Source organism: Anser anser, assembly GCF_964211835.1.
Source record: "Anser anser genome assembly, chromosome: 2".
Lineage (NCBI taxonomy): Eukaryota > Metazoa > Chordata > Aves > Anseriformes > Anatidae > Anser > Anser anser.
Genome location: NC_139721.1, coordinates 108,405,883 through 108,647,731, shown reverse-complemented (window position 1 = coordinate 108,647,731; position 241,849 = coordinate 108,405,883). Strand labels below are relative to the sequence as shown.

Below are 241,849 nucleotides of genomic sequence, written 5' to 3'. Positions count from 1 at the left end.
CTTTATGGGCTTAGTTTGTCATCTCTCCCAGGAATGCTCTACATATACACCCCTCTTTCCACATGTTCTCACTGCTTGCCTGAATTGTCAGACTTCCACGAGTGGCATCACTACTGCAACATTTGGAGGACATAGGAATAAGTATCTTTCTTCCACACTTGCATTCCAAAGCCACAACCTGATCCCTAGCAGTGATTCAACCCAGTGACCCCTTCCAAAACACAAAACAAATATTATCACAAGCACCTGAGATAATCACTGTGGTGTACTTGCCCACAGAACTCACTGCAGGGCAATAAAAGCTGTAGAGTCCTTGCCTTTAAATCTCCAAACCCAACAGTCTAACTGCAAACTTAGTCATATATCCTCATCTCAGGATTCATCTGGCTTCTTCAGTTTCCTGTGGCACCTCCAGGCTCCACAGATGAACTTCGCCCTTCAGGCTTCACTGTGCTGAACCCTGACCCAGAGCGCAAAACCACAAGCCCTAATCAGGCCAGAACATACCTGAGGTGGGTATAATCTGAAGGAACTACCCTTCTGGGGTCTTTGTGGTCACCTCCCTTGCGTTAAGGCTAGCCTAATATTTGGGTTAGGGTACGGTTTAGGAGAGCAGCATACAATTTATTCCTGGGCACCAAAGCGTTCATAACGGTCCTGTATTCACATCCAGACAGTAGAGATCGCCTCCCTTTGGATGAGAGTAGAGTCAAAGTGATAATTAAGACTGAGAAAGAATTGGAAAGAATAAGATATAGGCGGGTGCTGTAGTGCCACATCAGCCCTCTTTTGGTCACAGGATAGTAAGGATCATCCAGCTGAGAGCTGGAGGTCTGTGTTTCTTTTTCATAGGGTATGTAAAAATAAAGACTGACATAAAATAAAGGTTGACAATACTGAATGGACTCGAGTTTGCTGCAGAATGGCAGGGATCACCTCTCTGGAATTTGGGTTAGAATTCCTGAGGTATCCTAAGGCTGAAAATTGCACCCTACATTCTGTGAGGACCACCAAAGTAGGAAGAGGTTTGATGCAGACAGGGCTGAAAGGGTAAAACTGAGTTTTGAGGGGTTGCCCCTTGATAGTAGGGGTTCTCCTCTCGTGTTTGTGTTAGTGATACAGTTAGAGGAAAGAATGTTCTGGAGTATTGTATTTATTTCTGAATTTTACTGGAATTGCCATCCTAAATTGAGGATGCTAATACAGTAGTAAAATGGCTATAGTAGAGCTTAACAGGATACATTTTGATCTGTTAATGGCCAGGGTTAACACCTCTCCTAGTTTTAGAAAAGAGAATGTGTTAGCCTGACAGAGTCGGAAAAAAACCTGCTTTGGATCACAGCAGTAATAATTCTTGTGTTAAGGCTACAGTTAGTGTTCATTTTAGGGGCAAGCTAAGGTTTGAGGGAGAACTGGATGGAGAATTATGACCATCTTAATCCTTTATGAAATATCAAACAAGAAGGGGGATGGTACTAGTAAAATTGGACACTTTTAAATTAAACTGTGGCTAGATTGAAGATTGGGATTAAGGTGTGTGAGAAATGAGTTTACAGAACTGTCATTCTACAACCACTGGGTTGCAAAGGCTGTGGTCCTGTTGGTAGTTTCAGTTTAAGGTTAGAAAAAGGAAAAGCAAGGACTGCTGATATTGTATATGAATCCTGCAGGAGCCACTGATATAGGATGAGGCTAGTCCACAGGAAAATCTAATGGGCAACAGCTTGGTCTTGGATGGTTGTGCTGACTCTCCTGAGTCAAGGCTAGTGTTAGGATTGAGAGTCGACAGAGCAGGTGTTGGAGCACTGAGTTTATTTCAGAATTCTGTGGGAACTATAAACTAAGTTGATTGTTGTTCTTGAAAGGAAGAGGTTATATGGAATGGGTGATAGCTACTTTCTAGGACACAAGCAGTTGAAGATCTGTTGTCATTTCTTCTGTCTGCAAGAGCCACCAAAAGCTAACCCTGACCAAACCCTTAGTGTCCTGTCTGCCACAAAAATATCTTAAACTCATTACAGCACCACTCTTCGTATTGATGCTGATTAGCTTATTAACACCTGTTGCCCAGAACCCTAATACCCAAAATTATGGTCAGGCCCATCACTTCTGCCCAGACAAGAGTGCCCATACCCTAATCACTCCTGAAAGTATTTGTGCCCTTCCACACACCCTGACTCTTCCAAGGGACAGCCAGAAAGCCATCCCCAGTTCTCCTTAACCCTAACCGAGCTCTGATCAACAGCCCCTGTTGGTATTCATCCTTGTGAACTCTGCGCAGGATTAAGCTAGGTAACAGAATCAAGAATGGAGGAGAATTACAGCTACTGTGCAGAAAAGCAGAGGCTTGAGGAGCTAGGTTTACTGTTGGCTGGGAGACAGCTCCTGCAAAGGCTGTATGGGTCTAGAAAAGGATCGCTGCACTCTAGGTAAACAGACCAAGGATGAGAATAGGAAAATGAGGATAATTAGCCTAGGATTTAAGGTATGATCAGGAAGAAAGAAGAGATTCAGCTATTAGGAAGATAGATGGAGTAGAAAAGACGATGGAGTAGAGAAAGCAGAAACAGTACTGGCTGTGAAAAAAATCAAGAAAGCTTTGCTTGACTAAATTTTAAAGTCATGATTAAAACAGGTGTGGGACACAACAGGCTGAAGATGTATTTTTTTTCTTGTGGAGTCTGTAGGTCTGCAGCAGTAGAGTTGTAGGGCAGTATAAGTCAATTGCCGTGGGGGCTACCCTTCTTTGTTGAAGGCTGTGGTTGGTTGGTTGGAATCACATCTGCGCCTTAGGAGAGAAGGACCAGAGAAGGCTTGTTCATTACAGGAACCTGTAAAGCTGCCAAAATTGTAAGAAGATTGGTGACATCTGAGGGAAATCAGCTGTGTTTTTTTCATTAAAACATGCTTCCTGGACCTCAAGTTAATGATGTAACTGCGGCTGTGTTTTGATTTGCAACATAAGGATTCAGGCTAGTGTAAGGTCTGCCTGATGAACCCTAGCTAAATGTAAGAAGTACACCCTTTATTGGGATATAGATATGAAAAGTTAAGTTTTGTTTCTGCATCCTGGAAGACAGACTGTTTTAGGTTGGGTCAGTCAAAACCACCAATCTTCCACTTAGGCTCAATTTTTTATTGGTCTGTGGATACAATTTGGAACTGGTGGGACTGATCAGCTCTATCTATTGCCGCAGGATCTATGGGCTAGAAGACTGGGAAGAGGACTACCACCAGCCTGGGTAGATGCATCACACTTAAAACTGTGGGCAGGGAAGAATTTCTTGAATGACTATGCTAGAGGTAGGCATAGGTTACTGAGTTTTACAGCAGGCAGCTGTGGGTTTGGAGAGGGAACTTGGACACGGGGGATGGGAAGAGGACTTAGCTGTCAATGTGGGATCCAAGATTAAAGATATTAAGGCAGTTCAGATGTTCTGTTTATCCCTGGAATCCATAAAGTCTGCAGGTCTCGTATGAGCATCTTACCATTGACAGTATGAAGTCATTCATAAATTACGGTAAACAAACTGTATTTGTTACTGGATTCCAGGGGCAAGTTAATCTGAGAATTGATTTCTGAAAGCCACTCTATTGGACAAGATATGATGATGTGTTTTGTGCCAGAAGGAAACTTTGTGGCTGAAGATCTGCTAGCATTAGGTGACTGTAGAAGGCAGATGATATTTGGTAAACGGCTGATGTAGTTAGCCATAAGAGATCAAGCTATGGCAAGTGAGGATTGCTGGGCAAGAGAATAAAAATGTGTTTGGGATGAAAGAGGCAAATTCCTCTATACAGCTGCAATGCAGTTCTGGGATAGCCAAGAGTTGCTTTTCTGGCCTAAATGCAGGAGTTTGTGTAATGACTGCAAAACGAGGTTTATTCACCTTTCCTGCAGACACCACAAGACAAGCAGGAGTGCTGGGCACAGAAAGGAACAGGGAATGTGATGGGCTGTGCTTGGTTTTAGGCAAAGTTCATCCTTTGGGCCCACAAGGGGCTGAGAAGTTAATTGTACTCATAAGTGGTGTGTGCTGTAGTGCTCTGGGGAGTACGGACACCTTTAGTTGGGCTACTGTTTAAGTTCAGGTCACTGGGACAGAGTTTAAGGTTACGATTAGCCCTCGGAGCAGAAGTGGCTAGAGTGTCAGGTTTAACACAATGTTCCAGACCAATATGAGAACTATGCTGGGAGAAGTTTTTGGGCAGAGTTAGCTGGCCTAACTGGATTCAGGCCAAGGTTAAGGGCTTGGCATTGCAGGAACCGAAAAGCAACATTTACATCTGGACCACAGAACCACAGAATGGTTAGGGTTGGAAGGGACCTCTGGAGGTCATCTGGTCCAAGACCTCTGCTCAAGCAGGGCCACCCAGAGCAGGTTGCCCAGGACAATGTCCAGGCATCTTTTGAAGATCTCCGAGAAGGGAGACCCCACAGCCTCTCTGGGCAACCTGTGCCAGCGCTCCATCACTCACACAGCACAGAAGTGCTGCCTGGTGTTTAGACAGAACCTCCTGTGCTCCATTTTGTGCCCCTGGCCTCTTGTCCTGGCACCGAGTATCACTGAAAAGAGCCTGGCTGTGTCTTCATTGCATCCTCCCATCGGGTATTTATGCACATTGATAAATTCCCTCTGAGCCTCCTCATTTTGAGGCTGACACATCCCAGCTCTTTCAGCCTTTTATATCTCAAGATCCTGCTAGCGTTGCTAGGCTTGAATCTCAGTTAGTGTTAACATACTAACCCCAATGATTTAATCTGGATAATCTGAAGGCTCAGGTAGGGTCTGGGGCTAGTTTTAGTGACAGCATGGCCTAGGTATTGTACAGGCCTTAGAACTAGGACAAAGGCTGCTGAAAAAAATCAGATGGGCCAAGGTTAGAAATGGGGCAAGCAGGGCCCGAGTCTAGGGGTAAGTGTTGTCATTGTGGTTAAGGTTTGGTACTGGAGGGGCTGAAAAGTTTTGTCAAAGCCCCTTCTGCAAACTGGTGCACTCTTTTTTACAAGGGACTCCACAGGAAAAAGTCCAACAGCCAGAAGCACTAGGAGAAGGAGGAAAAAGAGACACGAGCACTTATCAAGACTCTGTGACCACAAGGGAATGGCCCAGAAGCCTATACACATGTACACATCTGTTTTCTCCAATCCTTAACCTTCCTCCCATCCTTCCTGCCTCCCTGTGAGCCTCCCTCCCCCCCAGCTCCCACAGTCCTCCATGTCACACAGGCCTCCTCTCTTTTGTTCCTCTGTGCCCTTCCCAGTTTTTGTTCCTCTGTGTCCTTCCCAGCCGCTGCACAGGGCAGGGGCAGCCAGAGGAGGGAAAGACGAGGGGAGCAGCTTCACCAATTTCTCTCGCCCTGTGCCCGGAGCAACAAAGAGCGACCACCACCGCCCCAGCGCCCAAGCTTTGCCCCCCTGGGGGCACAGGGCCGAGGGGCTGGGGTCTCAGCCCTGCCTGCAGCTTGGGGTGCAACCACGCGATGCTCGCAGCGGTGACCCCCCCGGACCCCCCTCAGCCACCCGAGCCCGGGGCGAAGCCAAGCCGCGCTCGGGCGGCTCGCAGCCCCCCCTGGGGCGCCCCCTTCCCGGAGCAGCCCCTCGCCCGGGGGTCCCGGCGTGCGGGGGGCATCCAGCTGTTGCCGCCAGCTGTGTGCCAGCCCCGGGAGGGCCGGCCTGCCGCCGTCCCCGCCCCTGCGAGGAGGAGGAGGAGGAGGAGGAGGAGGAACCGAGAGTGCCCGACCCGGTGGCTTTTAGGGGGGGGAGGCCCCGCGCTGCCGTGCTGCTGTGCTGTGCGCTGCTCTGCCCTGCCAGCCGCTGCTCCTGCCGGCTCCCGGTGCCTCTCCTCCTCCTCCTCCTCTTCCTCCTCCTCCTCCTCCTCTTTTTCCTCCCGCTGCCGACCCCGGGAGCCCCGGAGGCTGCGGGACTGCGATCCGGAGGGAGGAGGAAGCTGCGAGAGGGACTGGCCCCGTAGCCGGGTGCCGGGGGGAGCCGGGAGGGCCGGGAGAGAGGGGGCCGACGAGCCGGGAGCAGGGGGCGCGGAGGAGAGGGGCTCACCGGCAAGCAGGGGGCTCGCCCCGGCGGCCACCCGTGGGTGCGGAGCGCGGCGCCCCGCGGGGCCGGGCGGAAGATGCACACGACGCAGAAGGACACCACTTACACCAAGATCTTCGTCGGGGGGCTGCCCTACCACACCACCGACTCCAGCCTGCGCAAGTACTTCGAGGTCTTCGGCGACATCGAGGAGGCGGTGGTCATCACCGACCGGCAGACCGGCAAGTCCCGGGGATACGGCTTTGTAAGTGCCGGGCTGCGGGGGGGCAACGGGGAGCGGGGCCACAGCTGCGGGGGGCTTTGCTTCCCCCTCCTCTGTTAGTTTTCTTCTTTTTTCTCTTCTTTCTCTCTCTCTTTCTCTCTCCCTCTCTCTTTCTCTCTCCCTCTCTCTTTCTCTCTCCCTCTCTCTTTCTCTCTCTCCCTCTCTCTTTCTCTCTCCCTCTCTTTCTCTCTTTCTCTCTTTTTTCTCTCTTTCTTTCTCTCTTTCTTCCTCCTTCTCTTTTTCTTTCATTTTCTTTCTTTTTCCCTCCCGGCCGAGGCGTGAAGCTTGGGGAATCTCCTGGCTCCTGGCTGCCCCGCCGGGGCGCCTGCTGCTCCCCGATACGGCCGCTCCGGGGGTTATCTGCCCGGCGGGCTGCCGCCAGCGGCGCCCGGCCCGTGCCCTCCACCCCTCAGCCCCTCAGCCCACTCCCCTAAGGGTGGCCGGGGGCTGCTGAGGGTTGGGGGCTGCCCCACTACCACCCACCGTGCACATAACCCACGCACCCACCCCTCCCCAGGTCACCATGGCTGACAGAGCCGCTGCAGAGAGAGCCTGCAAGGACCCCAACCCCATCATCGACGGCAGGAAAGCCAACGTCAACCTGGCGTACCTGGGCGCCAAGCCGAGGATAATGCAGCCAGGTGAGGATGTGGCCCCCCACGGCTTGTCTGTGTGCGCCTGAGGTTTCTGCAGGCAGTGAAGCTTTTAAAAGGTCGTGCCGTCCTGCATGTCCCTCGGGTGTGCTTTGGTTTCGGTTTTTGAAGGCAGCGTGTAGGCACTTTGCTGGCTATTCGCTACACAAGCCCTGTTTAAACGCCAAAAGCAATCAGGACTGACATATCTGAAGTTCTCCAGGAAGATTTCCACAGCTCGGACACTTCAGTGGTTATTCCCACTGCAGGGAATGTGGTGGCGCTGACCATTTACAGTATCGCTGCAGGGAACGATCGGCCTAGGGATGAATCGCTTCCAATGTGTGCGGTCTTATTAATACAAACAGTAACTTAAAGCAAAGTCCCGAGGCAGATGGGAGCTGTTAGGCAAAGTTTAAAATGAAACGGCTCTTCCTAAGCCCACATCTGAGCCAGTGTGATGTCCTGTCCAGTTCCCAAACTTCGCACCGAGAGAGCTGGGAACGCAGAGTGTGTGCACACTGTTGCTCTAAAGGAAGCTGCTCTGAATTCCTGCGTGCTTAGCCCGAGGAACACTCTTGTGAGTAATTTAGTGCCCACAAAGGAAAGGGGGGAGTTCATTATGCTTGGGCAGCATTTGAAGAAGAGAAATGAAGTTAGGATTTGACCCCCATGTTCAGTCCTCATGTGCAGAGAGGGCTCAAATTTGATTCTGTTGAAAGTACACAAATACTGTATCATCCTGTGGGGGCTGGCATTAAGGACCAGGCTGGAGCACAAAGTAAGAAGTTAATGAAAACTCTGTGCTCATTGTTTAGCCAAAGTCATTCTTCTGAACATCTCTATGAAAATGCACATCACTGTTTTAATTTCTGTATGCATGTGTGTGTTTGTGTGTATGGGTTGATATATTTTGCTTTCTAATCTGTGGTTCTACAGCCTTACAGGCATCGTCAGTGGAGGTTGTTGGTGAAGGCTGTTACTCTGTGTTTGTGTGCGTGTGCGTGTACAGCATAAACAAGTAGCAGAAGAACACTCATACAGAGAATGTGATGTGTTTTTGTTGGTAGGTTTTGCCTTTGGTGTTCAGCAGCTTCATCCAGCTCTTATACAGAGGCCTTTTGGGTAAGTCTGTTCAATGGGACCTCAAACAGGGGAGGAAAAATCTTTTTTTAAAAAAATAGAAAGAAAAAGTATGATCCTTGAAGGCCTCTTGCAGTAGCAGCCTTATAAACTCACCAGCAATACTGAAGCTCTCAGACTTGCAAACGTATGCCCGTAGATGTGCTCACCGTGTTGGTAATGTTCTGAATGCGGTAGCCGAGTCAAGTTGTGTGGGACGTGTCCCTTCCACCTAAGCAGTCCAGTCCCGTATGACCCTATGATAAAACAAGGAGGTATGACTTTATGCAAGATTGCTGTGCCCCGTTTCTCGTTTTTCAGCTTGACTCAATGTTATTTATCTCTTTCTAATCTGACAGGGATCGTTTACAGTTAAGATAACTGATCAGAAGGATATGATGATAAGAGGTGGAATAGTTCTGTTTGGAATTAAACTCTGTAACCAGTAGACTCAAACACAAACAAGCTAAAATGGTGATTAACGATGCATGTATGTTTTTTTCATATAGTCAATAGACCTCCGTGTGCTTTTTTATTTATTTATTACAGTAATGAAGTGGTGTTGATAGCTAAACTGTGTGCTTTTATTTACTTGAAAGAGCTGTAGTGAAAGTTTTTTGGGGGGGTCTTTTTAATTTTGTTTTTGTTGTTGAGGAGTGACTTTGCCATGGGGAGCAAAGGGCCTTTTTTTGTTTCCTTGCTTTCAAGCTGTAGCTTGTGACTTTTTTAACCTTATTTTGTAGTGAGTGCTAAATCGTGTGACTTCTTGATTTTTAAGTAAATCAACATATTGCTTGCATGTTCATAATTTTGGGGGTTTTGTTCTTGGGAGGGGTGTGGAGCTCCTTATTAACAATGTGCGTCCATTTGGGCTGTCTAATTGGAGATTTTTTTTTCTTCACTCTGACTTTAATAAATAGCATATTTCTCCTTTACTCGAATATACTATCCCTAAGTATTTCTAACTCTTGCTTCTTATAGGCATATAATTAGGAGGTGAGGTCTGCTTTAAACTTCCCATACAGTGTCACTTCACTAATGCACACTGGCTGAGAGGCACATCGCAAAATAATGCATTTTGCTAATTAATGAGTAAGCTAACAATAAAGTAGGGAAAATGCGTCACAAATGTATTTTGTTTATTTGACTAGAAAAGCTAGAATAGTGCACCTAGCTGTTACTAAGCAAGAACAGCTTCTCAGTTCATCTATAGGTAAAGTTCCTGTCCTCAAAACTGTAGGAAGAAGTTTTCCTGAATACTTTATGTACTCTTAAAAGAGAATGTTTGTTCTTCGGAGACACTTGGAGAGGTTGTGGAAAACTTTGTATTTTTTTTTTCTTCTTCTTCATCTTCCTATAATTTTCCTCTGCTGTATTTTGTTTGACTGCTTTGAAGCGTGAGGAACCAACAGTGTATATGCAGCGATCAGTTTATGATGCCTGCACTAAGGTAGGCAGGAGGTGGAGTGTGCTGTCTGCAGAGCTGCTCAAGCACTGGTGCTCAGAAGACCCAGTGGACTGCCCGGGGATCAGCCGTGGAGAGGCTATTTTCTGAGCACAGCAAAAAGAAGGAGACCCTGTGCACTCCCTTGCTTCAAGGGCTGTGCAAATATAGGGCTCCTTCTTGCTTTACTTACCCTGAGCCTTTAAGGTCACTTAAATCTTGTTCAGGTCAGGGAAATTCTTCCAGCACGCTGAATAAGGTTTTATTTCTAATGCAATGTATATAAATCTGAAGAAAAGGAACATTAGTCCCATGGTAGTGTGTATATCAAATTGGTCATTTTTAATTCTTGGGTTCTGCCATTCTTTTGCTATGTGCAAACAAAGGAGATTATTAACCCTGCTTCCCCCTCAAAATTTCCAGTAACCTGTGTCTTTTCTAAAGAATACAGTTTGGATTAGGAAGAACAGCATTTGTTAGGATGAATTAACACCTTCATTCTATTTTTTCCTTGAGAATAAAGTGGGGTTGTTTCGGTGCTTACTTTCATCTATTTCATCTAAGAGTTCACTCGTAGAGGATGTTGCATGGATTGCACTGAAATATGTAGTCACCTTAAAGCCTTTCTTCTTCCTGTGCAGTTGCACTTTGAAAAAGTACACTTTACTAATACGCTGTGTTAAACAGGTTGTAGTGATGAATCACTACCAACACTCTGCTAATCCATACATAAAAGCACCAAACATTTTGTTTTTATTTTTTTCCTACCAGAGTGCAAGTTAGTGAGGTGCAGCCATGCTCTGGCATGGTCAGCAGTGTTTTGTTACGATTTCCTACCTACCAAGCAAGAAACTGAAGATAATTGGATTATGTTACATTATTTTACTGAGAAGATACAGTAAGGACAATATTCTGAATTAAGTACAACATTATTGAGGTGGAGGGAGCCAGCAACTAGATTAGCTTCAATGCACGAAGCATTTAAATTCTGGGAATTCTTCTTTATTCAGTACTGCAGAGACCAACTCATCCACCAATTAACATTTCACCCTGCTCTTTAAATTCAGCATCTATCTTATTGTTGGTGTGTTTCCTAGGAAGCTGTTTGATCACAGGACTGGTTATCTATACAGCTCTGTTTTCAGGATTGTTTATTAAAATACTATCTCTGAATTCAATAGGAATTTATGGAGGGGGAGGATGACTTTGCCTCCTAAAATAGTTTTTCTCATTTTGCTTTTGTAATTTTTACTTTAACATTGATGGAAAAATACAAGGTTATGCAGAGGCACTGGTGCAGGTGATGACTTGTCCTGTTGGAAATTTTTTTCCCCTCTTTTTATTGTCTAAAACGTGTATCTCACTCAAAATGAGAACATTCTCTTAGTTTTTAGTTCAGACCCAAGTTAAATCCCAAGTTAATAAATTTATTATCAAATGGTTAGCTGATACTACCTGCCTTCTATGAATTAGGCAATTCAGCCTTCCTTAAGAGAGAAGGAAATGCCTTCTCTTGAGTTTGTGATCAAAAGATCTGTATAATATTAGACTACTGATAATCTGGAGCTAGGGAATGAAGCCACAACAGTCAAAAGTTAACCTGCAGAATGCTAAATGTCCTCTTACTGTTACCAGACACAAATTTAAAAGGAAGGATGTCAAGGGTCTTGTATCTCTTGATGCTTCTGTATCCTATTCCTGCACTCAGGAAACCTGTTCATTGACTAAAATCTACTCTCTATGCTTACAAAACCTGATGATGGTCCAGAGCAAAACATTTCTGTCCAAGTTAAATAACTACTTTCTCAAGAATGTAATGTTGAGAGTCACTTATGTGTTACTACCGATGAATTTCTGTATGACACAGCTTTCTGCATTAGTCTAGAAAGTCCTTTCTTTCCTTTGAAACAATTAGCTGTCATTTTATTATCACTTACAGGATTGTATTCGGAGGTCTTAGTAAAACACAAACCTGTTAAAACAACAATGAAAGTCTTAAGGCATGTGGCAGGAGCGTATGCCATTTCATTTTGAATATCCCAAAGCTACAGTTACTGCTAAAGTTAAATGTGGCTTTCCTTTGCTTTTAGTGCAAAAGCTTAAAACAACAAATATATGTTGCAAAATAAAAACTACAGCCAGGAAAGAATGCTTAAACCACATACAATTCTCACACACTTAATTTCAAGAACAAAGCAGCAGCTTTTATTTAAAATTAATGAGTCTAAGGATATCCAGCCTAATTGGAAATTGCTTTTTCAACTTTTGACCTGGCAGAGCATTAAAAGCAGTGAGGTTCTGAATGGCTGAGGTCTACATGTGCTGGCCTCTGCAGAAGGTAGAAATTTACTTTGGCCATATAAAGCCGTTTTACTCGACTCAAAACAGTTGCAGCATGACAGATGATCAAAAATAGCCCCACTGCAGCTTACGCTGTCAATCACCATGTGTGAAATGGCATGGTGGTGAGGAGCCTGCACAGGGTTTATGTTTATTGTAGGGTAAGACGTGGCAAACAGATAATGTTTCATAACTTCAACACCTGTTATTTTCTTGGCTTAATAAAACAAGTCACAAGAGTTTAAGTGGGAGCACATGTATCTTTCCGTCTTGTTCAAGGATACGGTAGAGTGTCCTAATGTCCTAAGAAAATCTTAGTAACATCAATTCGAGACAACACAAGCACCTAGATAAGCTCTCTTATTGTATCCCTTCTGTTGGAATTATTCTGTCTCATCAATGCCGTATGTAACAAGTACTGTGATGTGATGTTAAATGGACTCTTACATGATGCAGAAAAGGCTCTCACTGACTTAAAATTTGTTCTTGTTCCTCTTTACTTAATACTTAAGAAACATGGTGTTTTATTTGTTAGGATTGTGCTTGGCTGGTGACCAATGCAAAATGCTTGTTTTTGCTCATCCATTTCGGATGGAGAGCTCAGGTAATGATGTATATTTAAATGCACAGAGCCAGCTTAAGTATGCTTCAAATGCACTTCTGGCTAATCACTTCATAAATGAGGTGAGTTTTAAAAACCCAACTTACTGTTTTGTTTTATGTTTTCTTTCCCTCCCCACCCCCTATTTGTCACTCTCATTTTTTTCATTTCTCCCTTCACACAGTAGGACATGAATTCCGTTGACATGTTGGGTTTTTATGATTGTGGTGTTCATGTTGTGGTGTCATGTTCTGAAACACGGCAACTGCAAACTCCTCTCTGCTAGCGCTCTTATTCACTCCACTGAGCTCTTTTTCTCCTAAAAAGAAAACGGGGCTGTTCCGAAGTCTGGTTATCACGTATTTTTAACTGTGGTTTGCTGCGAATCTAGTTGTCAGTGTCCCTTCTGATGGAAATGTTTCCTTGTTGACCATTTAAGTAGTTCTTGAAGTTAATTTAAAAATTAAACAAACAAAAACCTTTCAATTAAAACTTGCATTTGGAGGACAGATTGTACCATTGCAATTTGCATCTGTGCTTACAGTGCACTAAAAGTTTTATGCAGTCTTTCGAGTTCTGTGTAAAGGTAAATAAAAAAAAAATTCAGTATCAAATAGTAGTAAATTTGCACAAGCAGTTTTTCATGGACTTATAAAGATTCACTCTCTGGCACTGAGTTCCATGCATGAAGGACTTCCCTGTGGAAATTCAGATGTGAGACAGGACTATGAATGTAAAATGAAAATTATGTTAGATGTGTTATTTCTAAAAATTGTATTATATGATAATACACGACTATGAGATGAATTTATATGTATTCTTGTATGCTAAAACAATGATATGACCAGTTTTCAAAACTGAAGGGCTAAGTAAACAAGCCAAGGAAGCAAGTTTTGTGACTTGGAGAAGACGGGAAAGTGTGTGTACTGATCTGTTCAGAATGGTTATTGCTTAAGCCATAAATCTGTGTTTTTGTTTTTGTTTTTGCTTTTGTTAAGCACCAGATCTATTTAGACTTAATCCTATGCCCACCTCCCAAAAAACTCTATGCTGTATGTCTTGCATAGAAATAAACAAGCTGGCACAAAACAGAACATCAGTGGCCTGATAATCAAACAGGTTTGACCCTTGTGTCCTTATGAACTTTATAGAAGTGTGATGCACATGTACTTAGGAGTCACTGTTATGGATTTTAATAGCATCTATGTAGCTTCCCCTCAATGGCCTCTTGTGACGGAGTGAGCTGCACTATAGTTCGTTTGGAAAGTGTGATTCTTGCTGTGTTTACCACACTTGTGAACTTTATTTAAACTCCTTTGTCGCCTGTGTTGTTTTTTTTTTTTCTTATTTTTAATAAGGGTGACTGAGGTTGCAGAGAAATTAATGTGTGCTGAGTCTGCATAGCAACTTAAGTAGGGTTGCCACAATACACTCGTCTTTCCTGCCCCCCCGAGAAGACTTTACATAAAATCAGGGTTAAACCGTTTTGTTGCCTTATTGGCTATTGTCAAACTCATTACGGTGACGCTGTCAAACTGCTCAGTTACTAATAATAAGAGTACTCACAGGAAATAATTTCACTAAGAGTCAAGTAGTTCAGTGAGGAGCAGCATAAAAAAAAAAACACGCTTGTAGGTGTTTTGAAAAACATACTGCAATCAAGCTTACTCCTTTAGAGTTGCCTTAAAAGTGACATCAGCAATCCTGGTCCTTCTAAAGGTTTTAATAGCATTACTTGTATTATCCTCAAGCGACATTAAACACTCCTGTTTGTCAGCTAGAATGCTGTGCTTTGGAGCAACACACCTCTTTGGGCCAGCGATCAGATAATTGGTCCGTTCAGCCCTGTTATTGTGGCAACCCTATGCACATAACAACAACTAAATTGAGTTTGTTTTAGTTCGGAGTATGGATGTGACGCTTAGGCGCTGACTCGCCTACCACCTCTGACTCCCTCTCCCATCTTTCAACAGGATCCCTGCTCACTATGTCTATCCACAGGCTTTTGTGCAGCCCGGAGTGGTAATTCCCCACGTGCAGCCCGCAGCAGCCGCTGCTTCCACTACACCCTACATCGACTACACCGGAGCTGCGTACGCCCAGTACTCGGCCGCCGCGGCCGCCTATGAGCAGTACCCGTACGCCGCCTCGCCAGCTGCCGCCGGGTACGTGGCGGCGGGGGGCTACGGCTATGCGGTGCAGCAGCCCATCACCGCAGCAGCACCGGGGACGGCCGCTGCGGCCGCTGCGGCTTTTGGCCAGTACCAACCCCAACAGCTGCAGGCAGACCGTATGCAATAGCAGATGGACTCCTGAAGGAAGCTCGCTCTTTCTCTTCCTCTTTTCGGCCTTCCAGTATAAGTAGTTGTTCAGAGACAATTGATGTTAACTAAGGAGCTTTAAGGAAAGCGATGCTATTGCGAAACTAAAGAATTTTGTTCCACTGTCTTCATACAGTATGCATCCAAATCATGTTGTTAGAGGGGAGGGGTAGCGTGGCATGTCTAGTTTCAAGTAGCAATCCCGAAGAAAATGGCAAAAAAAAAATACTGTACTGTCATGAAAGAGTGGCAGAGTAGCAATGGGACTTCGTATTTTAAAACAAACAAACAAACAAACAAGAACCAAAAAAGCAAAGGTGTATTTTTTACAGTATCAGGGAAGCAAAACTGCCTTTTATAAGTGAGAATATGGTACTCAAAAAGTTTGAACCAGGGGAAAAAACTGAGTCAGCAATATGTAACCTTTATCCATTTTAAGAGGAAACAAGCTTAAAGCACTGATCGTCCTTTGTAGCTTTCAGAAGCTGTCTTCGTGAGATAGCATCTTCCCACTGTTTCACTAATGGGCATCGAACAATCCGAGGAAGATGGCCTGCTAGTAAGATGGCGGACAGGCACCAAAGTTATTTTCTTATCTGTCCTCTGGATGAGTGGAACTATGGAGCAAGTGATGTGGAAGTAAGGGGTGCAACAGCTGTAGAGACAATCAATAACACAGACAGTTCTGGACAGAACACATCACTCGTGCTCATGTGATGAGCTTGTCACATCCTAATCCCTCGCCCCATCCTGTTTCACTTTTGGGAAACTTTAACTGCTGGTGTCAGCTATTCTGATTCTAAAATAGGATCAGCCCTTTACTACAACAGCCTTCTCTTTCTATTTATTGCATCTGTTCGTAACTTGTGAATAAAGGCAGGATGAAGCTTAATGAATTAAAACCTTTAAGAACTGTTTTAAGGGAATTTTCTTTTCTGAAACCATTTGTACAATTTTAATATCTATTTCAGGATTATATTTAAAATATTTATTAGTGAACATACAGTACACAAGGCAACTTTTGTTATCAAGACTGCAGTTCTTGAAGGGTTAATGGTATGTGATTTATACTGTGCCTTAATTGTTATGCTATTTAAAAAGAAATATTTATTTTGAAAGTTTTACTATGCTGCGCTCTAAAGAAAGCAACTTTAGATGTGACACTGTAAAATTATGTATTCATCTCATGGCATAAATTATTTAGTAGGGTTAGATGTAGCATATTAAATATTAACCTAATTAACTAAGGATTTTGACTTGGATTTATTTAAATTCAGTAAGTGCACTGTATGAGGGTACTCTTAAATTAACACTTTTTTAGGTTTTTACATAAAATATTGCTAGTTCATTCTTTTTCCCTCTGATAGATGTCCATGTAGACCTCTCAAATACATTAGCGCAGTTTTCTCACTCATCTGTATGTAGACTGACTATTTTTCCCTTTGCTAGGAAATGCTGCTTTACATTGTCCTGTGAAACTACAATACTTGCAATTTTTATTCTTGACCGAAATGGAATTTAGTATTTTACACTGTATTGGATTTTTTTATACTTGAACAATTTCATACAAGGGAAGACAGGATAGCATTTTTATGGACTTTATCCAATGTCACTGGATTTATTTTAAGTATTCTGAATACTAGCCAGTGTTATAATGTAGACATGACTCTCCTGTGCATATTATTTATTCAGTATGTATATTGCTTTAAAACATTTCAGATCTTTTAATCTATTCACTCGTATTAAAAACAATAAAAAAAATTGTCGCATCCTGTCTGTTGAAGTTTTTTGCTCAAGTTGTCTTAGATCTTGTCCAGCTAAAATTAGGGGGGCAACCTTTTACGTAATTTTCCTGGTGCATGGAGGAAACATATGCAATGACTTTAAATGCAAAGATAGATGTAAACTGTACTAAACGGAGGAAATTCTACAGAGAACATCCACCCTAAGAGTCATCATAAAGTAATCGAGAGTGCAGGGGACTTTAGGAGGTCAGCTAATCCAGCTCAGGTTGCTTATACCTTTGTCCAGCTGGGTCTTAAAATCCTCCAGGCAGACAGCACAACCCCTCTGGGTGATCTGTTCCGCTGCCTATTTGTCCACATGGTATCATTTTTTTTTCCTTATATCTAGCCCAAGCCTCCCGTGTTCGTTTATGATCTTCGCTGCTCATTCTTTGGCAGAGAGCCCAGCCCTATCTTCTCAGCAACCTCCTCTCTAGGAACTGGAAAGTTGCTGTTCTCTTCTGTAGGCTGAACAAGCCCCCTTGCCTGAGCCTCTAAGTCTCATGCTTCAGCCCCAAGCCATCTTGTAGGCCCTCCGATGGATTAATTCAGGTTTATCAACTGCTTTCATGCACTGGGAGACTCCAGACTGGATTCATTCTGCCAGATGTGGTCTAGTGAGTGCTGAGTGAAAGGGAATTATCAATTCACTTGATCTACCACCTGTGCTTCTCTTGATACAGTCTAGCGTCCTTTCGCTACTGCCAGGGTTTGCACTGACAGGGTTCAGCCCACCCCGAGGCCTCCCGTGTGTTTCAGCAGAGCTGTTGCCAAGCCAGTCAAGCCCCAGCCTACACAGGGGGCCAGTCGCTCCAAGATGGAGGATGCTGCATTTGTCCCCACAGAATTTCATGAGGGTCCTGTTGGCCCTGTCCTCCAGCAAGTGTGAATCCCTCTGAGCGGCAGGCCTGGTCTTGAGCATACCAACTTATGCCCTCCATTTAGTATCATCAGTCCACAGCCTGATAATACTGCATCCCGTCTCTTACTCCAGGTCACTGATAAAGATATCAGGGAGGACAGACCCCTGAGGAATTCAGTTTGTAACCAGCTTCCAGACAGAGTGTGAGCCCATTTAAATAACACCCCGGTCAGGATTTTCCCATTTAGGCTGCAACACCCAGAAATGGGTGTGAGGATTCTGTGCAATATTGCACTAAAAGCCTTGTTAAACTCAAGGTAGACAACAACCTCTGCTTTCCCCTCATCCACAGATGAAGTCAATTCATCACAGGAGGTAATCAGGTTCATCTGGCATGATTTACACTTGAAAATCTGTGCTGGCTCTTCCCAGTCACCGCTGTCTCTTTCATGTGCTCAGAAATGACTTCTAAGATGTTTGCACCACGATTGTCCCAGAGACTGACTGTCTGCAGTTCCCTGTATCGTCCTTCTTGCCCTCTCTGGAGATGGGTGCATCATTTGCCTTTCTCCTGTAATGGAAAACCTCTCCTGATCTCCATATCCTTTCAAAGATGATAGTAAGCAGCCTCACAGGGACAGGAGCCAGCTTTCTTAGTACCCTTGGCTGCAGCCCATCTGGGAGGTGAGCAGAAAACCCTTAATAAATGCTCTTTTATACTCTCTTCTGCCATTTCCCCTTCCTGATCTTCACCATAGAAGTTCTGTCTACAGGACATGGTATCAAGTAGTAATTAAAAGCAGATGTCTCTCTGACTGGAAGATGGAGGGCACAGACGGCTCAGGAAAATGTGTGGCATGTTAACCTATTATTTGATCTAGGATAAAGAACATCTTCGTCCTACATGGATACACCCCTGCCAGTGTCCTGGGACCCTCCCCTGCTTCCACATGGAGGTGACAGACACCCCAGGGTGTGGTGTGATGGGGAATGCTCTCTGCCCTGGAGCGGGGTTGCGTTGAGATAAGCCACAACAGGAACAGAGTAAGTTTATGATTCAGTTTATAAAGGTCAACTGCATGCTGGCTCTGTAACTTGACAATTTAAATAACCTCAGTGGAAATGCAAATGTGCAAGTTCCACTAGCAAAGCTAGCTTTGGACATGCAACATGAACACTACCTTATTCTTGCTAAATGTGTAGCTGAACAGACTTCTGTGTATAAAGTATATCTCAATAACACCCCACATACATGAAATGCAAATAGTTCATAGACCAAGACCAATATAAAATAACTGAGAAACAGCAGTACTTAATTTTGAAATGTGAATACTCATCAAAAATGTTAGCATTTTACTTGAGAGATGGCATATATGTAAGTAACAAGTTGCAATTGTGTTGTTTTCAATTTTCAGTTGTGTTTCCAAAACCTTCAACACACATTTTACATGGAAAAGTGACTGGTGCCAAGCTTCTTGCAGAGGGAGGAGAGAAGCTGAAATCAGGAACACCTTCGTTCAGGAATGTGTAGATCAAAGAGGTGTCATGCCTTGAAAGGTTGCATTGATAAGCTGAAGCTGCTAGAATTGCCATTTTTCTGAATGTCTGCATTTACCTAATAACTAATGAACATAATTTGGCATTACTAGAGTTCATTGCACCTAATTTTTATGGGATTTTTTCAAACAAGTGAAATGAAAATACTAGGATTAAAACACGATGCAACCATTCAAAGCATCCTTTAGTCTTGCTATTCAGATGCTGAGCCTCTTCAAACTAAACAATTCCCTACTTCTGCTCAAAACTTTGTAAGAAAAAGCATTCTATTCTGCACCTACATTTTAAGTTTCAAACTGCTTGCACACTTGATTTAAATTGTTTTCAGTTCAATTTCAATTTATTTTCCATTTTTTAGTATACATAAACCTCTAAGCATTGTATTCCAATTGCCAGGTATGTAACTTCATTTTTTTTTTTCCTGTGTGTTTGAATTTCAAACCTTTAGGTGATACTTCCTCAAACTACTAGCAATAAAACAGGCTCTGGGCAAAGTCTAACTGTAAAAAGCTCAGACCTATAGGAAATTTTTTTATGAAAAAAATTATGGGTAAACTGAAGATTATGATGGAATTTTGTAACTTTCATTAAATATCCAGTCCTGTGATACAGTAGGAAGAATAAGATAATGTAAGAAAAGAAAAAAATAAACACCCAGCATGACACTACATTTACTATTACCAAGAAGAGTATATATTACACCCTATTGACTAGCAAGTCTATAAAAAATGCATGCTACAAGCTTACATCCAACTGTTCCAACTACATTCTGAAAACAATAAGGAAATGCTCTTTTAAACTAGTTTATTACTTTCACACCACCATATTACTAGGCATAAGAATCCCATGGCACAGATTTGTTATATTGTTATATACTGCATTTAGTAAAGCCAAGAAAATATCTTAGAGTAGCAGCAACTAAGGGTTTTTAAGAGCTTTGAAAATAGTACAGTTGTAAGTGAATCTACATTTTGCTTACTATGACCAATGATTGGGCCTTGGGGGTTTGCTGTGTTTGTTTGTTTTTTCCCTCCAAAGCCCAGTCAAAAATTGTGAGAACAAATAAGCTTGACATAGTGTCAAAGAGTAAGGAAAAGCTCCAACTATGACTGCATTCAAACATGCAGATATGCACACAGGACAATTATCAGCTTTTCTCAACATGAAGAAAACTAGCTCTGAAACTTTTCCCAGTTCTACATGCCAATTCTGCTGTGATAAGCCATGAATTTGGGCTAGCTTACAGTATCATTATTTTTGACCTAATCACTCTTGGATTAGGGAGGAACCCCCCAAAGTCTGCTTCATCACCAAGCATCTGAAAGTCAAGAGATACAGAAATCCAAATTAATTGGTGAGAGCTCTCTGCGATAGATACGCTCTTTTTAGCTCAGTACAGTCATTTTAAATCCTTAGATCAGGCTCCATAGGTGTGCCTGCTTGTTCTCCCCTCTCTAGATGTGGCTGTTGTGGGTCAAGAGCTCTGCACTTCTGTACAGGGCAAGGGCTCTTGCAGGTGCCTGCTCATCTCCTGCTTAGGAGTGGATGAATCATTTCAGTCACATTAGGAAAAGCCTATAGTCTTCTACCTCAAATTTATCTGAACGTCATGAAATCTGGAAAAAAATCTTTACAAAAGAACCCTTCCTATCCACAATTCACCTTCTTCTGAATCCACTTACTTCATCTGAGACCAGAGAAAAAGATGACAAAATGCCCAAACTGACAAAGGTAAAGCTCATAAGGAAAGCTCAGTGATTTCACTGCTTGCCATTCATTTGTTAAAAAAGCTTTGTCACTGCATTTGCAAAGGGCACAAATCAATCTTTATGACACATTTGAAAAACATGAAATGTTTTTACCCAGCAATGCAGATAAAGGATTTTACCAAAAACTTGTTTTGGTTTGGTTTTTTTGGGGGGTCCTGATTTTTAGTAATGACAAAAATAAGCTAAAGCTTAAACACAATTCCCTCCCAGAAAAAAAAAAAAAAGTTTTCTTTAAATATTGTGTTTTGTTCATTAAAAAGTTTTAAAAATTATTAATTGTTTAAAAACAAAATATCCCTGCATTTAGAAATTATCAGAGTTGAATGTTCTGATTTTTTGCTGACATGAACTATTACAATTGAATAGTTTCCAAAAGAATACTGCATCAGTATATTTTCCAGCTGTTTCAAAGGGAGGCCTGATTACTTGCTCAAGGCTGTGGATGACATATTGTTGCCAAAAATTGGGATTCCCTGGCTATTTGCTCAAACCACTGGAATTCATCTTCTAATTTGATCACTAGCGATATTTCTGAATGAAGACAGAAGGAAAGAAAGTCTAGAGGCAAAGCTTATTTGCACAAGAATGCAACTCCATTAGAACTACTTATGATAGTCAGGCAATTTGACAATATTTTATGCAGATAAGTAAACACTGGCAAGGGAAAAACCACAAACATAACCAAATTGAAACACAAGCTTTTCTTGAAGGTGTGTTCAAAACCTTTTAAAATGACGGTCAGTCTCAATTATAATATAATTTCTTTATCATGCTAATGATAAAGAACCTCAAAAATGGGCTGATCTCTCTGTCCAGTATGCTTTCTTCCTACTTTTGGAAGATGGTAAGTAACACATCAGCGCAGTAAGGGACATCCACATTCTGTTTTTCAATGCATGGTTACGAAGTAGTGCACATTCCTTGGCATGAATATATGTCATGAACACTATTTACAGAAAATGTGGTCTTCATAAACCAAATACTAGGTAATTACAATATGCAAGTTTAAGCATTATTCTTTCCTGATTTTCATCAATATTGGCGTTTTTCCATCAGTGAACTCTTTTATCAAGTAAATATATATACTCTTTTCACATATTCTGTAAAGAGCACCCTTTCACTAACCAAAGCGCCATCATAATTCAGAATGTTTTTAATGTAAGAGAGAGTACAAAGATCTCCAGGCTTTATTTTTCTGCAAATGTCACCAGTTCCACTTACACTACTGTATCCTGAAACTGGTTTTCCTCTGACCTTATCAAGAACAGCAATTTTCCTGTCTAACAGCACCTGGGATCTTGCCAGAAGAAATCAGAATCTAAAGTAAAGCTCCAAGAGCAGTGGCAGAGTTTGAAAACAGAAGCGTGTCCTTCAGCCTTTAGAGGGCTTCTGTCCGAAGGGAGCTCGCCCTCACGAGGCTGCTGTAGCTCAGCTGAGGGCCTGAGAAGGGCACCTGGCAGTTGAAAGGCTTTCTTGTGTGCATGCATTGGTTTAGCTTAATAGAAGCTAAGCAAAGGGCAAACAAAGCAGCCCCGTAGTACCTTTCTGGGGAAGAAAATCTTGGTGCCCACTGGAACTTCAAAGAACCAAGCTGGCTTCAGAGACGTTGAATCACGTCTTCTGTATAATGCAGACCGTATGCAGCGCCTTGGTCTGATTCCGATGATGGCAGTGGCGCTTGCCAGCAGTTTGCTAAGAATACAGGTTGGCAGAGAGACAGTGTCTGCGGAGGAGCCTCAAGGAATCTAGCTTTCCTAAACTCAGGGAATGGCAGTATTAGGGAGAAGCAGGCGCTGTGTCTTCTATAGCATGTAAGATCGGGTTTATTTGAAATGCAGCTGCACTGTATTAACAGTATTTTGTTTCAGAAAGACTGCTTGGCTCCTAATTACCACAGATGCGTCTGCAGAGAGGACAGAATAGCAAGCTTTGGGCACAATGGAGCTAAGCTTGATAACCAGGAACTGCAGCCAAGGCCCAGACTGCGAGCAGATCTGCGTGAATCACCCTGAGAGAACTGCTGGAGGCCTGAGAGGTTTGCTTTAAAGGGGTCAGGAGTACAGGCTGCTCAGTGGCAGTGAAAGTGCTATTGCTTGCAAATTTGAAAAGATTTACATGGATTCCTGACATTTACTATGGTATTTAATGTGCTTATGAGGATGGTACAATTGCTCAGAGTTTTAAAACTGAAAGCAGATTTTCCAGGTCTTTACTGGCTGAGAATGAGGGTAGTTATTCCCCATTTGGTGGCTCCCAAAGACAAACATGCCAACATGAGAACAAATTGTTCTTCAGTGGGATGTTATTAAATCTAGGCAGGGTTACCTGCAAAGGCTCAAGTTCTGCCAGTCGCCCTGGTAAAAGACTTAATGGTACTAACGTGCTTTTAATTCCTATATCAGCAAGGATCTCAAAAAAAGAACTATTTTTCTTCATTGTTCACAGACCCTGCTATTTAGGAGATCACTCAACTTTGCAAGAATATTTGGCAACTCCAGAGACCTATTCACAAAGTCTTTGTTGAACAGAGCAAGTTGCAGGTAAATCCTACAATCAGTACTTTGCTCTGCTAGGCACTGACTTGCTCCAAAATCTATCCTATGGCATTGCACTCCAACATTTGCTTGTGTATAGCGGTAGGATAATTCTGCTGTTCAGTGTGATATGCAGGAAGGATGGGATGGGTAGGTACATGTTAATGTTTGTGATGAGCTTTGGGTCCCCTTCTGATAACGACTTGGTGTGGAGGGGAAAAAGAAATGTCAAAGTGATGCTCAGGTTATTCCCCAGAGTCTAAGAAAAATTGCGCACTGAAATTTCTCACAGTGTTCTCATTCCTGAGAAGTGGTAGGAAGCACCCCACCTAGGGATCTTCTGAGAAACGAGAAGGAGTAAAATCACTCAAAGGGCAGCATGTGGGGGAACCGTGCCAACGATGGAATTGGAGGATTGCAATCCATTTAACTCAGACACCTAGGCGCATCTCTAGTTTGTAGACTTCATGGCAGCTTGTCTAGATTTACAGGTTCATCCTGCTGCTGTAGGAGGTTCTGCAAATTCAGCCTCTCCATCATTGCCCCATTTCAATTAAAAATATAACTGACTGAACTGTTTTTCTTTCCAAAACTGAAATCCCCCCTCTCTCTCAAGCACCATGGGGACATAAACCTGGGTAGCCTCCTTGAGGGGAAATTCTCCAAAGTCACCAGGTGGTGCAAAGCCACTGGCAAAGATCTTCTTAACCTACAGGCTGGAAAACAGGGCATTTAAAAGGCAGAGTTATTTCAACTATCAAAGGCGATGCATTGAAAAAAACAGACAGACAGTGCCTCCTCCATTATTTCTCAAATACACTATCTCACTTCTTTTCAGATAAGTGCACCTGCACTCATTTCTCATAAACTCATTTTTTAAAAAAATAGAGGCCATCTATATTTACACCAGAATGTGAAATAATAAATTGCCCAGTTTCCTACTAATCATGGAGAAAATAAGGAGTTCATCACACACAGAAGCTGAAATTTCTTATTGCAAGAAAAAAATTTACTTAATCATAAAAAGTGCAACATTAGAATATATGTAAAATTTCTCATAAGTTTATGCTTTTGTTAATTGCTCCTGTTAGGGGAATGTAATGTCAAGGGTTTCTAAAACAAAAGATTCACTTTTAAAATACACAGTCAAAGGCTTTCAGGTATCTGAAAAGTTCATGTAAATACTTTCTTTAAAAACAATTAATCTGCACCCTGAATATTTCTTCACACTCATTCCAAGTACATTTCCTTGTGCCAGACATACATAACTTTCCCTGCCAAAAGTTCTATTTCTCTGTGTCTCATTCGGTATTTTATCAGATTGGATTGTAAGACATCTGACATGAACCTATTATTTTCCTTATTTAAAATATTTAGTATATGCTGTATTATGAGTTATATTTCACCAATAATAAATGGTAATCATTCAGGCGTCTTCCATAAAATGATCATTCTAATATATTTTATGCATTTTCTAATATATTTTTATGCATTTTATAGCCTCTACCTCTTTCAATTTGCTCTACTATTTTCTTATTCTGTGACTCTACTTTCATGCCCTCCAAAACTGCTGTTGCTGCTCTTTTTTCTGTTGGTCTGGACATAGCAGGTCTGGTCAGGCAGCACGGAAGCTATCAAAAATTTGCTGCCTGATCAGGGTTTTGTTGTTGTTGACAAATAATTACTGACTACCTCTGTTCCCTCTTTCACTTTCTCTCCATCCTTCTCTTTGCCTGCTATTTTCCCCCTCTCAGGCTTCAAGCTGAGACTACGCTCTCTAACATTTTCTAGTTCATTGGAGGTCATTAGCAAACAGCTTCAGAGAGGCTAGACAGCATGTTTGCTTTTTTCATGTTGCTGTATTTCAGTTTTTGATGGGACAGAATGTATTAAGATCTACTCCAGTACTCTTCATTTCACATAAGCTCTTTGCTCCTTATGATCTAGGAAAAAAAAAGTATACACATACTGCTTCTTGCTTTCACAGCTGAGAAACAGCAGAGCCACAATTTCAAAGGTAAAGAACATGCTACTCTATACAGACATTGGCAGATGCCTTTACATCACTGATACAAACGCCCAAATTGAATTCAAGTATGTGACCAGGTGCTTTATTATTTATGTATGGAATTAAATTATAAGCTGTATGTATAATAAAATACATGTGCAATTGTAATGCATAAAGCCTTGAAAATCTGCCCCATTGTGCATTTTTATAGCTTATTTTTCAAAGTCACCAAGTTCTTATTACAAGCCTGTTTTAGACCCTGCCAAATTCTAGAGACTGTTTGTCAGACCATTCAAGCCTGCCAAAATTGCCTCCTCCAGCTAGCTCTCTGGAATACAAAGCCATCTAAATCTAATAGGTCCTACCCAGAATGAGATTTTGAACTATTCAAATCAACTGCTACCAGCACATTTTCTTCACAGAGAATGGTATTCCTCTGAAGGGATTCCACATTCTGAATAATAGGCAGGGAAAGTCTTGATAAGGTTGGGAAGTGAAAAGATAAACTGTTAAAATAGTAGTTTAAGAGACTATTAACAAGTAAACAGGAGTTTTCAGAGCGACCTATTTTCTGTGGAGGAAACAACGAAAAACCCAAAGATCAATTGGAGGAGGAGGCAGCAGCAAAGGACTCCTGGGGATTCTAGAGGAAAGGTTCATTTGAGAAAGCAAGGAAAGTACGGCAGCAGACAAAAAAAAAATCATTCATTCATTCTTTCAATAGCATTAAGAGAATTTGCATATCGATTCCTGTTTCAGAGGCTTTGAGATTTTGTTTTTCTCCAGCTGTTTTTCTTATCAGTGTGGCATGCTTTCTCTTCACACACACAGCCACTTAGCTCTCCAACATTCTCTTTAACAGACTGCTGGCATCTTTCAGCTGCTCTCAGGCCTTCCCTTTTAAATCTCCCAGCTGCCTCTCTTACCCCTCACATTACTGGCCTACTCATCTTGTGTATTTTTTTTAAATCATTTCCAGCTGCCACATTTGGTGCTCTAGATATTTTTCATTCTCTCTCTCCCCTAGAATACGTCACTTTGGAGTGTTTCTGGGGGCTAGTGGGTTGACAGCAGATTTCCAAAGCCTCTTTTTGCTCTAATAGGAATCTCATACGAATCCTCTCAAGATTTGCACCAAACCGATCATTTCTTGTGGCTATTGGTGAATGCTGGGAAGGGGACAGGAGGACATCATGCTGCTAAATCCCCAAGGTGGTAAAAATACAACGGTCAATGATCAGATAGTCGAATCTCACCTCTTACCCTTTCACAGATCTCATGTATCTTGCTCTCTGTCCTCTAAATAGTGCCCAAGCTCCTACAGTGTGTGCAAAGGTTCTGAAATTTAGAAGAAATTTCAACTTACAGTTCAGAATCACTTGCTCAATGGTGTCCTGATTGTTACATTGCTTTTGTAGACTGCAGTCTCTGGAACTGACACAGAAAAGGCTTTATGTATGTTTAAGAAACATACTTCAGTATATGTGAATTCTTTGACTTTCATGGTCAAGAAGTAAACTGTAGACACCGTGTAAATGACTGTTTAGACACACATTCGGTGGTTATTCTCATGCACTGTTTTGCACTTTAAGAACTGGGTAATGCTTTCATTTTATCTTGGCTTTGCAAAAGTTTATACCAAACCTACATGGCTATAGGAAACCTAATTAAATTTATTCAAAACTAAATTCAAAGTTATTAGACTTCCTTTTCTTCCTAACTTTGGCAAAAGTCAAATGAAAATCTGGCCAGGGGGAGGTACTTAAACATCATGGAATCGGTCTTCTACAAGCTCCCTTTCAACAATGTCATTTGAATAACCATGCTTGAAGGTTCAGGGAAGAATTGTAAAAAACAAAGCAAAACAAAGCAAAAGATCTTATCTGCATATCTTGTAAGTTTTTATCTGATTTACCCAGAACTTTTCCTTTTTCTTCAAGACCCTTTTTTAAAAATCCAGATAGAAGCTGATTTACCCACTGGAGTGGACTGGGTGAAGCACGTTCTCAGCAACAAGCGTGCACTGTCCACAGCTGAGCAAAAGCAAAATGTGTCAGCATCCAGCACTTACATTGAAATAGGTCACAAACTTAGAAAAATCTCATTTATAAACAGTCTGCAGAAAGGAGCACCTGTTTGAAACTGCCTAAGGAAGAAACCCTCCTCTGCCACTGTGGAGGATGGCTCCCCTCCTCATCCTCTTTTCTTTTCCTCTGAAACTCCTGGAACAGGGAGAGGAAAAAAGGACTCCTGGATGTGCTTGCTCTGAATCGCTAGAATGAAAAAAGAATTGTGCATTGAGGCTTTGAAAAACATCAAGAGCAGCTTGCACTTTAAGAACTGATTTGGTCACTACAGTGGTCAGGATAGGAGCAAGCATAAAATTGGCAGGATAAAGTAGAAGAGGGGCTGGAAGAAAGGTTTTAAAGAGAATCATAGACATTTTCACACTGCCTAAAAACTGTTCCCCTGCCACAGTGGCCATCTCCACTGTCCAGGGAAATAACTTAAAGTTCTTCAGATACCTTCAAAGAACTTTGCATCAGTTCTTGTGGTCTTGCCTTCAGATTAGATGATTTTAATAAAATGCATTAACAAACATTTTCCAACAAGCATGAGTGTGGATGAAGTCAGGGCAGCTTTGGGCTCTTCAGAACACACATGATTGTTACCCAAGTTCCTCCCCAGTTTGGTTTCTGGTGCTTCAAAAAAGCTTCTCTAATGCTCTTGAAAGAATCTGCAAGTCGGCTCATGAAATAAAGGAGAATCAAATTCCACAATTAACTAGGCAGTCATCTAGCACATGCAGCTCTCCATACTTGCCAAGTACTATCAATACTCTAAAAAAGAACCCTATTAATAAGAAATATTATATGGATTAGACTAAGATGGGGTTGCCTAGTTCCAAAGAAACCAAATATGGTGACTGTGACACAACACTGTACCTTCCACATGAGATCACCAGATATCTTTGATAGTGAAAAATGAGAATGGGATTATATATTCAGTATGCAAAATACAGAATCACTTTCTATATCTAGGGTTGCATCAAGTTAAATGGCAAGAATGGGATCAAATACTTTCCCTCTTTAAAACAAAAATAAAACAAGCAAACAAACAAACAAAAAATCCCCCACTTATTGTCACATTCCTGCAGTCATCAGACAAGCACTCTCTGATGATGACAAACACTACAGTTCTATATGGTATTTTATGAGTGCTGAATACTGTAGTCTGGTACAAAGCAGAAATTGTGTCTAACAGAGAAAATGCAAAGTCATTTCCATAGGCCTGACTTTATTTTAGGAAAATTATCTTGCTCCCTGGCCAAGAGACGCGTAGAACCTCTGAGTTACTGGTGGAAGGAGCTTCTTCTGGCTGCTTGTAAAAGGAGGTGAGGGGGACTAGCTCAGCTAAGATAAAGCTCTCTTCTGGGGATTCTTCATCCTGCTCCATGCTGGTGAGGCCTCACCTCGCGTACTGTGTAAAGTTTCAGGTGCCACAACATAAAAGGAATATAAAACTATTAGAGAGCATCCAAGAGAGGGCTACAAAGATGGTGAAGGGTCATGAGGGCAAAGATGTATGAAGAGCAGCTGAGGTCCCTCGGTTTGTTCGGCCCAGAGCAGAGCAGGCTGAGGGGAGGCCTCATGGCGGCCTGCAGCTCCCTCACGAGGGGAGCGGAGGGGCAGGCGCTGAGCTCTGCTCTCTGGGGACAGCGACAGGACCCGAGGGAACGGCATGGAGCTGGGACAGGGGAGGGTCAGGCTGGGTGTTAGGGAAAGGTTCTGCACCCAGAGGTGGTTGGGCACTGGGACAGGCTCCCCGGGGAAGCGGTCATGACACCGAGCCTGCCAGAGTTCAAGAAGCGTTTGGACAATGCTCTCAGACACATGGTCAGATTTTGGGGTGGTCCCCTGGGGACCCAGGAGTTGGACTTCATGATCCTTGTGGGTCCCTTCCAACTCAGGATATTCTGTGATTCTAGCTTTGTTTTATTACATGTAAAAAGTTTTCCACTGTTTTTTGTTTGCTTTTGAAGAGAAATATAAGACAGGGATTGCCAGATTTTGCATCTCTGATTAAAATTGAACTAAGTCCTGAAGATAGTTCATAGAGACTATCATAAAAGCAATACAGCAACACAATAAATTACGAATGTATTTTATCAGCAGCAATAGTACTCTGTTGCTAATTCACAGAACAATCTCTTGCAGCCTGAAAGATATAAATTTAGATTACGATATCAGAGATTGTCAGTAAGGAATATTAGTAAGAATAGCCTGCATTTAAATAGACCATTTGAAACCACTGGAGGAAAATGTTCAAGATACATTTTAACTAGTTTCCATTTCAGAAGGATCAAGATGGATTTACTTTGTGAAAATTTGTAATTGAAATTATCAAAATATGTCTTTTGTAAAGAGTGGCATCTCCTGTAAATAGTTCATTAAAGAAGGAAAAACTGTCTAAGCAGAGATGAAAATGGAAGGAATATCTTCCACCACATTTCTCCTTGTTTGAAATGATGTTTTCTCTGAAAAAAAAAAAATCCTTACAGCAAAATTGCATAAGTATGTAGTCCATTTAAATGTTCATCTACAAGGGTGAATGAAGTGCACAAGGTCTTCTAAAGGCTTGGAGGGAAGGACTATTATTTTTGTTTAGATTAGTTTTCAACATTCATCTTCCAATAAATCTAGTGTCAGCATCTAGTTAACTGAGCTGACACTGTGTAGATGCTGTACAATGTTTATATTACATGTGGTACATATTTCCATGTTGCTTTTGCAAATGAACATTTGTAACTCTAAAAGTCACACACTGTAAGTGAAGAACAGATGTCACAGACTTGAATCCCTATCATTGAACACTAAGGTATGAGAGAATGGGAGGAATTAACCAAATATAGTAAACAATTTCACATAATTGCATATTGAATTTTATCTCATATATGCTATGGAATACCAAACACATATGTAACACATTTATTTTATGCATAAAACACAAGTATTTTTTGCATATTGGGTATCTTCTTTTCATCAACAAATTATTTTAGTGTTGAGACAAAATTGTCTATTTTCACTTGTGCACACTTCAATGAACACAGCTGTCTAAAAGCCTTTCCCTACACAGAATTTCCTACAACATTTCTACTGTGTTACACAATCATGGACTCATCCAGATTGGAAAAGACCTTCAAAATCACCAAGTCCAATCATCAACCTGACCTACCAATTCCCATCGCTAAACTGTGACCCTTAGTGCCATGTCTACACGCCTCTCAAATACCTCCAGGGATGAGGACTCCACCACTTCCCGGGGCAGCCCATTCCAATGCTGATATACTGTGCAACACCCTCTCTGTGAAGGTGTTGCACAGTTTATCAGTTCTTTAATGAGGATTTTTGCTCACTGCAGTGTGAATAAATGTGCATGCATCTGCATGTTGGTTAAAAGCCAGACAACGCATGGAATGTAAAAGATGCACTCACCACGGAACAAACATAGGTGTGGTACCACAAAGCTGCAAACCCAAACACCTCAGAGGACTGTGTAGAGGAGGGGACTTTCAAATAAGTTTAGTATCAGTCGGTCATATTTTATCCTTTTGTAGCTTTCACTGAGTTTGTCCAATGACATTGTGTGGTGGGTGCTCTTGTAAAAAAAAAAAAAAAAAGAAGAAAAAAAAAGAAAAAAAGCTAGAAAAATACAGATATTAGTTCATGTTTTAAGAGACGTACAGATTATATAAATTCTTTCAAAATACTTGAGTGATGAGCTGGAATTATTGCAGTTTTAATGGTCATTTTTACCTAGTTAAGACAGTGGACCAATACTGAATGTCTATTAAATGACTGTTATGCAGACAAAATAAGGCAGCAGGCTTTTTATAAGTCAGTAGTCATGGCAAAGGTGGGTTATTTAAAAAGTTGTGGAAAATGTTTTAAAAGTTATTGCATATAAACAAAATGATTGTTAGAAAGTCTCAGTTCTTCATAAAGCTGTACCAGAATTTTACAGCCTGAGAATCAAGGATCATGCTGTAACGTCCAACATTCCCTCCGTTATTCAAACGCCGCACTTGTGTGAATACGAGCATTAGGCTATGCATCATTACTAGTCTCCTTCCTCTTTTTAGGACAGCACCCCAAGTGTCCTGTCAGTAGGTACAACCCATAGAGACGACCAAATGTTTGCTGCTACAACACACCCACGGAGCTGGTAACGGGCAATCCCATTTTATCCCACACACCACCAGCCAAAATAGCCAGTAGTGCTGCCAGACTCAAAATACCTCACTATGTCCTTTTGATAATACCAAAGGACAGGAGGCCCACAAATTCAGATCCGTCACCCTTCTGAAACAGACGGAACTCACTGGGAAAAGTATCATAAAACAAGTGAAGAGCCAATTGTATCATAAAACTTGATTTGAGCCAGTTGAGCCAGCTCTATCATAAAACAACTGAAGAGCCAACTGGCATGTATTCCACTGCTTTTTCACCATTGATGTGAGCTTTACTCACTACCTGTATAGACTACCTGTATAGCTACTGATACATAGGTTTGATAGCAAGTTATTTCATAAAGCACGTAACATGTTCTAAATACATCCATTTGTGCTGAGCTGTAACACTGCAAAGCTATCTGAATGCAGAGCCCACAGCATGACAGGTATGACTGAGGCTCTCAAGTGCAAGTTATTCTTATAAAGCCCAATGCAAAGTTCAACAACTGAGCTTTTGATCCACAGCATTTGGTCTGTGACTCACGCAGGAATTTGACACATTCAGACTTTGCTGTAAGTATCTTGACAGAGGCTTCCTATGTGGTTAATGAAAAATTAATAGAATAACATCTTGCACTCAGATCAGTCCATGGCTCACCGATGCCTACCAGCACAGCCTCAGAGCCCCTGCTTCCCAATGGCACATCTGTGTCCAGCATCTGAATTGTGTGTCTACTGGGGAGGCTTTGTGGGCATGACTGGACAATGACCTGACAATATACAATATAGAAGCCGCTGTTGATTGGCATATATTTTTGCTACAGTCACATAAATAAAGTTTTAAATCATTAACAGCGTGCACATTTCTAGTTGGAGATTATATTTCAAATAATTCAAACAATTGCATGAATGCTGTGACAGACATGTAGCAGCTATAAATCAGCTGATCTCTAAAGCTTTCTGTACAGGTCTGGTGACCTAGAAGAACTGAGAATCTGACCTGAAACATTTAATAGGTAAAAATAATTGTTACAAATAAGAGTCTACTTCAAAAATATTAAGAGAAATATTTATATCACAGTCTCCAAAAATATATTAGCTGATTAATACTACCCAAAGACATAATCCTTGCCCTAAACAGGTAACAACCTCATCTAGAGATAAAGGAAAGAAGGGAAAAATACAATAGCAGAGAAGTTTAATACAGTACTATCTTCAAATTCTGCAGTGTTTTCAATATTAACGATGATTTATCTCACAAACAGAAGTTTGAAGAGGATGGGAAGAACACATTTGTTCTGGCCCAAATTTAATTTTTAGTTAAAATCAAAAAGCCCCAAGCCACTGTCAAAGCAAAACTGCCACCCAAAGCCATCCCCAACTGACAAAACAATCTGTGATTGTATTTAAAATACCTAGTGGGTGGCCTGTCCAGATTTTGTACCACAAAAAAATGGCCCCCAGACACAAAGGAAGTAAAAAACATGCTCAAAAAATCTTTGGCACGGGAAACAATTATGTAGCAATAATGAGGTGGCAGTAATGAGGTTGGGTTTTGATCCCAAGCTAATTCAAACACTTGGAAGAGGTACCAAAATGTACCAATATACCAAATAAGTCCCACTCCCCTTTCAACTTTGAGAGAAGAAAAGAAAGAAGGGAAGGAAGGGAAGGAAGGGAAGGAAGGGAAGGAAGGGAAGGAAGGGAAGGAAGGGAAGGAAGGGAAGGAAGGGAAGGAAGGGAAGGAAGGGAAGGAAGGGAAGGAAGGGAAGGAAGGGAAGGAAGGGAAGGAAGGGAAGGAAGGGAAGGAAGGGAAGGAAGGGAAGGAAGGGAAGGAAGGGAAGGAAGAAATGGGAGAGTAAGTTTTTACAGAATTAAGTCCTATGAATTAATTAGGAAATCTGCATTAAAATTGTAAAAATTTGAAGATAATGTAGAGGGAGCCACAGGATGAATTGTAAGCACTTTCAATTCTACATTTACTTCCATTGTATTGAAATCACTCTTATTTAGTCTGAAGCTCCATTCAACAAACAAATTGTGCCTGAAACAACAAAAAGTAGCTTGGCCAAGTTTCCTAACAGATCTGCGGATAAGACCACAAAACACTAGGCTACAGGGAAAAGCAGTCGACTTGGCAAGTCTGCATGTGGCATGCTGACCTTTTTTTCAGAAAAGGTCACCAGAGAGTCAGGTTCCTGAACTTCCCAGGGATTCTGCAGCTCTAAAGCTAGGGGTGTTCCAGACTATAGCATCATGACAGCCTAAAGCAAAATGAATTAATAAGTCATTTTTTTAGTTCCCACAAAACCTTTTCAGGAGTCTAGGAGCGATCAGGAGTGGTATCAGTCCAGTTCTCAGTGGTCAGCAACTGTGAGCATTGCTGAAAGCCTCAGAAAGAGCACATAAAAGCAGGTGCACTTGGGTGAAAGGCTGCACGTTTTGGGGTTTATGGGAGGAGGTCTGACTGTCTGTTGTCTGCTCTGAGCATAACTAAGAGAGTGTGGCTTACAGTGTTATCAAGCAGCTCTCTTTGCCACATTCAATGCACTTGAAAAGAAAAAAAAATAGTCTGTGATTTTTTTAACAAGTATTTTTAGTGGAATAAAAGCACACTATACACCTCCAACTGCAGGAAGCAAGTGCTAAGCCATGACAGGTTATAATAAATTGATTTGCTAAACAAGCAAATAGAAACCCTTGAGTTCCACAGCACTTTAAGCAATGGAATGACAGACTGAAACAGGTTTAACCCTGATACTAGGTTAAATCTTAAATTATGTGTGCAAAGTCTTTCGGTTTTTCAGGGTGTGGCTCACATACAGAATGGTAAAACCAGTTTTTAAAGAGGAAAAACTCAGAGTAATGATTTTAAAGAATCATAGAATAACTCAGATACAGAGCTGTAGATGACATAAATCATATTATTATTAATTTCAAAGGAGCTATAGTTGCTGCACTGTTGAACTTTCTGATGAAATTATGTTAAAATTTGTAAAATGTGCTTTTATTTTATCAATGTTATATATTTTTAGATATAGCTCCCTGGTTTCATGTTTTTAGGTTACATCAGGAAAAAAAATTAGATTTAAATAAGGCAGAAGGAACTGCATGAAAGGACTCCCTTGCTGAAATTAAGAAGATAAGCAAAAATAGGGGGGTTGGGCTAGATGATCTCCAGAGGTCCCTTCCAATATGACCAATTCTGTTATTCAGTAACAGATATTTATACATACATTATGTATCATATATCATATGATATACACTATATAATTTACATTGTGTCTATCATGTAAATAAAGGGAAGTTAAAGAAAAACTAAACTGATTATTTGCTTTAAATAGATGTCCAAACTGAAAAAGTATTAGCAAAGAAAAACAGTAAAAGAGAAAAAGAGAAATTTCTAAGAGATATTTTAATGACACACTGCAATTCAATGCGTATAACGACAACAGAGATGAAACCATTATGACTACTAGTACTGCAATCCTTATACAAACCAGATCACTCATATGTGAAGCATCATATACATGTCATATACATGACAAACCAGTTGCAATACAATACTGCTTCACTTGTTCTTATCATTCTGCACGTAATCACACCTCTCCAGCTAGTCTGATGTCCATCAATACTGCATAAGGGGAGCTAGAAGTGCACCCCTAGCACCCAAAAATGTTTTTTAAAAAAAAGAGGGAATGTGATTGCTTTTCAACCAAGTATTAACACCAGGCAGGACTTTCTGCTGCCATACAGAAACTGAATAATCATGCCCTGTGCAGGTGGAGCGTGGGAGGTGAAATCCACAGGCAGTGAATGAGGTGGCAGGGCAAGACACATACCCACCCACACAGCAGCTGCACCAGTCAATACCCCCAATATCGGAAGGAGACGAGCTTTCTTCAGAGGTAAGCTGATTCAGCTGCACAAGGGCTTTAGGAGGTTCTTGCTGACATTTTTGCTAATTATTTGCTGAATTACAGCTATCTCCTATCAAATAAGGGTAGCAGCTCGGCTGACTTCAGCTGGAACAGGAGTAGGCCCATAAGGACTGCCACCTGCTCTTTCAAATCAATGGCTAAACTTGTGTTGACTTCAATCATCCTGGAACAAACAGACCTTTAAACCTGGAGCTCTCCCTTAAAAAAAAACAACGGACTAAAGTCAGCAGGTGTTTTGCTCAGAAAGGTTCCTGTATGAACTTCCAATTTCTAAAAACAGCCCCAGGACAGATAAAACTGCATTGGCACTGGCAATCTTCTACTTAGTGTCTATACTGAGATGCATTCTTGTAAGAGTAAGAGACTTGAACGTCTGTGAGGATCTGAGCCTTCATTCGTTATCCTCTTCCTGGTCAATATTAGGAAACGTGAATATGTAGATACGTACTTTAACTCACACATGAAGCTAATTGTTCTCATGCTCTTATTTTTTGGCATTCAGCCAACAGCCAGATACGCATTGTAACTATGAATCTAAGTTTTGTTTGTATTCTTTACAAAATTAATATTTACATATCTGAAAATGAAGAAATTAAATAGGAAGTGATTGATGTCCTAGAACCAATATCCAAAATGTCAACAGGAGAGTGAAAAATAAAGTAACTAGTGAAAGCAAACAAATAATAGGCCCTTCTGTTCTGCTTTTGTTAATTGCTTTTTTTTTTTTTTTTGTTAATCTGCTTTTTGTCAGGGACCACACAAGATATGCAACCTTTTGGCTGGGGACGTGTATCACAATAAAAATCAGGACAACCACTCAACAAACCAACCTTGAACAAACCCCCTATGTGGAACATCAGTTTCTCTTCCAATTTTGTTTAATAACACTGAAAACAAAAAAGATTTAAGGAAGATCTGCTAGTGAGGATTCCTGGGAAAGCTACACTACAGAAATATTTCAACTTTTGAAAGGTTACCACATTAACACTGGTGAACCATTATAGCTATTGATGGATGACTGGGAAGAAGGAATTATATGCGTTGCTCACCAGAACTGATGATGGAGATCAGCCTATGGTTCCAAGTATGTTAATGTGAGAACCCTCTTCTCTTTTGTTTCCCTAAAAGATTTCACTCTATTGTTTCTCCAGTGTATTTTATTTTCCTTTTGTTAAGTGCTATACAAGAGAACTCTCAACAAACTGTCGACAAAATGCAACCCAAGGTCCCCCAGTGCGGCTCATAACTTTTCTTATCCCTGAGGTACATACACAGGAGATCACAGAAGCCACAGTCAAACCACTCAATCAAGCTGATAGGTTTGGCTGATTATTACAGGTGGAATGAAGCTAGTGGCTGGAAGAGGCTGACATTTCAGGATTGGTCAGCTCAGATGCAAGCAACAACATTTTATATACTGTGGGGTCAATATGCGCCTTTAATGCTGGTTTGACTTTTTAAGTAATACTTCCTTCATGGCGATATACAACTGTTTTGGTTAATACCCTGTAATGTTTTATAAGCGCAACAAGACACACAGCATTGAAACAACACTACATAAGCTGCAACGCCTGAGTTTATCTTATACTGGGAAATGACTTGGAGCTGCTTACAACACATGCATAACTGTAAATCTAATGGAAGACCTTAAAAGTGCTTTTGGGCCACAGATTCTTTATGAAGATGTTTCTGGTTTCTTTCTTTTACATTGAAAATTTTTACTTTTTATCCTAGAAGGATATGTGGGATGTTGGATAAAATGATCTTTTTATTAACTATTATTATTTGGTTGTTTCACAATATTATAAATGGTATTTTATTTACTGCTGAATTTATATTGTGTTCTAAGCAGTTTTGTTTTCCTTCAAATCTTAGTATACTGTCAGCCATATTAGCTGATATTGAAATATCAAATCTTCATTGTATTTCTCTCATGCTCATTTTTTCATACTTAGGGATAAGCCAGGGCCAGTTCTAAGTTACAATAGTGGAAATTTATATAGAACCAACGGTATTGTTTCAGAGTTACTGATATAACTGAACCAGAATCTAAGCTGAAGTTCTTATTTACACCAACACTTTATATATTTTTAATGATCATGATCTAATTCATAAATCAGCTTTAGAGTGATGTTTTCCTTTCTTTTCCTTTAGGAAGATATAAGAATGTCATGTTTGATGGGGGGATTAAAAGAGAACTCCAAGATGAATTATTCAGGAGAGCAAACAATATTCTTCTTGAAAGAAAATGATAGCTTCTAGAAATATGGTGCAGTATGTACAGAGCCCAAGTAAATACAGTGAAGCAAGAAAATAAAAATGAAATAAATAACTGGTTTTGAAACAAAAAGATTGTTTCTCATACCTAAATCATTGGCCCACATTTATTCAAGTGAAACATCAACCTGGAAATGTAGGGTGAAGTGCTGATCCCGTTAGTCACTGGCAAAACACTCACTGACTTGAGGGGGAACAGGATTTCACCCCAGCAGTGTGAATTATTTACAGTTCTTTCTAATCCATTTTAGGCATCAAACTTATATATGCTGTTTTCCTTTTCTTTGCTCCTCCTTCCCTTCTTGGAAAAAAAATAAAAAATAAGTAGACTGGAAAACAATCTGGCTAAAAAGGCAAAAATTGTTTTTGGCTTTATATTTGTTCCTCTATTTTCATAGCAGAAGTTAATTCATAGATTACGGTAATTCAAAAAGTAAGGGAAAAAAGCCAGCCATTGTACAAAGTATATCAGGCTAAGGTCCTTATAAAATTAAAAGCCCTTCTAAATTCAACAGAAGAAATAATTCTGCAACAGCTGAATAAGAAAAGCATACATTGAGAAGGACAGATTTCAGAAAAGGTGGCTGTTCTCAAGAAGCTCTCAGAGTACTGCAAAATAAAAGGGTGGCTCTCCATTTGCCATGGAGAAGGTGAAAAGTAGGGTAAATGACTCTGCTAGGCACTTTGCTGCTGTGCCTGATCAGCAACTTGTACCTAATCTAGGCAGTCATCTTTTGTAAAATAATAATTTACGCTGACAAAACTGCATATTAATATAAGTAATGTACTGTACCTAGGGATCCATGCCAGCTGTCTCATTTTCCAGGAGGATGTAAAACTGAGATATCCTCAGTCTTCCAAGTCCGTGGTTGAGGGAGAGGTTGAAGGAGCAGAAGAAAATTCACACTGCTGTCACTCCTGGCATTCCACTTCTGTATTGGAAAAGCATAAAACACCTCAGTACCTTTCAAGAATAAATCACAGATTTCAGAGACTGACATTCAGAACTTCGCCTCTACCTTCTATATTAGGATTAGTAAGCATACTAAGCCTTGACAAAGCCAAGCATGGTGTAAATAGTGAGGTAAAGGTCTTTATTTTCTAGCAGAGTGAACTGTTCTAATGGGGGGACTGAGTGGCTATCTCACTTTCCCCCACTTCTCACCCACCCAGAGCAAAGGAGCTTGGAGATGGACAAAACCAGCTAAATACACTGTTGGTAGAAGGGAGTAGCAAATGTTACTCAGCAGCAAATTAACTATAGTTAATTTGAGATAAAGAACAAAGGAATTCTGTCTCTAAGGGGGCTTCTCTGACACACACGTCCTCTCTTATGAACTACTCACTGAATAAGGACACAGTCTAGTAAAGTGTTTGGAACAACACTAAATAATACCTGTCAGAATACACATCTAGTTACCTGCTCACATTGCTGTTTGATTTCCTGTGTTCTGTTTGTAAAAATTATAACCAAGTTCTCAATTCATGTGATTTTACCACGTATTTTGCATGACTTGCTGTTTTACTTAAAGCATCATTTCCTAGAATCTGGTGATTTGACATAATGAAGTCAAATAAAAATTAAGTTTCTAGCCCAGTGGTTATACAGTAGGCCTTGGATTCATGACTTGGTTATTCCTCCAAACTCAGAAACAGCAACAAAAAGAATCTCAAATATCCCCACCTCCTTAGAAAGTCTGTAATTTTTTTCTGTGTCTGGATTTTTTAATACTTCTACTATACAGACTGTCTGGGCTTTCTTATTCAAGAACATTGATCTCAGGGAATCATTCCAGGACAAATTTTAGAGCTGGCCCTATGCTTTCTATCTCTAGGGACTGAAAAAAAGTATTTGTAATCTGGATTTCCTACGGAAAAAATAAGCTAGCAGATAATAAGCAATATTCAGCAATAAGCTGAAATAGTTCTTACTAAACACTAGATTGGGGATTTAAATTGTTAGTAAAACTGCATTAAGAGGACTAATGCATTTCACGGATGATGTAGAAGCAGCAAGTCTAGACAATGCCTGATCACAACATTGGTGCTATCATATGCATGGTGAAGTAAAGAGACAGAGTGGGAGACAAATGTGAAAGACTAGTAAGACAAATGTGAAAGATCTAGTAAGAAAAAACTGCAGCTGCAAGAAAACAGATTAAAACACCAAATTTTCATGCCTGACCCATTTGCAAGTCCTGAAGGGGACTGGAACTCCTGAGGATGCTGAGACACTTTGGATGAGCCAAAGCAGCTGTGGCACGAAGAAGGTCAGGAAACATTTTTGGTAGTTTTTGACTTTCAGCAATATCTGGGTGCACTTGCATTTTCCTCAGAGATGGCTGGATTACCAAGCACTGACAATGACGAGGTCAAGCTGCAACTATCCTACCAAGATGCTTCACAGCTCATTTCTGGGGCTGGCACGGTGTCCCAGCACCATGGTGAAGCTGTCCTGAAACCCAAAGCAGAACCGTATATTCAACTACAAAGCTTAACGCAGTACCTCGCTCTGTTTAGTGGCACTGATGCATAGCCAGAGGACACTGCTGGTCTTTCAGAGGATCCCATGAGGCCTAGATGGAAAGAAACAACTAAGAAGCTCGAGCAGAAATGCTAGTGATTCTAAAATGGGAAAATTACCATTGACCAATGAGTGAGACTTTGCCAATCAGTATGCTCCTTCCATAGTTTTCATATGTGACAAAAGAGTAGTTGCAGGTGATGTAATGCTGCATTCACACACCTGCTCTTTCCTTCCTCTGATTCTCAGTTAAATCACCCTCCTAAAAAGTATTCCTTACAAATTTCTGCTTGTAATTAAAATCATGAAACTTCACTTGAAATCTGTATCAAAACCTAGCACTGCTTAAAACAGGATTTTAAGCAGTACCACAGAAGCCTATATCTCATGATAATAAATAGATAGGGCAGTGTAAATACGTAGCAGAATTGGAGCCCAAGCTTATGATACTCACTGAGTAGCTTTCCCAATAGAACAGCTCCATAGAAATGAATTAAAACATCAAATTGCCATTAGAGAAAATAGTCACAAAGATTAGTATTTGTGAGATCAGGACGTTTTCCCCTTGGATTCAGCAAAGCCCCTAAACATTTACAGAATTATAAACAAGTGAGTAATTCCATCCCTGTGCTACAAGCTGCTCAAAAACAACTGGAATGCCTAAGTGCTCTGCTACACAGGGATGCTGTTACTCACATATTTAGTGATAAGCACGTGCTTCTTATTTAACTTTTTATGTTGCCATGCCTAAAGAGAAGCATCTGTCTAATTAATGTACAGTTACGAGAGTCCACACCCCCAGATCTTACTGTATAAAAGACAAGAGAATACAAAGAAGAGACAAAAGCAGTACAGTGACAACTTATCAGCCAAATGTAATTTGAATCTGCCTTAATCTTATTTTTAGGTAGTCTGATTAGATGATGACATATTCAGCCTTATTTCACACTAGCAAGAGAGGAGAGAGTCCACTTTTTTGGCAGAATCTTTCTTTTCTTTTCTTTTCTTTTTTTTTTTTTTTTCTGCGTGTCTTGATGCTGGATCTGTACAAGATACCCACAAAGCATTCCTCACTGATCCATTTAGTTAATCAACTGTGTGCTGTTTTTCAAATTCTGAAGACTAAACTGTAGATTTGGTAAGCAAAGGACATCCTGAGAAGTACTGAATGCACTCAAATATTACTTAAGCAGATCTATCAAGTGACACTACCAAGATTTCCACAAAATATTCCAATTTGTTTTCACCTCAATATGTCCTTATGCAATTTTACTTCATATTATTTTTTCTGCATTGCCCCAGCAAAGATAGATCTCATTAAATCAAGGAAATGAGCAACAACATTTGTGTTTTTCTCCAAACTCATCTATGAATCATTTAGGTGCAACAGGGATATCTAACAACCATATATATTCAAAGTCCATTTTCAACAAATACTGAGAAGGTAGGCACTTTCAACAGTTTTATTCTGTGTAAAAACATGCCTGTAAATAAAATATGCACCAGATTATTTTCTTCTAAGTAGGTTACAATTCTGTCATTCTATAGAGATTTTGATAGCCTATCTCTACAGCAGCTTCTGACAAGCACTTTGGAATCCCCACGCAACTTCAGAAATGCATTCTTCTATAAAAGGCAATAAAATATACCAGCCTTGGCACAGATTGTCTGCAGCAGCAAAGTTAAAAAGTAAAATGAAAAAAAAGTTATATTAAATGCCATACACTATACTCCATGACACACTATATTTCAATTGGATATCTTCCAGCAAGAGGGCTTTTAGTATAGACACTTTTTGTATAAGAGCTCCTTAGAATTTCAGGAGGAGTTTGGCATAAATTAGTATCATATATGTATATTTCTGGGATTAATACATTTTTGTCTACATTTTTAAAAGACTGAATGTTTCAATCCTGAAGTTGGTGATCCTTTCCCTGCCAAAGAAGTATACAAATAATAACCTTTACCAATTTATGTTGCAAATACTGGCATTAATATATTTTCTACATATAAATCTAAGCCATTATACGAATGCATTGTTAGACTGAAAGAAAAGTACTCAGCACTGGAATCTGATATTCTAGGCTTTCCTTGCTGAGTGTTGTACTTGATGTCAACACCAAGCAGTTTCAAAACAGATTTTTTATTGCTGTCCAAGCTTTTTTTTTTCTTTTTTTTTTTTTTTCTGGATGTTTTAGAACAATAGCATGTCATCTACTCAATATTTTTACACATTCAGTGTTTTGGAAAGTCCAAAATTTGTACATCTCTCATTTCTTTCTTCTCTTTAGGGGGCTGTTGTTAGGCCTGAGTTAATACTACAAAGTTCTTTATAGAACAACTGCCTTTTGAGATTGACCTTATTTATATAGAAATTGAAGTGGGCAACGCTCTCTTCTCTAATACCATGTTTTCAGGATCTACATCTTACATCTCTCCTTGCGACTGTGTTTCCTCTGTATTATGAGGTCATTTTACAATTACAGAAGCTCCTGCTTTTCCCTTCTTGCTGAATTTATTACTTCTTATGTTCCCTTTACCTTAGTCTTAGCCTTTGACATTTGCCAGCATTCCCCTGGGGAAGTGAAAAGAGCAAAAGAACTTGATTGTTTGGTGTAGCTCCTATGCTTGAAGAAAGCACTAGAAGTCAGGAGGGAAGATGTGCTACAGGGAATTTACTTTAGATATGCAGGGCATTTGCCAGTTTGGTAGCCTCATAAACAGTTCCATGCAAAGAAAATGCCCAGTTGTTTTCCCCTCCTTTTTATGTGCCTGTGATGTGGAAGAATGATGTAGAGTGCTTGACTGTGCTCTTACAATACGAACTTCTAAAACTTTTCTTAAGTTAATGACATTACATTTTCCTCAAATTAAATTGGTATTCTGCAGAAATCAGAAATCATGGTAAATCTGCATTTACCATCCCAAACTTTCTGTTTATGACACTGACACAACACAGGTGTTGGGATGCTTTTTTTCTCTGAGTACTACGGAATACGGACCTTGGGCTTTAATTCAGTCATTCCAGTGTTTCTTTATCCTTTTGGGTTTCCTTTCCAGAAGGAGATCCCTGGGCTTGTTTATTGCTTCTCTTAAGTAGTTTCTGTGTTCTGTGCATTTCTGCAATCAGGTCTTCAGTTCCTGTGCTGTTCTGTTGATTTTGTCTGAATTTCTATACATGCCAAGGAGAAGTAATTCCTTTTACTGCATGCAAGAGGCTGCAGCACCAATTTCTTCCAAGTTCTAACGCCAGTTACATTGTCCACACTAGTGAATTTTGATCCTAGATTGATCCTTGTCCTCAGCTTGCTTTTGCTTATCACTTTCTGCTCATCTCATTTCTGTACTGATATACTGAGGTCTGTGAATTGCTATGGCTATGGTGTCCTTGTTAAAATACAATTTTCTTCATTCCCTGTTTCACAGATGCATAATTAGAACAAATGCTTATATTTCATATTTTACAGTGTTGTTGTCAAGTCATCATAAGTGAAACGTACTTTTTTCTAAAATAAACTATGTATTTAACAGAGAAAATTGCCACCAATTTTTACATAGCCACATGGTTGACTTGGGAAAATGCATGTGGTCTTTTTTTTAAATTATTGACTAATGAGTCCTTTTCCATTGCAAGAATGAACAGTTTCTTTAAAGCCTGTGAATTCATGGTCTTCTCCCCAGACTTCTGTGCAGAAAGTCAGGTCAGCAGTACTTGGAGGTGAAGCAGATTTCAGGTGGATGATCAGACGGCCCTTGGGACGGTGTGGTGATAAGCACCACATAATTGCAAAACCCATCAACTTCCATTTGGCTGGGGTAGGGACTAGCATGAAGCCCACAGAGCCTGACGAATGAGGCCTAGGCACGGAGAAGCCCTGATTTTGTGGCTGTACCGAAGATGGCAGTCACCCCACTTGGGCTGGCCCAATTTAGTCAGGTTTGGATTGTCTCGGTGCACGCCTGGCTTGCCATGCGAGGGGTTTGCCTGCAGACAGCACTTCGCATGCTGGCCCCGCTCTCCTTCCCCAGTGCTGGCCAGGCCTGCGTGGCATGGCGCATGGGCTTCCCGCTTGCCCAAGCTGTGCCAGGTGGGCAAGTGGGGCTGCTGCACCAGGGGCCGTGGGTGCCCCTAGCCGGGGTGCCCCCAGGTGGGGTGCCCCTACCCGGGGTGTCTGTGCCTGCTCCTCCGTGATGCTGCACCGCTGCCATTTCCTCGCAGGCGCTGCGCCGCCGCCGAGAGACACCTCTGCTTTTCCCTCTCCCTCCATTTTCACACTCCACCCACTTTTTGCTTTCTTTCTCCATCTCTGTCACCGTCTCTCCCTCTGGACCTGTCTTTATTTGGCACTCCCGGAAGCCGCTGGGCATTTCTGTCGTTGCCTGCCCGGGCAGCTGATGTGCCTGACTGACACCGGCTCCCGCGGAGGACGAGGAGGAGGAGGAGAAGGAGGAGGAGAAGAAGGAGGAGGAGGAGGAGGAGGGAGAGCAGCGGCGAGGAGAGGCGAGGCGAGACGAGGCGAGGGAGGGGGGAGCGAGTGGCCGGCCACGGATTGTCATTGCAGAGAGGAGGGGGAAAAAAAAAAAAAAGAGAGAGAGAGAGAGAGAGAGGCTGCACGGGTCATCAAAACAGGTAATTGAAGAGCAGGGAGGGGCGGGATGCGGGGAGCAGCCCGGCCTCCCCGGGGGCTGTGGGTGCGCTCCCGGCGCGGAGGGGCCGGGCGGCGGCGGACATTTTGTGGGGCGAGGAGGGGACGCCCCGGGGCTGCGGCCGGGCGCGGGGCTGGGGCAGCGCCCTCGGCCCCCGCGGGAGAGGCCGCGGCGGTGCCTCCGGCTCGGGCCCGAGCAGGCACAGCGAAGTAATGGCAGGGCGACAAAACGGCAAGGCAAACGGCAGTGCCGCTCCGGGGGTGTGCCCAGACTCCTTGGTCTTTGGGCAGCCTTGGGGGGCTCCCTGAGGGGTGCGGGTGGCGGCCCCTCAGCCCCCAGCCCGAGCCCCGAGCTCGCTGTCAGGTTGTCGAAACGCCCCTCTGCTCGTTCGTGTAGACCCGGCTGTGTCAAGTGATGCCGGTCTTGAACTCTCCTCGTCAGCGTAAGGTGATCTAATTTTGGTTGAGGCAGCTGGCGAGCTGGGCTCCGAAGTGCTTGCTCCTTGCACGCCTAAAGCCGGAGGTATGTGTTGGAGGTGGCGAGGGAGTTAGCCCGCTGAGGAGCACCCAGGCTTAGCTCTGAGGAAAGCATGGAGTTAAACAGCATCTTAGGGAGAAAGATCCGAAGAAATAATATATATACACTTATATTCATATATATATATGTATAAGGGATTCTGCAAATACAGAAGGACGTTCTGGGGGAGCAGGAGGAAGACAGAAATGAAGAATTGTGAAGCTGAGATGCTGCATTTTGCAATAAGTTGACGTTTGAAAGGAGTACTCCCCCAGAGGCTCAGCCAGCACAAAGCCAAGAAGAACTTGTTGTGACCCCACCTAAAAATGTAAAATCTGTCTTTTGCTTTGAGGATTGCTAGTGATCTGTATCTTAGCATTATGGGATCAACAGTGATGATTTTCATCATGTAAAACTCAGATTTCATAATGAGTAGGGGCAATCTTAAAAACAAAGACCATCTGGGAAAAAAAGGTGTCTTTATATGCATTACCGAAGTGTGGTTATTATCATATGATGGAAAATATTTTCAGGAAAAAAAAAATCCTACGTAGAGGCCAGTCCATTGGGAAATAATTTGAAGGAGTCTGTTTTTCAGAGGAACAGGGTGGGATCAATACTTCAGATTTTAATTATTTTTTTCTAAGTCTGACAAATGTGGCAATGGTTGATGGACTATTGTGTTTCATTGTTCTGTGAAACAGCAGTCAGAAAACTAGGCCTATTTCAGAAATGTAACTTTAAAAATTATTTAGAATAGGAAAAGCGTTAGAATGAGTTGAAACTCAATACAGTATTCTCAAAGCTGCCCTTTTAAGACTTTACTGATAGTTAGCTTTCCCAATTTTATGAAAATTTAATCCTGTAATTTCCTTTTAATTGCTTACTATGCAAATGATTATAAACTGTCTTCTGATTCTATACATTTTCGAAACAAGGATTTCATAACACCGGTTGATTCTATTTTGAGCAAGTCTGCACAAGAAGAAAAGCAATATACCTTCTGTAGCAAAGCCTGTTACATTGAATGATAGGACCTTTTAGGTCTTGGTCATAACAAAAATGTTAGTCTTCAGAATATTCTTATGATTCCTCTGCTTCTTCCCCCTCAAACGAATGCTGCTGAGATGTGGAAGGTGGAGAGGCACAACTCCAAATGTAATGAATAAAATATGTTTTCTCAATTAAATAAAAATAAAGAGGATGTGCATTATTTACTATTACAGTAGAGCAAATGTATGACATGTTTTCATTATTCTTTATCACCTATGGCGCTTGCCTCAGTGGAAAAAAGTGATTCCTTATATACCATAAAGAGGTATGTCAAGATAGATATAATCTTAGCAAAAATACTAAGATTACATATATTGAGAAAACTCTGTATCATTAGGTTTTCTAATCTCAGTGTATAATCTATGTTAGCCATTTAAAATACCAAGGGGAGCCTAAACTAGAAAAAAAAACCACTATAGAATTAATATTCCCATAGTACTAAAATTCATGGGAATTGGAATTAGCAGATAGTAGAAAAAGAAGTACAGTGCAGCAAGGAGGGCCGGAAGCAGAAGAGTTGTGTTCAGCTCACAGCCTTGATGTTGACTTCTGACATTACCTGGAGCAAGTCACACAATCTTTCCATGTTCCCATCTGTAGCCTGTCAAGGACAGTAACATTGTGAGAGGTTTGAACATTAGAGAGGAAAATGGCAAACAACCGAGTATCTTTAAAAATATTCCTTGTTGTTCTGCATGTGTTTTAACATTGTGTGCAACAGCAGCAAACTCAATAGTTGCAGTTGCTATCTTCTAGAGCATCTGACTTGATGAAAGAGAAGATTCTTTATTATCATGCTTATTGGGCAAAAACAAATGCTTCCAATAAATCAGGTATAAATCACTTCAGTTATTCAGACAGCTGTTTTATTATGAACTGGTTAAAAGATTTTGCTTGATTAAGCACTCTCAAAATATATAAAAAATAATAATTTGTTTCTCAAAAATTTTTAGTATGTCTTTTGAAATAGGGAGAGCAATTGGGAAATCGTCATCAGTGTCATTTTCGTGAGGTATACAGAAAGCTCCAGTTGCTCTCATATTTTTGAAAAATGAGTCATTTTGGCAGATGCGGTTTACTGACTCTCCAAATAAGAAATGCTCTGAACTTGAAAGGCTCAAATATTCTTGGAGAGTGTCACTGTTAGAACTATGTCAGAATATCAACACCTTCACTAAGCAGTGTACATTGAAATGACAAAACCGCACATGAGCACAACTGCATCTATGGCAGAGATTCTGCTGATTCAGCTAGTTCAGCAAGGGAATGATGTTTTTGTGTTTTTTTTTAAACCCCTCCAACTTTTGTCAACATGATAGCAAGACTTTATGGCATACATATGGCCTTAGTCCATGTTCTTAGTACTGTTGTCTTTATTTCACCTGTGTAGGTTCAGGTATGCTGTGTCAAACCTCAGGGTATTTTTATTACCAAAAAAGGTCCCATTGAAACTTGCTGTGTCTGACCCACATGTTTCAGAGAAGAACACAGTAGAGAAATGGCTTGTAAAATCCCAAACACCAGTAGCACTATGCTGGGAATCAAAGGCTTTTTTTTTTTTTTGGTGTATAGTAAGAAAACAGGTAAATGGTCAAGTCCCTAATTGCATAGTGTCTTATTTTTCCAGGAAGAAGTGCTCAGATACTGTGCATTAAAGTTGTATTTTCTATTATTTTAAATAATTAATTACTTTCTGGAAGGAATGCAGAGAATGATTTACATTTCTATGTGTAACCTGTCATTGTTTACAGAGAAGAAATAGTTGAATAACTCAGCTAACAGCTTTGGGTCCTCTAAAGCAACCAGCACAGAAGAGGCTAACACAAGCATCTAAGATGGGTCCAATTTGATCTTTCTGGGCTTCAGGATACCTCACACTAAACAGGAGGGATAAATAGCTGAATGTCTCGACTCTTGTAAGTGAGCAAGGTTGCATGGACCTTATACTTAGGGCCTCTCAGTAGTAACCAGGTTAGAGCAGGAAATAGAAAGGTCTTTTTTAGTAGCAGGTGGCCCATTTCATCCTCAATCAGAAGCAAAGGCACAATCCATTGTGTTGCTAACAGTATTGCAGAATCAGTGGCCTGAATTTTAGAATGGGAGATGGGCCAAGGCCTTGAGTTTTTGCGATCAGTGAAGATCACAGATGAAGCCACAGCAGTTGCAGAGCAAAGGGAGTATGCAGATGGCACAAAGTTTGCTTCAGCCCTCAGGGCTGCTGCCATGCTGGAAGAAGGGCCACGGGCTGCAGGCTGAGCAGGGAGCCATGAGGCCATCAGACACAGAGTCCTGAGCTCATAATTGCAGCAGGACATTCTGGTAGGACCAAGAACAGTAGCTAACTTGGCTGAAATTAAGCCCACCTATTCTGACATCTGACAGATGTCCACTGACATTTCAGTGTGTAGTACTCTTTGTTGCTGTTGTTTCATTTCATGTGATTGTTTGCATCAGAGTGACTTCCTTTGCACGGCCAGAGGAATGTTTCCTCTGACTTTCAAATTCAAACTGAGATGCGCTCAAGTAATGGATGTGTTCCAGAGTTGACTTGTCACACCTACTCTTGCAGGTTTAAATGAGAAATACCTGCATGGGTAGAAGGGATTATCCTTCAACATTGATGGTGAAGAAAATTCCTGATAATCAGAAAGTCAGAAGTTCGGGCTTTGGAGCAATATGGATCTGCATGCAAACTAGGATGTGGTGGTGTTCTGAAAGGCCAAGCCGCCAGCAGAGCAAACTGTTACTAACCCTGGCACTGAATAACTCAGCAGTCTCATCTTTTCTGAAAAAAAAAAAAAATCATAATCTGTGTTTTTAGAGTTTGAAACACTGTCTGTTTACTTTTAACTTTCTGCATTCACTTTTCTCCTGCCACATCTCAGAAGTACTGCACCACAATGTAAGGTTTTGTGCTTTGTGGAGTTTACCCTTTTGGGCAGTGCAAATTCAATTTGGTTGGAACCATAGCGTAAAGAATCTTACTGTTCAGTTATTATGAACTGAACTGAAGCACTTTAATAAAATCAATGCCTGCACGCAGTGTTTTCTCAGTTCAGCAAAGCAGTCTGCTTACATACAGTAATTGGACTTGTGACAGGTAATTAAATGGCTTGTAAGGTCTTTAGGATGCTTGATTACATGAAAAGCACTGTGCTAATACATAGTAAATGAGGTGGCTAAGAACACTGTGTATCTGTTGATTGGAGAGACACAAAAAATTACACTTCATTGGAGGGAAAGAAGAAAATAAAAACAAGACAAAGGACTATGAGCAGTGGTAACATAAAAAGGGAGCATAAAAAGAATAGGAGAATGTACTTAGGAACTGGGTTGCCTTGGTTATTTTAAGTCAATCATGCTTACACAGACTGTCAAGTCTTGACTGCTTCAGTATATCATTAAATAATGTATTTGTTCTTTGTGATCACAAAATTGGTAAGACAGCCAGAATTATTCAGCAAGGGATGGGAGCTCTTCACAGAACTTACATATAATTAGAAGTGAACTGATATTCCAGGAGGTACTAAACACATACATGAACACATGACATATTTTAAAGAATTTATATTAAATTATCAGAGGCCTAACCACAGTCCATGCTATTATTACATTGACTTGTAAGCACACAGCTTGACATGTGCAATTGCTCACCCATAATTATGGGACTAAAATGGGTTGTGATAAGAAATCTAAAATACGTCAACAGTCTTAGGGGTACTTGTCAAAATAGAGATTGTTTTACAAAGCAGTTCTGTAATATTTTTAAAATAGTGGGATACAAAAATGCCTCCATTCCTCTCCTGCCTGTTTATTTTTGTAGACAACAGCTTGATCACTGTGAGAGAGAGAAGCAGGGGAAGAGCCAGAATATAAGCAGAAAAGTATGTTTTGTGGTACCAATAGCATAAAGCCAGACAAAGGAAAAGCTTAGTTGGAAGAGGTACAGAATGCACATGCTTTTTCCTCTTCTACACAAAAGTCTTTTTTGCTAACAAAAAATAATCCTTTAAAAACACAAAGGGTATGCTAAAGACAGAAGTCTACAGACAAGGTGATTTAGGTAGCACACTTTTGCACATAGCAACAGAGGACTCATTTCTAGTGTGTTAATGGTTTTAACATGCACATTGAGCTACAGACAGAAGTGTTTTGTGATGAGTTTGTTAGAGCCTGCCAAGACTTCAAACCAATTTATCAGTCAAAATGGCATAACCAACCACAAAAGGCAGACGTCACCCATTTTTGTCTGCTCTTCCAGCTATAACACTTGTCCATTTTAACCAAAAAACAAAAGTTTTCAAAATTCTAAGAACCATTACATATACAATAGTATATCTTTTACTGGGAAAAATAAGAGAAATTCAACCAATACTTGAGAGCATTCCAAAGGAGCTTGTAGCAGATCTAGGGACAAAACAAGAAAAAAAGGTCACCAAAAGCTCTGATTTGTCCCCTGAATCATTCTCCTCATGCGGGCCTTTTCTGAGAGGTCTTCTGGTTTAATACAATTTGACATCACTTTGACAAGCCTCTGTTTACATTCCTCCCATACAGCTAATGGGAAACAAAACACAAGCCATACAAGGTAATGTTTGTCTGTCTACCAACACACTTTCTTTTAACCAATACTCCCTTGCTCTGCAGTCTCCACCCAAAATCATTTATGGTAGTAACCCAGATAGCTTCAGCAGCACCTCGCTGGCCACTCAGCTGATAACAGGCCGTGTCTGAGTTCCTCCTGGTAATGGGCAGCCCCTGAGATGCCAAGCCAGTAGGTTTTCATCATTTGGACTAGCATGAGGTGCAGCAGGAATTTGGCTCTGATGCCCCAGGTAGCAAAAAGACTGCGTGCTTAACTCAGCTTGGAGCTGGTACGCACATTTGAATGACAGTGCAGGAAAGCTAGCCAGCTGTGCCTCAAACTGCCTATTTTTTATTTATTTGTTATTATTTTTTTCAGAAATAAAGTGCTGTAAGATGCTTTTGTTATCTGAGGGGATGTTCAGGAATGTGTATGCATTTCCCCTCCCTTGAAACATATTGTACAGAAGAACTCAGAGGAGACAGCACTTTGGATCTGTAACATATTCACAACTGGCTTCAAGATAGTACCAGCTGGCAGTCAGGGGTTTTGTATATTTTGTTTATTGCATATCTCAGTAGCAATTTGTTAAGACTATGAGAGAAAGCACAAGTACGGGCTGCTGTACTTTCAAGAATAAGATTGTGTTTTTCCAAGCAGTGTAGGAACGTTAGATACAATAAAAATACCAAATTGCTGCCTGTACAGGCAACTGCCCTTTTTTGGAATAGAGAAGAAAAGCAAAATCTAACCTGTAGCATCTCAGATGATGAGAATGAGTCAGGTCAGGCTTCATTTTTTAGATGCCAAGTGGATTTGAAAGGACTGGTTCTAAGAAAAAAAAAAAAACAAATAAATGAACAAATCACTTCTTTTTCTTCTAAATTGAAAGAATATTAGGAATAAAAACAAACAATGAAATCTCATACTATCTTTTGATGATGTTTGTCAGAATATCATACTTTACAGGGTGGCACCATTCCTGTGTTCAAACCTGTCATTTTTACATGCCTGACAAGTCATCATCTCTTTTGTTTATTTTTTCTCCTATGCTACTACACTGTTTTTCCCTTTGGGCTCATTACAGCTTGTATCTTCTTGACATAGAGCAATATGGTCTTCTGCCGTAAGTTACATACAATGATAACAAGCATAATACCTGTATGTTTTGGCTTCCAGTTTGTCTGCTATTTGGGATGGATGTGTCAGGCAATTTAGTCTACTGACTAGTTTTTTCCCTTGATAACTGATAAATGGTGCTTTAAGACAGATGCCAAACTAGGGAGAAAAACAGTGCTGTTCTCCCAGGGCCTGTCTATAAAAAGTCTGCTTTTTGGCCTTCATTGTGCCCCTCTTCACTTTTGGGGGAGAAGAAATGACAGGTGGCTGTATTGTCACATGCCTTTAGCACCCCCAAAAAAGATACCACCAACAGTAAACTGGGCATTTCTATGGATCCTCTTTATTTTTTGTGTTCAAGAGATAGTTAGCATTGCCGACATTTAAGTAATTGTCATTAGATGTGATTTAACACCTTTTCTAGCTCTTAGTCGACCTTATTTTCAGTGAAGAACATTGTGCTTCTCCACTAAGGATCCAGGATCACACTGGAGTTGAAGTACTGTTGTTTCAACTCCTTACAGGTAGTCAGCATCAACTCTAGGGAAAGGTATATGATTAGCCTTGATAATCCATATCAAGATCAAAGCTTTAACTAAAATCCTGGTGGAAACAAGATAGAGAATCTGTCCTGATGTAAAAAATGTGCTCTATGGGAGTGGAGGCATCCCACAGATGTATTTACATCCTCTTTACTTTTTATTAACATGCAAAGATTTTATTTGGCACTGTAAATAGACTGATCTTATTATTTATTTATAATATAAGCTCTGATGCTACATCACACAGACAGTATCTTCACAAAAGTCAAGCTGTACCACTTGTGTTCTGACTCCTTTTGAGCTGTGGGTTTGTAGTATCGGTTTCACCACGCACGGTGGAGTGTGGAATGGTAACTAGTAAGAGGGACTCTGAATACAGGCCAAGAAAATGCTGAAGGCTGTCCTAATATGAGTCAGATACGTGAATCCCTAAGTATGGGCAAAGATGTCAATGTTTATACTGAGAATGGCTCGAGAGATTTGTCATGCTATTGCTCAGTGGAGCCTTTACTTCAGATCAGTAACATTAATGTCAGTCTTGTTTGTAAGAAACCTAGCTGACTGATAGTAAAGCAAAGTGTAAATGTAAGGTTATTGGATGTATGACCAATTTACTCTTGAAGTGTTATATACAGTAATGGCAAAAGTATACTTTATTCCTACACAGGATAACTGTATGTATCCTGCACACATGTATATGCGTATAGATACAAATCCCACATAGTCATGAATCGAGTCTAAAAGTAGGCAGAAAAAAAGATGGGTTCAGTGTAAACATAGCAACGGAGGAGTTCTTAAGGGTAACATTTCTCATAAAAACAAGGAAAAACCTGGCAGCCCTGATTTTTTGGTATAAATGGTTCTGACTTCTGTCTAAAGAGACTAGAACAATATACCATTTTGTAATTGTCTCGCTTTTGATATCTGATTTTAGAAGAACAACATTGTAGTTTTACAGCTGATGGGAACTGAGTAAAGCTGTGAAGAATACAGTGAACAAAAGTCCATTTTGCAGTTGGAGAGTATTGGATAAAAATGTCCACAGGTTTATTAAGTCAGGTCATTCCCTTGAGCTTCTAACACCGTAACCCATATTTTTAGCATCTTACAGAGGGCACTTTCTTGGGTAGAGCATTACAAGTGTGATCCATCGCTGTTTGTTTGTAAGATTAGTCCAAGTGCATGTAGTCAAATCAGAGTTGGATCCTTCGACAGGCAAAATCAGGCTAAAGAGGCAAAAAAGGAACAGCTTTTCCAAAGAAGTTTTGTACATGTCATCAATGAAACTTTTAGGGCAGATGGAAGCTAATATAGTTACCAACAGACCATGTCTTCAAGTAAAGACAAACAGGAAACATACTGGAAATATACTTTAAAATACTAATGAAAAGAATTGACTGCTAGTATGCTTCATTAGACCAGCCTGACTTTAGACTGCTTTAAAACATAACTTTTAAAACAGGCATGTTTTTAAGCCTTTACAAAGTAGGATACAATGTGAAAAGAATATGCCTATAATACTTTTGAGGAATAAGAGTGCTTTGTTTTAAGAAAAGGTTTAATAGTCTCAGGAAAGTTTACACATTTTGGAAGCTCTCTTGATACCTTCATATCACTCCTGCCAAGATACTTGCAACCTTACAAAAAGTTAAGGTGTTTTTTTTTAGAGAATTCATTGATTTTTCAAACAGAACAGTGTACATTTTCAATATAAGCAGAAGAGACCCCCCTCTGAATTTTGGACAGTGTTTATACGCACACTGTTTAATGTCATCCCCCTTTGGGGGTTTGCTTTTTTATTTAATGTAAATAGAAAAAAAAAGCATAAACTCCAGACAAAACTTTCTCATGAGAATGGTTCTCCTGAGACTTTCTCATTGTAAAATCTTCTGTTTCGCTCTTAGGTCAAACTCATCCCCCCCCCATATATTTATAGGGTAAAGTCTGAAGGTCCCACCTTGTTTGACAGAGGGCATGACTCACTGAGAGAGCTCTGCATGTGTTTCCACAATCCTAGTAGCTTCTCTCACACTTAAATTTTCAAAATAAAAAGGATTATCTTTATTCTTTAGGATTATTAATACTGATTTGGAAATCAAAAGCCCTCTTTTTATATTACCCTACTTTTAATAATAACATTTAGATTTTCTCCCCAGGGTAAGGGGACACTGAAGCAGCGTTGCTTGCTTTGGTTGCTAGTGCTGCACAGCGTTGCACAGGTTATTGCAATCCAGTATTACCCTTGGCTATCTCAAGAATACAGACACTTTTAACAGGCTGTTCATTAGCAGCTGATGCATTTACACGTATATTCCAGGCTTGTCTAACCTTTCTGACTCTACAAGCCACACACCGATGTCCTGTGCCTGACAGCCACAGGGCAGGGACCACAGAGCTGCTACTTGCCAGCTTCCCCTGGCTGGGGATGCAGATTCCCCCATGGTCCCCACTTCCACACCACCCGAGCGCAGGGCAGGGGATACAAGCCTTCATGTGGGAGCTCTGCTTGAGCTGCCCACGAGGATCATGTTCATCAGGGTCACCACCAGCCCCCTTCCTGTACATCACTCAGCAGAATGAAACACAACCCTAAGTGAGGAACATGGATGTTCAGCTCGTTATATGAAATGACGGGGGGCGGGTTAAACATAGCTTTCTCTTAGCTTATGTAACTGTTTCTCAGTCAGTAGTGTATAGAGCGCTGTGTTCCCTGAGACATTGGCCCGTGTTCAAAAGTGTCAGTGCCTACACTTCCTCGCATGTAAGAAAACAGATAATCACACTGTGGGGCAATGAAATGATATGTGAGTTGCTCAAAATTTAGCCACGTTTCTATTTCATTTTACATCAAGAATTACTGTTGCAGCACTGCATAAGTAGGCCCTGGCTTTTTTTTTTTTTTTTTTTCTCCCCAAAGGTTAATTAGTGCTCGATTTAAAAAGCTTGAGAAACACTGATTCGTATCAGGTACTTTCATAAGGAAAAAAAAAAAGTGATAGGAAATCACATCAGAAGAACAAACAGAAAACCTTTATGGCTTCTTGTGTAGTCATTTAATAAAGTGGCTAAATCTTACTACAAAGCATAAAAGACCCAGACAAATTTCAGCATGTACCTTTAGAAAAATCGGGAGGTATACGTTTAAAGTCTGGCTTTCAGTCAAGTATTAAGTCTGTATTTTTGCCTCAGTAAATGGCTGTTGCAAGTCACTGTAGGCATAATTTTCTACCAAATACATTTATAAACACTAGAGCCATCTCAGTACCTGATTAGAAGTATCCACATATATTTGTCACAAACTGCCCAAATATAGGCTGCCCAGAGCTACACAGCAGTGGTTTGTATCTGCTATTTACAACGAAAACCAAGGGCTGATCATATCCCTTCTTGTCACAGAAGCAAGTCCCCCTATGTCAGCTGCTTCCCTGCAACTGTTTATAAGCCAGAGAGACAATATTTAAAACGCATGAGCTTTGCCATAAAAGCTGGTAAAGCCACCAGATGAGCAGAACTGTAACATGAAGCATGGGTATTCCTCAAAGGGAACTAACACTGTTTCTGTCCTGAATGATTTTTTCAGAATGGCAGAGACTCATGGCTTGATGGAGAGACTGGAGAAGGCAGTGACTCGACTTGAATCGTTATTTTCAGATTCACATAGATCTGGTGGAATGGAGTGCGATGCCATTAATGGTGTCAATGGAAGTAAGTCTGTTTTTTTGAGGTACCGCCTCCTTCTGTTGTTAAAAATCAACTTGTAAGAAGAGCAGGTGTTTTTCTTCTAAGCATGATTATAAATTGATATAGCCTAGAAAATGCATGATTTGTCTTGTCTCTTAAATATACTGTCCATATCTCAAGCGTTATTGCTCTTTCCATTTTAGCATTTATATTGTAGATAACTCACAAGATGAAAATGTCTGCTTTAGCCCAGTTAGCAGAAGAAATGAGACATCCCAAAAATTTCCAGCATAAATATTCCTGAAGTCACCGATACAAACACCAAGTTTATTTTCCAACTCTCTGAATTTCACAGTGCAGACCTGCATCATTCAATCGAGTAACATCCTTAATCAGATAGGAGTTTGTTCATGAGCATTTGCTCACCAAGAGCTGCTACACATCCTTGGCCTTACTTTGATCTCTCTTGAGCCGTCCCTTCTCAAGTGGATCTCCCAAGCGCTGCATTGGAGATACATGAAAGAAACGTCTTCATTTATTCACGTCATACCACCAAATCATATTTTTTCACTCACTAAATTTTTTGTTGTTCCTGCAGTTTACAGGCTAAATAACCTTATAAATGTGGCAGTTCCGATGTTGACTGAATAGAGGTACCCTTTCCTTTCTCAAGAGATGCTGTTTGTTTGTGTTTTTTGTTTTGTTTTGTTTTTACCCACAGTCCCTGCATATATCCCTTTCTTAACTTCATGTCCTTCGCTTTCCATATTCCTTAGCCCTTCCCTGCCTTCTCCAGAGCAGAGCGCATCCCAGTCTGGGCTCAGCTGCTGTACAGAGCGCTGCAGAACAAGCAGAAAGTGGCAGGCATCTTCTTTATTGGCAGAAGCAAGCTACTGTATGTCAGCTGCTTTATCACAACTGTATGCCAACCCTCGCCCAGCAAGGCATGTGAGGGACCTTCGCCCAGCTCCGTGTGCCATAGGCCTGTGTGCTGGCAGTTGCTGTGGAGCAGCTGACTTAAAGCAGTGTGTTTCTGTGGCAGGAGGGGAGCAGCTTCCAGCAGGCTTCCCAGAGCAGATGAGTTGGCTGGTCAGAGTAAGCTTCAGTAATAAAATGTGTACAGTCTGGAGAAAATCTAGAGAGCTAGTAAACCTTAGCAAACTCATGCAGAAACATGACCCGTGTACGAGCTGACAAATAAATCAACCACCAGAGGGAAGCCCACATTTTTTTAAAGATGTAGGCGATCCTATAATGAACCCATTTGGGTGAACCTCTGTACTAATCCAGAGCTCAGAACTGCAGAACCAGGGTCGCTATTACAAAAAGAGATCAACTCACCATGAGTGCCCTCATGAAAATTACTATATCCTTGCCCTAGCGTAAGAGCTGAATAAGGTGAAGAACTTCACCTACCCCCACCCCCCAGGGAAGCAGAGCCTTAAATCCCCAGCAGATCCTCAGAAGAAACCGACTGATGAATGTTGTAGGAATGAGATTATAAAACACACCCACTGGGAGAAACAGCAGCAGAAACGGATATGAGCAGCACCACAGAGCACTTCCCAGCCTGTACCATGTCTCCAGGCCGAGCTGGCTCACCTGGGGACTCGGGAACTAGCTGTTGCTGATGCAGGTAGGAAAGACTGCAGCAGTTCTTCAGTTTGGGTGATGGATGCACATAGACTGCCACAAACGTAATTCTGTATGCCTGCGTTACTGTGTCTCTGGAGAGGTTCACTCAGTCTCCACAGCAATTGCAGAGCCATCAGTCTTACAGAGCAGGTCTCTCTTTCTTTTCCTACTTTAAAACTGACGCTACGCCAAAGAGTGTGACATTTTTTAAGTTTCTAGAGGAAATGGAGGTATGTTGCTATCTTCTACTGTGCCCCCTCCCACTAAAAGACCATTCCATAACTGGAAGCATTACAAAAAGCAAGCTTACCTTGTTTATTAATACGTTTTTGGAAACAACAAAATAGTGGGGAGCATGGGAGGAATGTACCTTTACTTGTTTCTTACAATGACAAGATTGCAAACAAATCATTCAATGGCTCTGCACAGCCCACTATAGTAAATTCTCCTGGGAGTTAGCTGTATTGAATAGTAAAAAATAGCACAGTTGCTTTCTAGTTTTGCATAGCACAATTGCCATTTGGTGAACTGCTATTTAGAAGTCTGATCTAAAGGAAAAGGTTACAATGATTCTCTTGGAGACACACACAGATTTTGACAAAGAAGGCAAATGGGCTTTGGAAAGCATCTCCACAACTAAAACCTTTTGTACACTAGGTCATTCGAGGGGTTTACACACAAACACTTAATATGGAAGAAAGCCCAGAAATTCCTCAGAATTAAAGGTGAGTGACATCAAGGGAACAAAAGGAGCCTTGAAATCCCGCCTAGCTGTCTAACTACATTTTTTTTTCACACAGGCCATTGCGAACTCCAATTGCCAAAGCCTTTCTTTTTTATGTCAAGGAGCCAGATGACTCTTATGAAATAAAGAGGGCTTTCAAGATTATGAATTTGGACACAATTGTCATATAGTGCCAAAAGGTTAAAGCAAACTCTCTGGAGAAAGCCTGGTACCTCTTCAGAACAGCCTTCAGGCTTCATTAAGGAGGGAGAGAGGCTGGGAAGAATATTAACCTTGGTCTCTCAGATCCTACAGATGCCATAAATTCACACATGCATTGCTCATGCTGGACCCGGTACAGGTTCTGAGGCATAGACATGAGGATATGTCAGGGAGGAAGGAGTGGGCTGGAAAGCATCCAAAGAAAGATTACTTTTGCCATCTTAAACCTTATCACATAAAGCCATTTAGAAAGCCAGTTACATAAGAAACTGAGTCTCATCTTAGTCTTCTGATTGTCCACTCGATCAGGAAACTGCCCTGTACACCATACAGAACACAGCATTTTTATTCTTCCGTCAGCATATATAGCACATACATAGTCAGTGGGATGTGCTAGCTAGAAGAATTGTTTGAGCCTTCTTTCTTCGAGGACAGTTTTGTAAGGTCACACAACAAAGTAAGGAGATTACCACATCTCACTGCATCAATTGACTGTCAGTTAATTCTCGAGGCTCTACCTTGCTGGCAAGTGAATTACTTATTAATGATTGCCAAACAATACGGAGAGCTGCAGGAATGGGTGGATGGTATAAAAATAGTTGTTCAGTACAGAGCAGATTCTTTTTAGGGGATGGTATTTGTTTTATGTGCAGTAATACAGTTTTGTTATGATGATCACCCTTGTCGGGCCAGCAGGCCTTTGAAGGGCTGAGAAATATTTACTATAGCACCTGTTATTTTAATACAAAAGAGGCTTCTTAGTTACAGTATACAAAGACAATTCCCTTCATGCTCCTATCCAGGTTATACCAGGAGCAGGTGTTTTTTTTTGTTTTGTTTTGTTTTCTTTCTTTCTATTTATAAAAAAAAATTATGCATCATTTTTCACTGTTTTTCACCAATTTCACAAATCAGTGAGTAAAGCAGAAATTAAGTTAAAGCAATTTTCCCTGATTCTATGCTATTTCTCCTCCATGTACTACATAGGAAGAATATAGAAGCTCTATACATTACGTGCTTTTTGAGCCCATTATAATGGAATGCTCTTGTTCTGCAGGCATAGCACCCTATGTCGAAGCGTTTGATAGGCTGCTGAATGGAAGTGTTGCTGAGTTTCTCAGGCATAGCAAGATTCTTGAAGGTGATGTGAAGACACATGTGAGTATTACTCAAATTTTCTACCCCCATTATAAATGTACAAGTCTTGGAAACTGCGTGACAGAGGAGAATTTTAACAGCAGTTCCCTGAATTATTAGTTCTTGGTAACATGGCCATAACACACTGAGGGCATTTAGTTGCAGAAGGGCTTTGGGATTCATAAGAGGCTGCTCCTCTACTACAGCACCAAAGGTTGAAGATTATAGCATGCAAAATATATCAATATTCTCAGTTGCAAGCAATTTGAATTGTCCTGTTGGCTGCTAAGGTTCCTTTGCAGGACAGGAACATAGTTAAGAACAAGAGTCAGCAATTGAGCAACAAACAATAGGAAGAAATGATGAAATTACTTTGTAACCATGTAATCAGAGCTTTTTTTTTTATTTTATTTTTTAAGCCTGCCTTCTGTAAACTTGGTGGTAGAAGGACAAATATGGACTCATTTTTACCACAGCTTACCAGTGTAGGTTTCGCCAAAAAAACACCCACAAAAGATACACACAGGGTCAGTTTGAGCAAGGTCTGAAGGAGTGTGAAGCTTTTGATGTTATCTAGTGGATCCCTGCAATCAGACCCATCTCCATGTGTGTTCATAATTTCCCAGTTCCTTGCAGCTGCTGCCCCACATAACAAGCACTGTAGCCAGAAAAGCATGCAGCCCTGCAAGCTGCTGGGATTGAAAGGACAGTGTAAGTACTTTGCAAGACAGCCAAAGCAACCAGTTTGTTGACAGAGGAAGAGCTGTGAACTATCTGAACTGTGTTTTGTCTGTGGTGTTAAAAGTTCTTCTGAGTAGGGTAGAGATTCTGAGCTGGTTAGGCCTGAAGAACTAGAAGGAGACTGGATGGTTCTAGAGGATCCCTGTGTTTTTAAGGAAATGCTGGACATCCTTTTTATTTGTAAAATGAAATTATATGTAAAAAGTCTTTTTACATTAACAGCTAGTCTGTAAGCTGCTATATATGTACTTTGCTCTTAAAATAAATAAGGGAAAAACTAATAAACTGGGGAAAAAAACCCTGTACACCTAACAGAGCAGAGAACTGGTCCCTGGAAAGGATCTCTTCTAGCTTTGGTCATGAAGTTCATTAAGCACCATTATTTTGCAGGTGATTTCTCAACAGTGTAAAACTGATATACAGAACTAGCCTTAGTACTGCACCCCAACACTAAGCAATGAAAAAGTTTGCATTTAACATTGTAAATGACTAAACCCTCTGTAATTTACAGTATCTATAAATGTTTAAAATCAGTAAATGTATTAATTTGCACATTTGTCACTATTTGACACATATAATTGAGTCCATATAAAATAAGGTGTATAATTTATCTGCCACGTCTGTGGATAGTCCCCAGCATATTGTTGATGATAGTGTAATGTAAACCATAATAAGGAGTATGTATTAGGACTACAAGATTATACATAAACAACTTTCCTCTACATAAAGAAACTGGTGATTCTGATTGCAGCCTATTAAGTATTCTGAAATCTTAGATCCTGAATTTACAGCATGAAGCAGACTGTGGTTGCCTTATGCTCATACTTATCACTGCAGCAACATCTGTGCTTTACCTTAACAAGTGGAACAAGGAGTATTTTTCTTCTGGGTGTCTTATAGACCATGTGTCCTCAGCATTATACTTGCAGCTGCTGTCTCTGCCACATAATTAGCTGAAGGGAAGGTTGTATTTTATTTCAGAAAACACCTGTTGCCTAGAAAACCTCACATACCTGACCGACCAGAATGGTAATATGAATGAAAGAGAGACTTTATATTATGCTACAGAAATAAGGGATTTAACATGATGTGTTTCGTGCTGATTGCTGTAAGGATTGTGCAGTTTGTGTTTCTGATGAAAGGAAGAACACAGCCATAACTAGGATCTGTTGTGCGCCCCACGCCTGTTCTTTCAGCATGCTGAAATAGTCTATTGAAAGGGAACAAAAATAAAAAAGAAAACTAACAGCTAGCTCCTGGCTCCATGCAGCACAGTGGATTTTACAAAGATTAGTTTATCAAAGAAGTGTTCTGCTTAGACTCAATCTTGAGAGCAACATATTTCTCATTCAAATTACAGTACAATACTGAAGCTCTGAGGTCAACTGCATTAAAGAAACTAACCACATTTTAAACGACAGATAAAATGGCTAGCCTTTTTACGTAGTCTATTTAAAACAAATTATCCTAAATGGCTAGGATGAGATTCTTTTTCTGTCCTATCACTGTGGGATAAAAATCTGGTGATTATGTGGGTATTTCTGTGGCATACAAAGACCCCTAGAGGCATAGAGTTTATGAAGGACCTGTATGCTGTCTGGGTCATAATGACAGAGCATGTGAAGTCGGTGAATAGTGAGCATGGCCAGGACTGCTGCCAACCAGCTGTCCTTGGCCTGACATACCAGTGCCTCGGAGGCTGTCACCAACTATTAAAGGTTAGAACAGCCCTGAAGCTGATGGACCATGTGTGCCAACACTGGACCATTCTTCTCTCAAAATGAGGGAATTCAAAAGCAGTAAAACATAGACTGCGGGCCTACAGCATAGACAGTTCTCTTATGTCCAGCAGATACGATAGCACTGGCTGATTGCTAGACCACAGAGGTGCGAGTCCTATCATTATTTGCCCTGATGCATCCACCACTACAGAAAATGTGCTGAGGGTTATGGAGAACTGCCTGAGGAAGACAGTCTACCTTCAGATTGTGTCCCAGTGAGAACACTCGGCAGGCAGATTTGATGGGCTTTTTGCCATGTCAAAGCAAAGCAAGCAGGATTTCAGAAGAGCAAGAACAGGTTTTTGTGATGTGTTTATGATGAGCTTCTACACATTGTTTCTGTTTTTGTGATATCTCAAGTGATGGGATACTTTGGCTCAAGTTTGAACAATGTACCAGATGAGACATAATGATAAGAAGAGAATGTACTAGTTCTACAAGAAAAAGACAGATAACATAAAATTTCCATATTATAATATTTCATGTGTTGTGGAACAGAGAAGAATTACAGCCTTCCTGTCAAACACATGCACTAATACTTGCCTTTTTATTATTGTTTATTTGTAAGAATCCTCTAATCTCCAAACCCCAGCAGTTCAAAGAACAGATTGACTGGGTGATTCGGTTATATTTCCTTTTCTCTCATCCAAGCTATTTAGCTTGGAAAGGAAAACCAGAGAAATATTGACTTCTTTTTCCTCCTCTCTACCATCAAATTCCAGCTGCTGAAATGCAGAGCTCAGACAGACAACCAACTACACTGTGTAGCATAGATTGGAGCGCTCAGGAATACAAAGGCTGTTGGTTAGCTTGTTCCTTACTGGGAGAGAGTTAAGATACAACTCATTTACCTTAATGACCATGCAAACAACATATCAGGGGAGCAGCAATTAAAAAACACAGCACGTTATCCCACCTGTAGGGGTTCTCTGTGTGCATGCACACTGATCTGTTACCATTGTGAGCAGAGGAAGAAGTGTTCACACTATGGAAATGTTGTTTGTATGCACATACCCACAAAGGTTTTCTTCTCTTAATCTATTACTCAAAAGCTATGACATTCTCCTCTACTCCTTCCAGGCACAGTCCATGTGAACACAGACATCTGAAGGCAGGAGTTATCTTTAATGAGGTATCTTTTATAAGTTATCTTTATATTCGCACTCTGCAAAGTGCAGCTCCAGTTTGTCCCATCAGCAAAGTTAAAAAATCATAGCGTTCTCATTTCTTCCAAAGAGTATTTATTAAACATGGCATAGCTGTATTTTGTCTTTGCTTGTGAAAGATGTTGAAGAATTAGTCAATGACATTCACAGCCCTGAACTTTGAACCGGATGCTCTGTCTGTGATATACAAAAAAAAAAACCACACTTTTGCACTTCATATTACCTAATCAAAGCACAGACTATCAAACCCATTATTTGGCTGATTCCTCATTAACAAGGCAATTTGCTTACAGGGCAACAGAATGCACAAGTGTACTCTCCATGTTGTTCTTTTGTGCCCAGAGGCTGTGTGGTTTTAGGCATTGTGTTGAAAGTTGAATTAGAGCTCAGAGGAGAGGATGATGTCAACATGCCCAAAGAGAAGCTCACTGTCAGGCTGCCTTTGCATTTCTGTGATAGGTATTTTCTGGTGGATGAAATAAACACCAAACCAAGTAGCTACCATAGGACTGGGAAAAACAAAATTAAAAAAAAATGAATAATGACAAATATTTTTTACAGTCTACAAAATAATCAGCTGAAAGAGATTAAACATAGAAAACAGTTCTGCCATCCACCAAAGTGAGAAAAAAGAACAACGACAAATAATCAGCAATAAAAAAGCAACCTTGGAAATGTATCAATATTAGTATTGATTTTTAATGATAATTCAGTAATATTTCTCACCTTACATGTCTACAAGATATTTCATAACATAAGCAATGAAGAATGTTCGCTTTATCATGACAAGCAAGCTGGAAATACAATATGCACAGTGTAGGCAAGTGGTTAATCCAGAACAAGTATCATTTTTAGGTGCTTTACAATTTTTGATTGGTCTTTTCCAAGGGATGACTTCACTCCTGGCCTAAGGGTTGGATCTGGCTTTAAAACAAGCGGGATTTATTGGGTCAGCTGCGATGGCTTGCAGACCTGGTTGCGCTCGTCTAACTCTAAGACACCTGGCTGGCAAGAAAAATGGCTCTTAAGCATGAAGAACCTGGCCATGGCTAGTCTAGACCAACACCCCCTGAAAGAGTGGGAGTTTTTCCATTAATTTTGATGAAAACTGGATCAAGCTGTTTGTTTCTTGATACTGACGTTGCACAAAATGCCACTTGCTTTTCCTCTTACTGAAAAAGGCAAGGAAGACACAAAATTCTCACAGACCCTCCTGAAAAATGTGTGATGGTAGCCAGTACTGTGCCTTTATTTGTGTACTGCTGGCACAAGAAACATGCACCTGTAAATTTAGGGTAGTGGTGGTGGGAATAGATAATGAGAACAGTCCATATGGCATTTTCTCAGTCAGAAGCATAAGAAAACAGAAACACAAACAGTAAAGGCTGTCAACAGTCTTCATAACCTGTTTTCACGGGGCTTGCTTCTTTGCACAGGGAATAGTTCCTATCTAAATCCAAATATGTTTGTTTCAAAGTAGTGGAGTCGATCAGGGGCAGTTTTTTGGATAAGGCTCTAAAACTGTTGGCCCCTAAAGCAGGGATTATGTCTGTATGTGGTTACCCAGTAAAACAGGAGGTTTTGATTTCAAAAAGAAATCAGAAAAAAAGGATCAGAATGATATGACTGGGAAGCCCTAGATGTAACAGGAACCAAAAGAAAACTCCATCATGTTTGCCCATGAACATGTTGGAAGATAACTTGCACATATGAAAAAAAAAACAAAACCTGATAGTGAAGGGCTCTTTAATCTCCCATATGGATTCAGAATGATACCCAGTGTTCAGACTAGATTTAAGGTGCATCTTTTACCAATTAATTTAATTAATGATTGGAGCAATTTACCAAGGCATACAATTAATTTTCAGCCATTTTAAGTCTCTAAATAAGAACTGTTCATATGCTCTAGCTCATGCTAATTTTGTTAGCCTCTAAAAATCTTTTAGTGAAGCCCTTTATGAGCAAATTTGAACCTACTGACATGAAACCTGTTTTTCTCAGTGGTTTTCCATGGATTCCTTACAAGAAGTCTACAGACCTAGAGGCATAAGTGCCCCACAGGTTGAAAAACACTGCCTCAGCTTAACCCAAAATCATGAGGTGATACAATTACATGACTAAATTAGTTAGCTAAATAACAGGTATAGACCAGCTGCACTCACAGCCACAAACACAGTGTGACTGTGTCTCAGTTAGGGATGATGTGAGATGTGGAGTTGGCGGAGATCCCAGGTTCACAAGGAGGTCTTCAGAAGCCTTGGTAAGATAATCAGACTTATACCTTTCCCTCTGATTTGAAGTGGTCCAGGTTTGCTAGAGCATAGGTGACAGTCATCTTAGCCATTCAACCTCTGAAAAGTGAGGTCTGGACTACTTAGAACAGTAATTTCCAGTGAACCACTGGCAGATGAAACTATCTCGGTCCATCAGGAAAACTAAGAGAAGCGGAGAGACAACATTCCTGCTTTCAATATCAGGATGATTTTCTCATGACTGAAAACTCTTTACTGGTACCAATGCTCATGGTTCTTATTTCTTTTATGAGGAATTATGATTTTTCAGGTTGGAGCTGTAACACTATTTAAACCCATATCTTTCAAGCTGAAAAATATGGATTTTTTTTTAAACATCTTTTGAGTTTTGAGTACCACACCGTGACACTTATCTCCCGTGCTTGATTGATGTCATTTGTTGCTACAGGCTACGAGCGAGTCTTTTATTAATTTTCGGTCCCATTCTTTCCGAAAAGCACATGCACAGTCTTTTCACTCATGCTGCCTCCCCATCCCTGACCTGCTTTTATTTTGTTAGTTGGTGGTTGCAACTGTTTATGAGTGTTTAGAAATGCTGGGATTGGAAACTGAGAAGGCTGTTCATTGTAGTCAGCAAAAAAACAAACAATGAGCTCAGAATCTGGCTCTTCAGTCAGTTTCTAGTAAAAAGGAGTTCAGTGAATAATGAGAATTAAGCCACAAGGGAAACCAATGCACAGTTTGAATGTTGTTTTAAATAAGCTGGGAGTGCTGTCAGGAGTGATGAGGATAAAATGTGGCTAAAGATGTGTATGGCCTCTTTATACAATTTGAATTGCATGATCAATACGGCAAGATTTCTGAATGCTGAAGAGTCCACTGGGAGAAATTAAACCATGTCACTGTCACTGCTCACTTCAGTTAGTCTACTGACACCCATAAATTGAACTATATATTTCTACAATTAATCTGAACTGCAGAACAGTTCAATCTTTGCTATTTTGTCTCATACATTTAACTGTGTTTTATTCTAGAGCTCAGAGCTACAATAAAAAGATTGGTTTAGGATCTTGAAGTAGTTCTTCCAGGCTGAAATGTTTATTTTTTGTTGTTTCAGTACATGTTCTGTTTAAAGAACAACCTTAGGTCAGAGTTGTTTTTCAATCCCATCAACATGCATGTAGATAACTACCTTGCCTTTCAGAGAGGCTGAGGCCCAACCTCCAAGTAAATCTGGCCTTTCGGTATTTAGCACCTCTGTAAAGCAAAGCATGCTCTAGGTGGGAAGAAACCTTAAATATTATAAAACTCCTTATGTAGTTCATATATATGAACTTCCTTCCATATTACTACATTTTGGTCTGGGTCTGGGATTCTTCCAAGGCAATACAAATGGAAGTGCAGTTACAAGGAGACGGATTCTGGCATTTTTAGCCTTTGAAGTGTTTTTAAGGAGCTCTGTGGGACAGCTTGCAGAAAAAAGTGGATAATAATGTCAGAAGTTGTCCTGAAGTGTGTGAGAGGCAGAACATGCACAACGCAATTTCAGTATGAGCCTGTTTCTCCAAGCTCTCTCGCTGAAGACAGGATTTCTTAGAAATGGATGAATCTCCAGTCTTTATATTCAGTATTTGTCAGACACAGAAAGTCAAGAAGTAAGGTCCGTGATAGAGTACCCAGTGAACACTGCTAAAAGATTATTTATGAAGTGATGCCTAAACAAGTGCTGTAGCCTTTTTAATTTACAGAGATAAGCATCTGGAGTTCCTAGAACTTTTATTTGTTAAACTGGGGACACATGAATGCCATCCTAAAGCGTGTTAATCATAGCTTTTCAGATATTTCCTCAGCATGTATTTGGACCTCCACTGAGAAGAGCTTGTAAGGCCACTGCTGGGGATGGAGAGGGGGAATGCTTAGCAGCAGACCTCAGTGGCAAAACAGTCCACCAGAGAAATAACTGGGGTTCCTGCAGCCAGTGCAGGCAAAAGCACATTTGTACACATGCCAACAAGACATGCAGATCCCTGAGATCTCTGTGAGACTCCCCTACATCTCTACAGCTTGTGTAATACAGAGAAATAAAATGACAAGTGAGTAACAGTTTAGCCCAAACAGTAACTATCCATCTGTCTTAGGTCATTAGCACTGAAAGATCTTTAAGACCAATATGGCTTGAGCTTCACCAGACGTACGAGCTGTAAGAGCTCTGAGTGTTTTATGTCACAGCCCTGCTTACTGAAAGGTCAAACTAGTGAACCTAGATACAGATGCTACTCCGAAACAACAAATAAATAATGCTGGCTGGTGCCGTGCACAGTTACATGACACAGCATTTCACACGCTGGCAGACAGAAACAGTTAGAGAGACCAGCGCTGCTCTAACCTTACATTGGTACTGGACTGGCAGTAGCAATGCTGAGAAATTTTAGCAAAAATTCCCTAATATAGACATTACTATGGAGGCTGAAAAACACTATAAATAAATAAATAAATAAATAAAAACGCAGGACAGCTGATTGGTGGTAGCCAAATGTATCTGTCTGAAAATAGAAAATATCTGAGGTGGAGGCTGGCTCCATCAAAATCAATGGCAAATCTCCCACTGACTTCAATTTTTACAACAATTTCAACCCTGTTTTCTATATGGACCAGTAAGAGAAAGGTGACAGTTTTTTCCTTTCTTCCCTTTTTCTTTTCCAGTATAAAGTGCACTGTCTGGAGAACTGCCACAGGCTCATCAGCATTTGGCCCAATTTTAAATAAATCCGTATCAGCCACTTAGCTGTACAAAATAAATGCTGTCTCTTCAGCTGGCCTGGATAGTTTCTATGGCAGCCCCATATTTAATCTAAACTCCGTTCTTTTTCCATTTCTTGCCCTTCAAGCCACCAGCCACTTCACCACTTCACTTTGAAGAGGCTGTTGGAAGCAGAACGTAAAGGCAAACTGCTTCTCTTCCTCTGGCAGTACTGTTCCCTTTACAGAAGGATTGGGGTATTTGCCCATAGCGGTGAAGCTCTGTCTGTAGCTGTTATTTGCCATCAGTCATTGTGTCTCTTCTTAGACCTAAAGGACCCAAAATTATTTCTGCAGAAACTATGATTAAAACTCTGGACCACTAAATCCCCATTCTTTTCCCCCATGTCCTGTTTAATATTTTCTTTCAGAATAATGTCAGTAAGTGTATTTCAGAAATCCAAAATGTATACATATCTTTGTTTTGATTAACAAATATCAATTCTAATATCTGAGGATATATATGCAGATGTGTATTATTCTCCAACAACAGAAGTTCAGTGGATTCTGATATTTACATTATTCTTTTCAGTGCTATGACTGAGGAAATATGTTATTAAATATAATTACCTTTGTCAAATTTAATATTATCAGGTCAATAGGTTAATTTTATTGACTAAATTTCATTAGGAAATCATTGGTCTGTTTCTCTTACTTCTATTTAGTTTTGATTTTTTTTTCCTAAGACTGAATTTACGTGTAACTTGAGATCTGAATGCATGTGCCAGTCTTCCTCTTGTAGTTTGCCAAACTGCTGTCACATAAATAATGTTTGTATTCATTAGTGCTTGGATACCAGAGTGATGGGCAACTTAGACTGAATAAAATGTTTAAAATGCGAAAGAGGCAGATCCTAAGATCATGTCTGCTCTGGAGAACTGAACTTTCCCAAACCAGGCTGGTAGCAGTTGAAGCTTCTGGTTCAGTGCAGCTATGTCAACACAGTCTGAAACGTTGCAAGTTTGGGTGGAATCCATCCTCATGCTGCTTTAAACGGGTTGGAGCATTGTGGCCCTTGGACATCTCTCACAGTCTCTGGCAATTTTTTGAGCAGTGGTTTCTGGGAGATATCAAAACCTAGCACCGTACTGTGACGGAGTAGGTTAAACGTGTTGTCATTAAAAAGATGGTTTCTAGAGATGTGTGATTCCTCCATTAACTTCTCCAGGCTTAACTGTAAAGAGGGCTGTCTGTGCTGTGACTGTGATAGGGATGGGGAGGTGACTACTCACTGTAGTCAGTCTCAGATTTCAACAGGAGTGGAACTGGGCTGACATTGAATACATGTCAAAATTCTTCTCTTCCAACCATATCAACAACCTAAGGCAACTACCAAGCACACCCAAGTTTACTGACAGGGAAGCTGAGCAGGAGAATGGCATACCAGATAGCCTTGGCATTCAGGCCCGGTCACAGCCATCTCCTCCAGCCTCTAGCACAAGCTGTTAAAACAAAGTAGGAAATGTTTTGAGGAATTTGCTTCCTTCAGTATGCTCACCTCTGCTGCAGAATCTGTCTGATGATTGCTATATCCATGCACAATCCTAAGAAGCCCAAAAAGATTACGCAAAGTTTTTAGACGTCAAGTATCTGTTGCTCCTAAATATTCCATATCTATCTGCAGATAAATGTGTGCAAGTTTGTGTTCCAGTCTACTCTGATAAATTTACTCATGATTCCCGTGCATTTTTGACACTTGGGCCTCATTACGATCATTCATTATAAAAGAGTTTCAGTTGATTTATTCTGTGGCAATCTCTTGGCTAAGTATCACAAGCTGTTGAGAAAAATCCCCTCTGAAAATCCATTTGAGTGAAATGAGTGAAATCCATTTTCACTCATTAGTCTTCAATGGATATGGGGGTCTAATGAAAGAGTCAGCTCCCTATTAAAAAAAAAAAAAAAAAGTGCTGTCTGCTTAGTTACACAGCCTGCCTGCTAAATAGAAGGAAGTAGCAATGAAGTGTCACACTTCAAAGACTCAGAGAAAGAACTGGGATGGCGATAGACTGAGCTACTGCATCCATAATGAGAAGAAGCTCTTCTAATACTTCAGTGGGATGCATGGAAAGAAATACTGCGTGCTCGGATATAGTAAAACTCAGAAACCCATTTTCAATGTTGTTGAAGAAAGAAGGAGGTAACTGTGGCTGAAGTCCTCTAAAATTGTGCTTGTAAAAGCACACAAAATGTGTTAGCACAATCTTTTCATTAAAATTTAAATTCGAAGGTGTGAGTTGTGAGTGCTTGGGTTTTTATACAACTAAATGCCTTTGGGGCTGGATATACTGTGGAGATACAGTATCCCCCAGTAGTATGTAGTCCACTGACCACTGAATATTTCCAATGTCCTATAACAAATAGGAGGTAATAAAAAAATGTGAAACAATTTTAGTGTAGTTATTACAGAGGAATAACTCAGGAGTGTTACCAATGTCTTGGGTGCCCTTAACAGCAAGAGATTTATTAGAGACTCTTCCCAGACAGTTTGAGAAAGTGGCCTTAATCACAGTCTGATAAATATGAAAGAGTGATACATGTCTGGATGAGAAGTATATCCTGATGCCACATCCAACAACAGTTTTACATTGGTCAGATGAGCAAGGCATGTGTATGAGGCATACCCAGGCAATGACGGTCCTTTAGGAACATCAGTGTACATCTTCCAACAGTCTGTCTCTAGTTATGATCAAATTCCAGTGCTTTGGCAGAAAAGAAGTAAAAATCTGACAAGAAACCAGTTGTGACATTGTAGTCTGAGGGGCGAAAAAAGTCCTGCTCATTCTCCAGGAGTTACCAGTGGGAATCCAAAAGCATGGATTTAATACAATGTAAGCAAAATGACAGACACTTTTTTTTTTTTTTTTAAATCTCATTGATGCTACCATCTCAGTATATGTTGTAAAATTCATAAAACAGGCTTAATTTTCTCTATCGAAGAGCACTTTGCTCTTGTTTTATGCTCTGTTTTATCAGTTTGCAAAATTCTATCTTAAAATAACATTGGTTCTTTGAGGAATTTGGAAGAACCCTTCTGAATTTCACTCTTTGAGTAGCTGGAAATCTTTTGAATTTGAGACTATGATTATTCATCACCCAGTTTACGGACCTGTGGTCAGACCTTTTCTTCCTTCTCTTTGATAATACCTGCCATACGAGAAAGAAACAACAGATTCCTCAGCTGCTGTGCTACTAAGTGCAAGTGAAACTTTTAAAATTTAGCTTTGTAAGATAGTTACTCCATTGCTTTAAACATCCAAATAGGGTTTCTCTGTATCAGTTCTGCTTTAAGCTCATCTTTATCTAACACAAATGACTGATGCTTGGCACGGAATTCCACAGAGGGTCTTACAGGGTCCTCTCCAATGGTACTAACACTTCTGTAGCTCTACCAGAAAATGTTTTGCCACGTACATTGTAGAACTGCATAAACTCCTTTCACAAAGCCACCTCCCCAGCTTTTCTACCTACATTTTCCAGTCTTCAGCATTTCTAATCAATCAGTTCCTTGTTTACACCCCAAATGTAGCATTGTTGTAAATTGCAGGGGGAGGAGGAGGACAGAACTGCTAAATTTTGTCCTGTTCATATTACCTGTGACAACAAAGTTATCTTACTCTTCTCAAGTGATGAATAAGCCATTCTCAATAGTATTAAACTTCCCAACTTTGTGTTGCCTCCAAATTTTATGAGTGTACACCTAATTCTTGCTCCTAGAACACCAATAAACGTAGTGATAGTTCTTTAAACTGATCCCTGAGAAACATGGCTAGCAACTTCCCTCCTCTCAAATAACACCTTCAATAGTATACCCTACTAGAAAATTGTCTCCATTTTTTCCAGCTTCTTATCTAACATATAGTTTTTATACTAATTTGCATTATTTCCATCTAAAGTAAGGATTTCCCCTGAGGATCAACAATAAGCATTTTAAGTAATATCTTTATATACTAGATCTGGTCTATTATCCTTGTCTAAGAAACTGACAGCTCAAAACAATCCCCAACAGTAATGATTTTAACCACAGATAATAACACATTGCAACTTCTCCCATTTTTAATTTGCATCTCTGTTTTTAATCACTCGTTTTGAATCTGTTCTAAATGTGCATGGTGCTGAAGTCAAACTACTACCCATGAAAGCAGTTGGAGTACTTTTTTCCCTGTTTCTTGGGTATATTTGCCCAATCCATCATTGCATACTTCTGTCACTTGGTACTATCGGTAAATGATACATATTAAAAATCTTTTCTACTTGTGCTTCCATCTAACAAGATCTGCAGTAATGAATAAAGATGATACGGGCCCTATGATTCTGTCACTCTAAGCTGCATATATTTGACTTCCCTTTCAACTGGGGCAATTCCCATTGATCTATCATTCTCCTTAGTTATCCTTTAATTATCCGCACATACATCAAATTCCTTGAAGATTGGGGAAAAGTATTTATTCAACAATAGGTAAGTTAGACATCAAGAATAACATAAGGATGCCCAACATATCCTTAAGGTCACTGTCATGGCCTCAATTCATCCCTTGATTTCTTTATCATTCCAGTAGATTTAAAACAAACAAACAAACAAACAAAACTAGGGCTTTGTTTTACAGCTCTGTGCTAGACGTAGTTCAACAAGGAATTTATCTTTCATCCCTTTGCTTCTTTATTTTATAATCCCTAAAACAAAGTTTTCCCTGATAATCAAGGCCTCTTCTCACTTTTTGTAGGTTCTATACTTATTCTTAGTATCTTGCTTCAGTCATTTATTCACCCAGAGACTAGCCATTTCTCACAAATTCTCCCTCCTGCCCAGCATGCATAGATTATTTCCATTACTAATGCAAATCCATTCTTTCCTGCATTCAGTTCATTAAGTTCCTCAGGCCAGTCATCTTCATTCAATTATTTTTCTATTTTCTAAAAGCTTGCCATTCTAAAATACCAATCTATAGATTTATTTTTGTCTACCTTGCAATATAGGAAGAACTGAATCCATTCATAATCACTTCCTCCTAGAATATTATTTTTTGGTCAGCTGTTCTGCAAGATCCTCCTCACACACAAAAACTAAGCTTAAAATAACCTTGCATGTTATTTTAAAATTTTCTGTACCAAAAAGTCAGTCTCGTGAAATGTCTAAAAATACCTAAACCTTGCTATTATTGATGATATTTATGTCTGTGTCTGGAGAAGTTACGTCTCTTATGCTCATACAATTTCCCTTATAATTTATTTCTTTATCCATTTATAGAAATGATTGCCCTCTTCCAAATCTCAGCCTGTCAGATCATAACACCACCTTCTACCAAAATACTGTCCAGGTTGGGCCTCTTTTACCATCCTTCCTTGCAGGGATTTTCATCCTAACAGATAATGTTTTATTCATGCCATCACATTTTAAGATGGATAAACACAATTTGGCTGTTTTACTTTGCTGCAACTTTGAATTTCCTGACTTTTATGTATTTTAAGTTGCATCCACATAGGCCTGTATATAAAATTTCTGTGTTTTCTTTTTAGATTGAAGAAACCCCAAAGAAAAACAGCATGAACTTCCCCACCCTTTCACAAAGTGGTTATAAATATACCCATTCATATTAGATTAACTTAACTGCATTTGGTTTGGCTTGGTTTTATTTAGCAATATCCACTACTCATGAATAGTTCTCTTCTGTGCCGCTAATGCTTTGTTCTAGTCACTACTCATCCACTTGAGTGAGGTGATATTGAAATATTGATTGGATTCAAATCAATATACATCATTCATAATATACTGAAAATGTGTAGTGTTCAAAAAAGCTTGTCAGATGCAGCTTTAACCCAAATTCTAGAGTTCTGTGGGAGGAGATTGCCCAAAAAGCTTCAACCACCATCCCTCATAGTCATTGATCTTTGGGTCTTCACAGAGATACAGGCAAGGAGTGAATTACAGCACAGTCCCTCAGCAAATATGCTAAGTTCAATTCTTCTTAGACATCACTACAGGCTGGCCTACAGTTCAACAGTTTGCAGGTTACAGGTCTCAGCACTAATAAGTTGTTATCATGCACTCAGAGTATAAATATTGCCGTTAAAATGCTTAGATGTGTTAAAGGTAAGTCCTCCCATGACTAATCTTATACATGTTAAGTCAAAAGACTGCCTACCAACTCATTTTATTTCCTATCTGAAGAAGATAGGAAACCTAACCTTAGATTTCAAAAAAAAATTATAGCTAAGCTAGTATTGTAATACATTTCTTTTCCAGTCATCTTTGCTGTGATTTAGATGAGAAGCAGCAAGAAAGATTTGATCTGTTACACTTGACTTTGTGCTGCCAAAAACTGGAGGTTACAGGCTAAGGTTTAATGTATATTTCTCCTTTTCTTACAGGCGGAGATGGTACGTGCTGCTTTCCAAGCACAAAGATCTTTCCTGGTGTTAGCATCTCAGTGTCAAGAGCCTCAAGAGGTAAGAAAATTAACCTAGGGTTTCGAGTATTGTATTAAAAAGGCGGTGTTCCTTTATGTTTTGTATCAGTCCCTGAATTTGCTTTTATTTGTTACTTTATTTATGTAGTGCACTTAGGGGCTAGCTTTCAGTGTTATTAGCATGATACTGTTGTAATCAGAAAGACATGGTTTAGAGTTAAGAACCTTTCCTGTACCAATACATATAAGATCATTGCAGAAACCAAAAGAGGTTTTCTTTATAGGGCTATAAGTGGGATCAGTGTTTCTCTAGAAGCTGGAAATGCTATGCAATACAGTGGCTTTTTGCTAGCCCCACAGGGCTGCTGCGTGATAGACCTTGAAGTGGGGGAATAAGCTATTGAGAGAAAAAGAATCAATACTAGCCCCTAGACTGAATATTCTCCAGGCTGAGGTCCAGGTTAGGCTAATTTTGGAAGAGAGACAAGGCTTTTTGTCAACAAAAGAAAAAAGCATTTTATATCAAGTTGGTTTATTTACTTTAGTGGTAACCCCTCACAACTAGAAAGCTCATGGAAGCTGTGGAGTTGTTATAGAATGTCATTTGTGGTTTCTGTAGGGCCCAGTAGCACTGTATCATTCCTGGGAACGGTGACCAGGTAGCCCCTTCTGTGGGATCACCCTTGACCCTTCCTTCTGGGAGTGTGCAGAGGATCAAGACTTCACTTGCACAGACTCACTGTCTTCTTCAGTTCTGTCTTCTTCTCAGCTCCCTGCTCCATAGTTTATTAAAATCTGTATTTTCAAATCAGAACTCCCTGCTACTAGTATGAATTATTGAAACCTCGCTGTCATTATGGATCTTTGAGATACAGATTGAAAGTTTTTCCAATCAGTACATTTTAATGGCAAGTGTATTCAAGGAAAAACCAAAAAAAAAAAAAAAAAGGAAAGAAAAAGAAAAACCACAGATATTTCAGGTGAGACTTCAGATTTATAGAGTTCCAAGTAAGAAGGGATCAGTTGTTTTTGCAGCTGTCCCTGATCTCGGAGAGTAGAAGTGGGTCATGACTCACAGAGAACAGGCAAAATTCCCACTGGTGCAGGCCTCAAGCAGTCATTTATATTGGCTGTGAATACAATTGCACCCAGCGGCCCACAAAACTCTTCATGCTCATAGGTAAAATATTTGCCAATGAACAGTTTCCAGTGGCCCATAATGTAATGCAGTGCTCTGAATTGTTGGTGTCCCTGCTCCGGTGACCGAGAAAGCTACGGCTCGCTATTTATGTGGCCTCCTGTGATAATGTGGTATCAGTATGATTTTCTCTGCTTTCATTTAACTATCTTTTAGCACAGAAGAAGTGTCACAATATAAGTGTGTGCACATCATTCCGAAGTTAAAATACCAGGAATATTACAGGTTAAGGTTCCTTCCCCAGTGACAACAAACCCAGTCCAATTACTTTTTTTTTTCAGCATAAAGACTGTCAGGTATACTTTTTGATAGGCATCCAAAAACAGGTTGTTAATTCTTTTTAGCACATATTTTTTTGTTCAGATTTACATTCAGCTATACTATAGACAACCTGAAACTAATTGAAGGCTACCTTTTTTGTGCAATTTGAATAGTATTTTCCACTGCAGAGAGTGACAGTTCCAGGCATCAGGCTCTTTATATCTGTGTCTCACTGGCAAAAAAACAGATCCTTTTGCAAAGCCATATTGGTTAACATTTTTGAAAAAGCTAGTTAGCACCAGATAACCCTAGGGAGAGAAAGCAGTGGGGGTCTTACCCCCCAGGATTTTATTGGTGTGATGTCCTCTGGGCTCGGGTTGTATTTACAGCCTAGAGCCACAGAGTCAGTGTGGAATCCAAACAGGAAAGCTAGTCATTAGTGTATCAGAATGCACAGAGTAGAGAAAAGCAAATGAAGATGACAGCATATCTATAAATGCAACAGAAAAGAGAGTAATTCTGTCATTCAGCTGTCTAGACTGTTTGCTTTATAATGTAAAGCTGTGAATGAGCCAGCGAGTTGCGATTATGGCATAGTAGCTTTGCAGACATTCAGAGACAGCGGTGTGGAGACTGAGGGGATTTACTGAGTTCCTGTCATGTTGGGATGTCATACATGGTGCCTTTAAAAAAAAATGAGGGTGGGGAAAATGCCCTGGAAAAATAAATTAGCTCAGCTCTTGCAGCTTATAAACTAATGAACAAGGAATTCACACACAAAGAAAGCTCCTATATGTATAATAATCCTTAGATTTTTTTTTTTTTTGCTTAGCAAAGGGAGAAGAGAAATACCTATCATACAAAAAGCAGTATTTTTCCCCTCTATGAAAATGTTGAAGGCTCTAGTATTCATTTAGGTCTTTAACTCCTTCTGTGACTCACTAGCAAACATTTTCAAACAGTTAAGCTTGTTTAAGTTGCTTTTGCAGAGTTTTGCTCCTTGATAATAATGCTGATATTTTTTCACTTGGAATCTGCCGCAGTGCACAGCCTTTATTATCTGTATATGTGAAAATAGTAGGAGCCGAGAAGGTAATTCCAGCTGGCATACCGATCTAGCATCAACTGCAATAAATTACTTAGCAGAGAGCATGTTCTGTTACTTTTTATGGTCATGTTCTATATTTGTGTGTGCAGGGGAAGAGATCACATGACAAAACCACTGTTTGATATTCCTGTTTGTGTATGTCCCAGCTAATGGCTGAGGGATACAGGCTCATTCAGCAAGATGGAATTCTTGAGTTTATCCACTTCTAAGAAATTATTTGCTGACGCCAAACTTCAAATGTTAAAACTAAAAAAATTATAAGTTGTTTATTATATAGAGATAGCAGAAACAAGATGGTGAATTGGAAAGAAATTAGACAATTGTTATATTCTGGGAGAAGTTGTTTAAAAGGCATTTTGAGAGCATATTGCCTGGGCAATTCAGAATATAACATGTTAAAGAAACCTTTCACATAAACCTTCACAAAACAATATGATATAGTCTGGTTCTCAATTTTCTTCTCCCTGTAGTCTAAGTCAAATACAACTCGGACTGAAAAATTATTATATTATATTGCACAATAATTTAAAAGTTATTAGTCTTACTGAACAACTTTATCTGTTTATCAAGTTGTTTTTTTTTAATGATCTTGAATACTAACATATGAGATCACTGCTCAAAGGCACGGCACTGAATTCCTTGTGAATGGTGATTTCTATATCATCTCTTTATGTGTTGTTTTATTTCACTCTAAGTGTTCAAAATTTTAATTATTAACTTTATGTGTTGATAACTATATAGTGTTATATGTAATACATAAATGTACTTATATGTTATTTTATATATTAATTATGTGTGTTAATATTAGTTACCAATTATAAAGCTCACAGTAATAAATAGTGCTAGAATAAGTCAAGTTGCTGCTGTGTTTATCAGGAGCTACTCACATTCACTTTATTCCTCAGACTTGTTACGTGAAGAGGGTGAGGTTTTTGTTAATGAAGTCATGGTATGTCTGTTGACATTGTTGACTTGAGGCTGTATTTAAGTGTGTTTGAAGTTAAGCCTTCCTACAAACAGAAAAATGCCCTTGTAAGTAGGCAAAACTGAATGAAAGCAACTCATGATAACAAGTACTGCAAAGAGATTTAAATTACAGATGCATTTCAGACTGTAAATTATTATATAATTTCTCATTAAACTAAAATGCTGACTTCATATGACTGACAGAATGCATGGATTTAATTACTAACATTGTGCAGACACATTCCAATTAAATACTTTGCTTGAATATCTGGAGTCTATACATAGGAAAGTGAGAGATAAGGGAGGGCTTTTCTTTTGCTTTTTCACTTTTTTTCCACTTAGAAAAGGGGAAAAAATTAAACCCAGGAAACTGCTTTTTGAAATTATAATGAGAACCATAAGAACAAATCCTAAAGTTTTTGATTTCTTCATAGTCAAGCAAAAAATGCATTGTAGAAACGGAATAGTTCTGTAATTTCTCTGAGGAGAGTCATTCTCAGAATTTTTATGTAGAAATTAAAGATGGAGATTTACAGTTCCCTACTCTCTGTTAGTTTGGGATTGCTCATTTTTTTCTCTCTTCTATTTTAAAATTACTTCAGTAACAGGACTCCTGGGATTTCTTATTTTGCATCCTAGCAGGATTTGTTTTCTTATTACCTTGACTTTTTTTTTTGTCTTACATCAGTCCGTTTCCCACTACTTTTCCTCATACCTACTGGAGTCACCCTTACTGTTTTCCAAAAACATAAAGACTAGGATACTCCTTATCTCATTAACTCATTACTTATGCAAAAGAATTTGAGACAAGTTTTGCTGCCATGCTACTTAAGTTAGTTGACTGCTGCAAACCAGCACCTTTGTATCTAGAAATAGCTTAAGGAAGAATTTGGTTCAGTCCTTTTAAGGTCCTCAGGTCTCCAATTTACAGAGGGTGCCAAAGAGTGACATGGACAGAGCCTGAGAATCCTGAGCTCCAAAGGGAACCCCTTCCCCCCTCCTGCCCTCTGAAATCTTGCCAAACTGTTGACATATTTTTGTTATCAGCACGCCTACAACTGCATGCGACACGTGGTCACAGCCTCAGTGATGGACCAACTGTCAGTTTTCAGTTGTTGCTTTGCACTGTTCACAGGCTCATTTTTGGATATTGTTGCAAACTCTTACCTAGTTTCAGGTCCACTTTAGTCCTTGATTACTGCGTCATTGGAAGCGTATTTCAGTCTCTATATAGCCCCCTGGCACCTGTTACCTCGTAATTTTGTCTCAGAGGTGTTAGATTACATTTAACCAGCCTCAGGCTCATGATATTTTCTGATTGTGTAGGTATCCTTGCACCATTTCTCCTTCCTCATTTGTGTCTGCCAGAACTCCCAGGTTGATAGCCCCTGCAATGAAAAGGTTGAGGCATCTGAGATTGGGTTCTGCCCTGAGGGCAGCGCACTAGGTTGTAAGAAGGCCCAGAGACACCTCAGGATCCAGGGAATACAGAAGGACCAGATCATCTCCCAGCCTGTGCAGAAGAGAAACAGAGGCAGAGATGAACGTTAGCACACACGTCTAGACTGGCTCGCATCAGCACCACCAGGCAGAGACTCTCCAGTGCTTCAGGGTCTGTGTAAGAAGCAGGCTCCAGTAAGCAAGGGCTCCTTGCATTATTTTAGCCCAGTACACCTACACTTGGACTAAGAACAGAATCACCCTGTAAGGAAGACATTATCCAAGATGGCACTCCACGTGTTGTCCAGCATACACATCTGACATAACCTGCTGAGCAGTTCTGGGGATCGCATAGGCTCTTACTGGAGTCCTGCGGTGCCCTAAAATAATGTCCTAAAATCACCAGACTACTTTTCAATCCCTGTAGCAATGTTCATGTTCAAACTGTGCCATGTGAGAACCCACTGAACTATACTGATGGGACACTCCTTTTCCCATTAAGCGTCATATCCTTTATTTCTGCTAAACACAAATCCAAAACAATATGCTCCTTTCTCTGTGCTACCCAACTGTTTCCCAGGATTTTTGGACTGTGCATGATCTGCTAAAAGGGAAAGCACTGGGGCTACAGCTGACTAAAAAGAAGGGCTTTTCAAGTTGACAGTTTATTCCAAATTTTTCTGCTTTTATTTTGGACTAAATCAGACCAAAGCCACTCCAGGGCTTCTTGCTGAACTGAAAACAGTCTTACAGTTTTTCACTGGGGAGATCCCAGGTGAACTACTAGAGTGTCCAGGGCTGAAAGCCTGCACCATCTAACATCCCTGTCCTGGGACATATCCATGTGAAACCTAGATGCCCTTAACAAAAACTTCTCAGATCTCACAAGTTGTGCACAAAACACTTGTGGCTCCACAGAACACCATTTTCTGACAGAACTTTGTTACTTCAAACTCAGGGGTGCACTGGCATGGACTACAATCACAGCAGCAACAGTTGAGGAGTAAATCAAAAGGCTGAAAACAGTTCATTTGTGTAGTTATTCTTGTTGATGAGGTGTAGGTTTGTTGGTGTAGGGATGTTTGTAGGTTTGTGTGCCTCAAGCAGGAGAACCCCTCCTTGTTGAATGTGCTGCCCGTGGGGAGCTGTAGCGGAAAGGAAAACAATAGGTAAAGCATTCAAGTCCATTTAAAGAACAGCCAAACAGTCCTGGCCAAAAGTATTGGTGTGATTCGACACTGCTGGAAACTGATGCATGCAGTTTGTACCAGGCCCTGGAGTTCTCCACTGGTCAGCAGCTGTGTGTGAAAATGTGAAAATTCCTCTCCATCTGTTCTTTGTAAGAATCAGTGTTTCAAAATAAACCCGTGAATGACTAAATTAATAATTCGTCATGTGGGGTTTGGGGTTCCCATTTTTTTCACAAGCACAAAACTGCTACAGCTAATATCAGATTGAGAGTTTATGTGCAGTCTAAGAGGAATAAATGCCAAATACCAATTAAGTCACTTTGGAAGCACACAAATGTGTGTAAGCTTCTGTGTTGATGAAGCTGACCAGACATTTCTGCAGATCTGTCTCCCTGGGCCATGGTCCTGCTGTTGCGTGGCAGTGAGTTGAAATGGCCGAACCCATGCTATTGACAAATAGTTGTTACACCACTGTGTTAAGATTTACAGTCTAAGAAAATCAGTACGGAATAAATTCATGTCTCTCTGTAGTTAGTTAGGAGACCTCTGAACCCTGGAAATGTCAGAATACTACAGGGTTGTGAATGTGGTCATCATACAGAAAGATCTCGCTGATGGCCTCTGCCAACCGTTAGTGCTTCCAGAGAAACCGTCGCATTAGGGTGCAGTAGGTTAGACTGCAATTGTAAGAGCAAAACCCTGCTACCAAATGTGAAACACCTTCTGCTAGGAGAGATGGAGATGAGCAGTGATAAAAGAAGTTTGGCAACTGCCAACAAAGAACTGGTAGTCCTTCACTGTGGGAGAATTAAGGAAAGTTAAAAAATGTAAGGGTCTGAGAAGTCCAGACTTTCACCACAAGCAGTATGATTTGGAGGCTAACTAGCTTAGTTACTAACTAGCTTAGATTCACATCTGAAAAAAAAAATATTTTCTATATACTTCATAGAAAGATTATTCCTCAGCCTAACTTGAACACTGATTCCATTCAAATTGACACACAGCTGCAATAAAAAAGACAAGCCTTTCTTATACCACATCTATGGAAAGAAAAAAAAAAAAAAAGGATCAGCTCCAGTTTTAAAGACTTATTTGCAGATTGCCTTCTACAAAATACAAAACAGGGGAAAGTAGAGTTAATCTAAACCTATTTTAGTCCCAAAATCAGAGCCACCCATAGAAGTGCATCTCACTGGTGGTCAATAAAGCTACCGGTATCGTAGTCCTACAGACACAGAATGGGACTGTGCTCTTCAGCTTTAACGGCCAAGGCAGGCATCTTGCATAAGGTGTCTTTCTGGGCTCTCTTTACACTTAATGGCAGCACATTTTGAGTGCAGTCTTCATACCGTAACAGCTATTAAAGATGGAAAGAATTCCTCAGGGACATCTTTTCCTACATTTACAGTGGAGGGAATTAAGTCTCAGCTGAGAGCATGCTCACCCTTTAAGTTGTTAGAACCGAGTGTGGTGGATGCCATCCATGACATCTTGCACCCCTTGGAAGTGTGGGATGGAACTGCACCAGGCTGTTGGCAGATGTAATGACTGTGTCTCCATTAAGTTGTTTAGTTCATAGGCAGGCAAAGTTTTTTTTTTGGTTTGTACCCCCAAACATGTGTAGTATGAATGTCAGGTCCTCAGCACCAACCATTTCGCACTGCAGAACCATTCCCATTATACTTGCCAACATACACAAAGACAGCTGAGTCAAATCAACTCTATATTTCAAACTTGCTTGTGAAAAATACGATGCAAATATGATGGAGATTTTGAACTGATGGAAGAAAAGAAAATAACAGAAATGTAGATTGGGGACAACATGGAATTAAGGTTGTAGTTATGCTGTTCTGGCTGCAGCTGAGTAAAATAAAGCGGCTGCTGATCCCAAATGCTCTCAGTTTTCTTTTACTGCTCCTACACCAAAGGTTGCCACCCCCTCGCTTAGCATAACTTGAAAGTGTATTTGTTCTCTCGCCGTGATTTTTCATAATAGGCCAGGTTGGCTTAAACACTTTAATAGTGAGGTCTGAATTGTGCTGCCACCCATCAACATAAAAATTCTTCAGTTAACAATCTTCAGCCCTCAAAACCATATAAGATTAGCTTCAAATGCATAACATCTTTAAAAGCTGTATTTTTATTTACCTGCTGGGTTTTGCGCCTTGCTGGTAGGTTTCTGAACAACAGTGGTCCTGAGAAAAAAACAGTTTTCCCAAATGAAGGCTGAGATTTTCAAGTAGTTGCTTGCTCAAGCACCAAAGTTTAAGCAAGCTGCTCCATTTTAGCATGCCTTAATAGGCAAATCACACAAAAAAACCCACTCAACAGTTTGCCCATTCTATGAATTAAATCCACATGCCCCAGTCCTGTTAAACCTGTCATCAGGGGAATTTCTCCTGGGAGTATTATGAAAAATGTGAAAAAGAAAAGTCTGTTCAATGGGGTCTGTTGGAACACTGGTATGCCAGGCCTTTTTATAAAGCTGGGCCTATGCTGTTAAATCTCTGAAGCCAAAGCCTAAGGCAGTTCTTGTTGCATGCTCTAACTTTTTTTTTGAGTGCTTTTGCTCCTCAGTGCAGTAGTCTTACTCCTGATTTTAGGATAAGAATTGTAAGACATGGATCTGAGTTGACTGGTTGTTTAGGTATTAATATTTAAAAAGACAACCTGTTTTTAATAATAATTTTAAAAGGACAAGGGCATACTGGGAATTACTTTTGATATTTTTAAGTTGTGTCATTTCTGCATTTTTAAACATTTCAGCAAAACTGATATTATAATAGGAATGGTGTTTATACAAAGACGTTAAATTTCTGTTAAACAACTGTGCTGTGTCTTAAATGACAAGAAATCTTATCTAGCACATGCCAAAGACATGCTGAAGATTCTTCCAACAGCTCTGATTCATCTCCTTGAATTCATTTTTTCTTGGAGATACAGCATAGACAATCATTTTATTAACAACCAGCTGTTTTAATATTCATTGCAATAAAGAGATTATTCTTCTAGAACTCTCAGCACAACTGGTTCTGTATTGTGGAGCCAAACAAGACTGATTAGTGCCAGAATTAATGAGCCTTTCCATATCCAGATGCCATATACACCGTAATTCATCCGCAGTTTAATCACTAACTAAAAATTTAGAACTTACGGGAGGGAGACAAGACTCAATGAAGTGATTCCTTGCAGGCCTCTATTGCTTTGTGTCTGACCGTGACACAGAAGCTGGGATCACAAGAAGTTTGTGTGCACTCACAAACGTTTTGTGCAGCCATACAGACAAGCAGCAACTATTGCAGAATAAAACAGATGCAGAGTGGAAGGAAGGCAGGCTAGATAGTTCTTACGGTGCAAAGCAGACAGGATAGACTGGAAGATACCCTCAAGCCATTTGTGGGTTGTTTTGGTGTAACTACAGTGCCAAGTGAATGGCTGCTTTGAGCTACTTCCCTTAGCAACATATATTTCACCTTTAAAGCTCTCACAGTGGGCTTTGTGGAATTACTTAAATTCACTATAGTTTTACAAACAGTCAAGTCACTGGACATGTTAAGTCCTGTGTTGTGAGGGACAGAAATTCTGCCTGTACCAGTAACAGGAAACCCTCACAAAAGTGGTTGGGAGTTTTTCCACCAATGCAAGTGGAGTAGGAGGAGGAGCAGGTCTTGTGTTACCACCAGGGAAAGTGTTCGGCCCTGATTTTGCCTTCCTGTCTGTAGATATCAATGTGTTCTACAAAGAAAATCAGCTACATTAAAGTTGTTTCATACAGAGGAAGCTGGAGGACACAAAGGTAGCACAGGTTTCCTAAAATTGAGCGATAATTTGGCGGAAGAGCTGCAAACAGAACCCCCATTTACGGACTCCCACTTGTGTGCCCTATCCGCAGAAACATGCTGCCTCCCAGCGCTGTCTGGATACACCAGGCATCTGCCGAGCTGTATTTTTAGCCCTGATATTGTCTTTGGCTGGAACTGGGCCATGAAGATTCACAGTAAGCTAAAGACTGTAAATATCCCTTAGACGGTATAGGAGGAAAACTGGCATAATATCAAAGCAGAACGAGCACTTTCTTAAATTTCAGTTTTGTTAGCTACTGTCACACTTAGAAGATTTCCCTGAAAAATAAGAAAGAACCAACCAGCTGCAGTATGCTGCAAACAAGCAGAAATTAGAAGGAAGAGTTCCTGCAGACTATACCATGTTATGGCAACAAAATCAGTTTTTCAGAACTACAAATCTTGGAGGTTTTAGGGCTTTTTCAGACGTAATGACTTATGCTGGTCATTAAGCCATAAACAAAAAATAGTTTCATCTCCTAGTAATACTGTAAACATTCATTTTCTCCCAGCCCACTTTGTTGCAGGAGAAGACCAAGTATCCCCTGCATGTCAGATGCCCAAGCCTTTCTCAAAATTACATTATCACTAAAATATTAAGGCTCCATTGCTGGATCAAAATTCTTTTAAAAATTCAGAACCCATCTTTGTCCTGTTTTGGAGGGTGTCTTTTGAGCTATGTTGATCCACAGCAAACATGCTTATTTTAACGTGACATAATATTCTGTAAAGCCGAGGTCTCATGGGAGCCTGGAAAGAAGTATTGTACAGAGATCAAGTAGCACATACACACACATTGTTTTGTGTGTGTCATGACAGCATTTGTCGTTGAGAATATGAGGACTGTTTTTCTCCTGCAAACACTTAATTCCACTGAACAAGTAGGCCTGAGAAAAGGTGAGTAAAAGCTATGGAGTTCTGCCACATGGTCAGGGAAATATTTAAGTACCCCGAGTGCACCCCGAGTGGCAGGGAAAATCAGACTGGTGCACTCTCTTCGGTGGGACATAGCATGGGTTCTGCAGGCATACTTTTGCAATAAAGAATTAGTCTGTTTTTACAGAAACGTTTCATAAAGTTGCAACATTCAGTATACAGCAGTTCTTCTGCATGTAAACTAATGACTGCTTTTCCCTCAATGTGCTGTTTCTGCGTGGAAGAATTTTTCCCAGCAAGTTAATGCTCTAAATTAGTTTTTCTGCAACAGTGGATCAGTGCGATTAACATTCACTTTGCAGAGGAGAAGAGCTTGGATAGCCTCAACATTCATTCTGCTTTTCTCTTCACTCCAGACACTATTCCTTCCGCTCAGCAGTCATTCCCCTGGATACCATTCCTTTCTGATTAACACAGGGGAATTTCCCCAAGCCATGCCTTGCAGGCACTATGTTTCCCATGAAACGTTCCCACATTACTCGTGGACGAAGGAAATTTAAACATTAAAACTTACCAAAAGGGAAAGCTAAAATGGATATTGCCTTCAGTGTACTACTTTCTCAGTCTTGTTGCCAGATGATAAGAGGCCATGAACCGAACAAGTAGTTTGTTTCTTATGGAAAGAACAGCTTGGTTAATAACATGAAAAACTCAAGGCAGTGTAAAGACTCCTAAAAAAAAAAAAATCCAGGAAGATCACATGAAAAATGCAAACATTTTGCTAACTCCAAGTTACGGGGTCTCTGTGGGTCTTAACCAGGACAGCACGTAAATGTGCTGCCAGTGCTGAGAACAATTTTTGCTGCAACACATTATTAATAACTGCATTTTGCTGCTACAACCAAAGCAGGGTAATTAAATTGTTACTTTAATGTGGAGAATATGCTGACCTTTCCTTCCAAGTGTTAAAACAATGGGCAGGGAGGACAATGTTAAACCGCAGGGTGTTTTTCGACTGTCCATTGTTAACAGCAGTGTCTCTTCTTTTTCCTTTTCTTTTCTTTTTTCTTTTTTTTTGTTTCAGAATGAGGTGGCGATGCTTCTCAAGCCAATATCAGAGAAGATTCAGGAAATCCAGAACTTCAGAGAAAGAAACAGAGGAAGTAAAATGTTCAACCACCTCTCAGCCGTCAGCGAAAGCATACCTGCACTTGGTTGGATAGCAGTGGTAAGTTATGCCCAGGGCAGTCGGGAGGGCTCTAAATCTACTTCTGGATGGTGTGGCCCAGAATAGGTCCAAATCTTGCAGAACTTTGTAGTATCATCTGCATAGCTCTTTAGTCTACTACACCCAAGAAGGTGTTTATAATATACCTAATATATCAGGGAAGGTGTCTGACTAATGTTTTACCTCCTTTCTCCTTCTATTGTTTCCTGCTACCATGGGTTGATGGTCCTAGTCTCCTAAACCAGGCCCTTATGTCAAGGAGATGAATGATGCTGCTACCTTTTATACTAACAGGGTATTAAAGGACTACAAGCACAGGTATGTTGCCAAGCCCCAGTGTCTACTAGCCACAGTGAGGATGAGAGCATTAACTATAATAATAGGGTTCAGAACACCACCACAAAAAGCATTTTGTAAACAAAAGAGCATTTGACAAGATCTGATTGCAATAGTTTATTTTCCGCTCCTCACCTTTGACCTGCGGTGTGTTGCAGTGTGAATGGCAGCAGCACTAGCAATGCTGGTTTTCACTCTGTGCCATTTACAAGACTATATTTAACTTTTTGGGGTGCCAGAAAATTGGCCAGCTAGCTTCTATGTGTCCTTGTCTCACTTATGTACTCATACTTTTGCTGTTCTTGCTCTCTGCTTGAAAATACGTGTTTTAGGTGCAAGGTGTATACAGCTGAGCATCTACTTCCATAGTTCCCAAAGTGATTTTTTTTTTCTCTACCACTGCATTGTTCTTAAAGAGCACAAGGAATTCATAGAACAATCCCATGAACAAGATCTGTGAGCTGACAGAGAAAGAGAAAAAATATAGGTACTTCCTACGCCCTCTAAAAATAAGGCATGTATAAATCCTATTGATGCGGTGCTTTTGGAGGCCAGATTTTGGATTTTTATTTTTATATCCTCAATGAAAAATAGTACTTGCAGTTGAGTTTTTCCTCTTTAGTGAGGAAAACTTTATATAAATATATATATATAAATATATATAAACCTTATGTATACATTTCTATTTATTTTATATGTGTATCTTATTAGATATATATATATATATTAAATACATATTATATATTATTCTTGAAGCCTTAGTTTACCTGCTCGAGGTAACTGAAGATTTTTACAATGTAGCTTTGGAAGTACTTACTCTGAAGCAAAATAAAGTCTCACAAAAAGGTATAAACAGGTTGCATTAGTTAGGTATAAAATTAGTTCCTCTCCTAATAAGAATTCTTTTCCTGTTTTTCACTGAATATTCGACCAGATCTTAATGTCTTCCAAAGCAGTGGAAGGCTGTCTCTTTGACTTCAGTAGGCTTTGGATTAAACCCATTGACCCAGATCCTCATCAGTATTAAACGTCAGTCTCCAAGGGAAATAAATAGAGGGTAAGCACCCAAGCCCTTGTGAGCATCCAGTCCATAGCAGTCATGGTTCAGTAACTATTCTTATTTGGAGCTTCATAAGTAAGGACCACATCTTACAAGCAGTTTCTCTTTCTTTACATATTTCTTGTTCTCACTTACTGCCCCACTAGAAGACATAAGCTTCCCAAAGAATCATTCCAGATCCAGCTTTTGACTTGTACTTTTGAAATACTTGATGTATAAATATTTTAGTCAGATGACTATTACGTGATCCAGTATTATGCTGGCTACATGTGAACTTGGCAGCTAGAATATTTTACAGAACCCACAGGTGTTTCACTTTCTAGGATTCAGGACTCCGAGTGTGAGTAGCTGCTACAGAGCTCCAAATAGCTTTAGTGCTTCTTCAGTTGATTTTGAGTCTGAGCAGGATGATGACAACCCTTCCAGCAAGAAGCAGTCCGTGCTAGAGGCACCTTTGCCCTTGTTTGTTCTCTGCAAGGGCTCAAAAGCTTTCCAGCGTAGTGGGCCTCAGCGTCTTCAGCACTGGGCTGGCTTGCTGCCTGCTAAATGATTTGTCCATGGCTGTAGAGCAGACACTGGGCTTTACCTGCTTTAAGCATGAACAGCAGTGCTTTCTGCTTTACGTACAGACATCCATTCATATAAATAATGTCTCTTTTTACAGTGATGCACGCCATGTTGATTGGGTGAAGTCATATCTGAACATCTGGTCTGAGCTTCAAGCTTATATCAAAGAGCATCATACCACAGGTCTCACCTGGAGTAAAACTGTAAGTACCCTTTACTTGTTCATGAAGAACCATGAAATGCCAGTAACCAATTTGACTTTTAATGTAGGTCATTACCTACACATCTAGGCCAGGAACAGAAGTCATGCTCAATGAACTTCCCACTCAGCTGATAGGTAGGTAGAGAAGATGTATTAGGCCACTGTGGTACAGGTTTTGAGGAAGAGAGAAGAATTATTTGAGATGATTACAACCATAATCCCTAGCTGCAGAGGGTGAGGAAAGGCACAGTTCTCTGGGTCTGATACGGTAAAATGTAGGAGCAAAGGCAAAACCAAAGAATTTAAAGGGCACATCAGAATGAAGGAAAATTAGGTGAGTGTGGTGGGGGAAGGAAAAGGATGATGTAAAAAGTCTGAACAAAGAGAGAGGTTTAATAACAGGAAACAGAAACACAAGGAATTCATACCGAGTTCTTACTCCATAGATAGCCATCTTTATAAAACTATTATTTTATACATACAGATAATTTCTGAAATGCATACTTCATATATGTATACACAGAGAGCTAGTATATATGACTGTGTGCTATTTATGCTCTCTTTATAAACATCTTCTGTCTGTTACATCTGGGATGCATAGCAAGATGATGGCAATATTGTTCTTAAAGAGAGGTATAAACACGAAGAATATATTTTCTGTTGGGTGTAAGTGTAAGAGTTTATGTCCACTGTCTACACTAATGCGATGTTCTACATGGGATTAGAATAATGCGCTTGTGTTTATTACCAAGTTACGAGAATTGCTGGAGTATGTTAAGCTCTTTGCTGTCGTTTCCTAAATCTACCAGTGCGCACACATACTTGCACATACAGTCATTCACACCAAGACTACATTTCTTCTCTATAGGCAAATAAAATTTTAAAAAACTGAAGGACTGTTAAGAGGACTGATGTAGACCACCAGATAATTTAATTCCCAGACCACCGTAACAACTCTTAAGGAAGTGAAACAGACTGTATTTTAACAAGGTATCTGGAAAAGTTACTTTGTCTCCCCTCTGTGGAGGGGATAATCATGAGAAAGAATGTCTATCACTTGTGCTCAGCAAGGGACTTTGCACCTTCCTCAGGAGAAACTATGAACTGTGTGTACCTTTTAGATTGAAGCAATGCAAAAATGTTGAAACCTGATAAATGGAAGGACTGGAATTATCTGCTACTCTGTAGGTTTCTGTAGGAAAAGTTTAAAATATTAATTATGATTCTCTTTCTTAATTTAGTACTAAATTTCACACTTGCTGCATTCTACTCTATTTTAATTAAAGAATGTGAGAACGAGTGATGATTTTTAAATGATTATTAGAAAAGGAAAAGAAATCGTAGCACCCAGTTGGCAGAATTAGCCTGAGAATCTGGAACAAATTTAGTTTTGTTCATACAGAGAAAGATACATGTATATGAATACATCTTCACTTTAATGGAACTTTACAGGTATGGAAGTAGTGTTATAGAGATTTGTTATATTTCTTATAGGAGGAAACCTCAGTGCTTTGAGTACTGGTAATCTCATACAGATGTGTAGCTGTTGCAGATTATATTTGACTGGTCGTAAAAGCATATCAGCCATCACATCTCTCTATTTCCCTTGCTTTAGCTGTTCAGGAAATTGCTGAATACACACTTAGGTGTGACTTGTTTATTCATATTAAACATAGTTTACTGCAAACAGTGCTTATTACATCTTGAGTGATGAGTCTATTACTGCCTCTGAAGTATTGATTTAACTCAGTTTGGATATCACTTCGATTTGAAAGAAGTTGTGTTGGAAATATGGCTCATTTAAATTATCATTCATGTAATGTGTGCCAGAAAGATTAAGTTACAAACACATTTCTTATGGATGTATAATTTTTTCAAGTTTTACTTCATGTGAGTGTATGGAAATTTGAATCCAGTAAGTTAGCAAGTTGTTTAAATAGCTTCCTTAAATATTTTTATGAAGCTTGGTAACAAATACATTCCAGAAAGCAATGAAAGAAATCACTTACTAAAGTGATAATTTAATTTTTGTTATACATATTAAGGTGAGAATGAAAGTTACAGATTTGTGCTGTGTGAAGTTAAGCATAAAGGTTTGCAGAATCAGGGCCTAGACAGAAATATGATATATAAGAGCCGTAAAAGTATTCCAGACACAGTTGTTAATCATGGCACACAGCAGCTTCCACTTATATGCATAAAAGGAAAAAGCAGTAGTTTGGCAAGGCATTAAGGAAGTGGTACATTTATGAAAGGGAGACGATACAGAAAAGCTATTTTATTACAGATGGAAAGAGAAAAAGTATTTGGCCAGTATAAGTACACATTTGTAAGTACACTATACCAGTAATTTAGCCTTCATATCTGTAGAAGTCAACAAAGCAATGCTGGAAGCATTATACAAAAAGCTGTTAAGTGACATATTTGGGTATTTCTAAAGAGACTAAAGATTCAGGGAGAACATTAACAACTGCATTTCCTAGAGCTGTATTCTCCTAACTTGAACTGAAACACCCTGATAGCATCACCCTGATAGCATCAGCCTGATCAGATTAAGCTTGGGTTCCCAAAATAGAGGGGAGAGTGTTTCTAATGGGCAGTTGGCCCCTTTATCTATAGGTGCTGCATAATGTGGCACGCACGTTTCTGGCCATGCTGCATGGCCGTGTCACAAAGCTGGGCAGTTTCCAACCCCCATGTACCCGTCCATCAAGCTGCACGGGGCGGCTGCAGCCAGCCTTGGAACAGCTCATTAGTGCACGCAGTAGTGTTCCTGGCTCTGGCAACAGCACACAGGCAGACACTTTAGAGGAAAGTGAAAGAAATGTCTTAATAAATTACAAGACACATACTAAAATGGGTGCAAAAAGTTGAAATAATGGCTAAGCAATGAACTCTGATAATAACAGGTACTTCTTTTAGCTTTATAATAAATTGGTGATAAAAACAGATGCTTACAGATTTTTGCATCTGCCACAGTTCTCTCTCCTTATTCACTTTGGCTCTGATTCTGCCAAGACGTGTACCAATAGCTTACTCCTTGAGGCCATCCTATTGAAATGCATGGGACTGTCTGAGGAGAAAGCCTAGAAATCATCAGAGCTTAGCGCCATAAGGCCTTTGCCTACCTGAGCCTCTTCTGCTACCTGTGGAGAATGGTAGTACAAAACTGGACCCTACATAAATCATAGGCATTTCTAGACATCATAGGTACAGGTAGGATATTTGTTGGCTTTGTGCTCTCAGAAGAAATTACATTTTAGAGTGTGTGTGTTTGTGAGTAGGATCATGCCAGGGAATAAAACGTGCCACTCTATACTTCCATCATAATCTGAAGTTTTCTTTCTAATTAATGTTAACTAGATTGTGCATATGTCAGGGAAAACGTTCCTGTCAGTGGATGTCAGATGGATCTACAGGATTTCATTAAAAGTGTAATTCTGGAGTTCATTATTTTGACTGTAAAGTATGTGCCTCCGTCTGCCACAAATATACCCTGTGGTGAGGAGCAGTTCACTCTACTCACTTATCTCAATTATGCCATCTTGATAATGGGAACGATAGTAATTACTAACCTAATGGAGGTTTGCAAGTTTTAATTTGCCACTGGATACGACATTCTCAGATGTCAATGAGTTTATGCAAAAAGTGTTATTATAACAAAATGTTTTAAATGTCCAGTGCTGCATTTTTCCCATGCAGCAACTGTTGGGTTTGCTTGCTACAACTTTCTGACTTCAACTTGAAATCTACAGCTTTAACAGTGAGCTATGTCTTTTTTTAGTTTGTTACTAATAAATAGCAAGTGCTTTTTTTTTTTTTTCTTCCCTAAAGAAGGCATTCTAGTGAAGCATAACTCTTTCTTCCCTTGCTACTTTTTTTTTGGTGGTGCAAAGAAATGAACAGCTGTAATATAAGCTCACAAGAATGCCTCATAAAAGTTTGTTTGCTACAAGGACTGCATGAGTAAGCTGGGGGAAGTGAAACTTCTGCTCTTATTTCTGTAGGTTAACTATGCAGCAAGAAAACAACCAGCAATAAGGAGAGATTGCTGTAGTTTCCTGCACATCAAATAAGTGTTAAGAAACAAATCTTACTCAGGGATAATTGTCCTAAATTTTCTTCTCACTTGCAAGTAGAGCTGCAGTATGTTTTCACTCTTTGCATAAAGTTGTCATTTAGGACAAATTTTGCCAGCAGGATTTGAAGAAATACAAAGAAAATAGAGGTGGATTTCTTTACAGTGTTTGGTTTAATAGAGAATTTCACTCAAGTGATGAATATTATGCCCCCCTCCCCGCCCCCATTTACAAATCAAAATAAACTCTTAAGAGGAAACCTGCATCTGTGCAGCAGTTGATGCAGTTGAAGCAGTTGAGATTTATTTATAACCTGTTCTCATTGAAGCCAATACTGTATCTTCAAGTCTTTTTTTCCTTCCATTTATATATATATATATTCACAACTAATTATATAGTATTCTAAAAACACTCTTTAAAAGTTGAAATTATCCACAGGTTGCAGAAATGGCTCAGAACCACTGAGAAGAGCCATCATAATTCCTACATTAGCCTGTCTGAGTGCAATTATACTAGTCTCAGTACAGACCTTGGCCATTTCATGCTTATCTAAAATAATAACCTCCACACATTTTCCTATAAAATAGCCTCTCTCCTGTGCTATCAAAATACTTTCCTGCAACGTATCACCTCTCTAAGTACTGCGGTGAACAAGCTGAAAAGACCAACTCCTGCCAGCAAAAGCCTCCTGTTATCAATTTAGAAGACCTTGGCTGGGTAAAACAGTTTTGATTGGGTACCTGTGAAGATGTAAGCACCGTTTTAAACCCTGAACAGGTGACAACTGGCAGAAGTGTATTAAAAAGGGCTTCAAAGTTTGCAAACTCAACAGATAAGTAATTCTGCTGAGACCCAGTAACAAGCAAAAAGAGCCTAGTCTGTTTTTTGTTGTTTTGTATTCTAACTCTCAAAGATTACAGGCCCTGCAAGTCAGCTGTTTCGTCTGGTAAATTTGAGGGCAGCATAACCCCGTGCAGACAGGTGGCTTAAATACGGGAGGTAATGGAACTGTCGTGCTAAGCTACTTTTACACAAAACACACCTTAACGAGAGCTCTGTGCCCCTAAGTCACAATCCACCTGTTCCCAGAGGTTGATACATGATATTTTGAGCTTCGTGATTCTTGTCTTTGGCTGTGCATATGTGTAGGAAAAACAACACAGAATGCTGTAATCATTTTAGGTGTGAAACCAGGATTACTAAAAAGGGGGAGAGATGGAAAACAGAGATACCTTATTTTTAAGGAGAATGCAGTCACTGTTAGGATTTCTGCTTACCTGCTGCCTTGAAAAGGAGGCTTTTCAAGAAATTAAGGAAAGGATTTTATACCTCTATCTAAGCCACCTGTTGCCTCAGCCACAAATAGGTACCTGCATCTTCACAGGAATGACTAATAACATAGGTACTTTATGTTATGTACAGGCTATATATATATATATATTATATATCTAACATATATATGCATTGTATAGATATTTGTAATTTGTTTGTCCTCCATAAAAATGACCATTACAGTTACAAGAGACGGGTGTCCACTCAAATGCTCCACAGTAGGTTCCTACCACAAGAACTTTGTTCCCCTGTTTCCTCTGCTGCACTGTGTCAGCCTAAAACTAGATAAACCCAGAGAAACACTGGCGCTGTTCATAGAGGGCCTGGCACATAAGCCCCTCTCATCCCCCCAATACAATACAGCAATAGTGATACAGAAGGCTAACCCAGGGAATAGCTCAGTAAATATCGTTCAGGAAATACTAACATCTGTGATAAGACATGAAAAGAAATTCTTACTGTCTCTCAGTAGCTGGGTTTAGACCTAAAGACATGACAAACTGCATAGGGCCACCACAAATTACACAGCATGGCACCCAGAGCACTCACATGGTGCACAGACTTCATTTTGTTTCCCTAACAAGAGTGGCTGTTGCACTGTGCTCCAGAGGAGAAATGTGCAGTAAGCAAGGCCCAGCTCCCCAGAGCAAAGGGCTTCATTAATCTCTACCATAACTTCAAGGGAATTAAATGGGATTCGACACAGGTGAATTTTATCTAGCCACCTGCCTCAACATAAACAGTCATTTCTTTATGCTATTGAGGCAGCTGGGTTGAGAGCAAGGTGAAAAACAGAAGTGCCTCACCCTTCTGCCAGTCCTACAAGACACAGGTAGAAATACAACATGCTTTGAGGTGGTACTGCAATCCTGCACACCCTTGCACCGTGATAATACGTGTTCATCAGAGCCAGGCCTGTTGGCAGCTTCAGACGCTGTCTGCAGGGGAAGCCGCTGAGGCACAGTCAAGGGGAGGGCCTTGAACCTCTGGCAGGTGGCTCTGGGCCATCCAGCAAGGAGCAAAGCCCAACCCCTTCCTGTCACCCCCTTTAGATCATCATTTAGTAGGAGGCTGAAGACAAATTTTTTCCCTGAGATAAAATTTCTGGAATATTCTGTCCTTTACAGAGCTATTACTGCATGGCTGTAGGGCCTGCATCTTCTGTTCTTGATAGGATCTTACTCAGAAAATTACATTTCCTCCCATTTCAGAAAGCCCCGGGAACAAGATTTATACCCCATCAAGTCCACTGTGATACAAAGCTAAGAGGTTAAACATTAATGGCTTAGTTTTGGGTTACATTTTCACCAACCGAGGCTGAAGCTCTCTACTGCCCACAGAGCTCTTACAAGGGGCCTATGTGCAAATGATGAAGAAATGACCACACCAACATGGTAATGAGAGCAGTCGGCTATCAGCAGAACTTGACGTGATGTCTACAGACACCACAGCACTGAGAACAGCAGCTGTTACCAGGGCAAACAGCTGAAATAAAAGAGGAAGAAAGGCGGCTTGCAAATAACCGCCTTTGCTGGTCCAAATGGCTCTTAATACTCATTGTATAAAGATGCACTGTTGTTAACATCTGCTTGAAGCTAATCTGAAGAGTTGTTTGCAAATAGCAAAGCTGGTAAGCACCTGCTGCTTTAGGAAAGATGAACTTTTGCGGGCATGTAACGTGCTATTTTATTCCCAGCAGCTCTCACAAACACCACCCTATACAGAAAAGAAATGAATGGACTTTGTGAAGGGCACTTTAGTTGAAATTGGATAGGACTATACACAAGTATTGCCAGATACCAGAACAGTTTAAGAGTCTGGTTCAGAAATATTCTAGAGCCTGAGGCTCTAAGTGGTTTTAGAAAGGCGACTAAGAAAAGAAAACCACTTGCCTGTGACTTAGGTAGATAACATGGAGGTCTATGCATTAATTGGGGTCAAAACTAATCAAAAAAGAAAGTTCCTGGAGCCACTCCTCTAATCCGGTTTTAAAACTGTCCTTTGCATCAGCACGTTTGAGCACAGCACAGATGCCATCTCCCTGGCATGCAGGGAATGCAAGAAGTGCAAAGCGTTTGTTTGCTGCATTTCCAGTTCACTCCTGTGCCTTCTGTGCCCTTGTGAGAGCTTCCCCGAGCCACTCTTCTAGTACTGCTCTAGAAGTAAAACATGCTTCTAATTGCCCAGATCCTTTCCCCTCTCTGCCCCTTCTTGAAAAGTAAATGAGGCATTCTCCAGTTGCACAAAATCATATCCGAATTTGATTGATGTATTTAAAATCCTTCCATTTTGTTTGTGTTTTCGCTAGATAGTTCTCTCAGAGTTCTGGGAGAGAGATCATCCACTCCTCACAATTAAATTCCCTGAGTTTCCTTCCACTTTTGTTACCAGACATTCCAATACTTTTGTTGCCAACTGGGAAGCTGTCCATTGATACACTGCTCAGCAGCAGCATCTGAGCCTGGAGTCTACTGCATGAATCTGTGATGGCCTTTAACTTGACACTTGAAGCAAAAGATTGGTAGAGTGACCCACCATTCCATGCTGTGTGCAGAATACCCAGATAATTCCCACTTTTTTTTTTTTCTCTACTGTGTCTTTGCAGCCTTTGCAGAATTTATTTGGTGTTAATTACAAAGGAGCATCAGCTGCTTCTGCTTCCAGGTGACACTTGCTCCTCAAACAATGACTCTTTCACACACAAGTTTCTGGAAAATCACAGCACTGTACTGATGCATAAAGTGCATCACTTTATGCATCAGTACAGATGATACTGAAGCCATAAAGTGTCTTTCAGAGATCAGAAGTCCAAATTTTTATCTCAAGCCACAAGTTATTAACCACTACTGCCAGTACTACCATTAATCTACTCACATAGAGCATATAGAGTTCACAGCTGCATGTTCACACTACAGTGTGAAAGGTGAGTGCCATTTCTAGATAGCTAAGTATTTTAAAAAGCCCTGCGAATGCACTGTTCATAATTCTGGATAACCAGGACATAGTGAATACAGTTGCTATGGTTGCAGGCAACAGACAGGGAAGATCTCTAATGCACCTCAGGCAGCAATAACTGATTGTGCCGCTAAATCCACTTACGTTCATTTTTTACTATGGTAATTCACAGTTGTGCTGACTCTGCTGCAGGTAACATTACTGGTATGAGCACCAGCAGGAAGACAGGCACCGTAAATCAAGGGTCCAGTGGGGAAGATGCCCCCAGTCTAAAATAATAACCTTTAATTACTAGGCATGTATGCAGAAATTCTCAAACTTATCCATAAAACAATGGCATGTCTCTAAGAGACATCAGTATCTGGTTCTGGTATATCTTGACAAAAATTATAATCCATTCCTAAAGGGGATTCTTCTCCTTTGTTTACACTTGGTTAAAAACATTTAATAGCACAGAAGAGAACTCATTGCCTTAAGAGATCACGGATCCATTCAGGAACAAAAGACTGTGCTACTACGTCAGCTTCACCACTCACCTGAGTACCAGGAATTCAACGAGTCTTCCTTGTACAGTACAATTTTAATGCCGCTAATGTGACAAAGAATCTTGCAATGTATTTATCACTAATATATTTCGTAAGCAGCTCCTTCAAATGCAACCTAAGTCCTGAAGACCCATGTGCCAAGAGAAGGGTTACAATAAGACATTAATTAATGATATTATTACCCCTCTGTGCTACTCCAACTAGGGTCATACTGACTGAGAGGTGTGCGTGCAGTTAGGTACTCAAATGTGCCAAGCATTTTTATTTAAATTACGTTGAAGAATAAAAAACATGTGCAACTCAGCTCCTCTCCCATCATCAGTTTGAGATCACAGGCTAAAACTAGTCTACTTTTTAAAAAATAGCTACAGTTTTTACTCCTGTGAGATGCATAAACTGGATGAATACTTTGATGTTTCAGTTTAGAGGAAAGCAGAAAGGGGTGGCATCATAAAAAATTAATAATACTCTCTGAGTCCAGCTAAGCAATATTTATTTCCAGTATTGATTACCAGGGATGCATTTTTAACAAGCTGTATCTCTTAACAAAGGTAGCCAGTTAGAGGAGCTGTGACTCTGTAAGTCCCTGTCATTTTTCCATCTGCCCACCTAATGAATATGTATTAGTTCAATGCACAACACCTGTATAGGTAGCTAAATTCATCAGAACCAATCTAATTTTTCACAACCATTCTTCTAAAACAGCCTTTGCTCTGCTGCAGAGGTGCTGTCTAGATGAGCAGTTTCTGGAATCAGAGTGACACTTAGTGGCAGGACGGAAAAAGTGACTCTCAGTTTCTCAGATTCATTCTGTCTTTTCTATTAGTAGGGCGCATAAAATTTTAATCGGCTTATTATCAGTATTTCCTGTTTGTTTGATAATATTATAGATGAGCATTACAATTCAAACCAAAACATGTACTTTTGATTATGCAAACTAATAGAATGATTGGTTTACTTACTTTATCGAGGCCCCTCACTCATAATTCATGTGCTGCTGTGATCTTCTGTAATTGAAAAAAAGAAAAAAGAATTGGAGAAATCAAAAAAATACTGAATTTCATAAATAAATGACTTGAATGACCATAGCTTTGCACTCTGCTACAATCTGAATCTTTGCAGATCATTTGAACAGTCTGAAGAACAGCATTTTACATCTGTTATACACTTTAGCACCTTTCTTATGTATAACTGACAGCTCATCGTCCTCCCAATTATTTGTTGGACAGAACATTTTCTGTATGTTTCTGAATGCACATCAAGTTATGGTTTACTGAATATGGTATCTGAAAAGAAGGAGACATTTTCACTTTTACATATGGTAAGTGCTTATGTATCACTTATCGTATGTAAATATAATAAATCATGGAATCGTTATGATTAAAGATATTTAACAATAGTCTTCACACGCATTTTGTAGAAACATTTTAGGTGCAGGGGTTCTGCAGCAGAGTAGCAGTGTGGTCTACCAGCCTTTCCGGCCTTGTTTTCATTGCTGCAGGGAAGATTCATAGCATTAAGTTCAGTGACGGTGCCAGACCTTCTGAGCCTGTGGCTGCCTGGAGTCACTGAAACCCACAGTTACCCTCGGACGTTAATAAGTAAGAGCTATCATCATACAATGTTCCTTGAAAAGCTGTTTAAAAATAATTTCCATCTATCTGACACAGGGCCCTGTTGCATCACACATGTCCCTGAGATCCGTTCTAAGCAGTGGGCCGTGCCTCTCTCCACCACCTCCACCGCCGCCGCCACCACCTGGACCTCCTCCCATCTTTGATGCAGAAACCGCCAAGGATGAAGGAACGGCATCTCGCTCAGCCCTGTTTGCACAGCTTAACCAAGGAGAGGCAATTACCAAAGGTCAGGAGAAAAGAAAACAAATTTTGACCCTTGAGTCAAACTACATCAACAGCTGCTATATGTACCGCCCCAAACTGCACCAGTGTTTTCAAATTACGTTTAGGCAACTCAGATCTTTCGAGGTTTGCACTGAGCCTGGTAGATGAGACTGCAGAGCAAAACTTCCTTTAGAAGTAACAGCGCTCAGACTTGTTCAGCATTCCTGAAATTCACACCATTTATGTAGAAGTCTCCATATAATTTTAAGGCAACCAAGCTAGACTTCTTCAATCCCCAGCAGCTGGTGAACCTCGAAGCTGCAATTGTGATCAGAGTGTATTCTCATTTCTGATTCACAGTCAGTGTACCAACCTGTGACAAAATGTGTTCCATGTTAAGTGAGAAGGTACGGCTCACAGAGCAGTGTGATAATGCTTCTTGTATTAATACTGGACAGTTGTAATTAAAGCAGATGGCTGTGAGTTTAAATACGTACAATTGATAAATCAGCCTTTAATGCGGTACGAATAGGTCAGATTAGAAAACGAATCTCGGTTTTATGGATGTAAAATTATGCAATAGCAAGCTTACAGAGCTCTCTACAGACGGAGAAGGACTAGAAGACATTGCTGCATTTCCTGTTAAAGCTTTAAGAGAGCCATCCACAGGCTTTAAATAGGTTTTATGTGAATTGCTAAAAATATGTGTGCAGTTACATTTTAGGTGGTTACCTAGGCAAATCTTGAGGAAATCAAAAATGTAAATTCATGGGATAATTTAACCCAACCGCAAATGATTTAGATAGTATCTTTCTTATTTAAATATGAATACCCTTAGGACAAGAAAACAGACTGTTTTACAAGCACCTTTTTTTTTAAGGGCTTCGACATGTCTCTGATGACCAGAAGACTCACAAGAACCCCAGCCTACGTGCCCAAGGTCCATCCGTTCGTTCTCCCACGAAAAGCCATACTCCAAGTCCCACCTCCCCCAAGAATTCCCCGCAGCAGAGCCATGCCCCTGTCTTGGAGCTAGAGGGAAAGAAATGGAGAGTGGTGAGTTCCAGCCACACCTCTGTATTGCACCTGAACACTGCAAACCTGCTTGAGCAGTGGACGTCTTGCAAAAGGTTGTCCATGATCAAGATGCGACTAATCAAAGTTGCAGCTAAAAATGGGCTAATTCTGTATTGCTCAGCCTTGCTGCAGTTTAGCCATTAGTATTCTCTAGAAACTAAAGTTAATTCATCTGCCTCTGAGAATCTGAGACAATTCGTCTGAACAGGAGAATGTCACAGGGTCACAGAATCACAGAATGGCTGAGGTTGGAAGGGAGCTTTGGAGACCCCTAGTCCAAGCCCCCTGCCAAGGAGGGTCACCTTGAGCACACTGCATAGGATGGCATCCAGGCAGGTTTTGAGTATCTCCAGAGGAGACTCCACAACCTCTCTGGGCAACCTGTTCAGTACTCTGTCACCCAACAGTAAAGAAGTGTTATCTCATATTCAGCCGGAACTTCCTGCACTTCAGTTTGTGCCTGTTGCTTCTCGTCCAGTTGCTGGGCACCACTGAAAGGAGCCTGGCCCCATATTCTCAACGCTCTCCCTTCAGATATTTATACACATCAGTAAGATCCCCTCTCTGTTCTCTCTTCTCCAAGCTAAACAGGCCAAGCTCTCCCAGTCTCTCCTCTTGTGGCGAATGCTCCAGCCCCTAATCACCTCAGTAGCCCTCTGCTGGACTCTCTAGTAGCTCCATGTCAAAATCAGACGGTCCCCCAGAAACAAATCCAGTGGAGAATTCAATTAAAATCCCTTCTTGCAGGCCACTCTTATGAAAGAACAGTATTATCACAGAGCACTTTCTCCATCTTTGTTAACAAAGAGTTGTTGGAAGTACAGATTTGTTTTCATCACCCATTCCATGCAAGGACCTCTCCCGTGCTTAAAAGTGCAGACAGAAGTGTTTTCCTTTTGCTCAGTCTTCAGATGGAAAAAGATTGATTTGTTTGTTATACCAAAGCATCTGAGTGAAAAGTCACGTCGCTGTGTTGGTTAAAAGAGGGAGGGAACAATACGCAGTGTAGTCATGCAGAAGTTTACACAGTCATCACCGCGGAGTTAAGTTTGCACAAGGTGCAGTCACAATTTGCCGGGGTTATTTCACATTAGGGTTATAGCACCTGGAACTTTCCTTGTGGATCCCTAGGCTTTCCTTCACATCCATCGAGTGTAAATGTCCCTTTTATCTCCACAATGAAAGAAAACTTCTCCACGTATTGCTCCTTATTTTATGTGGTAACGGTTTATGGCACCTGTTCGCAATACCCCATGTAGACCACATTTTGGGGCATGGAAACTTGGTCTGCTCTTCAGGCTGCCAGTTCTATGCTTAATGGGAGCCAGGCAACAGTTTCGTGAGTGCATTTTTAAATCGCTGGCAGCATGACATCTTTGCTACAAAACTAATGTTTTCTTGTTTGTTTGTTTTTTTCTCTTGGTCTGTGCCAAGTTCTTCAGTTCTAAAATACACACAGGTGCCACCTGAGGCTGAATTAGGTGAAATATCCCATCACCAAGCAGATCCGATTTTTAAGCCACTGGCAGGATATCATTCTATTGTAATGGTGCAATGACTTGAGGATACGCTGTGCTGAACTCTGTCTGACTGTTAGTCAGTTAAAGGCAACCAAATAAATAAACTTTCTTTTGAAATAGGAATATCAAGAGGATAAGAATGACCTGGTCATTACCAACACTGAACTCAAGCAAGTGGCCTACATTTTTAAGTGTAACAAATCTACTCTTCAGATAAAAGGAAAAATCAATTCAATTACTATTGGTGAGTGGATAGCTCAGCTGGGCTTGAAATGCCAATCTTGAAAAAACTGACTTATGTGATTCATAATGCATCTGAATCATTCCATTCATTTTAATGGACTGGTCACCAGTGCTCAGCTATGCAGTACAAGACTGGGAATTTTTGTAGTTGATGCAGCAGGTGTGCATATGTTTGCTTTTATCTCACCTTTCCTATTTATGATTGTTTTTATTTTAGACAACTGTAAAAAGTTTGGCCTTGTGTTTGACAACGTTGTGGGAATCGTGGAAGTGATCAATTCCAGGGATATTCAGATTCAGGTAAATATCTATTTGAAAAACAAAGATAGGAAGAGAAAGAGAACAAGCAGAAAGAAAAAGCCCAACATGTAGCCACAAGAGATCATTAAAAACTCCTATGAGCACACCAAGAATGAGCACACCAAGAATAAGAGACTGATGCATCTAAACCTATCTTCATATGCACTAAATTTTGCCGAGGTATTAGAAAGTGCCTATGAAAACTATTGAGCATTACTGAATAAACCTCATTTAGTCCAGCACCTTCTGGTTCCAGCGAAGCTGAGAGATCTATACACTAGACGTGTTATTACTTCTAGCCCTAATTTTGTTGCTTTCATGGTAAACAGCTCCTGGCACTTGAAAGTCTAGTGGTGCTTCACAGAACAAATGCTGGCAGTTAGCTAATTGCTTTTTAAGCCTAGAAGCTGGTTATTTTTCTTTCTTTCTTTCTTTTTTTTTTATTCTCTCAAGGAAAATGTTCAAATGGACTGTTAAAGGACAGCTAAATGACAGAAAGTGAAAGTAGGCACTGGGATTTTGAGAATCTCCCCTGCTAGCAACATGACACATTACAGGAGTAGATAATGTAGACATTTGCCTAGAAATGGGCTGTGAACCTCTACTGATCTCGTCTTTGACAACCAGTGAGCAAAGCTTCATCAGGGATCATCTTCCTTTGTGGTTCTTGTGAAATGAAAATACACATATTTTTAATCCATCTATTGCCCTCTCTGTAGGGGACATTGCCCCATTCAATACAGAATCACAGAATTGTAGGGGTTGGAAGGGACCTCGAAAGATCATCGGGTCCAACCCCCCTGCCAAAGCAGGTTCCCTAGAGCAGGCTGCCCAGGTAGGCGTCCAGACAGGCCTTGAATATCTCCAGAGAAGGAGACTCCACAGCCTCCCTGGGCAGCCTGTCCCAGTGCTCCGTCACCCTCACCGTGGAGAAGTTCTTTCGCATGTCGGTGCGGAACTTCCTGTGCTCCATTTTGTGGCCATTACCCCTTGTCCTGTCCACACAAACCACTGAAAAGAGGTTGGCCAAATCCCTCTGTCTCCCACACTTAAGGTATTTATTCCCAGGCAGCCTGCCTGACATTTATGGCACTTCACTCATTCAGTTCCAGAGGACTGACCATACATGGTCTAATACTGGGCTGTGTCCAACCAACACAATCTAGTCTCAGGAAAGGCCTTTGGGATGTATTAAGTGAAGTACATCTTTAGGATGTATTTCACTTAACTGGGATGTATTTTAGGTGAAAAGGAAATGAAATGTGAATTAAATTATATTAAACTGCCAGTCATGATGAAAGGTGAGGTCTTTTGCTTACAAGGCTATGCCTGCTGTATGACTTTCAATGTAGACAATCCCACTCCATGCTTCACAAATGCTGGTCACAGCCACCACGGTAAAAAACAGCAAGGTGTTTTTTTTCATATTTTGAAACTCTTGCAAGTGATTGACATTGCTACCAGCTGTGCATCATTTTCTGAACTGTAACAAGCAGTTTTATTCATGATCACTACATGTCTTCTTATGGCATAGGCTGTTAAAGATCCCACGCATTTGAGTGTTTTTAAAAAAATAAATAATTTTTATCATTACCGCCAGAACTATTCATGAGAGATGAAAAATTCATATGTAATGAATAGAAAAAACACAGCTTGTTAATATTCAAACAAAGGGGAAATATCTTTTCTAAGAACAAAAATTCTTTTGATTAAGCAGGTTCTATGAATATTGCATAAGGCTTCTACGCCATAGAGCGGAGTGGAGTTCCACTTAAAAGTCTGGCTATAAGCTGCTTGAATCAGCCAGCTTTTGCAGGGTTTGAGCATGCCAAGTGCTCAGAACCTCGATTTTCTCAGTATTTGAAGACCTGAGCTCATAAATTGCAAATATGTGATCCATTAATGCAACAAATTTCAGTAAATTCACCCTACAGATTTTGCTATAGTAACTTCAATGCCATTCTGCTTCACTCCCCTTTTTCCCAGTGCCATTTTATTTCTTGCCTGATGTTTGCAAAAACTGTTACATTAAACACACCCTCCCTTTGCTCACTGTTGCATGACATCCTGTTGAAGAAAAGAAAGATCAGTTTAGGATGCATTAAAACATAGAACAGACATAGAACTTGGGATCCAGGTGGGATGCAAAGGACAGACGACTTGCTCTTCGTTTGCTGTCACATTTAAGGAACTGAAGCTGAAATTATATTCTTAATTTGAATAATGAGGGACTCTTTTTTTTTTGTTGTTTGCAAGTATGTATCTATCACATGCTGTTTCTGCTTTATGGCTCAAAATAACCTTTGCCCTTTTGATACACTATCCAGAGTGTATTGCTGTGCCTGGCTCCTGCCAGAGAGGGCAGGAGGAGGAGGAATTTTTACTGACAACTGTGAGGCAGCCAGTTAGCCAGGTAGAAATCTTTTAATCTGCAGAACTGTAAACAAGAGAAGATTTATTTCCCTTTCTCCCCTCAAGTAAATCCTTTGCTTGCTTTTAAGGTGACATAAGAAACATCTTTAAAGATTTAATTAAATTGATCTCGGTACTTTTTTTAGAACTGAATCTTGCCTGAAGGGGATAAAAACCCTTTGTGTGCTCTAAAACCCTTTGTGTGCTGTAAAACCTGGAAGAGCTTTGAAGTCTTTAGAATGCATCACAAAACACTTGTGAGTGGTGCTGTAGGCTGGGATCTTTCATTTGCCCAGAATGGGTTGGAGTTGACGTGTTTGGTTTCTTACCAGTCTCACTGATGAACGAGGTGAACACTGCCTAAGCTTCAGCAGAAAAATGTCACTGGAAGTAGAGAGAATGGAGAAATCACTTTCATCCAACCATATATTAAAAGTTTGCTGTGTATTATAAGTTTGCTGTTGCATATAGATCTTTGTCACCACCGCCAGGAATTTCATTGCCTAACAAACGGACAGCTTCCATCTCAAATATAAGCACCGTGCAGGCAGCTGACATACAGATGAGACGCTGGTGGCCAAAACTAGACCTGCAGGCAGTAAGGATTTTATTAATAGTATCTGTGTTTGCTTTTCAAGATTTGTTAATATTTCCTTCTGCAGGTGATGGGGAAAGTGCCGACCATTTCTATTAACAAAACAGAAGGCTGCCACATCTACCTCAGTGAGGAATCATTAGATTGTGAGATTGTGAGTGCCAAATCCTCTGAGATGAACATCCTCATCCCCCAAGATGGTGATTATGTGAGTGAGATTATTTTGGAAGATTTTCTCCCCCTACCCAACTTGCCTTGGTAGCTAAAACTGCTAGGAAAGCAGGAGCTAACATACCTCATGTATTAACCTCACCAAAAAAAATGGTTCAAAACAATTGAATTTCTATGTACCAATATCTCAGTGATTAGTGCAGAAAATGTCTTTTTTTTTTTTTCTGGGTTACAAAGTAATTTCAAAGATTAGACATTATTTCTTCCCATTTTGACAGGTGATGGCTTCATCTCCTGTCCATTTATTTTTATTTTTTAAATTGGTAACTAAACATAATCTTTGAAAGAAACTCACTTCACACATAATATGAGAGCACTCAAGCCTGAAGAGGATGATGCTAAAGCTAAGCTAAATATATTACTACTACAGGTGAAATAATAGTGTTATATACTCGTTTTTTTCTAAAGCTGTTATATGGGTAGCATCTGTCCTACTTTTTCTAGTATTTTTCAAAATGTTGTTCTCAGAAGTCACTGAAACATGAGGATTGCATTTGCCGATGCAAAGGCTCCTTCTTTGTTCTAGTGAGACTTTCCTCCTCAGCCCTCCAGCATTTCTAATAAAGTCATGCTCTGTTGCTTCACACACCAGCAAGAGATCACGGAGGTAAAGTGTACTCATAATAGTTTAACAAGAGAAGTTTTAAAATTGCACTGAATGGCTGTAGACAGAATTTCTCACAAATCTTTCACTCTGGAATATTTACAGTAGAAGAGTTTAGGCTTTATAAAAGAAAATACGTGATGAGAATTTGGATGCTCCCCATTTCCAAAAGTGACTATTGGATGCCTGTCTTCAGACAACTAAGGGAACAATTTTCAGTGGGTCCATATTCACCTACTTCTTAAATAGAAGAAAGGTCTCTTTGATGAGTTTCTCCCCAAAACACCAGTAATATATGAATTTACTGGCTATCAAAACACCATGAGATCTGAAAGAAAAAGTCCTTCCCTCCACACTTCCGTTTACTGGGATCTGAGGAAGACCCATGGATCTCTTCTGCTTTCACTGCACACATGGAATGGACGGAGACTTTTTTCAAAGTTCTGCTTTGTGTTGTGTATCCCATAAGGGATGCCGTGTCTCTTGAAGTATATCCCATGTAAAATGATAGGATGTTTTTTTCAGATATTTTTCTTCTGTATCATATTATTGTTTTCCTCCTTAAAATTAGTCTCCTCACTAAATCTCCACGTTGAAATCCTTTCTACTGTCTTCCAGGTCAGTCACTGATGGAGTCTAAGGTCATTTCTGGCATGAGGTTTATTTAGTTAGTTGTTCCAAATAATGGCATGAGAGGGCTTATGACAAAGCAGCACCATCCCAAGGCTATTTGAAACTGGGTAGCAATAAGGCCTTTTCCTGTGTGGCATTGTAAAATAGCTTCCTAGGATAATGAGGAAAGCCTCTCTGTAATCCTAGCATGTCTGAGCTATCAATGCTTTGTCAGTCATGTAGCACTAACTGGTATTCCATCAGTTTTCAGGAGGTATCCACTGTTTATCTAACCATCGCTGTTGCTTTTTTTTCTTACCAGAAAGAATTTCCGGTTCCTGAACAGTTCAAGACAGCGTGGGATGGATCTAAGCTGGTCACTGAACCTGCAGAGATTGTGGGTTAATTTCCTAACACCACGCAGCACTTGCTGACCATGATCAGACCATAGCCAGCATAAGCAAAGCAGTAATGTAAAGAACTAGGAACAGCAGTAGTTGCTACTGCTGTGATAGGCCTTCAAGCATTAGCTCTGCATGCTAGAAACAATAACTCATCTGGCACGCTTTTGTTAGGCATCCCAGTATTTTTCAGGTTTCCACAGTTTGCCTTCACTTCCTATTTTAATTCTAAATGATGTCATGTGAATGCAATGCAGTAACGCCCCCACCCTCCAGGCACACCATGGGTTTGAAATACTTAAAGCCGAAATTCTGCATGATACACTTTGTTATCATATTGCTTCAGTGCATTCCTTTTTATGTTTTTGCTAATCAAAAACAGCATTAAGACTCTATGACGTTTATTTTTAGCTGTTAAGCTATTTCGGTACGATGCAGTAAAAATGTTCCCCTAGAGAGAACTACTGGCTCCTCGTAATTCTTTGGCAATCATAATGGGTTTTTGGTTTGTTTTTTAAGCAAGCAAAAAAGAACAACCTTCAGCCATACGTTTTGCTAATGGAAGATGAAAAAACGTGATATTTTAATCAAACACTTTTCTAATATGTATATTTAGAAGATCCCTATGTTTTCAGTGAAGACAGATTTTATTATGGTACACACAGACTTGCTGTTGCCCTCTCATTTCTTGCAAATCAGTAATTCTTTCTAAACTAAAGCCTCATCTAAGTTAAAACCTTGCAGCAGATCACTTGAAAGTTTTTTGATACTCGGGTATCTTTTTTCTTTTGTTTTTGAGACAGTCTCCCATTCTTTAAAATTTCACATTGTATCTCGCATCCTCTTCAGAAAACTGAGAGAGGCATACATCAGATACCACTTAATTTGCTTGCTAATAATCTTCCTTTAAGGTGTTGCTATTGTGGCTCCTATTCATTAAAATATCCTTCTGTTTCTTCCCTGCATTTGTAAGCCTTACTTAGTTTCAAATATGGCCATGAAGCAAAGCCAGGAATTTATGTCAGTAGTTGAGCCCCAATAAAGGCCCTGTTTAGCCCTTTGATTCTACTTTATAGTCCCTACTGTACATGCTTTTTTAACAAAGGTGGAGTATTGTATACATTTGTACTATTTCAGCACATAGTACCAATAAAATTTTAAAAATTTAAAGTCAGCATATGTTTTTGATCACTTGTAATACTTTGTAATGGTGAAATCACAGTAAGATGCTTGCAGAGCTAGTTACAAGCTAAATTTTGTGCCTAATTTAAGTTGAAAGTACATTAATCCTTGAGGGTTTTTCAGTATCTTTGACTGTAAACCCAGTACAATGTAACAACCAGTAGTGCACATTCCGCAAGGTTTTGCTATCTGATGTTGAATCTATGTGTATAACGTGTTTGCTTTAGTACATACCATTTTTTCAACAGTAAAATTCTTATGAAATAAAAAGGAAAATGTACTTGTTTAAATACAAAGTTGTTCAGAGCTTGCCGTATTGTACTCTTGGTCCTATATGATTTCCCCTTCTTAAATGCTGCTTCAAAGGCTTAACAGAGAACAAGTAGCTCCTCCTCCCGTCTCGTTGAACATTGTCACTTCTGCTGCCATAATCCACCGGGCAGTGGATAGCGGCTATTCTGCAGGCTAGCAGATAAACCTGGAATTTCGTGCATATGACTTCAGTGACAACCACAGAATCCAGCTTTCCATGATTCTCGTTTTTAGGTACACCTGTATTTTCCAGATATTATGTTTAGGGAGATGGTCATAACCTGGTGCAAGTTTATCAGGTTTGCATTCTATTTTTTGCTTTTCCCATTGTTTCCCTGTGTGGCCATGGATGTGTCCCTCCTGTGTTAACAAACTCCACAAGCGGTCCACTCCACATTTCACTTGGATGTGCTTCATATCTGAAAAGAGGGCATTGCATACTTGTTGTGATAATAGGATTGTTGAAGGATTGTTTAATCTTGAAATCATAATTTGCTCCATAAAATAATCTCATTCTGGAGCTTTCTGACCTGAAATACTGACTCTGTTTTTATCTAGCCTCAAATAGGGACGAAGTCATATCACAAAGACAGGAAGCCACATGCTGCCTTGCAGGTGTGATACAAAACGAGTATCAAAGGTTTAATGATAAACAGAAAGCAGTGAGACAGCTCTGCCTTACTACACAAATTCCTTTGGTTCTTGAGAAAGACTTAAAAGACTTAGAAAGACTGCCCCCCTCCCGAACAAGCTGCGTGATGGCTGGTTTACCTGCCTGAGTCTTCTGTTAAACATCTGAAAGCAAACTCCCTTGTGGCTAGGCCTTCTCACTAACGCTCACACTCCTGCAACGTGCAAGACCCAAATACAACTTTTGACTGGTTTGCTACCAGGAGGAAGTCTCATGCAGTAACACTGTGTGCCTGACAGCCTGAACACACCTTAGAGCTTGGTCAGAGAGCACGGCTTTAAAAGATAAGGCAGAAGGCATAAAGGTAACTGCTGGCAACTGGAGAAAAGGCTGATGAGATCATGCAGTGTTAGACACCAGAAAAGTGGAATGGGAGACAGACGTTGTAAATATGCAAACATCTTTTATCCAGTTTGCATAGTCAGCTACGGGATACAAATCTGTGACCATGTTCTGTCAGCTCCAATCCTCACGAAAAATATTTGCCATACTTTTTCAGTAGATTGTTCTCTGCAACCTGTCTTCAAAAATATAAAGGAATTCTACATGAACAAAACAAATCCAAGGCTCTGGTTCTACCCCACGTGAATTTGTGTACAATTAAATGTTAAAAGCCCCTTTTCTGAAAAATCAAGTATGCCATGAGTTAGAAATAATCATGTGTGTTTAATGGCTGACTCCAGCAAGGAGTGAACGGTCACTTCTTGTTACTGCATGCCCTCACACAAGATATGCCGCTTATTTCGGCTTGTTCTGTATCAGTTCTGCACTGCTGTAAAACGGTGCTTGTGCTCTAAATCTGTCAAAACAGAAAACAGTACCTTTGGTGCATATATTGTTATGGAACAAATGTGTCTGGTGTAATTATCCCGTTCATTTTTATAAGCCTGCATGGGTCAGATATTCACCAGGCTGTGAATCAGCGGTAAAATACATAAAAAAAGAGCAGGAGATTTTAACTGTGTTCAAATGTAAAAAGCATTTTCCCTCTGAGAAGCTTCCACAGATCTCATACTTTCTGAAACGGAACCTTAAACAGAGCCTCATGAAGTGCCACAAGGGGAAGTGCCAAGTCCTGTGCCTGGGGAGGAGCAGCCCTCGGCACCAGGCCATCCGTGTAGACCAGCCTGGCAGAAAAAGGGCCGTGGGGTCCTGGTGGACACCATGCTGAACGTGAGCCAGCAACGTGCCCTTGCCACAGAGCAGGGCAACGTGTTGCCAGCACATCGAGGGACGTGATCTTTCCCCTCAGCTCAGCACAGGTGAGGCTGAATACATTGCCTCATGCAGGGCCAGGGGCATGGAGTGAAACACAGGAGGCTCCCTCTGAACATCAGGAAGCAATGTTTTGCTACCAGGGAGGCAGAGCACGGGTGCAGGTTGCCCAAAGAGGTTATGGAGCCTCCCTCCTTGGAGGTACTCAGAAGCCATGGTGCTGGGCAGCCTGCTCGAGGTGGCCATCCTGAGCAGGGTGGACCAGATGGCCTCCAGAGGTCCCTTCCCTCCCCGGCCAGTCTGTGGGTCTGTGACAGTAGTTTAGCTGATCAGAATATCGCTTACTGAGGATTACTGGAAATTAGAGGCACCGAGGTAGTGACTCCATGCATCCACCAGATGGCAGAAACCAGCTGAGGCCCTGGCAATCGCAAATTTACCGTCAATGAAAAAGTGCTGGACTACACCATCTGCAGGGGCCGTGTACACCGTGCATCAAGGAACTGGGAAATCCTACTCTCCAAAAGTCCCTGTTAAGACATTGAAAGACTACGTTGATTTTAAAATGATCATCTCGGTACAAGGAGAAGGCTTGAGTGGGATGAATAAGGAAGAAGAAAAACTATCTACTCATTACGAAAGATTAATCTAAGATTTTGAACGCCACTAATCATACTTCCACTAAAAGCACATCTCATTAAAAATACCTGATTGAACATAAAACTAATATTTAGCAGAGCTATTGAAGATTAAAAGGTAAGTTATTTCAAGTGTGCATTTGAAAATCTGAATACTTGTCAGTGTCCTAGGGAATTAGGTATTTGTTAAGGCTTCCCAGTGCCATAGCTGTTACTCATAGTTCTTACTATTTTTTGAGTCCTTGCTGTTTCTGGATCTGCATGAGTTCCTTCAGTGTTACTGTACTAAATGCATCTTCATGGATCTGTGCATCGTATTTCCTTCCTGGAGACACCTGTCCATCTGAAATCCTTCAGGGTCTCAACTCAGTATTCACCCTTAATGCACTCTCCTTCCATGCTATTCTAAAATGTGCAAGGGGCTGCCACTTTTTTTCACAGACAACTGGAGCTAATGTGCACTTGACTACATGACGTGCTAGCAAGCAGAGCAGTTATCAAGGACCTCTCAGATGGGTTCATTGCCCCTGCTGGAGGTGGTCTGGGCCCATTCCTGTGAGAATATCACCCGTAAGTGGCTACTGCCCTCAGAAGGTGTCCATAACCAGGCACCTGACACATGAAGCAGTCATTAGGTGAAAATCACAAGTAGCACACCCTGAAGAATGTCCTGGCTACCAGAAAACAAGAGCCTGCTCCCTCTTTCTGGTTGAAATAATCCTGAAAAAATCTTTTTGGGTGCCAAATTTTCATAGAATAGACAACACTCTACTTCACTGTCCCAAACTCTGTGGTGACTTTCTAGGCATAACCCTTCTTGCCAAACTCTTGCTGCATGCCAAGGACTTGACCTGAGTACCACCAGCCACCAAAGACCTTTCTTCTCCGAACTGCTAGCTCCACCCAGCCAGTGCTGCTTCAGTGGAGGCAGGCTCATACTTCCTCACTGGGCACAGTAAAAAACTGTGTTTACTTAACTGCTGTTAGGTAATTAAGCAATTGATAAGGCTTCCCAGTGGCACAGCTATTATATCTCCCAGACTCCTAAGTAAAGCTCTTTTCTGATTGCTCTTCATTCAAATCAGGTCAAGGCAAAAGGCAAATAAAAGAATTTGCACACAACTCTTAAAACAGACAATACTGCTAAAAAGGCAACCACACTAGAAACCTACGTACCCTAAGATGAAAGTGGAAAAGTTCCTTTTTTTCTCTAATTTATGTTTATTTATTTATTTATTTATTTATTTTATTAAATGTGACCATGAGGATACTGATATCTGTATGTATCACACCTGAAGCTGCATGTTAGAAAGAAAATGTCTCAGCAGGCCATGGTAGCTTGAGAGCCAATCTCCCCTCCAAAATCCTCAGTTGAACATGACAGCCTGGTTTCACAGTGAAAGGCTAAACTGATTTAATTCAGGGGACAGCTGTGCAGTAGATTCCTCTAAAATTAAATATATAGTGCTTTACTTTCTACTTAGGCAAATGCATACACTGTTTTTCTGTTCAAGTTTAATGTTTTGTACTTGTGCTTGACCCAGCAAGGGGTAGAGTTCTCACTCTGTGGTGACCCTGCAGTTTCAGTAGCGAAGAATCTCTATAACCAAGATTTGTGTTTAATTTTACTCTATACATACATATACAAATGTGGCACAAATGCTTACATAGCATGAAGGTATGAAAGCTGCTCTTCACAGCAATTAGCTGCTTTGTAATGACAAGAGGTTGCTGCTGATTAATGGCCACCAGTTCTCATCCAAGGACTCTTTAGAATAGAGTCCTGTTACTCTCCTATTACTAGGACACTTTAAGGTGAGGCAGATGTGATCTGAATCCCCCAGGCAAAGAAGGAATTGAACTTTTCATACATCCAGATGAATGCTTCAGCAAACCCTTGGTTTTAAAAACTGGTTAAGACCTTGCCTTGAGAACAAGATGCTTTGTTCAAAAATGAACAAAGAAGCACTGCTGTAACTCCTAATAGCTAGATTTAAAGCAAACCAGTGCTCTGTTACTTCCTCTTGATTATAAAAGGCTTCCCACTCAAAAGTGATAGATTGGGCTTTTCAGCACTTACCCACAAGGAAAGAGCTTAAGATTCATTTCCAGATTCCTCCTAAAAGCTGCAATATCTGCTTTTAGGTGTTTACCTCCCTTTCAAAAGGTTTCCTATTGCCTAAATCTCTTTTATAGAGAAGAGGATATTTAACGGTCAATGCACTCAACCACTTATTTTCATCAACCAGTACAATGAACTACCCAAGATCATTCCCCTTTCTGACTCTGCTCACAAGAGAAGGCACACTAAAGTAGGGAGAAAAGAGTGATACAGAAGGTCGTGCGTACTCCCATCACTTGTGGCAATCGCACAGCTGCGAAACAAGACTTTTTGTGCTCAGAAAGGCAGTGAGTTCCCCACCACCTGCACGCCTTGTTGTTACAGCACCTCTTTATCATATGCAGCATAGAACAGAATAATTTGAACACCTGCATTATACAGAATTTCTGAATTTGTGGGTTATTTTTTTGAGGAAGAAGAACTAAACGCTACTGACTGAAAAAAATGGGAATGAAGAAATACTGCATTGTTTGTCTCCTCTACCTTTTCCTCTCCTTCTCCCTCTCATCAGTGATTCAGTTTCACCTTGAATACCCAGCGTAACTATACAGCGAATCCCAACTGGTTATGGGATTACCTAAATGGTATGGGATTACCCTAAAATTTACATGTGACTGGCAACATTATGTGAAACCTGTGAAACCTTGTAATTGTATCTACAGATCTGATCTGGCCTGACACTTTCATCTTGATGGGCTTGTGGTGAAAACCCAATTTAAAAACAGTGAAATTATTTTCATCACTATAGCTTTTTCATTTTCATTCATCACTATAGCTGATGAAGGACAAGGTGAAATGTTATAAAGGAGGAAGCTCTGCTATGCTACCTCTATTTTTTCCAAGCTAGATTTTCATCAGCAGTTAATAGCCACATTAAGATAATGTATTTTGGGGTTTCTTACACGTGATTGTGGAACTCTTGGAAGTATTCTTTTTTTCACAAATCCACACTCCTTGCCCTTGTCTTTCATCAAATGGTCACCTCTAAGCTATCACAGTGCATGGTTTTCTTTTGTACACCTCTATCTTTCTTCTATTTCTTCCTTCCTTACTCTCATTCTGCATTGTTCTTCCTAGTCATGCTAAAACTCGCTGTATTTCCCAGATTGGCTACCCATATTGATTTTGCCCAGGTCTATGTTACAAAACACATGCCATTAGAACCCTATCTACAAAATGTGTGCCAGAAGATACGATTTCAATTAATTAAGGTGGTACAGGCTATTTGCCAAGCACTTTGCCAATTCACCTCAGCTTGCCTACACCAGAGGCTTACACCACAGAAACTACTTCAGCTCTTAAATGAGTTGGGGGTGCATGGGGATACAGCCTGAGAGAGGGTGTTTTTTTGATTTTTTCTTGTCAGGTGTCCCATGTGCAGTGTTAAAAATGTGAAATTCTCCGTGACTACAGCATGTACCACTATCATAGAATCACAGAATCATTAAGGTTGGAAAAGACGTCCAAGATCATCTGGTGCAACCATCACCCACTAAACCATGTCCCTACGCACCACATCCAATCTTTCCTTGAACACCCTCAGGGGCAGTGACTCCACCACCTCCCTGGGCAACCCATTCCAATGCCTGACTACTCTTTCTGAGAAGAAATGTCTCCTCATTTCCAACCTGAACGTCCCCTGGTGCAACTTGAGGCCATTCCCTCTAGTCCTGTCACTAGTTATCTGTGAGAAGAGGCCACCCCCAGCTCCCCACACCTTCCCTTCAGGTAGTTGCAGAGAGCAATGAGGTCTCCCCTGAGCCTCCTCTTCCCCAGACTAAACAACCCCAGTTCCCTCAGCCGCTCCTCATAGGACTTGTGCTCCAGGCCCTTCACCAGCTTCGTAGCCCTTCTCTGGGGCACCTCTCACTCGAGGTGCGGCCTCACCAGAGCACAGCACGGCGGTACGGTCGCCTCCCCGCCCCGCCCGGCCCGGCCCGGCCCGGCGGGTTGACCTGGCCGCCCGCCGCACCTCCCTCTCGGGGCGGGACGGGCGCGGCGGCGCCTTGGCGCCTGCGCGCAGGGCGGGGCGCTCAGTGCCGGAGGGGGCGGACAAGATGGCGGAGGCAGGAGGCGGCGGCGGCGCTGCCCGCGATGGGTGCCCGCCGGCCGGCTGGGAGAGGAGCGGCAGCGCCGGGGGGAGCCCCACGGAGCCGCCCCCCTCTCCTCCTCCTCCTCGTCCTCATTCCCCTCCGGCAGCGGCCGCAGAGGCGAAGGCGCTGAGCGCGGCGGAGTACGCGCGGCGGGTGCACCAGTGGCTGTGGGACTCGTACTGCGGCTACCTCAGCTGGCAGAGCGGGCTGCCCGCGCTCCTCGCCGCCTCCGCCGCGGGCACCGCCGCCCCGCAGCCCCCTGCCCCCGCCGCCCCGGGGGCCGCCGCCGCCTACTACAGCCCCTTCTACCTCCTGGCCCCCGCCGCCCCCGCCTGGCCGCAGGCAGCGGGCGGCAGGCCCGGCCCTCCGCCCCGGGCTGCCCCCGGCACCGGCACGGCCCCCAGGGAGCCGGCGGGGCGGCCGGCAGGTGAGTGGGGGGGCCGGGGGGCTGCCCTTCGGGTCCTCGGGAAGGAGGCCGGGCGGGTCGTGAGGTGACCGGGGGGGTCTTTGTAGCTGTGCGCGAAGCAGCTGGCTTTTCAAGCAGCCTGCTTGAGTGATGAGGGCTTAACTAACGTTACCTGTTTGTTTTAGCGGGGTCTTTGCGCTCAAATAGGATTTTTTTTTACTTCTCTGCTTCAGTGTCATTAAATACATGCGTACGCTCAACAGGCTAGCAGCAGGGCCTGGGCTGGCCAGCAGTCTGTTGCAGCTGTAAATATCTGAAGAGCGCGTGTCGCACCGCTTCTGTTTGCGTTTGTTCAAGAGTAAAACAAACCCGCTCTGACCACATCGCAGAGGAGCTGCAGAGCACACAGGTGTTTCCTCGCAAGCGGAGGAGCATCCAGTGACATTCCAGGGATGTTTAGCATTACCTTGAGTAATGGTGAAAAACCATCACGTAATGACTGCTGAAGGGCTTTGGAGAAAAGGCAGATCGCCTCTCTGCAGGTCAAAGTGCAGCATTACTGAGCTGCAGCGTTTTTTATAAGCTCGTTGCCTGGACAGGAGAGAAGAGCACTTTCACTTGCATTTCCTCCCTTTTAAAGGGAAAGGAGTCTAGCTTTTAAGCTTGTTTTTTATTTAAACAAGGGTGTAACACAAAGTAGTATTTAATGGTACTCTGATCTGGAATTATAGGTTGCTTGTGAACACATGTTGCCAGTCATTGAAGAGGACATTGATATGGACAAAGTCTAACCTGAAACAGTTCTTGCTATTTTACGTTGTTCTTCAGCAACGAATTCTGTATGCTAAACACGTTTTGGGGCACGAAGAGTGCTTTATGCTGCTGAGCAGAGCTATTGTGAATGCTAAATACTGTTGCAACACCCGGCCTTCCTAAGAGAAGTCTCTGTGTGATACAGCAATAACTGTACAGTTACACAGACTGTTGTGCTGGTGCCCTGGCTCCAGATTGCAAACGGATGACGTATCTGGAACAGCTAAAGTGATTACATCTCCTTTTCTGCTGCAGATTATTGTCCCTGCAGCAGGCTTGGCAGGACTGGACACGTTTCCATCCCGGTGCCCCTGTAGGTGACAGCCCAGCGTCCTTATGTAAGCTGAAATACGTGACAGCTTCTGATAATGTTGCAGATCTTAAACAGGGCTGTCAAAAAGTGGAGCTGATGACTGCCTCTTCCAGCTCCGTCTGCCCACCGATGAGTGTCAGAACACCAGCATTAATTGCACTCTGGGCAGCAGCAAGCTTTGTTTGGACGGTAATCACGATTTAAGATGCTTTGTCCCCTTGCCCCTCCCTGCCCTACTGTAGGAGCTTACTGCTCTTACACTGGGAACAGCAGAACAAAAAGTGTGCTCGAGCCTCGGCTGCCCTGTCACGCTGTCTGCTTGACTAGTGTAACCCCCCCTTTAATGACTCGCTTAATACAAGGTCACTGTGGCGCGCATATGCTAGAGTCGAGGGCTGCCGAGGTTTCTCAGCGTAATGGAGTCTGACAGGGTTTGAGTACTTCCTTCCATGCCCCAAACACTCAGCTTCCTCCCTATTCAGCTGTTGAGTCTGGGACCTTCAAGTGAAAGCGTGCCGCTGACATCAGCTTTACCCAGCTGGGTTGCCCTGTGCTGTCTGCTGCTACGTGCTCGCTCTGGCACTGAGCGGACTGCGTTAAAGAATCCCCGGTTAGAACTGAGTTGACAACCCCGGGCGTGCTTTGACAATGAGAAGTGGATCTATTTTAGCATTGTTTACGTGAGTAAATTTCTATTCGACAGCATCAGTGCAGAGTTACCAGAGAATGGCTACCAGAATTTGGGAGATACCAAGTGGTGGATGGGTCCAGATGAAGTTATTTTTTAATTATTTAATGAGTGCAACATTACTCTTTGGAAACTTGTGAAGATAAACCTTGTTTCCTTTGCTTTAGCCTTCTGAGGTGGTGTTAGCAGCAAAAGCTTGTAACTGTGAATACTTATTTTGCCTCAGCCAGCCCTTGGCTAATTATACCGAGGAATGGGTTACGTTTTCTGGCTGATTGTCGGGCAGCTGCTGTGTTTTGTTCTAATAAGCAGTCTGTAGGAATGTTTATGGTCAGGTGTGACTAATACTCTAATTGGCTCCTGTTCCTGGGTCCGACATGAGACAAAACAGGCTGCGTTTTTCTTTGAGAGCTGCTACTTGGTACAGGCTGAAGGCTTGCTAAGGGGTTATATGAATCTTTCTTAGATCTGAACTCACAGATTTAGTGAAATTGGTTCTATGCGAGGCTCTTTTAAACAAAAGAATGCAAAAATTGATACATCTTTAGTGTGCTTCAGCTCTTTAGATGGGTGGGATTTTGCTGGTAATCCTCGTTATAAGGGGACTCTGAGCTCTGAAAGAGCTTGATTTAATTTCAGAAGGCTCTCGTAAGCCAAATAATTCAGATAATTTCTGATTGATAGATTTTTTAGAAGATTTTCTTAATGTGAGCCAAGATGAAGATCTTGGTATAGTGAGATTCAGCCAACAGGCAATAAACTCTTCATTTAGACCAGTCCAACCTGGGTCACGTTAACTGTTTCTCTTACAGGTCGGGAATTCATTATCCCTTCACTGGCCCACAGGTTCATAGCAGAGATGGTGGATTTCTTTATTCTGTTCTTTATCAAGGCGACCATTGTTTTAAGTATTATGCACCTCAGTGGGATAAAGTAAGTAGAACAACTTAAAGGTTTGTTACACACAGCCTTAAGCTCTTTGAGGTGTTGTGGTATGGTTGGCACTTTGCAACGGGCAAAAGCTGAGGAAAAAGCACCGCTAGGTTAACTTCTTCTTAAATACTGTCTGATTTGGGGTCAGATTGGGGGGGGGGGGGGGGGAGAGAATTTGTACTAGTTTATTTTCATAGGCTCACAAGCTCCTTACTAAGGATAGATTAGACTCGTAGTCTTGGTTTTTGAGGGAATGAGCAAGATATTAAAAAAAGCCCTTTAAAAATGTCGAAGAAAAGCTATTGGTGAAAAATGTTCTTTTAAACACTTCTAAACATTATTTTAGATCATGCAAGTCAAATATGTATCTATGTTTCAAATGCAGCAAAGTTGCTAGGCATGTTACCGTGCTGTAGTTGTTACTACACGAGCTGGATTTCTTTAATAAAAAATAAATAAATGATTAAGCATCATGTGCATCAACTGTATGCTTGGCTGAAAGTCTTCGTGTTTAAGCTCAGAAACAATTGTTTACCTCAAAGACTATCTGCTTCTTTAAGAGTAGATTTCTTATCACATAGCTCCCTTCATTCCTCCACTTTGGCTGGTATAAATCAAATATTTGGGTCTGGTTAGGGGATCAGAGCTTGGAGAACAAGTACAATTACATTTCTGGATCCAAGTTTTCTGCTAAGAGTCTCCTCAATGTTGATGGAATGTAAACTGATAATGTGCGGAAAACATCTTTCACCTAGGTTAAACTGATGCTTGAAAGGTGTGTGGAAGAGGGTTAAATCCCAAGCAATCAATATGTCAGTGTAAGTTATTAGTGTTTATTGTTCAAATGAACACGCAAATAAGATGCCAACCTCTCAGTGCTATTCCAAAAGCAGAATCTCCAACTCCTACCTGACAGCTTGTATTTCTGGTTTGGTTTTAGTAGGCTGAAAATGATGCAGAGTGAAGTCCTGGGAAGTTGGAGAACTGTGTGTACTGCTTCTGCAAAGTAGTGGAGGTGATGGAAAGAGAAGGCATCTCTTACTTGCTGAATTAATTTATAATATGTTCAGTATTACTACTTTAGCAAGAGTAAGGAGGTTGCTTATATGTAACTTCAGGAAAATCTTCTTTTTTCCCTCCCTCTTAGTGAGATGTTTGCTGGATGTCAGGCTGGGGAGTTGTCAGGAAAATACATCCTCACTGGCAAAAAAGAAAAAAAAAAAAAAAGGCGGGGAAATACAGGTTGTGACATACTATCATTTTCTCAATCCCTCGTCTTTTTTGATCCTGAAGTCTGACTAAAGAGGAGAGCAAGTAGTGCAGATCCAGATTGTTTTGCGTGGGACTGCACTTCTCTGTGTAAGGGGTAATTCTCACCTAGATGATCAGCAGCAGTAGGTGACAAGTCCTTGTCTAAGTCTGCATCACAAGCGTGTCCGTACCACTACTGGGTGATAATGTTAAATTTATAGGGTTGTGAAAATACACAGTTGACTCCAAATGGATGTTTTGCTTAGCTTTGTTAGGGCAAATAGCTGAAGGTTGCAATTGCTGAAGTTGAAACCTTCCAGTTGTACCTCAGTGTGCCTGCATCTAGGAAAGCACGGTGAAAGCTGTAGAGACTGGAGAATGACAAATCAATCCTGGTCATGCAAAGGGAGATAGGGCTGCCTTGCTTTCCTAGGGTGACTTGCACATTCTCCCAGGTGCCCTATGAGTGCCCTTTTTTTTCCTCCCTGTAATGAAGTGACTTGCATCCATTCCATTTGTGCAGTTAGATGATTGCAGAATCACTTGTGTACCTCTCAAGAAGTGTGAGAATTTTCAGAACAGTTCTGCAGCTCGCTACATAGCACACTGTATTGCAAAAGTGGTAACAAAGAATGACTTTTTTTTTTCTTAAAAAAAAAGATGAAACAAACTCAGCAGCAACTTGGAAGGAAACCTGGTATAATTTTAATGGCTTGCCTTGTATCAAGGAAGTTGAGAAGCTTTTTAATACCAGAACTAAAGGAGTGAATTCTAATATTAAACACCAGTACTGGGAGCAGGGTCAAATAAGTTCAGTTTTTTGTTGTGTTTTTCACTAAAGTTGTCTTATTTTGAACAGGGACATCTCTAAATTTGCTATGCATTACATAATAGAAGAAATAGATGAAGATACATCCATGGAAGACTTGCAGAAAATGATGGTAGTAGCTCTCATCTACAGGTTACTAGTCTGCTTCTATGAGGTAGTTACTCACAAATATTATCTTCTGTAATTAATAGTTGTCAGTTCTTGAATAAGGTAAAAAATAAAATTATATTATCATTGGCCGATGAAGTAAACCCTCTTTATTTTGGGTTACATGAAGCCGTGTAACTTTCACGTAGTTGTGATGAAGACCAAGTTTGCCAAACCAATTAACAGCACTGTGCTGTGTGGAATCGAACTAACTGTTCTTTTGCAGATAATCTGTATTTGGGGAGCAGGAGGAGCTACCCCAGGGAAATTCTTGCTTGGACTGCGAGTTGTGACGTGTGACACATCTGTACTCGTTGCTCCCAGCCGTGTGCTAGTCATTCCTTCCTCAAATGTCAGCATGACAACGTAAGTGCACTTAGCATCCGCTGCTTTCAGGTTAATGTTAAGGAAAGCGCGCGATTTAAGAAGGAAATGCCCATTTTCTTTATGATTGGCTTTTGCAGTAACTAGACTGAGTAATTTTTAAATCACAAAATCTGAGAATTGTTTTGGCAATCATGAATATTCTCCAAGTTAGGTGGTAAAACAATCTCTTCTAAATTTTTTTTTTTAATGCTATACAAAAACTGAGGCACTAACCTGAAGGCTGGCTAACTACTAATCTAAGCAGAAAAGTCAAAATAAGGCAACGAATGTTTTATTTTCATTTCAGGTCTACAATAAGAGCTTTGATCAAGAATTTTTCTATTGCTTCCTTTTTTCCTGCATTCATTACACTGCTGTTTTTTCAGCACAACAGAACAGCCTATGATATTGTAGCAGGAACTATTGTGGTAAGAAGAAATAGAATCAGATGATGCCAAAAGATGATGGATTTCCAGACTGTTTTTTGAGCACCACCCCCAAAAGAAACAAAGACCTACCCCAAAACTGAAATTGAGATGACCATCGGAATCTTTTGCCCAAATTAAAGCAGAATGATTCAGAAGATAAAGGAAATGGGTTGCTCCAGTATGGTGCCAGCAGCTACCTTCACATTATTGGAGTTTTCACAAATGCCAAAGAAGTTTGAGAGAAATGATACGCAGTAAATCTGAAGTATTAACCTTAGATTGACAGGGAAGTAAGCGGCTGTACTGTTAACTGCAGCTAGGTGCTGTTCTGTTTGTCCGTCTAAGGAAAGCAGATACGGAGAAATACTCCACCTCAAAAGAAATGTTCCTACAGTTTTGGGTGTTGGCAGGTAACTAGAAAATGTTTTCCAAGCAGTTGACTGAGTTGTATCACAAACTGTCTGAGGGGAAGGGAACTGCAGTATTAGACAGTAAGGCAAATCATGTTAATTAAATTGCCAGATGTGCAGTGTTTATTACTTCACAGAGCACATTCCCTCACCTCTTAAAGTATTTTCTTTGAACATTGATGTGACAAGTTTTTTTGCATGATGATCGTAAGCGTTGTCATTATTTCATGTGTCAAAGCTAATGAGGAGGTGAAACAGTAGCTGCTTTTTCTTCGGGAAGGCTATGTTACACTGCAGTGTTAGTGACTGGGCATGTATGTAATTCTGGAGCTGTGAACAGTACACATCATCTGCTTCTGGCTGGAATGAAAGCACTCGTCTATTTCTTGCATATAATAATACCAAGCAAAACAACTGAATGAGTTTCAGGAGCATGCAGAAAATAATAACTGAAATGCGTGTCATGGGTATAAATCCACAGAAGTACAAATACTGGTTATGTTCACTTTATATTCTGGCTAATTGTTTGTATGTTCAGAATAACAACTACTGAATAAAGAAGCCTAATATTTTGCATGATTACATAGCTCTGGTAATTTGTTCTTATGTCATTTAGTAGCTTGGAAAAGGACTATATACCACAATGTTGATGTTTTATTCCTATTTTAATAAGAGCTTGGAATTCTTCCAATGCCCAGTTTTTGTTTGTTCCTCCCTGAGGCTGTTCTTCCTCTTGGTTCTAACCCTACCTTCAGTCTTGAAGGTTGGTGGTAGGATTATTTTTATGGGTTCTTGTTTCTATCTTCAGGTGAAAGAAACTAAAAAAATGCAGAATATTAATGTTACTCTTTCAGAGTTAACAAATGGTGTTCCTTTGTTTATTGAGGTAACTTTTTCTGCATCTATCTTCATTTCCCATGCTATTGTAGGAACCAGTGTTGCTGCTTAATTGACCACTCAAAGCGTGTGCAGCTGAAATGGAACCCAAGAGAGATTGTTTCACTGTTCTTTCAAAGCATTGCACTGTTTACTTGAGTGTTAACATCAGAAGTTGAGGAACAGCTACAGCTAGCTATCAACCTGACAAGCTACAGCTGTCAGAACTGACTAAAGCTGATTTTAAGGTGTGTGTTGCCTACTTACACTCTCAGTATGAATGCAAAAGGAAGTTTTAGTCTACTTCCTGTAGTGGTGACCTAGAAACGGGGCTTTAAGATGGGCATGGGGAGCAAAACAGTTGGGTACAGGTTATTGCTAACGCTTCAGGTTTAAGGGACAGTATCTCCTTACCCTGTTAGAAAATACTACCCCTTCCATAGCAGGTAAAGAAAAACACCAGACTTGCCCAGGGAAAGATGTATACACTGTACTGTTGTAAACTTCAACTCTTAGTTTGACTCATGTGTGTGTATGTTCCCTTGAAAAGACCCCTTTTTTCTAGTGGTAGGCTGAGTATGTGGTAGGTAAAAGCACTAGGGAAAACTGTGGCACTTCTCAGATTTAGACATAAGGAAATACCTAATTGCATACAAGTCTTCCACAGTTTCAGGGGGTAAGGTGTGGCCACCTGAATAGTAGCTTACAGGTATGGTTTTAAATCCCAGTTGCTAAACAGCTATGCATAGAAAAACTGATTTGAGTTCCCTGCATTCTGTAAGACTCCCAAAAGTGAAGGTTAAAGTTTGTCTTCCTGTCAAGTCTAGTGCAGGGTTAGAAAAGTACCTTATTTCATAACACTGGCAGCTGTAGAAATACAAAGCAGCATTAGGGGAAGATGCTTAAAGCTTATGCAACTATTCTAAGGCCTTTCTCCCTTCGTGCCACAAGAGGGAAGGGGAGCTTTCAGTTCTGGCTGCAGCAAATGATAGGATCTCAACCACAAACAGTGTGCTGTGGCTTACTGAAAGTTCAGCTGTAGTCTTCAAACAAACACGCGCATTCTCTCTCCCTTCACTAGAATGTTCTCTAAGAAGCTTTTCTCACTCCTATACATGTGCAGAAAACATGTTATCCATTTACAATTAGGTATGCTTCATCTTTTTCAGTTAGAACGTTGGTGAATATTTCTAAGATCACTTTTTTGTTTGTGTGGTTGTGAGAAACTGTAAAAGTTATCTGCAATTATTGCAGCTAGACAGCTGTCAGACCTGGGGCTTTATGCAAGTCTACCATAAAATCCTTCACTTAAAGACAGGTTAAGATGAGTGCCAAGGTCCCTGTCAAAGAGCAGAGGTTGCAGAAAGCGTGTACCACCACTCAACTCAGGCTGCGTGCGTTGTCTGCAGATGCCTTCACTGGGAGTTAAAACTGCCAGCCAGTATTTTATATTTTTTATTGATGGCATTTATCCCATGGTTTAACATGTTAATTATACTGTAATAAACATGGCTTTAATATTAAACTTTTCCTTATTATCCAAAGTCACCACAGTCCATTTCAGTAAATATAAAAATATATACTTAATACTTTGTACAATACTGGTTTTTGGTCCAAACAAAAATGGATCAGAAAAGCCAATAAACTTACTTTAAGAATTCCCAATTTTAAAGATTTTCTAAATGGATTTAGGCAACTTTGAATAATGGGATTTACATAAAATCTGAGACAATACTAAACAAAAATGGCCATAATACACAAAATTAAAATTTCAATTTCACAGACTTGTTATGCCAAAAAAGTACATAGAGAAACAAAATTTATTTACACGTTTCAATAATAAAATAACAAAGGTGAGATGTGATAAAGGGCTGTAAGAATGAAAATATAGAAATAGCATATATAGTTATTAAATGGAGAACTACAGATCTAACAAGTCCTTAGCATGGATCATTCTTAATTCATACTTTCTCTATCAGAAAATTTTAGTGCACAATACACCCAAACTCACTCACTTCACACATACACCAGCACAAACTCAGCATGGAAATCATTCATTAAAACATTCTCTACTCTATACAGAATCCCTCACTGGTATAATTACAATTTTGAGGCGTCAGTAAACGCGGATGAGCGCACATAGTGGTGCAGATGAAGAGGTATTGTACAAGCCATTCGCTGTGCAGGCTATACTCATGTCTATAGCCGGACCATGCTGAGTCCGTGAAAGAGATAACTTTACGGATTCTAAAATAGTTTCGCTTGAGAAGGGCTCTGTTGCCAACTCTACTCGTTACAAAAGAACTAAATGAGGGAGGGTAGGAAGGGGCAGCAGAGTTTTACAGTCCTTTAAGCAGATCTGACTTCAGCTATCCCAGCATGAGGTACGATCCCAACAATTGAACAATGCAGGGCAGCAGCTGCTTTGAAAGTTGCTTTACGTATCAGGCGATTATTTTCTACGTCTAACTGCAGTCTTTATCTTCCGACCAGAAACCGAAGATCCAGAGACAGAGAAAATATTTTTTCCATTAGTCCTATCAAAAGAAATTAGTAGTTCAGAGTTTAGGACAGTGTAGCTGAAAATTCAGTAGCAGCACTGAGTAGATATTCCAGAACAACTGTTCTATCGTCTGGCTCTCTAGTTAGCAGCTGGCAACAAACAGCATATGATGAACAGGAGGAGAGTTCCAGAAACCAAAAGCAATTAAATCTCTCTTATTCAGCAGGTAAGTAGCAGCATAATGGCTAAATATGGATTTTATTTTTCAAGAACAAGAAAATTGCACATATGTTGATGCGTGATATTTCTGAGAACTAGTCTCCTTTACAACTACCGTCACTTAGTTAGCCAGTCACACTAATACATCAAGGAAGGATCCCAAATTTAGACCAAATTCCAAGGTTCATCTGAATACCTCAAGATTTAACAGCAGTAGAGGCTGCACACAGTCAGTCCACCGATATTACCCAAAGCTCAAGCGAAATTCTGATATGGTCTCTTACCCCACTGTAAATGCTGGAGGCTGGCTGAATGAAAATCCCGAAGAGCCAGAAGAATGTGCCGATGCTGTTGGTGCAGTAGGATTTGCACCAAAAGTAAATACTCCCGGGTTATTTGGAAAATTGAAATTAGAAGTGTTACTTCCAAACTGGAATACAGGACCTGGGAAGGCAGGGTGGAAGCAGAAGAGAACAAGAAAGTTGTAATTTGAGTTCATCCTTTCCATCCTCGTGTTCCTCCCATTATAGCTAACAAATGTTTCTTAAAGCTCACTCAAGACGACAAAGTTTGGGGTGGGAGGGAGGTTTACCAGAAATGCTAGATTACAACGGGAACAATGCTTAGAAAAAAATCATTCACTTCAGTAGAGAATCATAACAGGATTCTTAACTAACATTGCTAGGACGTAGCTAATGAATTGCTTGCTAATTTCTGCACCACCGTTAGGTTTATACCTGTGTACACTGAAGTTTATTAATGAAGCCTTAAGTTACAGTATTAAACCATGTAGATTTGCTATTTAAACAAACTGTTGTGTTAATGTCGTGAATCTGGGAGACACAACACCTAATCTTAAAAAAGAGAAAAAATTCCTATCAAAGTAACACAGACAAAACATGGGGATTTTTATCTTTAAACTCTTACTGTTATTATTTTGTTAATTAAGTAACACATTGTGCCAACTTATTACTGATCAGTACAAATGTAGGTTACTTGTAATGGAGGATATTTTATAAAACTTCTGAGAGGAACGAGGCTTTTTCCCTTTCTGTGCCTGATGTTATGCTATCAAATATGTATATTCTGGCAGTGTGGCGGTGGTTTTATTATTTTATTTTAATTTTTAATAATTCCTAGTGTGGAACAACACTTTCTTACGCTTAAATTATAAGGATAATTCCCCCAAACACGTATTTCATATTTCATTAGTAAAAAGAACTTTAAATAAAGCCTAAACCCACAGATGCTTAAGACTAATTCTGGCAACACATCTCACACAAGAAAGCCCCCAATCCAAATAAGTCACCAAAGCCTGTTAACAAAGCCAAAAAAATAAGAACTTCTCTGTAGCAAATCCAAAAATAACCGGTTTGCAGTGCTTCTGCCATTCTGGTTTGTACAACCTGATCAGCAAACACTCCGTGTTTCAACGCTTCACATTAATCGCTATTTTTTGTCAAGAAAATAAAAGCCAATAATTAGTGTTGGGGTTGCATCCTCTGCATTTGCTCAATCTCTTGTGGGACTTACGGTGAAGCTGGCACACCTACAGCACATCTTCAACGGTCAGGAGTGAGATGCAAATTACTCAGCCCTGTGCCCGTTATTTTTACGGAGGCTAATTCTTACAGCTAAGCACACACAGAAGGCAGAAGTCTTCTTACTTCACAGTTAAGGTGCACTTCATGGAAACAAACGAACGACTCCGAGACCAAAAAAAATTAGAGAATGGTCAGCACTCACCAGCGTTGGAGGTACCAGAGCCAAAACCTGGCTGTTGGCTTGCTTGCTGTCCGAACACAGGGGGCTGAGTACTGCTCGTCACAGAGCCGAAGGCAGGAGGAGCGGGCTGAGAGCCCGCTGAAAACAATGTTGTCGACAGCGATCCAAAACTTGGAGCGTTTGGCTGGCTGGACCCCTGGCTCTGGCCAAATGCTGGTGGCTGACTGGCACCAAATGCCGGGCCAGCAGCAGGTGCTGGAGACCCAGAGCCAAACACAAACGAAGAGGACAACCCTCAGGGAACAGAAGAGAAATTTCAGTATATGCAGGGCTTTTTGTTTGTTTGTTTGTTTTTGTTGCAGAATGACTCTAAGCATCACATTTTCCAAGTCTGGTAAACGAATACTTCAAATATTTGCAATAGATCTTAATGTTTACAGCCAAGTATGTAAAACAACAAATACTACCTCAGTCATATCTGGACTTGCTGCTTTTCATGTTACTTACAAGAAAAGGTGCATGTTAACAAGAGTCAGACAATATTCATCTCAAACACACTGGCTGTCTAGGCTCAAATTACTGTCTTAGCCGTTCATGTTCTAGAAACAAACTCCCACAAACAGTACATGTTAATTTATCTTTACTAAGAGCTGTTCGTATCACTTATAAAGAATATACATACACAGAACATTAAAATACATAAATTAGCATATAATACACATATATATAAAGGTTCAAAATACAGCTCTTGATCTATTAGGAGCTGTATTTTCATTCTTGTCAGCAACTGCACCCCTTCCCTGTCCAAGTGTTTACCATTATCAATTCTGGAAGCCAAATCGTGCTTTCAGGAATCTAACTATAATCAAAAACTCAGTTTAGTAGAGTAATTCTGTCCCTTCCTATAACAGATAACAAGCTCATTCAATTAGCTGTTTTGGTTCTTCAAGGCCAGCAAAAATAATGAAACAAAAATACATGACTGAACAGTGATTTTGAACATACAGCACATCTGCTAAGCAAAAAGGGACATTTTAAACAGCACTACTAATCAGAATGTAATTTAAGCAGCCATCGTGAAACAGAAAATACCATCTATTGCGCCATAACTTGGAATGGCTGGCTGTTTTTCTTTCCAAGAAGAAAAACATAAATGTTAGCAGTTCATACAGACTTGAAGGCTTCTGCCTTGGAACAAAAAAAATCTTTTGTGAAGATTTTGGAAAGATGGCTTTATCTGCAGGTTCAGTTCATCTGCTTATGGCTGTAATTTAGGATTGCTCTCTCTCTGAATGTGATATACAAAAAAGAACGTACATTTAATTTCCATGAATGACAAGATTAAGCCATCAGATCAAAACAGAATTGAACGTGTAAGGAAGATACTACATCTATCTCCAAAGACTGCTAAGCTAGCAGGAACACCCATTATTTAGCAGCTTTAGCCCAGTATTACACTGCTAAATTCACGCTGCACTTCAGTGGGAGTAATGCATTTAGAACATGAAGAAAAACTTTAGATTCTCATTTCTGTCTGCCCTGACTTGGCAGACGCCTGAAACACTTGCTATTATGCTCATTAGAAGCCACTCCTTAGGAAGTAGCAATTGCATGTACAGATACTATGTTTATACGTACTTGTAAAGGATCGACATGGCAAATCTTGATGTTAATTTACAACACTTGACAGTTTTAGGTATGGGAAGGAAAAATTAGGGAAGCTGTAATTAATAGACTTCTAACCTTAAACACTGGACCGATAGTGAGAAGAGGGAAACTATCATTCTCATGGGGAAAAGTACCCAAATAATTTAAAAGCCAGTAAGGGGCTGTCCATCGCACAAAACAATACCAGTTCGTTTCTAACCTGTATTTCCCAGACAATCTGTGAAAATCTGAGTCCCAAGTGTTAACGTTTTTCCTTGGTCCGCTATCTAATGGCAAAAATGAGAAAAGCATCTTTTTAAATGTACCTGTAGAACTTGATGTGGTTGTGGCTCCAAAGGTAAATCCAGGATTTGCTGCATTGCTACTGCTGGCTCCTGAACCAAAGACAAAGGGAGCAACGGCTACACCAGTGCTGGAAGATGTGGTTGCTGGTTTGTTTCCTTGGGAGAAGCCAAACGACTGAGATGGTGTAAATTCTGCAGAACTGCCAAATGTGGAGCTGCTCACAGTGTTGCTGGCTTGTCCAAACACAAAGGGTGCAGGGACCGGCATAGGGTTTGAGGAAGAGGTGACGCTGCCAAAGACACTGCTGCTGTTGGCTGAAGTGGTGGGTATGGCTGTGCTGGAGGAACCAGAGCTCAAAAAGCTGAAGGATGGTTTTGCTGCTCCTTGATCTGAGAGGAAGAACACAACATGAGCCACTGCAAAATGCCAAAGGAAGTACAGCAGACTCCGTTTCAATCACTATACAAAGAGCAATCCTGAATGACACCCCAGTTACTCTCCGGGTAATGGTGATTCCGTCAGATCCAGATTTAATATGCTGATTGCTGCCATCCACAATTCAAGGAGTGGAAGAATTGTGAAGAACAAGGACACCGCTGCAGTCTCGAGGCTTTACTGGTCACAAACACCAAGAGCTGGCTGTAATTATCTGAACCAGTATTAACCGGTACCTCTGAACTCTTCAAACAAAAATATCTTTCAGGTGCTCTTAGAAGAACAACATCAATTGCCTGCAACAATTTGATGGCTTTGCTAAACGGAGCACTGAAAAGCACAGTGGTACAGTTTCTTTTGTAGCCTGTTCAGAAATTATAGCCCCGTGCCTACAGCTTCAAATCAGGCCAAGCTTACCAGCCCAACTCTTACAGCTTAAGTTCACTGCACTTGAATGCCTTCAAGACGTGCTTTTAGGAGCCATGGAGAAGAACCCTCTGGTAAGACCACCATTATAAAGTACTGAGTGTTGTTTTACACTTAAAATAGAACTATCTGTTACAGTCATTCATCAGCTTTCCCTAGGCTGCTGCTCTCTCACTACTGAATGTGATCCTGCTCTCAGTTTCCCACTAACTTTTTCCCCCAGCGTTTATGGCCTCTTTTCATCTATGACACTTTTAAGGGACTACACCGTGTTGAAAAATGCTGGTTAACATTTCCTTTTACACAAGGTGCCTCATCGAATTTTCCTGACTAAACCAAACCCCAGAACCTTAACTAGAAGAGGAAGCACACAAACACACACGCCTCCCTGGCCACCATATCTCCCCAAAACATATCTGTTCAGTAACAGACCAACTGTAAGAATACTGCGATTAAAATCAGTATAGCTCTATACACTGCTTTTGTTCGGGATTACTAGCTAATGTCCTTCCCCTTACCCCTTCTGGAATTAATACTGAATTCTGTACTCCAAAACGCGGTTCTTAAGTCATACAAATGACATTTAACAATCAGAATTTTTCCACACAGTGATCCTCAATAAAAACTTCAATCCTCTACTGCAGTCTTTCAACAAATTAAAGGAATACAAAACTGGCTAATAATTGTTCAGTGATTTTTGGACCTTTGTAGCACTAGAGTAACAGCAGTACACTCTGCAGCATAGTTGCAAGTACGTGGGAATAATCTCTTTTTTTCTCTGAAAAGTGTGAGGCCTCTATTTCACCCTACTAAAGATTTTACCACCAACTGTACTGCTAGCATTGAGACACTGCAACTTCTGTGCTTGTATGAGATGCAGGACAGGTTCCTTAAGGTGTCGCAATTTTTTGTCTAAACCTAGTGTTGAGATCAAAAAAGGGATTGCTACTAATTGCGTACGTATCAATAACCAGGACAGAAGACATGCTGCATATAGGAATTAAACTTTTTCTAAAGCTCTAGTACATGAACATATCAAATCCCGCAGATTTTTTCTAGTATGGTTTCAGAGGTCTTACTTGATGGACATAAGCGCACAAGTGAAGACAAAAGATATTCTGTTTACCTGAAGTACTGGTTTGGACCCCAAATGAAAAAGCTGGCTTTGCTTGCTCAGGTTCCTTCTCTGATGGTTTAACGAAACTGAAGTTGAACATAGGTTTTGCTGTGCTCTCTTCTTTTGTACGCTCGGACTTCCCAACTGAAAAGATAGGCTGTGTCTTTGACTCTTCAGTGTCAGCTTTCTTTCCAAACACTAACGGAGCAACAGTAGTGACAGAATCCTGCTTCTCTTCTGTCCTTCCCAAAATAAACTGTGAGGCAGCTGCAGACTCTGCACTGCCAAAGGAGAAGCCTCCCTTTGTTGAAGGAGCTTCATCCTTCTTGTCGTCTGGCTTCTTAAATGCAAAAGAAGCCGATACAACCTCCTTTTCTCCAACAGTTCCAAAAGTGAAGCCACTGACTCCGGTTTTATTCTCGTTGGCAACCACAGAAGTAGCAGAACTTGTACCAAAAGCAAAACCTCCCAATACTGGTTCCTCTTTCTTTTCCTGCTGTCCCAGGCTCGCTGCCCCGAACCGAAACGTTGAAGGAGCCTGACTACTTGTAGATGGAAGGCCAAAGGTAAAACTGTTATTTTTTCCTTCTTTTTTGCTTTCTTCTGATTTAGAGAGTGAGGATGAAACTCCAAATTTGAAGTCCCCTGGAGTACTAGGAAACTTAAATCCCCCAACCAAACTATTGGAGGATGCAGATTCCGAGGCAATGCCAAACTTGAAACCCCCTTGTTCTCCAAATTTAAAACTTCCCGTGCTATCTAATGTATGAGAAGACTCAGAGGATGATGATGACTGAACACCGAATGTAAATGATGGTAAGGCAGCATTTGTGGACGCAGTAGCAGTACCAAAACCTGCAGAAATAAGTGAATGTCAAGTCCGTAACCCACGGTGTATCTGCAGTACGTGAAGGTTTGAACTACATTCTAGTCCTGATCTTTCCAGTCAAAACTGTTTAAAAAAACAACCCACCAAACAGTAAAACAAACAAGAAAACCCCATGCTTCCTCTCTACATAAACTTTTCACAATTGTGTTTTCTGGCCACCACCTGGCTTTAAAAAGTATACGAACTTCTTTGAAAGATCATGTTTTTAGTCTGAACTCCAAATGAACAACGTGTAGGGCATGTAAAGAACAAGCACGTCATTAATGAAAGCTTTTCTCTAAAGAGGATAAATTTATTCTTGGGGAAAAGTGTGGAAACAGATGTTATCTAGGCAATATTCCTACAGGAAAAACGAATAATTTTGCCACACCTCAAAGGAAAAAATAATTGTGCTTAACAGGTAAGAAAATAAAAAAAATCAGAGCAAACCAAAAAATAAATCACAGAATATGCATCCTCGTTTTAATCATTAAGTATTACCTTTGAGCTCTGCTTTGGTGCTTGGCTTAGCACTTTCACAGGCTACACACTTCGTGGCCTCTGCTTTGTTTTGAACCAAGCAGGTCTCACAATCCCAGCTTCCTTCAGGCTTCTTGAATTTGTCTAAATCCAGAAATTCTCCAGAAGGAGCAGAAAATGCAGATGCACTGCTACTGGTCACAGGTGTTGGACCCTCTGTGAGACAAACAAGACAGTTAACCATCCTGTTTGAACATGAACTATAAAATGAACATTAACTTTTAAATTTCATTTGTCAAATCCCACAGAAATGTTCAAAACTACTCCGCAACTCCCCCCCCCGCCCCTGAAAAAAATAAAAGCCACCAAAAACCCACAAAGAAACAAACAAACAAACAAAAAAACCAGAGTGGAACTCAAAGCTTCCAAACAACACACAACTCTGTTCAGCACACAAGCTTCTGCTGCTGTTGACGACAGTGTAACCTCCATAAAGAGGCCTGACAGGTGCCTTTTAACAAAAAGGTGCCTTTTAAGAGAGAAGCAGGAGATAACGCTTCAAATTCAAAACCGGAAAGACAAGAATGGCTCTTCCCTTCCACAGCACACGCAGAAAACTTTTATCCTAGTATTACTTGCATCGCTCTTCCTCTTGACAAGTGCAACGTAACCGTGCAATTCACTGCACCATGGTCACAGTAAACCCCTCATTTCCAAAATTCCTCCTTGCAATGGCAAGAGCCTCAGACAAAGATGCCGACTGACCGCTCAGAGGTTGGAAGTCCAAGAGAATCAACTCTGTCTGAAATCCATTATCTTACCTCACGAAATTTCAGTCTTACTGCACAGGATGATTACAAAAGCCCGGTCTAGTCCATCTTAACTTGTTTTTTCCAGGATATATTTGCACAGGTGTTTTTTGATGTAATGGCATATTAAATGACGTTTAGAGTCAAAGTTAAAATTAGAATCGTATTTTAAAAACAATACAACCACGCTCAAAATCAATTACGGTCACACACAATGGGAAACAACCCAGTACTGCCCTGAAGAAGTTACCCAGCGGGTCACTCGCTTTCTTGAAGCCTACCACTGACCTTCATAGGCATCTCTCTGCTTTAGCTTAAGACTAGTTAAGACTACACTGTCTTGAAATCTGGCTTCACATCTCCCCTCAATTACATACAAACGGTGAGTAGAGGCATTTTGGACACATTCTGTAATTTTTTGAAAGAGAAAAACACAGTAATTTTTAACTCTTTCTATGGAGTTCTCATTTTCGCCAGTGAAAAATCACTATGTTGTTTTTAAATTAAGTCACCCACTTCAGCCATCTTCCCTCACAAGCTGCAAAGCCGGGGGTATCTGCATTGATCCAGCTCCGTACTAATACATTTCACAATCAGTTCAATTTATGCGACAGGCTGGAACCTGGGCTGAGACCGCTGAAGTGCCTGTAAACCAATACTGCAGACAGCCGCTAACCCATCAACCGTACCTGGGAATCGTGTTGCTTAAAATATTCCATATATGCAACGTACTTTTATTCTGTACAAGATTCACAGAGGCTAGGATGGAAACAACAGGAAAAAAAGGACCATACCTGGTTTCTCAGACTGACAGGCTACACATTTGTTATCTTCCGTCTTATTTGGTACAAGGCATATTCCACAGTCCCAAGAGCCTTTCGCCTTCTTAAATTTGTCTCCAAAGCCCAGAGTGGCTGTTGTGTCAGTGCTGCTCGAGGAGGATGTCACTGTCACCGAGCTGTCTGTGACCACTGGTAATGTCAGAGCAGGCATTACTCCCGTTCCAGGTTTTGGTGTCTCACATGCTATACATTTTGTAGCTTCCGGTTTGTTTTGGACAAGACATGTATCACAATCCCACGTTCCAGGTACTGTTTTGAATTTGTCTCCAAAGCCCAGCATCCCTGCTGGGGGCGCTGCTGGCTTTGAGGTGTCGCATTGACTTGAACTTACTGTCTGTTTCATACTCTCAACTGTTGACGCTTTAGTAGCTTGACAAGTTACACATTTGTCCTTTATGTCTTTGTTTTGCAGAAAAGGGTCACATGTATCAGATTGCCAGTGCGATGCTTGTTTAGAAGTCTCTTTACCTGCAGAAAAAGTTGTTATTGCAGGCCTAGTATAAACCACTGTGCTTGTCGTAGGTTGTGCAGACGTAGAAGAGCGTGTTTTCAACAATCCAAAGTCTAGGAAGCAAGAAAAAAAAGTCTTCCTGTTAGCGCAGCACCTCACTACATGTAACTAAGTGACTTTACTAGAGGGCAAAAATTTCAACTCAGGTGCCAATGGTTACAACTAGACATTCAGACCGAGCGCAACAGGAAGTCCCCAGAAATCTTATCTAAACGGATGAAATTTCATCTGCTGCACTGGGTCACAACAGAACATTTCGTTAAAGCTTCATTTAACTCTTTGTTTCCAAGCAAGCTTTAAATCAACATTTTCACTGGTCGATACAAGTACAAACAGACAGTAGCTGACTGAAATCTGACAGTCCAACGTGGAATGGAAATAATACAATTTGATTAAGACGTGATGCCCAATCGAATCAAATTTCTAAAGCTCCTCCTTCCGTAGCAGATGACTCAAATCTACTCCAGTAACTGTACAGAAGTTTGTCCTCGGAGCAGCAATCCAAACGGTATTTTCCCACAGATGCTGAATATTAATTAAATAATAAAAACTCAAGACAATTGAACAACTGTCTAATTTTCTATAATCTTTGTTCAAAATGCATCGGACACAGGACAACTCCTTATTTAAAAGGTGGCAATTTTAACAGAAAAGACAAGCTACTAATACAGAAAGACTAAAGGAAATGCATCTTAAACAGCAGCTCAAGTTGCTTGTAAATCTACCTTGAACATAGTTGTTTTGTGGTTTGGTTGTTGTTTTTTTTTTTAATCAAAAATGAAGTCTTTGAACAATGTGGATTTAGATTCTGCTTCTTTTAAACCGATAAAGAAAGTGAATGTCACTTCACTCAGAAGTCTTCCCTTAAACAAAATGCACAATGTATTTTCTCTCACTTAGCTCTTTCCAGTAGAGAAATGTGCTGCCTTCTTAACAAGTATGTAAGTTAGAAGAAGACTTTTGGGAAAAGATCAAATTCAATAAAGCCCTTTTTCTTAAAAGATATCTTTTCCACAGACACACTTTATGAAACTGTTGAAAACAATTGCAATTGCTTAAAAACAAAATTCAGAAAAGGGTTTTTAACGTAAAACACTCCACTTCTGTTTGCAGTTTAAATTTTAATCCACAGGAGCCATTGTAAGCTAAGGCCCAAAGATTCGCAGCTTTCGCCATGTATTTGGAACTGAAGCTCTTTCCTATTCTTTCTTCACCTGGGCTGAAGGTGGGACAGGAGTGTTGAGTTTTACAAACATTTCCTTTTCAATTCCACAAATTGTATTTACTTAAAATGAAACACCGATTATCTGGCTAATTCTCTTAGTACCTCATTTACAATTACATCCTAACACGTAAAGGAGATGCAACCCATCTGCTTTTCATCTTGCAGTTTTACTTCTAGCAACAAACACCACTTAGAATAGAAGGGGGCAGATGCACCCTAACAAACGCAGCGCTTAATGTAATGCTCTCCTACATTCATATTTATAGCAGATACTCTATTAACCATAAGTGTTTTTTTTTTTTAAATAAAAAATGCTAGCATATTTTTTGCAGCATCTTTTTAAAAGGAGTTCATTATCTCACCAGGATTTTTTAGAACGTCTAAGACGCTTCCTTCCTTTAATACGTGGGCAGTTGTGAAGGGACCACCAACAAAATCTTTGACCTCCTCTTTCTGCATGTTGATGTTGGTTGAGGTGGTGGTGTCTTTTGAAACAAAAGAAAACAAAAACAGCTTTCACAATGTGACCTAGTTAGAGCAGATTATACTCACTTTTGTTAGAAACAAGAATTTCCAGCTTTCATGCTTCTCACATAAGAATCTTCACAAATTCTACTTACTTTGCAATGCTTTATAATTACAAGCAAAACAAAAAGCAACAAAACAAAACAAAAATTATAAAAACAGATCTGTCACTGGAAAAATACTGCAGAAGTCCAACACTGCCTGGAATTGCTAGCATGCGCAGACAGGACAGATTGAAGATTTAATAAAGAAAAAAAAGGAAAATCAGCACTTCAGATCTGAAGTGCTAAAGTTTCAGTTACCTAGGGTAAGAAAGGACGTCACTGGAGTACCACTGGATCCAGAAAGTTCTGCCGATTTTACAACGGGAACACTAAATGTAAACCCAATCTGCTATGAACAAGAGAGGTTTTTCAGATTCTCAAGCCACAGGAACTTCAATCGAATGCACACACAAAACCAAATCTGAAAGCTGCTCTTCACATTTGTAGCACGCATGCTGAATGACAAATTATAAGCCAGAAGCCTACATACTTTTCTCCATCAAGGCAGATTCTGCTTTAGTGTTCTGCAACAGCCTACTAAATGCCTAAGAAAAAAAGTCAAGCTCCTTTATTATTTTACTTACAGAAGACGTAGGTAGCACTTCTGCCTCAGTAGATTTCACAATTGGAGATGAAAATGCGAACTCAGGACTGCTAACAGTACTTGTTGGTTGTATCTGTATTTTCAAAAGAATTAAAGGTTTATATTTAAGAGCAACAACTACCTGAATTCACTACCCAACAGAAGTCCCGCAGTGACGTCGAAAAACCTGATGTTTGAGTTATTTTGCAGATGAAAGTAATAATAAAACACAGGGAAGTTTCCAAGTGGGTATAGGACAATATCTTCAAAACCAAATTCCAGAAACTGAGAGGAAAAGCTGGAGATGCTACTTAGGTCTAAATGCACGGAAAAGCAAGCCAGGAAGCTGAAGAACGGCAAACTCAGCCCAATGATACTCCAAGAACTTCAGCAAACACCTCAACATGTTAAAGCAGCTATCTACTTCAAACCGTACAAAAAATATTTCAAGTGCTCTGGAACAGATTAATGTTTATTTTATTGCAATAATATGCCAATTATTGCACCCTAGGCTCATTCTATGTGAGGCTTATATGACCACGTTACCTCTAATTTAATAACTTAAATAAAGTTGTGGTTTAACCATTGCAGGCAACTAAGCACCACACAGCCACTCGCTCACTCCCTCCAAGTGGAACAGGGAAAAGAACTGGAAGTAAAGAAGTAAAGTTGTTAAATTTGAGGTAGCATTAATGACTCATCGCATGTAATGGCTACCTGGAAAGACAAATGCCATAACCCTGTACATACTCCCCACTCCTTCCCCTTCTTTCCCCCAGCATTTATTGCTGAGCACGATGCTAAATGGTGTGGAATATCCCTTCGGTCCTCTGGGCTCCGCTGTCCTGGCTGAGTGCCCTCCCAGCCTCTTGTGCATCCCCGACCTCCTCGCTGGCAGGGCAGCGTGAGACACAGAAAAGGACTTGTCACTGTGTAAGCACTGCTCAGCAACAGCTAAAACACCAGTGCCTTACCAACACTGTTTTGCTCACAAATCTGCAACACAGCATCATCTAGCATCATCTACTACGAAGAAAATTAACTCTACCCCTGCCCAAACCACTATAAATAACTTGGCATAAAGTCCACACCCCCCTTCCCCCGCAGACTTCCACAGCATTTGAAGCAGTTATACAGTCACGTTAATTGGGAGTTGGCAGGCTCTAAGACTGAGAGAAGCAGAATCAAAACATTTATGCCTTTTTCCCCAAACTGGCATACAACCCCAATTCATTCAGCTGCGTAGAAACTAATATTTGTTAGTTTCCTGAGCACCACAGAAAAAGTCAACTCGCAATAAAGCGGTATACTCATTGTAAACATTATTTATAGCATAAAGATTTACCTTGCCCGCCGCCGTCGCTGCTGCATCTGCCATGCCTGCCGCCTCCGTTGAATTTGCCACGCTTGTCGTTGCCGCTGTTGACTTTGCCTTGTCCTTTGTCATCAGTAGATATGGCATGCCCGCTGCCACTACTGGATATGTCAAGCCTGACGACACTGTTGAATATGTTATGCCCGCTGTCGCCATTGAATATGTCATGTCCTCCACCTCCTCCTCTGATAGATCTGTCAAGTCCTCCACCTCTGATGGATATGCCATGCCTGCCGCCGGCGCTACTGCTGGACTTCCTGCACCTGCCGCTGCTGCTGGATTTGCCATGCCCGTCACTCCCGCTGTTCTTGCAACTCCTGTCGCTGCCGCTCGATTATCCATGCCCGTCGCTTCTGCAGGGTTTCCCATGCCTTTTGCTTCTGCTGGAGTCGCCATTCCTGTTGCTGCTGCTGGAGTTGCCATGCCCATTGCTGCAGCAGGAGTTGCAACGCCCGTTGCTGCTGCTGGAATCGCAATGCCCCTTGCTGCTGCTGGATTTGCCATGCCCGTCGCAGCTGCTGGAGTTGCCGTGCTCATTGCTGCTGTTGAAACAGCGCTCGGTGACGCTGAGACAGCGCTACTACCGACGAAACTAAAATTGAACTGAGGCAGCGATGCAGCACTGATGGGTAGGGGTATGTTCGGTAGCACTGGTTCCTCCACTTCCTAAAGTTGCAAATTTTAATTTTTCTTATACAAGACATACTACTTTCTCACCCCATCGCACCCAATTTATTAACAAAATTAAATAGAACAAAAATCCATACAAATTAAGAGAAAGCAAGTTTCCAGAAGAAATCCCGATCTCCCCACCTCTGTCTACCACGTCATTTTAATTTATGGCAGGCCTGCTTCCACATTATACTCTATTCAACAACTGTACAGCAAGAACACTGAAAGTTAACTCAGGCAGGGATGTAAGTTGGTACTACTGATATTCAGTGCATCCTGTAGCTTACATCTGTTTCACAGTTTTGATTTGAAAAGTTTATGGAACTGTTGATATTTGGACCATTATTTTATTTGCGTTACAGGAATAAACAACAGTGTTTACGATTTCTTTATATTGCATCATCCGGAAGTCCCATTTAATGATTTGAAACTTAAATTAACTTAAATACTTAATATTAACTTCATATTAATTAAATACTTAATGTTAACGTAAATACTTAAATTAACTTACAGGCAGCTTATATAACATCCAATAAAAGAAAAAATAATCTGAATATTCATGGTCATAGTTTTATGGAATAGATTTTTCCTATTAAAATGAGAAAAAAACTCTCTCACAATGAGTTTGGTGAGTATCAAAAACTGAGTCATCGTTAGCAGACATGCAGAATGCTCTCTTCTACTACTCTTTTTCACACTCTTGGCCTGTATCTTTCTGTATGACTTAAATATGAAACCAAAAATTAAGCTTTTTTTTTCTTTTTATACTTGGCACTCGTTTCAAGTATCATTCCTGTAGAAAAACTATACAAACCTTCACCAAAACTTCTCTTCTTAGGACTCATTCATTCAATTGCTAACGAGAAATGTTATAGTTTGAAGAATCTCCAAGGTAAGAGAATTAAAAATTTCAAAATTACATAAGCAAAGTTCAGGTATTCAAACACAGGAAATCAATTGGAGCCTGCTCTGAAACCCACAAGAAAACAAAAACAATGCAAAAATAAAGCGGTATTGTTATAATTTACTATGATGCAATAAAACTGACACACTTAGCTAGTTACTTCAGTAAGCTCAGTGACAGCAATTAATTTAAGAGTCACTTACCTGTTCTTGTACAGCTCTTGATAAATAGTGTATTCCTCTTTCCCTTCTCATTTTGCCGCCTCCGCTACTCACTCCTGAAGACAGACCATTGGACGCAGCAGTACTGAATTTGTAGCTGGTCACATTGCTAGCACACGACAGTACAGAAGTTGGGGGAAAAAAGAGAAAAAAAAATTACCAGCCAAATTTTTTTTTCAAGATATTAGAGCTGTTATTAGTCCTAGAATTGAAACCTGCTGATCAGAAAAAAACTAAAGCTGTCTCACAAGTTGCTAAACGCTGGTAAATACTTGATGTTCTAAACAGGAAAAACTTTATTAACAGCAGCAATGAAAAGGACATACATAAGTGCACCGTTCACATGGGAACAATGACTAAGCCAGAAGACCTGAAATAGAAGAGCTGATTTAGATTGTTATTTTCCAGTGCTTCCTTTAAATAGGACTGGTTCTCTGATTCTGCGATGCACGTGTATCTTTTGCAGGGATATAAAAGAACAGCTCACAAAAATACAGAAAGAGTGCACATATGCACACATACACATGGGAAACACTGCCAACAGCTCTGATAGAATAGGGACGCCTCAGACTTGTGTGGCAAGGTAATATGGCCTAAGCTTCAGAAGCAGCTCTGGCTTTCATGTGGCCATCAGCAGGAACAGCAGAGGTGTTTGGGTATGCCAACATTCCAGAAGTCTTTTCAGACATGAATACAGATCCCTTTTGTAAGGCATACAAAGGCGTTTTTCTGGTACTTAAAAAAGCCTAGCTCAAAACCAGAAAGATATCCTAATCCAAGAGCAAATGGGGAAAAAATAACCCAAACCAGAAGTGGAATAGGGAATAACTCTAACAAAAGTACTATGGCAAGAAAATGAAGTATGCCTGGAAAAACCGTGACATCAAAGCTTATCTTGCAGCCAATCAGTCAGTCAGTACAGAAGTGCATTAGATCGCACTGGAAGACACCAGGTCACACTCCCACAATACTGAGGAGGAGAACTGGTCTAAACTTGTCAAATACTTGACAACAGCCTGCTTAGCACTGTAACTGCATAGAGGAAGACAGATCCCTAAGGCATATGCTCAGACTTTTCTCTAATCCAAACTGTCAATCCATTAGAATTCTGAAAAAAGTCTTACATCAAAATAGATCTTCATTCAGACAACTATCGCTTGCCCATAACAGCCCATATTCCTCTTTCTGTTAACACCTGTGAGCTTCAAGGGGGCAAAGACAGTTGTCAGCCTTCAAGCAAGTCTAATCTACAATTGGACTCAGGATATAAAATATATATATACACACACACACACACATAGATATATAGCATTGGTGGGCCAGAGATTTACTGAGTATTCCAACTCAACTGTCCAAAGGGACTCTTGCCAGCAGATCAGTGTGGTGCTCCTGCTCCAGAACATGGCACCCAACAGAGACCAGCATCACAAAAAACACTACCACCACTACCTACTCTACAAACAAAAGGTAGGGCACTGCAATAAACTTTGTGAACGAAATCAAAAGCAGTATGAGTTTTCTGTATCTCCTTCCTAAATGAAGAAGTAGAAAGGAGTTCTAACAAAGACAATTTAGAACAGTTTGAAAAAAACATAATTAAAACCCAGCACCTGATTGCACCTGTACCAGAACCTTAAAGCCAGTCGCTTCCACCCCTAAAAAGGTGGTTGTTGTGAAGTCCAACTTTTAGATGCCAAAACAAAGTGTTGAGTTCTTTCTGCAAGCCAAAGAATGCCCATGGTCACATAAGAATTGCTTGGCAGATGAGCATAGAGTCAACAAAATTCCCTGCTACTGTTCTTTGAAAAGAGCGACCCCCTAAAAACCGAGTGCAAAGTCTCTTAACTCAAGCATTATTACTCAAAACACCATTTGCCCAGAAGGAAAAGCCATCAATATTATCTGGAGGATAACTCATTTGACCTAAACCAAGAAAGCAGTATAACACAAAGCAGTCTCCTCAAGAAGAAATTCAATTAATTCTGCTGGATTTTTTTTATTTTAGAGATGAGTTAGCATTTGGCCTCAAATGATTCTAAAGAACACGTGGTCTTCATGTGAACTCAAAGCAGACAATTAACTTCATCATGAAAGGAGTATTAAAAAAAAGAATAATAAATCATAAATCTTCCTCCATGTTTTTGCTTAAAAAATAAAGAAAAAAACACATCAATAAACATCCTCCTGAACTGTAACTCACTTCCCCTACTTCACCTTCTAAAGAATACTTCAGAAAGAATCATCCCATTAGGACAGAGCTTTCAAACTGCAAGCAATTAAATAGCTAAAACTAATAGCTTTTCCCCTAGGGAACATTAGGAGGGACAAATTATTTTGTTATAAGTAAACTGAGTTATAAACCATGAAATATCTGTCAAAGCAAAATTTGTAACACTACAGATTTAGTTAAACTACAAAATGAGCCATATTTCCTATAGAAGGAAAAAATTAGGCCTCCAATAGCAAAGATCCTTTCTGTGGATACAGCATTATAACGTGCCTTGTTTCCCATCTTCATATCCTACTCAGAAGATAAACTTGGGATAAAAAGTGGTGTATCAGTACTTTTATTCTTGCTCATCTTCCTTCCTTTCATAAAAACAACAATTTTCTCAAAGTTCTATTGATCTTCAAACACAATCCAGACTTTGCAGCTCCCTCAAAATACAAAATTTTCATTGGATTTCCCATTCCTTTTACTGAGAACTGTCACCACCTTTCCAAAAAGACAGGCATGCAGACCGTACTGAAAAAGGAGATTTCTTTCTTCCTTTAAGTAAGTTTTAAATTAATAGATGTCATACCTTTCAGATGGTTCTGCTCGCTGTTCTGCAGGCAAAGTCTTCTCTCTCATCCCCTGCAAGTTAAGTTTAGTTCAAGACTTAGCTGAATATGTACAGAATACACAAAGTACCAACAACCACTTCATGTGGTTTTTTGTGGTTTTTATTTATTTATCTGTAATTTTATAGCACTGAATAAACCTCACCTACTTAACGTTGTTCCCTAATTCAGCATTGTGGGTACAGTTCAGTTAAATTTTGGGGCTAAAGTAAGCATCACTGCTTCACTCAGCATTGAGGACAAACTGATAGAACACTAAATCAAATTTGTCAAATCCTCTAACAAAGAAAGTAATTAAAGAAAATGACAAAAATTGTGTGTGTGGGGGGAGAGTTTTCATCAAAACTTGTGTTTACCAGCCCCGTAAAAGGGACATACTTTTCTGTTTTCTATCATTTATCAACAAACAAGAAAAAAAAACCTCTACCCCCCTAAAAACTAAGCAGTTGCTGCTACATTCATTTTAGAACTTTACCAAATGGAGATTGTGCTGGCTAAACAATACAGAGATTGAAAGAGTTAAAAGCAATAAGCAACCAGTATTACTGTCCACTTTGATTTCCAGCCTAAAAAGCCCATACACTTAACACGTGGTCATTTGTACACTCAGACTGATACTGGAAACACAGATGTTTTCACAGATAGAGATGCCCATTTAATTTTGTGGAAAATTTATCTCCATCTACTCCAAAGCAATCAAAACCGATAACTCAGCACATTGTCAGAACTCTCACTTGGAGCACATAGCTCACCTGGAATAGTTTACACAGAACACGAGCATGTCTCATCAGTGACAGCTTTGTGTACTTGAGAATATAAAAGGAAAACATTTCTGTCTTTTAATATTCTTTCACTGAGAACAGGATGACTCAATAGCACATCATGACATCGTGAAAACAACCACAAGACACTGAGTGTTCCAAAAACAGAATTAAATCCATAAAAGCTCAATCTATTTCACAATGGTTCCCACTGCCTTAAAGCTCGCCTCAAACATACTATCAGTACTTTTTGCAAAGATAGGATAACAATTGGTTTGAGAAACATTCCAAGACTGGAAAAAAAAAACAGGCACATAAAGACTCAAAAATGTACTCACTTGGAACTTTGTGTCTACTCTCTGGCAAATTTTGCTGGACTGAGTAGTTGAAGTCGGTGATGGTTCAGAATACCGCGTATAACGCATCGGTTGACGGTTTACCGTTGGTGTCACAAGTCTCTTAACAGGTGGAGGCTGGAATGCATTCTGGGATTCCAGCTTTGAAAGGGAAACAGCAATCAATTTATCCTTACGTCCACCCAAATTAATTCCAATATTTATTGATGAAAACAAATTACAGAACTATAAACCTCCCCCCATCGGTCTTGGCACTCAGTGAATACAATTTGAAAATTCTAAAGACCATTCAACTTGTAGAGGGAAATCACCAGAAAACCAGTAACGAAATCCATAAAGCTATATGTAAGTAGCCAAAGTCTGACTGAATTCCATTTCAAAATTTGGCAGTTAGCTTCATAGACAAAATAATTCATGCTACCATAATTAAAATAACCCATGTTCCTAGAATATGCTCCTATCTTTTCCTCTGCCCACACTGTGATTTTTTTTTTTAATAGCTTAATTCATAAATTTAACATTCGAAGTGTTAAGCAACTAATTATACAGGCTTCTGGGCTTCACATTCCCTACATTTTCCCTCTTCAAAGTTACACAAACAATAGAACACACTCAAAAAAACCACCTTGTCAATCTTACAATAATCTCATTCATTAAAATATGATCCAATGCTTTACATGTGCATTAGATGCACTTCAAGTAGTGGGTTTGACTTCCCTTTTCAAAGCATTTTCACAGACCAGAGTTAATTTTTAACACAGACCACTGCGTGTTCTGCAAAACTGACTTAACTGAACTGTCAGACAGAAAAACCCTAAAGGCTACAAGATTTACCGATGGCTCCGCCTGCAGTCTTAAGGATCAGAAAATACAGTCTTAGGAAGCATGCTATTGTTCAAATCAATACCAACAGGAAATTTTTGTTTACGCTGCAGCTTTAATTTCACAGTATCTCCCAGCTCCTAGTAATAGGATTCACACTCTCTCTAAAGTATACAAAAATGCATCTTTCTAAAAAATATTACATTCAGTTTGAAACCTTGAATAAGACATGTTTTATGTAAGTTCACAAATCTACTTCGAGTGAACGACGGTTCATTGCTGGTTTTAAAGGTAAAAAAGAAAAATATTAATTCCCCCAGTTAGGCATTCAATACACCAAGAGCTATTCTGCCTGGTACAGTTCCTTGAAATAAGAAAAATACCACATCACTGCTACCCACTGCAGAAGTTTAGCCCGAGTGCACAAGTGTTCTGTCAACTGCATGTTCACTTTAGCAGGAAAACACACGATCGTCTCCTCAGCAAATAATTGCTTCTCATCGCGGGCTACCCTTCTCCCGCCAACATTATGAATTCTAGTATTATGAATAGACAATCTATCTCCTTTCACCCACTGACAGCTGCGTGCAACATTCATTTAGTGGCTGACAATTTCAGGCTCTCTGTTGCAAATCTGGCAGATCTTTCTTAATGCCTTATCACAGGTGTATTGCTATAATATAACTGAGAATTCACACCAGATTTGGTTTTAGTTATTTGGATAATATTTATGATATACTTCACTTCTCCATGCCCTTGTAATTTGGCAGATGGTGAAAAGATGGTCCAGGAAATCTGAGATGTTTGTAAACTCTGAAGTGATTGTAAACTTAATTATACATCCATCCAATCAAGGAATTAGCACAGAAACCTCTTGAGACAGTCCCTTTTCTCATTAGAACAGAAGATGAAAAGTTTGCACATCTTGTTATTTCCTTCAGTCACCTGATCTTCAAGTGGTCATTTAAGGGTTTTGCAATTTAATGATACCCCTACCTGAAGTCATCAAAAAAAGATAACTAGTTTTCATTTTTTAAATAAAATGAAAGGAAGTCATGCTTTACCACAGCATTATCACCAGTTCTGTGCTACCTCCAAATAGGAATTTAGGAGCGTAAGATTTATAGCGTCGGAAATTAACAATTTTCCTCCTCTTTACTTTGAATGGTGATAAAAAGCACAAAAACTAGTTTTCTGTGCCCGAATGAACACGGAAGTCTGTACAAAGTCTATATGACCACTCAAGCAGTATTTTTCTATTTGTGATCATTTCTTCAAGAGAAAACTTGCCTCAACAGGAATTTTAATATGCAGCTTCACCCCAAGTTGGGGGACAAGATAAAACGACTTGGTGTGTTCTAGAGTTGTTGCTCTCAACTTACAAAGATAACATAATTCTTAACCTGAGTAATCTTCACAGCCCATCATCTACTGTGGATACATGCCAATATTAACTTGATTTGATGTCTATGTTGTCACTGAGGTTTGAGAAAATTTTTCTAATAGTGATAAAGCATTGAAAAAGTTATCTACCTCAGCTTAAGACATTGGTTCTTACCTTTCTTCGTTTGGACTGGAAGTCAGTAATATCCGGTATATCTATGTCCGGAGGCTGAGGGAAAAAACAAAGCATAACTATTAGAGGGCACTTTTTTTTCCCTGAGAGAGAGGGTTCCCTGCAACAAAAATGTGGGGGTTCATGGTCAACTTACACAATACAGCGGCAAAAGAGATGTCATTCTTTTAGCATCCTGTTGAAAAAACAGCGCAATAAATTAAACCGGCCACAACGTAAGGAAGAATAGTTTTATCTTTATCCTTTGATGGCACATTTACTAAGTTTTATAAACACATGAAGCAAAAACAGATTAAAAGAAGTGCTATTTACCAACAAAGGGCTTGACAGCTTCTCCATTGCCTCCAAGATGCACCGTGCAGCGGTACTTAAGGTAGCGCGGGACCGCACAGTTTCTTGTCTAGCTTTCGCTCTCTTTTGTGCCTGAAAAATTAGCATTTTAAGGTTACAATGGTCAATTCTCAGCTAAGGAGGCATGTATTTTATGTCCCAAGGCTACACTGATGATACAATCAATATATTCTGATGACAGAGAAACATGCAGTCACTGGGAGTTCAAGCCATAAAGAAGAGAATACATTCGGAGTTTAATGAAGTTTACCTTGGGCCTCAGTGCATCTTGCACGTGCTTGTTGCACGAGCAATAAAAGAACTCCGTACTTGTAAAAGGTCAAGACGGATGATGCTAGGACTGCTAAGGCCTCCGAAGCAGTAATCAGGGAAACAGAACTCAAGAAAAGGCTTGTGGTACAGAAAGCATTTTCAGTAACAGCACAGACCTCAGAGTTTCACGATGGTCTAAGTGTACCATCTTAAAATCAGTGTATACAATCATAACCAGGAACTAGTTTTACTTCTCTCTTGCTTCCTCCCTTCCCCCAAGATTAAAGTTGGCTGCAAATCTTTGTCTTAAAAGATAAAGATCTGATTTAAACTGTAACAGATCTAAACATTACACTGAAAAAGTAAACTGTTTATTTGCACCACCCAGCTTCAAATATCAGTCAAAAACTTCCTTTGGTGTGACTTTTTTTCTTCCCAGGTTAAACCCCTCAAATAACCACACTGTGCTTATCACACGATGTGAAGACAGGAAGCAGACCACGCAGCATAGAAAAACACAAGTGAGACTCACAGAACCACAGAATGGTTAAGGTTGGAAGTGACCTCTAGAGATCGCCTGGTCTACCCCCCCGCTCAAGCAGGGCCACCCCGAGCAGGTTGCCCAGGACCATGTCAAGTCAGCTCTTGAAGACCTCCAAAGAGGGAGACTCCACAGCCTCTCCGGGCAACCTGTGCCAGGGCTCCATCACCCGCACAGTGCAAAAGCATTTCCTGATGCTCAGACAGAGCCTCACGTTTCAGTTTGTGCCTGTTGCCTCTTGACCTGGCACTGGGCACCGCTGAAAACACAATGGCTCTCTATGCTCTTTGCACCATCCGTTCAGGTATTTATATACACCAATAAGATCCCCCCGAACCTCCTCTCCTCCATGCTAAACGGGCCCAGCAGTCTCTGCCTCTCCTCAGAGGAGAGGTGCTCCCAGTCCCTTGATCATCTTGGTGGCCCTTCGCTGGACTCTCTAGTACCTTGCTGTCATTCACGGCAAGCAGCAAGAAGCAAGCTACTCTCTCCTTTAAAAGCCTAGTATTTTGGTTCCTCTTTTTACCATAATGCAGTAATATTGTAAAAAACAAAAATAGCCGACCAAAGAGGGTTCCCAGCTTTGCACCACAAGGTTTCAAGGTTTCCCGTAAGTGAGGTACTTGTACTGCCCTTTTTCCGTTGCAGAAATGGACAGTCAGAACAGAGCCAGCAAACCCGCATTTTCATTTTCTTCAAATTCCTTTTGATTTATCGATAAAAGTCACTTTCATTTAAATACATTCCTACCAAACCTGATTTGACTTTCCTTTTCGATTCAGCTCTAGCTAATCAGAGTTGTCAGCAGTTTTTATTTGCTATTTCCAAGAACTCTTGGGGGCAAATAACTCTCTCCAAGAACTATATGAATCGTTCAAAACAGAAAGCATGTTACTGCTTATCTTGGGACTGCATTTAGTCCTGCATGCCTCTGTGTAACAGAAGAACAAAGGATCAGCAAAGTTGATTTTAGATATTTTCAAAGACTTCAGGTTTATACAACATATCCATAGCATGAATGTAGGCATGCCTGGAAAATAAGATCCACAGATAAATATTAGCCAGGTTTGACTACTGTAGCTTTTGCTACCATAAAGACAAGTTTTCAAAGTTATGCTGTCATTGGTTTTTTTGCATCAAGTTATTTTAATGTAATGTAGTCAGAGGCAGACAATGGCACTTAAATGGAATTTTTTGAAAGACCTAACAACAGAGGAAACCCCAACTACCAACAACTAGCCCAAACTGTCATTCTTGTTCTTTCTGACAAGTATTACCTGTGGTAAAAACTGTTATAAAAGAATTTAAACAGAAATCAATCTCGTCTATTTTTGTAGACCAAGAGGGAAGAAGAGCAACTGTTATCACATATTCAGCTCCCTGCTCAAAGCTCCTTTGGCAGTGCTGCTTTTTTTATTTCCATCACTATTTCCCACTACACTACTTTTCTCATACCCGATAAGGTTCCGTCATTGGCTGCCTTGATCTTACAGCTGCACCACCATAGGCCGTCTTTCCGGGGTAAAATGGAGAAAACCCAAGCTGGTTTTGCTTAAAAACAGACGTGCTTCCACGTACCTACGGAAACACAGTATGAAAAGTGGATAGAAAAACAGGTACACATTCAAACTGATTAAAAGAAATACTGTGCAGTACTTACAGGACACAGTCCTCCAAAAACTGATAAACTGAATGCAGGTTTCTTAGAGCTAGCTGCAGAATGCTGCGAGAGGGAATGAGTTCTTTCAGCTTCTGTGGGCCAGAGCAGTGACGATGAAGTATTTTTTAAAACTGCAACATCTGCCAAAATGACGTATGCTAGATGTAAATGCCTCTAGTACGTACAGAACTTTAACAATAAAGATCACACTAATTCAAGTTCTTCAATACAGAAAAATAAGCATGACTTCAGCTTCTTTATATAGATCAACTTCACGTACAGACTGAAAACTAAGTATCACCTACAAACTTGAAAACTGTTCACAGAGCTGCAAGTAGTTTTCACCAATCTTACCAAGTTAATACTGTGCTTCCAATGCAGATATTTTTTTCCTTCAGGCTAAGATAAAAGAGGACCGCATAAACATCAGTGCATTTGTACGGACAAAGCTTTTTTCTGTGTTGGTAAAAGGCTGGAGGCCAGCACAGATCATAATCGCACAGGTTTTAAACCTGGAAGATTCCCCAAAGGCTGCTCTAAGAGTTAACGATCTTCTGCCCATGTATGTTTTACGAAGACACACCAGAAAGTTCCAGTGCACTCAGGTTATATTGCTAAAGCCCAGCAACTCTACTCTCAGCTGTACAAAAGTTCTCTGGAAAACCTGCTGAGCACACGTCAGTCCCTGTCTATATGGGGGACTAGAAAAAGCTGCAAACCTGCTGTTCGCCCTTTCAGCGAGAAGACCTACGTACCAACCTACATCGACACGATGCTTATTTTTTATTTTAAAATGGTGTGCTTTCCTCAATGAATTTGGCAAAAGACATGAAAGTATTGACAGCTGAAGCCTTCTACCAAGAAAGGTCAAAAAACAGCCTATAGCTTATGTCAGAGTAGTTTCTTTATCTTCTCTTGCTGAAACACAGGAAAACATCTCGTGTTCCTATTTGTCACCTGCACTTACTCACATTTAACCAGCTGTCTGTTAGATATTCTGAGTCACTCTTCCTTCTAGACAATCAGCCTAGTTGTCAAGCTACGGCAAGTCAGCCTGATTTCCTACCGTCCCAGTTCAAAATTTACATATAACCTAGCTGAATGTGTATATTTCAGCATTGACTCTTTCTAACATCAGGGTATCATAAACGTATTCCAAAGCACGCTTCTATTAAAAAGGTGATAGGATTATATACTTCTAAAACACTAAAAATTCAATTTAATTCTCGCATCCAAAGTTGACATTCACCTATTTTATTTACTAAGGTGATGTGGAATATTAAAGAACGCAAGGTACTTCACATTAAAAAAAAGTCAATTAAACAGAGAACACAAATATCACCTTTATCAGATGCTCTAGAGGAGAAACCACTGGTTGTTGAGATGTTATCATCGTCTTGTTGAGAGGTAGAATCTTTTATTTCTTTTATGAAAGAGAGCCCAGGACTGCCAATGCCAAATATAGAAGATGTCGAGGGCTGACAAGGTGGGACAGGAGAATCCAGCATGGTGTAATTCAGATGGCTCCGATGAAGAGAGGGCCTTGTTAACACAACTGGGAAGTTCAGTGCTGATCTACTTGTGGATGGTTCTAGACAAGAACAGGGAGATAATTAGCTTTGCTATAGACAAGCTCACAGAAGCCAAAACCTGTTTCCTATCGACAGCCATGCTATTGCCAAGTTCTAAGCGCAAAAAGAGAGAAGCCAAATTTAACTTCTTCCTCACCCAGACAGGGTTGCATCTAACTGTCTGGCTACAACAACAACACTGCTTGCGATACACAGTATTAATGTTGCATCCAGAAGTAGTTAACTATGAGGTTTTACAACACCACATTCTGACCCCGTGCTCAAATGCTCTAACGCTGACTTGGCCGTTCACTAAATCAAACATATATACTCCTTCTCCCATGTACAGCTCGCAATAAGCTTTACAAAATTTGAGATTACACGGTAAATTACAGATAACACTGCAGCTTCCATAATATTGGAACAAAGGTTACATTAATCTGAATACACAACATGAAAATGAACGTTTGCAGTACTTTTTTCCCAAGTTCTTCCATATCAGCTCACGTTAGAGGCAAAACATCATCTCCTACCCATTAACTATTGGGATTTTGACCCAAGGGACAAGGATGTTGACCCAAGTAACCAGATGAGCATTTTTCCCTCTTGAAGCAAAGGGTCTGCAAACAATGCCAGTGGCCTGGAATAGGTGGCCTTGAAGTCTATCTTGCTAAATGAATGGAGCTATGCATGGGTATTTTGCCTGATGAAAGCCTACTGTCTCTCCCAGGAATCTGGGCAATTCAAATGACTTTGAGCCACTATCCTCTTGATACTTGAACTGAAGCTTAAACTAGTTAGTTCAATCTTCATAACCACTGCAGTACCACTAATTAGCTCTCCAAACCATGAGCAGATTTTTAGGACAGCACCATTTGAGATACAGAAAGGTATTCAGGCGGAAGGCCACCCAATATAGGCTCCAGCACACTGATACCTCAGAACTGAAGAAACACATTGGTTTCAAAATGTAGTAATAATTAAAAAAAAAAATCTTAAGCAGAGTAAGTAACACCCACGGACAGCAACATAAGCTGCAAAAGGTTCCAGGGTGTCCACCTGCTCCTGACCTCCTGGAGTCAGCAAGCTTGCAGTGCAGCTGTTCTTACTGAAAGCTCCTTTCACGCAGTTACATAGGAAAGCCAACATGTGTTCCTCAGTCATGAAGACCTTCTCTATTCTTTTCTCCAAACTCATTCCCAAGCTACAGCTACACAGAAAGCCATCAATCTCCTTGTTTACAATTAGATGAGATTGGAGGCAAAGATATTTCCTCCTTGTTTTTTGATTCTGCCAACAACAGAAGCAACTGACTTTCCACATTATCTATGGTTACCTACGCACGCTCAGACAAAACTTCTTTACTTATTAAAAGCTGACTTCCCCAAAACAGCTAATTTAAGAGAAACTCAAATAAGAATAGATGCAAATTTATACAACAGGACTACAGGAACAGTGAGAGGCACTGGATGTAAGACAAATTAATCTTTCATGAGGTAAAGGACTTGCAAACCTCGTTGCCAACGGTCAAATACCTTCTCAAAGACACCCCCTCCCCCCGCGTAGACCTTAAAGTTATTGAATATTTTAAGGATAATAATCTCATAAACCACGTCCGTGCACAAGTTCCCCAGTTCACCATCAAGTTAACGAGGAACTTTACTAAATTGATCAAAGCCCAAAACAAAACAAAACAAAACAAAACAAACAAAGTCGGGACACGAGACGGAATTTTCCTCTGCCATTCTAGCATCTAGTCTTTTGTTTCGAAGACTGCAAAACAAATTAATTTTTTTAATTGCCTTAGGCAATTAGACAGATTTTCATTCCATATCTTTTAAAAGATGGAAAATGCAACCCAGCACACTTGCAAATGACTTATTTTCAGCATTTAGCACCTGGCTAATAGAGTACCTAAAGTTAACTGATGCCTTCCAAGAGCATAAGATGTATGCTTCGTAACTGTGTATACAGTTTAAAGCTAAGACGGTTTCACAAACAGTTGTTTTGACTTTTTTTTTTTTTCATTCCGTCAAAACCCTCATTCCAATTTCCTTTTGAAATTCAGATTCAAAACTAGAAATCTGTGAATAAATACAGATGGCCAGAATTCCAAATGATTTTTCACATACCTTGCCTACTAATTCCTGCTGGTTCAGGCGTGAATCTCTCATCGATTATGGTATCTTCATCTGCATAATCGTGGTGATAGTTTACCGGAGTCTCCTCCTGGTTTGCAGATTCATTTCTGTCTACACACTCCTCCTCACGCTTATTGAAATACTTCTGCAGCCAGGCCGGTACAATATTTTTCACAGTTTCTGTCATTCTGCTAATTATTCCCTGCTTGAAAGAAAAAACACTTGTTTAATTACAGAAACACAGTCAACAGCATATGCTGCGATACCACCTTCCACGGACCTTGAAGACAGATATTATACAGCAAATATTCAGAAGACGACGACGAGGTTGATCCCTGGCATAGGATCGCTACACTTCTGGTAAACCTAAAATTCACCTAAGATTGATTTACAACTACCTATCACTTTCTGCACTTCCAAGTGACCTTGGCAAGGTTCAAAGTTTTGAAACCTCTGCCAAAATTCACCAGCAGGTCGTCAATCTGCAAGGCTATCAGGAAACTCTACGCCTGAACAGCTCCTGACCTACAGACTTGTTCCAGGACTCTTCCTCTTCGCACCCTCACGTGAAAACCAACTAAACCAGAAGTTCAGCAATTATCTACTGCGACAGTCAGGACCATACTACCCATTAAAATCAGTGAATCTAAATATTTTCAATTTTAGTAATGCTGAATTGCAGTGACTATACGCACAAAAAACAGTTCTGCTCTCAACAGTCAGGCTAACCCAGAAGATGTCCTGGAAGAAACACAGCTATAGCTGAACAACAGTTGCCTCACTACAGGACCATTAAATAGATCCATTTTGATTAAATTTCATTTCACGGTACATTAAAGTTTTGGACCTCCAAGCACTGCTATTCTGCAATTACTGCATACATAAAAGCCATTTCCATCTTGCCAATTACAAGTTCGTTGCGATGCTTACGCCCCATCTTTACGGAATGCTTATTTGTCGCACTGGTTTAGACGGTCGCTCGTTCCCTGCTGTTCCCTCAACATTTCAAGGCAACCCCCTGCCAAAGCCCAGCCGCACGCCGCAGATCACCTGCGGCACAGGTTTCCCTACCTCTTGCACTGCATACAGCCACACGACGGTCTGCTCGCCTCCCTGCTGCGAGCAAACACGAAAGCTAACTCAGCAACTCCAACGCTTCGAAAAATGAAAAGTGGCAAGAGTTGAAGAAGTTGAACAAAAACCTGTGTATCGGTTGCTAACACATGTATCGCGGGTTCTGGCTGGGTCTGTACCAACGGCTCTGCTCTCCCACTTCTCTGGTGTCAGGCAACAGGATTTTCTACTCTAAATTATTATTTGGGTGTCAAAAACTGATAGTGTAGTTTGAACATGCAAAAGTTACAGTCTAATCATTCTGAAACAAGAACCGTGCTGTATTCAACTCTTAAAAAAAATTAGCATAGAAGCCAAAATAAAAGCCTGAATCACTTAGGTCTTCCATATATAATAATGCAAACATCAAACTACAGGAAATATAAGAAAATTAGACACCCCTGAATCTGGGGTTAAGAGGGAGGCATGGGAAGAGGAAGAAAGGAAGACAGAAAACACAAAGCCTTTCCCCAGAAAGTCGTCTTAATTCACTATTTGACATTTTTTCTAATGATCTGTAATTTCATTGTGTACTTGCACGAAGACGGAATAAATATCCAAGGATAGTTGAAACCGCACAGGACACCACCGAATGAACACATCCATCACAGTTAATACATCAAAACACAAGTACAAAATGCTCTGAATGTTGCTATTCTTCTACATAAATCCTAAGCCTCAGCTTCCCTACAAAACCCATTAAACACATCAATGCCACAGCTGACAAACAGTCCAACACACGGTACCAGCGGAGGCAGCCCCCAGCCCCTCATTTCCATGTTCCCCTTTCATTGGGGCAAATATTTCGTTCCTACGAATGGAAGCGTATCAGGAACTCATACGGGTTAAAATTTGCAAAAAAATGTTTAGAATACACCTGTAGGATTTTGTTGCTGTAGAAATCCTCCCGGTACAGAAAGCTGCCTGAGAATCAAGATGGAAGAAGTCACAGGCACTCAGAAGAGCAAACACGCGGTCACCTTTAATAATCTGAGGAACTAGAGTCTAGCTAGACGAATAATTAACCGAGATGACATTTTACCATCCAAACCTAAAGCCAGACTGCTTTGACCCTTTCTTGCATATGGCAGCCTGCCTGCTGCTCCCCACATCATCGGCATTTTAAGAATAAATTGAACCCCGAATAATTTCTCCAGCCCATTCAGAAGCCAGAACTCACGGCAAGTACTGACAGCCTGCTCCGTCCAGCTCATGCGTGGCGGAAGACAAGAAGCAGAGCCTGCTACTTCTGCATGCCGGCGGTTAATGACAAAGCAAGGAAAAGCAAAATATGCTGAAACATACCTCCATTTTCCTATTGCAAAGCAAAACTGTTGATTAAAGGATTGCAAAAGAACTAGGCAGGCGCTGTGAATGAGCCATAGCCTGTCATCTAACATAGATATTGCTAAAAAAAGAAACAAACGCTCCCCTCAGAGGTAAAACACACCCTGCAGACGTGCCCATTCACTAAAAGATTCAAGAAATTGAGAACTTCCCAGTGGTATCTCCTACCTGCATGTCACAGCTGCAAACCAAGAAATAAAGCACCACTGCTGCATTCCTGTCCAGGCAACGCAGTTCAGGTACCACCAACCAACCACGCTTCTAAGCACACAGCCCTGCTGCTCTTGCCAGAGTATTTTAGCAAAGTGCCATGCCTTGCATTGCTTGCAAAGCCAGCATTTTAATTTTACCCTAACCTTTACTCTTCTTATTCCTCAACTTCAGCACTTGGGCTTGAATGCCCTTTCCTTCCCCGTCAGTGGCAGGGCACTCCCCCCAGCACTCTCGTGCCACCAAGCTCCGTGCTTTGCCCATCCCAGGTTCCCTACTGCCATCATTAATCCCTCTAGAGGAGGGACTGTCCCTCTGACAAGGACCCTGCGTGCCCCACCGATACCTGCAGCAATCCAGAGGTGAAACACAGAAGACACGGCACAGGACAACTCTTACAAGCTTACTCCTACTGCAAAATGTGTGTTTCCATCGGCCTGAACTTTTAAACGGGAAGCAAGAAAGAAAAACCATCAAAATTCTGTGTTAGAATGGAGGTAAAAACCTGATGCTTTCAGAATTATGCATATGGTAGTGAAATAAATGAAATGTAAGTGAAACCTACCTATCTTTACTTCACTTACAAGCTCTGAGCTTATTTTACGGGAAAAACTGTATGTTTAATAAGTCTTGCAGTCCCTGCATTACCTTCTGAAGTTCATTCGCTCTCAGTGATTTTATATTGTACTATAGTTTCATTTTGTGAGTATTAAATTAAAAAAAAAAAATGCTTTTCACCTCCCAGCTGACTTCCCCCTTCCGTATTTCATCTTTCAGCAAGCCTAACAACTGGAATATAGTAGACAACACATGCAAAGCGGAAAAGAAGGAAACAGCTCAAGAAATGTACAGACACGTTTCCTTTTGTCACAGGATGGGCTCGTGGGCTGTCCAAAGCCCAGGCTCCTCGTGCCACAGTTATTTATCAGGCCCCCCCTCGATACCCACATTCACTACAGGTGTAACACCCAACAGGCTGCTGCACAAACCCCTGGTTTCAGAGGAGGGAGCTGCTCTGGGGGCTCCCCATTGCCACGGGACAGGCAGGCTCCGAAACAGTTTCACACCACGGAGAGCCCCGGCCGCACATAGCAGCGCTTCAGCCGCTGACTGTGCTCCAGTCCTCCAGCAGATTCAGCATCAGCCCACTGATTTCAGCAGTTTGAGAGCTGCCGTCAGTCTCAACAGTTGTCTGCTCGTCTGAAACGCACTCGCACGCTATTCTCATCCTAAAATAGCAGCAGGAAAGGAGAACAACACACAACATGAAAAAATATCCACTGAAAAGGCCCAATAGCTTACTAATAGGTATTTACAACAGCCCCTCAAATGCTGCGCATCCCAAGAGCCCGCAGCTCTGCTGGATATGTCTCAGTCCATGTATACATACACCACAGCAACAGTAGCTACAGCTACAGCTACCAGAGGCATTCTGCCTTGAGATGCATCCCTAAACAAAAGATACAGACGGGGAAATACTCACCAGGAAACAAACAGGTGTCATAGTTTACTACTTTGAAACACCATTTCTTTAAAGGGTTTCTATTAAGAAAAAAAAATACGTTACAGTTTAACTTCCGAACTTACAAGCGGGCTATTTCTTGGAAAAAAATTCTTCAGGAATAGGACAGTTTTCCCAGCTTGCCAGGGGTCTCTCACCCACAAGTGCTGGCAGGAATACTTGGGAACGATGCCTTACTGGAAAACAGCTATTTTCGTAACGGAGTTGATGTCAATAAGAGACTTAAGTAAATCCCACTATTCGACAAAGGATGTACTAAAAAAATTATCCAGAAAGATTACACACTAACATGAATTCTTCAGAGACGCAAAAAGCACAACCCGATAAAAGAGCTCATTCATTAGATGCACACCTCTATAAGCATCTACTTTTTACCTCCAGCTCAACTCTGATTATTGTATTTTAATTTTCTCTTCCAATTTCAGAAGTCTCAGTTCTTAAAACATACAAATCAGGAAATCCTCAAAAAGAAAACCTGCCCCTGAGGGTGAAGTTCAGCGAGCAGCAGCGGATTGGAGGAAGCGCTTCCCACCACCAAAAAGGATTTCCAGGCTCTCTCCGTCCCCCGCGGTTACCTTGGGCCAGCTCTGGCGCACAGCAGGCTGCTCTCCCTGCTAGCTGGATTCGTTAAGCTGGCAAAACACACGTGTTTCTCTGCCGGACTAATGAATTCAGCTGGCGCGGTGCAACACAAACAGCCCAGGAGGGAGAGCAAGAGCAGGCAGCCAGGACAAGAGAAGGAAGAAACGAGACCTCTCCCTTCTTTTGATCGAGTGTGCACACACATGCAACCGTGTGGATCGTATCAAACCCACCCAGACAAAAATTCACCTGTGGGCTCTGATGTCCTTCGGGGGCAGCCCCTGGTCCAGCTCACCGTGTGCTTACACAGGCGCTGGTGCCAACGCAGGGACAGAAATGGAAACCCGATGTGATCCTCTCTCTTGTGCAGCAGCACGGGCTCAGACCGCCTGCAGACTAACCAAGCTTTTGCTGTTTAGGGAGTGGTTTCGGTTTGGATGGAGGACAGCAGAGTTTTTCATTTAGAAGAAAAAGACAATAAAACTGATGACTTAATACGAACATTATGTTACAGGAATGTCATTAATTACGTGACAGAGGAAAAAACAACTACTTTATTTAAAGCAACTGGACTAGTTCAAATTTATTTCTAAAAATCGTGAAGAAGGGATTATGCTTCCAGATGCCAAAACGAGCCTCATTTTCCTCACTGTAGCTAGCTTTAGAACGAACGTCCCAGGGAAGATCTGGTGCTCTTTTACATTTCAGTGCTGCTTGATGATTTCTCCCATGAAGACACGTCCCACTGTTATCATTTCCACCCAAGTGCAAAAGGCCAGTAGTTGCTCTGATAGGTAAATCCCTATCTAACTCGCCAGCTTAAATCCTTGTGGCGCTGAACGGTCTTATCTCAAGTTTGGTCCACACCTTTAGCCAACAACATTTCAAAAGAGGCTGCAAAGTACAAGACACCTGCCTTCTTGGTAAAAAGCACCACTTTAGGCTGTAGCTAATCCTCAGCAGGTGTGCGTGCGCTCCCTAACAAGATTTAAGAGACACTAAAATGCTGAATCTCAGACACAGCTGCTTTAGCTGCAGCAGCAGCTGCAGTTACATTTGTTGACATTTACAGCTAACCTTCTGAAGCTGCAAAAGTGATGTAGGCTCACCTCAGCTGCAGGGCCGTAACCTCCAGTTACCAGAGGCAGCAACATCCTTCCGGCCACGTGCTTTCGCCACAGCTCAGCTGACAGAACCAAGAGCAACTCACAAACAGAAGCAGCGTCTCTAAATACTATGCTCTTATTGGTAACAAAAAATTGCCGTTGCATTGAGATTTTTTTAGTGACTCTAGGTAATGGCATCTACAAATCTGTATACATTCTACAGTTTTGTAAAGTAAGTTTAATAACAAATACTAAACAATTGCAGCGTTAGACTTATCATGCATCTGGCACAGTTGAACAGCTTGCATCTTTGGTTGATCTTGGAGATTACCACACCTACACCTCTAACAGAGGAAGGAGCCCTGAGACCCAATTGCTTCAGGAAAAGTTTGATTCAAAACACAGCTATAGCTTAAAAGCAAAGTCAGCGAGCTTTCAGGATACACTCGCACGACTCCTTCCAACCACAGAGCTATGGAGACAGTAATAAACAGCCTTGGCAAGGAGAATGAAAATTTTCTGCTGGCACAGGTATTTGCAAAGCCAGCGCATGTGTTAAACCATAGCTGTAGGACCTTAGTGCACACTGCTCGTACATTAGCATGCACTGTTTTTTGCAGCAAAGGTAAAGATTATTATGAATTTATGCTTACTTTAAAAAACAGCTGGCGATCATAACCAAGCCAAACACACAATGACACCAGAAGTAAAAGCAAAGTGCAGTTACAAGTTACAGAATCTCAAAGGAAACTGCCCCCCAAAACGTCAGTGTTACTGCCCTAACATAACCGCTTTAGTGTTGTGCTAATTCCTGAACGGTGAGCAGAATAAATATTTTAAATCTCTTCTTGTCAAAACAAGGGGAATGTATTTGTTACCTCTCCCGCAACAACAAAGAAAAGCAAATACTATAGTTGAGAGGATCTTTTAATTAATAAGTATTTTTGGAAAGCAATCTAGAATACCACAAGGACAAATACTGTATCAGCAAGTTGCAAAACGACTTACGCTTCAGGCAAAGTCAAACAAGCCAGTTCATACTCGCCTTGGCTCAATTTTAAGATGACCCAACTGACTTGGCTTGAAAGCGTTCAGAGAGTACTCACCCAGTCCCTAACAAAGCTGAGGGAGTACCAGCCTTCCTCCAGACGTGGCGACGAATAGCTGTGAAGAACACTAGCTTCAAGTGGCTCAACGGTTAGCAAAATTAATATCTCTTTGGCTTGTAAAAGTGTATTTAAATCCTACCTTCGATTAATTCACTAAAGAGGTAGAGAAGACCTGGAGGGCCTAGGCATAAGGAGAAAGCAGGTCAAGGCATTTAAGGAGCACTATCAAAAAAAAAAATACAGAATGTAGTAGCACAAAGGGAAAATACCTGGGCACAAGGGAACTCTACAAGGGAAAATAATAAATATGCCCAAATAGAGGGCAGTTGTTCATGAAACTGAAGAGATGAATTATTTAACAGCTAAAAAGTAATAAATTTTTTGCCTAATAGCTAAAATTCTGCATTAGAAAAATATTACAGACACTAATTCTTGAGCTTCAGCCATGTATTTTATGTTACAAAAAGCACAGAGGAGTTTTTGTTATGTTCTCTCAGTAGCACGTACCATGAGACGCACATTGGGGAACATCTCCCCCTTCTATCATGACTGTATAAATACAGCTACTCAACACTTCCTAGTTGTACAATAGCTTCACAGAACATCAACAAGATAGCAAAAAACGCAGAATTTTTGCAGTTCAACAAGAGAGAAATGGAAAATTGTACCACATTAAAAAAAGAGACGACTTGTTAAAAAACGGTCTTGAAATAGCAGCCTTAGAGAAAAGTCTCTTAGCTACGATCTCGAGGGCAACGTTGCAATTTACAAAAACTAAAAAACTTTTTTTCCGCAAGCAAAAGAGATGTTGCACCCTATCCTCACAGTCTTCTGAATCAGCAGCTCAGTTCCTCCGCAGCAGGGGAGCAAGAACCAGCGCTAATTACCGGCTGGAGGAATAAATAACGCAGAGGAAATGATGTGCCGCCAGCAGATGAAGGCAACGTGCGGTGTGCCAGCTTACACGGACATTTATTTCATCTGCTTTAAAATCTTCTGTCCTGAGACAACGCTCACTACGATTGTTTTTCCCCAACACTTCACAGCCCCCAAGGCTGTCATGACAGCAACAAAAATAGTAATAAAACAGTACTGCAGTTGTATTCTGCGATTTGTGGTACCACTGACAGGACTGCTAGCCTAAATGAGAGAAAACTCTCAGTATCCCAGTTTAGAAAGTTCTTCCCCACCAGGATGCATTTTTTGCTTCGGGTGGCAGTAAAAAGCCAAGTCATACCTTTAAACATCTGTTCCGCCGATACAATTTGATATTGCTGGGACAGAGACAAAACCTCTCAAGTCAATTACCAGCCCGTTCATTTAAAAGAATCTTTAAATACCCTTGAAGCATTTCTTAACATCTACAAATATTTAGCTCAATGTGCTAACTTACTCCTACACCAGAACAAGCAGGGAGATGCATACAAATATTAACACCATCACCTAAGCAGATTTCAAGATATAATTCTATCGATAAGAATTAAACCAATAAAGTCATACTTGCATAGCTAGCTCCCTATGGATGTGCTTTAATAGATTAAAGATTTTTATAAATTAATATTTCCCTGCTTCAGGTTAACATGAACTAATTTACATTACTCAATAGGATATTCTCGGAACTCTTCAGCAGGAGTTTCAAGATTTCCTCCCAAAATAAACCCGACAGCTTGCAAGACTCCTTCTGCCCGCTGCCTGCAGTCACTGCACGCCAAGAAAATCCCAGGCATAAATCAAACAATCATTTACAACTGGCCCAACTTCAAGAAAAGAGCAGGTGATAACGTAATGATTTAGGCATTGCTGCATATAGTTTAAATTCCTGATCCTGTAACTGCTCTGCCTGGGAAGAATCTTACGTGACATCTCACACGACCTGGTAAAACTCGCCCATCAGACAGAGGTGCTATCTGATCGGGACTCGCCACCTTAAATGAATGGCTTTCTGGTAACATCTGAAGCATAAGACCAATTACAAGTATGCAGCAACTTATGCTGGTTTCTTCAAGGAAAAGGTTTGGATTGTTTTCCTTTATGCCAGCATAGCACATCTACGTTACGAGTATGCACTAGCATATGCACGTGTAAGAAAAATAAAAAAGCCAGCAGAAGTTTCAATCTACAAATATGACAGCCAGTATCAAAAAGCTCTGATATGAAGCTTAACATGAACATACAGGTTTATGGGAAGCTTAAAGAAACGTTTCAGGTAAAACTAATTATTGATTTCTCATGCTTGAATCTGCCCGCACTAGTTTAAAAGTCCAAGACAGTCAAACTTCTCTGACATTTTCATTTGAATGACTGATTATCAAATAAAAAAATAACCCCCAAAGTTATGCTAGCCTCTTCTCCTCCTGTAGGGAAGCTGCTTAATAAGTTAACAATGCGAACAGTCATCCCAATAATGCAACCACGCGAGTAACGCCTACCTAAATGACTGGGGCAACCCAGCACTTAGAAGCACTTCTGGCCGCATCCTGCAGATGAAAGCCCAGCGTTGGACACAGCAGCTCCCTCACCCTCACGTGCTCGGCTCTCAGGGCACAGATGCAGGTGCCCAGGCTCCTTACGCGGTACAGAAGGAGGACGGATATTTCAGCGTGAAATGGCTGAGTAAACGGGTAGCACGCCAAGGCCAGCATTATCTCAAGTCAATGCAATCAGCACGGAGCTGTCCGCACACAGCCAGTAAGAAAGCAGTCCAGGGAGGGACTCCTAGATTCTGCTCCCAGACTACCTAACCCAGAAATGCAGAAAGCTTTTTGTTTCTGAGGATTCCCAGCCCAGAAACCTTTGGGGTGGGTGAGCCTATACTATCTTTACCTAGCAGCACTGTTACTTTTTGTTTGTTTAATACTATAGCCGCCGGCAGTGCCCTTTCTATAAGGCACGATGGTACCCTGAAAGGGAAAATAGCACAGTTTAGTTCCTTCACTGGTGGGGCTATCTGTAGCCGTATCTCCATCTCCTAGGACACTACGCAAGCTGCAAGTCACGAGTGCTCTCTTCCAGACAGCATCTGTTCACCTCTCCTGTTTCATCCGGTTTCAAAAAAGGCACTAGATTTAAAAACAAACAAACAAAAACGTAATGAAGCGGGGCTCTGAACTTTGCTCATCAGGCATATGGGCAGAAAAGGGCAGGAAATAATAGGCTTTGGATGCTTGCTGCAAGGAACATCTAACAGAAAACGAGTAACAAGTTCCGAAACCAGGGGCCAGAACCTGCACGTCTCCATTCTTGGAGGGCAACATTTTCTTATACATCCTCTTTCTGGCTCGGTGAATCATGCGTTCTTTTTCTGGATAGTAACACGGCCTCAGCCAGGAGAACTGAAGATAACACACAGCTTGACCACTGGGATATTTGCCTGGAAAGTGGAAGATGTAGGTTGATCGCTCCAGGCAAAAAAGGAAGCTGAAGTTGGGTCTACCACATTCGGAACAAACGCTCTAACTCATCGTTTTTAAAAACCAGCAGCACCTCCTCTTGCAAGAGCCTTCTAAAGCTGTTGCTGTATTTTGTAGAAGACTGACTCTGCGGCATACATCGGGTACGATCGGAGAATTCCCACCTGACCGAAAGCCCCAGGAACTACGGTTAAATAATATCCAGAAAGCTGACAATCATGAGCTAGGCATCCTGCTAATCATCCCTTCTGCAGGTAGGGGGAAAAAAAAAAGTAAATTAGATCCAGGACTAGTTCCCAGGAACTTTGAAGCTGCTAACTATACTGTCTACAGTGCCCAGGCACCTTCAGAGCTTAATGGTAAGAGACAGAGGGTTTGGTGGGCTGTAATTATGATCACAAGCACACAAAACACATCTATTTAAGTATTTCTAAGAATCGACTTATCGACTAAAGTTGTAGAGGGAAGGATGAGAAAAACAGCGGGGTAGGGATCAGAACCAGAGGTATAACCTCACAAAATCGCATCGGTTGCTTTCGTGCCTCCCCAACTGCATCACTGAGAGACAATTAACATTAAGCCACAGAACCTTCTGCAGAGTGGGCATTGTATTGAAAATAAACTGAAATTAATTGACAAATGCTCTAAGCAAGCTATCTGCTCAAAGCTCGTCCTTTTACGTTATGAACATTTGCACGATTCGTCTGGTTACAAAGCTAACTGCTATAATAAATGCACACATGTAACATCTATCAGTTTGTCTATTTATCAAATCATTAAAATTCTTCCCCGATAAGTTACTGTTAATTTGATCTGCGCTGGATGTGCAGCAGCCATTCTCTGTGCAGAATCCCCCAGATATCCCCACGCACGTGTTTGCTCTGGCACACTCTTTAAATAAACCTACTGGAAAACACGCAGAGATAACAGACAATGGAAAAGTTAGAAAACCATCTCCACTGATTATTTTTAATCCACGTGTAAGGTTTATCAGTTAGCTACACGGTGTCGGCACACGCAAGCTATGGCACTTTCAACATTAATGCACTGTTCAAGCCAGAGGTTTCAACGGTTGCTCTGTAAGCGTGGGGAATGTTTGCATTGCCCTTCCAGGCCAGCTTTAGATGGACAAGATTGATTGTCAATATATGGTATAAGGGACTTGGCATTTCTGCAAGTGATAAAAACCTAACTGAGCAGCTATCCATGCGTAGCGCTCCCTTGGTTTTGCATATGATAATCAATCCCCTCAGCTACGTTGCTCATTTCATAGCGGAGAGGTTTTGGCTGAACAAACATGTGCAGAGGGCATCTCCAGAGCATCTCTCTGGGCGTCCTGACATTTCTTAGCAAAGAGCTGCTGGGAGGGATCTCGGCGCGTCCCCCCTCCAGCACGGGGATTTTCACACCCCGAATTGACGGACCGCTTTCACCGTCAACCTGCTGTACCCTACAGCACAAACGAGAAGCAAAGCCTGGCAGGTAACGTTCAGAGAATTGATGATGGGCTGAGGAGGGGTGCAGGGAGCGGGGAAAGCCCTGGGGGTGGCACTGGGGGTCCTGACGGCAGCGGGCTGGGGGTGAAGGGGAGGGGGAGGAGGGGGGTAATGGGCTGGGTAGAGGGGTAAGGGGGTAAGTAAGGGGCTGAGGGGATAACTGAGGGGGTTAGGAAGGGGCTGAGGGGGTAACTAAGGGGGTAAGGAAGTGGGTAGGGGGTAACTAAGGGGATAAAGGGGCGGGTAAGGTAAGGGGGTAAGTAAGGGGGTAACTGGTGGGCTGAGGGGGAAGGGCCCGCTGTGGGGGGGCCGCTCCTCACCTGCTTGCTCCTGGCATAGGGGGGCTTCGCGGCGCCCAAACGGTGGCGCCGCCTCTTCACCTTGCCGCCGGCCGCTCCTCCTCCTCCTCCTCCTCCTCCTCCTCCTCCTGCTCCTCCTCCTCCTGATCGGGCTCCTGGGCTGCCGCCCGGCGCCCCGCCGCCACCGGCCCTGCCACCGCCGGCCATGCCGCTGCCGGTCGCGCCGCTACCGGTCGCGCCGCCCGAGGCCATACCGCCCCCCCCCCGCGTTCGGTGCCGTCACGGGGCCCCCCCGCCCCCCGCCGCCACGCGCCGCGGGGCCTGCCCTGCCCCTCCCCCTCCCTCCCTCGCGCGCCCCCCCCTCCCGCTGCCGCTCCCGTTCCTCGCCCCGGTCCGGTCCGGTCCGGTCCGGTCCGGTCCGGTCCGGTCCCGTCCCGGTCCCGCCGCCCTCCCGCTCCTCCTCCCCCCCCTCCTCGCGGCCGCTGGCTGCTGCTGCCGCCGCCGCCGCGCTCCCCCCTCCCTCCTTCCTTTCCTTCGCCCTCCCCGCTCCGCTGCTCCCCTCACGCGGCCAATTGGGGCGAGCGCTCAACGCTCGCGTCAGCACGGGACGCGTCATCCGGCGGCGACGGCCCCGGCGTGCCTTGCGGCCGGGGGGGCGGGGCCGCGCGGGAAAGCGCGGCGTGAGGGGAGCGGGCGGGGGAGGGGAGGGGAGCGGGGTTCCCTCAGGGGCGGCGCCCTCAGGACCTGGCCGCCGTAATGAAACCCGGCCAGGCCACCGTAAGCACGGGGCTAGGAGTCACCTCCAGAGCCTCCCCGCGCCGTGGCGCCGACCGCTGGTGTGCCGCAGCACCGCGCCGGGCGTGGGACGGCGCCCCGAGCCCACAGTGCTCGTCAGAAAAGCCCCGCACCGACAACCGATACCCCCGCACCGACAACCGATACCCCCGCACCGACAACCAACAGCCCCCACGCCGACAACCAACGCACAAGCGGTGTTTTAGGCCGGATTCGTGGCCCCGTTGGTCCGGGAAGCAGTCGTCACGCTAAATTCTACCCCACGGCAGGGGAACGATGGGCATCGTGACAGATCGCCGCCCCAGAAAATAAACACATAAATAAATAATAAAAACGATAACGGGACGTGAATCGTGCCCTTAATAACAGACATTGGGCAGTGAAATCACCGACTTCTGCAACAATACGTGCTCAGGGAACTGACTAAAACCCCTCCTGCATTGGCCATGTAATAGCTAGGCAAACATCACATAATGCTTCCCTCCCTCATGTACACCAAACCTATTAAGGCAACCATAGTAGTGTGATAACGTGATTTTTCTCCTCCAGATCAGCGTCAAAGGCAGCTACGCTAGGTTTGCTCATAAGTTCAAACGCTGCTTTATTTGTTTATTTAAATGCCATTTTTCTTATTTAGAAGGATTTCCATAGGGTGACAGGCCTTTAATGACACTCACGACTCAGAAACATTTGCCGATGCAGTCAAACGGTGTCTATTAACGCGAGGCACTGAAGTTAATTGGTATTAAAAATGAGCCAAAACGAAAGGCAAGTATCTGCGTGTCCAGCAGAATGACAGCGATCATCACCATTTGATCAATCTTCCCCCCACTCTCTGTTGCAGCTAGGTACAACGAAAAGAGTTTATGAAATCATTACGGGACATTCTTGTAGAAAACTTCCTCAAGCTTGGAAAAAAAAAACCATTTCAGCTAAGTAAAACAGAAAATAACTGGAAGAAGTGAAGTATGGCGGTGTCGGAAAAGTTGCTTCAAAGACTTGTTTAATTAAAAAGAAGGAAGAAAGCAAGTTCCTACTGCAATCCCATCTTTGTCAAACTGATGGCGGGCACCAGTACGATGTGTTCAGCTAACACAGGCTGGAAGTTGTAACTGCAGCTGTGAAGTTTACCCAGTAAAAAGACTCCGCAAAGCATTGTAGCAGTTCCGATGCAATCACTGCTTCCTGAATTTGTGACTCATGGTTAACACGGCAGTACAGGAAGAAGTCTGGCATTCACTGTGCTCTTACGGTAAAGAATCTGCCCTGCGCACACCATCCCAAGCCAGGTATGCGCTCCTAACAGGAAAGGACGATAGGCTGATAAGTCTCAGCAGAGGGAAAAAGACATCAGAGAACTACTTTATAACAGCAGCACGCGGGCTGCAACCAACGTTCTCTTCCTCTCATCATTTTCATTTCTGTGGACTCCAAGAGAATACACTCCCAACATTTTTCAGCTCTGGAGAACAAACAGCCCAACCAATCTCATTCACTGAACTACAAAACTGGTATTTTCGCTATCTAGTCCGGAAAAGGAGGCGCACGTCTCTAACGTACAGTGTAGAGACCTTGTTAATAGGCAAAGTCTGCATAAAATAGGTGGCCACAGCCTGATTTTCTGACGTTCAGGGCCTTGGGTCACACACCACCACAGTATCAGACTTAATGAAGTCACCAATCTATGTGGGCCTCTCGTTACACAGGTCACATGTTATGGACCAACCTCTCAAAGGCCAAAAAACAGCACTGATACTGCCGGGCCAACACATATCTGTAGCATCCCATTTCTGGGTGACAACACAATGAATGTTTCCACAAAGTACTCGATGCAACCTAACTACTGTGTTTGGTGATGCAAAGCAAGCCGTGTCAAAGCAGCGTAGCACCCAGGCACATTCCTGGAAGATGTTTTGCTGCTCACGTTGAAGAAAATAGATAAAAAAATCCTGTGCAGTTTGCACTTCTGAGCTCAAGTACCACAGCTATGCACTACAATTGAAGTGGCATCAAAGCTTGTAAGGTTTTGAAGCTTCAGCACTGCCATCCAAATTCAAGGAGGCTGCATCTATTATCTTGAATTTGCCCCAGCTCAGTCCCCTGAAACAATTCCATAGACACGTACAAGCAACCCTTTTCCCACCCAGATTCTTTGCTTCATCTATTCCACCTCTACCTTGTGTCATATTCTTATTAATCTGCCCCTCAAAAGACTCCCTGGCTCACACAAAGAAGCAACCCAACAAATCCCTGTTCCCAGCCACGTTGCTTTCATGCTTTGGGAAGAGTTAACTGCAACAGCTCTAACTGTGATGCCACCTCACCCCCTCCACCTATGTGAGGTTCTTTGCCTTCTGTCTCCTCCTACGTGTACACCTGTGCTAGAACCAGGAAGAATGTGCTTCCTACAATACTCCAAGAGCCTCTTCTGTTTCAGGATGTCATCATTTCAATTCAGGACTGAAAGTATTCCTAGCAAAAACCCAACAGCTAATAGCTAACAGAAGCAGTTGCTGGTGATCAGCTACAAGTAACCTGGAAGTACTGAGGAGTCACAAAAGAGAATTTGCATTACATTTAAGAACAGCATGCAGCTTAGGACCACTGCTTTCACTGACTACACTAAGCCATAAAAAAGAATTGGATTCTTACCTGCCATCACAGCAATTACGGTTTATGTTGCCCCCAAAACACACACGGCAGTACCAGAACTGTGTCAACTAGCTTTAACAGCTTCCCCAGCTATTAAGTACAGTAATTTCTGCTTCCTTTTTTTTCTTGGAGGAATATTCTTTTGTTTCCAGCCTCACTTACTTATTATACACACTGTTAATTAGCAACTATTTCTCCATACTCATAGGGTTATGGAGTCCCTATGACTGGAAAAGACTATGTACCCTTCCAGATAAGAACAGCATAAAGGCAGCAACTCGCAAGACTGCTCTAGCTTAAAGCAAAGCTTTCCTCATTGCTCTCATCTCCTTTGACTTGAGTACTGTCATCCTTCTACCAGAGCTTTAAAAACTTCATTACCACGAATGAAGGAAGACCAGAGCAATCAGAGAGGGTAGCAGAGGGTATAACTTAAGGAGCTGTTACTAGGATTTTTTTGTTGTTCCTGGTGGACTATTTTTCTCCTTGCCAGCAAGGAGGGAAAACCAGCAAGTTGTTTTCTCCAAGATTTTTTTTTTTTAGGTTTAAGAACACGGATTATGTTGTAGCAATTTCTTCGCTGTAAAGCGTCAGCTGAGAAGTCTAACAGTAAGAAGGGCAAGGGAAAACTGAATGCTGATGCAGAGAGTGCCAGCAGACATCATCCTCATTCCACGGGATGTTTGTAGCTATGGCAGTTGAAGTCTACACTTCCATATGCTTAACATACCCTATTTATAAGCCGATTTTAGCTGACCTAGCATGTATCAGTAGTACAGTTAGAGCCAGCAGCCTGCAGGAAAAAGTGGGCACAGGTGTTTCCATAGCAAGGCCTGTGAGTGTCTCCCATACATACTTCCAGTCTAAGCAAGCACATGAAAGGCTTGGCTTGTCGCTTACCTAAGGAACCAGGAAAACAAGGGAAAGCTAGATTTTGCTTGTGTCCTAATGCCCATATAAAAATAAAGACAGATGAAATACCCTTACTACCTTGTTAAATTCCATAAGCCGGAAGAGAACGTGCTGCACACAGGTACAAGTAAAATCCCTTGCTGGCAGGTTTGCAGAAACAAATTTTTTATTTACACAGGCAAGTCTATCTTTAGACCCCATTTACCTCTTTACATTTCTCGAATATTTACATGACTTCATGATGCTCCAAGAAGGGAGTGATGAACAAAAAGATTACAGAAACTGTCAAAAGCATAGCAAAAAAAACCCAACCTATCATTGTGCTTTAAAACTTATGAGCTAGAATAATGTAGAAGAAATGTAGTTTTAGCACTTTGGTCCTAACGGTCATGCTCTAGAAGACACTTAAATAGCAGAGGGGATTTCAGAAGTGACCGTATCCAGAGGTTGCCAGTGACAATTCATGAGTGAATCGTAGAGTTCTTCGCTTGTCTCCGTGAATTGTCTGTTCATTTCATCAACATCCAAGTAGAGCTGTGGATCTGAAAATAAAAGCCTGGTAAGTTCAAGTATCAAATCTGAGGCATGCGCACAAAAAAACTTCACGTGAAATGGCTAATAAAATGTATTTTAAGCTAAGTGTAATAAGCTATTAGATCTACTAATTTTAGTGAGGTATTTAGTCCTCTAAAATTTTGAGCCTCACAGCTCCAACTTTTGGGAATTTGTATATTAGAAGGCTGGGACTAGAATTGTCTTTCAAGATAAAGACAAAGACAATGTTTAAGATAGTAAAGATAACGTTTAAGGATAATCAGCCATGAAACCCTCCCAAGAGTCATTTAATTCACTTCTACAGCAATACACGTTACATAGGATAGTTTCTAAACACTAACACAAAATGCCTCCACGTGAGGAACTTTGCAAACCTTCCAGGACACAAATATGTTTTGTACCGTATTTGTAAGTGCAAGCTGAATCCTCCTTTTGGAATCTGCAACATAAGCTTTTACCTCAGGGTGGAGAACAAAGCTTTTGCATATTACTGAGTTTCTAATATAAAATCTGTTTAGCGGAACCAATACAAAGAACAAAATTCTGTCTTAGACCATTTTCAAATGGGAATGAAGGCACAGGTACAAGAAACCTGCTGCGAAGCATTGACAGTGTCCCGTTTTACTTGATGCCGTCAGTGTATGCTGTATCAGCTTTAAAACCCCAGCTGATTGCAGATCAACCCCACAGAGGTTTGACCTCAGCTGAATTTTCAAGATGTTCTTCATCCAGTAGAGGTTGGCTTGTATTGTTAAAAGGCACAAGGATGGCTAAACTCAAGTGACAATGATAGAACCCTTATTACCGTCAGTAATTAGGTCATCACCGATTGCAGTCATAACTGAAGATTCCTGAAAGACAGAAAAGGCTAAGTTTAATCATAACTCATTTCAGAAAGCATCACAGATTCAAAGTGCTGCAGTCTCAACCCATTCCTTCTTCCTACAACTACAAGGATAGATGGCATTTTATCTACTTATTTTTAGAAGAAAGCCAATATTACAGTACAGGTTGGAAGGGACCTCCGGAGGTCACAACTAATAAATTGACCACGATAAGACCACTTAAAACAACTGTTTAATTTGCTTTAAGCAAAGCAAATCAGAAGAACAGGAACAGAAGAAGCGTACGCAATTATGCTGTCAAAACCATTCTTTGGTATGCGTGAACAAATAATGGTGTATAAATCACTAATTCTATGGATTTACTATTTAAGCACTTAAATACAAACACCTCTGAATGGAATCTGCTCTTTAAACTTCACACTAAGCAGAAAGCATGTTTTCAGCTTCGGATTCTTTTTGCTGATTCACACAAATCTGTACAACGTATTATCTGTGAAATATTTTCTTTACAGCAAGCGTGCACTATCTTTACCTCAAAAACAGCTGGAGCCATTAAAGAATCTCCTAAAGAGCAGTCTCCAACAGCTTGCATGCTGTCACAGGGAGCATAGGAGCTGTAGCTGTAGTCAGCGTAAGCATCGTAACTCCTCTGCGAGTGGTAGTTCTGGTAATCTTGGCAATAATCATTATAGTTGTATGACTGGTACCGCTGCAATTCTGCTTTCAGTCTGAAACATGAGAAGTTGCATACAGTCAGAGAACAAGAGACTGTAAACCCAGTTCTGAACTTAAACAATTTGTCAGCTTACATACTTCAAAGCTTAAAAGGAAGCTTTCCTAAACAGTCACCTAAGTGACAGCTTAAGTCACAGCTCAAAACCTCATTTCTATAGAAGCAAGCATCCTCACCTTTGCCAATACCAGAAGGAATTGTTCTCATGGATTAACTCCAGAGCCTTGACATGGTTACCTGTACACATCAAGTATTTTTAGCGTTGGCATAAGCAAGCTGCTGCTAAGTCTCTGTGCTTTGCTAAAGATTGATTTAAGACCAGAGACATTTATCAAGCACAGCTGCTTTAAAGATGCAGTCTTAACCCTTCTATCTTTTGTTTGGTTAATTACTAGATCTTATTTCCAGAAAGAAGGGAATGGAGTCAGATTATCCATTTCAAAGAAGCATCTGACGCTGCCTGTCAGTTTGCCATGTCTACCTCCACCTGCTCAGTTTTTTTGTTTGTTTAAAGTCCATTAAACATTCAACAGCTGCCAACTATACCGCTCAGGTGAAGTCAGTCTTGCTTAACAACACAATCGCGATTCTCCAGCATGACGCCTTATTATTAGCGGGAGAATTACAAAATACACTGGTTCTTAAGAAGAAAGGGCCAGCTGATTAGCTTTCACTACTTTCCCTTTCAAGATTTTCTCAGGGGCAGCTTCAGACTAATGACAAGAACCAAGACAAGTGCTATCTGTACTAAAACTGATGTACACTGCATAAAGAACATTCAGATAACCCAGCTGCATATTCAAAAAAATCCGCTGTTTAGACTTGTCTTCACTGATTCTGTACAGGCAGACCTCCTGTGTTTGCAGTGCCCAGTTTCTCTGACTTGAATTGGGGATGCAGAGAAGTGAGTTCTATGCTTTTGGGGAAGAATACAAGCTGAAGGCATTCTGAAATAGCTTCCAAACTAAGCAAACATGAGGGACAAACTAATCCAATGGCTGGGTATTTCAATGCTAAGAGAGCACGGTACTCAGCCATTCAGAAACGTATTACTGATGTGTATTTTAATACCTACATTTGTTTCAATACTGCAAAGCTACACAAGTTCTAATAAAGAGGTAATCCATTGTCTTGTTACTGTAGTAAACAAACAGAAGATACATCATCTTAGGTCTTCTGCTTCCAACTGCACTCTTCCTACATACAGTTGTGTAGGGAAGGAAAATCTGAAAATACTGTTGACGTTCTTCTGGATAGCCGAAGCAAGAAAACATGTTTGTGGCTTATTCTTGTTTTCAAAATAAAACGATATTAATTTAATCAAAAAAATTTGGCAAAGAAGTTTGGACAGTGCTCTCTTGGAGAAGAGCATTTCCATTCTAAAGCAGAAGGAGGCAACATTTGCAGAATTATGCTAGGTAAACAGAAACAGAAGTGTCATTTTTTACTATTTAACAGAACACACAAGCTAACCTCACGAACATACTGAAATTGTTTATATGAAGTCCTGTTTTGTCAGTATCCTGGATCAAAGTTCATCAAATTTGGTATCAATTCTTTAACCGTTCAGAGACCTGAATTGCCTTAAATAAGTGATAGAACTGAGCCGGTAGAGTAAGAAACCCTCTCAGGAAGTGCTAAGCTTTAAACTCCCCATTGCCCTAAGCTCATGAAAAGCAAAGAATAGCATTCTAAACCTGTTCTAGTAATAACGCCTTTGGCTTTCTCCCTGCGTTCCCATTTTTCCCCCCCATTTCTTTCCTGTCAACCCACTGTAAAACTAGTTATGTGCTTCTCTCAAACTAGAGGGAAAGCTCTAAGAACAAGAACTCCCTAGCATATAAAACCACTTGTTGTCCCTTCTACCTTATGCAGGCCCAAACCTGAAAATATTTACCAATGCATTCAGCTTTGCTACTGTTGAGAAAGAAGGCTGGTTGCAATGGCAGCTAAGCCCAAGTTGCGCTGTCTGGCTAGACTTAACAGTTGGATTCCCCCAGCCATCCTGAAGCAGGTTGATGAATCCAGGGAGTCAAAACACTGGACTTCTGCATTTCTGGTTTTGTAGACTGCATCCTGTGTACAGCCACTACAGCAAGGGCCACAGACTTTCCAAAGGCAGAGCTACAAGAATCTGATTATTTAGAATAACTGTATCAATGCACAACTCCTTGGTTACCTTTTAGAAATTCCTATGCTCAGCCGGATTCCTTTTCCCCCCAGGCCTGGTGCGTTCTGGCAGTCTTGCAGTGCCCTCATCTGATCACCTTGCTCACCAAATCTGACATAGGCATACCCTCTACTATTTTCAAAAGGGAGAAAACCAATTCTGGTATGCATAACAGTTACAAAGCTAATGAATTCAATTTCTGTCTTCTACAAAAAACAGAAGATAGCAGCTACTATAGCTTCTATTACTTAAGCAACCTCTCTGGCATGTGCACGTGCACAGAAAAGGCTTTCACCAAATTAAAAAACTTGGGCCAGAAGCAAAAAGCTTATTCCTTGGTAGCATTAAGATGCAACTCACTGAGAGCCAGCAAAACAATACATTTTAAGTGCTCTCTGCGTAAGTAATCAGATTCCATATTTCTGCATATACAGCAGTTAATCAGTTAGCACTAACCCACTCCTTTTGGAGCCACAAACTTTATTGGTCACAAACACCAAGAGCTGGCTGTAATTATCTGAACCAGTATTAACCGGTACCTCTGAACTCTTCAAACAAAAATATCTTTCAGGTGCTCTTAGAAGAACAACATCAATTGCCTGCAACAATTTGATGGCTTTGCTAAACGGAGCACTGAAAAGCACAGTGGTACAGTTTCTTTTGTAGCCTGTTCAGAAATTATAGCCCCGTGCCTACAGCTTCAAATCAGGCCAAGCTTACCAGCCCAACTCTTACAGCTTAAGTTCACTGCACTCGAATGCCTTCAAGACGTGCTTTTAGGAGCCATGGAGAAGAACCCTCTGGTAAGACCACCATTATAAAGTACTGAGTGTTGTTTTACACTTAAAATAGAACTATCTGTTACAGTCATTCATCAGCTTTCCCTAGGCTGCTGCTCTCTCACTACTGAATGTGATCCTGCTCTCAGTTTCCCACTAACTTTTTCCCCCAGCGTTTATGGCCTCTTTTCATCTATGACACTTTTAAGGGACTACACCGTGTTGAAAAATGCTGGTTAACATTTCCTTTTACACAAGGTGCCTCATCGAATTTTCCTGACTAAACCAAACCCCAGAACCTTAACTAGAAGAGGAAGCACACAAACACACACGCCTCCCTGGCCACCATATCTCCCCAAAACATATCTGTTCAGTAACAGGTCAACTGTAAGAATACTGCGATTAAAATCAGTATAGCTCTATACACTGCTTTTGTTCGGGATTACTAGCTAATGTCCTTCCCCTTACCCCTTCTGGAATTAATACTGAATTCTGTACTCCAAAACGCGGTTCTTAAGTCATACAAATGACATTTAACAATCAGAATTTTTCCACACAGTGATCCTCAATAAAAACTTCAATCCTCTACTGCAGTCTTTCAACAAATTAAAGGAATACAAAACTGGCTAATAACTGTTCAGTGATTTTTGGACCTTTGTAGCACTAGAGTAACAGCAGTACACTCTGCAGCATAGTTGCAAGTACGTGGGAATAATCTCTTTTTTTCTCTGAAAAGTGTGAGGCCTCTATTTCACCCTACTAAAGATTTTACCACCAACTGTACTGCTAGCATTGAGACACTGCAACTTCTGTGCTTGTATGAGATGCAGGACAGGTTCCTTAAGGTGTCGCAATTTTTTGTCTAAACCTAGTGTTGAGATCAAAAAAGGGATTGCTACTAATTGCGTACGTATCAATAACCAGGACAGAAGACATGCTGCATATAGGAATTAAACTTTTTCTAAAGCTCTAGTACATGAACATATCAAATCCCGCAGATTTTTTCTAGTATGGTTTCAGAGGTCTTACTTGATGGACATAAGCGCACAAGTGAAGACAAAAGATACACTGTTTACCTGAAGTACTGGTTTGGACCCCAAATGAAAAAGCTGGCTTTGCTTGCTCAGGTTCCTTCTCTGATGGTTTAACGAAACTGAAGTTGAACATAGGTTTTGCTGTGCTCTCTTCTTTTGTACGCTCGGACTTCCCAACTGAAAAGATAGGCTGTGTCTTTGACTCTTCAGTGTCAGCTTTCTTTCCAAACACTAACGGAGCAGCAGTAGTGACAGAATCCTGCTTCTCTTCTGTCCTTCCCAAAATAAACTGTGAGGCAGCTGCAGACTCTGCACCTGAACACTCTGAGTGAACACCGAATGTAAATGATGGCAAGGCAGCATTTTGTGGACGCAGTCGCAGTACCAAAACCTGCAGAAATAAGTGAATGTCAAGTCCGTAACCCACGGTGTATCTGCAGTACGTGAAGGTTTGAACTACATTCTAGTCCTGATCTTTCCAGTCAAAACTGTTTAACAAAGAACCAACCAAACAGTAAAACAAACAAGAAAACCCCATGCTTCCTCTCTACATAAAACTTTTCACAATTGTGTTTTCTGCCCACCACCTGGCTTTAAAAAGTATACGAACTTCTTTGAAAGATCATGTTTTTAGTCTGAACTCCAAATGAACAACGTGTAGGGCATGTAAAGAACAAGCACGTCATTAATGAAAGCTTTTCTCTAAAAAGGATAAACTTATTCTTGGGGAAAAGTGTGGAAACAGATGTTATCTAGGCAATATTCCTACAGGAAAAACGAATAATTTTGCCACACCTCAAAGGAAAAAATAATTGTGCTTAACAGGTAAGAAAATAAAAAAAATCAGAGCAAACCAAAAAATAAATCACAGAATATGCATCCTCGTTTTAATCATTAAGTATTACCTTTGAGCTCTGCTTTGGTGCTTGGCTTTGCACTTTCACAGGCTACACACTTCGTGGCCTCTGCTTTGTTTTGAACCAAGCAGGTCTCCCAATCCCAGCTTCCTTCAGGCTTCTTGAATTTGTCTAAATCCAGAAATTCTCCAGAAGGAGCAGAAAATGCAGATGCACTGCTACTGGTCACAGGTGTTGGACCCTCTGTGAGACAAACAAGACAGTTAACCATCCTGTTTAAACATGAACTATAAAATGAACATTAACTTTTAAATTTGATTTGTCAAATCCCACAGAAATGTTCAAAACTACTCCGAAATTCCCCCCCCCCCGCCCCTGAAAAAAATAAAAGCCACCAAAAACCCACAAAGAAACAAAGAAACAAACAAAAAAACCAGAGTGGAACTCAAAGCTTCCAAACAGCACACAACTCTGTTCAGCACACAAGCTTCTGCTGCTGTTGACGACAGTGTAACCTCCATAAAGAGGCCTGACAGGTGCCTTTTAAAAAAAAGGTGCCTTTTAAGAGAGAAGCAGAAGATAACGCTTCTAATTCAAAACCGGAAAGACAAGAATGGCTCTTCCCTTCCACAGCACACGCAGAAAACTTTTATCCTAGTATTACTTGCATCGCTCTTCCTCTTGACAAGTGCAACATAACCGTGCAATTCACTGCACCATGGTCACAGTAAACCCCTCATTTCCAAAATTCCTCCTTGCAATGGCAAGAGCCTCAGACAAAGATGCCGACTGACCGCTCAGAGGTTGGAAGTCCAAGAGAATCAACTCTGTCTGAAATCCATTATCTTACCTCATGAAATTTCAGTCTTACCGCACAGGATGAATACAAAAGCCCGGTCTAGTCCATCTTAATTTGTTTCTTCCACGATATATTTGCACAGGTGTTTTTCGACGTAATGGCATGTTAAATGACATTTAGAGTCAAAGTTAAAATTAGAATCGTATTTTAAAAACAATACAACCACGCTCAAAATCAATTACGGTCACACACAATGGGAAACAACCCAGTACTGCCCTGAAGAAGTTACCCAGCGGGTCACTCGCTTTCTTGAAGCCTACCACTGACCTTCATAGGCATCTCTCTGCTTTAGCTTAAGACTAGTTAAGACTACACTGTCTTGAAATCTGGCTTCACATCTCCCCTCAATTACATACAAACGGTGAGTAGAGGCATTTTGGCCACATTCTGTAATTTTTTTTACTTATTTTTTGAAAGAGAAAAACGCAGTCATTTTTAACTCTTTCTATGGAGTTCTCATTTTCGCCAGTGAAAAATCACTATGTTGTTTTTAAATTAAGTCACCCACTTCAGCCATCTTCCCTCACCAGCTGCAAAGCCGGGGGTATCTGCATTGATCCAGCTCCGTACTAATAAATTTCACAATCAGTTCAATTTATGCGACAGGCTGGAACCTGGGCTGAGACCGCTGAAGTGCCTGTAAACCAATCCTGCAGACAGCCGCTAACCCATCAACCGTACCTGGGAATCGTGTTGCTTAAAATATTCCATATATGCAACGTACTTTTATTCTGTACAAGATTCACAGAGGCTAGGATGGAAACAACAGGAAAAAAAGGACCATACCTGGTTTCTCAGACTGACAGGCTACACATTTGTTATCTTCCGTCTTATTTGGTACAAGGCATATTCCACAGTCCCAAGAGCCTTTCGCCTTCTTAAATTTGTCTCCAAAGCCCAGAGTGGCTGTTGTGTCAGTGCTGCTCGAGGAGGATGTCACTGTCACCGAGCTGTCTGTGACCACTGGTCATGTCAGAGCAGGCATTACTCCCGTTCCAGGTTTTGGTGTCTCACATGCTATACATTTTGTAGCTTCCGGTTTGTTTTGGACAAGACATGTATCGCAATCCCACGTTCCAGGTACTGTTTTGAATTTGTCTCCAAAGCCCAGCATCCCTGCTGGGGGCGCTGCTGGCTTTGAGGTGTCGCATTGACTTGAACTTACTGTCTGTTTCATACTCTCAACTGTTGAGGCTTTAGTAGCTTGACAAGTTACACATTTGTCCTTTATGTCTTTGTTTTGCAGAAAAGGGTCACATGTATCAGATTGCCAGTACGATGCTTGTTTAGAAGTCTCTTTACCTGCAGAAAAAGTTGTTATTGCAGGCCTAGTATAAACCACTGTGCTTGTTGTAGGTTGTGCAGACGTAGAAGAGCGTGTTTTCAACAATCCAAAGTCTAGGAAGCAAGAAAAAAAAGTCTTCCTGTTAGCGCAGCACCTCACTACATGTAACTAAGTGACTTTACTAGAGGGCAAAAATTTCAACTCAGGTGCCAATGGTTACAACTAGACATTCAGACCGAGCGCAACAGGAAGTCCCCAGAAATCTTATCGAAACGGATGAAATTTCATCTGCTGCACTGGGTCACAACAGAACATTTCGTTAAAGCTTCATTTAACTCTTTGTTTCCAAGCAAGCTTTAAATCAACATTTTCACTGGTCGATACAAGTACAAACAGACAGTAGCTGACTGAAATCTGACAGTCCAACGTGGAATGGAAATAATACAATTTGATTAAGACGTGATGCCCAATCGAATCAAATTTCTAAAGCTCCTCCTTCCGTAGCAGATGACTCAAATCTACTCCAGTAACTGTACAGAAGTTTGTCCTCGGAGCAGCAATCCATACGGTATTTTCCCACAGATGCTGAATATTAATTAAATAATAAAAACTCAAGACAATTGAACAACTGTCTTATTTTCTATAATCTTTTTCAAAATGCATCGGACACAGGACAACTCCTTATTTAAAAGGTGGCAATTTTAACAGAAAAGACAAGCTACTAATACAGAAAGACTAAAGGAAATGCATCTTAAACAGCAGCTCAAGTTGCTTGTAAATCTACCTTGAACATAGTTGTTTTGTGGTTTGTTTGTTGGTTTTTTTTTAGTCAAAAATGAAGTCTTTGAACAATGTGGATTTAGATTCTGCTTCTTTTAAACCGATAAAGAAAGTGAATGTCACTTCACTCAGAAGTCTTCCCTTAAACAAAATGCACAATGTATTTTCTCTCACTTAGCTCTTTCCAGTAGAGAAATGTGCTGCCTTCTTAACAAGTATGTAAGTTAGAAGAAGACTTTTGGGAGAAGATCAAATTCAATAAAGCCCTTTTTCTTAGAAGATATCTTTTCCACAGACACACTTTATGAAACTGTTGAAAACAATTGCAATTGCTTAAAAACAAAATTCAGAAAAGGGTTTTTAACGTAAAACACTCCACTTCTGTTTGCAGTTTAAATTTTAATCCACAGGAGCCATTGTAAGCTAAGGCCCAAAGATTCGCAGCTTTCGCCATGTATTTGGAACTGAAGCTCTTTCCTATTCTTTCTTCACCTGGGCTGAAGGTGGGACAGGAGTGTTGAGTTTTACAAACATTTCCTTTTCAATTCCACAAATTGTATTTACTTAAAATGAAACACCGATTATCTGGCTAATTCTCTTAGTACCTCATTTACAATTACATCCTAACACGTAAAGGAGATGCAACCCATCTGCTTTTCATCTTGCAGTTTTACTTCTAGCAACAAACACCACTTAGAATAGAAGGGGGCAGATGCACCCTAACAAACGCAGCGCTTAATGTAATGCTCTCCTACATTCATATTTATAGCAGATACTCTATTAACCATAAGTCGTGTGTTGTTTTTTTTTAATAAAAAATGCGTATTTTTTGCAGCATCTTTTTAAAAGGAGTTCATTATCTCACCAGGATTTTTTAGAATGTCTAAGACGCTTCCTTCCTTTAATACGTGGGCAGTGGTGAAGGGACCACCAGCAAAATCTTTGACCTCCTCTTTCTGTGTGTTGATGTTGGTTGAGGTGGTGGTGTCTTTTGAAACAAAAGAAAACAAAAACAGCTTTCACAATGTGACCTAGTTAGAGCAGATTATACTCACTTTTGTTAGAAACAAGAATTTCCAGCTTTCATGCTTCTCACATAAGAATCTTCACAAATTCTACTTACTTTGCAATGCTTTATGATTACAAGCAAAACAAAAAGCAACAAAACAAAACAAAAATTATAAAAGCAGATCTGTCACTGGAAAAATACTGCAGAAGTCCAACACTGCCTGGAATTGCTAGCATGCGCAGACAGGACAGATTGAAGATTTAATAAAGAAAAAAAGGAAAATCAGCACTTCAGATCTGAAGTGCTAAAGTTTCAGTTACCTAGGGTAAGAAAGGGCGTCACTGGAGTACCACTGGGTCCAGAAAGTTCTGCCGATTTTACAACGGGAACACTAAATGTAAACCCAATCTGCTATGAACAAGAGAGGTTTTTCAGATTCTCAAGCCACAGGAACTTCAATCGAATGCACACACAAAACCAAATCTGAAAGCTGCTCTTCACATTTGTAGCACGCATGCTGAATGACAAATTATAAGCCAGAAGCCTACATACTTTTCTCCATCAAGGCAGATTCTGCTTTAGTGTTCTGCAACAGCCTACTAAATGCCTAAGAAAAAAAGTCAAGCTCCTTTATTATTTTACTTACAGAAGACGTAGGTAGCACTTCTGCCTCAGTAGATTTCACAACTGGAGATGAAAACGCGAACTCAGGACTGCTAACAGTACTTGTTGGTTGTATCTGTATTTTCAAAAGAATTAAAGGTTTATATTTAAGAGCAACAACTACCTGAATTCACTACCCAACAGAAGTCCCGCAGTGACGTCGAAAAACCTGATGTTTGAGTTATTTTGCAGATAAAAGTAATAATAAAACACAGGGAAGTTTCCAAGTGGGTATAGGACAATATCTTCAAAACCAAATTCCAGAAACTGAGAGGAAAAGCTGGAGATGCTACTTAGGTCTAAATGCACGGAAAAGCAAGCCAGGAAGCTGAAGAACGGCAAACTCAGCCCAATGATACTCCAAGAACTTCAGCAAACACCTCAACATGTTAAAGCAGCTATCTACTTCAAACCGTACAAAAAATATTTCAAGTGCTCTGGAACAGATTAATGTTTATTTTATTGCAATAATATGCCAATTATTGCACCCTAGGCTCATTCTATGTGAGGCTTATATGATCACGTTACCTCTAATTTAATAACTTAAATAAAGTTGTGGTTTAACCATTGCAGGCAACTAAGCACCACACAGCTACTCGCTCACTCCCTCCAAGTGGAACAGGGAAAAGAACCGGAAGTAAAGAAGTAAAGTTGTTAAATTTGAGGTAGCATTAATGACTCATCGCATGTAATGGCTACCTGGAAAGACAAATGCCATAACCCTGTACATACTCCCCACTCCTTCCCCTTCTTTCCCCCAGCATTTATTGCTGAGCACGATGCTAAATGGTGTGGAATATCCCTTCGGTCCTCTGGGCTCCGCTGTCCTGGCTGAGTGCCCTCCCAGCCTCTTGTGCATCCCCGACCTCCTCGCTGGCAGGGCAGCGTGAGACACAGAAAAGGACTTGTCACTGTGTAAGCACTGCTCAGCAACAGCTAAAACACCAGTGCCTTACCAACACTGTTTTGCTCACAAATCTGCAACACAGCATCATCTAGCATCATCTACTACGAAGAAAATTAACTCTACCCCTGCCAAAACCACTATAAATAACGTGGCATAAAGTCCACACCCCCCTTCCCCCGCAGACTTCCACAGCATTTGAAGCAGTTATACATTCACGTTAAATGGGAGTTGGCAGGCTCTAAGACTGAGAGAAGCAGAATCAAAACATTTATGCCTTTTTCCCCAAACTGGCATACAACCCCAATTCATTCAGCTGCGTAGAAACTAATATTTGTTAGTTTCATAAGCACCACAGAAAAAGTCAACTCGCAATAAAGCAGTATACTCATTGTAAACATTATATATAGCATAAAGATTTACCTTGCCCGCCGCCGTCACTGCTGCATCTGCCATGCCTGCCGCCTCCGTCGAATTTGCCACGCTTGTCGTTGCCGCTGTTGACCTTGATATGTCCTTTGTCATCAGTAGATATGGCATGCCCACCGCCATTATTGGATATGTCAAGCCTGAGGGCACTGTTGAACACGTTATGCCCGACGTCGCCGTTGTATATATCATGTCCTCCACCTCCTCCTCTGATAGATCTGTCAAGTCCTCCACCTCTGATGGATCTGTCATGCCCTCCACCTCTGATGGATCTGTCATGCCCTCCACCTCTGATGGATTTGCCATGCCCGTCGCAGCTGCTGGAGTTGCCGTGCTCATTGCTGCTGTTGAAACAGCGCTCGGTGACGCTGAGACAGCGCTACTACCAACGAAACTAGAATTGAACTGAGGCAGCGATGCAGCACTGATGGGTAGGGGTATGTTCGGTAGCACTGGTTCCTCCACTTCCTAAAGTTGCAAATTTTAATTTTTCTTATACAAGACATACTACTTTCTCGCCCCATCCCACCCAATTTATTAACAAAATTAAATAGAACAAAAATCCATACAAATTAAGAGAAAGCAAGTTTCCAGAAGAAATCCCGATCTCCCCACCTCTGTCTACCACGTCATTTTAATTTATGGCAGGCCTGCTTCCACATTATACTCTATTCAACAACTGTACAGCAAGAACACTGAAAGTTAACTCAAAACCTGTGCAGAACAGAGACGCACAGATCACATTTTTTTTCTTTCTTTTCTATACTTTAGTCATCAAAGCTCTGGAGAAGCATTATCCTTTCTAACTACCCTCGCATGGCTTCAATTAAGAGTACACTCTCAAGACAAGTGAGAAAGTGTTCCTCTTGCAAAATTAGGCAGGATAGCTGCCAAAGTTTCTAAAGTCACTACAGCAGTGAACGTGGAAAAAGGTAATGTTTAAAGAAGCAGGTAGGTTCAACAACCAAACTAAACACAAAAAGCACCAAAGAAAGTCAGACTAGCAGCACTGAAGATTGTGTTCTGGTAAATACAGTCTATACCATGTATCAGGATGCAAATATAAAAATCAGAAGAGAGCCTCTTAACAACTTCAATTTTCATCCCTGCCACTTACTTTATTCGATTACTAAGATTGGATGAGTTATGTTTTAAATGGCATAGAAAATCTGACCGAAATTTATACAGTACTATCATGATCTACTTAGAAATGACTAGGCAGGGATGTAAGTTGGTACTACTGATATTCAGTGCATCCTGTAGCTTACATCTGTTTCACAGTTTTGATTTGAAAAGTTTATGGAACTTTTGATATTTGGACCATTATTTTATTTGCGTTACAGGAATAAACAACAGTGTTTATGATTTCTTTATATTGCATCATCCGGAAGTCCCATTTAATGATTTGAAACTTAAATTAACTTAAATACTTAATATTAACTTAATATTAATTAAATACTTAATGTTAACGTAAATACTTAAATTAACTTACAGGCAGCTTATATGACATCCAATAAAAGAAAAAATAATCTGAATATTCATGGTCATAGTTTTATGGAATAGATTTTTCCTATTAAAATGAGAAAAAAACTCTCTCACAATGAGTTTGGTGAGTATCAAAAACTGAGTCATCGTTAGCAGACATGCACAATGCTCTCTTCTACTACTCTTTTTCACACTCTTGGCCTGTATCTTTCTGTATGACTTAAATATGAAACCAAAAATTAAGCTTTTTTTTTCTTTTTATACTTGGCACTCGTTTCAAGTATCATTCCTGTAGAAAAACTATACAAACCTTCACCAAAACATTACTTCTCTTCTTAGGACTCATTCATTCAATTGCTAACGAGAAATGTTATAGTTTGAAGAATCTCCAAGGTAACAGAATTAAAAATTTCAAAATTACATAAGCAAAGTTCAGGTATTCAAACACAGGAAATCAATTGGAGCCTGCTCTGAAACCCACAAGAAAACAAAAACAATGCAAAAATAAAGCGGTATTGTTATAATTTACTATGATGCAATAAAACTGACACACTTAGCTAGTTACTTCAGTAAGCTCAGTGACAGCAATTAATTTAAGAGTCACTTACCTGTTCTTGTACAGCTCTTGATAAATAGTGTATTCCTCTTTCCCTTCTCATTTTGCCGCCTCCGCTACTCACTCCTGAAGACAGACCATTGGACGCAGCAGTACTGAATTTGTAGCTGGTCACATTGCTAGCACACGACAGTACAGAAGTTGGGGGAAAAAAGAGAAAAAAAAATTACCAGCCAAATTTTTTTTTCAAGATATTAGAGCTGTTATTAGTCCTAGAATTGAAACCTGCTGATCAGAAAAAAACTAAAGCTGTCTCACAAGTTGCTAAACGCTGGTAAATACTTGATGTTCTAAACAGGAAAAACTTTATTAACAGCAGCAATGAAAAGGACATACATAAGTGCACCGTTCACACGGGAACAATGACTAAGCCAGAAGACCTGAAATAGAAGAGCTGATTTAGATTGTTATTTTCCAGTGCTTCCTTTAAATAGGACTGGTTCTCTGATTCTGCGATGCACGTGTATCTTTTGCAGGGATATAAAAGAACAGCTCACAAAAATACAGAAAGAGTGCACATATGCACACATACACATGGGAAACACTGCCAACAGCTCTGATAGAATAGGGACGCCTTAGACTTGTGTGGCAAGGTAATATGGCCTAAGCTTCAGAAGCAGCTCTGGCTTTCATGTGGCCATCAGCAGGAACAGCAGAGGTGTTTGGGTATGCCAACATTCCAGAAGTCTTTTCAGGCATGAATACAGATCCCTTTTGTAAGGCATACAAAGGCATTTTTCTGGTACTTAAAAAAGCCTAGCTCAAAACCAGAAAGATATCCTAATCCAAGAGCAAATGGGGAAAAAATAACCCAAACCAGAAGTGGAATAGGGAATAACTCTAACAAAAGTACTATGGCAAGAAAATGAAGTATGCCTGGAAAAACTGTGACATCAAAGCTTATCTTGCAGCCAATCAGTCAGTCAGTACAAAAGTGCGTTAGATCGCACTGGAAGACACCAGGTCAAACTCCCACAATACTGAGGAGGAGAACTGGTCTAAACTTGTCAAATACTTGACAACAGCCTGCTTAGCACTGTAACTGCATAGAGGAAGACAGATCCCTAAGGCATATGCTCAGACTTTTCTCTAATCCAAACTGTCAATCCATTAGAATTCTGAAAAAAGTCTTACATCAAAACAGATCTTCATTCAGACAACTATCGCTTGCCCGTAACAGCCCATATTCCTCTTTCTGTTAACACCTGTGAGCTTCAAGGGGGCAAAGACAGTTGTCAGCCTTCAAGCAAGTCTAATCTACAATTGGACTCAGGATATAAAATATATATATACACACACACACACACACATAGATATATAGCATTGGTGGGCCAGAGATTTACTGAGTATTCCAACTCAACTGTCCAAAGGGACTCTTGCCAGCAGATCAGTGTGGTGCTCCTGCTCCAGAACATGGCACCCAACAGAGACCAGCATCACAAAAAACACTACCACCACTACCTACTCTACAAACAAAAGGTAGGGCACTGCAATAAACTTTGTGAACGAAATCAAAAGCAGTGTGAGTTTTCTGTATCTCCTTCCTAAATGGAGAAGTAGAAAGGAGTTCTAGCAAAGACAATTTAGAACAGTTTGAAAAAAACATAATTACAGCCCAGCACCTGATTGCACCTGTACCAGAACCTTAAAGCCAGTCGCTTCCACCCCTAAAAAGGTGGTTGTTGTGAAGTCCAACTTTTAGATGCCAAAACAAAGTGTTGAGTTCTTTCTGCAAGCCAAAGAATGCCCATGGTCACCTAAGAATTGCTTGGCAGATGAGCATAGAGTCAACAAAATTCCCTGCTACTGTTCTTTGAAAAGAGCGACCCCCTAAAAACCGAGTGCAAAGTCTCTTAACTCAAGCATTATTACCCAAAACACCATTTGCCCAGAAGGAAAAGCCATCAATATTATCTGGAGGATAACTCATTTGACCTAAACCAAGAAAGCAGTGTAACACAAAGCAGTCTCCTCAAGAAGAAATTCAATTAATTCTGCTGGATTTTTTTTATTTTAGAGATGAGTTAGCATTTGGCCTCAAATGATTCTAAAGAACACATGGTCTTCATGTGAACTCAAAGCAGACAATTAACTTCATCATGAAAGGAGTATTAAAAAAAAGAATAATAAATCATAAACCTTCCTCCATGTTTTTGCTTAAAAAATAAAGAAAAAAACACATCAATAAACATCCTCCTGAACTGTAACTCACTTCCCCTACTTCACCTTCTAAAGAATACTTCAGAAAGAATCATCCCATTAGGACAGAGCTTTCAAACTGCAAGCAATTAAATAGCTAAAACTAATAGCTTTTCCCCTAGGGAACATTAGGAGGGACAAATTATTTTGTTATAAGTAAACTGAGTTATAAACCATGAAATATCTGTCAAAGCAAAATTTGTAACGCTACAGATTTAGTTAAACTACAAAATGAGCCATATTTCCTGTAGAAGGAAAAAATAAGGCCTCCAATAGCAAAGATCCTTTCTGTGGATACAGCATTATAACGTGCCTCGTTTCCCATCTTCATATCCTACTCAGAAGATAAACTTGGGATAAAAAGTGGTGTATCAGTAGTTTTATTCTTGCTCATCTTCCTTCCTTTCATAAAAACAACAATTTTCTCAAAGTTATATTGATCTTCAAACACAATCCAGACTTTGCAGCTGCCTCAAAATACAAAATTTTCATTGGATTTCCCATTCCTTTTACTGAGAACTGTCATCACCTTTCAGGTGCAGACCGGACTGAAAAAGGAGATTTCTTTCTTCCTTCAAGTAAGTTTTAAATTAATAGATGTCATACCTTTCAGATGGTTCTGCTCGCTGTTCTGCAGGCAGAGTCTTCTCTCTCATCCCCTGCAAGTTAAGTTTAGTTCAAGACTTAGCTGAATATGTACAGAATACACAAAGTACCAACAACCACTTCATGTGGTTTTTTGTGGTTTTTATTTTATTTATTTATTTTTAATTTTATAGCACTGAATACACCTCACCTACTTAACGTTGTTCCCTAATTCAGCATTGTGGGTACAGTTCAGTTAAATTTTGGGGCTAAAGTAAGCATCACTGCTTCACTCAGCATTGAGGACAAACTGATAGAACACTAAATCAAATTTGTCAAATCCTCTAACAAAGAAAGTAATTATTTTAAACAAAATGACAAAAATTGTGTGTGTGGGGGTGAGAGTTTTCATCAAAACTTGTGTTTACCAGCCCCGTAAAAGGGACATACTTTTCTGTTTTCTATCATTTATCAACAAACAAGAAAAAAAAAAACTCTACCCCCCTAAAAACTAAGCAGTTGCTGCTACATTCATTTTAGAACTTTACCAAATGGAGATTGTGCTGGCTAAACAATACAGAGATTGAAAGAGTTAAAAGCAATAAGCAACCAGTATTACTGTCCACTTTGATTTCCAGCCTAAAAAGCCCATACACTTAACACGTGGTCATTTGTACACTCAGACTGATACTGGAAACACAGATGTTTTCGCAGAAAGAGATGCCCATTTAATTTTATGGAAAATTTATCAGACTCCATCTACTCCAAAGCAATCAAAACCGATAACTCAGCACATTGTCAGAACTCTCACTTGGAGCACATAGCTCACCTGGAATAGTTTACACAGAACACGAGCATGTCTCATCAGTGACAGCTTTGTGTACATGAGAATATAAAAGGAAAACATTTCTGTCTTTTAATATTCTTTCACTGAGAACAGGATGACTCAATAGCACATCATGACATCGTGAAAACAACCACAAGACACTGAGTGTTCCAAAAACAGAATTAAATCCATAAAAGCTCAATCTATTTCACAATGGTTCCCACTGCCTTAAAGCTCGCCTCAAACATACTATCAGTACTTTTTGCAAAGATAGGATAACAATTGGTTTGAGAAACATTCCAAGACTGGAAAAAAAAACAGGCACATAAAGACTCAAAAATGTACTCACTTGGTACTTTGTGTCTACTCTCTGGCAAATTTTGCTGGACTGAGTAGTTGAAGTCGGTGATGGTTCAGAATACCGCGTATAACGCATCGGTTGACGGTTTACCGTTGGTGTCACAAGTCTCTTAACAGGTGGAGGCTGGAATGCATTCTGGGATTCCAGCTTTGAAAGGGAAACAGCAATCAATTTATCCTTACGTCCACCCAAATTAATTCCAATATTTATTGATGAAAACAAATTACAGAACTATAAACCTCCCCCCATCGGTCTTGGCACTCAGTGAATACAATTTGAAAATTCTAAAGACCGTTCAACTTGTAGAGGGAAATCACCAGAAAACCAGTAACGAAATCCATAAAGCTATATATAAGTAGCCAAAGTCTGACTGAATTCCATTTCAAAATTTGGCAGTTAGCTTCATAGACAAAATAATTCATGCTACCATAATTAAAATAACCCATGTTCCTAGAATATGCTCCTATCTTTTCCTCTGCCCACACTGTGATTTTTTTTTTTTTAGTAGCTTAATTCATTAATTTAACATTCGAAGTGTTAAGCAACTAATTATACAGGCTTCTGGGCTTCACATCCCCTACATTTTCCCTCTTCAAAGTTACACAAACAATAGAACACACTCAAAAAAAACAACTTGTCAATCTTACAATAATCTCATTCATTAAAATATGATCCAATGCTTTACATGTGCATTAGATGCACTTCAAGTAGTGGGTTTGACTTCCCTTTTCAAAGCATTTTCACAGACCAGAGTTGATTTTTAACACAGACCACTGCGTGTTCTGCAAAACTGACTTAACTGAACTGTCAGACAGAAAACAAACCCTAAAGGCTACAAGATTTACCGATGGCTCCGCCTGCAGTCTTAAGGATCAGAAAATACAGTCTTAGGAAGCATGCTATTGTTCAAATCAATACCAACAGGAAATCGTTTACGCCGCAGCTTTAATTTCACAGTATCTCCCAGCTCTTAGTAATAGGATTCACACTCTCTCTAAAGTATACAAAAATACATCTTTCTAAAAAATATTACATTCAGTTTGAAACCTTGAATAAGACATGTTTTATGTAAGTTCACAAATCTACTTCGAGTGAACGACGGTTCATTGCTGGTTTTAAAGGTAAAAAAGAAAAATATTAATTCCCCCAGTTAGGCATTTAATACACCAAGAGCTATTCTGCCTGGTACAGTTCCTTGAAATAAGAAAAATACCACATCACTGCTACCCACTGCAGAAGTTTAGCCCGAGTGCACAAGTGTTCCGTCAACCGCATGTTCACTTTAGCAGGAAAACACACGATCGTCTCCTCAGCAAATAATTGCTTCTCATCACGGGCTACCCTTCTCCCGCCACCATTATGAATTCTAGTATTATGAATAGACAATCTATCTCCTTTCACCCACTGACAGCTGCGTGCAACATTCATTTAGTGGCTGACAATTTCAGGCTCTCTGTTGCAAATCTGGCAGATCTTTCTTAATGCCTTATCACAGGTGTATTGCTATAATATAACTGAGAATTCACACCAGATTTGGTTTTAGTTATTTGGATAATATTTATGATATACTTCACTTCTCCATGCCCTTGTAATTTGGCAGATGGTGAAAAGATGGTCCAGGAAATCTGAGATGTTTGTAAACTCTGAAGTGATTGTAAACTTAATTATACATCCATCCAGTCAAGGAATTAGCACAGAAACTTCTTGAGACACTGTCCCTTTTCTCATTAGAACAGAAGATGAAAAGTTTGCACATCTTGTTATTTCCTTCAGTCACCTGATCTTCAAGTGGTCATTTAAGGGTTTTGCAATTTAATAAGCCCAAGGATACCCCTAACTAAAGTCGTCAAAAAAAGATGACTAGTTTTCATTTTTTAAAGAAAATGAAAGGAAATCATGCTTTACCACAGCATTATCACCAGTTCTGTGCTACCTCCAAATAGGAATTTAGGAGCGTTAAGATTTATAGCGTCGGAAAAGAAAAAGAAAAAAAAAAACCTCTACCCCCCTAAAAACTAAGCAGTTGCTGCTACATTCATTTTAGAACTTTACCAAATGGAGATTGTGCTGGCTAAACAATACAGAGATTGAAAGAGTTAAAAGCAATAAGCAACCAGTATTACTGTCCACTTTGATTTCCAGCCTAAGAAGCCCATACACTTAACAAGTGGTCATTTGTACACTCAGACTGATACTGGAAACACAGATGTTTTCGCAGAAAGAGATGCCCATTTAATTTTATGGAAAATTTATCAGACTCCAACGATGGTTCATCGCTGGTTTTAAAGGTAAAAATGAAAAATATTAATTCCCCCAGTTAGGCATTTAATACACCAAGAGCTATTGTGCCTGGTACAGTTTTGCAATTTAATGATACCCCTAACTAAAGTCATCAAAAAAAGATGACTAGTTTTCATTTTTTAAAGAAAATGAAAGGAAATCATGCTTTACCACAGCATTATCACCAGTTCTGTGCTACATCCAAATAGGAATTTAGGAGCGTAAGATTTATAGCGTCGGAAATTAACAATTTTCCTCCTCTTTACTTTGAATGGTGATAAAAAGCACAAAAACTAGTTTTCTGTGCCCGAATGAACACGGAATTCTGTACAAAGTCTATATGACCACTCAATCAGTATTTTTCTATTTGTGATCATTTCTTCAAGAGAAAAATTGCCTCAACAGGAATTTTAATATGCAGCTTCACCCCGAGTTGGGGGACAAGATAAAACGACTTGGTGTGTTCTAGAGTTGTTGCTCTCAACTTACAAAGATAACATAATTCTTAACCTGAGTAATCTTCACAACCCATCATCTATTGTGGATACATGCCAATATTAACTTGATTTGATGTCTATGTTGTCACTGAGGTTTGAGAAAATTTTTCTAATAGTGATAAAGCATTGAAAAAGTTATCTACCTCAGCTTAAGACATTATTGGTTCTTACCTTTCTTCGTTTGGACTGGAAGTCAGTAATATCCGATTTATCTATGTCCGGAGGCTAAGGGAAAAAAAAAAGCATAACTATTAGAGGGCAATTTTTTTTTCCTGAGAGAGAGGGTTCCCTGCAACAAAAATATGGGGGTTCACGGTCAACTTACACAACACAGCGGCAAAACAGATGCCATTCTTTTAGCATCCTGTTGAAAAAACAGCGCAATAAATTAAACCTGCCACAACGTAAGGAAGAATAGTTTTATCTTTATCCTTTGATGGCACATTTACTAAGTTTTATAAACACATGAAGCAAAAACAGATTAAAAGAAGTGCTATTTACCAACAAAGGGCTTGAAAGCTTCTCCATTGCCTCCAAGATGCGCCGTGCTGAGGTACTTAAGGTAGCGCGGGACCGCACAGTTTCTTGTCTAGCTTTCGCTCTCCTTTGTGCCTGAAAAATTAGCATTTTAAGTGTTACAATGGTCAATTCTCAGCTAAAGAGGCATGTATTTTACGTCCCAAGGCTACACTGATGATACAATCAATATATTCTGATGACAGAGAAAAATGCAGTCACTGGGAGTTTAAGCCATAAAGAAGAGAATACATTCGGAGTTTAATGAAGTTTACCTTGGGCCTCAGTGCATCTTGCACGTGCTTGTTGCACGAGCAATAAAAGAACTCCGTACTTGTAAAAGGTCAAGACGGATGATGCTAGGACTGCTAAGGCCTCCGAAGCAGTAATCAGGGAAACAGAACTCAAGAAAAGGCTTGTGGTACAGAAAGCATTTTCAGTAACAACACAGACCTCAGAGTTTCACGATGGTCTAAGTGTACCATCTTAAAATCAGTGTATACAATCATAACCAGGAACTAGTTTTACTTCTCTCTTGCTTCCTCCCTTCCCCCAAGATTAAAGTTGGCTGCAAATCTTTGTCTTAAAAGATAAAGATCTGATTTAAACTGTAACAGATCTAAACATTACACTGAAAAAGTAAACTGTTTATTTGCACCACCCAACTTCAAATATCAGTCAAAAACTTCCTTTGGTGTGACTTTTTTTCTTCCCAGGTTAAACCCCTCAAATAACCACACTGTGCTTATCACACGATGTGAAGACAGGAAGCAGACCACGCAGCATAGAAAAACACAAGTGAGACTCACAGAACCACAGAATGGTTAAGGTTGGAAGTGACCTCTAGAGATCGCCTGGTCTACCCCCCCGCTCAAGCAGGGCCACCCCGAGCAGGTTGCCCAGGACCATGTCAAGTCAGCTCTTGAAGACCTCCAAAGAGGGAGACTCCACAGCCTCTCCGGGCAACCTGTGCCAGGGCTCCATCACCCGCACAGTGCAAAAGCATTTCCTGATGCTCAGACAGAGCCTCACGTTTCAGTTTGTGCCTGTTGCCTCTTGACCTGGCACTGGGCACTGCTGAAAACACAATGGCTCTCTATGCTCTTTGCACCATCCATTCAGGTATTTATATACACCAATAAGATCCCCCCAAACCTCCTCTCCTCCATGCTAAACGGGCCCAGCAGTCTCTGCCTCTCCTCAGAGGAGAGGTGCTCCCAGTCCCTTGATCATCTTGGTGGCCCTTCGCTGGACTCTCTAGCACCTTGCTGTCATTCACAGCAAGCAGCAAGAAGCAAGCTACTCTCTCCTTTAAAAGCCTAGTATTTTGGTTCCTCTTTTTACCATAATGCAGTAATATTGTAAAAAACAAAAATAGCCGACCAAAGAGGGTTCCCAGCTTTGCACCACAAGGTTTCAAGGTTTCCCGTAAGTGAGGTACTTGTACTGCCCTTTTTCCGTTGCAGAAATGGACTGTCAGAACAGAGCCAGCAAACCCGCGTTTTCATTTTCTTCAAATTCCTTTTGATTTATCGATAAAAGTCACTTTCATTTAAATACATTCCTACCAAACCTGATTTGACTTTCCTTTTCGATTCAGCTCTAGCTAATCAGAGTTGTCAGCAGTTTTTATTTGCTATTTCCAAGAACTCTTGGGGGCAAATGAAATGGACTGTCAGAACAGAGCCAGCAAACCCGCGTTTTCATTTTCTTAAAATTCCTTTTGATTTATCGATAAAAGTCACTTTCATTTAAATACATTCCTACCAAACCTGATTTGACTTTCCTTTTCGATTCAGCTCTAGCTAATCAGAGTTGTCAGCAGTTTTTATTTGCTATTTCCAAGAACTCTTGGGGGCAAATAACTCTCTTCAAGAACTATATGAATCGTTCAAAACAGAAAGCATATTACTGCTTATCTTGAGACTGCATTTAGTCCTTCATGCCTCTGTGTAACAGAAGAACAAAGGATCAGCAAAGTTGATTTTAGATATTTTCAAAGACTGCAGGTTTATACAACATATCCATAGCATGAATGTAGGCATGCTTGGAAAAGAAGATCCACAGATAAATATTAGCCAGGTTTGACTACTACATTTGACTACTAATACTACACTACTTTTGTCATACCCGATAAGGTTCCGTTCTTTGCTGCCTTGATCTTACAGCTGCACCACCATAGGCCGTCTTTCTGGGGTAAAATGGAGAAAACCCAAGCTGGTTTTGCTTAAAAACAGATGTGCTTCCACGTGCCTACGGAAACACAGTACGATAGGTGGATAGAAAAACAGGTACACATTCAAACTGATTAAAAGAAATACTGTGCAGTACTTACAGGACACAGTCCTCCAAAAGCAGATAAACCGAATGCAGGTTTCTTAGAGCTAGCTGCAGAATGCTGCGAGAGGGAATGAGTTCTTTCAGCTCCTGCGGGCCAGAGCAGTGATGATGAAGTATTTTTTAAAACTGCAACATCTGCCAAAATGACGTATGCTAGATGTAAATGCCTCTCGTACGTACAGAACTTTAACAATAAAGATCACACTAATTCAAGTTCTTCAATACAGAAAAATAAGCATGACTTCAGCTTCCTTAAATAGATCAACTTCACGTACAGACTGAAAACCAAGTATCACCTACAAACTTGAAAACTGTTCACAGAGCTGCAAGTAGTTTTCACCAATCTTACCAAGCTAATACTGTGCTTCCAATGCAGATATTTTTTTCCTTCAGGCTAAGATAAAAGAGGACCGCATAAACATCAGTGCATTTGTACGGACAAAGCTTTTTTCTGTGTTGGTAAAAGGCTGGAGGCCAGCACAGATCATAATCACACAGGTTTTAAACCTGGAAGATTCCCCACAGGCTGCTCTAAGAGTTAACGATCTTCTGCCCATGTATGTTTTACGAAGACACACCAGAAAGTTCTAGTGCACTCAGGTTATATTGCTAAAGCCCAGCAACTCTACTCTCAGCTGTACAAAAGTTCTCTGGAAAACCTGCTGAGCACACGTCAGTCCCTGTCTATATGGGGGACTAGAAAAAGCTGCAAACCTGCTGTTCGCCCTTTCAGCGAGAAGACCTACGTACCAACCTACATCGACACGATGCTTATTTTTTATTTTAAAATGGTGTGCTTTCCTCAATGAATTTGGCAAAAGACATGAAAGTATTGACAGCTGAAGCCTTCTACCAAGAAAGGTCAAAAAACAGCCTATAGCTTATGTCAGAGTAGTTTCTTTATCTTCTCTTGCTGAAACACAGGAAAACATCTCGTGTTCCTATTTGTCACCTGCACTTATTCACATTTAACCAGCTGTCTGTTAGATATTCTGAGTCACTCTTCCTTCTAGACAATCAGCCTAGTTGTCAAGCTACGGCAAGTCAGCCTGATTTCCTACCGTCCCAGTTCAAAATTTACATATAACCTAGCTGAATGTGTATATTTCAGCATTGACTCTTTCTAACATCAGGGTATCATAAACGTATTCCAAAGCACGCTTCTATTAAAAAGGTGATAGGATTATATACTTCTAAAACACTAAAAATCCAATTTAATTCTCGCATCCAAAGTTGACATTCACCTATTTTATTTACTAAGGTGATGTGGAATATTAAAGAACGCAAGGTACTTCACATTAAAAAAAAAGTCAATTAAACAGAGAACACAAAAATCACCTTCATCAAATGCTCTAGAGGAGGAATCACTGGTTGTTGAGATGTTATCATCATCTTGTTGAGAGGTAGAATCTTCTATTTCTTTTATGAAGGACAGCCTAGGACTGCCAATGCCAAATATAGAAGATGTCGAGGGCTGACAAGGTGGGACAGGAGAATCCAGCATGGTGTAACTCAGACGGCTCCGATGAAGAGAGGGCCTTGTTAACACAACTGGGAAGTTCAGTGCTGATCTACTTGTGGATGGTTCTAGACAAGAACAGGGAGATAATTAGCTTTGCTATAGACAAGCTCACAGAAGCCAAAACCTGTTTCCTATCGACAGCCATGCTATTGCCAAGTTCTAAGGCAAAAAGAGAGAAGCCAAATTTAACTTCTTCCTCACCCAGATACGGTTGCATCTAACTGTCTGGCTACAACAACAACACTGCTTGCGATACACAGTATTAATGTTGCATCCAGAAGTAGTTAACTATGAGGTTTTACAACACCACATTCTGACCCCGTGCTCAAATGCTCTAACGCTGACTTGGCCGTTCACTAAATCAAACATATATACTCCTTCTCCCATGTACAGCTTGCAATAAGCTTTACAAAATTTGAGATTACACGGTAAATTACAGATAACACTGCAGCTTCCATAATATTGGAACAAAGGTTATATTAATCTGAATACACAACATGAAAATGAACGTTTGCAGTACTTTTTTCCCAAGTTCTTCCATATCAGCTCACGTTAGAGGCAAAACATCATCTCCTACCCATTAACTATTGGGATTTTGACCCAAGGGACAAGGATGTTGACCCAAGTAACCAGATGAGCATTTTTCCCTCTTGAAGCAAAGGGTCTGCAAACAATGCCAGTGGCCTGGAATAGGTGGCCTTGAAGTCTATCTTGCTAAATGAATGGAACTATTCATGGGTATTTTGCCTGATGAAAGCCTACTGTCTCTCCCAGGAATCTGGGCAATTCAAATGACTTTGAGCCACTATCCTCTTGATACTTGAACTGAAGCTTAAACTAGTTAGTTCAATCTTCATAACCACTGCAGTACCACTAATTAGCTCTCCAAACCATGAGCAGATTTTTAGGACAGCACCATTTGAGATACAGAAAGGTATTCAGGCGGAAGGCCACCCAATATAGGCTCCAGCACACTGATACCTCAGAACTGAAGAAACACATTGGTTTCAAAATGTAGTAATAATTAAAAAAAAAAATCTTATTCTTAAGCATAGTAAGCGACACCCACGGACAGCAACGTAAGCTGCAAAAGGTTCCAGGGTGTCCACCTGCTCCTGATCTCCTGGAGTTAGCAAGCTTGCAGTGCAGCTGTTCTTACTGAAAGCTCCTTTCACGCAGTTACATAGGAAAGCCAACATGTGTTCCTCAGTCACGAAGACCTTCTCTATTCTTTTCTCCAAACTCATTCCCAAGCTACAGCTACACAGAAAGCCATCAATCTCCTTGTTTACAATTAGATGAGATTGGAGGCAAAGATATTTCCTCCTTGTTTTTTGATTCTGCCAACAACAGAAGCAACTGACTTTCCACATTATCTATGGTTACCTACGCACGCTCAGACAAAACTTCTTTACTTATTAAAAGCTGACTTCCCCAAAACAGCTAATTTAAGAGAAACTCAAATAAGAATAGATGCAAATTTATACAACAGGACTACAGGAACAGTGAGAGGCACTGGATATAAGACAAATTAATCTTTCATGAGGTAAAGGACTTGCAAACCTCGTTGCCAACGGTCAAATACCTTTTCAAAGACACCCCCTCCCCCCGCGTAGACCTTAAAGTTATTGAATATTTTAAGGATAATAATCTCATAAACCACGTCCGTGCACAAGTTCCCCAGTTCACCATCAAGTTAACGAGGAACTTTACTAAATTGATCAAAGCCCAAAACAAAAAAAAACAAAACAAAACAAACAAAGTCGGGACACGAGACGGAATTTTCCTCTGCCATTCTAGCATCTAGTCTTTTGTTTCGAAGACTGCAAAACAAATTAATTTTTTTAATTGCCTTAGGCAATTAGACAGATTTTCATTCCATATCTTTTAAAAGATGGAAAATGCAACCCAGCACACTTGCAAATGACTTATTTTCAGCATTTAGCACCTGGCTAATAGAGTACCTAAAGTTAACTGATGCCTTCCAAGAGCATAAGATGTATGCTTCGTAACTGTGTATACAGTTTAAAGCTAAGACGGTTTCACAAACAGTTTTGACTTTTTTTGTTTTTTTTTCATTCTGTCAAAACCCTCATTCCAATTTCCTTTTGAAATTCAGATTCAAAACTAGAAATCTGTGAATAAATACAGATGGCCAGAATTCCAAATGATTTTTCACATACCTCGTCTACTAATTCTTGCTGGTTCAGGCGTGAATCTCTCATCGATTATGGTATCTTCATCTGCATAATCGAGGTGATAGTTTACCGGAGTCTCCTCCTGGTTTGCAGATTCATTTCTGTCTACACACTCCTCCTCACGCTTATTGAAATACTTCTGCAGCCAGGCCGGTACAATATTTTTCACCGTTTCTGTCATTCTGCTAATTATTCCCTGCTTGAAAGAAAAAACACTTGTTTAATTACAGAAACGCAGTCAACAGCATATGCTGGGATACCACCTTCCACGGACCTTGAAGACAGATATTATACAGCAAATATTCAGAAGACGACGACGAGGTTGATCCCTGGCATAGGATCGCTACACTTCTGGTAAACCTAAAATTCACCTAAGATTGATTTACAACTACCTATCACTTTCTGCACTTCCAAGTGACCTTGGCAAGGTTCAAAGTTCTGAAACCTCTGCCAAAATTCACCAGCAGGTCGTCAATCTGCAAGGCTATCAGGAAACTCTACGCCTGAACAGCTCCTGACCTACAGACTTGTTCCAGGACTCTTCCTCTTCGCACCCTCACGTGAAAACCAACTAAACCAGAAGTTCAGCAATTATCTACTGCGACAGTCAGGACCATACTACCCATTAAAATCAGTGAATCTAAATATTTTCAATTTTAGTAATGCTGAATTGCAGTGACTATACGCACAAAAAACAGTTCTGCTCTCAACAGTCAGGCTAACCCAGAAGATGTCCTGGAAGAAACACAGCTATAGCTATAGCACCAGCACCTCCTCTTGCAAGAGCCTTCTAAAGCTGTTGCTGTATTTTGTAGAAGACTGACTCTGCGGCATACATCGGGTACGATCGGAGAATTCCCACCTGACCGAAAGCCCCAGGAACTACGGTTAAATAAAAGATACATTAATATAAATGAATATAATTAATAATAAAAATTAATAATAAAAATTAATATCCAGAAAGCAGACAATCATGAGCTAGGCATCCTGCTAATCATCCCTCCTGCAGGCAGGGGGAAAAAAAAAAAAGTAAATTAGATCCAGGACTAGTTCCCAGGAACTTTGAAGCTGCTAACTATACTGTCTACAGTGCCCAGGCACCTTCAGAGCTTAATGGTAAGAGACAGAGGGTTTGGTGGGCTGTAATTACGATCAGAAGCACACAAAACACATCTATTTAAGTATTTCTAAGAATCGACTTATCGACTAAAGTTGTAGGGGGAAGGATGAGAAAAACAGCGGGGTAGGGATCAGAACCAGAGGTATAACCTCACAAAATCGCATCGGTCGCTTTCGTGCCTCCCCAACTGCATCACTGAGAGACAATTAACATTAAGCCACAGAACCTTCTGCAGAGTGGACATGATATTGAAAATAAACTGAAATTAATTGACAAATGCTCTAAGCAAGCTATCTGCTCAAAGCTCGTCCTTTTACGTTATGAACATTTGCACGATTCGTCTGGTTACAAAGCTAACTGCTATAATAAATGCACACATGTAACACCTATCAGTTTGTCTATTTATCAAATCATTAAAATTCTTCCCCGATAAGTTACTGTTAATTTGATCTGCGCTGGATGTGCAGCAGCCATTCTCTGTGCAGAATCCCCCAGATATCCCCACGCACGTGTTTGCTCTGGCACACTCTTTAAATAAACCTACTGGAAAACACGCAGAGATAACAGACAATGGAAAAGTTAGAAAACCATCTCCACTGATTATTTTTAATCCACGTGTAAGGTTTATCAGTTAGCTACACGGTGTCGGCACACGCAAGCTATGGCACTTTCAACATTAATGCACTGTTCAAGCCAGAGGTTTCAACGGTTGCTCTGTAAGCGTGGGGAATGTTTGCATTGCCCTTCCAGGCCAGCTTTAGATGGACAAGATTGATTGTCAATATATGGTATAAGGGACTTGGCATTTCTGCAAGTGATAAAAACCTAATTGAGCAGCTATCCATGCGTAGCGCTCCCTTGGTTTTGCATATGATAATCAATCCCCTCAGCTACGTTGCTCATTTCATAGCGGAGAGGTTTTGGCTGAACAAACATGTGCAGAGGGCATCTCCAGAGCATCTCTCTGGGCGTCCTGACATTTCTTAGCAAAGAGCTGCTGGGAGGGATCTCGGCGCGTCCCCCCTCCAGCACGGGGATTTTCACACCCCGAATTGACGGACCGCTTTCACCGTCAACCTGCTGTACCCTACAGCACAAACGAGAAGCAAAGCCTGGCAGGTAACGTTCAGAGAATTGATGATGGGCTGAGGAGGGGTGCAGGGAGCGGGGAAAGCCCTGGGGGTGGCACTGGGGGTCCTGAGGGCAGCGGGCTGGGGGTGAAGGGGAGGGGGAGGAGGGGGGTAATGGGCTGGGTAGAGGGGTAAGGGGGTAAGTAAGGGGCTGAGGGGATAACTGAGGGGGTTAGGAAGGGGCTGAGGGGGTAACTAAGGGGGTAACTAAGCCGTTGAGGGGGTAACTAAGGGGGTAACTAAGCGGTCGAGGGGGTAACTAAGGGGGTAAGGAGGTGGGTAGGGGGTAACTAAGGGGATAAAGGGGCGGGTAAGGTAAGGGGGTAAGTAAGGGGGTAACTGGTGGGCTGAGGGGGAAGGGCCCGCTGTGGGGGGGCCGCTCCTCACCCGCTTGCTCCTGGCACAGGGGGGCTTCGCGGCGCCCAAACGGTGGCGCCGCCTCTTCACCTTGCCGCCGGCCGCTCCTCCTCCTCCTCCTCCTCCTCCTCCTCCTCCTCCTCCTCCTCCTCCTCCTCCTGCTCCTCCTCCTCCTGATCGGGCTCCTGGGCTGCCGCCCGGCGCCCCGCCGCCACCGGCCCTGCCACCGCCGGCCATGCCGCTGCCGGTCGCGCCGCTACCGGTCGCGCCGCCCGAGGCCATACCGCCCCCCCCCCGCGTTCGGTGCCGTCACGGGGCCCCCCCGCCCCCCGCCGCCACGCGCCGCGGGGCCTGCCCTGCCCCTCGTGGGAATAAAAATGTTGTTTTTGCAGAGTTACGTTGTTTAAAGGTAAGGAATGGGGTATTGAGGTGTGCTTGCAGCGATAAGAACGCTTAGCAGGCGACCTTGTAAAATGCAGACAACCAGACTCCGTAGAACAATTCGGGGAAAATCACGGTGTTGAGTCAAGTCAGGTAAGTGAAGAAACATCACCGCTTCAACCAGTAGAAAAGTCAAAAGAAATTCGAAATTTAACAGGCCGGCAACTGAAGGCCATGCATTGTCTGGGAAGCATCAGACAGATTGTGAGCCTGGATCACCCCCTCAGTGGGGAAACAGGGGAGGGTCCCGTCATCAAAAAGTATATAAACTGGGTTTTGGAACCAGCAGGGGCGCTCCTGCTCGTGGGACGCCCGCCACTGCGATCGCGAATAAATTCCTGCTTCGCTGAGCTCCTCGCCTGAGCCCAAGTTCTTGGCTACGGAGTGTTTCTCACACCCTCCCCCTCCCTCCCTCGCGCGCCCCCTCCCCTCACGGGAACGCGCGCCCCCCCCTCCCGCTGCCGCTCCCGTTCCTCGCCCCGCCCCGGTCCCGTCCCGGTCCCGCCGCCCTCCCGCTCCCGCCCTCAGGACCCGGCCGCCATAATGAACCCCGGCCCGGCCACCGTAAGCACGGGGCTAGGAGTCACCTCCAGAGCCTCCCCGCGCCGTGGCGCCGACCGCCGGTGTGCCGCAGCACCGCGCCGGGCGTGGGACGGCGCCCCGAGCCCACAGTGCTCGTCAGAAAAGCCCCGCACCGACAACCGATACCCCCGCACCGACAACCGATACCCCCGCACCGACAACCAACAGCCCCCACGCCGACAACCAACGCACAAGCAGTGTTTTAGGCCGGATTCGTGGCCCCGTTGGTCCGGGAAGCAGTCGTCACGCTAAATTCTACCCCACGGCAGGGGAACGATGGGCATCGTGACAGATCGCCGCCCCAGAAAATAAACACATAAATAAATAATAAAAACGATAACGGGACGTGAATCGTGCCCTTAATAACAGACATTGGGCAGTGAAATCACCGACTTCTGCAACAATACGTGCTCAGGGAACTGACTAAAACCCCTCCTGCATTGGCCATGTAATAGCTAGGCAAACATCACATAATGCTTCCCTCCCTCATGTACACCAAACCTATTAAGGCAACCATAGTAGTGTGATAACGTGATTTTTCTCCTCCAGATCAGCGTCAAAGGCAGCTACGCTAGGTTTGCTCATAAGTTCAAACGCTGCTTTATTTATTTATTTAAATGCCATTTTTCTTATTTAGAAGGATTTCCATAGGGTGACAGGCCTTTAATGACACTCACGACTCAGAAACATTTGCCGATGCAGTCAAACGGTGTCTATTAACGCGAGGCACTGAAGTTAATTGGTATTAAAAATGAGCCAAAACGAAAGGCAAGTATCTGCGTGTCCAGCAGAATGACAGCGATCATCACCATTTGATCAACCTTCCCTGTGAGTTCTATCTGCAAGTTACTTTGAGGTAGCGCTAGAAAGAAGCGGTTGGTCCGGAGCATCCCTGCAAAAAGAAACATCCACGGCTTAAGTACCGTTTACTCTTTTGGTATCCTTTTAAGTACTTTTTACCCGTTTCGGACTCCTGCCTTTTCCCGGCTCACTGATGACAGCATTAGTAGCCCCTCAAGCTACTGTCCTACAGCCTTTCCCATCAGTGAAGAGATAGGAAAAACCCCACTACTTCTTGGAAGAGAAAACCAGCAGGTTTTTGAATAAAAGCACTCTCTGTTGCAGCTAGGTACAACGAAAAGAGTTTATGAAATCATTACGGGACATTCTTGTAGAAAACTTCCTCAAGCTTGGAAGAAAAAAAAACATTTCAGCTAAGTAAAACAGAAAATAACTGGAAGAAGTGAAGTATGGCGGTGTTGGAAAAGTTGCTTCAAAGACTTGTTTAATTAAAAAGAAGGAAGAAAGCAAGTTCCTACTGCAATCCCATCTTTGTCAAACTGATGGCGGGCACCAGTACGATGTGTTCAGCTAACACAGGCTGGAAGTTGTAACTGCAGCTGTGAAGTTTACCCAGTAAAAAGACTCCGCAAAGCATTCTAGCAGTTCCGATGCAATCACTGCTTCCTGAATTTGTGACTCATGGTTAACACGGCAGTACAGGAAGAAGTCTGGCATTCACTGTGCTCTTACGGTAAAGAATCTGCACTGCCGCACACCATCCCAAGCCAGGTATGCGCTCCTAACAGGAAAGGACGATAGGCTGATAAGTCTCAGCAGAGGGAAAAAGACATCAGAGAACTACTTTATAACAGCAGCACGCGGGCTGCAACCAACGTTCTCTTCCTCTCATCATTTTCATTTCTGTGGACTCCAAGAGAATACACTCCCAACATTTTTCAGCTCTGGAGAACAAACAGCCCAACCAATCTCATTCACTGAACTACAAAACTGGTATTTTCGCTATCTAGTCCGGAAAAGGAGGCGCACGTCTCTAACGTACAGTGTAGAGACCTTGTTAATAGGCAAAGTCTGCATAAAATAGGTGGCCACAGCCTGATTTTCTGACGTTCAGGGCCTTGGGTCACACACCACCACAGTATCAGACTTAATGAAGTCACCAATCTATGTGGGCCCCTCATTACACAGGTCACATGTTATGGACCAACCTCTCAAAGGCCAAACAACCGCACTGATACTGCCGGGCCAACACATATCTGTAGCATCCCATTTCTGGGTGACAACACAATGAATGTTTCCACAAAGTACCCGATGCAACCTAACTACTGTGTTTGGTGATGCAAAGCAAGCCGTGTCAAAGCAGCGTAGCACCCAGGCACATTCCTGGAAGATGTTTTGCTGCTCACATTGAAGAAAATAGATAAAAAAATCCTGTGCAGTTTGCACTTCTGAGCTCAAGTACCACAGCTATGCACTACAATTGAAGTGGCATCAAAGCTTGTAAGGTTTTGAAGCTTCAGCACTGCCATCCAAATTCAAGGAGGCTGCATCTATTATCTTGAATTTGCCCCAGCTCAGTCCCCTGAAACAATTCCATAGACACGTACAAGCAACCCTTTTCCCACCCAGATTCTTTGCTTCATCTATTCCACCTCTACCTTGTGTCATATTCTTATTAATCTGCCCCTCAAAAGACTCCCTGGCTCACACAAAGAAGCAACCCAACAAATCCCTGTTCCCAGCCACGTTGCTTTCATGCTTTGGGAAGAGCTAACTGCAACAGCTCTAACTGTGATGCCACCTCACCCCCTCCACCTATGTGAGGTTCTTTGCCTTCTGTCTCCTCCTACGTGTACACCTGCACTAGAACCAGGAAGAATGTGCTTCCTACAATACTCCAAGAGCCTCTTCTGTTTCAGGATGTCATCATTTCAATTCAGGACTGAAAGTATTCCTAGCAAAAACCCAACAGCTAATAGCTAACAGAAGCAGTTGCTGGTGATCAGCTACAAGTAACCTGGAAGTACTGAGGAGTCACAAAAGAGAATTTGCATTACATTTAAGAACAGCATGCAGCTTAGGACCACTGCTTTCACTGACTACACTAAGCCATAAAAAAGAATTGGATTCTTACCTGCCATCACAGCAATTATGGTTTATGTTGCCCCCAAAACACACACGGCAGTACCAGAACTGTGTCAACTAGCTTTAACAGCTTCCCCAGCTATTAAGTACAGTAATTTCTGCTTCCTTTTTTTTTCTTGGAGGAATATTCTTTTGTTTCCAGCCTCACTTACTTATTATACACACTGTTAATTAGCAACTATTTCTCCATACTCATAGGGTTATGGAGTCCCTATGACTGGAAAAGACTCTGTACCCTTCAAGATAAGAACAGCATAAAGGCAGCAACTCGCAAGACTGCTCTAGCTTAAAGCAAAGCTTTCCTCATTGCTCTCATCTCCTTTGACTTGAGTACTGTCATCCTTCTACCAGAGCTTTAAAAACTTCATTACCACGAATGAAGGAAGACCAGAGCAATCAGAGAGGGTAGCAGAGGGTATAACTTAAGGAGCTGTTACTAGGATTTTTTTGTTGTTCCTGGTGGACTATTTTTCTCCTTGCCAGCAAGGAGGGAAAACCAGCAAGTTGTTTTCTCCAAGATTTTTTTTTTTTAGGTTTAAGAACACGGATTATGTTGTAGCAATTTCTTCGCTGTAAAGCGTCAGCTGAGAAGTCTAACAGTAAGAAGGGCAAGGGAAAACTGAATGCTGATGCAGAGAGTGCCAGCAGACACCATCCTCATTCCACGGGATGTTTGTAGCTATGGCAGTTGAAGTCTACACTTCCGTATGCTTAACATACCCTATTTATAAGCCGATTTTAGCTGACCTAGCATGTATCAGTAGTACAGTTAGAGCCAGCAGCCTGCAGGAAAAAGTGGGCACAGGTGTTTCCATAGCAAGGCCTGTGAGTGTCTCCCATACATACTTCCAGTCTAAGCAAGCACATGAAAGGCTTGGCTTGTCGCTTACCTAAGGAACCAGGAAAACAAGGGAAAGCTAGATTTTGCTTGTGTCCTAATGCCCATATAAAAATAAAGACATGAAATACCCTTACTACCTTGTTAAATTCCATAAGCCGGAAGAGAACGTGCTGCACACAGGTACAAGTAAAATCCCTTGCTGGCAGGTTTGCAGAAACAAATTTTTTATTTACACAGGCAAGTCTATCTTTAGACCCCATTTACCTCTTTACATTTCTCGAATATTTACATGACTTCATGATGCTCCAAGAAGAGAGTGATGAACAAAAAGATTACAGAAACTGTCAAAAGCATAGCAAAAAAACCCCAACCTATCATTGTGCTTTAAAACTTATGAGCTAGAATAATGTAGAAGAAATGTAGTTTTAGCACTTTGGTCCTAACGGTCATGCTCTAGAAGACCCTTAAATAGCAGAGGGGATTTCAGAAGTGACCGTATCCAGAGGTTGCCAGTGACAATTCATGAGTGAATCGTAGAGTTCTTCGCTTGTCTCCGTGAATTGTCTGTTCATTTCATCAACATCCAAGTAGAGCTGTGGATCTGAAAATAAAAGCCTGGTAAGTCCAAGTATCAAATCTGAGGCATGCGCACAAAAAAACTTCATGTGAAATGGCTAATAAAATGTATTTTAAGCTAAGTGTAATAAGCTATTAGATCTACTAATTTTAGTGAGGTATTTAGTCCTCTAAAATTTTGAGCCTCACAGCTCCAACTTTTGGGAATTTGTATATTAGAAGGCTGGGACTAGAATTGTCTTTCAAGATAAAGACAAAGACAATGTTTAAGATAGTAAAGATAACGTTTAAGGATAATCAGCCATGAAACCCTCCCAAGAGTCATTTAATTCACTTCTACGGCAATACACGTTACATAGGATAGTTTCTAAACACTAACACAAAATGCCTCCACGTGAGGAACTTTGCAAACCTTCCAGGACACAAATATGTTTTGTACCGTATTTGTAAGTGCAAGCTGAATCCTCCTTTTGGAATCTGCAACATAAGCTTTTACCTCAGGGTGGAGAACAAAGCTTTTGCATATTACTGAGTTTCTAATATAAAATCTGTTTAGCGGAACCAATACAAAGAACAAAATTCTGTCTTAGACCATTTTCAAATGGGAATGAAGGCACAGGTACAAGAAACCTGCTGCGAAGCATTGACAGTGTCCCGTTTTACTTGATGCGGTCAGTGTATGCTGTATCAGCTTTAAAACCCCAGCTGATTGCAGATCAACCCCACAGAGGTTTGACCTCAGCTGAATTTTCAAGATGTTCTTCATCCAGTAGAGGTTGGCTTGTATTGTTAAAAGGCACAAGGATGGCTAAACTCAAGTGACAATGATAGAACCCTTATTACCGTCAGTAATTAGGTCATCACCGATTGCAGTCATAACTGAAGATTCCTGAAAGACAGAAAAGGCTAAGTTTAATCATAACTCATTTCAGAAAGCATCACAGATTCAAAGTGCTGCAGTCTCAATCCATTCCTTCTTCCTACAACTACAAGGATAGATGGCATTTTATCTATTTATTTTTAGAAGAAAGCCAATATTACAGTACAGGTTGGAAGGGACCTCCGGAGGTCACAACTAATAAATTGACCACGATAAGACCACTTAAAACAACTGTTTAATTTGCTTTAAGCAAAGCAAATCAGAAGAACAGGAACAGAAGAAGCGTACGCAATTATGCTGTCAAAACCATTCTTTGGTATGCGTGAACAAATAATGGTGTATAAATCACTAATTCTATGGATTTACTATTTAAGCACTTAAATACAAACACCTCTGAATGGAATCTGCTCTTTTAACTTCACACTAAGCAGAAAGCATGTTTTCAACTTCGGATTCTTTTTGCTGATTCACACAAATCTGTACAACGTATTATCTGTGAAATATTTTCTTTACAGCAAGCGTGCACTATCTTTACCTCAAAAACAGCTGGAGCCATTAAAGAATCTCCTAAAGAGCAGTCTCCAACAGCTTGCATGCTGTCACAGGGAGCATAGGAGCTGTAGTTGTAGTCAGCGTAAGCATCGTAACTCCTCTGCGAGTGGTAGTTCTGGTAATCTTGGCAATAATCATTATAGTTGTATGACTGGTACCGCTGCAATTCTGCTTTCAGTCTGAAACATGAGAAGTTGCATACAGTCAGAGAACAAGAGACTGTAAACCCAGTTCTGAACTTAAACAATTTGTCAGCTTACATACTTCAAAACTTAAAAGGAAGCTTTCCTAAACAGTCACCTAAGTGACAGCTTAAGTCACAGCTCAAAACCTCATTTCTATAGAAGCAAGCATCCTCACCTTTGCCAATACCAGAAGGAATTGTTCTCATGGATTAACTCCAGAGCCTTGACATGGTTACCTGTACACATCAAGTATTTTTAGCGTTGGCATAAGCAAGCTGCTGCTAAGTCTCTGTGCTTTGCTAAAGATTGATTTAAGACCAGAGACATTTATCAAGCACAGCTGCTTTAAAGATGCAGTCTTAACCCTTCTATCTTTTGTTTGGTTAATTACTAGATCTTATTTCCAGAAAGAAGGGAATGGAGTCAGATTATCCATTTCAAAGAAGCATCTGACGCTGCCTGTCAGTTTGCCATGTCTACCTCCACCTGCTCAGTTTTTTTGTTTGTTTAAAGTCCATTAAACATTCAACAGCTGCCAACTATACCGCTCAGGTGAAGTCAGTCTTGCTTAACAACACAATCGCGATTCTTCAGCATGACGCCTTATTATTAGTGGGAGAATTACAAAATACACTAGTTCTTAAGAAGAAAGGGCCAGCTGATTAGCTTTCACTACTTTCCCTTTCAAGATTTTCTCAGGGGCAGCTTCAGACTAATGACAAGAACCAAGACAAGTGCTATCTGTACTAAAACTGAGGTACACTGCATAAAGAACATTCAGATAACCCAGCTGCATATTCAAAAAAATCCGCTGTTTAGACTTGTCTTCACTGATTCTGTACAGGCAGACCTCCTGTGTTTGCAATGCCCAGTTTCTCTGACTTGAATTGGGGATGCAGAGAAGTGAGTTCTATGCTTTTGGGGAAGAATACAAGCTGAAGGCATTCTGAAATAGCTTCCAAACTAAGCAAACATGAGGGACAAACTAATCCAATGGCTGGGTATTTCAATGCTAAGAGAGCACGGTACTCAGCCATTCAGAAACGTATTACTGATGTGTATTTTAATACCTACATTTGTTTCAATACTGCAAAGCTACACAAGTTCTAATAAAGAGGTAATCCATTGTCTTGTTACTGTAGTAAACAAACAGAAGATACATCATCTTAGGTCTTCTGCTTCCAACTGCACTCTTCCTACATACAGTTGTGTAGGGAAGGAAAATCTGAAAATACTGTTGACGTTCTTCTGGATAGCCGAAGCAAGAAAACATGTTTGTGGCTTATTCTTGTTTTCAAAATAAAACGATATTAATTTAATCAAAAAATTTTGGCAAAGAAGTTTGGACAGTGCTCTCTTGGAGAAGAGCATTTCCATTCTAAAGCAGAAGGAGGCAACATTTGCAGAATTATGCTAGGTAAACAGAAACAGAAGTGTCATTTTTTACTATTTAACAGAACACACAAGCTGACCTCATGAACATACTGAAATTGTTTATATGAAGTCCTGTTTTGTCAGTATCCTGGATCAAAGTTCATCAAATTTGGTATCAATTCTTTAACCGTTCAGAGACCTGAATTGCCTTAAATAAGTGATAGAACTGAGCCGGTAGAGTAAGAAACCCTCTCAGGAAGTGCTAAGCTTTAAACTCCCCATTGCCCTAAGCTCATGAAAAGCAAAGAATAGCATTCTAAACCTGTTCTAGTAATAACGCCTTTGGCTTTCTCCCTGCGTTCCCATTTTTCCCCCCCACTTCTTTCCTGTCAACCCACTGTAAAACTAGTTATGTGCTTCTCTCAAACTAGAGGGAAAGCTCTAAGAACAAGAACTCCCTAGCATATAAAACCACTTGTTGTCCCTTCTACCTTATGCAGGCCCAAACCTGAAAATATTTACCAATGCATTCAGCTTTGCTACTGTTGAGAAACAAGGCTGGTTACAATGGCAGCTAAGCCCAAGTTGCGCTGTCTGGCTAGACTTAACAGTTGGATTCCCCCAGCCATCCTGAAGCAGGTTGATGAATCCAGGGAGTCAAAACATAGGACTTCTGCATTTCTGGTTTTGTAGACTGCATCCTGTGTACAGCCACTACAGCAAGGGCCACAGACTTTCCAAAGGCAGAGCTACAAGAATCTGATTATTTAGAATAACTGTATCAATGCACAACTCCTTGGTTACCTTTTAGAAATTCCTATGCTCAGCCGGATTCCTTTTCCCCCCAGACCTGGTGCGTTCTGGCAGTCTTGCAGTGCCCTCATCTGATCACCTTGCTCACCAAATCTGACATAGGCATACCCTCTACTATTTTCAAAAGGGAGAAAACCAATTCTAGTATGCATAACAGTTACAAAGCTAACGAATTCAGTTTCTGTCTTCTACAAAAAACAGAAGATAGCAGCTACTATAGCTTCTATTACTTAAGCAACCTCTCTGGCATGTGCACGTGCACAGAAAAGGCTTTCACCAAATTAAAACACTTGGGCCAGAAGCAAAAAGCTTATTCCTTGGTAGCATTAAGATGCAACTCACTGAGAGCCAGCAAAACAATACATTTTAAGTGCTCTCTGCGTAAGTAATCAGATTCCATATTTCTGCATATACAGCAGTTAATCAGTTAGCACTAACCCACTCCTTTTGGAGCCACAAACTTTATTGGTCACAAACACCAAGAGCTGGCTGTAATTATCTGAACCAGTATTAACCGGTACCTCTGAACTCTTCAAACAAAAATATCTTTCAGGTGCTCTTAGAAGAACAACATCAATTGCCTGCAACAATTTGATGGCTTTGCTAAACGGAGCACTGAAAAGCACAGTGGTACAGTTTCTTTTGTAGCCTGTTCAGAAATTATAGCCCCGTGCCTACAGCTTCAAATCAGGCCAAGCTTACCAGCCCAACTCTTACAGCTTAAGTTCACTGCACTTGAATGCCTTCAAGACGTGCTTTTAGGAGCCATGGAGAAGAACCCTCTGGTAAGACCACCATTATAAAGTACTGAGTGTCGTTTTACACTTAAAATAGAACTATCTGTTACAGTCATTCATCAGCTTTCCCTAGGCTGCTGCTCTCTCACTACTGAATGTGATCCTGCTCTCAGTTTGCCACTAACTTTTTCCCCCAGCGTTTATGGCCTCTTTTCATCTATGACACTTTTAAGGGACTACACCGTGTTGAAAAATGCTGGTTAACATTTCCTTTTACACAAGGTGCCTCATCGAATTTTCCTGACTAAACCAAACCCCAGAACCTTAACTAGAAGAGGAAGCACACAAACACACACGCCTCCCTGGCCACCATATCTCCCCAAAACATATCTGTTCAGTAACAGACCAACTGTAAGAATACTGCGATTAAAATCAGTATAGCTCTATACACTGCTTTTGTTCGGGATTACTAGCTAATGTCCTTCCCCTTACCCCTTCTGGAATTAATACTGAATTCTGTACTCCAAAACGCGGTTCTTAAGTCATACAAATGACATTTAACAATCAGAATTTTTCCACACAGTGATCCTCAATAAAAACTTCAATCCTCTACTGCAGTCTTTCAACAAATTAAAGGAATACAAAACTGGCTAATAACTGTTCAGTGATTTTTGGACCTTTGTAGCACTAGAGTAACAGCAGTACACTCTGCAGCATAGTTGCAAGTACGTGGGAATAAGATACTCTCTCTCATCTCTTTTTTTCTCTGAAAAGTGTGAGGCCTCTATTTCACCCTACTAAAGATTTTACCACCAACTGTACTGCTAGCATTGAGACACTGCAACTTCTGTGCTTGTATGAGATGCAGGACAGGTTCCTTAAGGTGTCGCAATTTTTTGTCTAAACCTAGTGTTGAGATCAAAAAAGGGATTGCTACTAATTGCGTACGTATCAATAACCAGGACAGAAGACATGCTGCATATAGGAATTAAACTTTTTCTAAAGCTCTAGTACATGAACATATCAAATCCCGCAGATTTTTTCTAGTATGGTTTCAGAGGTCTTACTTGATGGACATAAGCGCACAAGTGAAGACAAAAGATACACTGTTTACCTGAAGTACTGGTTTGCAAGTACTGCTTCTCTTCTGTCCTTCCCAAAATAAACTGTGAGGCAGCTGCAGACTCTGCACCTGAACACTCTGAGTGAACACCCAATGTAAATGATGGCAAGGCAGCATTTTGTGGACGCAGCCGCAGCACCAAAACCTGCAGAAATAAGTGAATGTCAAGTCCGTAACCCACGGTGTATCTGCAGTACGTGAAGGTTTGAACTACATTCTAGTCCTGATCTTTCCAGTCAAAACTGTTTAACAAACAACCCACCAAACAGTAAAACAAACAAGAAAACCCCATGCTTCCTCTCTACATAAAACTTTTCACAATTGTGTTTTCTGCCCACCACCTGGCTTTAAAAAGTATACGAACTTCTTTGAAAGATCATGTTTTTAGTCTGAACTCCAAATGAACAACGTGTAGGGCATGTAAAGAACAAGCACGTCATTAATGAAAGCTTTTCTCTAAAAAGGATAAACTTATTCTTGGGGAAAAGTGTGGAAACAGATGTTATCTAGGCAATATTCCTACAGGAAAAACGAATAATTTTGCCACACCTCAAAGGAAAAAATAATTGTGCTTAACAGGTAAGAAAATAAAAAAAATCAGAGCAAACCAAAAAATAAATCACAGAATATGCATCCTCGTTTTAATCATTAAGTATTACCTTTGAGCTCTGCTTTGGTGCTTGGCATTGCACTTTCACAGGCTACACACTTCGTGGCCTCTGCTTTGTTTTGAACCAAGCAGGTCTCCCAATCCCAGCTTCCTTCAGGCTTCTTGAATTTGTCTAAATCCAGAAATTCTCCAGAAGGAGCAGAAAATGCAGATGCACTACTACTGGTCACAGGTGTTGGACCCTCTGTGAGACAAACAAGACAGTTAACCATCCTGTTTGAACATGAACTATAAAATGAGCATTAACTTTTAAATTTGATTTGTCAAATCCCACAGAAATGTTCAAAACTACTCCGCAACTCCCCCCCCCGCCCCTGAAAAAAATAAAAGCCACCAAAAACCCACAAAGAAACAAAGAAACAAACAAAAAAACCAGAGTGGAACTCAAAGCTTCCAAACAACACACAACTCTGTTCAGCACACAAGCTTCTGCTGCTGTTGACGACAGTGTAACCTCCATAAAGAGGCCTGACAGGTGCCTTTTAAAAAAAAGGTGCCTTTTAAGAGAGAAGCAGAAGATAACGCTTCTAATTCAAAACCGGAAAGACAAGAATGGCTCTTCCCTTCCACAGCACACGCAGAAAACTTTTATCCTAGTATTACTTGCATCGCTCTTCCTCTTGACAAGTGCAACGTAACCGTGCAATTCACTGCACCATGGTCACAGTAAACCCCTCATTTCCAAAATTCCTCCTTGCAATGGCAAGAGCCTCAGACAAAGATGCCGACTGACCGCTCAGAGGTTGGAAGTCCAAGAGAATCAACTCTGTCTGAAATCCATTATCTTACCTCATGAAATTTCAGTCTTACCGCACAGGATGATTACAAAAGCCCGGTCTAGTCCATCTTAATTTGTTTCTTCCACGATATATTTGCACAGGTGTTTTTCGATGTAATGGCATGTTAAATGACATTTAGAGTCAAAGTTAGAATTAGAATCGTATTTTAAAAACAATACAACCACGCTCAAAATCAATTACGGTCACACACAATGGGAAACAACCCAGTACTGCCCTGAAGAAGTTACCCAGCGGGTCACTCGCTTTCTTGAAGCCTACCACTGACCTTCATAGGCATCTCTCTGCTTTAGCTTAAGACTAGTTAAGACTACACTGTCTTGAAATCTGGCTTCACATCTCCCCTCAATTACATACAAACGGTGAGTAGAGGCATTTTGGACACATTCTGTAATTTTTTTTACTTATTTTTTGAAAGAGAAAAACGCAGTCATTTTTAACTCTTTCTATGGAGTTCTCATTTTCGCCAGTGAAAAATCACTATGTTGTTTTTAAATTAAGTCACTCACTTCAGCCATCTTCCCTCACCAGCTGCAAAGCCGGGGGTATCTGCATTGATCCAGCTCCGTACTAATACATTTCACAATCAGTTCAATTTATGCGACAGGCTGGAACCTGGGCTGAGACCTCTGAAGTGCCTGTAAACCAATCCTGCAGACAGCCGCTAACCCATCAACCGTACCTGGGAATCGTGTTGCTTAAAATATTCCATATATGCAACGTACTTTTATTCTGTACAAGATTCACAGAGGCTAGGATGGAAACAACAGGAAAAAAAGGACCATACCTGGTTTCTCAGACTGACAGGCTACACATTTGTTATCTTCCGTCTTATTTGGTACAAGGCATATTCCACAGTCCCAAGAGCCTTTCGCCTTCTTAAATTTGTCTCCAAAGCCCAGAGTGGCTGTTGTGTCAGTGCTGCTCGAGGAGGATGTCACTGTCACCGAGCTGTCTGTGACCACTGGTCATGTCAGAGCAGGCATTACTCCCGTTCCAGGTTTTGGTGTCTCACATGCTATACATTTTGTAGCTTCCGGTTTGTTTTGGACAAGACATGTATCGCAATCCCACGTTCCAGGTACTGTTTTGAATTTGTCTCCAAAGCCCAGCATCCCTGCTGGGGGCGCTGCTGGCTTTGAGGTGTCGCATTGACTTGAACTTACTGTCTGTTTCATACTCTCAACTGTTGAGGCTTTAGTAGCTTGACAAGTTACACATTTGTCCTTTATGTCTTTGTTTTGCAGAAAAGGGTCACATGTATCAGATTGCCAGTACGATGCTTGTTTAGAAGTCTCTTTACCTGCAGAAAAAGTTGTTATTGCAGGCCTAGTATAAACCACTGTGCTTGTTGTAGGTTGTGCAGACGTAGAAGAGCGTGTTTTCAACAATCCAAAGTCTAGGAAGCAAGAAAAAAAAGTCTTCCTGTTAGCGCAGCACCTCACTACATGTAACTAAGTGACTTTACTAGAGGGCAAAAATTTCAACTCAGGTGCCAATGGTTACAACTAGACATTCAGACCGAGCGCAACAGGAAGTCCCCAGAAATCTTATCTAAACGGATGAAATTTCATCTGCTGCACTGGGTCACAACAGAACATTTCGTTAAAGCTTCATTTAACTCTTTGTTTCCAAGCAAGCTTTAAATCAACATTTTCACTGGTCGATACAAGTACAAACAGACAGTAGCTGACTGAAATCTGACAGTCCAACGTGGAATGGAAATAATACAATTTGATTAGGACGCGATGCCCAATCGAATCAAATTTCTAAAGCTCCTCCTTCCGTAGCAGATGACTCAAATCTACTCCAGTAACTGTACAGAAGTTTGTACTCGGAGCAGCAATCCAAACGGTATTTTCCCACAGATGCTGAATATTAATTAAATAATAAAAACTCAAGACAATTGAACAACTGTCTAATTTTCTATAATCTTTTTCAAAATGCATCGGACACAGGACAACTCCTTATTTAAAAGGTGGCAATTTTAACAGAAAAGACAAGCTACTAATACAGAAAGACTAAAGGAAATGCATCTTAAACAGCAGCTCAAGTTGCTTGTAAATCTACCTTGAACATAGTTGTTTTGTGGTTTGTTTGTTGGGTTTTTTTTAGTCAAAAATGAAGTCTTTGAACAATGTGGATTTAGATTCTGCTTCTTTTAAACCGATAAAGAAAGTGAATGTCACTTCACTCAGAGGTCTTTCCTTAAACAAAATGCACAATGTATTTTCTCTCACTTAGCTCTTTCCAGTAGAGAAATGTGCTGCCTTCTTAACAAGTATGTAAGTTAGAAGAAGACTTTTGGGAAAAGATCAAATTCAATAAAGCCCTTTTTCTTAAAAGATATCTTTTCCACAGACACACTTTATGAAACTGTTGAAAACAATTGCAATTGCTTAAAAACAAAATTCAGAAAAGGGTTTTTAACGTAAAACACTCCACTTCTGTTTGCAGTTTAAATTTTAATCCACAGGAGCCATTGTAAGCTAAGGCCCAAAGATTCGCAGCTTTCGCCATGTATTTGGAACTGAAGCTCTTTCCTATTCTTTCTTCACCTGGGCTGAAGGTGGGACAGGAGTGTTGAGTTTTACAAACATTTCCTTTTCAATTCCACAAATTGTATTTACTTAAAATGAAACACCGATTATCTGGCTAATTCTCTTAGTACCTCATTTACAATTACATCCTAACACGTAAAGGAGATGCAACCCATCTGCTTTTCATCTTGCAGTTTTACTTCCAGCAACAAACACCACTTAGAATAGAAGGGGGCAGATGCACCCTAACAAACGCAGCGCTTAATGTAATGCTCTCCTACATTCATATTTATAGCAGATACTCTATTAACCATAAGTCGTGTGTTGGTTTTTTTTTTAATAAAAAATGCTAGCGTATTTTTTGCAGCATCTTTTTAAAAGGAGTTCATTATCTCACCAGGATTTTTTAGAACGTCTAAGACGCTTCCTTCCTTTAAGACGTGGGCAGTGGTGAAGGGACCACCAGCAAAATCTTTGACCTCCTCTTTCTGTGTGTTGATGTTGGTTGAGGTGGTGGTGTCTTTTGAAACAAAAGAAAACAAAACCAGCTTTCACAATGTGACCTAGTTAGAGCAGATTATACTCACTTTTGTTAGAAACAAGAATTTCCAGCTTTCATGCTTCTCACATAAGAATCTTCACAAATTCTACTTACTTTGCAATGCTTTATGATTACAAGCAAAACAAAAAGCAACAAAACAAAAAAAAAATATAAAAGCAGATCTGTCACTGGAAAAATACTGCAGAAGTCCAACACTGCCTGGAATTGCTAGCATGCGCAGACAGGAGAGATTGAAGATTTAATAAAGAAAAAAAGAAAAATCAGCACTTCAGATCTGAAGTGCTAAAGTTTCAGTTACCTAGGGTAAGAAAGGGCGTCACTGGAGTACCACTGGGTCCAGAAAGTTCTGCCGATTTTACAACGGGAACACTAAATGTAAACCCAATCTGCTATGAACAAGAGAGGTTTTTCAGATTCTCAAGCCACAGGAACTTCAATCGAATGCACACACAAAACCAAATCTGAAAGCTGCTCTTCACATTTGTAGCACGCATGCTGAATGACAAATTATAAGCCAGAAGCCTACATACTTTTCTCCATCAAGGCAGATTCTGCTTTAGTGTTCTGCAACAGCCTACTAAATGCCTAAGAAAAAAGTCAAGCTCCTTTATTATTTTACTTACAGAAGACGTAGGTAGCACTTCTGCCTCAGTAGATTTCACAACTGGAGATGAAAACGCGAACTCAGGACTGCTAACAGTACTTGTTGGTTGTATCTGTATTTTCAAAAGAATTAAAGGTTTATATTTAAGAGCAACAACTACCTGAATTCACTACCCAACAGAAGTCCCGCAGTGACGTCGAAAAACCTGATGTTTGAGTTATTTTGCAGATAAAAGTAATAATAAAACACAGGGAAGTTTCCAAGTGGGTATAGGACAATATCTTCAAAACCAAATTCCAGAAACTGAGAGGAAAAGCTGGAGATGCTACTTAGGTCTAAATGCACGGAAGAGCAAGCCAGGAAGCTGAAGAATGGCAAACTCAGCCCAATGATACTCCAAGAACTTCAGCAAACACCTCAACATGTTAAAGCAGCTGTCTACTTCAAACCGTACAAAAAATATTTCAAGTACTCTGGAACAGATTAATGTTTATTTTATTGCAATAATATGCCAATTATTGCACCCTAGGCTCATCCTATGTGAGGCTTATATGACCACGTTACCTCTAATTTAATAACTTAAATAAAGTTGTGGTTTAACCATTGCAGGCAACTAAGCACCACACAGCCACTCGCTCACTCCCTCCAAGTGGAACAGGGAAAAGAACCGGAAGTAAAGAAGTAAAGTTGTTAAATTTGAGGTAGCATTAATGACTCATCGCATGTAATGGCTACCTGGAAAGACAAATGCCATAACCCTGTACATACTCCCCACTCCTTCCCCTTCTTTCCCCCAGCATTTATTGCTGAGCACGATGCTAAATGGTGTGGAATATCCCTTCGGTCCTCTGGGCTCCGCTGTCCTGGCTGAGTGCCCTCCCAGCCTCTTGTGCATCCCCGACCTCCTCGCTGGCAGGGCAGCGTGAGAAACAGAAAAGGACTTGTCACTGTGTAAGCACTGCTCAGCAACAGCTAAAACACCAGTGCCTTACCAACACTGTTTTGCTCACAAATCTGCAACACAGCATCATCTAGCATCATCTACTACGAAGAAAATTAACTCTACCCCTGCCAAAACCACTATAAATAACGTGGCATAAAGTCCACACCCCCCTTCCCCCGCAGACTTCCACAGCATTTGAAGCAGTTATACAATCACGTTAAATGGGAGTTGGCAGGCTCTAAGACTGAGAGAAGCAGAATCAAAACATTTATGCCTTTTTCCCCAAACTGGCATACAACCCCAATTCATTCAGCTGCGTAGAAACTAATATTTGTTAGTTTCATGAGCACCACAGAAAAAGTCAACTCGCAATAAAGCAGTATACTCATTGTAAACATTATTTATAGCATAAAGATCTACCTTGCCCGCCGCCGTCGCTGCTGCATCTGACATGCCTGCCGCCTCCGTTGAATTTGCCACGCTTGTCGTTGCCGCTGTTGACCTTGATATGTCCTTTGTCATCAGCAGATATGGCATGCCCGCCGCCATTATTGGATATGTCAAGCCTGAGGGCACTGTTGAACACGTTATGCCCGACGTCGCCGTTGTATATATCATGTCCTCCACCTCCTCCTCTGATAGATCTGTCAAGTCCTCCACCTCCGATGGATCTGTCATGCCCTCCACCTCTGATGGATCTGTCATGCCCTCCACCTCTGATGGATTTGCCATGCCCGTCGCAGCTGCTGGAGTTGCCGTGCTCATTGCTGCTGTTGAAACAGCGCTCGGTGACGCTGAGACAGCGCTACTACCAACGAAACTAGAATTGAACTGAGGCAGCGATGCAGCACTGATGGGTAGGGGTATGTTCGGTAGCACTGGTTCCTCCACTTCCTAAAGTTGCAAATTTTAATTTTTCTTATACAAGACATACTACTTTCTCACCCCATCGCACCCAATTTATTAACAAAATTAAATAGAACAAAAATCCATACAAATTAAGAGAAAGTAAGTTTCCAGAAGAAATCCCGATCTCCCCACCTCTGTCTACCACGTCATTTTAATTTATGGCAGGCCTGCTTCCACATTATACTCTATTCAACAACTGTACAGCAAGAACACTGAAAGTTAACTCAGGCAGGGATGTAAGTTGGTACTACTGATATTCAGTGCATCCTGTAGCTTACATCTGTTTCACAGTTTTGATTTGAAAAGTTTATGGAACTGTTGATATTTGGACCATTATTTTATTTGCGTTACAGGAATAAACAACAGTGTTTACGATTTCTTTATATTGCATCATCCGGAAGTCCCATTTAATGATTTGAAACTTAAATTAACTTAAATACTTAATATTAACTTAATATTAATTAAATACTTAATGTTAACGTAAATACTTAAATTAACTTACAGGCAGCTTATATAACATCCAATAAAAGAAAAAATAATCTGAATATTCATGGTCATAGTTTTATGGAATAGATTTTTCCTATTAAAATGAGAAAAAAACTCTCTCACAATGAGTTTGGTGAGTATCAAAAACTGAGTCATCGTTAGCAGACATGCACAATGCTCTCTTCTACTACTCTTTTTCACACTCTTGGCCTGTATCTTTCTGTATGACTTAAATATGAAACCAAAAATTAAGCTTTTTTTTTCTTTTTATACTTGGCACTCGTTTCAAGTATCATTCCTGTAGAAAAACTATACAAACCTTCACCAAAACTTCTCTTCTTAGGACTCATTCATTCAATTGCTAACGAGAAATGTTATAGTTTGAAGAATCTCCAAGGTAAGAGAATTAAAAATTTCAAAATTACATAAGCAAAGTTCAGGTATTCAAACACAGGAAATCAATTGGAGCCTGCTCTGAAACCCACAAGAAAACAAAAACAATGCAAAAATAAAGCGGTATTGTTATAATTTACTATGATGCAATAAAACTGACACACTTAGCTAGTTACTTCAGTAAGCTCAGTGACAGCAATTAATTTAAGAGTCACTTACCTGTTCTTGTACAGCTCTTGATAAATAGTGTATTCCTCTTTCCCTTCTCATTTTGCCGCCTCCGCTACTCACTCCTGAAGACAGACCATTGGACGCAGCAGTACTGAATTTGTAGCTGGTCACATTGCTAGCACACGACAGTACAGAAGTTGGGGGAAACAAGAGAAAAAAAAATTACCAGCCAAATTTTTTTTTCAAGATATTAGAGCTGTTATTAGTCCTAGAATTGAAACCTGCTGATCAGAAAAAAACTAAAGCTGTCTCACAAGTTGCTAAACGCTGGTAAATACTTGATGTTCTAAACAGGAAAAACTTTATTAACAGCAGCAATGAAAAGGACATACATAAGTGCACCGTTCACATGGGAACAATGACTAAGCCAGAAGACCTGAAATAGAAGAGCTGATTTAGATTGTTATTTTCCAGTGCTTCCTTTAAATAGGACTGGTTCTCTGATTCTGCGATGCACGTGTATCTTTTGCAGGGATATAAAAGAACAGCTCACAAAAATACAGAAAGAGTGCACATATGCACACATACACATGGGAAACACTGCCAACAGCTCTGATAGAATAGGGACGCCTTAGACTTGTGTGGCAAGGTAATATGGCCTAAGCTTCAGAAGCAGCTCTGGCTTTCATGTGGCCATCAGCAGGAACAGCAGAGGTGTTTGGGTATGCCAACATTCCAGAAGTCTTTTCAGACATGAATACAGATCCCTTTTGTAAGGCATACAAAGGCGTTTTTCTGGTACTTAAAAAAGCCTAGCTCAAAACCAGAAAGATATCCTAATCCAAGAGCAAATGGGGAAAAAATAACCCAAACCAGAAGTGGAATAGGGAATAACTCTAACAAAAGTACTATGGCAAGAAAATGAAGTATGCCTGGAAAAACCGTGACATCAAAGCTTATCTTGCAGCCAATCAGTCAGTCAGTACAGAAGTGCATTAGATCGCACTGGAAGACACCAGGTCAAACTCCCACAATACTGAGGAGGAGAACTGGTCTAAACTTGTCAAATACTTGACAACAGCCTGCTTAGCACTGTAACTGCATAGAGGAAGACAGATCCCTAAGGCATATGCTCAGATTTTTCTCTAATCCGAACTGTCAATCCATTAGAATTCTGAAAAAAGTCTTACATCAAAATAGATCTTCATTCAGACAACTATCGCTTGCCCATAACAGCCCATATTCCTCTTTCTGTTAACACCTGTGAGCTTCAAGGGGGCAAAGACAGTTGTCAGCCTTCAAGCAAGTCTAATCTACAATTGGACTCAGGTTTAAAATATATACACACACACACACACACATAGATATATAGCATTGGTGGGCCAGAGATTTACTGAGTATTCCAACTCAACTGTCCAAAGGGACTCTTGCCAGCAGATCAGTGTGGTGCTCCTGCTCCAGAACATGGCACCCAACAGAGACCAGCATCACAAAAAACACTACCACCACTACCTACTCTACAAACAAAAGGTAGGGCACTGCAATAAACTTTGTGAACGAAATCAAAAGCAGTATGACTTTGCTGTATCTCCTTCCTAAATGGAGAAGTAGAAAGGAGTTCTAACAGAGACAATTTAGAACAGTTTGAAAAAAACATAATTAAAACCCAGCACCTGATTGCACCTGTACCAGAACCTTAAAGCCAGTCGCTTCCACCCCTAAAAAGGTGGTTGTTGTGAAGTCCAACTTTTAGATGCCAAAACAAAGTGTTGAGTTCTTTCTGCAAGCCAAAGAATGCCCATGGTCACCTAAGAATTGCTTGGCAGATGAGCATAGAGTCAACAAAATTCCCTGCTACTGTTCTTTGAAAAGAGCGACCCCCTAAAAACCGAGTGCAAAGTCTCTTAACTCAAGCATTATTACCCAAAACACCATTTTCCCAGAAGGAAAAGCCATCAATATTATCTGGAGGATAACTCATTTGACCTAAACCAAGAAAGCAGTATAACACAAAGCAGTCTCCTCAAGAAGAAATTCAATTAATTCTGCTGGATTTTTTTTATTTTAGAGATGAGTTAGCATTTGGCCTCAAATGATTCTAAAGAACACATGGTCTTCATGTGAACTCAAAGCAGACAATTAACTTCATCATGAAAGGAGTATTAAAAAAAAGAATAATAAATCATAAACCTTCCTCCATGTTTTTGCTTAAAAAATAAAGAAAAAAACACATCAATAAACATCCTCCTGAACTGTAACTCACTTCCCCTACTTCACCTTCTAAAGAATACTTCAGAAAGAATCATCCCATTAGGACAGAGCTTTCAAACTGCAAGCAATTAAATAGCTAAAACTAATAGCTTTTCCCCTAGGGAACATTAGGAGGGACAAATTATTTTGTTATAAGTAAACTGAGTTATAAACCATGAAATATCTGTCAAAGCAAAATTTGTAACGCTACAGATTTAGTTAAACTACAAAATGAGCCATATTTCCTGTAGAAGGAAAAAATTAGGCCTTCAATAGCAAAGATCCTTTCTGTGGATACAGCATTATAACGTGCCTCGTTTCCCATCTTCATATCCTACTCAGAAGATAAACTTGGGATAAAAAGTGGTGTATCAGTAGTTTTATTCTTGCTCATCTTCCTTCCTTTCATAAAAACAACAATTTTCTCAAAGTTATATTGATCTTCAAACACAATCCAGACTTTGCAGCTGCCTCAAAATACAAAATTTTCATTGGATTTCCCATTCCTTTTACTGAGAACTGTCACCACCTTTCAGGTGCAGACCGTACTGAAAAAGGAGATTTCTTTCTTCCTTCAAGTAAGTTTTAAATTAATAGATGTCATACCTTTCAGATGGTTCTGCTCGCTGTTCTGCAGGCAAAGTCTTCTCTCTCATCCCCTGCAAGTTAAGTTTAGTTCAAGACTTAGCTGAATATGTACAGAATACACAAAGTACCAACAACCACTTAATGTGGTTTTTTGTGGTTTTTATTTTATTTATTTATTTTTAATTTTATAGCACTGAATACACCTCACCTACTTAACGTTGTTCCCTAATTCAGCATTGTGGGTACAGTTCAGTTAAATTTTGGGGCTAAAGTAAGCATCACTGCTTCACTCAGCATTGAGGACAAACTGATAGAACACTAAATCAAATTTGTCAAATCCTCCAACAAAGAAAGTAATTACTTTAAACAAAATGACAAAAATTGTGTGTGTGGGGGGGAGAGTTTTCATCAAAACTTGTGTTTACCAACCCCGTAAAAGGGACATACTTTTCTGTTTTCTATCATTTATCAACAAGAAAAAAAAAAAAAACTCTACCCCCCTAAAAACTAAGCAGTTGCTGCTATTTCACAATGGTTCCCACTGCCTTAAAGCTCGCCTCAAACATACTATCAGTACTTTTTGCAAAGATAGGATAACAATTGGTTTGAGAAACATTCCAAGACTGGAAAAAAAAAACAGGCACATAAGGACTCAAAAATGTACTCACTTGGAACTTTGTGTCTACTCTCTGGCAAATTTTGCTGGACTGAGTAGTTGAAGTCGGTGATGGTTCAGAATACCGCGTATAACGCATCGGTTGACGGTTTACCGTTGGTGTCACAAGTCTCTTAACAGGTGGAGGCTGGAATGCATTCTGGGATTCCAGCTTTGAAAGGGAAACAGCAATCAATTTATCCTTACGTCCACCCAAATTAATTCCAATATTTATTGATGAAAACAAATTACAGAACTATAAACCTCCCCCCATCGGTCTTGGCACTCAGTGAACGCAATTTGAAAATTCTAAAGACCGTTCAACTTGTAGAGGGAAATCACCAGAAAACCAGTAACGAAATCCATAAAGCTATATATAAGTAGCCAAAGTCTGACTGAATTCCATTTCAAAATTTGGCAGTTAGCTTCATAGACAAAATAATTCATGCTACCATAATTAAAATAACCCATGTTCCTAGAATATGCTCCTATCTTTTCCTCTGCCCACACTGTGATTTTTTTTTTTAGTAGCTTAATTCATTAATTTAACATTCGAAGTGTTAAGCAACTAATTATACAGGCTTCTGGGCTTCACATTCCCTACATTTTCCCCCTTCAAAGTTACACAAATAATAGAACACACTCAAAAAAAAAACAACTTGTCAGTCTTACAATAATCTCATTCATTAAAATATGATCCAATGCTTTACATGTGCATTAGATGCACTTCAAGTAGTGGGTTTGACTTCCCTTTTCAAAGCATTTTCACAGACCAGAGTTAATTTTTAACACAGACCACTGCGTGTTCTGCAAAACTGACTTAACTGAACTGTCAGACAGAAAACAAACCCTAAAGGCTACAAGATTTACCGATGGCTCCGCCTGCGGTCTTAAGGATCAGAAAATACAGTCTTAGGAAGCATGCTATTGTTCAAATCAATACCAACAGGAAATTTTTGTTTACGCTGCAGCTTTAATTTCACAGTATCTCCCAGCTCTTAGTAATAGGATTCACACTCTCTCTAAAGTATATAAAAATGCGTCTTTCTAAAAAATATTACATTCAGTTTGAAACCTTGAATAAGACATGTTTTATGTAAGTTCACAAATCTACTTCGAGTGAACGACGGTTCATTGCTGGTTTTAAAGGTAAAAAAGAAAAATATTAATTCCCCCAGTTAGGCATTTAATACACCAAGAGCTATTCTGCCTGGTACAGTTCCTTGAAATAAGAAAAATACCACATCACTGCTACCCACTGCAGAAGTTTAGCCCGAGTGCACAAGTGTTCCGTCAACCGCATGTTCACTTTAGCAGGAAAACACACGATCGTCTCCTCAGCAAATAATTGCTTCTCATCACGGGCTACCCTTCTCCCGCCACCATTATGAATTCTAGTATTATGAATAGACAATCTATCTCCTTTCACCCACTGACAGCTGCGTGCAACATTCATTTAGTGGCTGACAATTTCAGGCTCTCTGTTGCAAATCTGGCAGATCTTTCTTAATGCCTTATCACAGGTGTATTGCTATAATATAACTGAGAATTCACACCAGATTTGGTTTTAGTTATTTGGATAATATTTATGATATACTTCACTTCTCCATGCCCTTGTAATTTGGCAGATGGTGAAAAGATGGTCCAGGAAATCTGAGATGTTTGTAAACTCTGAAGTGATTGTAAACTTAATTATACATCCATCCAATCAAGGAATTAGCACAGAAACTTCTTGAGACACTGTCCCTTTTCTCATTAGAACAGAAGATGAAAAGTTTGCACATCTTGTTATTTCCTTCAGTCACCTGATCTTCAAGTGGTCATTTAAGGGTTTTGCAATTTAATAAGCCCAAGGATACCCCTAACTAAAGTCGTCAAAAAAAGATGACTAGTTTTCATTTTTTAAAGAAAATGAAAGGAAATCATGCTTTACCACAGCATTATCACCAGTTCTGTGCTACCTCCAAATAGGAATTTAGGAGCGTTAAGATTTATAGCGTCGGAAAAGAAAAAGAAAAAAAAAAACCTCTACCCCCCTAAAAACTAAGCAGTTGCTGCTACATTCATTTTAGAACTTTACCAAATGGAGATTGTGCTGGCTAAACAATACAGAGATTGAAAGAGTTAAAAGCAATAAGCAACCAGTATTACTGTCCACTTTGATTTCCAGCCTAAGAAGCCCATACACTTAACAAGTGGTCATTTGTACACTCAGACTGATACTGGAAACACAGATGTTTTCGCAGAAAGAGATGCCCATTTAATTTTATGGAAAATTTATCAGACTCCAACGATGGTTCATCGCTGGTTTTAAAGGTAAAAATGAAAAATATTAATTCCCCCAGTTAGGCATTTAATACACCAAGAGCTATTGTGCCTGGTACAGTTTTGCAATTTAATGATACCCCTAACTAAAGTCATCAAAAAAAGATGACTAGTTTTCATTTTTTAAAGAAAATGAAAGGAAATCATGCTTTACCACAGCATTATCACCAGTTCTGTGCTACATCCAAATAGGAATTTAGGAGCGTAAGATTTATAGCGTCGGAAATTAACAATTTTCCTCCTCTTTACTTTGAATGGTGATAAAAAGCACAAAAACTAGTTTTCTGTGCCCGAATGAACACGGAAGTCTGTACAAAGTCTATATGACCACTCAAGGAGTATTTTTCTATTTGTGATCATTTCTTCAAGAGAAAACTTGCCTCAACGGGAATTTTAATATGCAGCTTCACCCCAAGTTGGGGGACAAGATAAAACGACTTGGTGTGTTCTAGAGTTGTTGCTCTCAACTTACAAAGATAACATAATTCTTAACCTGAGTAATCTTCACAGCCCATCATCTACTGTGGATACATGCCAATATTAACTTGATTTGATGTCTATGTTGTCACTGAGGTTTGAGAAAATTTTTCTAATAGTGATAAAGCATTGAAAAAGTTATCTACCTCAGCTTAAGACATTATTGGTTCTTACCTTTCTTCGTTTGGACTGGAAGTCAGTAATATCCGGTTTATCTATGTCCGGAGGCTGAGGAAAAAACAAAGCATAACTATTAGAGGGCAATTTTTTTCTCCTGAGAGAGAGGGTTCCCTGCAACAAAAATGTGGGGGTTCATGGTCAACTTACACAACACAGCGGCAAAACAGATGCCATTCTTTTAGCATCCTGTTGAAAAAATAGCGCAATAAATTAAACCTGCCACAACGTAAGGAAGAATAGTTTTATCTTTATCCTTTGATGGCACATTTACTAAGTTTTATAAACACATGAAGCAAAAACAGATTAAAAGAAGTGCTATTTACCAACAAAGGGCTTGACAGCTTCTCCATTGCCTCCAAGATGCGCCGTGCTGAGGTACTTAAGGTAGCGCGGGACCGCACAGTTTCTTGTCTAGCTTTCGCTCTCCTTTGTGCCTGAAAAATTAGCATTTTAAGTGTTACAATGGTCAATTCTGAGCTAAAGAGGCATGTATTTTACGTCCCAAGGCTACACTGATGATACAATCAATATATTCTGATGACAGAGAAACATGCAGTCACTGGGAGTTTAAGCCATAAAGAAGAGAATACATTCGGAGTTTAATGAAGTTTACCTTGGGCCTCAGTGCATCTTGCACGTGCTTGTTGCACGAGCAATAAAAGAACTCCGTACTTGTAAAAGGTCAAGACGGATGATGCTAGGACTGCTAAGGCCTCCGAAGCAGTAATCAGGGAAACAGAACTCAAGAAAAGGCTTGTGGTACAGAAAGCATTTTCAGTAACAACACAGACCTCAGAGTTTCACGATGGTCTAAGTGTACCATCTTAAAATCAGTGTATACAATCATAACCAGGAACTAGTTTTACTTCTCTCTTGCTTCCTCCCTTCCCCCAAGATTAAAGTTGGCTGCAAATCTTTGTCTTAAAAGATAAAGATCTGATTTAAACTGTAACAGATCTAAACATTACACTGAAAAAGTAAACTGTTTATTTGCACCACCCAGCTTCAAATATCAGTCGAAAACTTCCTTTGGTGTGACTTTTTTTCTTCCCAGGTTAAACCCCTCAAATAACCACACTGTGCTTATCACACGATGTGAAGACAGGAAGCAGACCACGCAGCATAGAAAAACACAAGTGAGACTCACAGAACCACAGAATGGTTAAGGTTGGAAGTGACCTCTAGAGATCGCCTGGTCTACCCCCCCGCTCAAGCAGGGCCACCCCGAGCAGGTTGCCCAGGACCATGTCAAGTCAGCTCTTGAAGACCTCCAAAGAGGGAGACTCCACAGCCTCTCCGGGCAACCCGTGCCAGGGCTCCATCACCCGCACAGTGCAAAAGCATTTCCTGATGCTCAGACAGAGCCTCACGTTTCAGTTTGTGCCTGTTGCCTCTTGACCTGGCACTGGGCACCGCTGAAAACACAATGGCTCTCTATGCTCTTTGCACCATCCGTTCAGGTATTTATATACACCAATAAGATCCCCCCTGAACCTCCTCTCCTCCATGCTAAACAGGCCCAGCAGTCCCTGCCTCTCCTCAGAGGAGAGGTGCTCCCAGTCCCTTGATCTTCTTGGTGGCCCTTCGCTGGACTCTCTAGTACCTTGCTGTCATTCACAGCAAGCAGCAAGAAGCAAGCTACTCTCTCCTTTAAAAGCCTAGTATTTTGGTTCCTCTTTTTACCATAATGCAGTAATATTGTAAAAAACAAAAATAGCCGACCAAAGAGGGTTCCCAGCTTTGCACCACAAGGTTTCAAGGTTTCCCTTAAGTGAGGTACTTCTACTGCCCTTTTTCCGTTGCAGAAATGGACTGTCAGAACAGAGCCAGCAAACCCGCGTTTTCATTTTCTTAAAATTCCTTTTGATTTATCGATAAAAGTCACTTTCATTTAAATACATTCCTACCAAACCTGATTTGACTTTCCTTTTCGATTCAGCTCTAGCTAATCAGAGTTGTCAGCAGTTTTTATTTGCTATTTCCAAGAACTCTTGGGGGCAAATAACTCTCTCCAAGAACTATATGAATCGTTCAAAACAGAAAGCATGTTACTGCTTATCTTGGGACTGCATTTAGTCCTGCATGCCTCTGTGTAACAGAAGAACAAAGGATCAGCAAAGTTGATTTTAGATATTTTCAAAGACTGCAGGTTTATACAACATATCCATAGCATGAATGTAGGCATGCTTGGAAAAGAAGATCCACAGATAAATATTAGCCAGGTTTGACTACTGTAGCTTTTGCTACCATAAAGACAAGTTTTCAAAGTTATGCTGTCATTGGTTTTTTTGCATCAAGTTATTTTAACGTAATGTAGTCAGAGGCAGACAATGGCACTTAAATGGAATTTTTTGAAAGACCTAACAACAGAGGAAACCCCAACTACCAACAACTAGCCCAAACTGTCATTCTTGTTCTTTCTGACAAGTATTACCTGTGGTAAAAACTGTCATTAAAGAATTTAAACAGAAATCAATCTCGTCTATTTTTGTAGACCAAGAGGGCAGAAGAGCAACTGTTACCACATATTCAGCTCCCTGCTCAAAGCTCCTTTGGCAGTGCTGCTTTTTTTATTTCCATCACTATTTCCCACTACACTACTTTTCTCATACCTGATAAGGTTCCGTCTTTGGCTGCCTTGATCTTACAGCTGCACCACCGGCATAGGCCGTCTTTCCGGGGTAAAATGGAGAAAACCCAAGCTGGTTTTGCTTAAAAACAGACGTGCTTCCACGTACCTACGGAAACACAGTATGAGAAGTGGATAGAAAAACAGGTACACATTCAAACTGATTAAAAGAAATACTGTGCAGTACTTACAGGACACAGTCCTCCAAAAACAAATAAACTGAATGCAGGTTTCTTAGAGCTAGCTGCAGAATGCTGCGAGAGGGAATGAGTTCTTTCATCTTGTGTGGGCCAGAGCAGTGACGATGAAGTATTTTTTAAAACTGCAACATCTGCCAAAATGACGTATGCTAGATGTAAATGCCTCTCGTACGTACAGAACTTTAACAATAAAGATCACACTAATTCAAGTTCTTCAATACAGAAAAATAAGCATGACTTCAGCTTCTTTAAATAGATCAACTTCACGTACAGACTGAAAACCAAGTATCACCTACAAACTTGAAAACTGTTCACAGAGCTGCAAGTAGTTTTCAGCAATCTTACCAAGTTAATACTGTGCTTCCAATGCAGATATTTTTTTCCTTCAGGCTAAGATAAAAGAGGACCGCATAAACATCAGTGCATTTGTACGGACAAAGCTTTTTTCTGTGTTGGTAAAAGGCTGGAGGCCAGCACAGATCATAATCGCACAGGTTTTAAACCTGGAAGATTCCCCAAAGGCTGCTCTAAGAGTTAACGATCTTCTGCCCATGTATGTTTTACGAAGACACACCAGAAAGTTCTAGTGCACTCAGGTTATATTGCTAAAGCCCAGCAACTCTACTCTCAGCTGTACAAAAGTTCTCTGGAAAACCTGCTGAGCACACGTCAGTCCCTGTCTATATGGGGGACTAGAAAAAGCTGCAAACCTGCTGTTCGCCCTTTCAGCGAGAAGACCTACGTACCAACCTACATCGACACGATGCTTATTTTTTATTTTAAAATGGTGTGCTTTCCTCAATGAATTTGGCAAAAGACATGAAAGTATTGACAGCTGAAGCCTTCTACCAAGAAAGGTCAAAAAACAGCCTATAGCTTATGACAGAGTAGTTTCTTTATCTTCTCTTGCTGAAACACAGGAAAACATCTCGTGTTCCTATTTGTCACCTGCACTTATTCACATTTAACCAGCTGTCTGTTAGATATTCTGAGTCACTCTTCCTTCTAGACAATCAGCCTAGTTGTCAAGCTACGGCAAGTCAGCCTGATTTCCTACCGTCCCAGTTCAAAATTTACATATAACCTAGCTGAACGTGTATATTTCAGCATTGACTCTTTCTAACATCAGGGTATCATAAACGTATTCCAAAGCACGCTTCTATTAAAAAGGTGATAGGATTATATACTTCTAAAACACTAAAAATTCAATTTAATTCTCGCATCCAAAGTTGACATTCACCTATTTTATTTACTAAGGTGATGTGGAATATTAAAGAACGCAAGGTACTTCACATTAAAAAAAAAAGTCAATTAAACAGAGAACACAAAAATCACCTTCATCAGATGCTCTAGAGGAGGAATCACTGGTTGTTGGGATGTTATCATCGTCTTGTTGAGAGGTAGAATCTTCTATTTCTTTTATGAAGGACAGCCTAGGACTGCCAATGCCAAATATAGAAGATGTCGAGGGCTGACAAGGTGGGACAGGAGAATCCAGCATGGTGTAATTCAGACGGCTCCGATGAAGAGAGGGCCTTGTTAACACAACTGGGAAGTTCAGTGCTGATCTACTTGTGGATGGTTCTAGACAAGAACAGGGAGATAATTAGCTTTGCTATAGACAAGCTCACAGAAGCCAAAACCTGTTTCCTATCGACAGCCATGCTATTGCCAAGTTCTAAGGCAAAAAGAGAGAAGCCAAATTTAACTTCTTCCTCACCCAGATAGGGTTGCATCTAACTGTCTGGCTACAACAACAACACTGCTTGCGATACACAGTATTAATGTTGCATCCAGAAGTAGTTAACTATGAGGTTTTACAACACCACATTCTGACCCCGTGCTCAAATGCTCTAACGCTGACTTGGCCGTTCACTAAATCAAACATATATACTCCTTCTCCCATGTACAGCTTGCAATAAGCTTTACAAAATTTGAGATTACACGGTAAATTACAGATAACACTGCAGCTTCCATAATATTGGAACAAAGGTTATATTGATCTGAATACACAACATGAAAATGAACGTTTGCAGTACTTTTTTCCCAAGTTCTTCCATATCAGCTCACGTTAGAGGCAAAACATCATCTCCTACCCATTAACTATTGGGATTTTGACCCAAGGGACAAGGATGTTGACCCAAGTAACCAGATGAGCATTTTTCCCTCTTGAAGCAAAGGGTCTGCAAACAATGCCAGTGGCCTGGAATAGGTGGCCTTGAAGTCTGTCTTGCTAAATGAATGGAACTATGCATGGGTATTTTGCCTGATGAAAGCCTACTGTCTCTCCCAGGAATCTGGGCAATTCAAATGACTTTGAGCCACTATCCTCTTGATACTTGAACTGAAGCTTAAACTAGTTAGTTCAATCTTCATAACCACTGCAGTACCACTAATTAGCTCTCCAAACCATGAGCAGATTTTTAGGACAGCACCGTTTGAGATACAGAAAGGTATTCAGGCGGAAGGCCACCCAATATAGGCTCCAGCACACTGATACCTCAGAACTGAAGAAACACATTGGTTTCAAAATGTAGTAATAATTAAAAAAAAAAATCTTATTCTTAAGCATAGTAAGCGACACCCACGGACAGCAACATAAGCTGCAAAAGGTTCCAGGGTGTCCACCTGCTCCTGATCTCCTGGAGTTAGCAAGCTTGCAGTGCAGCTGTTCTTAATGAAAGCTCCTTTCACGCAGTTACCTAGGAAAGCCAACATGTGTTCCTCAGTCATGAAGACCTTCTCTATTCTTTTCTCCAAACTCATTCCCAAGCTACAGCTACACAGAAAGCCATCAATCTCCTTGTTTACAATTAGATGAGATTGGAGGCAAAGATATTTCCTCATTGTTTTTTGATTCTGCCAACAACAGAAGCAACTGACTTTCCACATTATCTATGGTTACCTACGCACGCTCAGACAAAACTTCTTTACTTATTAAAAGCTGACTTCCCCAAAACAGCTAATTTAAGAGAAACTCAAATAAGAATAGATGCAAATTTATACAACAGGACTACAGGAACAGTGAGAGGCACTGGATATAAGACAAATTAATCTTTCATGAGGTAAAGGACTTGCAAACCTCGTTGCCAACGGTCAAATACCTTCTCAAAGACACCCCCTCCCCCCGCGTAGACCTTAAAGTTATTGAATATTTTAAGGATAATAATCTCATAAACCACATCCGTGCACAAGTTCCCCAGTTCACCATCAAGTTAACGAGGAACTTTACTAAATTGATCAAAGCCCAGAACAAAAAAAAAACACAAAACAAAGTCGGGACACGAGACGGAATTTTCCTCTGCCATTCTAGCATCTAGTCTTTTGTTTCGAAGACTGCAAAACAAATTAATTTTTTTAATTGCCTTAGGCAATTAGACAGATTTTCATTCCATATCTTTTAAAAGATGGAAAATGCAACCCAGCACACTTGCAAATGACTTATTTTCAGCATTTAGCACCTGGCTAATAGAGTACCTAAAGTTAACTGATGCCTTCCAAGAGCATAAGATGTATGCTTCGTAACTGTGTATACAGTTTAAAGCTAAGACGGTTTCACAAACAGTTGTTTTGACTTTTTTTGTTTTTTTTTTCATTCTGTCAAAACCCTCATTCCAATTTCCTTTTGAAATTCAGATTCAAAACTAGAAATCTGTGAATAAATACAGATGGCCAGAATTCCAAATGATTTTTCACATACCTCGTCTACTAATTCTTGCTGGTTCAGGCGTGAATCTCTCATCGATTATGGTATCTTCATCTGAATAATCGTGGTGATAGTTTACCGGAGTCTCCTCCTGGTTTGCAGATTCATTTCTGTCTACACACTCCTCCTCACGCTTATTGAAATACTTCTGCAGCCAGGCCGGTACAATATTTTTCACCGTTTCTGTCATTCTGCTAATTATTCCCTGCTTGAAAGAAAAAACACTTGTTTAATTACAGAAACGCAGTCAACAGCATATGCTGGGATACCACCTTCCACGGACCTTGAAGACAGATATTATACAGCAAATATTCAGAAGACGACGACGAGGTTGATCCCTGGCATAGGATCGCTACACTTCTGGTAAACCTAAAATTCACCTAAGATTGATTTACAACTACCTATCACTTTCTGCACTTCCAAGTGACCTTGGCAAGGTTCAAAGTTCTGAAACCTCTGCCAAAATTCACCAGCAGGTCGTCAATCTGCAAGGCTATCAGGAAACTCTACGCCTGAACAGCTCCTGACCTACAGACTTGTTCCAGGACTCTTCCTCTTCGCACCCTCACGTGAAAACCAACTAAACCAGAAGTTCAGCAATTATCTACTGCGACAGTCAGGACCATACTACCCATTAAAATCAGTGAATCTAAATATTTTCAATTTTAGTAATGCTGAATTGCAGTGACTATACGCACAAAAAACAGTTCTGCTCTCAACAGTCAGGCTAACCCAGAAGATGTCCTGGAAGAAACACAGCTATAGCTATAGCACCAGCACCTCCTCTTGCAAGAGCCTTCTAAAGCTGTTGCTGTATTTTGTAGAAGACTGACTCTGCGGCATACATCGGGTACGATCGGAGAATTCCCACCTGACCGAAAGCCCCAGGAACTACGGTTAAATAAAAGATACATTAATATAAATGAATATAATTAATAATAAAAATTAATAATAAAAAATAATATCCAGAAAGCTGACAATCATTAGCTAGGCATCCTGCTAATCATCCCTCCTGCAGGCAGGGGGAAAAAAAAAAAGTAAATTAGATCCAGGACTAGTTCCCAGGAACTTTGAAGCTGCTAACTATACTGTCTACAGTGCCCAGGCACCTTCAGAGCTTAATGGTAAGAGACAGAGGGTTTGGTGGGCTGTAATTACGATCAGAAGCACACAAAACACATCTATTTAAGTATTTCTAAGAATCGACTTATCGACTAAAGTTGTAGGGGGAAGGATGAGAAAAACAGCGGGGTAGGGATCAGAACCAGAGGTATAACCTCACAAAATCGCATCGGTCGCTTTCGTGCCTCCCCAACTGCATCACTGAGAGACAATTAACATTAAGCCACAGAACCTTCTGCAGAGTGGACATGATATTGAAAATAAACTGAAATTAATTGACAAATGCTCTAAGCAAGCTATCTGCTCAAAGCTCGTCCTTTTACGTTATGAACATTTGCACGATTCGTCTGGTTACAAAGCTAACTGCTATAATAAATGCACACATGTAACACCTATCAGTTTGTCTATTTATCAAATCATTAAAATTCTTCCCCGATAAGTTACTGTTAATTTGATCTGCGCTGGATGTGCAGCAGCCATTCTCTGTGCAGAATCCCCCAGATATCCCCACGCACGTGTTTGCTCTGGCACACTCTTTAAATAAACCTACTGGAAAACACGCAGAGATAACAGACAATGGAAAAGTTAGAAAACCATCTCCACTGATTATTTTTAATCCACGTGTAAGGTTTATCAGTTAGCTACACGGTGTCGGCACACGCAAGCTATGGCACTTTCAACATTAATGCACTGTTCAAGCCAGAGGTTTCAACGGTTGCTCTGTAAGCGTGGGGAATGTTTGCATTGCCCTTCCAGGCCAGCTTTAGATGGACAAGATTGATTGTCAATATATGGTATAAGGGACTTGGCATTTCTGCAAGTGATAAAAACCTAATTGAGCAGCTATCCATGCGTAGCGCTCCCTTGGTTTTGCATATGATAATCAATCCCCTCAGCTACGTTGCTCATTTCATAGCGGAGAGGTTTTGGCTGAACAAACATGTGCAGAGGGCATCTCCAGAGCATCTCTCTGGGCGTCCTGACATTTCTTAGCAAAGAGCTGCTGGGAGGGATCTCGGCGCGTCCCCCCTCCAGCACGGGGATTTTCACACCCCGAATTGACGGACCGCTTTCACCGTCAACCTGCTGTACCCTACAGCACAAACGAGAAGCAAAGCCTGGCAGGTAACGTTCAGAGAATTGATGATGGGCTGAGGAGGGGTGCAGGGAGCGGGGAAAGCCCTGGGGGTGGCACTGGGGGTCCTGAGGGCAGCGGGCTGGGGGTGAAGGGGAGGGGGAGGAGGGGGGTAATGGGCTGGGTAGAGGGGTAAGGGGGTAAGTAAGGGGCTGAGGGGATAACTGAGGGGGTTAGGAAGGGGCTGAGGGGGTAACTAAGGGGGTAACTAAGCCGTTGAGGGGGTAACTAAGGGGGTAACTAAGCGGTCGAGGGGGTAACTAAGGGGGTAAGGAGGTGGGTAGGGGGTAACTAAGGGGATAAAGGGGCGGGTAAGGTAAGGGGGTAAGTAAGGGGGTAACTGGTGGGCTGAGGGGGAAGGGCCCGCTGTGGGGGGGCCGCTCCTCACCCGCTTGCTCCTGGCACAGGGGGGCTTCGCGGCGCCCAAACGGTGGCGCCGCCTCTTCACCTTGCCGCCGGCCGCTCCTCCTCCTCCTCCTCCTCCTCCTCCTCCTCCTCCTCCTCCTCCTCCTCCTCCTGCTCCTCCTCCTCCTGATCGGGCTCCTGGGCTGCCGCCCGGCGCCCCGCCGCCACCGGCCCTGCCACCGCCGGCCATGCCGCTGCCGGTCGCGCCGCTACCGGTCGCGCCGCCCGAGGCCATACCGCCCCCCCCCCGCGTTCGGTGCCGTCACGGGGCCCCCCCGCCCCCCGCCGCCACGCGCCGCGGGGCCTGCCCTGCCCCTCGTGGGAATAAAAATGTTGTTTTTGCAGAGTTACGTTGTTTAAAGGTAAGGAATGGGGTATTGAGGTGTGCTTGCAGCGATAAGAACGCTTAGCAGGCGACCTTGTAAAATGCAGACAACCAGACTCCGTAGAACAATTCGGGGAAAATCACGGTGTTGAGTCAAGTCAGGTAAGTGAAGAAACATTACCGCTTCAACCAGTAAAAAAGTCAAAAGAAATTCGAAATTTAACAGGCCGGCAACTGAAGGCCATGCATTGTCTGGGAAGCATCAGACAGATTGTGAGCCTGGATCACCCCCTCAGTGGGGAAACAGGGGAGGGTCCCGTCATCAAAAAGTATATAAACTGGGTTTTGGAACCAGCAGGGGCGCTCCTGCTCGTGGGACGCCCGCCACTGCGATCGCGAATAAATTCCTGCTTCGCTGAGCTCCTCGCCTGAGCCCAAGTTCTTGGCTACGGAGTGTTTCTCACAATTTGGGGGCTCGTCCGGGAGCCAGTCGCCTACTGGGGAGCCCCACCGCCGCAGCAGCAGGAAGGCATGCCCCGCTGATTTCAGCGGTCCTGTGCATCGACGGCGGCGGTTCTGCGGAGAGCTGACAGAGGGCCCGAGACTGATGAAAGAGGCAGGATCCGTGAAGGAGTGGGGAAGGGAAGAAGGCAGGCACTCCGGCTTTGAGAATTGATCCGGTAACTCTGTGCACAGACCAAGGTAAGAAATAGGAAGTATTGCCTTGGGGGTCGGGTGAGACTCTGTGTGCCGTGGGATTGAGACGTACTTTTGTACGGAGCGAGTGTGGAGTCCTGATCCGCGGTTCCGCAGCTCCGCGAGGGGCGCGGCCGGAGACGGACGAAGCGTGAGATAAGGGAGAGAAAGGAAGAGTCTCGGGAAATGCGGTGTATGGTAAGCCCTTGCACGGGGAAGTGCTTGGCAATACACCAGGGAAATTTGGTGTGCGGTAGTCCTCGCACGGACGGGACGCCCGCCACTGCGATCGCGAATAAATTCCTGCTTCGCTGAGCTCCTCGCCTGAGCCCAAGTTCTTGGCTACGGAGTGTTTCTCACACCCTCCCCCTCCCTCCCTCGCGCGCCCCCTCCCCTCACGGGAACGCGCGCCCCCCCCTCCCGCTGCCGCTCCCGTTCCTCGCCCCGCCCCGGTCCCGTCCCGGTCCCGCCGCCCTCCCGCTCCCGCCCTCAGGACCCGGCCGCCATAATGAACCCCGGCCCGGCCACCGTAAGCACGGGGCTAGGAGTCACCTCCAGAGCCTCCCCGCGCCGTGGCGCCGACCGCCGGTGTGCCGCAGCACCGCGCCGGGCGTGGGACGGCGCCCCGAGCCCACAGTGCTCGTCAGAAAAGCCCCGCACCGACAACCGATACCCCCGCACCGACAACCGATACCCCCGCACCGACAACCAACAGCCCCCACGCCGACAACCAACGCACAAGCAGTGTTTTAGGCCGGATTCGTGGCCCCGTTGGTCCGGGAAGCAGTCGTCACGCTAAATTCTACCCCACGGCAGGGGAACGATGGGCATCGTGACAGATCGCCGCCCCAGAAAATAAACACATAAATAAATAATAAAAACGATAACGGGACGTGAATCGTGCCCTTAATAACAGACATTGGGCAGTGAAATCACCGACTTCTGCAACAATACGTGCTCAGGGAACTGACTAAAACCCCTCCTGCATTGGCCATGTAATAGCTAGGCAAACATCACATAATGCTTCCCTCCCTCATGTACACCAAACCTATTAAGGCAACCATAGTAGTGTGATAACGTGATTTTTCTCCTCCAGATCAGCGTCAAAGGCAGCTACGCTAGGTTTGCTCATAAGTTCAAACGCTGCTTTATTTGTTTATTTAAATGCCATTTTTCTTATTTAGAAGGATTTCCATAGGGTGACAGGCCTTTAATGACACTCACGACTCAGAAACATTTGCCGATGCAGTCAAACGGTGTCTATTAACGCGAGGCACTGAAGTTAATTGGTATTAAAAATGAGCCAAAACGAAAGGCAAGTATCTGCGTGTCCAGCAGAATGACAGCGATCATCACCATTTGATCAACCTTCCCTGTGAGTTCTATCTGCAAGTTACTTTGAGGTAGCGCTAGAAAGAAGCGGTTGGTCCGGAGCATCCCTGCAAAAAGAAACATCCACGGCTTAAGTACCATTTACTCTTTTGGTATCCTTTTAAGTACTTTTTACCCGTTTCGGACTCCTGCCTTTTCCCGGCTCACTGATGACAGCATTAGTAGCCCCTCAAGCTACTGTCCTACAGCCTTTCCCATCAGTGAAGAGATAGGAAAAACCCCACTACTTCTTGGAAAAGAAAACCAGCAGGTTTTTGAATAAAAGCACTCTCTGTTGCAGCTAGGTACAACGAAAAGAGTTTATGAAATCATTACGGGACATTCTTGTAGAAAACTTCCTCAAGCTTGGAAGAAAAAAAAACATTTCAGCTAAGTAAAACAGAAAATAACTGGAAGAAGTGAAGTATGGCGGTGTTGGAAAAGTTGCTTCAAAGACTTGTTTAATTAAAAAGAAGGAAGAAAGCAAGTTCCTACTGCAATCCCATCTTTGTCAAACTGATGGCGGGCACCAGTACGATGTGTTCAGCTAACACAGGCTGGAAGTTGTAACTGCAGCTGTGAAGTTTACCCAGTAAAAAGACTCCGCAAAGCATTGTAGCAGTTCCGATGCAATCACTGCTTCCTGAATTTGTGACTCATGGTTAACACGGCAGTACAGGAAGAAGTCTGGCATTCAGTGTGCTCTTACGGTAAAGAATCTGCACTGCCGCACACCATCCCAAGCCAGGTATGCGCTCCTAACAGGAAAGGACGATAGGCTGATAAGTCTCAGCAGAGGGAAAAAGACATCAGAGAACTACTTTATAACAGCAGCACGCGGGCTGCAACCAACGTTCTCTTCCTCTCATCATTTTCATTTCTGTGGACTCCAAGAGAATACACTCCCAACATTTTTCAGCTCTGGAGAACAAACAGCCCAACCAATCTCATTCACTGAACTACAAAACTGGTATTTTCGCTATCTAGTCCGGAAAAGGAGGCACACGTCTCTAACGTACAGTGTAGAGACCTTGTTAATAGGCAAAGTCTGCATAAAATAGGTGGCCACAGCCTGATTTTCTGACGTTCAGGGCCTTGGGTCACACACCACCACAGCATCAGACTTAATGAAGTCACCAATCTATGTGGGCCCCTCGTTACACAGGTCACATGTTATGGACCAACCTCTCAAAGGCCAAAAAACAGCACTGATACTGCCGGGCCAACACATATCTGTAGCATCCCATTTCTGGGTGACAACACAATGAATGTTTCCACAAAGTACTCGATGCAACCTAACTACTGTGTTTGGTGATGCAAAGCAAGCCGTGTCAAAGCAGCGTAGCACCCAGGCACATTCCTGGAAGATGTTTTGCTGCTCACGTTGAAGAAAATAGATAAAAAAATCCTGTGCAGTTTGCACTTCTGAGCTCAAGTACCACAGCTATGCACTACAATTGAAGTGGCATCAAACCTTGTAAGGTTTTGAAGCTTCAGCACTGCCATCCAAATTCAAGGAGGCTGCATCTATTATCTTGAATTTGCCCCAGCTCAGTCCCCTGAAACAATTCCATAGACACGTACAAGCAACCCTTTTCCCACCCAGATTCTTTGCTTCATCTATTCCACCTCTACCTTGTGTCATATTCTTATTAATCTGCCCCTCAAAAGACTCCCTGGCTCACACAAAGAAGCAATCCAACAAATCCCTGTTCCCAGCCACGTTGCTTTCATGCTTTGGGAAGAGTTAACTGAGACAGCTCTAACTGTGATGCCACCTCACCCCCTCCACCTATGTGAGGTTCTTTGCCTTCTGTCTCCTCCTACGTGTACACCTGTGCTAGAACCAGGAAGAATGTGCTTCCTACAATACTCCAAGAGCCTCTTCTGTTTCAGGATGTCATCATTTCAATTCAGGACTGAAAGTATTCCTAGCAAAAACCCAACAGCTAATAGCTAACAGAAGCAGTTGCTGGTGATCAGCTACAAGTAACCTGGAAGTACTGAGGAGTCACAAAAGAGAATTTGCATTACATTTAAGAACAGCATGCAGCTTAGGACCACTGCTTTCACTGACTACACTAAGCCATAAAAAAGAATTGGATTCTTACCTGCCATCACAGCAATTATGGTTTATGTTGCCCCCAAAACACACACGGCAGTACCAGAACTGTGTCAACTAGCTTTAACAGCTTCCCCAGCTATTAAGTACAGTAATTTCTGCTTCCTTTTTTTTCTTGGAGGAATATTCTTTTGTTTCCAGCCTCACTTACTTATTATACACACTGTTAATTAGCAACTATTTCTCCATACTCATAGGGTTATGGAGTCCCTATGACTGGAAAAGACTCTGTACCCTTCAAGATAAGAACAGCATAAAGGCAGCAACTCGCAAGACTGCTCTAGCTTAAAGCAAAGCTTTCCTCTTTGCTCTCATCTCCTTTGACTTGAGTACTGTCATCCTTCTACCAGAGCTTTAAAAACTTCATTACCACGAATGAAGGAAGACCAGAGCAATCAGAGAGGGTAGCAGAGGGTATAACTTAAGGAGCTGTTACTAGGATTTTTTTGTTGTTCCTGGTGGACTATTTTTCTCCTTGCCAGCAAGGAGGGAAAACCAGCAAGTTGTTTTCTCCAAGATTTTTTTTTTTTAGGTTTAAGAACACGGATTATGTTGTAGCAATTTCTTCGCTGTAAAGCGTCAGCTGAGAAGTCTAACAGTAAGAAGGGCAAGGGAAAACTGAATGCTGATGCAGAGAGTGCCAGCAGACATCATCCTCATTCCACGGGATGTTTGTAGCTATGGCAGTTGAAGTCTACACTTCCATATGCTTAACATACCCTATTTATAAGCC

At 41.0% G+C, this 241,849-nt stretch overlaps 7 protein-coding genes and 2 long non-coding RNA genes across 15 annotated transcripts; 4 read left to right on the top strand and 5 right to left on the bottom strand.

Annotated features, from left to right (window-relative positions):
- Nucleotides 1-5,251: 5,251 nt before the first annotated feature.
- Nucleotides 5,252-16,546, top strand: RBM24 (RNA binding motif protein 24). Its single transcript, XM_083826833.1, has 4 exons — nt 5,252-6,299; nt 6,835-6,958; nt 8,020-8,074; nt 14,430-16,546. Exons 1-4 carry the CDS (start codon nt 6,132-6,134, stop codon nt 14,755-14,757), a joined length of 675 nt encoding a protein of 224 aa, XP_083682959.1. The 5' UTR covers nt 5,252-6,131; the 3' UTR covers nt 14,758-16,546.
- Nucleotides 11,316-42,449, bottom strand: LOC310895441. Of its 2 annotated transcripts, none has more exons than XR_014580691.1 (3): nt 40,248-42,449; nt 38,535-38,673; nt 11,316-17,994 (listed from the first exon to the last, which is right to left on the bottom strand). It is a non-coding gene; the product is annotated as an uncharacterized lncRNA (long non-coding RNA). The 2 variants fall into 2 exon arrangements; XR_014580692.1 differs by lacking the exon at nt 11,316-17,994 and adding an exon at nt 28,669-30,949.
- On the top strand, nt 18,130-19,073 carry LOC310895440. Of its 2 annotated transcripts, XR_014580689.1 has the most exons (3): nt 18,130-18,202; nt 18,305-18,467; nt 18,839-19,073. It is a non-coding gene; the product is annotated as an uncharacterized lncRNA (long non-coding RNA). The 2 variants fall into 2 exon arrangements; XR_014580690.1 differs by lacking the exon at nt 18,130-18,202 and having other exon boundaries at nt 18,228-18,467.
- Nucleotides 42,450-44,596: 2,147 nt separating the features above from the next.
- Nucleotides 44,597-109,771, top strand: CAP2 (cyclase associated actin cytoskeleton regulatory protein 2). Of its 3 annotated transcripts, none has more exons than XM_083826831.1 (13): nt 44,597-44,766; nt 56,308-56,432; nt 60,047-60,147; nt 75,235-75,312; nt 87,238-87,381; nt 87,614-87,699; nt 89,442-89,547; nt 100,128-100,320; nt 101,179-101,354; nt 103,016-103,139; nt 103,356-103,438; nt 106,513-106,653; nt 108,215-109,771. In XM_083826831.1, exons 2-13 carry the CDS (start codon nt 56,309-56,311, stop codon nt 108,296-108,298), a joined length of 1,440 nt encoding a protein of 479 aa, XP_083682957.1. In that variant the 5' UTR covers nt 44,597-44,766; nt 56,308; the 3' UTR covers nt 108,299-109,771. The 3 variants fall into 3 exon arrangements, with proteins under 3 accessions (XP_083682957.1, XP_083682958.1, XP_083682956.1); XM_083826832.1 differs by having other exon boundaries at nt 44,598-44,781; XM_083826830.1 differs by having other exon boundaries at nt 44,674-44,895.
- Nucleotides 109,772-116,480: 6,709 nt separating this feature from the next.
- FAM8A1 (family with sequence similarity 8 member A1) lies at nt 116,481-123,712 on the top strand. Its single transcript, XM_083824430.1, has 5 exons — nt 116,481-116,973; nt 119,579-119,699; nt 121,810-121,933; nt 122,153-122,292; nt 122,600-123,712. Exons 1-5 carry the CDS (start codon nt 116,511-116,513, stop codon nt 122,742-122,744), a joined length of 993 nt encoding a protein of 330 aa, XP_083680556.1. The 5' UTR covers nt 116,481-116,510; the 3' UTR covers nt 122,745-123,712.
- LOC310894369 (nuclear pore complex protein Nup153-like) lies at nt 122,600-166,779 on the bottom strand. Of its 3 annotated transcripts, none has more exons than XM_083824359.1 (22): nt 166,534-166,779; nt 154,310-154,523; nt 151,949-152,197; nt 150,607-150,746; nt 150,402-150,524; nt 148,115-148,225; nt 147,939-147,977; nt 147,785-147,838; nt 145,387-145,545; nt 144,248-144,300; nt 141,426-141,552; nt 139,617-140,312; nt 138,273-138,365; nt 137,947-138,037; nt 137,482-137,604; nt 135,336-135,947; nt 133,754-133,948; nt 132,394-133,239; nt 130,427-130,795; nt 128,475-128,747; nt 127,013-127,172; nt 122,600-126,543 (listed from the first exon to the last, which is right to left on the bottom strand). In XM_083824359.1, exons 1-22 carry the CDS (start codon nt 166,762-166,764, stop codon nt 126,459-126,461), a joined length of 5,043 nt encoding a protein of 1,680 aa, XP_083680485.1. In that variant the 5' UTR covers nt 166,765-166,779; the 3' UTR covers nt 122,600-126,458. The 3 variants fall into 3 exon arrangements, with proteins under 3 accessions (XP_083680485.1, XP_083680487.1, XP_083680486.1); XM_083824361.1 differs by having other exon boundaries at nt 137,947-138,034; XM_083824360.1 differs by having other exon boundaries at nt 154,310-154,520.
- A 12,048-nt stretch (nt 166,780-178,827) lies between these two features.
- Nucleotides 178,828-199,093, bottom strand: LOC310894381 (nuclear pore complex protein Nup153-like). The gene is made up of 15 exons (XM_083824407.1): nt 198,160-199,093; nt 196,817-197,065; nt 195,474-195,613; nt 195,269-195,391; nt 193,124-193,234; nt 192,948-192,986; nt 192,794-192,847; nt 189,834-189,992; nt 188,680-188,732; nt 185,867-185,993; nt 183,768-184,241; nt 182,424-182,516; nt 182,098-182,188; nt 181,634-181,756; nt 178,828-180,101 (listed from the first exon to the last, which is right to left on the bottom strand). Exons 1-15 carry the CDS (start codon nt 198,371-198,373, stop codon nt 179,671-179,673), a joined length of 2,481 nt encoding a protein of 826 aa, XP_083680533.1. The 5' UTR covers nt 198,374-199,093; the 3' UTR covers nt 178,828-179,670.
- Nucleotides 199,094-206,822: 7,729 nt separating this feature from the next.
- LOC310894405 (uncharacterized protein C6orf52) lies at nt 206,823-215,285 on the bottom strand. Its single transcript, XM_083824467.1, has 6 exons — nt 215,110-215,285; nt 213,515-213,709; nt 212,847-213,000; nt 208,607-208,802; nt 208,035-208,080; nt 206,823-207,216 (listed from the first exon to the last, which is right to left on the bottom strand). Exons 2-6 carry the CDS (start codon nt 213,540-213,542, stop codon nt 207,080-207,082), a joined length of 561 nt encoding a protein of 186 aa, XP_083680593.1. The 5' UTR covers nt 213,543-213,709; nt 215,110-215,285; the 3' UTR covers nt 206,823-207,079.
- On the bottom strand, nt 215,285-236,677 carry LOC310894382 (nuclear pore complex protein Nup153-like). Its single transcript, XM_083824408.1, has 15 exons — nt 236,586-236,677; nt 233,935-234,145; nt 231,570-231,818; nt 230,226-230,365; nt 230,018-230,143; nt 227,729-227,839; nt 227,400-227,453; nt 224,437-224,595; nt 223,787-223,839; nt 220,979-221,105; nt 219,392-219,865; nt 218,048-218,140; nt 217,723-217,810; nt 217,260-217,382; nt 215,285-215,721 (listed from the first exon to the last, which is right to left on the bottom strand). Exons 2-15 carry the CDS (start codon nt 234,128-234,130, stop codon nt 215,291-215,293), a joined length of 2,424 nt encoding a protein of 807 aa, XP_083680534.1. The 5' UTR covers nt 234,131-234,145; nt 236,586-236,677; the 3' UTR covers nt 215,285-215,290.
- Nucleotides 236,678-241,849: the final 5,172 nt, after the last annotated feature.

What these genes read in the sequence shown, in the direction of transcription:
- LOC310894405 (XM_083824467.1), bottom strand. Translation starts at nt 213,542, where the DNA reads ATGCCAAGCACCAAAGCAGAGCTCAAAG. An exon ending in CTTGCAAACCAGTACTTCAG is followed by an intron (nt 208,803 to 212,846) that starts GTAAACAGTGTA and finishes CTCATGTTTCAG; the next exon opens with ACTGAAAGCAGAATTGCAGC. An exon ending in TGGCTCCAGCTGTTTTTGAG is followed by an intron (nt 208,081 to 208,606) that starts GTAAAGATAGTG and finishes TCTGTCTTTCAG; the next exon opens with GAATCTTCAGTTATGACTGC.
- RBM24 (XM_083826833.1), top strand. Translation starts at nt 6,132, where the DNA reads ATGCACACGACGCAGAAGGACACCACTTACACCAAGATCTTCGTCGGG. An exon ending in AGTCCCGGGGATACGGCTTT is followed by an intron (nt 6,300 to 6,834) that starts GTAAGTGCCGGG and finishes ACCCCTCCCCAG; the next exon opens with GTCACCATGGCTGACAGAGC. An exon ending in GCCGAGGATAATGCAGCCAG is followed by an intron (nt 6,959 to 8,019) that starts GTGAGGATGTGG and finishes TTTTGTTGGTAG; the next exon opens with GTTTTGCCTTTGGTGTTCAG.
- LOC310894369 (XM_083824359.1), bottom strand. Translation starts at nt 166,764, where the DNA reads ATGGCCTCGGGCGGCGCGACCGGTAGCGGCGCGACCGGCAGCGGCATG. An exon ending in CTCTAGAGCATCTGATAAAG is followed by an intron (nt 150,747 to 151,948) that starts GTGATATTTGTG and finishes TCATTTTGGCAG; the next exon opens with ATGTTGCAGTTTTAAAAAAT. An exon ending in CTGTCAGTCTGAGAAACCAG is followed by an intron (nt 133,949 to 135,335) that starts GTATGGTCCTTT and finishes TTTGTCTCACAG; the next exon opens with AGGGTCCAACACCTGTGACC.
- LOC310894382 (XM_083824408.1), bottom strand. Translation starts at nt 234,130, where the DNA reads ATGACAGAAACGGTGAAAAATATTGTACCGGCCTGGCTGCAGAAGTAT. An exon ending in CGAGCAGAACCATCTGAAAG is followed by an intron (nt 221,106 to 223,786) that starts GTATGACATCTA and finishes GTCGTGTGCTAG; the next exon opens with CAATGTGACCAGCTACAAAT. An exon ending in GACGCCCTTTCTTACCCTAG is followed by an intron (nt 217,383 to 217,722) that starts GTAACTGAAACT and finishes TTGTTTCAAAAG; the next exon opens with ACACCACCACCTCAACCAAC.
- CAP2 (XM_083826831.1), top strand. Translation starts at nt 56,309, where the DNA reads ATGGCAGAGACTCATGGCTTGATGGAGAGACTGGAGAAGGCAGTGACT. An exon ending in AGGGAAAGAAATGGAGAGTG is followed by an intron (nt 101,355 to 103,015) that starts GTGAGTTCCAGC and finishes CTTTTGAAATAG; the next exon opens with GAATATCAAGAGGATAAGAA. An exon ending in TCCCCCAAGATGGTGATTAT is followed by an intron (nt 106,654 to 108,214) that starts GTGAGTGAGATT and finishes TTTTCTTACCAG; the next exon opens with AAAGAATTTCCGGTTCCTGA.
- FAM8A1 (XM_083824430.1), top strand. Translation starts at nt 116,511, where the DNA reads ATGGCGGAGGCAGGAGGCGGCGGCGGCGCTGCCCGCGATGGGTGCCCG. An exon ending in ATGCACCTCAGTGGGATAAA is followed by an intron (nt 119,700 to 121,809) that starts GTAAGTAGAACA and finishes TATTTTGAACAG; the next exon opens with GGACATCTCTAAATTTGCTA. An exon ending in TCAAATGTCAGCATGACAAC is followed by an intron (nt 122,293 to 122,599) that starts GTAAGTGCACTT and finishes TTTTCATTTCAG; the next exon opens with GTCTACAATAAGAGCTTTGA.
- LOC310894381 (XM_083824407.1), bottom strand. Translation starts at nt 198,373, where the DNA reads ATGTGGAAAGTCAGTTGCTTCTGTTGTTGGCAGAATCAAAAAACAAGG. An exon ending in GAGTAGACACAAAGTACCAA is followed by an intron (nt 188,733 to 189,833) that starts GTGAGTACATTT and finishes CTTAACTTGCAG; the next exon opens with GGGATGAGAGAGAAGACTCT. An exon ending in CAAGAGCTGTACAAGAACAG is followed by an intron (nt 184,242 to 185,866) that starts GTAAGTGACTCT and finishes TTGCAACTTTAG; the next exon opens with GAAGTGGAGGAACCAGTGCT.